General features: G+C 45.6%; 1 long non-coding RNA gene across 2 annotated transcripts; it reads left to right on the top strand.

Moving 5' to 3' along the window:
• The first annotated feature begins 156,097 nt into the window (after positions 1-156,097).
• On the top strand, positions 156,098-285,616 carry LOC144791190 (uncharacterized). Of its 2 annotated transcripts, none has more exons than XR_013602325.1 (4): positions 156,098-156,209; positions 260,902-260,999; positions 262,382-262,567; positions 283,970-285,616. It is a non-coding gene; the product is annotated as an uncharacterized LOC144791190 (long non-coding RNA). The 2 variants fall into 2 exon arrangements; XR_013602324.1 differs by lacking the exon at positions 156,098-156,209 and adding an exon at positions 156,961-157,081.
• Positions 285,617-288,358: the final 2,742 nt, after the last annotated feature.

Here is a 288,358-nt window from a genome sequence, read left to right as displayed (position 1 = left end):
GAGGCTGTATAAATGAGTGAGTAGACATGTGAGTGCTTGTATGGGTGTTTAGCGGGTGTATGAGTGGTTATATGGGTGAGTGAGTGGCTCTGTAAAGCGGCTGTATGGGTGAGTGAGTGGATATGTGAGCGGCTGTAGGGGTGAATAAGTGGGTATGTGAATAGATGTATGGTTAAGTGAGTGGGTGTGTGAGTGACTGCAGGGATGACAGAGTAGGTGTGTGAGCAGTTGTACAGGTGTGTGAGGGGGTGTATTAGTGGTTGTGTAGATATGTGAGTGGATGGGTGAGTGGTTCTGTGGATGATGTCATCAGTGATGTCATTTGAGATGTTATTAGTGTTACCTCAAATAACTATAACTGCTGAATTTCAATGGTTTTCTATGAGTGATATCTGAGCCTATCTATAACGTCTCTGTAACCTTTGTGTTTTTTCAGTGAACATACAAGGCTTTTTTAATTCTTCTTCCAAACTTTACTGTCCATGTAACCTTTATTTTTTCAGTGAACAAAAACATATACATATATATATATATATATATATATATATATATATATATATATATATATATATATATATATATATATATATATCTGCTCCAAGGTCCCAAACCGCAATCAAGCGGAAAAAGAGATGGCAGCACTCCCAGGGTAAATGCACAATATTTATTCAAGAACGCGCTTTCGGCACTCGGCCTTCTTCAGTAAAGAATCACCAGTCACGGCATACAGCTGCCATTTAAAATCATCACATGACATATAGACAAAGAAATAGGACTTAATGAAAAAATTTAGTCGCCATATTGGAATGGGTAAAACGATCATTGCAAAATATGCATCAAATAAACATCATGTCGTCTCGAAATCATCAAAATCAATGTCGAGCAACAAATTGAACCCTGAATGGGTATACCCTTATAAAATGCAAACCAATGTATATACATCAATGTCTGCACCTATAAACCAGTCGACGTTTTGTTATCCTGCCCTGTATGGGCCGTAGTCCAATCCCTGTGCATATGTCAAAAAATATTATTTACTTTACATCCATTGTTCCAGTCATGTATCAAATCAATTACATATTCAATGTTAGCACAATATACAGAATCATCCACCAAATTCAAATTATCAATCATATTAGATGAACTCCCAAATCCTCGTGCATATTTAGACCCATAGGCATTTTCGTTTGCAGATCGATTATATAACGCGACTCAAGTCGTCTAAGTTTCTGTAACCTGTCTCCCCCTCTTTCACTCAAGGGAACAGAATCCAGACAAAAATAGGATAACAGATCCCTGTTACGAGCATGTTCTAAATCAAAATGTCTGGCCACGGGATAACTTACATCTGCATTCTGGATCGCTCTCTGGTGCTCTAAAATCCTTAGTTTCACCGGATTTGTGGTACTGCCGACATACCTCCTGCCACAAGGACATGTCAAGCAGTACACAACGTATGGCGTGGTGCAAGAAAGGAATTTTTGTATCATTCTGGGTTTCTGAATCCCAGGAACTCTGTACTGTACAGTCCGCTTACTTCCCTTGCACGCCTTGCAGCGACCACACGGAAAAAAACCTTTCAAGGGTTCTGACTTAGATTTGGGTTTGGACTCTTTATGGTGACTATGCACTAGGTAATCTTTTAAAGCCCTAGCTTTCCTGAAGGTCACCAATGGGTAGGAGGGTAGATCTTTCTTTATAATGTTGTCCGTCATCAATATATTCCAATGCTTCAGCATGATACGTTTCAGATCAGGATAACAAAACGTCGACTGGTTTATAGGTGCAGACATTGATGTATGTACATTGGTTTGCATTTTATAAGGGTATACCCATTCAGGGTTCAATTTGTTGCTTGACATTGATTTTGATGATTTCGAGACGACATGATGTTTATTTGATGCATATTTTGCAATGATCGCTTTACCCATTCCAATATGGCGACTACATTTTTTCATTAAGTCCTATTTCTTTGTCTATATGTCATGTGATGATTTTAAATAGCAGCTGTATGCCGTGACTGGTGATTCTTTACTGAAGAAGGCCGAGTGCCGAAAGCGCATTCTTGAATAAATATTGTGCATTTACCCTGGGAGTGCTGCCATCTCTTTTTCCGCTTGATTGCGGTTTGGGACCTTGTAGCAGATATTACGTGTCGGGTGCACCCCCGACAAGGCAGGCACCAGCCTTCGAGTGCGGGAGGCAGGTGTAAACGGAGCGATTATACAATTTCCAGCCGCACCACAATTTTGAACATGTTGGAATTAGCAGCGGAGTCCCACCCGATGCCCTTCGCCTTCCGGATGGACTGAAATCTCGGCGGTAGCCGGCATTACGGGTAAGGGATCTCCGACTGTCACTATCCAGGCGATTAGACAAATTGTTGTTGGCGACAGGGTGCACATTATTACTTCTGTGGTTGCGGCTGCAACTACGCGTGAAAGTCATGTTTTGTGAAACGGAACGCCGGAAAGCGGAGCAGGGCATGTTCAAAAATAAAAGTAAAACCGCTGATGTACAAGGAGGAGCACAGGGTGCTGCAAGCAACACTACAACGGGTTTGAATGCCAAATTGACAACGTTGGAACGTCTCTATGAGAGAGAAATTAGAAAATGGTGGGAGGCGACCTCCCTCCAAAACTACATCGACGTTGATCGTGTACCTAGAGGACTTAGGATCTACACGATACCGGCATACGAGAACCCGGACCCCTCATTACTGGATGCATGGGCTGAACACACTGCCCAATCTTGCAAGGGGAGCCTGATAATTTTAGTACGTTTTGCCTGGAGCGACCGAGATAAGGCACTTGCTCAAATTAAGGATATTGAACATGACCTACTGAAAGAAGAAGATCAATCTAAATTAGAGGAGAAACGAGAAGCTATGAAAAAACGTCTAAAGAAATATGAAGAAAAAATCAAATTAAGAAAAGAAGAAAAATTTGAGAGGGATGAGAAGGACTATATCAGGGGAAGGGTGCTTACCTTCGCCAAGAAATATGATAATCCCAGGAAGGAATTAAGAAGAAAAAAACAACCAGAAGTAACTGTGCATATTCCGGAAACCTCGGATTCGTCCATCACTGGGGATGAAGTGTCGAGCGAAGAGGGCCAGGATGGTTTGCCGGAGACTTCGGCTTTTCACGAGGAATATCAAGTCATGCGGAAGCAACAACTTCAGGGGGGCAGGAGCAAACCCCCGGACCAAAGAGGAGCAAGAGGAAGACGAGGAGGGGGGGCTGGAGCCGCCAACATCGTAGGCTCGCCACCCTTGACAAGGAGCAGGAAGAATTTCTACAAGAAAAAGGTGTAGAAGCACAGGATAATTTAACTATAATTAATCTGACATCCAAAATCCTAACTGCTGAAGAGCAAAGCATCCTTAAGCTTGGACTCCCTTTTTGCCCACAAAAAAACTTTGAGTTCACGCAGACCCGTATTGACCTCTTTAAGTTTATCCGCAAACTAAAATTATTCAAATATTTCAAGTTGAAACCCCCACCTGGGAAACCAACGACTGTTGATAGCACAGGAGATGGTACTTTGACCTGTAGGGATCTGGCAGGCATCAGATCCTTGGAAGAACTGAGGCTTGAAATTAACGAAGATGATGAAGTTAATTTGAGAAACACACAATTGGTTACGGAAATGGACATGCAGCAAAAAGGAGGTGCTACATCCTTTAAACCTACTTCGACCTTCATGCCTACTATGGGGACGGATGCTATTGACACTTTCTCTGAGGCGGTGATTCAGGATCTGAGGAAATTGAGGGGCACTATGAAATTTAATCCTGTGAACCAAAACAATTTTTCAATAAACAGCATATGGCACTGAAAAAACTATGTGAGGACTCTTCTTTAGTATGCAAACCCTCTGATAAGGGAGGGAACATTGTCTTGCTTACTAAGATTCAATATGAGAAAGAAGCGTTACGTCAACTGAACGACTCTACCACATATATCAGGGTCATGGAATCCATCTACAATAGTAGCATCAAAGCATACCATGATATGATCTTTAAATGGTATAATAAAGATATGCTCAATTGCGATGAACACCTTTTCCTGAGATGCTTGAATCCTATAACTCCTACATTTTATTACCTACCAAAGGTACACAAAGACTTGGTGAACCCCCCGGGGAGACCTATTGTTGCCTCGTTAGGTAGCCTCACGGAACATTTGTCTATATACATACACTCTTTTCTTTCTCCGCATGTGGTTAATTTGAAATCGTATTTGAAAGATACCAAACATTTCTTGAACTGTATGGATAAATTTGAATGGAGAGAGGGGTATACTATGTTGGTCATTGATATCACAGGATTATACACCTGTATAGGACATGAGAATGGGCTATCAGCCATTGCTTGGTTCCTTGAGAGCAGACCTGTTAAATACTTTGAACGTAACAAAATGCTGCTTGAATTCATGCAATTCTGTCTGGACAATAATATCTTTCTTTTTGGCAATGAGTTGTTTAAATAACTGACAGGGGTGGCGATGGGTACCTGCTCCGCCACCAGCTTCGCGAATCTTTTCGTGGGGTGGTGGGAGGAGCGGGTGGCCTGGTCACCTGGAAACAAAAAATGGAACGATATTGTGAAGGGGTGGTATCGTTACATAGACGACCTCTTTATTATTATAGAGGGGTCGGTCGAACTGGCTAAGGAATACATTGAAGTATTGAAGTCAGCCAAACAGAGGTGCATTATCTAGATTTAACAGTGTTCATAGAAAATGGTAGCTTGCAAACTAAACTTTTTCGGAAAGTGACCGCTGGGAATTCCACATTATATGCCACCAGCAGTCATCCTACTAGTCTGGTCAACAGTATACCTTTTGGTGAACTGCTCCGGATTAAGAGCAACAACACCAATGACCAGGAATTTCGGAAAGCCGCAGGTAGCAGCATACAGAGATTCAAAGCTAGAGGGTATAGAGATGGGGTCCTCAGACAGGCTTTGAGTAAGGTAAGCAGGCTAGATAGAAACACACTGTTAGAAAATAAACAGGTGAAAACAAAAGGTGGAGAATTTAGACTTATTACAACTTACTCCAGCAATGCTTCTGATCTGAAACGTATCATGCGGAAGCATTGGAATATATTGATGACGGACAACATTATAAAGAAAGATCTACCCTCCTACCCATTGGTGACCTTCAGGAAAGCTAGGGCTTTAAAAGATTACCTAGTGCATAGTCACCATAAAGAGTCCAAACCCAAATCTAAGTCAGAACCCTTGAAAGGTTTTTTTCCGTGTGGTCGCTGCAAGGCGTGCAAGGGAAGTAAGCGGACTGTACAGTACAGAGTTCCTGGGATTCAGAAACCCAGAATGATACAAAAATTCCTTTCTTTCTTGCACCACTCCATACGTTGTGTACTGCTTGACATGTCCTTGTGGCAGGAGGTATGTCGGCAGTACCACAAATCCGGTGAAACTAAGGATTTTAGAGCACCAGAGAGCGATCCAGAATGCAGATGTAAGTTATCCCGTGGCCAGACATTTTGATTTAGAACATGCTCGTAACAGGGATCTGTTATCCTATTTTTGTCTGGATTCTGTTGCCTTGAGTGAAAGAGGGGGAGACAGGTTACAGAAACTTAGACGACTTGAGTCGCGTTATATAATCGATCTGCAAACGAAAATGCCTATGGGTCTAAATATGCACGAGGATTTGGGAGTTCATCTAATATGATTGATAATTTGAATTTGGTGGATGATTCTGTATATTGTGCTAACATTGAATATGTAATTGATTTGATACATGACTGGAACAATGGATGTAAAGTAAATAATATTTTTTGACATATGCACAGGGATTGGACTACGGCCCATACAGGGCAGGATAACAAAACGTCGACTGGTTTATAGGTGCAGACATTGATGTATATACATTGGTTTGCATTTTATAAGGGTATACCCATTCAGGGTTCAATTTGTTGCTCGACATTGATTTTGATGATTTCGAGACGACATGATGTTTATTTGATGCATATTTTGCAATAATCATTTTACCCATTCCAATATGGCGACTACATTTTTTCATTAAGTCCTATTTCTTTGTCTATATGTCATGTGATGATTTTAAATGGCAGCTGTATGCCGTGACTGGTGATTCTTTACTGAAGAAGGCCGAGTGCCGAAAGCGCGTTCTTGAATAAATATTGTGCATTTACCCTGGGAGTGCTGCCATCTCTTTTTCCGCTTGATTGCGGTTTGGGACCTTGGAGCAGATATTAGGTGTCGGGTGCACCCCCGACAAGGCAGGCACCAGCCTTCGAGTGCGGGAGGCAGGTGTAAACGGAGCGATTATATATATGTATATATATATATATATATATATATATATATATATATATATATATATATAAATATGTGTGTGTGTGAATGTGTGCATATATATTATGTATATTTTCAGTGAACAAATATATGTATGTGTGTGTGTGTGCGTGTGTGTATATATATTATATATATCTATATATACTATATATAAAATCTACTCGAGAGGCAGAAAGAAGCAGTGCACTCTGGTGTGCCGTGTATTGTCGTTCAGGCTGATTTTACAGCTCTGAACAAGTTCCCAGTACTATAAATCAGTGCAAGCAGTGGGACATGCTGAATTCCGCCCATTAGCGGAACTCTATGGAATCTCGCAGAGTTTTTATGTTTTTATGTAACTCTGCGGAATACCGAGGACTGGACCTACACGAGTTCCGCCCACCCCTAATACATATGTACAACTTCAGTTTACCAAAATTGTCAAAAAGAGAACTCCCTCAGGGCAAATGTGGTGTACCAAAATATCATTTAGAGTGTGCACGAACAAGACGCATTTCATCCATGACAGCCTTGATCACATTTAAAAAGTTGTTTTTATTCTTTGGACCTGCCAGTGCTTTCCATCTTAATGCCCAGCTGATGAGTCAAAGTAATTGACCATTTTCATAACTCTTAAAGGTGTGTTTCAATTTCTCAGTATGCTGTTTGATTTGGCCAGCGGTACTTAAATGTTCCAACAATTGGTAAAGGAGACTTTGGAGGGGTTAGCAAAAAACATAAAGCCTTACTTTCAACCTCTATTTTTTCTGTTTAGTGAAACATCTATACAATTTATGACTGATTTCACTCTACGAATTTATACAATTATTAAATTTACTTTCATACAAAAACATCTTGACAATATATTAACGCAAATTTGTTTTGAGATACACTGTACATTTTAATATTTACATATAGTTAGTTGTTGTTTTGAATAATTCGTTTACTCAAAAGTCTATTATACCTGTACCTTCACAGCAATGACCCCAAACAGGAGTGGTCAATGCACATTTCGGGGGTCACTGTTTCTTTATAGCCACCTTCTTCAACACCAGCATATAATAAACTGCATAATTTCCCTGTAGGGCTCAGGAGTTCTATTATCAACAAGGATTAAAGGCAAACAATCTGTTAGCATAAACAATTTTTTTTATCGAAGATCGTTATAATAGTATATCTCAAAAAATGTTCTTCATTTAATTTACCAATTAAAAGCTTCAGAATGAGACGCATTGCAACTGACCAGGAGCCCTTCTGACAGCGAGAGAGGGCGAGGGAGCGGAGAAACCCGACCCTGCCCCCAGTTAATACCGGAGAGACACGGTACCTGCTAGTTCGCGTCCCCCTCCCGCCGCCGCAATTTACAGCAAGCAGCGGCCGCCGAGCGGAGGGGGGCCTGGAACTACAACTCCCGCCAGGCTGTGCGGCGGGGACGACCAGCACTTCGCGCCACCCGGCGCATAAGACCAGCGTCACCCCGGTGGAGCGGGTGACGCATTGCAACTGACCAGGAGCCCTTCTGACAGCGAGAGAGGGCGAGAGAGCGGAGAAACCCGACCCTGCCCCCAGTTAATACCGGAGAGACACGGTACCTGCTAGTTCGCATCCCCCTCCCGCCGCCGCAATTTACAGCAAGCAGCGGCCGCCGAGCGGAGGGGGGCCTGGAACTACAACTCCCGCCAGGCTGTGCGGCGGGGACGACCAGCACTTCGCGCCACCCGGCGCATAAGACCAGCGTCACCCCGGTGGAGCGGGTGACGCATTGCAACTGACCAGGAGCCCTTCTGACAGCGAGAGAGGGCGAGAGAGCGGAGAAACTTGACCCTGCTCCCAGTTAATACCGGAGAGACACGGTACCTGCTAGTTCGCGTCCCCCTCCCGCCGCCGCAATTTACAGCAAGCAGCGGCCGCCGAGCGGAGGGGGGCCTGGAACTACAACTCCCGCCAGGCTGTGCTGCGGGGACGACCAGCACTTCGCGCCACCCGGCGCATAAGACCAGTCACTAACAAGCAAGGCATTATACTGGCTGTCTAATAACATGCGGATAGCACAGGGGGGAGAACAACGTCTGGCTGATGAAATTAAAATGGTAAGGAGGGTTGGATGGATAGGAAATAAGCAAAAAAAATGGAAGGGCGACTGTGTGATTCTAAACTTTGCTACTCCAGCTGCTCTTCCTGATATTCTATCCAACATACTTCCACCACAAAGAAGAAGTAGTTCCATAATCCCCCTTACATTAGAATTTTTTTTATAATGAATTGCAAAAAACCAATAATTATAAGCCCCTGAAACCAGCTTGGTTAGTGAGAGATAATGGATGGGGTGGGGGACCTACAATGTGTGACATGAACCATGTTTCTAAAAATAGGGCTGGCCCATGGCAAGTCAACCAACACAACACCCCTCGTCACATTACTTCAGGACAAAACTTGAATTTAATGGGTAGACGAGGGCTCGGTATACCACCAAATAACTGTGGAATTTTAGGTAGTGTTGGTTATAACGGAGGATGGCCAGGTATGCAGCAGAATCTATTGTACCCTAACACCCCGGCACCTATAGGTAATGGCAACTATAATGGAGGATGGCCGGGCACTCACCAGAATCCACCGTTTCCTACCACACCTGCATCTAGATGGAATGTACCTGTAAATGGTTGGGGTTTTGGGGCCCCATCTTATAATTGGGGAGTCAGCACCTCAAATAGATTTGAAGCTTTAGCTGGTTTAGCCGATTGTGATTGACTTGATGGAGGGTTTTCGATAATGTCATGTGGCGCAAATTATACATATCCTGGGTTGCTTTCTGAAATTGTACCAAAACAGATTGCACTTGTCGAAAATCCTCAACAGTTATTGCATCCTGCAGACACAATGGCACGAACACCACATCTAGATGTAACTGGATCAATGACTCCACAGCAGGTAACAGAGGAACAAGGGGTTTTGGATCTGACAAAAATTATCTGTTGGAACATTGCAGGTCTGAAAAAAAACCTTTCAGATCCGGCCTGGAATGATTATCTAGCTAGTGGGGACTTAATTATGTTCCAGGAAACTTGGGGGCTTGAGAACTATTTTAAGGTTGGCTATAGATCCTTTTTCATCCCCGCAGTAAATATAAATGGGGGAAGACCTTCTGGGGGCCTAACGATCTGGGTAAAAATTACAAGAGGCCTGTCCTTCAAGTAAATTGATACAAATAATCCCGACCTGCTATTACTTGAGTTAAAAAACATTATGGGTTGTAGCATATACGTGATCAACATCTATAGTAGACCACATCGATCATGTAGAGAATCGCCAGTTGTAACCCACCTGAGTAATATTGTGGCAGGGTTTGATCAAAATGCAAAAATGATTATAGGTGGTGACTTCAACAGAGGTTTTGAGCCTATTATAGGTCTAGAAGACATTTATAAGGATGAGGACAGTGCCAACAATATCCCTTTAGTTGACATAAATTATAAAGCACCCTGTACAGTGAGTGCCTTACAACTATTGAATCTGACTCTAGAATCAGGCTTACGTGCCTGTAATGGGCGGTTGCCATCAGACTCCCCCAGCAAACCAACATTTACTAGAGGGGTGAATCACAGCTACTTAGATTATTTGTTGGTTTCCTTGAATTTATGGCCCATGACCATCGACTTAATGGTGGATGATCGCACAGAAAGTGATCATTATCCCCTGATCTTATCTGTCCAGACTCAGATCTTCAAAACCCTTGATAAAAGCGTTAGTAGTACAGTATCCTTGCCACAGGACCCTCTAGTGGCAAATAACCGTAGATCCCTGAAGTGGCCAGTGGTATTAGACAATTCAAAAATCATTAGCCAAATCTATAATGTATTTGTGAGGCATATGTCTGCCCTCTTAGGAAACAGTACTGTCATCCAAAATCCTCGTTTGGTAGAATCCCATGAACATCTAACTAACCAACTTGGTGAGATCCTGACCAGGGCGGTAAAAAGATCACATAACGCCCGAAAGAGCAAACAAACCGGGATTACCTGGTATAACCAGGAATGCCGGAAAGCTAAAGCAGATCTAATCACAGCAGTCAGGGGGGATTCAGTGGATATTGTGAGAACTAAGAGAGTTCAGTACAAAAGAACCTTGCTAATGGCCAAAAAAGAGTGGGACGAAAGGGTTTGGTCAGATCTGCTGGACGCATGTAAGTGCAAAGACCAGACCTCCTTCTGGAGTCTCATTGCTAGAGGCACCAGGGGGGCGACTGAATGCAAAGATAAATTTCTAGAGGAGAAAACATGGGTCGAGCATTTTACCTCGTTATATTCTTGTGAAAGCCCAAGTGAGACTGAAAGCTGGGATAGTTTGCAGGCTCCCCTCGTAGTCCATGATACACCTCTTGTCTTCTCTTTGACAGAAACAATTCTAGCAATCAAGGCAGTTAAGACTGGGAAAGCGCCAGGCCCTGATAAAATACCAGGTGATCTTTGGAAACACGAAAATTATATTTGGGCTCCTTATATCAATTTATTATCAAATGAAATTGCTTGTGGAGCTCCTGTTCCAGAAACCTGGAAGGGGGCGGAGATTGTAACACTGTTCAAAAAGGGTGATAGGTCTAACCCTTCGCACTATCGGCCTATCAGCCTAATTGACGTGTTGCAAAAAATGTTTGCCCGACAAGTTCTTGGTCGGCTCTCCTCTTGGATTGAAGAACATTCTATTTATACAAAATACCAGGCAGGTTTTAGATCAAAGATAAGCACTGTAGACCAGGTTTTTAGATTTTTATGTTTAGTCTGGAAATATACGATTATAAGAAGTTCCCACATATACGTGGCTTTTGTTGATTTGAAGGCAGCTTTTGACATGGTCCCAAGGGCAGCCCTATGGAAATCACTAAGTAAGATGGGCGTCCCTGTGAATATCCTTCAAATTTTAATTAGACTCCATGAGAATAATTATGCACGAGTTAGATGGGGACCAAATGGAGAAGTCAGTGAGAAAATAAAAATAGCAAAAGGGGTAAGGCAGGGGTGCGTAATGGCACCTACCTTATTCTCCTTGTACGTCAATGACATTCCCGATACTCTTTTGGGCTGCGAGCATGACTCTCCCAAATTGAGCGGGCAAGCCGTTCCGGCATTGTTGTTTGCAGACGACACGATTTTAATCTCTCAGACACCTAGGGGGCTCCAAAACCTTTTAAACACTTTTAGTTTGTATTGTCATGACAAGGAATTAGAAATTAATTCCTCAAAAACAAAAGTTATGACAATCAACCCTCATAAAGGTTTTAATAAGGTTTTTAAGATAAATAATGAACCCATTGAAGAAGTCCCCAATTTTAAATACCTGGGCATTATTTTAGACAGCCACGTTACATGGAAGACACAATTGGAGAACTCAAAACTAAGGCTGACCCAAAATCAGTGTCCGATTTTAAAGAGGCATAAGAATAGCCATTTTAAAGCAGTCTCACCAGCCATTGAACTATTTAAATACAAAGTACAATCTTCCTCACTTTATGGCGCGGACCTTTGGGCCTATGCCTCAAAGGATACTTTTCGAGTGAGGGAAAATTCCTTCATTAGGCAACTTTTAGGGATACCTGGGTCAACACCACTGACACCGGTTTTATGGGATCTTAACTTTCGACGTACAGATGACTATGCTTCTCTTCGTCCGCTCCTTTATTGGATCCGTTTATGGTCCGTTGAGGAGCTGACTGATTATAGAGAAGCATTGAAAGAGATATTGGCCATAAGGAATATAACGCATTTGCCATGGTTAGAGTACGTCAAAAAATGGTTTGAAAAACTAGGTTTAAGTGACTTCTGGTTTGATCCTGATTCCCTCACAAATAGTTCAAAAAAGATCTTGAAGCAAAGGTACTGGGATTACATTAGAGACTCAGTACTATCAAACCCCAGAACAGGGACTCTAACTTCGAAATTTTTCGAAATTAAAATGACTATGCAACTAGAGCCCCTTATGGATGAAATTTACCCTCCACTGGCCAAAAGCCTATACTTAAAGTTCCGGTATGGTATTTTACAATTAAAAGAAAGGACAACCAGCTGGAACTGTAATAAGGGGTTGGCCGGGGCCGCTGGCTCTAATATATGTGAGCTATGCGAGATGAGGCTGATAGAGGGTGAGTCCCATGTTTTATTTATATGCCCAGCATACCTTAGAGCCAGGAAAAAATGGCTCAAACCAATTTGTAAAAGGCTAGGCTTCAGACAAATTAAGGTTGGATTCAGAATTTTTAAGGGAGATACTGCACAACCGATTGTGTTCAGCCTAAGTCGTTTTCTCCTATGTGTAGCCTTGATTAGGAGGATGAAAAATCTAAAAACCTAATGAAACAGGCTACTTCACCATGTTTCTGAGTTATTGTTAGCTGCTAAATGCTGTTTGCTTCACTGTCCTGATGTGTATTCTTCTTTTAACAAAAAAACAGATGTTTAACTTATTTTTTTATTAAATTTGTATAATTAGTGTTCTGTATACTGGAGGGGCCAATCATGATCTAGTCAATTTTAAGTGGATGACTTGAAAAATGAACTGAATTTTAGATAGTTTTAAGCAAAGGAAACGTGTTGATATTTTTACCCACTACTACTGTATCATTATGTATTATATTATATTATGATGTATTTTGATTGAATGTCTGTATCTTACAAGGTTTTTTAAACCGAATAAAGATTGAAATGAAATGATACCCTATATTAAAAAACTATTACTCTTAACACTGTGCACATTAAGGAAACCATACCCAACATGCGTATCTAAAGCACACCCTATAGACCATGTGTCACCGATCTAACATACCGTTCATACCAGTTTCAGTCTTCCAGCAATTGATAAACTAGACTTTGGAGGGGGTTACCTAGGGCTGTAGATTTCCCAGACAATATTCCAGTTTTTGTGTCGAATCAGGAGTAACATGATACCATTTTTAAAGGAGTTTTACAGGCATTAGAACAGCATGGGTTGACTCTAAGGATTTCAAAGTGCACATTCAGCAGATAGAATGTTGACTATTGGTCACAGAATTGGAAGGAGTGGAATCAAACGAACAAAACTCGGGTAAAGTCCATAATAGAAGTAACATTACCTACATCTAAGAAACAATTATTTCCTTTTCTTGGTCTAACAGATTTTACGCTAAATGTGTGGACACGCATGCCAAGTTTGAGCCGCTAAGAAATTTTTAAGAGAGATATACAACGTTTGAATGGGGAAAACAACATAAAGAGTCATATGTATGCCTCTAGAAGGAGATTGTGAAGGTTATGTTTACAACCTTTAGTAACTGGGAAACAGTGTATAGTTAATGTGTATGCTAGTGATTGTGGTATGGGAGCTGTATTCATGCAGCAGCGTGGGTGTAAGCAATGGGTGGTAGTGTATGCATCCAGAACTTTGAGAGATTCGGAAAGTATTTATTGTATCATCGAGAAAGAGATGCTTTCATGTGCTTGGGCACACAAACATTTCTGGATGTTTATCTGGGGGCGAAATTTATTCTATGCACTGGCCAAATACTATGCATAAATAATATGTTGTCCCCAGGTGGTGGGCGAATGTTGACAGCTTGACTAGCCAAATTGGCTTTAAAGTTACAAGCTTTTCGGTATCAAGTGGAATATGAACCCAGTAGAGAAAATGTTCATGCTGCTTGCATGTCTAGAATGCCTTTGGAGGGGAATGGAGTTTTGAAAGATGTTTTGCGTGTCTTAAGCCCGCTTTGTAAATATGGTCCTCTTTGATGGAGTTTTCTGTAGCGAAGGGGCGTGCAGTTGGTGTTGCTGTGCACGTTCCCATGCAACACCCATTTCTTTTTGACACTGCTCCAAATTTACACAGGTCTGTAAATCAGAGGCAGCCTCGTTTTTTGCTCCTTCTGTGTGTGCTGCAGAATGCAGCTCACATGGAAGGAGCAAAAGGCCAATGAGGATTGTTTTTCTGCAGGAAGGTGTCACTGCTTGCACAACAACAATCATCCCTGCAAAGCAGGCACCCTTGCACCTTGCTTTTTTTTGCGCCAGAACATGGGTGAGTACAGGAATTGTTGTAAATACAGTGCATTTCTGCACTTAGAATATGACACAGCTCGGCGCAGTAACATTGCTTGCAACACTGTGCTGCACTACTTTCTTGTAAATAATCTCCGATCGGGCATATTTACAAGCCCCATCGCCATGCGGTGGCAATAGAGCCTTGCCTTATTTACAAGGTAACGTTAAGCCACTTAACGTGGCTTAACGCTGCCTTGTAAATAAGGCACCCTTAAAAGCTGTACTCAGCGTGAAAGTGGAGGGCAATGGGTGTTGCGGTGGGCGTTTCACAGCAACACCCATTGATTGTGACACTGCCCGCTATTTACAAGGGTGGCGTAAACAGGAAGCAGCGCCAAAAATTAGACCTGGGAAAACCTGGTCTTACATAGGTGAAACGAGGTTAAATGCTTTATTTCTCCTCGTTTTGGTTGTTTCCATGTGAGCTACTTTGTGCAGCACACATAGAAACAGCAAATTGTCGTTGATTGTTTATGTGCAGGAAGGTGACCCTTCCTGCACATAAACAATAAAAAAAGGATGTTTTGCAACTTCTATGTGCGTTTCATTAAGCAGCATACATACAAGTTACAAACATCATTTAAAGATTGTTTATGTGCAGGAAGGGAAACCTTCCTGCACATAAACAATCTTCCCCTTAACGGAGACACCCTTGCACTATGATGGAAGGGTGCCTGTGTTGGCACTAGGCGGATAAGTTTAGCACCAGCGCTGGCGTGCACCATATTGTCGTTAATAATGGTTATGACCTACTGAGAGTGGCAGTGTGTGATTGTATGCTGAGGAATAAGGACGCAGAATCCAGAATGCCGTGTGTGGCATATTCCTTTGCATGCTGCTCCTGGGGCTGGGGAGGATGCTACAACTAGTGACGAGTAAGGAATTTGTGCCCTGAAGAAACAAGACTACTCTCTCTGAGAGTTTGCAATGCTACAGCAAACTGCTCTTGTGAGCCACCTGCGCCCAAATTGATGAGAAGCAGTTCAACTTTGGCGTGTGAGGAGTCAAAGCCCCGCACCAACCCATATACGGCCCTCGAAGAAGTTGAAGGCCCTATGGAGAAGTGTTTATTTATTTTTTTATTTTATTTATTGAAAAGATTTCTATAGCGCGAACAAGACCCTTGGGTATCAGAGCGCTTAACAAAACAAGAAATATATTGGAGACACGTCTTATATAATATGCGATATGACAGTAGAGAAGTTAGTTGGGTATACTTCCTCCAAGGCTAGATGAAAGGAAGATAGAGTAGGATAAAAATAAATAGAAGTACAGTACATGGTTAAAAAACAAATATGCAATGTTCTGAGGTAGGTTAGGGATTAATTATATTATATATGTTGTACGAGGTCTTCCGTATATGATTGTTTTTAATGACTTTTCCTTAATCCTCTATGCTTTTCAAATCCAGAGTTAAAAACGCGTCGACCTCTGGTATCAACATAGAGTTGGTGATTTCCTATTTACTTCCCATATAGTTATCACTTAGTCACCTCTATGTCAAGGCTTAGGTGATGAATTGTCTTGTCTATGGAAGGAACTTACTCATGAGAAAGATCTTAGTTTCCCTTTTAAATGTTGCAGTGTTTGGAATTTTTCTAATGTTCTGGGGGAGTGAGTTCCAGATTCTGGGGGCTGCTCCTGAAAACGCTCTATCGTAGGTTTTTTTTTTCTTGAAGATGGGTGGTCTCAGCATCAGTTCCTTGGCACTCCTGGCTGGTCTGTTTCCTCCCGATATTTCAATTTTCTGGGAAAAGTATCTAGGTGTGTTGTAATGGATCGCTTTGTGGGTAATACATGCCATTTTTAGCTGTATTCTAACTTCGTAAGGTAGCCAATTTAACGCTTTCAGGTGCGGGGAGATATGGTAAAATTTCCTCGTTCCTGTGAAAAGTCCTGCTGCTGCATTGAGGCATGCCTTTAATGGTGCCGTGGAAATTTTGGGTAGTCCTGCTAACGTTGTACACCCATATTCAACCCTCGAGATAACCAGTGATTGCACTGCTAGTTTTAGGTCCGTCTCAGTTAAAAATGATTTCATTTTTCTTAAGTAATTCAGATGGAAACGGGCGCTTTTTGCCATTGCTTTGATGTTGGCTTTCATGTCTAGGTTCTCATCCAATGTGATTCCAATGATTTTTCTGAATCAACTAGAGTGGGGGTGCATTTTAATGCTTTGATAATTTTCGACCATTCCCTCACTTCTGATTGATTCTTTTGTGGCGAGATAAGAATTCTGTTTTAAGTGCATTTAGCTTCAGATGATTGATAGTTAGTCATTTTAGCGTCATTTTAAGGGCTTCATTCAATAAGATGATGTCTTCCAGGGCAGCGATCTTAATGTAAATCTGGTGTCATCCGCGTACATCTGGTAAGATATTTTGGAATTTCGTAGAATTTCAGTAAGGGGTGCGATGTACAAGTTAAACAGTGATGAAGATAATGTGGATCCTTGAGGTACTTCAATTGAGTTTGGACATGAAGGTGAAAGTGATTGGTTGACCAGGAATCTCTGACTTTTATTCTGTAGGAAGGATTCAAACCATTTCAGCACCTAACCAGATATTCCCATCCTGTCCTGGAGTCTGTTCAGTAATTTTTCATGGTTAACTGTATCAAATGCAGATGATAAGTCAAGGAGGATGAGTAGACAAGATCGGTTTTGATCTAGTGCCTGAAGTGCATCATCGACAATGTGTAGGATTGCCGTTTCCATGCTGTGACCTGTTCTAAATCCTGATTGGCAGTCATCTAATAGTGAGAAATTGTCGATGTGTTGGCTCAGCTGATTCTGTACACGTTTCTCTATTAATTTGGCAAGAAGTGGGATGTTGGTCACTGGGCGATAGTTATTTGGATCTGCTGGGTCCACTGTAGGTTTTTTGATGATCGGTACTACTTGACCTGGTTTTAGGCATTCTGGAAGGATCCCCTGTGAAAGAGAGGCGTTACCGATTTCTGTCCATATAGGAATCACGATCCGGCTGATTTCTTTCAGGCATTTTGATGGTAGTGGGTCGTTATAGTGATTGTTAGGTTTGATGTCAGATAGCGTTTTAGCAATGTCATGCTGGTTCAATAATTTGAAGGTGTCCCAGTGTGCCTTGTTTTTTTATCAAATTATTGTAAAACAACAAAAAAATGTGTCGTGAGAGAAGTGTGTAAGCACTAGACACAGAGAAGAAATCTCCCTGAAGAAGTCACAGTGGAAATCAGCGGGGTTTTTTTAGGAAGCCCTCACTCACCACCCTGAGTGGTGACATGCTTCATCATCAGACCCACCAGGAGAAGCCGAATGCCTCCCTGGTGTGCTACAACGCCAGATTACTGCGTGGTCCGGTAGCAGGAGACGCTAGGTGCAAAACGGGTGGCAGGCGTTGCGTGCGGTGTGTTATTGTCGCTTTCCCCCCCTCCCGAGACCCATGGGGTGTGGATCTTGTGCATTACAAACAGTACAGGGACCTCAAATTGAAGGTTTCCCAACACTTTTGTTTGTTTTTTGCACTTTATTTTACGCACTTGTTTTTAACTTTCACGTCCTCTGGTAAGGGTGGGCCTTAGCGCGCCCATACCGCCGAGGTACACCACCTGACGGTCCTGATGAAAGCCCAGTATATGACACATAGACGGGCAGAAACATGTTGACCCCACTTTAAGTGGAAACAACCGAGTCATTAACTGGTAAGTTTCCCACACATATTTTACTTATGTCAAACTGACCATTGAATAAAAAACATTCCGTATGGTACAGTTTCTGACATTTTTAATTCACATTTCTTTCTGACACTTTTGCCACAAACAACCTGCTCCGCAGTAATCTGGCGTTGTAGCACACCAGGGAGGCATTTGGCTTCTCCTGGTGGGCCCGATGATGAAGCATGTCACCAATCTTCATCCAAGTGGGTATCAGGAAGGTTATGGCATGGTGATGTGACCAGTCCCATGGCTCTATTGCGAGGATTGAGATGTTATAATTTTTAGAGATTATCCAGTCCAATGTTGCTCCTTTCGAATGTGTTGGTCGTAAACATGCTTGGGATAAGTTTAGTTCGGTTAAAAAGTCTTTCAGAGTGTTGACCTGTTTGTCGTTGTTGTTCTTCCAGTGTAGATTAAAATCACCTAAAAATATGTTATTTGCGTCAGTGTTAGTGTTAGCGTTAGCCGTGATAATCTCCATTAGTTGGTCAACGAAGGTCATATTATTTCCCGATGGGTGATATAGTGCATGTAGGTTGCAACTTTGTTTGTTATCCGATCTTATATTAAGACCTAGATATTCGCATGACTCTAGCGGGTCAGCTTGTATTTGGCTAATTTCTACGTCCGCTCTGTGTATGCAGGCTATACCACCCCCTGTCTTTTTTTTCCTATCAAGTCTCACAGTGTTGTAATGAGGGGGCACCAGAAGGTCCATGACTGGGGACGAGGATTCAGATAGCCATGTTTCCGTGAGGATTGTTATGTCTATTACCTTGTTAATAATGATGTAGGCTATGTCAGACGCATGTTTAGCTGCTGATCGACAGTTGAGCAGTAGGCATTTTAAAGACTTCTCTGTTCTACGTGGTTTCATATTTTGCGATTCAGGGATTAGTTGGACTTGTTGCAGGTTGTTGAGATTGGGTTTCCTTTCATTCAGCTTAGATATTCTGTTGGCGTCTATCGTTACTATTTTGATTTCCTCCCCTCTACTGCGGTCAGTAGGCTCATAATCCCGTAGTAGGGATAGGGTTTCTTCTTCAGTTAAATATTTCTAATTCCTATCTGGTCTATTTTGTCTGTTTGAAAATGGCATTGCCTTCTTATTGCTCTTGCATTGAGATGTATATAACAGCTCTCGGATTTGTTCGACTTCTGTGTGAGTGTTTTCCGGAATAAACCCCATAGTTTCTCTATTCCTTTAAGGTTGCTTTGTAAGTCCTGTGACAGGTTGCTCATTTGTGTTTGGAGCTCTATGATTTTTCTCAAGATCTTGGGTGACGTTCTGTGATTGCTCATCCGCTTATTTCGAGTTTCACGATTTTTGTTCCTTAGTTTTTGTTCTGAGATTTTTATCTGTATCTTGTCCTGTTTGCCCTTAGATCGGTTGTCTCCCCTACCATTGTTTGCCGTGTTTGAAGCTCTATCTTTGTTTTGTGTTCCTAGACTCTTGTTAGTGGAGTATATCGTTCTAGGTGAACTTTGTGTAGACGTACTTAAGGGTATGGAAAGGGCAGCTCTTTCCAAGTTAGCTATTCCTAGGTTTTCATTTTGTAATTTGCTCGATGAAGATGTTTCGTCATTGAGGGGAGACATCACTCCTTCCCCATGGAGGGTATCTGTAACGTAATAAGCGTGACGTGTGGACATTTCTTTTCTCTCAGTAATGTTCTCAAATGTCCGTCCTCCTGTTTCGCTAGTGTCTCCTTGTTGTGGTGACTGTTTTAGGTCCTTAAGGTCTCTAGTTAATATGCTGTCTGAGGTAGATTTCTGCCTCTGAGGAGGCTCTATGTTGATGTGGGCACTTCGTATTCTCTCTGAGTCATTCCCAAACAATGTGACTTCTGTTCTGCTTGTGTCTCCTAGTTGCGTAAATTGTTCAAGTTCCAGGAGGTCTCTAGTTGGTGCGCTAATTGTGGTGGTAGGGTCATATGAGACTGTGTTGTCTTCTGCCGGTCTCTGTTGTTGCAGAGGACTTGTGTCTCCTAGTTGCGTATATTGTTCAGGTTCCTGGAGGTCTCTAGTTGGTGTGCTAATTGTGATGATAATGTCAGATGAGACTGGGTTGTCTTCTAGAGGTCTCTGGTGTTGTAGTGGACTTGAATTTTCAACAATTCTTTTTAAGGTTAAGAACATATTGTCGAATTTTTCCGATTTGTTTTTAGAAGCTTGATTCAACACTATTCCGTTCTTGAAGATATTTATGCAAAGGTCCGCTCTGAGTCTTACCCCCACATGCATCAAGCATTTTTGTAGTCGCAAACGGTGCGATTCCTTAAAAACGGCCGTTTGCGAATGCAAAAGTGCTTTTTGGGATGCATGAAGCAATTTTAGAATTCGTAACATTTTTGCAAATTCTAAAATTGCGGGTGCTTTTAAGAAGTCGCAGATGTGCGATTTCTTAAAAGCAATGCATCATTACTTTTAAAAGTGTAAATTCGCAATTAGGGTGCCAAATTTACCGAATGGTTGAACCACTCGGTAAATTTGGAAAAAGTGTTTAAAATGCTGAAAATGTTTTTTTTACAACATTCATGTTTCACACACACATGTCCTTAGGACATGTGTGTGTGAAACATGATGCGAAAAATACATTTCAGGGGTGCATGGGGGGGTCCTTTGGACCCCCCCTGCACCCATGAAATTTTCAAAGTGCCACTCGCAATTTGCTAATGCCTTCCCATTGACTCCTATGGGCCTTTTGGCCCATAGGAATCAATGGGAATTGCGAAAATTAACTTAAGAATTCGGTATTCATTTGGGATTCGGTAAAAATTGCGATTTTTACCGAATCACAAATGAATACCGAAAATAATGATGCATAGCATTTTGCACTTCTTAATTTGCGATTCCTTATTTTTCGCAAATTAGGAAGTGCAAAATGTCACAATGATGCATGTGGGGGTAAGTGATGCTACGGTCATGAATTTAGTACCATGTGGGATATTAGTTATGGATTTTATGTTAAGCATCTTTGTAATTGCATTGCGCCATTTCGCCGTTCTTCTGGTGAAGAATATCATGTCTTTCGCGATGATGCCCTTATCTGCGCAGAAGGCAGTGTCAGAAATCAGCGTGTCAGGGTTTTTCCTCATGAGGTTGTGCTTGAATTTTTTGGCTGCATTCTTGGAGAGCTTGGCTGGGTATTTTATGATATGGGCGTTCCTACTTACTAGTTCTAGGTAGTTGTCCTCCATATTTGTGATTTGCAGATGAGTAATATGAATAATGTTTTGAGTGCTCTCTTGTTGTTGTTTCTAGTGATTGGGGATTAAGTACTCTCTCTAACATGAATACCTTTATTCTAGTTTATTATGTTTTTTTTGTTGGTTTTTTTCAGATTGCTTTGTGCTGCTTGCTCAGTGATCATGATTCTTTTTCATTCATATGTTGAAAGGTACTTTCAAGATGTCCACCAGAGTAGCAGTCTTTCTGTGAGCTGAGGTGTCTTTCTCTCTTTCTATTGTAATAATTGTCCTCTTTCCCTTGGTTTGTTTCTGTCGTATTGTATAGCTCCTTTTTCCTTTTCTGCTTTTATTTGCCTTGTTTCTTTATGCAATTTGGGGGTGTTTTGCTATGATGTTTTCCTCATTAGGAGAGTCCTATAGTTAAGATGGCCCGCGTTTTTCACCATTAAATGTCTTCTGCGGCCGCCATTTTGAGGTCAGGCAGGCCGGTTCGTGAACTCCGATTCCCCAAAGACAGCCGAGTTCAATGTTCCCACTCTGTATTAAAAAAGCCAACCAGAAACCCCTTGGTAAGGCCAAAAGAAGACACTTTGTGCCACATCATAATACAGAGCCTTCATCAATACAAGGCGAAATGCTAAAGGCAGTGATAACCAGGTACAAAAGTTCAAACGAGCTTACCAGCAAGAGCGAGGGAAGCTCCATATGACCTCATATCGGGTGTGACGACTATACCAAGTTTAGCCACTGATGCATGAGCAGCGGCAAGTGGCCTCCAGTGTACTGAAAGGCCTTCAGAATAGTGACACGTTTTAAAGGCTGCAGAGCGTAGTGCAAAGTATGGTGCAACTGCATTCCTAAAACCGCCACTGCCATTCGACACAGCCACGAAGCAGAATATTGGTGCTAGGTGGACTGCATGGATTAAGATATTCAATGATTTTGTAGGCACACTGGAATAAGCAGACAATGAGAAAATAATTAAGTAACTAAAGAACCTTGTGTGTGATGGAGTGAAAGAAGTGATAAAGAAAATATCACAAGCTGATGCAGTATCAATCTGTCAAATCAAGGAAGCATTTGAAGCCAAGTTTAATCTGATGCCGAATGTCAACTATGAAAGGTACATTTACAATCAAGTGAGACAGCAAGCTGGTGAAAGAATGGATGAGTTTTTTGAGAGGCTTGATGTGCTTATCAAACAATGCAAATGATGTGAATTTAATGATGAAGAAACCATAAGTCTCCTAGTCATCGATGGCTGTCTTTCAGACTCTTTTAGAAGATACATGTTGAGAGAAAGTACTAATGGCGGCAAGAGCCAAGGAAAGAGCAGATCAACAAGCTGCTGATATGGAACCTGGAATAGTGAAACATGAATCAGCGTTGATTATGAAAAGCAAGCACAAGTACAAAGGAGATACATACATGTCGATGCCTCCAAAGAAGAAAAAGTTTTGTTTTCAATGTGGGTTTTCATTTCTCCTTGAAGGCAACTGTCCTTGGATATTGGAAGCATCCAAAGGTTGGAGTAAAGAAAATCACTTCATAATGGTTTGCAAAGTGTAAGAAAAACTAACTATGTCATGGCGAGAAGAGAAAATAGATGCCAGAAGGTTCCAGAAGCACTCTCACCATGCCCACAAAGCCAAAAAGCAACATCAGTTATGACAGGTAGAAATCAGACAAAGTCGATCGTCATCTAGTACATCCTAAAAAGGCTTTTCAATGTCATTAACAAGCACCAGTGAAAAAGATGGATGTGCAATGATAGCATCGACCAAGGAATGACAGGCACATGTAGGTTTGGCTGCTTGCAAAGAAGGGCAAAAACAATGGCGAACTAACACACGAAACAACAAAGTTTCATTTGGACATTGCCCTAAGATTACAATCAAGGTCAATGGTTGCCCCATAACCTTTATCATAGACAGTGGTGCGTTGATTAACATCATGGCAGTCGAAAAGTTCAACAGCCTATCTCCTGTGACACGTCTCAATCCGTAAAAAAAAAGTATACTAGTGGGCTACTTTTAAACCATTGCAGAGTCAAGGATCATTCATGGTGGCAATGAAACACAAAACTATTGGTGCAAGCGCCAATTCACGTACTTCAAAAAGCCTCATCCAGTGCATGCCTACTCAGTTTTACCATCACTGCTGACATGGGACTGATATCTCTCAGTTACAACCTCCACACTCAATCTGAAGTTGTAAGTCAGTTTCTGTCGTTATTTCATGGCCTAGGCAGGCTCATGACAATCTAAGTGCAACTTCACATCAATGAGGATGGTCGCCTTGTTATTCAGCGGCACCACAGATTTGCTTTCCACTTGCAAGAAGCTGTTGAGAAAGAGCTAGAAATGCTTTTGAAGCATGGCATCATTGAGTGCGCCAATGGTCCTACACAATGGGTTTCACCCACAGTGATGGTGCCAAAAAGGGACAGTAGAGGTACAATACATATCTGTGTTGATATGAGCCAGGCCAACAAAACAATCGAGCGAGAAAGACATGCTGGTCCACACATAGCGGACATGATCATGCAACGGAATGGTGCCAAAGTTTTCTCCGGTCTTGACCTGAACAAGGGATCCCATCAACTAGAGTTGAAAGAAAACTGCAAGTACATCACTACTTTTTCAACTCATGTTGGTGTGTTCAGATAGAAAAGGTGGAGTTATGGAGAATCGTCAGCTGCAGAAACATTTCAAGATGTTATATAGTGAATAATTCATCCTTTCATGTATGCTTTTAATTGCAGTTATGACATACTTTTATTTGGGGCAACGAAAAAGGAGTATGACAAAGCTCTTACGCAAGTGTAAGCAGTTACTTGCTGATGATGGTCTCACTTTAAATGCAGCAAAGTGTGAGTTTTGCAAGACCAAACTCAAATTATTTGGGAATATATTCTCTGATGGGGAAATGGCTCCTAATCCTGATAAAGTGCAAGCACTTCCAGGTACCTGCCCCCCAGAAGATATCACTATGCTGCGATCCTTCCTAGGATTAGCCAGTTACTGCACAAGGTACATTTGTGATTTCACTACTGGGAGTGCTCCATTGAGAGACTTGACAAAACGAGATGTCCCTTTCCAGTGGTCTGGTGAATGTGATCAATGCTTCAAAAGAATAAAACATGCAATTGAAAATGCAACAGAAATGGCCTAATTTGACCCCAAGTTACACATAGAGATCACAGTTGATGCAAGCCAGGTGGGGCTGGGAACAATCCTTGCTCAACATAATGGTCACCCGAATGCTTAGTGACACATTGTGGCCTATGCCAGTCAAAGCCCACCTGGCACAGAACATGCCTATTTTTAGCCAGAAAAGGAGATTCTGGCTGTAGTGTTGGCCCGCATACATTTTCATGTGCTTGTATATGGAAGAGTATCACTATCATTACAGATCACCAAGTGCTGCTCACTATTTTTGGAAATCCGAACGCCAAGATGCCCCCTCCCAATGAGAGATTGGATCTGCAACTCCAAGAGTATGGCTATACAATTGCACACAAGCCAGGTTAAGATCCGAACCCTGCTGATTACTTTTCACCAGTACCATAACAGCGGCACAGTTCACCATCCAAAACAGCTGAGGAGTACATTAACTTCATTGAGAGGTCCAGCACACCAGCATCATTGTCCATAGAATAGATCATTGTTGTTACTAATGCTGATTATAACATGCTTATCTTCAAATACATCATTTCAACTCATCATGGAAGAATCATGCTTGTCCTTTTGCTGACGAAGTTGAATTTAAAAAATGTACAGGATGAACTGTCCATTACCAAGGAAGGTGTTGTATTGAGAGGCTCATACATCGTCATCCCAGAGAGCCTAAGGCACTAAGTCATTGAACTAGCCTATGAAGGACATCGTGGCATTGTAGCCATCAAAAGAGCCCTAAGAAAGAATGTGGCCTAATGGCTAGGGCAGGTGACCTCGGAGCTGGGGAACCGGGTTCGAATCTCGGCAGGGACGCTCAACATTCTTTGATTCTGGGAAAATCACTTAATCTCCCCCATGCCTACCAAAAATGAATGTATCAGTCTGTAACGTATCTGGTGCTCATGTGAAGCACTCTGATACCTTCGGATCTAGTTTGGCTCTATAAAACTCCAGACAAAAAAAAGACACTGAGTGTGCTTCCCGCATCTAGATGAGCATGTGAAGAGAACTAAAAGAGTGTCATCTTTGCAACTGTCTGTCTCCCAAAGTTATTCCCTCATATACAAATCAATGCCAGGATGTGCTCCAGCATGCCCCATATACCAGCCAATGCCCTTTGACATGCCTTTCTTTAACTTATGCCAGCCACTCACCTGGTGTGTCCTTGTTGTTACCTATGTCATTCATGATGCTGGTAATAATAGAAGGCAATGTTATAATGTATCCCAAGCCCCCTAAATGCCTTTCAGAGCCATTATATGCTCTTGTTTCAGGCAAGACCCTGCAATCTCTGAATTTTACCTAAATATGCCCGTCAGTGGCAGCTATAGCCCTCGAGGCTTGAACACACACATATTCTATTCACACCATATATGTACATTGATGAGCCTGGCCATATAGTAAAGGACAGGCGGTATTTCTGGACCACTGGTGTAGGAGAGGGAACGGCAGGATGCAACTTTAGTCCACATAGTCCCAGCACAGCAACATTAGCCATGCCAGACCTATGGCTGGAGAGAAGCAGCGGAAAGCCAAGTTAGAGAACAAAATAGCAGAGGCGAGACCAAGCAGTGATGGGTGACTGTCCCGCTCAAATACCCACCTCTTTCCTTTATTGGCTGAAGCTAATGTTGCCGTCCAAGCTTTTGCATTCATCACCCTGAGTGCACTGAACATTATAGTCTCCCCTATTTTGGACCACCTCTATGCACGTTGTGCATGTGAAACCCAGTATTATGCACCCTTCTTCCACCCAGGTAGGTTAAGGCAATGCAAGCAACTAATTTGATGGCAACAAGATATCAGCATAGTTTTTCTTTTTAACGTTATTTACCATTTCCAAAAAACAAAGATATCACAATTCTCATGTGTTATGTGCTGCCACGCCACAGATTAATACGCTGCTTAATTCCATGTAAAGAACAATACAATACTCTTTCTTCATCTTAAACATCACCCTCCAACCTGCCCCTTCCTCCAACAATGTAAGAAAAAACGTTTGTAAGCAATGGTACATTTAGATGCATTTACCAATAGTTACATCAATAATATGTTTTGTCACCATGTTATGTGTCACCCTGCCCCCATGGGGACCACTCCATCCAGAGGTTGTGAAGTGGGGGGGGAAGTCGTGTCATTCAAATAAGCTTTATAGGGGCCCCCATATACCTTTTTGGCGAGACGCAGAAGGTAAAATATCAGCATCGTTAGTCTGGCTAACCATAACACTTGTACCCATAACACTTTAATGATAGAGGCACTGCTGATATTGATTAGCTAATGGCACGCAGGAAGCATCTCAGTGATAAGGCAAATGGCAGCAGGAAGATTGACACAACTAAGGAGGAAGAGAGAAAGGTACTGTTGGAATGTGTAAAACCTTATGAATTCATGTGGTGTCCACCATCGATGGCGCCTTTGGCAGATTGTGCTGACTATGTACTGCAAAGTTTCAGGGAATTGAACAAGGGGGGGTTCATTATCATAAAATCTATATTTCGTTTATTCACAAAAGCATAAAATATAAATTCACCAATTTAAAATTATTAATCTAGCGACATCCCTTTTGTCACCGCTCCATTTAAGAAATATGCAATATAAAAATAGGTACGCTCGTCATGTAATATTTGCAGAGAAACCAAAGCCCGTTGGACAACCCTTCAATATTATCCGTTTTAACTCGGTTTTCCACTTCATACGGAATTAAGTCCATCTTATCAAATGGCAGCTAGCTAATACAGCTGTAACATACTCTTGACCTCCTTTTAAATGTGCAATATAAGACTGGGCACTGTGAGGATGAGACAGGGGAGAGGGTGTGGCCTAACGGCTAGGGCGGTGTACCTCGAAGCTGGGGAGCCGGGTTCGAATGTGAGCAGGGACACTCAACATCCTTTGCTTCTGGGCAAATCAGTTAATCTCCCCATGCCTAATAAAAAACAAGCATTGGCATAGCCAATAGGTCTCGGCTTTGGGACCTTATAAGTGTTTATCCATGCTACAGTTGATGTTTTGAACCAAGAATATTGTGCTGCATAACTAAATACTTATAAGGTCCCAAAGGCGAGACCTATTGGCTATGCCAATGCTTGTTGTAAATGTTTGAGTTATGGAGTTTTTTGGTCACACCTAGTTAAAAAGAAAAACAAGCATTTACAATGCAATGGTCTCGCCTTTGCAAAAGTTAGAGCAATTGGCATTGTAAATGACAATTTTTTAATTTATGTGTTGGTTTTGAAATCAGATAAATAAATGGCATTGTAATTTACAATGCCAATAGCTTAATCTCTTGCAAATGTGAGAGCGACTGCATTTGCACCCACACACACAAACACACACACACACAGAGCCACACAAACACACAGAACCACACACATGGATGTTGTGGTGGATGTGGTGGTGGTGTATTGTTGGACTTTGGCCCTTAGGGCAGGTTCACCCCTAGACTTTTTGCTTGAAATGGTGACCTGGAGATGGTGATTTTTGGATTCTGCGCACTTTCACTGTGTCCCAGTGGAAAGTGCGTGCGCACTCTGAGTGCATGTGCTGAGCTAGGCCTGCCCGCCCAAAGGAATGCATGGGGAATGTATGTGTCCCTGGTAGTTCCTGATGCGTGGGGTGTACAGGCTTGAGTCTGGTATGTGTGAACTCGTGTGAGTGAATGCTGCGCAACGGTGTATGCAGCATGTATGTGTCTAGTAGCGAAGCGCCATTTCTAGACATGGCTGTACGTGTGCTGTGAGGGTGCTGGCGTGTGATTGGCTGGAGCTGGCTGGCATGCCAGGCTCCAGGAAGTCTGGATGGGTCTGCCCGGTGGTGAGTGGGAGATCTGCATGAGTAATGTGTGGGAGGAGTGTACCTGTGTCCTGGATGGGCTGGGTTTTCCCCACACAATGCTGGCTCCGCCCCCCTGTGGTGTGTCTAATGACCCAAGCCCTGCCAGTGAATAGAGAGGGTGGTTGAGGTAAACAGAGTACTCAAGAACCAGCTGCGACTGGTTCCGCCCCCACTCTGCACCCTCAGACAAAGGAATGCACTGTATAAAAATGGGGCTGTGTCCCCACAGATGTTGTTCTCTTCCAGGATCCTGAGGGGGCTGTTGCTGCTGCTGCTGGGCCAGAGGACCGCCACTTGGAGTGTCTCCCTGCCTGGAGACCCAGTGAGCTGGCTCTGGGCCCAGCCTTGCCCCCCCTGCCTTGCTGAAGGACTTTGGGGGCCTGAACTCTCCTCTAGCGCTTGGGAGCGCTTGATTTCGGCCCCCAGCGCTTAATAGCGCTTAATCTGCTACTTTTGCGCAGGAGGCGCTTTAAAAAATTCATCTAGCGCTTGGGAGCGCTTTTTGGGTCCTCGCCGGTGTCCACCCGGCATTTGACCCGTTTTTGCCGATTTTGAAGCCCCTTGGCAGGTGCCCACCCTGCCAGGGACATTGCCTCCACAGCGAGTGCCACCTCGCTTTAAAGTTAATTAACAAGCCGGTGCCCACCCGGCATTGCCCCTTGAAATCCGCCTCGTTGATTTTAGCAGCGCGCCCCGGAGCCAGGAGGCTCGCCCAAGGGGTCGCGCTGCCATTGGCTGCCAGACCGGAAGTCAGGCAGGCCGGGGGCGGGGCAAGCGGACAACCGGAAGTGCCGGTGAAGAAGAGCTCCGGCGCGAGGGAGAAGGGCGCCTGCCTTCCCGGGGTTCCCGGGACCGAGGGAGAGCCTCGGAGTGCCGCCAGGAGGCAGTAGGAGGAGCCCGCAGCAAAGAGGACGTCCCGGCTGCCTCACCGAGCCCCTGCAGCAAGAGGAGTCCAGAGAGAGCCAACAGCCGGTGAGTGTGGCCACAGAGAGGGAGGGAGGGACACCGGGACACAGTGTCCGCCCCCCTCCCAAGTAGCGCGCTCCCGTGCTCGCGGTGTGGAGCCTAGTGAAAGGCTCCCTGGGCATTGTTTGTACCCGAGTGCCCGAGCGGGACTCTGACGAAGTGGCCAGTTGGGCATTTCTGCTTCACGAGCCCCAGAGGCTCAGGGGGCATTTGCTTCAGAGTCCCCCTAAGAGGTTCCCTGCCCGCACCTTGGTTTGTTGGAGCCACGAGGCTCCAGGGGCAGCATCCATTTGTTTAAGGCCCTAAGAGGGCAAAGGGGGCATTTCCTTGTGCTTCGAGTCCCCAGGAGGGGGACTCCAACACGCCCGCATTTGTGCTCCAGCCTAAGAGAGGCTTGAGGCACTCCCAGTGTCCCGGGTCCCCCGTGAGGGACCCCCAGAGCCCAGAGGGGCTGCATTGATTCATTGAGAGCCCAGAGAGGCTCTAGGGGGGCACATCTTTGTCCTGGGGCACCGAGGCTCCCACGTGTGTTTTGCCCCGCCATCTTCACAGCTGCCCAGCACTTTGTGGGCAGCTGCCACGTTTAGGCCCTGACATTGGGACACATGGACAGTCACAGGTGGTGACTTGTGAGTTTGGCGCAATTGTTCATTTTGCTTACACCTCTGAATGTATTGTGATGCATCATGTGTTTTCCTCCCTTACACCTCTGAATGAATGTTATGCATTGCATCATGTGTCATGTGCTTCCACCCCCACAGGTATTGTGATGTGTAGGTGGTTGTTTTCTCCCTAGTACAGGTGGTGCTAGTGAGGTCCTGTTACCAGTAATTACTGGTTGTGTGCTATTTTGTGCTACAGTGATTTACATTTAAAGTGCTATTTCTAAAAAGTGCTACTTCTGATTCCTGACAGTGGCCCAGGTGGCCCTGTCTTGTAAATATCCCCTGTAAATTCTGCCCGTGCCTCTGGCACATTGTAAAGTGTGTGTTTTATCTAATGTGTTTTGGTGTAATACAAAGGCTATTTTTATATAACCTTGTGTGGAGTTTCCTTTGTGGTGGGCCTGGGGGTTGTTGCTGGGGTGCGTGCGCAAATACTTAACTTACATCGCCTCCAAGTTTAGCCTTGCTGCTCGCGCCACGTTACCTAGAGGGTGAGTAGGGGTTATCTTGGCGTGTAACTCCCTTGCCCTGACTTGGGGGTGGTGGTCTCTGACTGACTTTGGCGAAAGCCCTGGCCAGCCAGGGATCCCATTTCCAACATTGGCGGCAAGCGGTGAGGATAAGGATTTGTGTTTGCGTTGTACCTTAGTAGTAACTGGCCATACCACAAAACTCTGCATTTTAGATGACCACATTTTAGGGGATTGTTTTTTTGGGAAGTTTCATATTTTCTTCTCCTGAAGGTATCATTGTGCAATTGTGTCCAGTACATTTGTCCCCCTACCCTGCGCCCAGAGTCGGTACCTGTGTCACTTGTGGTCAGGTTGAGAAGTCAGGGTGGTAGAAACTGCCTTACCAGTCCGAGGGGAGGGTTGTGTGTGGTGTGGAAAAGTAAATGTTGTCATGTTCTGTGTCCCTACGCGTCCTCCATCATATGTTATCTGTGCATGATTAATATGCATATGTATTCCCCATGTTCGATTAAAGACGCAATTACAGTTGTGTCCATCTCTAGTATGCCAGTTTCCAGTTCTCGTGAAAGCTACGAGTATCAGGCCTATGTAAAGTTACGTTGCCACGTTTCTCAGTGTGCACGTTATTTCATTGTAAAGTCCCCGTTTCTAGGCCTCAAAAGGGCCCGGACACTAGATTCAGCTCCTGTCTCCTGAGCCTCGCTGAGGAGCGATACAGCCCCCACCTGTATCCTCGACCCTTCACTTACTTCCTGCCTCGCAGTGCCCGGCTCAGCCTGGCTCTGCCTCTGAGTCTGCCAAGAGTATGTTATGATTCTAGTTATCAGTCCAGCCCTCCTTCTCTGCATTCCTAAGCTACTGAATCGCATCAATAGTTTCCGTCATTGTCTAGCCTTTACGTCTCCATGTAAGAGAAATACTGCATTTAATGGTCATTTAATATTCTTCATCACGCACTACATGTAGAATAATGCATGCTCCAGTCTTAGAGTCTGTTAGCCTTTACCCCGATAACTTTTGGATTCTATCAACATGTTCTCTAAACATCAGATACTAGATACTGTTTAGGTACATGTCGCCCTGACTCTCCAGACTCCAGTCTCTGCTCCTAGTACAGAGTTCATAGCCCCCAGCTTCTCCTAGTAACACGTCATTGTCAGTTTGCGCGCACCATTAGGTTAGAGGTCCCGGCTCCTTAGGTAGCCCCCTCCATGTTTCCGCCCCATTTATGACATATTCTGTTACGTTGGCATCACATGTCTATGTATACGCCCCTGTTACACCCATTTTCACCCTTATCTTTCGCGACTGCTATTGACCACACCCACTGCTCCGCCTATCGTATGTATTGTAATGCAACTGTTTTAGTATATATGTTCGTGTATTGTTATTAAATGTTAGCGCCCTCATCCCAGATCCTGCCCGGCAGCTGTCGGGGCCCCCCTGTCAAGCGCTGCCATCCTATTCCTGTGCAGGTTGTCCTGTTCCTGTCCTTATGCTGTATTAAACCTGCAAACTCCTACTACCTCGAATCTTGACTCTTATTTATTGAGCTATCTGTTATTGCTATGCCTAGTCAAACCTAGATCCGGTATTATTTATTTATATACCACATAATGGCGCCCGAATAGGGACTTGCCCTTTCCCCACGCGCCGGTGAAGCCACGCCGGCCCCCTGACCCTCTGCAGCCGTGACGGAACCATACCGGCCACGTGCAGCTATTTCTGCTTCAAGTATCCCTCAGGCCCACGGAGGAGATGGAGGTGGCGGTCCAGCATCCAGACGAGGCGGTGGAGGAACGCGGCGAGTCCCGACCAGAGCCCAAGCCGAGAGTCCAAGGTCCGAGGTATCCGGAGGCCCACCCGTAACTGGAGTCCGAAGTTCGTCCGTCCGGCGTCGAAGCAGTCCAGTCCAGTCCGAGGCCTTCCGTTATTGCTGCCCGGTGAGTACCATTGCTGGGGTAGTATCTAGACAGGGTCAATCTAATTGACTCTGGTCCGTGGGTTGGTGGTACACAGACCCCCAAAACGAAGTGTCCACTTCGGTGGATGCGGGTCCTGACGTGTCTCTTTATGAGACCGGTAAGTTTCGTACTGTTTCAGCAGTGCATCTAGTTTCTGTTCTAGTCAGTTCTGTTCTCGAGAAAATTCATGTATTCTGTTTTCAGTATTCCAGGTAGTATTCTGTTCGAACTGTTATTTTAAATATTCTTCATGTATTTTAATGTCGTGGTATGAATGTGAAGTAATTATCGTGTTCATTGTGTATTGTATTGTGTCTAGATTACAGTTCAGTCATGCCCTTATTCTCGAAATTACGTCAGTTAAAAACCAGAAAAGGTCTGCTAGAAGCAGCAGTTCCTGTCCCGCCTAGGGACAGTCCAGGTCATTTTATGTATCAAAAGCATGGCATAGGTGCCATATTATATCTAGATTTATGGGTAGAGTATACCAAAGAGTTAGAAGAAAAGTATAGATGGCCTGTATCAGGCACATGGGATGCCGAGTGCATCATGCGAGTAGAAGAAGCATTATGGAAAAAGAAAGCCAGACAGTCACAGAAAGATGCCATCGAGCTATGGCGCAAAGAATCTCATAAAAGAACCGAAAAAGAAATCAGAAAGTCAGAACTAAGTAGAGAATCCTTAGAACGAGCCCAAGAAAGGGAACTAATCGAGATAGGTGAACGAGTTAAAACAGAACAGTCAGACAGACAGAGGCATGCCCTTATTAAGGGTATGTATCCTCTTCTTGCCGAGGGCTTGCCAAAAGCGACCCCGGAGGCATCCAGTAATTTTCCGCCACCACTAGTTCCGACCAAGCTACGTCACAAACCGACCGCAGCTGATATTTTCATTTCGTCCTATTTGGACGACACAGTCCCGGAATATGCAAATCCTGTTCCGCCGGTCCCTGTAAATCAGGCAATTCCCGCTCCTCCAGACACCGGAGTACCTGCTACGGTACCCCCGGTCCAGCCCGCCATACAAGTCCAGCCTGCATTTCAATTTCCCACTTTGCCAGCACGAAGAGCATCAGTTGAAGACTCTAGTTTAGGGGCCGCAGGGGGAGGTCCTCCTGGAACCCCGCCGCCACACAAGCGTTTAACGTTAGTCGAATTACATGCACAAGCGTCACAGCGTACGCCCAGACATCAGTCTGTTGCAGAAATAAGAAAAGCCCTTACCGAATGTGGCTATGACCCAGTCCCAGGCGAGGATAATATGGTTTTATATTCATTACGCGTAAGAAAGGTGACCGAGTATCTAGTCACCCTACCAGATATGAAAGAAGATCTAGACAGAATATATCGTTTCATCCGTACAGGGGATGATCCAGAAAGTATTAGTGACGTCATGTCTCAAAGGAAAGTTGAGATCCAGCTCATGTTATTAAAGTTCTTGATTAATTGTCTAATAAGAGAACAAGATTCCCCGACTAAAGATCAGGCCGAAATGAAAATCCTGACAAGGTGGAGTGATAATATAGCCGAGGGTAAACACAAGACTATCAGTAGTATAGAGAGTATGTACAAGAAAATCCGTAAGGAAATAATAAGGTTACACGATCAACGTAAGGCAGCACAAGTAAGCGAAAAAGAAAATGACTCTGCGGAAGAGGTAGAGGACGAGAATTCCGCCAGAATAGCGTATGCAGGAAAATCTAGATTTCCAGATCGCCATTTACGCCTAGAACACAAGAAGATTTTTCATCATCCAGCACCAGAACAAGGTTCTCTGGAACAAGTATTTCAAGCTACCGATCACATTCTGAAATCACGAATCGGTTACAGTGAATTAAGTACTATGCATGAACAAGAACTAGCCCGATCAGCAGTCCGATGGATTACTGATTCTACCACTTTTCCAGACGAAATAGTGGCACAAATGTTCCTGAAATTGCCCCCAGCCGAGCAGCGACTGGTGGGTATGTATATGATCCAACACCTCATTACTTTGTATGAGGGTCAACATTCTGATCCAGGTCCGTTACACGATGTCCTGAACGAGTTACTCCAGTATAGATGGAAAGGTTTAGGTACCGATTTAATTAGTGTCATTCTAGAACAGCGCCACAAATATAGTATGTTTTTGAACCCGCATTTTGTTCATGTCTCACCTCCAGAAAGTAAACCGTTTTACATAGACAGACAGAACCCGTTACGAGAAGTACACCCAGTTAGGACAACAGATGGTGAAATGCAACGAGTGTTTGTTTACACTCCGATTACAAAGATGGAACTCTTAGAGATGAAAAAGTTAATTCCCTGTCATGATAAAGATCCAGCAGGGTTCCACCGAGAATTAAAAGACATGCTCCGTATGGGAGAATATACGTATCCAGACGTTATTAAAATGCTAAAAGTCCTATTGCCCGCAGGGGTATATGAGAAACTCAAGGAAAAAGATTGGGAGGTGGGAGAGAAAAAGATCGATTGGACAGTCCTAGAAGCTGAAGACAAGGCACGAGTACCAGGTACCGGTCTAGGAGATAAATGTAAAGAATTACCAGAATTGTTAATACAAGTTTTGCCTAGATTATTGACAACTAGAAAAGAAGACTGGGATGCAATCTCAGCCTGTAAACAGAAACAAGACGAAGACACTAGTGATTTTTATTCTAGATTCGAGAAATGTTTTAGTATAAACAGTGGCCTCAAGACAAGTAGCGAGTCATACCCTCATCTTTTTGTTACTAAATTAGTCGAGAATTCAAGTCCACAAGTTAAGAATCGAGTTTTGAAAGTCGAAAGTACCTGGCAAGCTAGTACCCCGTCCCAGATGTTACAGATGCTCCAATATCACCAGAATAGAATCAGAGAAGAGCAAGAACACGAGAGAAAACGTATGAAAGACACGAAAATGAAAGTACTAGTTGCACAATCTGTTCCTCAAGACAGTCAGAAGAGGGGTCCGAATCAAGCCAGTCACCCTGCAGCTCCCGTTAAAGGAAACTGCAATTATTGCAAACAGCCAGGTCATTTTATAAACGAGTGTGCAGTTCTGAAACACAACATAGCTACCGGTAAGACTAAAGAAAGACCACGTCCGCCTAGACAAGAACAAGTTTCACAGACTTCTCAGCCACAGAATGCACAACAGACAGTTCCAGCACCGCAGCCTATTGCTGCAACACAGCATGTTACACAGCAGATGTACCAGTATGCGCAGTCTGAGTATCCAGAGTATCAACCGTATTCATGAAACAGCCTAGAGAGGGAGGTAGGTTTGCCTCTCATCGAGATACCTGTAGATCAAGAAGGTCCCTATGTTCATAGTCAAGTATTAGGGAAAGATAGAAAGTTTTTGATTGATACAGGGGCAAGTAGGACCACCATCAGCCACGCCGAAGTTCCAGGGGCTCCGCTCTCAGGCTCAAGAAATGTTTCCCTTGGATTTTCAGGAAAGCCTATTGTAAATGAGATATCTAAGCCAGTTACTCTAGAAGTAGGTCCATTGTCCCGCACTACTGATCTGTTACTTACTAAGTCCTGTCCAGAAAATTTGTTGGGCATTAAAACACTGAAAGAATTAGGTGCAGTTATTTGCTGTTCCCCAGAGGGAATACGATTGTTCCTACGTGACTTCAAGGGTCACTATGTATTACGAGATTTTGATCCGAGATTGTCTAATGTTCCGCAGCATCTATGGGCGCAAGGTCCAACTGATGTTGGTTTTATGCAAATCACACCCCATCGTGTGACTCTCAAGCCAGGTGTAGTGTTACCACGAATCAGACAGTACAGATTGCCACCTGAGGCTGTAGCAGCCTTATCCAAAATTATTGACGAGCTCATCGCTCAAGGAGTAGTAGTAGAAACTGACTCCAATGTATGTAATTCTCCGATCATTCCTGTCATGAAACATACTGATCCGAATGCACCCCCAGTATATCGATTAGTGATTGACCTACGAGAACTCAATAAATGTATTATTCCCCAGTACCCAGTTGTCCCAGATATCTCTTCCCTATTGACAGCCATTGATTCAGAAGCTTCATTTTTCACAGTCATAGACCTCAAGAACGCATTTTTCAGTGTCCCCATTCATCCGGACAGCCAGTTCCTTTTCGGTTTTTGTTTAAATGGAAGGAGCTATATGTTCACACGCGCTCCTCAAGGTTTCACAGAAAGTCCAAGTATTTACAGTCAAGCACTTAAGAGACAACTAGACAATATTCACATGCCAACTGACACTGCCCTGCTCCAGTATGTCGATGATCTACTGATCACAGCCCGTTCTGAACGTGCTTGCGAGCGAGCATCCCTTACAGTCTTGTATTTCCTTGCCGAGATGGGGCACAAGGTGTCCCCTTCTAAGCTTCAATTCTGTGTCCAGCAAGTGATCTATTTAGGCCACTTACTGTCCAAGAGGGGTAGGCAGTTGACACCAGACCGTATCCAGTTAATAGCGAGTCTTCCTCAGCCCAAGACCCAGAAGGAGGTACGTGCTTTTATCGGCCTTACTTCTTATTGCAGACAATGGATTCCTCAGTATGCATTTCTAGCTAAACCACTGATACAGTTAACGACACAGGAGGCAGCCGTATCGACTGTCCTCCCTTGGACATCTGAACATACACTTAGTTTCAATGAGTTAAAGAAAGCTTTATGTCAAGCTCCAGTTCTAGCAACACCGAACTACAGTAAGCCTTTTACACTTTTCGTCACAGAACGCGAAGGTACAGCATTATCTGTTCTTACACAAGATCAAGCAGGACAATACAAGCCCTGTGCTTATTTTTCGAGCACATTAGATCCTGTAGCCCAGGCTCTGCCTGCGTGCCTCAAGTCAGTTGCAGCCACAGCACTAGCTATCAGACAAAGTGATTCCATAGTGTTAGGACACTCCCTGATAGTACAAGTTCCACACTCCGTGGAAGTTCTTTTAAACCGAACACAGACTCAGCACTTGACAATTGCACGTTTAACAGGTTATGAATTGACACTGTTCCAGCCACACATAGAAATCAGACGCTGCAACGTTCTAAATCCTGCTACACTGTTACCGTCAGTTAATTCAAATCCTGCCACACACGACTGTGTGGAAGTAGTCAACATTACGACAAAACCAAGACAAGATCTGACAGATATTCCATTACCAGATCCAGACCTGACACTTTATGTGGATGGTTCATGTATGAGAACAAATACAGGAGAACTAGTAGCCGCGTATGCAGTGACTACTGACACTGAAGTTATTGAAACACACCGTATTGACACCCTGTCTGCTCAAGCAGCAGAGCTAGTTGCTCTGACACAAGCCTGCATACACGCCAAGAATCTGAAAGTTAATGTTTACACAGACTCACGTTACGCATTTGGAGTCGTACACGACTTTGGAGTGCTCTGGCAGGAGAGAGGTTTCATGACTTCTCATGGAACCAAGATTCAGCATGGTCTCCTTATTCAAGCTCTGTTAGATGCAATACACTTACCGACATCCATTGCTATCATGAAGTGCAAAGCACATACGAAAGTTACTGACAATATTTCCCAGGGTAATGATCTAGCAGATCGCACAGCCAAGCTTACAGCTCAGACTCCAGACATTCCAGTTAATAAGACACCGACACACACTCCAGATCCGACTACATGTATGACAGTTAAGGACCCTACTCAAGATGTCATAGATATCCAGTTACATGCTACTCCCGATGAAATCAAGAAATGGTCTGAACAAGGAGGGGTCCAGACAGATCAGGGATGGGTAACGAAGGGTAGAGCCACATGGTTTCTCCCCGACTCTATGGTTCAAGTCATTATCAATACCGCACATAGTCCAGCACATTTAGGAGAAAAAGCTATGTTAGACAGTATCCAGAACATTTGGTTCAACAAGCATTTACGAGCTGCAGCCAAGCAGAAAGTCCGTACCTGTATGATATGTTGCCAGTTTAATCCAGGTAAAAGTGTGCCGGTGGAACAAGGTGGATTCCAACCTCCTGACCACCCTTTTGAAGTCCTCCAGATGGATTATATTCAGATGGAGCGATGTCGAGGTTTCAAGTATGTCCTTGTAGTTGTATGCGCTTTGTCCAGGTGGACAGAGGCATATCCAGTCCCAGATTACACAGCCGCGACCACTGCCAAGCAGTTGGTTCGTGAGTTCTTCCCCCGTTATGGACTCCCTAGCGTCGTATATTCTGATAACGGCCAGCCATTCTCATCTGAGTTGATGAAGCACGTTTCCCTATTGTTAGGGTACCAGTGGAAGTTCCATTGTGTACGCCATCCTGAAGCAGCTGGTCTCGTAGAGAGACATAATCAGACCCTGAAAATCCGAATTGCAAAAGTTTGTCAAGAGAAAGGTGTGGACTGGCTAGTAGCTCTGCCAGTTGCTCTGTTCTACATGCGCATGGTCGCACATTCCAGATCAGGTCTGTCCCCGTATGAGGTCGTTTTCGGCCGCCCCCCTAACATGTGGGGTACTCCTAGACCTCGAAGTATTACCGATGTTTCAAGTAATATGCTGACAGATTACCTAGCTTCCTTGATGTCTGCCCTCAACTCTTGTCGTTCACAGGTTGCTGCCGCATTTCCAGACAATACCGAGGTGGCACCGCATGAAATCGTTCCCGGATCCATGGTCCTAGTGCGAAACTTTGATCGTTCAAGTACGCTGGAGCCTCGCTGGAAGGAGCCCCGACAGGTCCTCCTGGCCACCCGTACAGCCGTGAAGTTGGAGGGACAAAAAGGCTGGGTGCATCTTTCGCACATCAAAAAATTTTATGGATTGAAACCAGTTTCAAAGAACATTTCCGAGCATTTAAAAGACTGCCAAAGTACTATTCTTAAGGACTGTCCCGCAAAAGACATTGCTACGAACCCTTCCCTGTTAGAGAAAACTCCGCAACAGGAGTATAAACTTAAGTTAAGGTCTAGTAAAATAAGTCAGCCAGTTTGATTGTCTAAGTCCTCCCCTAGGTGAAACGGTTAGACCGGTTTCTGACATGTATAAAATAGACCCCCATAGTGAGAGAGTTAGTCAAAACTCAATCCGATGTATCGTTTTTCTAAGTTTCATATTATTTCTCAGTGTTATGATTTCCTGCACCAGTTATGCATTTTATCTGTATTTTCCAGTTTCTCATGTAAATAAGTCTTCTAATGTTACAGTAGAGCACACGTTTAGTGATCTGCCTCCTCATGAACTCTCTTATCGCCTCGCTATGCGTAACAATTCTTTTATCCGCATGTTACATTATTCACACCAGACCAGCAATGCCACTAATTGTTGGGTGTGTGGTCGACTCCCCCCTTTCCAGACACCGAAGGGAGTTCTACCACTCTTTCCGTATCCCTTTTCACATAATGGTTCGTGTGGAGCATGGTCCACGTTAACATCATCCTCAACATATATGTCTTTTCTTAACAGTACATGTTTCCCAGACAAGCAAGGTCTTCCCCACAGAACAGGGTTAGATCTCGAAAACGAAGTTTACAATTTAGGAAATTATTCTTCGAATTTCATGGTCCTGAATGTTCAGTCTGATACTACTCCAGACTTACCTGCTATTTCAGTACTACCAGTCAAAGGCGAATTATGTGTTAGAAATTATGGTTCCATACATGTAGGACATAGTGATTGTACTACTATTGTCAAATATAGTGACAGTGGGAAATCTATTTTCAAAGCTTCACGTCATTCTTATTTTATTTGTGATCAAACTGCATATGTTCGTCTGCCCCTCGATTGGGAGGGAACCTGTTACATTGCCTTCCTACTGCCACCTGTTTTCCTAGCTCCATCTGATTATCACAGAAACACACGTCTAGTACACATTAGACATAGAAGGGAGTCCCCGATTGTCGATTATACTGAAACTGCTCTAGAACAATATACAGATTTCAATAGAGGTTTCTTCTTCTTTATAGGACCTATCCAGAATAGTAAGTTAATTCGTAGGTTAACCAGAACCCTCGAAGCCGTAGTAAATGAGACTGCCTCTGCCCTAGGTAATTTAACTGAAGAGCAATCTGCTATGAGATTTGTCGTGCTCCAAAATCGTCTCGTCCTTGACGTCATACTGGCCGATAGGGGCGGGGCATGTAGAGTCATCGGATCTAGTTGCTGCATTTTCATTCCTAATAACGCGCCGTCTGTTTATTCAGCTATAACCAGACTTCATAAAATTGCCCATCTGTTACACCAAGATCCAGGCACCTGGACATGGTCCGGTTGGTTCTGGAATATAATTTCCGCCTGGGGATGGAAAGTATTGTCATTTCTGGGTATTACAGTAGCAATCATATTCAGTTGCTGCCTCTGTATACAATGTGGCCCTGCGATTTGCGGCATTTGTGCTACCTCTTGTATTCCTAGTCCCAAGCCCCGTTCTAAATCCCGTTCCAAGAAAATTCGAGACGAGCAAATGATACTGTATGAAATGATAGATGGTATCATGAATATTGATGTTTCCTGATGGAAACGTAGTGACAAGGAGGGAATGTGGAAAAGTAAATTTTGTCATGTTCTGTGTCCCTACGCGTCCTCCATCATATGTTATCTGTGCATGATTAATATGCATATGTATTCCCCATGTTCGATTAAAGACGCAATTACAGTTGTGTCCATCTCTAGTATGCCAGTTTCCAGTTCTCGTGAAAGCTACGAGTATCAGGCCTATGTAAAGTTACGTTGCCACGTTTCTCAGTGTGCACGTTATTTCATTGTAAAGTCCCCGTTTCTAGGCCTCAAAAGGGCCCGGACACTAGATTCAGCTCCTGTCTCCTGAGCCTCGCTGAGGAGCGATACAGCCCCCACCTGTATCCTCGACCCTTCACTTACTTCCTGCCTCGCAGTGCCCGGCTCAGCCTGGCTCTGCCTCTGAGTCTGCCAAGAGTATGTTATGATTCTAGTTATCAGTCCAGCCCTCCTTCTCTGCATTCCTAAGCTACTGAATCGCATCAATAGTTTCCGTCATTGTCTAGCCTTTACGTCTCCATGTAAGAGAAATACTGCATTTAATGGTCATTTAATATTCTTCATCACGCACTACATGTAGAATAATGCATGCTCCAGTCTTAGAGTCTGTTAGCCTTTACCCCGATAACTTTTGGATTCTATCAACATGTTCTCTAAACATCAGATACTAGATACTGTTTAGGTACATGTCGCCCTGACTCTCCAGACTCCAGTCTCTGCTCCTAGTACAGAGTTCATAGCCCCCAGCTTCTCCTAGTAACACGTCATTGTCAGTTTGCGCGCACCATTAGGTTAGAGGTCCCGGCTCCTTAGGTAGCCCCCTCCATGTTTCCGCCCCATTTATGACATATTCTGTTACGTTGGCATCACATGTCTATGTATACGCCCCTGTTACACCCATTTTCACCCTTATCTTTCGCGACTGCTATTGACCACACCCACTGCTCCGCCTATCGTATGTATTGTAATGCAACTGTTTTAGTATATATGTTCGTGTATTGTTATTAAATGTTAGCGCGCTCATCCCAGATCCTGCCCGGCAGCTGTCGGGGCCCCCCTGTCAAGCGCTGCCATCCTATTCCTGTGCAGGTTGTCCTGTTCCTGTCCTTATGCTGTATTAAACCTGCAAACTCCTACTACCTCGAATCTTGACTCTTATTTATTGAGCTATCTGTTATTGCTATGCCTAGTCAAACCTAGATCCGGTATTATTTATTTATATACCACAGTGGATGAATGGTGTGTGGCACTAGGCAAGTGAGTGTGAGTTCTCTGGGGTAGAGAGCTTGCTGATACCTTTGTGAATTGTGTACTCCTGTGTTAGCTCAGACCCCTAGCTTCCCTGTGTGATCTCTTCTCTAGAACGTCTGCCAGAATGGAGCTGGTTTTTGATTTCAATGATCTAGCCACATACGGTATGTGGGAGCTGAGAAAGTTCTGTGAAGAGAGAGGCATAGGGGCGGATCAGTCAGGCTGGTATGCACTTAGGAGATGCATGGTCAAATGGCAAGAGGATCAATGGGATCTTGAGCGCAGTGAGGAAAGGGCCCGGGCCCCACACCAGGAGGGTGGTGGGTCTGTGGGGAGCCCTGAAGATTCAGAAGAGGAGGAAGAAGATGACAGCACCTGGATGCCAGTAGAGAGTGAGGACCCCATAGATAGGGAGTCCCTTGCTGGGTCCAGTATAGGAGGCAGCGCCTCGTCCCTTTCCCTGTCCCCAGAGGAGCTGGAAGATAGAAGGAGAGAAAGGGAGCACCAGCTGGCTTTAGAAAAGCTCAGGTTGGAGCATGCCCAGGCTATGGCGCAGCTGGAGCTTAGGAAGCAACAGCTAGAAACCGAGATGGTCTTAGCGCAGGAAAGGATAGAGGAGGCTGAGAGGGCCTCCACCAGAGGCAAAGTAGCTCTGGAGGATAGACTATCCCCTGCACACAGTTTTAATTTTCTGGATTCCCCAGGGAGGGCTGAGTCCAGTGGTGGCAGCTATTTAGACTTCAGTGCAGACAGTCCCCTACCCGGTGCCCAACGTATGGTCCCTTGTTCCCAAGAGGAGGAGTTAAGGTTAAAGTTCAGGGGCAGTAGGAAACCGCCTCAACAGAAGTGGGGTTTTTTTGTGGATGACTGTTCTGATGCAATGTGGGATTGGCTGGCGGCTAGCTCGGATGATGAGAAAGACGGAGTACTGAATATGTTTCTCAAGGAGCAGTTGCTCAGTGTTGTTTGTCCAGAGTTGCGCCAGCACCTGTTGAAGTCTGAATCCCTTAGTCCTTGGGCGCTTGCTGAGGAAGCAGAGCGCTGGGAGAGTGATAAAGGTTCTCTAGGGTCATTAGGGAGTGACTCCAAAAGTAGTGGTTCAGGTATCTTCCAGCCCAGCGTGGTGGAAGAGGCTCAGTGTAGCCCAGCTAGGTCCCAGGATAGCGAGGAGGGTGTAGGGGCTCACTGCCTGGCTCAGTGGAGCAGGAGTGAGGGGGAGACCGAGGTTCCCCAGACGCCCGAAGCCCTGCCTCAGGACTTGGATGGTTTCTGTAGGGAACACCAGGTTGGGGACCTAGGCTGTCCTGTTAGTCCATTTGAGGAAGATCTCCCAGTGAGTAGAGGACCTGGAGTGTCTGTAACCAGAGCTCCTATGGTTCTAGAGGCTGGCAGTACCGCTCCGGTAGGGATGGTACAGGAGTCCAGAGTGAGGAGTGATTGGGGGAGTTCCCCAGTGGAAGGACCAGTGGGTCAGGGACTACCCAGTTGGGCTAGGTTCCCGTGTAGTGACCATGGTGACACCACTTCTGGTCTGGGGGATCGTCACGCACTGTCAGGTGGACAGAGGGCGGGAGATCTGCGCCAGACAGACAGTCACGCAACAGATGTGTCATTTGTTAGCCTCAGGGGGATTGTGTGTGAATCCCCAGAAGTCCTGGAGTGCCAGGCAATTGTTCCACCGAAGGTTTTAGACCAGAGGTTGGAAGGCCAGGTTCAGGGTCAGCCTGACCTGAAGGGTAGGACGACTGTAACCAGTGTCCTGACCGGTTCTTCTTCCAGAGGAACTTCTCCAGGTGGGAGAGGGCAGACCTCTGGAAGGGGGTGCAGAGGGTGGGAGAGCCCACCTCTGACCCCGGTGCAACCTGAGTGGATAAGTCCTGGGTTGGAATGGCGTTCTAGGGGTACCCCTCGCAGAGGGAGGAGGAACCCTAGAAGAAGAGGTAAGGGGAGGAGAGCCTTCCCTGAGACTCCTGGTCCGCCTGAGGTTGTAGGCCCTAGGCTGGAGAACCAGTGGCAGTCTAGTCCTGTCTTGCAGACAGGGAGACCTGTCTTGCAGACAGGGAGAGTGGAGAATGGCTCCTATGTGCCAGGGGTTACTACCCCCCGCTCTGCGAATTGGCATGGACCAGTGGCACCTGGGTGGCCCCGGGCCTGGTCCTGGCCGCGGACAACTTGGGAGTACCAGTGGGGTAGCCCAGTTGGTCCAGACAGTGTGTTTAGAGGTAATACCATGGGTTCACCGTGGCGTAGAACAGGCAGGAGGGTGTCCCTGCAGTTGCGGGCCTGCGTCCGTGTTCTATCGCCCCAAGCAGGAAAGTCCATCACGGTGGTGATTGGTCTCCCCTGCGTTTTGGCTGGAAGGGGGTTATGTTGGACTTTGGCCCTTAGGGCAGGTTCACCCCTAGACTTTTTGCTTGAAATGGTGACCTGGAGATGGTGATTTTTGGATTCTGCGCACTTTCACTGTGTCCCAGTGGAAAGTGCGTGCGCACTCTGAGTGCATGTGCTGAGCTAGGCCTGCCCGCCCATAGGAATGCATGGGGAATGTATGTGTCCCTGGTAGTTCCTGATGCGTGGGGTGTACAGGCTTGAGTCTGGTATGTGTGAACTCGTGTGAGTGAATGCTGCGCAACGGTGTATGCAGCATGTATGTGTCTAGTAGCGAAGCGCCATTTCTAGACATGGCTGTACGTGTGCTGTGAGGGTGCTGGCGTGTGATTGGCTGGAGCTGGCTGGCATGCCAGGCTCCAGGAAGTCTGGATGGGTCTGCCCGGTGGTGAGTGGGAGATCTGCATGAGTAATGTGTGGGAGGAGTGTACCTGTGTCCTGGATGGGCTGGGTTTTCCCCACACAATGCTGGCTCCGCCCCCCTGTGGTGTGTCTAATGACCCAAGCCCTGCCAGTGAATAGAGAGGGTGGTTGAGGTAAACAGAGTACTCAAGAACCAGCTGCGACTGGTTCCGCCCCCACTCTGCACCCTCAGACAAAGGAATGCACTGTATAAAAATGGGGCTGTGTCCCCACAGATGTTGTTCTCTTCCAGGATCCTGAGGGGGCTGTTGCTGCTGCTGCTGGGCCAGAGGACCGCCACTTGGAGTGTCTCCCTGCCTGGAGACCCAGTGAGCTGGCTCTGGGCCCAGCCTTGCCCCCCCTGCCTTGCTGAAGGACTTTGGGGGCCTGAACTCTCCTCTAGCGCTTGGGAGCGCTTGATTTCGGCCCCCAGCGCTTAATAGCGCTTAATCTGCTACTTTTGCGCAGGAGGCACTTTAAAAAATTGATCTAGCGCTTGGGAGCGCTTTTTGGGTCCTCGCCGGTGTCCACCCGGCATTTGACCCGTTTTTGCCGATTTTGAAGCCCCTTGGCAGGTGCCCACCCTGCCAGGGACATTGCCTCCACAGCGAGTGCCACCTCGCTTTAAAGTTAATTAACAAGCCGGTGCCCACCCGGCATTGCCCCTTGAAATCCACCTCGTTGATTTTAGCAGCGCGCCCCGGAGCCAGGAGGCTCGCCCAAGGGGTCGCGCTGCCATTGGCTGCCAGACCGGAAGTCAGGCAGGCCGGGGGCGGGGCAAGCGGACAACCGGAAGTGCCGGTGAAGAAGAGCTCCGGCGCGAGGGAGAAGGGCGCCTGCCTTCCCGGGGTTCCCGGGACCGAGGGAGAGCCTCGGAGTGCCACCAGGAGGCAGTAGGAGGAGCCCGCAGCAAAGAGGACGTCCCGGCTGCCTCACCGAGCCCCTGCAGCAAGAGGAGTCCAGAGAGAGCCAACAGCCGGTGAGTGTGGCCACAGAGAGGGAGGGAGGGACACCGGGACACAGTGTCCACCCCCCTCCCCAGTGCGCGCTCCCGTGCTCGCGGTGTGGAGCCTAGTGAAAGGCTCCCTGGGCATTGTTTGTACCCAAGTGCCCGAGCGGGACTCTGATGAAGTGGCCAGTTGGGCATTTCTGCTTCACGAGCCCCAGAGGATCAGGGGGCATTTGCTTCAGAGTCCCCCTAAGAGGTTCCCTGCCCGCACCTTGGTTTGTTGTAGCGACGAGGCTCCAGGGGCAGCATCCATTTGTTTAAGGCCCTAAGAGGGCAAAGGGGGCATTTCCTTGTGCTTCGAGTCCCCAGGAGGGGGACTCCAACACGCCCGCATTTGTGCTCCAGCCTAAGAGAGGCTTGAGGCACTCCCAGTGTCCCGGGTCCCCCGTGAGGGACCCCCAGAGCCCAGAGGGGCTGCATTGATTCATTGAGAGCCCAGAGAGGCTCTAGGGGGGCACATCTTTGTCCTGGGGCACCGAGGCTCCCACGTGTGTTTTGCCCCGCCATCTTCACAGCTGCCCAGCACTTTGTGGGCAGCTGCCACGTTTAGGCCCTGACATTGGGACACATGGACAGTCACAGGTGGTGACTTGTGAGTTTGGCGCAATTGTTCATTTTGCTTACACCTCTGAATGTATTGTGATGCATCATGTGTTTTCCTCCCTTACACCTCTGAATGAATGTTATGCATTGCATCATGTGTCATGTGCTTCCACCCCCACAGGTATTGTGATGTGTAGGTGGTTGTTTTCTCCCTAGTACAGGTGGTGCTAGTGAGGTCCTGTTACCAGTAATTACTGGTTGTGTGCTATTTTGTGCTACAGTGATTTACATTTAAAGTGCTATTTCTAAAAAGTGCTACTTCTGATTCCTGACAGTGGCCCAGGTGGCCCTGTCTTGTAAATATCCCCTGTAAATTCTGCCCGTGCCTCTGGCACATTGTAAAGTGTGTGTTTTATCTAATGTGTTTTGGTGTAATACAAAGGCTATTTTTATATAACCTTGTGTGGAGTTTCCTTTGTGGTGGGCCTGGGGGTTGTTGCTGGGGTGCGTGCGCAAATACTTAACTTACATCGCCTCCAAGTTTAGCCTTGCTGCTCGCGCCACGTTACCTAGAGGGTGAGTAGGGGTTATCTTGGCGTGTAACTCCCTTGCCCTGACTTGGGGGTGGTGGTCTCTGACTGACTTTGGCGAAAGCCCTGGCCAGCCAGGGATCCCATTTCCAACATGTATGATGTGGTGGTGGATGTGGTGGTGGATGTGGTGGTGGTGGTGGATGTGGTGGTGGTGGAGGTTGATGTGGTGGTAGTGGATGTGGTGGTGGATGTGGTGGTGGATGTGGTGGTGGATGTGGCAGTGGATGTGGTGGTGGTTGATGTGCTGGATGTGGTGGATGTGGTGGTGATCTCGTGGAGGTGGATGTGGTGGATGTGGTGGTGGTGGTGTATGTGGTGGTGGTGTATGTGGTGGGGGTGTATGTGGTGGTGGTGGGTGTGGTGGTGGATGTGGGGTGGATGTGGGGTGGATGTGGTGGTGGTGGATGTGCTGGATGTGGTGGTGGTGGAGGTGGTGGTGGTGAATGTGGTGGTGGTGGATGTGCTGGAGGTGGTGGATGTGGTGGTGGATGTGGTGGTGGTGGATCTGGTGGTGGTGTATGTGGTGGTGGTGGTGGATGTGGTGGTGGTGTGTGTGGTGCTGGTGTATGTGGTGGTGGTGTATGTGGTGGGGGTGTATGTGGTGGTGGTGTATGATGTGGTGGTGGATGTGGTGGTGGATGTGCTGGTGGTGGATGTGCTGGAGGTGGTGGATGTGGTGGTGGTGGATCTGGTGGTGGTGTATGTGGTGGTGGTGGTGGATGTGGTGGTGGTGTGTGTGGTGCTGGTGTATGTGGTGGTGGTGTATGTGGTGGTGGTGTATGTGGTGGGGGTGTATGTGGTGGGGGTGTATGTGGTGGTGGTGTATGATGTGGTGGTGGATGTGGTGGTGGATGTGGTGGTGGATGTGGTGGTGGTGGTGGATGTGGTGGTGGTGGATGTGGTGGTGGTGGAGGTTGATGTGGTGGTAGTGGATGTGGTGGTGGATGTGGTGGTGGATGTGGCAGTGGATGTGGTGGTGGTTGATGTGCTGGATGTGGTGGATGTGGTGGTGATCTGGTGGAGGTGGATGTGGTGGTGGTGGATGTGGTGGTGGTGGTGTATGTGGTGGGGGTGTATGTGGTGGGGGTGTATGTGGTGGTGGTGGATGTGGTGGTGGTGGGTGTGGTGGTGGATGTGGGGTGGATGTGGTGGTGGTGGATGTGCTGGATGTGGTGGTGGTGGAGGTGGTGGTGGTGGATGTGGTGGTGGTGGAGGTGGATGTGGTGGATGTGATGGTGGATGTGGCAGTGGATGTGCTGATGGTGGATGTGCTGGAGGTGGTGGATGTGATGGTGGATGTGGTGGTGGTGGATCTGGTGGTGGTGTATGTGGTGGTGGTGGTGGATGTGGTGGTGGTGTGTGTGGTGCTGGTGTATGTGGTGGTGATGGATGTGGTGGTGGTGTATGTGGTGGTGGTGTATGTGGTGGTGGTGGATGTGGTGGTGGATGTGGTGGTGGTGGTGTATGAGGTGGTGGTGTATGTGGTGGCGGTGAATGTGGTGGCGGTGAATGTGGTGGCGGTGAATGTGGTGGTGGTGGATGTGGGGGTGGTGGTGGTGGATGTGGTGGTGGTGGACGTGGTGGTCGTGGTGGTGGATGTGGTGATGGTGTTTGTGGTGGTGGTGGATGTGGTGGTGGTGGATGTGGTGATGGTGGATGTGGTGGTGGTGTATGTGGTGGTGGTGGTGTATGTGGTGGTGGTGGTGTATGTGGTGGTGGTGTCTGTGGTGGTGGATGTGGTGGTGATGAATGTGGTGGTGGATGTGGTGGATGTAGTGGATGTGGTGTTGGATGTGGTGGTGGATGTGGTAGATGTGGTGGTGGATGTGGTGGTGGTAGATGTGGTGGTGGTGGAGGTGGATGTGGTGGTGGGTGTGGTGGTGAATGTGGTGGTGGATGTGGTGGTGGTGGTGGATGTTGTTGTGGAGGTGTATGTGGTGTTAGATGTGGTGGATGTGGTGGTGGTGGATGTGGTGGTGGTGAATGTGGTGGATGGGGTGGTGGTGGATGTGGTGGTGGATGTGCTGTATGTGGTGGATGTGCTGTATGTGGTGGATGTGCTGTATGTGTTGGATGTGGTGGGTGTGGTGGTGGATGTGGTGGTGGTGTAAGAGGTGGTGGTGGATGTGGTAGTGGATGTGGATGGGGTGGATGTGGTGGTAGTGTATGTGGTGGTGGTGGATGTGGTGGTGGTGGATGTGGTTGTGGATGTGGTGGGTGTGGTGGTGGTGGGTGTGGTGGTGGTGGATGTGGTGGTGGTGGATGTGGTGGTGTTGGTGGATATGGTGGTAGTGGATGTGGTGGTGGTGGATATTGTGGTGGTGGATGTGGTAGATGTGGTGTTGGTGGATGTGGTGGATGTGGTGGTGGTGGATGTCGTGGATGTGGTAGTGGATGTGGTGGTGGTGGTGGATGTGGTGGTGGATGTGGTGGTGGATGTGGTGGATGTGGTGGTGGTGGATGTGGTGGTGGTGGATGTGGATGTGGTGGATGTGGTGGATGTGGTGGTGGATGTTGATGTGGTGGATGTGGTGGTGGTGTTGGATGTGGGGGTGGATGTGCTGGATGTGGTGGATGTGCTGGATGTGCTGGATGTGGTGGTGGTGGTGGTGGATGTGGTGGATGTGGTTGTGGTGGTGGTAGATGTGGTGGTTGTGTATGTGGTGGTGGTGGAGGTGTATATGGTGGTGGTGGATGTGGTGGTGGTGGGTGTGGTGGTGGATGTGGGGGTGGATGTGGTGGTGGTGGATGTGATGGTGGTGGATGTGATGGTGGTGGAGGTGGATGTGATGGTGGATGTGGCAGTGGATGTGCTGGTGGTGGATGTGCTGGATGTGGTGGATGTGGTGGTGGATGTGGCGGTGGTGGATGTGGTGGTGGTGGATGTGGTGGTGGTGTTTGTGGTGGTAGTGGATGTGGTGGTGGTGGATGTTGTGATGGTGGATGTGGTGGATGTGGTGGTGGTGTATGTGGTGGTGGTGGTGTATGTGGTGGTGGTGTATGTGGGGGTGATGTATGTGGTGGTGGTGTCTGTGGTGGTGGTGGATGTGGTGGATGTGGTGGTGGTGAATGTGGTGGTGGATGTGGTGGATGTAGTGGATGTGGTGTTGGATGTGGTGGTGGATGTGGTGGTGGTGGATGTGGTGGTGGTAGATGTGGTGGTGGTGGATGTGGTGGTGGATGTGGTGGTGGTGGATGTGGTGGTGGTGGTGGATGTGGTTGTGCAGGTGTATGTGGTGTTAGATGTGGTGGATGTGGCGGAGGTGGATGTGGCGGTGGTGGTGGTTGTGGAGGTGGATGTGGTGGATGTGGTGGTGGTGGATGTGGTGGTGGATGTGCTGGATGTAGTGGATGTGCTGTTTGTGGTGGATGTGCTGGATGTGTTGGATGTGGTGGGTGTGGTGGTGGTGGATGTGGTGGTGGTGTATGAGGTGGTGGTGGATATGGTAGTGGATGTGAATGGGGTAGATGTGGCGGTAGTGTATGTGGTGGTGGTGGATGTGGTGGTGGTGGATGTGGTGGTGGATGTGGATGTGGTGAATGTGGTGGTGGTGGATGTGGTGGTCGTGGATTTGGTGGTGTTGTTGGATATGGTGGTGGTGGTTGTGGTGGTGGTGGATATTGTGGTGGTGGATGTGGTGGTGTTGTTGGATATGGTGGTGGTGGATGTGGTGGTGGTGGATATTGTGGTGGTGGATGTGGTTGATGTGATGTTGGTGGATGTGGTAGTGGATGTGGTGGTGGTGTTGGGTTGGTGGTGGATGTGGTGGTGGTGGATGTGGTGGTGGTGGATGTGGATGTGGTGGTGGTGGATGTGGTAGATGTTGATGTGGTGGATGTGGTGGTGGTGGTGGATGTGGGGGTGGATGTGCTGGATGTGGTGGATGTGCTGGATGTGCTGGATGTGGTGGAGGTGGTGGATGTGGTTGTGGTGGTGGTGGATGTGGTGGTGGTGTATGTGGTGGTGGTGTATGTGGTGGTGGTGGATGTGGTGGTGGTGGGTGTGGTGGTGGATGTGGGGGTGGATATGGTGGATGTGGTGGTGGTGGATGTGGTGGTGGTGGATGTGGTGGTGGTGGATGTGGTGGTGGTGGAGGTGGATGTGGTGGATGTGATGGTGGATGTGGCGGTGGATGTGCTGGTGGTGGATGTGCTGGATGTGGTGGTGGATGTGGTGGTGGTGTATGTGGTGGTGGTGTATGTGGTGGTGGTGGTGGATGTGGTGGTGGGGTATGTGGTGCTGGTGTATGTGGTGGTGGTGGTGGATGTGGTGGTGGTGTATGTGGTGGTGGTGTATGTAGTGGTGGTGGATGTAGTGGTGGTGGATGTAGTGGTGGTGGATGTGGTGGTGGATGTGGTGGTGGTGGGTGTGGTAGTTGATATGGGGGTGGATGTGGTGGTGGTGGATGTGCTGGATGTGGTCGTGGTGGATGTGGTGGTGGTGGATGTGGTGGTGGTGGACATGGTGGTTGTGGTGGATGTGGTGGTGGTGGATGTGATGTTTGTGGTGGTGGTGGATGTGGTGGTGGTGGGTGTGGTGATGGTGGATGTGGTGGATGTGGTGGTGGTGTATGTGGTGGTGGTGGTGTATGTGGTGGTTGTGTATGTGGTGGTGGTGTCTGTGGTGGTGGTGGATGTGGTGGATGTGGTGGTGGTGAATGTGGTGGTGGATGTGGTGGATGTAGTGGATTTGGTGTTGGATGTGGTGGATGTGGTGGTGGTAGATGTGATGGTGGTGTGGTGGATGTGGTGGTGGATATGGTGGTGGATGTGGTGGTGGTGGATGTTGTTGTGGAGGTGTATGTGGTGTTAGATGTGGTGGATGTGGTGGTGGTGGATGTGGCGGTGGTGGTGGTTGTGGTGGTGGATGTGGTGGATGTGGTGGTGGATGTGGTGGATGTGGTGGTGGATGTGCTGGATGTGGTGGATGTGCTGTATGTGGTGGATGTGCTGGATGTGTTGGATGTGGTGGGTGTGGTGGTGGTGGATGTGGTGGTGGTGTATGAGGTGGTGGTGGATGTGGATGGGGTGGATGTGGTGGATGTGGTGGTGGATGTGGTGGATGTGGTGGTGGTGGATGTGGTGGTGGTGGATGTGGTGGTGTTGGTGGATATGGTGGTGGTGGATGTGGTGGTGATGGATATTGAGGTGGTGGATGTGGTTGATATGGTGGGTGTGGTTGTGGTGGATGTGGTGGTGGTGTATGTGGTGGTGCTGTATGTGGTGGGGGTGTATGTGGTGGTGGTGGATGGGGTGGTGGTGGGTGTGGTGGAGGATGTGGGGGTGTATGTGGTGGTGGTGGATGTGGTGGTGGTGGATGTGGTGGTGGTGGATGTGGTGGTGGTGGTGGATGTGGTGGATGTGATGGTGGATATGGCAGTGGATGTGCTGGTGGTGGATGTGCTGGATGTGGTGGATGTGGTGGTGGTGGATGTGGTGGTGGTGGATGTGGTGGTGGTGGATGTGGTGGTGGGGTATGTGGTGCTGGTGGATGTGGTGGTGGGGTATGTGGTGCTGGTGGATGTTATGGTTGTGGATGTAGTGGTGGTGGATGTGGTGGTGGATGTGGTGGTGGATGTGGTGGTGGTGTATGTAGTGGTGGTGGAAGTGGTGGTGGTGGGTGTGGTGGATGTGGTAGTGGATGTGGTGGTGGTGTTGGGTTGGTGGTGGATGTGGTGGTGGTGGTGGATGTGGATGTGGTGGTGGTGGATGTGGTGGATGTGGATGTGGTGGATGTGGATGTGGTGGATGTGGTGGATGTTGATGTGGTGGATGTGGTGGTGGTGGTGGATGTGGGGGTGGATGTGCTGGATGTGGTGGATGTGCTGGATGTGCTGGATGTGGTGGTGGTGGTGGATGTGGTTGTGGTGGATGTGGTGGTGGTGTATGTGGTGGTGGTGTATGTGGTGGATGTGGTGGTGGTGGGTGTGGTGGTGGATGTGGTGGTGGTGGATGTGGTGGTGGTGGAGGTGGATGTGGTGGATGTGATGGTGGATGTGGCGGTGGATGTGCTGGTGGTGGATGTGGTGGTGGTGGATGTGGTGGTGGTGGATGTGGTGGTGGTGGTGGATGTGGTGGTGGGGTATGTGGTGCTGGTGTATGTGGTGGTGGTGATGGTGTATGTGGTGGTGGTGTATGTGGTGGTGGTGGATGTAGTGGTGGTGGATGTGGTGGTGGATGTGGTGGTGGTGGTGGATGTGGTGGTGGTGGATGTGGTGGTGGTGGTGGTGGATGTGGTGGTGGTGGGTGTGGTGGTTGATATGGGGTGGATGTGGTGGTGGTGGATGTGCTGGATGTGGTGGTGGTGGATGTGGTGGTGGTGGACATGGTAGTCGTGGTGGATGTGGTGGTGGATGTGGTGGTGGTGGATATGGTGTTTGTGGTGGTGGTGGATGCGGTGGTGGTGGGTGTGGTGATGGTGGATGTGGTGGATGTGGTGGTGGTGTATGTGGTGGCGGTGGTGTATGTGGTGGTTGTGTATGTGGTAGTGGTGTCTGTGGTGGTGGATGTGGTGGATGTGGTGGATGTGAATGTGGTGGTGGATGTGGTGGATGTAGTGGATTTGGTGTTGGATGTGGTGGTGGTAGATATGATGGTGGTGGTGGTGGATGTGGTGGTGGTGGTGGATGTTGTTGTGGAGGTGTATGTGGTGTTAGATGTGGTGGATGTGGTGGTAGTGGATGTGGCGGTGGTGGTGGTTGTGGTGGTGGATGTGGTGGATGTGGTGGTGGATGTGCTGGATGTGGTGGATGTGCTGTATGTGGTGGATGTGCTGTATGTGTTATATGTGGTGGGTGTGGTGGTGGTGGATGTGGTGGTGGTGGATGTGGTGATGGTGGACGTGGTGGTGGTGGATGTGGTGGTGGTGGATGTGGTGGTGGTGGATGTGGTGGTGGTGTTTGTGGTGGTGGTGGATGTGGTGGTGGTGGGTGTGGTGATGGTGGATGTTGTGGTGGTGTATGTGGTGGTGGTGGTGTATGTGGTGGTTGTGGATGTGGTGGTGGTGTCTGTGGTGGTGGTGGATGTGGTGGTGGTGAATGTGGTGGTGGATGTGGTGGATGTAGTGGATGTGGTGTTGGATGTGGTGGTGGATGTGGTGGATGTGGTGGTGGTAGATGTGGTGGTGGTGGTGGTGGATGTGGTGGTGGATGTGGTGGTGGTGGTGGTGGATGTGGTGGTGGTGGTGGATGTTGTTGTGGAGGTGTATGTGGTGTTAGATGTGGTGGATGTGGTGGTGGTGGATGTGGCAGTGGTGGTGGTTGTGGATGTGGTGGATGTGGTGGTGGTGGATGTGGTGGTGGATGTGCTGGATGTCGTGGATGTGCTGTATGTGTTGGACATGCTGGTTGTGTTGGATGTGGTGGGTGTGGTGGTGGTGGTGTATGAGGTGGTGGTGTGTGTGGTGGTGGATGTGGATGGGGTGTATGTGGTGGTAGTGTATGTGGTGGTGGTGTATGTGGTGGTGGTGGATGTGGTGGTGGATGTGGATGTGGAGGATGTGGTGGTGGTGGATGTGGTGGTGGTGGATGTGGTGGTGTTGGTGGATATGGTGGTGGTGGTGGTGGATATTGTGGTGGTGGATGTGGTTAATGTCGTGTTGGTGGATGTGGTGGATGTGGTGGTGGTGGATGTGGTGGATGTGGTAGTGGATGTGGTGGTGGTGGTGGATGTGGTGGTGGATGTGGTGGTGGTGGTGGATGTGGTGGTGGTGGATGTGGTGGTGGTGGATGTGGATGTGGTGGCGGTGTATGTGGTGGTGGATGTGGTGGATGTTGATGTGGTGGTAGTGGTGGATGTGGGGGTGGATGTGCTGGATGTGGTGGATGTACTGGATGTGCTGGATGTGGTGGTGGTGGTGGATGTGGTGGATGTGGTTGTGGTGGATGTGGTGGTGGTGTGTGTGGTGGTGGTGTATGTGGTGGGGGTGTATGTGGTGGTGGTGGATGTGGTGGTGGTGGGTGTGGTGGTGGATATGGGGGTGGATGTGGTGGTGGTGGATATGCTGGATGTGGTGGTGGTGGATGTGGTGGTGGTGGATGTGGTGGTGGTGGATGTGGTGGTGGTGGATATGCTGGATGTGGTGGCAGTGGATGTGCTGGTGGTGGATGTGCTGGATGTGGTGGTGGATATGGTGGATGTGGTGGTGGTGGAAGTGGTGGTGGTGTTTGTGGTGGTGGTGGATGTGGTGGTGGTGGATGTGGTGATGGTGGATGTGGTGGATGTGGTGGTGGTGTATGGGTTGGTGGTGGAGTATGTGGTGGTGGTGTATGTGGTGGTGGTGGATGTGGTGGATGTGGTGGTGGTGAATGTGGTGGTGGATGTAGTGGATGTGGTGTTGGATGTGGTGTTGGATGTGGTGGTGGATGTGGTGGTGGATGTGGTGGTGGATGTGGTGGTGGTGGATGTGGTGGTGGTGGTGGATGTTGTTGTAGAGGTGTATGTGGTGTTAGATGTGGTGGTTGTGGTGGTGGGGGATGTGGCGGTGGTGGTGGTGGATGTGGTGGTGGTGGATGTGGTGGTGGATGTGCTGGATGTGGTGGATGTGCTGTATTTGGTGGATGTGCTGGATGTGTTGGATGTGGCGGGTGTGGTGGTGGTGGATGTGGTGGTGGTGTATGAGGTGGTGGTGGATGTGGTGGTGGATGTGAATGGGGTGGATGTGGTGGTAGTGTATGTGGTGGATGTGGTGGTGGTGGATGTGGTGGTGGTAGATGTGGTGGTGTTCGTGGATATGGTGGTGGTGGATGTGGGGGTGGTGGATATTGTGGTGGTGGATGTGGTTGATGTGGTTTTGGTGGATGTGGTGGTGGTGGATGTGGTGGATGTGGTAGTGGATGTGGTGGTGGTGGTGGGTGTGGTGGTGGATGTGGTGGTGGTGGTGGATGTGGTGGTGCTGGATGTGGTGGTGGGTGTGGATGTGGTGGTGGGGTATGTGGTGCTGGTGTATGTGGTGGTGGTGGATGTGGTGGTGGGGTATGTGGTGCTGGTGTATGTGGTGGTGGATGTGGTGGCGGTGTATGTGGTGGTGGATGTGGTGGATGTTTTATGTGGTGGATGTGGTGGTGGTGGTGGGTTTGGGGGTGGATGTGCTGGATGTGCTGGATGTGATGGTGGTGGTGGATGTGGTTGTGGTGGTGGTGGATGTGGTGTATGTGGTGGTGGTGTATGTGGTGGGGGTGTATGTGGTAGTGGTGTATGTGGTGGTGGTGGGTGTGGTGGTGGATGTGGGGGTGGATGTGGTGGTGGTGGATGTGGTGGTGGTGGGTGTGGTGGTGGTGGTGGATGTGGTGGTGGTGGATGTGGTGGTGGTGGAGGTGGATGTGGTGGATGTTATGGTGGATGTGGCAGTGGATGTGTTGGTGGAGAATGTGCTGGATGTGGTGGATGTGGTGGTGGATGTGGTGGTGGTGGATGTGGTGGTGCTGTATGTGGTGGTGGTGGTGTTTGTGGTGGTGGTGTATGTGGTGCTGATGTATGTGGTGGAGGATGTGATGGTGGTGTATGTGATGGTGATGGATGTGGTGGTGGTGGATGTGGGGGTGGATGTGGTGGTGGTGGTGTATGTGGTGGTGGTGGGTGTGGTGGTGGTGGGTTTGGAGGTGGATGTGGTGGTGGATGTGATGGTGGTGGATGTGCTGAATGTGGTGGTGGTGGATGTGGTTGTGGTGGATGTGGTGGTGGTGGATGTGGTGGTGGTGGTGGATGTGGTGGTGGTGGATGTGGTGGTGGATGTGCTGGATGTGGTGGATGTGCTGGATGTGGTGAACATGCTGGATGTGTTGGATGTGGTGGATGTGGTGGTGGTGTATGTGGTGGTGGTGTATGAGGTGGTGGTGGATGTGGTGGTGGATGTGGATGGGGTGGATGTGGTGGTAGTGTATGTGGTGGTGGTGGTGGATGTGGTGGTGGATGTGGATGTGGTGGTGGTGGATGTGGTGGTGGTGGATGTGGTGGTGGTGGATGTGGTGGTGGTGGATATTGTGGTGGTGGATGTGGTTGATGTGGTGTTGGTGGATGTGGTGGATGTGGTGGATGTGGTAGTGGATGTGGTGGTGGTGGTGGATGTGGTGGTGGATGTGGTGGTGGTGGTGGATGTGGTGGATGTGGTGGTGGTGGATGTGGTGGTGGTGGATGTGGATGTGGTGGATGTGGTGGCGGTGGATGTGGTGGTGGATGTGGTGGATGTTGATGTGGTGGATGATGTGGGGGTGGATGTGCTGGATGTGGTGGATGTACTGGATGTGCTGGATGTGGTGGTGGTGGTGGATGTGGTGGTGGTGGATGTGGTTGTGGTGGTGGTGGATGTGGTGGTGGTGTGTTGGGTGGTGGTGTATGTGGTGGGGGTGTATGTGGTGGTGGTGGATGTGGTGGTGGTGGGTGTGGTGGTGGATGTGGGGGTGGATGTGGTGGTGGTGGATGTGCTGGATGTGGTGGTGTTGGATGTGGTGGTGGTGGAGGTGGATGTGGTGGATGTGGCAGTGGATGTGCTGGTGGTGGATGTGCTGGATGTGGTGGATGTGGTGGTGGATGTGGTGGTGGTGGATGTGGTGGTGGTGTTTTTGGTGGTGGTGGATGTGGTGATGGTGGATGTGGTGGATGTGGTGGTGGTGTATGGGTTGGTGGTGGTGTATGTGGTGGTGGTGTATGTGGTGGTGGTGTCTGTGGTGGTGGTGGATGTGGTGGATGTGGTGGTGGTGAATGTGGTGGTGGATGTGGTGGATGTAGTGGATTTGGTGTTGGATGTGGTGGTGTATGTGGTGGATGTGGTGGTGGATGTGGTGGTGGTAGATGTGGTGGTGGAGGAGGTGGATGTGGTGGTGGATGTGGTGGTGGATGTGGTGGTGGTGGATGTGGTGGTGGTGGTGGATGTTGTTGTGGAGGTGTATGTGGTGTTAGATGTGGTGGATGTGGTGGTGGTGGATGTGGCGGTGGTGGTGGTTGTGGTGGTGGATGTGGTGGATGTGGTGGTGGATGTGCTGGATGTGGTGGATGTGCTGTATGTGGTGGTTGTGGTGGATGTGGTGGGTGTGGTGGTGGTGGATGTGGTGGTGGTGTATGAGGTGGTGGTGGTTGTGAATGGGGTGGATCTGGTGGTATTGTATGTGTGGGTGGTGTATTTGGTGGTGGTGGATGTGGTGGTGGATGTGGATGTGGTGGATGTGGTGGATGTGGTGGATGTGGTGGCGGTGGATGTGGTGGTGGTGGATGTGGTGGTGGTGGATGTGGTGGTGTTGGTGGATATGGTGGTGGTGGATGTGGTGGTGGTGGATATTGTGGTGGTGGATGTGGTTGATGTGGTGTTGGTGGATGTGGTGGATGTGGTGGTGGTGGATGTGGTGGATGTGGTAGTGGATGTGGTGGTGGTGGTGGATGTGGTGGTGGATGAGGTAGATGTGGTGGTGTATGTGGTGGTGGTGTATGTGGTGGGGTGGATGTGGTGGTGGTGGATGTGGTGGTGGTGGGTGTGGTGGTGGATGTGGGGGTGGATGTGGTGGATAGGGTGGTGGTGGATGTGTTGGTGGTGGATGTGGTGGTGGTGGAGGTGGATGTGGTGGGTGTGATGGTGGATGTGGCAGTGGATGTGTTGGTGGAGAATGTGCTGGATGTGGTGGATGTGGTGGTGGATGTGGTGGTGGTGGATGTGGTGGTGGTGGATGTGGTGGTGGTGGTGGATATGGTGGTGGTGTATGTGGTGCTGGTGTATGTGGTGGTGGTGGATGTGGTGGTGGTGGATGTGGTGGTGGTGGATGTGGTGGTGGATGTGGTGGTGGTGGTGTATGTGGTGGTGGTGGATGTGGTGGTGGTGGATGTGGTGGTGGTGGGTGTGGTGGTGGATGTGGGGGTGGATGTGATGGTGGTAGATGTGCTGGATGTGGTGGTGGTGGATGTGGTGGTGGTGGATGTGGTGGTGGTGGACGTGGTGGTCGTGTTGGATGTGGTGGTGGTGGATATGGTGGTGGTGGATGTGGTGGTGGATGTGGATGTGGTGGATGTGGTGGTGGTGGATGTGGTGGTGGTGGATTTGGTGGTGTTGTTGGATATGGTGGTGGTGGTGGTGGATATTGTGGTGGTGGATGTGGTGGTGTTGTTGGATATGGTGGTGGTGGATGTGGTGGTGGTGGATGTGGTTGATGTGATGTTGGTGGATGTGGTAGTGGATGTGGTGGTGGTGTTGGGTTGGTGGTGGATGTGGTGGTGGATGTGGTGGATGTGGTGGTGGTGGATGTGGTGGTGGTGGATGTGGATGTGGTGGATGTGGTGGCAGTGGATGTGGTGGATGTTGATGTGGTGGATGTGGTGGTGGTGGTGGATGTGGGGGTGGATGGGCTGGATGTGGTGGATGTGCTGGATGTGCTGGATGTGGTGGAGGTGGTGGATGTGGTTGTGGTGGTGGTGGATGTGGTGGTGGTGGATGTGGTGGTGGTGGATGTGGTGGTGGTGGGTGTGGTGGTGGATGTGGGGGTGGATGTGGTGGATGTGGTGGTGGTGGATGTGGTGGTGGTGGATGTGGTGGTGGTGGATGTGATGGTGGATGTGGCGGTGGATGTGCTGGTGGTGGATGTGCTGGATGTGGTGGTGGATGTGGTGGTGGTGGATGTGGTGGTGGTAGATGTGGTGGTGGTGGATGTGGTGGTGGATGTGGTGGTGGTGGATGTGGTGGTGGTGGTGGATGTGGTTGTGCAGGTGGATGTGGTGTTAGATGTGGTGGATGTGGCGGTGGTGGATGTGGCAGTGGTGGTGGTTGTGGTGGTGGATGTGGTGGATGTGGTGGTGGTGGATGTGGTGGTGGATGTGCTGGATGTAGTGGATGTGCTGTTTGTGGTGGATGTGCTGGATGTGTTGGATGTGGTGGGTGTGGTGGTGGTGGATGTGGTGGTGGTGTATGAGGTGGTGGTGGATATGGTAGTGGATGTGAATGGGGTGGATGTGGCGGTAGTGTATGTGGTGGTGGTGGATGTGGTGGTGATGGATGTGGTGGTGGATGTGGATGTGGTGAATGTGGTGGTGGTGGATGTGGTGGTCGTGGATTTGGTGGTGTTGTTGGATATGGTGGTGGTGGTTGTGGTGGTGGTGGATATTGTGGTGGTGGATGTGGTGGTGTTGGATATGGTGGTGGTGGATGTGGTGGTGGTGGATATTGTGGTGGTGGATGTGGTTGATGTGATGTTGGTGGATGTGGTAGTGGATGTGGTGGTGGTGTTGGGTTGGTGGTGGATGTGGTGGTGGTGGATGTGGTGGTGGTGGATGTGGATGTGGTGGTGGTGGATGTGGTGGTGGTGGATGTGGATGTGGTGGTGGTGGATGTGGTAGATGTTGATGTGGTGGATGTGGTGGTGGTGGTGGATGTGGATGTGGTGGATGTTATGGTGGATGTGGCAGTGGATGTGTTGGTGGAGAATGTGCTGGATGTGGTGGATGTGGTGGTGGATGTGGTGGTGGTGGATGTGGTGGTGCTGTATGTGGTGGTGGTGGTGTTTGTGGTGTCATGTATTCCTATAGGTTCTGAATCAATCCCCCTATTCCTGACCCTATTCTGGTTAAACTAACTATCAAGTTAACTAACAGTCAGCCCATGAGGCAAGAAAAGCCCCCATGATGCAGATACCGTTATCTGACGCAGTCACACTACGGCACAGGAACGTGTTATCTGATTAGGTCATAAAGCTTGAGATCTAATTAGACAAGCGACATTCCTCCAGCCCCTGATAAGGCATACGACGTTCTCATAACAAATCAAACCTATGACAACCTGGAAAATCCGTGCGGCCATTGTTTTGATTTCACAGAGAACTTCAGTAAAAGAATGTGCTAACGAGCAAGTCGTATGACATCTTTATTGACGTATCTATGTCCATCCTTACGTCAATCTCGGCACCTTTAAGGTATAAATATTGCCGATCTTGCCCTATGCAAACACACGCGTGGTGACGAGACGGAGCAGCCATACTTGCCGAAGCCCAGAAGCAGAGCAGACCCCGCTGGCAGCAGCCCCGCCTTCCTGACGCGCTGAGAGGCGCGCTGCTATCTCCTGCCGAGAGACCCAGCACCGGCGCTTTCGGGCAGCCCTCGCAGGCAGCCTGGAATATCGAGAGCAGAGAAAGAGATACCATTCCTCATTCATCCTAACTTCCAGGTACAGAACTGAATAACCCCTCACAGAGAATTCTTTAGTTATTCACTTGGCAAAAACAAACTTAACTTAAACTGTAACTTTCTATTCCCGCCCACGCATTAGACTTAGGTCAGGTACACGGGGTAGGCGTATTTAGAAACACCAGTTGAGTACGTTTAGTCAAATGTATATGTGTATGTAAATATATTTTAATCATTTTAAACATCATATGGCTCAGAAACCATATCAATGTTTTTACAGTATTATTTTATACTATTGCTTTTAATGTATGCACTTTACTTAACTATAAGTATTGCAATAATATCGATCCATTTCTCTTGTACGAGAAAAGAGACTAATCAATAAATAACACCTTTTTATTGAACACGCCCGTCTCTTCCTTTTCTCTACAATCTGATGAGACTAAGAATGCACGTACTGACTGAGTAAAATAATTGCCTTGTGCTCACACGACTCTGGAGATACGCTCTTGATTAGGGGAGAGCAAAGTTGTCATGTTCTATGGTTGTCAGAAACTAAATCCCTTCTTGTCTAATCAGGGTAGTTAATTATTTCCTGAACATTCGAGAAAGTTTCTAGCGAACTCTGAGCTACGCTGGCAAACCCAAAACTTTAAGTCTAGTATCGACAGTAGTAGACCTAGTTAACGTCTGGCCTAGGCCTTTACTGCTGTAGGTATTATTCCAATGCGCAGAGCCTATTGGGAAGATAGGAACTACACTACATGGCGCCCAACGCGTTTGGAAAGGGCGATAAAACTAACGTAAGACATTTAGAGTAACTCAGTCGTGCTTTCTCACTCAGACCCCTTTTCCCACAATACTCCAAAGACGTCTGGAGTGGGTGAAAGGTAATATCCTCCAAAACCTCGCAGGAGGGAACTCCAATGTAAGGTTCTTGGTTTAGTCAACGTTGAAGGATACACTGTTCCAAAATATTGTGCATCTAATCTTTGTTCCATAAGAAACCTGATCTGCAAACAAACATAATACCATCCTGTCGGTAAAATGGGAGACAGTGATGAAGAAAGAGAGGCAGTTAGATTAGCAGCTGAAATAGCAGCAGCTGATACTGCAGCACTAGATGCGGACGGGGATATAATACTCATCCCGGTCGCCAAAAGGAAATCTATAACCTTAAAACTTATAGAAAATGGACTGACACCTAGAGGTGGCACAGTCATATTCGTAATTGAGGCACACGAATATCGGCAGACAGAGGTATACTATACATGGATACATTTTCCAGCAGCAAATGCTGTAACAAAGTACTTCCACTATTACAAAATAGAGGTTCCACCCGACATTTACACTCCTTTCGAGGAGGTGGAAGTACCACTCAAATTCCAAGAGCATTTGCTCTTATTTGATGGCGCCCTAATACATAATAATCACATCACCAGGCTCGGTCCTTTAGGTAGACCAGGAGCAACGTGGCCGGTCTTAGCCGGATACACACCACACCCAGACATCGAAGGAATGTCTACAGGAGAGCTGTTAATACAGCTAAAACAATTACTAAAAATTCATAGACAATTAGTCCAGTATGTAATGCGGACTTCAACAATTCAGCCAGCGATTAAACTTCCACAGCTGACCCCTCACCAGGGGAACACAAATAAAATCACACCACAGAACATCCAATCCTGCCTAGGTAAAGTTCCGGCTAAACGGGAACAGATACCATTCTGGTTGGCACAGAAAATCACCCAAATAGAGGCGGTGTTTCCTGACACCACCCCGCTAGAAAAACACAGGATTCTGACTATATGTCTCCCAATGGGAATCGCACCACACATAGAGGACTGTGACACTTGGGGTACAGTCTTTGCTTCAATCTACACAAAAACGCACGGTGTTCCATCCATTTCGGTAATACCAGATGTGCTAAAACAAATTCAAGATGAATACGGTCCAGAACCAGCTTTAACTCTTGGTATGAAATTACTGAAAGACTTCAAGCAGGTCTCGGCTATATTATTAGCCAATATAAAAGGTGAAGCAGCAAACGTGGCAATCCGCCAGAGGTTAAAAGAGACAGATATAGCAGACCAACCAGCTGAAATTGCCAGAATCATAGAAAAATCCTATGAAGAACTAGGTAGAGACAGTTTAGGTGGAATACCAGTAAAACCGCAACTGACTGAAAGTCCAGAAAAAATATTTTTTAATAATAATTCACCGAAAAAGAACTGGGATGGAAACAAACAATCCAATCCAAAAGAAAAGAAATTCCAGTCCCGAGGAAGGTCTCCTAGGCGAAGGGAGAAATCTCCGAACCAGAGACACAGGTCACCCCAGAGTGACCCCTCTGGGAAAAGATATAACCTTAGAAATAGGGATAATATTAAAAAACCTGATAGATATCAAGACATTGATACACGTCCCTCTCAATCTTTTCAGACTTCCTAGCAGAAATCGGAAAGAAGAGGACGATCAGAACAAAGAGAAGAGCACGCCAAGTCCAAAGACAAGGAACCTGCTCAACAAAAAAAGAAATTACAATTTCCAAAAAAGAAGGTAGCCAGTATCAAGGTAGTTAACAATGCCGAGAATACTGAGGACACAACTGAAAAACGGAGAGTGGGCTCAGACAATGCTAGACAGCGCAGCAGAAGTGAGCATAGCTCGCAAAGTCCTTATGAATCATCTGGAGACAGTGGACACGAATGAATATCTTCAAGTGGAAACTGCAGACACCAGAGTTAGCAAACCCCACAAGATATACGAGATAACATTACGTATAGAGGGAGATAAGACTAGGAAAATTAGGGGACTATTTTGGGATAACCTCTCCAAGGGTTATGACATCCTTCTAGCTGAAAAAGACTGGCCACCAGAGTTTGTCAGGGAGTGCCCTCATGGCGAAGAAGTAATTATGCCTGCCTTCTCGAATCAAATCCCGATTCATAAAAAATACACACTTGCTAGAAAGTGGGCAGTGGCCTTAGCACCTGCTTTATATAAAAATCATGTAGGATGGGATGAGGATTCTCCTCCTCACAAAATCCAGTTAAAATCACAACCTACTGCACAAAGGCAGTACCCAATTAAGCAAGAAGCTAAAAAACAGGTAAATGAAATACTAGATCAGCTAGAATACCAGGGGGTGATTGAAACTTGCACCTCACAAATGAACAATCCTTTGTTTCCGGTCTCCAAACCAGACAATTCATATCGTCTAGTTTTGGATTACCGACACCTTAACACATGTTGCAAAACCTTTGCAGTGCAAAACTCACACAGTGCTGCACTAATGAATAACATAGTGCGCAAAAAATACAAAACAACCTTGGACATCTCCAATGGATTCTTTTGTCAAAACATAGCACCAGAGAGCAGATATTTAACTGCATTCTCAGTAAATGGCACTCAAAAGCAATTCTGTCGGTTAGCCCAGGGGTACAAGAACAGCCCGGGGGTATTCTCAGCGAGAGTAACAGAATTACTGCAACTATATGATGATGAAGCATTATCTTATGTCGATGACATTTACTTAACAGACGATGACTTGGATACTCACTTGAAAAGAGTGAACACCATAATACTTGGGTTCGCAGCAGAGGGTTACAAATTCAACTTTAAAAAATCCAGAATTGCCCATTTAACGGTCTTATACGTAGGATATGAATTATCAAGTATAGCCTGGTTGACAATTTTCTAAATAACTAGAAGAATTAAAAAATCTAAAATATGAAAAGACGTATCCTCTGCCAATCGACATTCTGCCTCTACGACATTACGCCTGTGTAATCTATACAGACGGACATGCTCAACCCTCCGTTTGGGGAGAACAAGCATACAACCCCACATGTGAGATTACAAAAGAAGTGTGGCGCGGAGGTAAACTAAGACCTCTATTAACAAAAACACACTCAGTTGAAACTAATTCAGAACAACAAACTGAAATAATAGCATTGAAAATGGCGCTAGATAATGCGGATCGCGAATTCCCGACACTTATAGTGTCAGATTCATATTACTGCGTCAAATCATATAACAAGGATTTGCAGACATGGATTCAGAACGGTTACAAAGATGACACAGATGCACCAATAAAGCAGAAATTGCTCTGGGAACAAATAGCTCTTTTACAAAAAGAACTACCAAGGACTCACGTGACACACTCACTGAGTCATCAGCGTGATGGCGTTCACGTTGTAGGGAATTCATTGGCTGAAACAGCCGCAGCGGCAGCCACTAAATCGGCTCCCGTAGTTCGAAAAAAGCGTACATTAAAAAACATTGACGGTGAAACAGTGCTGGCAGTAAAAACGTCATCAAAAGGCGACTGCTCAGCGTTACCGATCAACTATCCACTCAATTATACATACATAATCGATGCAAACTCCGTCCCTTTTGCTCGAATCCCTGGAGTGGGGGATAGAGTGATTCCAAACATGGACAGGAGAAGCTTGTTAATCGCAGACGCACACATGGGTGAGGGTCTTGGACACCTCAAACTGAAAGATTCTCTGGAAGAATTACAATCACGGTACTGGTGGCCAGGCATGAGCCTGCATCACACCATGTTTGTAAAAAACTGCCCAAACTGCAACAGAGATCGCAGTGGGGAGAGAAACAGTTTAATACCTCGTTGTATCAAGGCAGATAATATGACCAATAAAAAGCAGGGCTTGCGATTAACATATACAGGCTAGTTCCCACTTATAATGTAGATCACCAGCACTCGGCTGACGTCCGGACTGTTATACAAAGATTTGCGAGTCTAAATGGCATATACGCTAAGAGCATGCTACGTTCGACCATTGTTTTCACTCAAGCCCACCAACCTGGGGGGAAACATGGCCGAATGAGCACAGTCCAGCGGGAATCTTCTCACTTCCTTCCTGAGGGTACGGGATGGTGTAAAGAAAAAACCAAGGCATAAAGCAATCTATAGCGGAAAGGAAATTAGGTTCGGGAGCTGGGTGGGTCAAACATCTAATAAGTGTCCAACGTAGTCTAAATAACTTGCCAAGAAATTCTCTGAAGGGATTCAGTCCGTACGAATTATTATTTGGAACTAGAATGATTATCTCTGACCTCGACAGTCAGACTTCAGTGGTTAAAGAAAAAAGCTTTGATGTCAAAGACCGTTTGGCTATTTTGCAGGACTTAAACAAAACAAGAAAAGACCTGAGCAACATACAGTTGAAACAACAGCCAACAACCACTGAAGAATCACCACCTGTCCCAGCAAGACCTGTCTGGATTCCAAAAGTCGGGGATCTAGTCAGGGAGAAGATCGCGGTAAAGAAGGAATTTGGGCCTTCTTACAGAAAAGCAGTTCCTGTCTTGTCTGTCAACGGGACAAGATCAGTTGTACTACCGCCACTTGCTGGTAAAAAGGAGAACCGAGTTGTATCCATCAACCTGGTAAAACCACAACATGTGGCCGATAACAAACAGTAGGCCAAGTGGACTCCCAATAAGTAGCAGAACACCAAGGTTTGCTACCAGTACAGAGGTCCTAACAAAGAGGCTCATCACATTCGAAACGCCTACAGAAGAACAAGGACTATGCAACAATGCAATAGAACTCAGACCTCTGAAAACCCAAATAAAAACATTTAGCAGAGACACACCAATCTATAATGAAGTACCAGGTGACAATTCAAGAAACAAAAATCCTGAAGCAATTGGAACAATTGACAGAACTGCATCCGGCTAGTTCATCAACTTCGATGATTCCTCTGAAAGCCTCAGTGAATCAAAGACACAGCCATCATCAAAATCCTTTAAAGACAAAGCTAAGGAACTTTTGAAACAACTGAAAGAAACATATCTGATTTCTCCATGGATTTAATTTTGGGTGGGTTTTGGTGCATTTATCCTCATACTTTGGCTCATCATGGTATTAACTTTGGGACGCTTCATTGAGGGAAAATATGCTAAAATGGACACAGCAAGTCAGAACATCAACTTGGTCCTCAAACCACACACATCTTCACACGTCGAGAAAAGAGAACTTTCTTCAGCCAACTTCACAGCCAATCCTATATCTGGTGGGGTAGCCTGGGACAACACTGACTATGAAATTTATGGTCCGGTCGAGATCCTGAAATATCCACACCAAATCAAGATCTCCTTGAGTGACTTTGCAAAACCAAACTCATTTGCTGATGATTGGGACTTCGAAAGCATTAATAACATGATGTCTGATTTAGTAATGTCTGCTAAATTTACAAAACATGATTATTTGCAAGGTTCTACAAATTATGATAGTATGTATTGCTATAACCACTATGGTAACCATTTTTTACATAAATCTGCACAACCTAGAAATGTTTTAAATTATAATCAATGGGAACATTGTGCAACACCTCCAAAAGGGAGCTCAAGAACCGTTTACGACAAATATTCATATTTTTCAGGTTTTAACACAAGTAATGCTGAAACATTTTATTTTAAATTGTCAAACAAGACAGGGATGAAAACCATGATAACCAACACAAAGTTGATATATTCAGATTCATTCTTCGAAGAAATGAATACTTTTGGATTTGATTATTGGGACAAAAATGTTGATTTGAAAAGTGTTTGGGGTACAAAAGAATGGCAAGTACAGGGTATAGAAGCTTTGTTTAGAGCTTGCATGATCCCAGAACAAATGATATTTTTAAATGACACTGTTCAACAAACCACCTGTCTTGGCCTAGCCAAAATCAAAGATTTAAATAAACCGTCTATTCCAAAGCCAACAATGTTTAGCAATAGCTCTGATACGGATGAAGAGATAGACGTAAACCATATATTAAACCAAAACAGAACACATCCTGATTGGAAACAATGGTTAATCTGGCCCACAGATACAAATAACTGTCAAGACAGATTCCTGAATAAAACACAGGGGTTCAAAATGACCAGGCCAGACACTAGATATCCCCAAAGACATCACCCAGGGATAATAACAACCTACAGTGTGGGCAAATTATGCCTTCAGTGGCTACAAACTTCCACACTGCCTGAAATTAAGCAACACCTAACTTTACTTACTGATGGTGCTGACTTGCGTGATTTCATAATGGGACCACGCAAACAGTGTCAAAAGCGTTTCATAGCAGCCTCTGTATATGCAGCATACAATGAGGCCTGGAAGGTTAATCAAATTGAAACAGCAGAGAGAATACGGGAAATTGACCGTATTAATTTGGAAAAATCACTTTCTGTAGTGGACAATGGGTTAATGACTCTGTCCTCCAGAATTTTTTCATTGGACAGCATTGTGTCTTCAGCAATCGATATATTGTCGCAAGACTTACTGTTATTACAACATGGTCAGTCACAATTGCGTTCTATTGTACAGCTTGGCTGGACGTTACAAAATCTGCGTTCAGGCTATGTGCCTTGGCGTTTAATCAACACAACGTCACTATTCCAAATCTTTAACCTTACTGATAGACAAATCGGTATGGCGCAAAAGGGTGCTGATTATACAATCTTGAGCATTGAAAAACTAGAAAGATTACCAATGACAATGTCAGAACGACCTGTCAGTGAATGGATAATCCACGGAATCATAAATATTCCAATCTCAACCTTCAGGTTTCGATACTGCCAAAAATATATACAGGCTGGCATGTACGAGAAATTGGGGAAGGGGTACCTTAAAACAACTTGGAACCTGCCCTATTCACATGCATGTGTCAGTAATAAAGGCCTTCAACTTTAAAAATAAAGTCACATGAACAATTTTTCCCACCAGTTCACGGACAGCAATTTTTTAGCAGCCCCAAATTATTTTTTACAAAATTTTCGGGACACTTATCTTCTGCTTAAAGTAAGAAACTATTCCTAGAGAACTAAGATTTCTATTTTTAGATACTTTATAAACTTTAGTTGCCCGCTGGTATGTTCACAAATGTTTTATTATGTGATGAAATGGTCTCGAACTTTCTTTCTTTATAGCCATATTAAGAGCCATTTCATGTGTATTTCTCATATACCAAATAAGCAATAATGTCTACAAATGCGTGTTTACTTTAGCGTTTAATTCATAGCTTAAGTGCATACAATATATATGACTGCAATTTTTCAGTATATTTGAAAATTTCAAAATGCATTTATGTATTTTGGGGTGGTGAGGTATACACTATACTCTATAGTATGTTGTACTATGTTATACTATGCATAGATTAGTAAATATGACCATAGTTAGCGTGGAGTGGGTGTCATGTATTCCTATAGGTTCTGAATCAATCCCCCTATTCCTGACCCTATTCTGGTTAAACTAACTATCAAGTTAACTAACAGTCAGCCCATGAGGCAAGAAAAGCCCCCATGATGCAGATTCCGTTATCTGACGCAGTCACACTACGGCACAGGAACGTGTTATCTGATTAGGTCATAACACTTGAGATCTAATTAGACAAGCGACATTCCTCCAGCCCCTGATAAGGCATACGACGTTCTCATAACAAATCAAACCTATGACAACCTGGAAAATCCGTGCGGCCATTGTTTTGATTTCACAGAGAACTTCAGTAAAAGAATGTGCTAACGAGCAAGTCGTATGACATCTTTATTGACGTATCTATGTCCATCCTTACGTCAATCTCGGCACCTTTAAAGTATAAATATTGCCGATCTTGCCCTATGCAAACACACGCGTGGTGACGAGACGGAGCAGCCATACTTGCCGAAGCCCAGAAGCAGAGCAGACCCCGCTGGCAGCAGCCCCGCCTTCCTGACGCGCTGAGAGACGCGCTGCTATCTCCTGCCGAGAGACCCAGCACCGGCGCTTTCGGGCAGCCCTCGCAGGCAGCCTGGAATATCGAGAGCAGAGAAAGAGATACCATTCCTCATTCATCCTAACTTCCAGGTACAGAACTGAATAACCCCTCACAGAGAATTCTTTAGTTATTCACTTGGCAAAAACAAACTTAACTTAAACTGTAACTTTCTATTCCCGCCCACGCATTAGACTTAGGTCAGGTACACGGGGTAGGCGTATTTAGAAACACCAGTTGAGTACGTTTAGTCAAATGTATATGTGTATGTAAATATATTTTAATCATTTTAAACATCATATGGCTCAGAAACCATATCAATGTTTTTACAGTATTATTTTATACTATTGCTTTTAATGTATGCACTTTACTTAACTATAAGTATTGCAATAATATCGATCCATTTCTCTTGTACGAGAAAAGAGACTGATCAATAAATAACACCTTTTTAATGAACACGCCCGTCTCTTCCTTTTCTCTACAATCTGATGAGACTAAGAATGCACGTACTGACTGAGTAAAATAATTGCCTTGTGCTCACACGACTCTGGAGATACACTCTTGATTAGGGGAGAGCAAAGTTGTCATGTTCTATGGTTGTCAGAAACTAAATCCCTTCTTGTCTAATCAGGGGAGTTAATTCTTTCCTGAACATTCGAGAAAGTTTCTAGCGAACTCTGAGCTACGCTGGCAAACCCAAAACTTTAAGTCTAGTATCGACAGTAGTAGACCTAGTTAACGTCTGGCCTAGGCCTTTACTGCTGTAGGTATTATTCCAATGCGCAGAGCCTATTGGGAAGATAGGAACTACACTACAGTGGTGGTGGTGTATGTGGTGCTGATGTATGTGGTGGAGGATGTGATGGTGGTGTATGTGATGGTGATGGATGTGGTGGTGGTGGATGTGGGGGTGGATGTGGTGGTGGTGGTGTATGTGGTGGTGGTGGATGTGGTGGTGGTGGGTGTGGAGGTGGAGGTGGATGTGGATGTGATGGTGGTGGATGTGCTGAATGTGGTGGTGGTGGATGTGGTTGTGGTGGATGTGGTGGTGGTGGATGTGGTGGTGGTGGTGGATGTGGTGGTGGTGGATGTGGTGGTGGATGTGCTGGATGTGGTGGATGTGCTGGATGTGGTGAACATGCTGGATGTGTTGGATGTGGTGTATGTGGTGGTGGTGTATGTGGTGGTGGTGTATGAGGTGGTGGTGGATGTGGTGGTGGATGTGGATGGGGTGGATGTGGTGGTAGTGTATGTGGTGGTGGTGGTGGATGTGGTGGTGGATGTGGATGTGGTGGTGGTGGATGTGGTGGTGGTGGATGTGGTGGTGGTGGATGTGGTGGTGGTGGATGTGGTGGTGGTGGATGTGGTGGTGGTGGATATTGTGGTGGTGGATGTGGTTGATGTGGTGTTGGCGGATGTGGTGGATGTGGTGGATGTGGTGGATGTGGTAGTGGATGTGGTGGTGGTGGTGGATGTGGTGGTGGATGTGGTGGTGGTGGTGGATGTGGTGGATGTGGTGGTGGTGGATGTGGTGGTGGTGGATGTGGATGTGGTGGCGGTGGATGTGGTGGATGTTGATGTGGTGGATGTGGTGGTGGTGGTGGATGTGGGGGTGGTGGTGGATGTGGTGGTGGTGGATGTGGTTGTGGTGGTGGTGGATGTGGATGTGGTGGATGTGGTGGCGGTGGATGTGGTGGATGTTGATGTGGTGGATGTACTGGATGTGCTGGATGTGGTGGTGGTGGTGGATGTGGTGGTGGTGGATGTGGTTGTGGTGGTGGTGGATGTGGTGGTGGTGTGTTGGGTGGTGGTGTATGTGGTGGGGGTGTATGTGGTGGTGGTGGATGTGGTGGTGGTGGGTGTGGTGGTGGATGTGGGGGTGGATGTGGTGGTGGTGGATGTGCTGGATGTGGTGGTGGTGGATGTGGTGGTGGTGGAGGTGGATGTGGTGGATGTGGCAGTGGATGTGCTGGTGGTGGATGTGGTGGATATGGTGGTGGATGTGGTGGTGGTGGATGTGGTGGTGGTGTTTTTAGTGGTGGTGGATGTGGTGATGGTGGATGTGGTGGATATGGTGGTGGTGTATGGGTTGGTGGTGGTGTATGTGGTGGTGGTGTATGTGGTGGTGGTGGTGGTGGTGGATGTGGTGGATGTGGTGGTGGTGAATGTGGTGGTGGATGTGGTGGATGTGGTGGTGTATGTGGTGGATGTGGTGGTGGATGTGGTGGTGGTAGATGTGGTGGTGGAGGAGGTGGATGTGGTGGTGGATGTGGTGGTGGATGTGGTGGTGGTGGATGTGGTGGTGGTGGTGGATGTTGTTGTGGAGGTGTATGTGGTGTTAGATGTGGTGGATGTGGTGGTGGTGGATGTGGCGGTGGTGGTGGTTGTGGTGGTGGATGTGGTGGATGTGGTGGTGGATGTGCTGGATGTGGTGGATGTGCTGTATGTGGTGGATGTGGTGGGTGTGGTGGGTGTGGTGGTGGTGGATGTGGTGGTGGTGTATGAGGTGGTGGTGGTTGTGAATGGGGTGGATCTGGTGGTATTGTATGTGTGGGTGGTGTATTTGGTGGTGGTGGATGTGGTGGTGGATGTGGATGTGGTGGATGTGGTGGATGTGGTGGCGGTGGATGTGGTGGATGTGGTGGTGGTGGATGTGGTGGTGTTGGTGGATATGGTGGTGGTGGATGTGGTGGTGGTGGATATTGTGGTGGTGGATGTGGTTGATGTGGTGTTGGTGGATGTGGTGGATGTGGTGGTGGTGGATGTGGTGGATGTGGTAGTGGATGTGGTGGTGGTGGTGGTGGATGAGGTAGATGTGGTGGTGTATGTGGTGGTGGTGTATGTGGTGGGGGTGGATGTGGTGGTGGTGGATGTGGTGGTGGTGGGTGTGGTGGTGGATGTGGGGGTGGATGTGGTGGATAGGGTGGTGGTGGATGTGTTGGTGGTGGATGTGGTGGTGGTGGAGGTGGATGTGGTGGGTGTGATGGTGGATGTGGCAGTGGATGTGTTGGTGGAGAATGTGCTGGATGTGGTGGATGTGGTAGTGGATGTGGTGGTGGTGGATGTGGTGGTGGTGGATGTGGTGGTGGTGGATATGGTGGTGGTGTATGTGGTGCTGGTGTATGTGGTGGTGGTGGATGTGGTGGTGGTGGATGTGGTGGTGGTGGATGTGGTGGTGGATGTGGTGGTGGTGGTGTATGTGGTGGTGGTGTATGTGGTGGTGGTGGATGTGGTGGTGGTGGGTGTGGTGGTGGATGTGGGGGTGGATGTGATGGTGGTAGATGTGCTGGATGTGGTGGTGGTGGATGTGGTGGATGTGGTGGTGGTGGACGTGGTGGTCGTATTGGATGTGGTGGTGGTGGATATGGAGGTGGTGGATGTGGTGGTGGATGTGGATGTGGTGGTGGTGGATGTGGTGGTGGTGGATTTGGTGGTGTTGTTGGATACGGTGGTGGTGGTGGTGGATATTGTGGTGGTGGATGTGGTGGTGTTGTTGGATATGGTGGTGGTGGATGTGGTGGTGGTGGATGTCGTTGATGTGATGTTGGTGGATGTGGTGGATGTGGTAGTGGATGTGGTGGTGGTGTTGGGTTGGTGGTGGATGTGGTGGTGGATGTGGTGGATGTGCTGGTGGTGGATGTGCTGGATGTGGTGGTGGATATGGTGGATGTGGTGGTGGTGTTTGTGGTGGTGGTGTTTGTGGTGGTGGTGGATGTGGTGGTGGTGGATGTGGTGATGGTGGATGTGGTGGATGTGGTGGTGGTGTATGGGTTGGTGGTGGAGTATGTGGTGGTGGTGTCTGTGGTGGTGGTGGATGTGGTGGTGGTGAATGTGGTGGTGGATGTAGTGGTGGATGTAGTGGATGTGGTGTTGGATGTGGTGTTGGATGTGGTGTTGGATGTGGTGGTCGATGTGGTGGTGGATGTGGTGGTGGATGTGGTGGTGGTGGATGTGGTGGTTTTGGTGGATGTTGTTGTAGAGGTGTATGTGGTGTTAGATGTGGTGGTTGTGGTGGTGGGGGATGTGACGGTGGTGGTGGTGGATGTGGTGGTGGTGGATGTGGTGGTGGATGTGCTGGATGTGGTGGATGTGCTGTATTTGGTGGATGTGCTGGATGTGTTGGATGTGGCGGGTGTGGTGGTGGTGAATGTGGTGGTGGTGTATGAGGTGGTGGTGGATGTGGTGGTGGATGTGAATGGGGTGGATGTGGTGGTAGTGTATGTGGTGGTGGTGGATGTGGTGGTGGTGGATGTGGTGGTGGTAGATGTGGTGGTGTTGGTGGATATGGTGGTGGTGGATGTGGGGGTGGTGGATATTGTGGTGGTGGATGTGGTTGATGTGGTTTTGGTGGATGTGGTGGATGTGGTGGTGGTGGTGGATGTGGTGGATGTGGTAGTGGATGTGGTGGTGGTGGTGGATGTGGTGATGGATGTGGTGGTGGTGGTGGATGTGGTGGTGGATGTGGTGGTGGTGGTGGTGGATGTGGTGGTGGGGTATGTGGTGCTGGTGTATGTGGTGGTGGTGTATGTGGTGGCGGTGTATGTGGTGGTGGATGTGGTGGATGTTGATGTGGTGGATGTGGTGGTGGGTTTGGGGGTGGATGTGCTGGATGTGCTGGATGTGATGGTGGTGGTGGATGTGGTGGTGGATGTGGGGGTGGATGTGGTGGTGGTGGATGTGGTGGTGGTGGATGTGGTGGTGGTGGTGGATGTGGTGGTGGTGGATGTGGTGGTGGTGGAGGTGGATGTGGTGGATGTTATGGTGGATGTGGCAGTGGATGTGTTGGTGGAGAATGTGCTGGATGTGGTGGATGTGGTGGTGGATGTGGTGGATGTGGTGGTGCTGTATGTGGTGGTGGTGGTGTTTGTGGTGGTGGTGTATGTGGTGCTGATGTATGTGGTGGAGGATGTGATGGTTGTGTATGTGATGGTGATGGATGTGGTGGTGATGGATGTGGTGGTGGTGGATGTGGGGGTGGATGTGGTGGTGGTGGTGTATGTGGTGGTGGTGGATGTGGTGGTGGTGGGTGTGGAGGTGGATGTGGTGGTGGATGTGATGGTGGTGGATGTGCTGAATGTGGTGGTGGTGGATGTGGTGGTGGTGGATGTGGTGGTCGTGGTGGATGTAGTGGTGGTGGATGTGGTGGTGGATGTGCTGGATGTGGTGGATGTGCTGGATGTGGTGAACATGCTGGATGTGTTGGATGTGGTGGTGGTGTATGTGGTGGTGGTGTATGAGGTGGTGGTGGATGTGGTGGTGGATGTGGATGGGGTGGATGTGGTGGTAGTGTATGTGGTGGTGGTGGTGGATGTGGTGGTGGATGTGGATGTGGTGGATGTGGTGGTGGTGGATGTGGTGGTGGTGGATGTGGTGGTGGTGGATGTGGTGGTGGTGGATGTGGTGGTGGTGGATATTGTGGTGGTGGATATTGTGGTGGTGGATGTGGTTGATGTGGTGTTGGTGGATGTGGTGGATGTGGTGGATGTGGATGTGGTGGATGTGGTAGTGGATGTGGTGGTGGATGTGGTGGTGGATGTGGTGGTGGTGGTGGATGTGGTGGATGTGGTGGTGGTGGATGTGGATGTGGTGGATGTGGTGGCGGTGGATGTGGTGGTGGATGTGGTGGATGTTGATGTGGTGGATGTGGTGGTGGTGGTGGATGTGGGGGTGGATGTGCTGGATGTGGTGGATGTACTGGATGTGCTGGATGTGGTGGTGGTGGTGGATGTGGTGGTGGTGGATGTGGTGGATGTGGTTGTGGTGGTGGTGGATGTGGTGGTGGTGTGTTGGGTGGTGGTGTATGTGGTGGGGGTGTATGTGGTGGTGGTGGATGTGGTGGTGGTGGGTGTGGTGGTGGATGTGGGGGTGGATGTGGTGGTGGTGGATGTGCTGGATGTGGTGGTGGTGGATGTGGTGGTGGTGGAGGTGGATGTGGTGGATGTGGCAGTGGATGTGCTGGTGGTGGATGTGCTGGATGTGGTGGTGGATGTGGTGGTGGTGGATGTGGTGGTGGTGTTTTTGGTGGTGGTGGATGTGGTGATGGTGGATGTGGTGGATGTGGTGGTGGTGTATGGGTTGGTGGTGGTGTATGTGGTGGTGGTGTATGTGGTGGTGGTGTCTGTGGTGGTGGTGGATGTGGTGGATGTGGTGGTGGTGAATGTGGTGGTGGATGTGGTGGATGTAGTGGATTTGGTGTTGGATGTGGTGGTGTATGTGGTGGATGTGGTGGTGGATGTGGTGGTGGTAGATGTGGTGGTGGAGGAGGTGGATGTGGTGGTGGATGTGGTGGTGGATGTGGTGGTGGTGGATGTGGTGGTGGTGGTGGATGTTGTTGTGGAGGTGTATGTGGTGTTAGATGTGGTGGATGTGGTGGTGGTGGATGTGGCGGTGGTGGTGGTTGTGGTGGTGGATGTGGTGGTGGATGTGCTGGATGTGGTGGATGTGCTGTATGTGGTGGATGTGGTGGATGTGGTGGGTGTGGTGGTGGTGGATGTGGTGGTGGTGTATGAGGTGGTGGTGGTTGTGAATGGGGTGGATGTGGTGGTATTGTATGCGTGGGTGGTGTATTTGGTGGTGGTGGATGTGGATGTGGTGGATGTGGTGGATGTGGTGGCGGTGGATGTGGTGGTGGTGGATGTGGTGGTGGTAGATGTGGTGGTGTTGGTGGATATGATGGTGGTGGATGTTGTGGTGGTGGATATTGTGGTGGTGGATGTGGTTGATGTGGTGTTGGTGGATGTGGTGGATGTGGTGGTGGTGGATGTGGTAGTGGATGTGGTGGTGGTGGTGGATGTGGTGGTGGATGAGGTAGATGTGGTGGTGTATGTGGTGGTGGTGTATGTGGTGGGGGTGGATGTGGTGGGGGTGGATGTGGTGGTGGTGGATGTGGTGGTGGTGGGTGTGGTGGTGGATGTGGGGGTGGATGTGGTGGATAGGGTGGTGGTGGATGTGTTGGTGGTGGATGTGGTGGTGGTGGAGGTGGATGTGGTGGGTGTGATGGTGGATGTGGCAGTGGATGTGTTGGTGGAGAATGTGCTGGATGTGGTGGATGTGGTAGTGGATGTGGTGGTGGTGGATGTGGTGGTGGTGGATGTGGTGGTGGTGGTGGATATGGTGGTGGTGTATGTGGTGCTGGTGTATGTGGTGGTGGTGGATGTGGTGGTGGTGGATGTGGTGGTGGTGGATGTGGTGGTGGATGTGGTGGTGGTGGATGTGGTGGTGGTGGTGTATGTGGTGGTGGTGTATGTGGTGGTGGTGGATGTGGTGGTGGTGGGTGTGGTGGTGGATGTGGGGGTGGATGTGATGGTGGTAGATGTGCTGGATGTGGTGGTGGTGGATGTGGTGGTGGTGGATGTGGTGGTGGATGTGGATGTGGTGGATGTGGTGGTGGTGGATGTGGTGGTGGTGGATTTGGTGGTGTTGTTGGATATGGTGGTGGTGGTGGTGGATATTGTGGTGGTGGATGTGGTGGTGTTGTTGGATATGGTGGTGGTGGATGTGGTGGTGGTGGATGTGGTTGATGTGATGTTGGTGGATGTGGTGGATGTGGTAGTGGATGTGGTGGTGGTGTTGGGTTGGTGGTGGATGTGGTGGTGGATGTGGTGGATGTGCTGGTGGTGGATGTGCTGGATGTGGTGGTGGATATGGTGGATGTGGTGGTGGTGTTTGTGGTGGTGGTGTTTGTGGTGGTGGTGGATGTGGTGGTGGTGGATGTGGTGATGGTGGATGTGGTGGATGTGGTGGTGGTGTATGGGTTGGTGGTGGAGTATGTGGTGGTGGTGTATGTGGTGGTGGTGTCTGTGGTGGTGGTGGATGTGGTGGTGGTGAATGTGGTGGTGGATGTAGTAGATGTGGTGTTGGATGTGGTGTTGGATGTGGTGGTGGATGTGGTGGTGGATGTGGTGGTGGATGTGGTGGTGATGGATGTGGTGGTTTTGGTGGATGTTGTTGTAGAGGTGTATGTGGTGTTAGATGTGGTGGTTGTGGTGGTGGGGGATGTGACGGTGGTGGTGGTGGATGTGGTGGTGGTGGATGTGGTGGTGGATGTGCTGGATGTGGTGGATGTGCTGTATTTGGTGGATGTGCTGGATGTGTTGGATGTGGCGGGTGTGGTGGTGGTGAATGTGGTGGTGGTGTATGAGGTGGTGGTGGATGTGGTGGTGGATGTGAATGGGGTGGATGTGGTGGTAGTGTATGTGGTGGTGGTGGATGTGGTGGTGGTGGATGTGGTGGTGGTGTTGGTGGATATGGTGGTGGTGGATGTGGGGGTGGTGGATATTGTGGAGGTGGATGTGGTTGATGTGGTTTTGGTGGATGTGGTGGATGTGGTGGTGGTGGATGTGGTGGATGTGGTAGTGGATGTGGTGGTGGTGGTGGATGTGGTGGTGGATGTGGTGGTGGTGGTGGATGTGGTGGTGGTGGATGTGGTGGTGGTGGTGGATGTGGTGGTGGGGTATGTGGTGCTGGTGTATGTGGTGGTGGTGGATGTGGTGGTGGTGTATGTGGTGGTGGATGTGGTGGATGTTGATGTGGTGGATGTGGTGGTGGTGGTGGGTTTGGGGGTGGATGTGCTGGATGTGCTGGATGTGATGGTGGTGGTGGATGTGGTGGTGGATGTGGGGGTGGATGTGGTGGTGGTGGATGTGGTGGTGGTGGATGTGGTGGTGGTGGTGGATGTGGTGGTGGTGGATGTGGTGGTGGTGGAGGTGGATGTGGTGGATGTTATGGTGGATGTGGCAGTGGATGTGTTGGTGGAGAATGTGCTGGATGTGGTGGATGTGGTGGTGGATGTGGTGGTGGTGGATGTGGTGGTGCTGTATGTGGTGGTGGTGGTGTTTGTGGTGGTGGTGTATGTGGTGCTGATGTATGTGGTGGAGGATGTGATGGTTGTGTATGTGATGGTGATGGATGTGGTGGTGATGGATGTGGTGGTGGTGGATGTGGGGGTGGATGTGGTGGTGGTGGTGCATGTGGTGGTGGTGGGTGTGGAGGTGGATGTGGTGGTGGATGTGATGGTGGTGGATGTGCTGAATGTGGTGGTGGTGGATGTGGTGGTGGTGGATGTGGTGGTCGTGGTGGATGTAGTGGTGGTGGATGTGGTGGTGGATGTGCTGGATGTGGTGGATGTGCTGGATGTGGTGAACATGCTGGATGTGTTGGATGTGGTGGTGGTGTATGTGGTGGTGGTGTATGAGGTGGTGGTGGATGTGGATGGGGTGGATGTGGTGGTAGTGTACGGCAAGGGTACTTGAACTTTTACGTCCCAGCCATAAGAAACCGAGTGGGTCGTCCTTCTGGGGGCCTGTTAATTTGGGTACGCCAAACTTTGAATTGCTCAGTTAAGCAAAGGTCTATACCCTCCAATGATATTCTAGCACTTGACATTAGCTGGCAAAATGGCCAACAACTTGCCCTGTTTAATCTCTATTCCAGGGGAGTTGGTAGGGGCAAACCATCAGAGACCTTAACGACCCTTGAGTACCATATTGAAATGCTACCAGTGCCACCTCATGTAATAATAGGCGGGGATTTTAATACCACCTTTGAACCCTTGGGCGAAGAGGATAGGATCCTGGCCGAAGATGAGGATACCAAGTGGAGAATTCCTCAATTAGACATCCCAGTAATCAGAAAATGGAGCACAGTAGCAATCCAATTGAAAAGCTTTTGTCTCTCTAGAGGGCTTAGAGCAGTCAATGGACGGGCACCGTCAGATTTAATGGGGAAAAATACATTTGATAATGGCCGAGCGGCCAGCAGAATAGATTATATACTCTTGGATGTAAGGGCTTGGGATAAATTGATAGATATGGAAGTGAAGGACAAGATAGAAAGTGACCACAATCCTTTGTGCCTGACACTCCATTCCTACCATGAAGTGCCCGATCATCCAAGAGGGGATCAAATGGTGACGCAAGACCTTGTAAGCTCAAATAACCTCCGCCACTTGAAGTGGAGCATGTTCCTAGAAGACATTGCCAAAATAGAGACTTTAAAGGAATTAGTGGTGGACGAAGTCTCTAAGATTAAGTCCCATTATGGGATGATTGACTTCACAGATTACATGATGGTTGCTCACGAGAAACTGTTTTCCAAAATTCAATCTTTTTTTGTTAAAACAGTAGTCTCAAACAAAAAGAAAAAAGCCCAAGAAATCAAAGGGTGGTATGACAAGAGCTGCAGGGTAGCAAGAGATAATCTTACCCTGGAACTAAGATCAGGAAGTCCAGAAACAGTAAGGCTGGCGAGAAACCAGTATAGACAGGCTCAAAAATTGGCAAAGAAGCGTTGGGATGAGGATTGTTGGCGCGAACTCAAGGAGGCGTGTGCCTCGAAGGACTCAAAGCGCTTCTGGGCCACAGTAAAATGGGCAAAGGGTGGCGTAGCACTCCAGCCTACGAACCATGTCCCGAAAAGTAATTGGGTAGAATACTTCCAACCACAGTATGCCTGTAATCCCATGTTTAATAATGATTGTCCTCCTCCTCAAGTTTACTATAAATCTCCAATATTCGTTGAAAAGGATGTGAGTATTGTATTGGATTGTGTAGCAGGGGGTAAAGCTCCAGGCATGGATGGAATTCCGGCTGATATATTTCTATCGGATCGGAAGTCCTGGTGTAGCTATTTTGCAATGCTGGCCAATGCGGTGGCGATGGGAGGGAAAGTGCCTGCCTCCTGGAAGGGAGCGGAAATCATCCCCATATATAAGAAAGGTGATAGAACTCTGGCTAAAAACTACAGACCCATTAGTTTGATTGATACAGCACAAAAACTAATGGGCCGATTAGTCCAAAATAAACTGCACCAATGGATCAACGAAAAAAATATTTTGTCATCTTACCAAGCTGGGTTTCGCCCCCTAACTAGTAGCATTGACCAAGTCCTCCACTTTTTAACCATCTACTGGAGAAATGTCACTCTAAAGAAGGGGACATTGTATGCAGTTTTTGTGGACCTAAAAGCCGCTTTCGACATGGTCCCCAGAGAAAAGCTCTGGCAGACCTTGACGGACGTAGGCTTAAGCCAGGAACTGCTTACACTCCTTGGTCGCCTACACGAAAATAACTTTGCAAGAATAAGATGGGGCAAGCAAGGAGAAGTAACTAATCCCTTTCCGGTAGAACGTGGGGTGAGGCAAGGGTGTGTCCTAGCGCCAACCCTCTTCTCTATTTATATAAATGGTATCGTTGAACACCTAGAGAAGATTGCTAGTGACGCCCCAGTAATTGCTGGCTCTCGTGTACCTGTCCTCATGTTTGCGGACGATACACTCTTACTTTCCCGCACCCCCAGTGGGCTTCAAAAAGTGGTTGATGCCTTTGGTGTATTTTGTGACGGGAGGGGCCTTGAATTGAATACCACCAAAACAAAATTCATGTGCCTCAACCAGCAGTCCACCTTCAAAGGCGTAATCAAATACAAAGGTATACCCCTAGAAAGAGTGGACTCTTTTTCTTACCTAGGCATCACTCTACAAGAAAACATGAGTTGGAAACCACACATAACTACAACTTTATTAAAGTTTAGACAGTTAGCAGGCGCAATTACCTTAAAACACCGCACCTCGCTGACAAAGCCAGTAAACTGTGTGTTGGAAATTTATTCTATGAAAGTCCTGGGGGCTTGTTTATATGGCTCTGAACTATGGGGGTTTTCTAATTTGAAAGAACTGGGCCGAGCAGAAAACAGGTTTTTAAGAGAGATTGTGATGGTTCCCCAAAGTACACCCACAATCCCACTAAAATTGGATCTGGGAAGGAAAGGCATAGAGGACACAGCGAGGCTACGCCCTCTTCTATATTGGAGAAGGATCATGGTGACTCCAGAACTAAGCCACTATGCGGCGGCATTGACGGACGTCATCAAATTCGACCGCTTCCATAGTATTCCATGGCTAAGGGAGCTCCGTGGACTCCTTATAAAATTGAAATTGGACCATCTATGGGACACCAAAGACGTAGCCTGCTTTCCTACGAAGGCAAAGCTGAAAGATCTATATTGGGAAATGATATATTTTACAATGTTTAGTGACAGTACAAGTTCAAATCTAACATCTCGCTTCCTAAATATAAAAATGTACCCTTTTTGCGAATCTTTTTGGGACATCATTGAAAAACCTTACGACAGGAAACTTTATTTTCAATTTCGCATAGGTACACTCCCGGTGAATGCGTTTAAGAAGCATTGGTCCCCAGCATGGGACGAACATTGTCACCATTGTAATGAATTAACTGAGCACATTTCCCATCTCTTATTTTGTTGCCCACTGTACTCGTTTCCCAGACGTAAATGGCTGAAACCTGTGTGCTCAAATCTGGGAACCCGCAGCCAATCTGAAGCCCTTAGGATACTTGAAACAGATTGTTCCATATTGCTTGTGGTTGGGGTAGCAACATTTCTGGCTTGGTCATGGTTAATTCGTACCCGATCGTTAATGGCAATTTCACTGTAATGAAATTATGCATATTCCTAATTTTGCATTGTGCCATTTGGATTATTGTATTTTGTTCTATAGAAAAAACTATTTTTTAAGAAGTGTGATAATTTGATGTAATTTGATGTTTTTTATCATGTATTTATTTGACATTTCATGTTTAATATGTATTTTAGAAAGTATTTTTTTACTGGTAGTATTTATTGTATTAGGGCTAGGTGAATGCTTTTATGACAAATGTCGAATAAAGCTTTAAAACGCAACGTATGTGGTGGTGGTGGTGGATGTGGTGGTGGATGTGGATGTGGTGGATGTGGTGGTGGTGGATGTGGTGGTGGTGGATGTGGTGGTGGTGGATGTGGTGGTGGTGGATGTGGTGGTGGTGGATATTGTGGTGGTGGATATTGTGGTGGTGGATGTGGTTGATGTGGTGTTGGTGGATGTGGTGGATGTGGTGGATGTGGATGTGGTGGATGTGGTAGTGGATGTGGTGGTGGTGGTGGATGTGGTGGTGGATGTGGTGGTGGTGGTGGATGTGGTGGATGTGGTGTTGGTGGATGTGGTGGTGGTGGATGTGGATGTGGTGGATGTGGTGGCGGTGGATGTGGTGGTGGATGTGGTGGATGTTGATGTGGTGGATGTGGTGGTGGTGGTGGATGTGGGGGTGGATGTGCTGGATGTGGTGGATGTACTGGATGTGCTGGATGTGGTGGTGGTGGTGGATGTGGTGGTGGTGGATGTGGTGGATGTGGTGGTGGTGTGTTGGGTGGTGGTGTATGTGGTGGGGGTGTATGTGGTGGTGGTGGATGTGGTGGTGGTGGGTGTGGTGGTGGATGTGGGGGTGGATGTGGTGGTGGTGGATGTGCTGGATGTGGTGGTGGTGGATGTGGTAGTGGTGGAGGTGGATGTGGTGGATGTGGCAGTGGATGTGCTGGTGGTGGATGTGCTAGATGTGGTGGATGTGGTGGTGGATGTGGTGGTGGTGGATGTGGTGGTGGTGTTTTGGTGGTGGTGGATGTGGTGATGGTGGATGTGGTGGATGTGGTGGTGGTGCATGGGTTGGTGGTGGTGTATGTGGTGGTGGTGTATGTGGTGGTGGTGTCTGTGGTAGCGGTGGATGTGGTGGATGTGGTGGTGAATGTGGTGGTGGATGTGGTGGATGTAGTGGATTTGGTGTTGGATGTGGTGGTGTATGTGGTGGTGGATGTGGTGGTGATAGATGTGGTGGTGGAGGAGGTGGATGTGGTGGTGGATGTGGTGGTGGATGTGGTGGTGGTGGATGTGGTGGTGGTGGTGGATGTTGTTGTGGAGGTGTATGTGGTGTTAGATGTGGTGGATGTGGTGGTGGTGGATGTGGCGGTGGTTGTGGTGGTGGATGTGGTGGATGTGGTGGATGTGCTGTATGTGGTGGATGTGGTGGATGTGGTGGGTGTGGTGGTGGTGGATGTGGTGGTGGTGTATGAGGTGGTGGTGGTTGTGAATGGGGTGGATGTGGTGGTATTGTATGCGTGGGTGGTGTATTTGGTGGTGGTGGATGTGGATGTGGTGGATGTGGTGGCGGTGGATGTGGTGGTGGTAATGGGGTGGTGGTGGATGTGGTGGTGTTGGTGGATATGATGGTGGTGGATGTGGTGGTGGTGGATATTGTGGTGGTGGATGTGGTTGATGTGGTGTTGGTGGATGTGGTGGATGTGGTGGTGGTGGATGTGGTGGATGTGGTAGTGGATGTGGTGGTGGTGGTGGATGTGGTGGTGGATGAGGTAGATGTGGTGTGTATGTGGTGGTGGTGTATGTGGTGGGGTGGATGTGGTGGTGGTGTATGTGGTGGTGGTGGGTGTGGTGGTGGATGTGGGGGTGGATGTGGTGGACAGGGTGGTGGTGGATGTGTTGGTGGTGGATGTGGTGGTGGTGGAGGTGGATGTGGTGGGTGTGATGGTGGATGTGGCAGTGGATGTGTTGGTGGAGAATGTGCTGGATGTGGTGGATGTGGTGGTGGATGTGGTGGTGGTGGATGTGGTGGTGGTGGATGTGGTGGTGGTGGTGGATTTGGTGTTGGTGTATGTGGTGCTGGTGTATGTGGTGGTGGTGGATGTGGTGGTGGTGGATGTGGTGGTGGTGGATGTGGTGGTGGATGTGGTGGTGGTGGTGTATGTGGTGGTGGTGTATGTGGTGGTGGTGGATGTGGTGGTGGTGGGTGTGGTGGTGGATGTGGGGGTGGATGTGATGGTGGTAGATGTGCTGGATGTGGTGGTGGTGGATGTGGTGGTGGTGGATGTGGTGGTGGTGGATGTGGTGGTCGTGTTGGATGTGGTGGTGGGATGTGGTGGATGTGGTGGTGGATGTGGATGTGGTGGTGTGGTGGTGGTGGATGTGGTGGTGGTGGTGGTGGGTGTGGTGGTGGATGTGGGGGTGGATGTGATGGTGGTAGATGTGCTGGATGTGGTGGTGGTGGATGTGGTGGGTGGATGTGGTGGTGGTGGATGTGGTGGTCTGGTTGGATGTGGTGGTGGTGGATGTGGTGGATGTGGTGGTGGATGTGGATGTGGTGGATGTGGTGGTGGTGGATGTGGTGGTGGTGGATTTGGTGGTGTTGTTGGATATGGTGGTGGTGGTGGTGGATATTGTGGTGGTGGATGTGGTGGTGTGTTTGGATATGGTGGTGGTGGATGTGGTGGTGGTGGATATTGTGGTGGTGGATGTGGTTGATGTGATGTTGGTGGATGTGGTGGATGTGGTAGTGGATGTGGTGGTGGTGTTGGGTTGGTGGTGGATGTGATGGTGGATGTGGTGGATGTGGTGGTGGTGGATGTGGTGGTGGTGGATGTGGATGTGGTGGATGTGGTGGCAGTGGATGTGGTGGATGTTGATGTGGTGGATGTGGTGGTGGTGGTGGATGTGGGGGTGGATGGCTGGATGTGGTGGATGTGCTGGATGTGCTGGATGTGGTGGAGGTGGTGGATGTGGTTGTGGTGGTGGTGGATGTGGTGGTGGTGTATGTGGTGGTGGTGTATGTGGTGGTGGTGGGTGTGGTGGTGGATGTGGGGGTGGATGTGGTGGATGTGGTGGTGGTGGATGTGGTGGTGGATGTGGTGGTGGTGGATGTGGTGGTGGTGGAGGTGGATGTGGTGGATGTGATGGTGATGTGGCGGTGGATGTGCTGGTGGTGGATGTGCTGGATGTGGTGGTGGATGTGGTGGTGGATGTGGTGGTGGTGGATGTGGTGGTGGATAGGTGGTGGTGGATGTGTTGGTGGTGGATGTGGTGGTGGTGGAGGTGGATGTGGTGGGTGTGATGGTGGATGTGGCAGTGGATGTGTTGGTGGAGAATGTGCTGGATGTGGTGGATGTGGTGGTGGATGTGGTGGTGGTGGATGTGGTGGTGGTGGATGTGGTGGTGGTGGTGGATATGGTGTTGGTGTATGTGGTGCTGGTGTATGTGGTGGTGGTGGATGTGGTGGTGGTGGATGTGGTGGTGGTGGATGTGGTGGTGGATGTGGTGGTGGTGGTGTATGTGGTGGTGGTGGATGTGGTGGTGGTGGATGTGGTGGTGGTGGGTGTGGTGGTGGATGTGGGGGTGGATGTGATGGTGGTAGATGTGCTGGATGTGGTGGTGGTGGATGTGGTGGTGGTGGATGTGGTGGTGGTGGATGTGGTGGTCGTGTTGGATGTGGTGGTGGTGGATGTGGTGGATGTGGTGGTGGATGTGGGGATGTGGTGGATGTGGTGGTGGTGGGTGTGGTGGTGGATGTGGGGGTGGATGTGATGGTGGTAGATGTGCTGGATGTGGTGGTGGTGGATGTGGTGGTGGTGGATGTGGTGGTGGTGGATGTGGTGGTCGTGTTGGATGTGGTGGTGGTGGATGTGGTGGATGTGGTGGTGGATGTGGTGGTGGTGGATTTGGTGGTGTTGTTGGATATGGTGGTGGTGGTGGTGGATATTGTGGTGGTGGATGTGGTGGTGTTGTTGGATATGGTGGTGGTGGATGTGGTGGTGGTGGATATTGTGGTGGTGGATGTGGTTGATGGGATGGTGGATGTGGTGGATGTGGTAGTGGATGTGGTGGTGGTGTTGGGTTGGTGGTGGATGTGGTGGTGGATGTGGTGGATGTGGTGGTGGTGGATGTGGTGGTGGTGGATGTGGATGTGGTGGATGTGGTGGCGGTGGATGTGGTGGATGTTGATGTGGTGGATGTGGTGGTGGTGGTGGATGTGGGGGTGGATGGGCTGGATGTGGTGGATGTGCTGGATGTGCTGGATGTGGTGGAGGTGGTGGATGTGGTGTGGTGGTGGTGGATGTGGTGGTGGTGTATGTGGTGGTGGTGTATGTGGTGGTGGTGGGTGTGGTGGTGGATGTGGGGGTGGATGTGGTGGATGTGGTGGTGGTGGATGTGGTGGTGGTGGATGTGGTGGTGGTGGAGGTGGATGTGGTGGATGTGATGGTGGATGTGGCGGTGGATGTGCTGGTGGTGGATGTGCTGGATGTGGTGGTGGATGTGGTGGTGGTGGATGTGGTGGTGGTGGATGTGGTGGTGGTGGTGGATGTGGTGGATAGGGTGGTGGTGGATGTGTTGGTGGTGGATGTGGTGGTGGTGGAGGTGGATGTGGTGGGTGTGATGGTGGATGTGGCAGTGGATGTGTTGGTGGAGAATGTGCTGGATGTGGTGGATGTGGTAGTGGATGTGGTGGTGGTGGATGTGGTGGTGGTGGATGTGGTGGTGGTGGTGGATATGGTGGTGGTGTATGTGGTGCTGGTGTATGTGGTGGTGGTGGATGTGGTGGTGGTGGATGTGGTGGTGGTGGATGTGGTGGTGGATGTGGTTGTGGTGGTGTATGTGGTGGTGGTGTATGTGGTGGTGGTGGATGTGGTGGTGGTGGGTGTGGTGGTGGATGTGGGGGTGGATGTGATGGTGGTAGATGTGCTGGATGTGGTGGTGGTGGATGTGGTGGATGTGGTGGTGGTGGACGTGGTGGTCGTATTGGATGTGGTGGTGGTGGATATGGAGGTGGTGGATGTGGTGGTGGATGTGGATGTGGTGGATGTGATGGTGGTGGATGTGGTGGTGGTGGATTTGGTGTTGTTGGATATGGTGGTGGTGGTGGTGGATATTGTGGTGGTGGATGTGGTGGTGTTGTTGGATATGGTGGTGGTGGATGTGGTGGTGGTGGATGTGGTTGATGTGATGTTGGTGGATGTGGTAGTGGATGTGGTGGTGGTGTTGGGTTGGTGGTGGATGTGGTGGTGGATGTGGTGGATGTTCTGGTGGTGGATGTGCTGGATGTGGTGGTGGATATGGTGGATGTGGTGGTGGTGTTTGTGGTGGTGGTGTTTGTGGTGGTGGTGGATGTGGTGGTGGTGGATGTGGTGATGGTGGATGTGGTGGATGTGGTGGTGGTGTATGGTTGGTGGTGGAGTATGTGGTGGTGGTGTATGTGGTGGTGGTGTCTGTGGTGGTGGTGGATGTGGTGGTGGTGAATGTGGTGGTGGATGTAGTGGATGTGGTGTTGGATGTGGTGTTGGATGTGGTGGTGGATGTGGTGGTGGATGTGGTGGTGGTGGATGTGGTGGTTTTGGTGGATGTTGTTGTAGAGGTGTATGTGGTGTTAGATGTGGTGGTTGTGGTGGTGGGGGATGTGACGGTGGTGGTGGATTTGGTGGTGTTGTTGGATATGGTGGTGGTGGTGGTGGATATTGTGGTGGTGGATGTGGTGGTGTTGTTGGATATGGTGGTGGTGGATGTGGTGGTGGTGGATGTGGTTGATGTGATGTTGGTGGATGTGGTGGATGTGGTAGTGGATGTGGTGGTGGTGTTGGGTTGGTGGTGGATGTGGTGGTGGATGTGGTGGATGTGCTGGTGGTGATGTGCTGGATGTGGTGGTGGATATGGTGGATGTGGTGGTGGTGTTTGTGGTGGTGGTGTTTGTGGTGGTGGTGGATGTGGTGGTGGTGGATGTGGTGATGGTGGATGTGGTGGTGGTGTATGGGTTGGTGGTGGAGTATGTGGTGGTGGTGTATGTGGTGGTGGTGTCTGTGGTGGTGGTGGATGTGGTGGTGGTGAATGTGGTGGTGGATGTAGTGGATGTGGTGTTGGATGTGGTGTTGGATGTGGTGGTGGATGTGGTGGTGGATGTGGTGGTGGATGTGGTGGTGGATGTGGTGGTGGTGGATGTGGTGGTTTTGGTGGATGTTGTTGTAGAGGTGTATGTGGTGTTAGATGTGGTGGTTGTGGTGGTGGGGGATGTGACGGTGGTGGTGGTGGATGTGGTGGTGGTGGATGTGGTGGTGGATGTGCTGGATGTGGTGGATGTGCTGTATTTGGTGGATGTGCTGGATGTGTTGGATGTGGCGGGTGTAGTGGTGGTGAATGTGGTGGTGGTGTATGAGGTGGTGGTGGATGTGAATGGGGTGGATGTGGTGGTAGTGTATGTGGTGGTGGTGGATGTGGTGGTGGTGGATGTGGTGGTGGTAGATGTGGTGGTGTTGGTGGATATGGTGGTGGTGGATGTGGGGGTGGTGGATATTGTGGTGGTGGATGTGGTTGATGTGGTTTTGGTGGATGTGGTGGATGTGGTGGTGGTGGATGTGGTGGATGTGGTAGTGGATGTGGTGGTGGTGGTGGATGTGGTGGTGGATGTGGTGGTGGTGGTGGATGTGGTGGTGGTGGTGGATGTGGTGGTGGTGGATGTGGTGGTGGTGGTGGATGTGGTGGTGGGGTATGTGGTGCTGGTGTATGTGGTGGTGGTGGATGTGGTGGCGGTGTATGTGGTGGTGGATGTGGTGGATGTTGATGTGGTGGATGTGGTGGTGGTGGTGGGTTTGGGGGTGGATGTGCTGGATGTGATGGTGGTGGTGGATGTGGTGGTGGATGTGGGGGTGGATGTGGTGGTGGTGGATGTGGTGGTGGTGGATGTGGTGGTGGTGGATGTGGTGGTGGTGGATGTGGTGGTGGTGGAGGTGGATGTGGTGGATGTTATGGTGGATGTGGCAGTGGATGTGTTGGTGGAGAATGTGCTGGATGTGGTGGATGTGGTGGTGGATGTGGTGGTGGTGGATGTGGTGGTGCTGTATGTGGTGGTGGTGGTGTTTGTGGTGGTGGTGTATGTAGTGCTGATGTATGTGGTGGAGGATGTGATGGTTGTGTATGTGATGGTGATGGATGTGGTGGTGATGGATGTGGTGGTGGTGGATGTGGGGGTGGATGTGGTGGTGGTGGTGTATGTGGTGGTGGTGGATGTGGTGGTGGTGGGTGTGGAGGTGGATGTGGTGGTGGATGTGATGGTGGTGGATGTGCTGAATGTGGTGGTGGTGGATGTGGTGGTGGTGGATGTGGTGGTGGTGGATGTGGTGGTCGTGGTGGATGTAGTGGTGGTGGATGTGGTGGTGGATGTGCTGGATGTGGTGGATGTGCTGGATGTGGTGAACATGCTGGATGTGTTGGATGTGGTGGTGGTGTATGTGGTGGTGGTGTATGAGGTGGTGGTGGATGTGGTGGTGGATGTGGATGGGGTGGATGTGGTGGTAGTGTATGTGGTGGTGGATGTGGTGGTGGATGTGGATGTGGTGGTTGTGGTGGTCGTGGATGTGGTGGTGGTGGATGTGGTGGTGGTGGATGTGGTGGTGGTGGATATTGTGGTGGTGGTGGATATTGTGGTGGTGGATGTGGTTGATGTGGTGTTGGTGGATGTGGTGGATGTGGCAGTGGATGTGCTGGTGGTGGATGTGCTGGATGTGGTGGATGTGGTGGTGGATGTGGTGGTGGTGGATGTGGTGGTGGTGTTTTTGGTGGTGGTGGATGTGGTGATGGTGGATGTGGTGGATGTGGTGGTGGTGTATGGGTTGGTGGTGGTGTATGTGGTGGTGGTGTATGTGGTGGTGGTGTCTGTGGTGGTGGTGGATGTGGTGGATGTGGTGGTGGTGAATGTGGTGGTGGATGTGGTGGATGTAGTGGATTTGGTGTTGGATGTGGTGGTGTATGTGGTGGATGTGGTGGTGGATGTGGTGGTGGTAGATGTGGTGGTGGAGGAGGTGGATGTGGTGGTGGATGTGGTGGTGGATGTGGTGGTGGTGGATGTGGTGGTGGTGGTGGATGTTGTTGTGGAGGTGTATGTGGTGTTAGATGTGGTGGATGTGGTGGTGGTGGATGTGGCGGTGGTGGTGGTTGTGGTGGTGGATGTGGTGGTGGATGTGCTGGATGTGGTGGATGTGCTGTATGTGGTGGATGTGGTGGATGTGGTGGGTGTGGTGGTGGTGGATGTGGTGGTGGTGTATGAGGTGGTGGTGGTTGTGAATGGGGTGGATGTGGTGGTATTGTATGCGTGGGTGGTGTATTTGGTGGTGGTGGATGTGGATGTGGTGGATGTGGTGGATGTGGTGGATGTGGTGGTGGTGGATGTGGTGGTGTTGGTGGATATGATGGTGGTGGATGTGGTGGTGGTGGATATTGTGGTGGTGAATGTGGTTGATGTGGTGTTGGTGGATGTGGTGGATGTGGTGGTGGTGGATGTGGTGGATGTGGTAGTGGATGTGGTGGTGGATGTGGTGGTGGATGAGGTAGATGTGGTGGTGTATGTGGTGGTGGTGTATGTGGTGGGGTGGATGTGGTGGTGGTGTATGTGGTGGTGGTGGGTGTGGTGGTGGATGTGGGGGTGGATGTGGTGGACAGGGTGGTGGTGGATGTGTTGGTGGTGGATGTGGTGGTGGTGGAGGTGGATGTGGTGGGTGTGATGGTGGATGTGGCAGTGGATGTGTTGGTGGAGAATGTGCTGGATGTGGTGGATGTGGTGGTGGATGTGGTGGTGGTGGGTGTGGTGGTGTTGGATGTGGTGGTGGTGGTGGATATGGTGGTGGTGTATGTGGTGCTGGTGTATGTGGTGGTGGTGGATGTGGTGGTGGTGGATGTGGTGGTGGTGGATGTGGTGGTGGTGGATGTGGTGGTGGTGTATGTGGTGGTGGTGGAAGTGGGGGTGGATGTGATGGTGGTAGATGTGCTGGATGTGGTGGTGGTGGATGAGGTGGTGGTGGATGTGGTGGTGGTGGACGTGGTGGTCGTGTTGGATGTGGTGGTGGTGGATGTGGTGGATGTGGTGGATGTGGTGGTGGATGTGGATGTGGTGGATGTGGTGGTGGTGGATGTGGTGGTGGTGGATGTGGTGGATTTGGTGGTGTTGTTGGATATGGTGGTGGTGGTGGTGGATATTGTGGTGGTGGATGTGGTGGTGTTGTTGGATATGGTGGTGGTGGATGTGGTGGTGGTGGATATTGTGGTGGTGGATGTGGTTGATGTGATGTTGGTGGATGTGGTGGATGTGGTAGTGGATGTGGTGGTGGTGTTGGGTTGGTGGTGGATGTGGTGGTGGATGTGGTGGATGTGGTGGTGGTGGGTGTGGTGGTGGTGGATGTGGATGTGGTGGATGTGGTGGCGGTGGATGTTGATGTGGTGGATGTGGTGGTGGTGGTGGATGTGGGGGTGGATGGGCTGGATGTGGTGGATGTGCTGGATGTGCTGGATGTGGTGGAGGTGGTGGATGTGGTTGTGGGGGTGGTGGATGTGGTGGTGGTGTATGTGGTGGTGGTGGATGTGGTGGTGGTGGGTGTGGTGGTGGATGTGGGGGTGGATGTGGTGGATGTGGTGGTGGTGGATGTGGTGGTGGTGGATGTGGTGGTGGTGGAGGTGGATGTGGTGGATGTGATGGTGGATGTGGCGGTGGATGTGCTGGTGGTGGATGTGCTGGATGTGGTGGTGGATGTGGTGGTGGTGGATGTGGTGGTGGTGTATGTGGTGGTGGTGGTGGTGGATGTGGTGGTGGGGTATGTGGTGCTGGTGTATGTGGTGGTGGTGGTGGTGGATGTGCTGGTGGTGGATGTGGTGGTGGTGGATGTAGTGGTGGTGGATGTGGTGGTGGATGTGGTGGTGGTGGTGCATGTGGTGGTGGTGGATGTGGTGGTGGTGGATGTGGTGGTGGTGGGTGTGGTGGTGGTGGGTGTGGTAGTTGATATGGGGGTGGATGTGGTGGTGGTGGATGTGGTGGTGGTGGATGTGGTGGTGGTGGACGTGGTGGATGTGGTGGTGGTGGATGTGATGTTTGTGGTGGTGGTGGATGTGGTGGTGGTGGGTGTGGTGATGGTGGATGTGGTGGTGGTGTATGTGGTGGTTGTGTATGTGGTGGTGGTGTCTGTGGTGGTGGTGGTGGATGTGGTGGATGTGGTGGTGGTGAATGTGGTGGTGGATGTAGTGGATTTGGTGTTGGATGTGGTGGATGTGGTGGTGGTAGATGTGATGGTGGTGGAGGTGAATGTGGTGGTGTTGGATGTGGTGGTGGTGGTGGATGTTGTTGTGGAGGTGTATGTGGTGTTAGATGTGGTGGATGTGGTGGTGGTGGATGTGGTGGTGGTGGTTGTGGTGGTGGATGTGGTGGATGTGGTGGATGTGGTGGATGTGGTGGATGTGCTGGATGTGGTGGATGTGGTTGTGGTGGATGTGGTTGTGGTGGTTGTGGTGGTGGGTGTGGTGGTGGTGGATGTGGTGGTGGTGTATGAGGTGGTGGTGGATGTGGTGGTGGATGTGGATGGGGTGGATGTGGTGGTAGTGGATGTGGTGGATGTGGTGGTGGTGGATGTGGTGGTGGTGGATGTGGTGGTGGTGGATGTGGTGGTGTTGGTGGATATGGTGGTGGTGGATGTGGTGGTGGTGGATATTGTGGTGGTGGATGTGGTTGATGTGGTGGTGGTGGTGGATGTGGTTGTGGTGGATGTGGTGGTGGTGTATGTGGTGGTGGTGTATGTGGTGGTGCTGTATGTGGTGGGGGTGGATGTGGTGGTGGTGGGTGTGGTGGTGGATGTGGGGGTGGATGTGGTGGTGGTGGATGTGGTGGATGTGAAGGTGGTGGATGTGGTGGTGGTGGTGGATGTGGTGGATGTGATGGTGGATGTGGCAGTGGATGTGCTGGTGGCGGATGTGCTGGATGTGGTGGATGTGGTGGTGGATGTGGTGGTGGTGGATGTGGTGGTGGTGGATGTGGTGGTGGTGGTGGATGTCGTGGTGGGGTATGTGGTGCTGGTGGATGTGGTGGTGGTGGATGTGGTGGTGGTGTATGTGGTGGTGGTGGATGTAGTGGTGGTGGATGTGGTGGTGGATGTGGTGGTGGTGTATGTGGTGGTGGTGGAAGTGGTGGTGGGTGTGGTGGATGTGGTGGTGGTGTTGGATTGGTGGTGGATATGGTGGTGGTGGTGGATGTGGTGAATGTGGTGGTGGTGGATGTGGTGGATGTGGATGTGGTAAATGTGGTGGCGGTGGATGTGGTGGATGTTGATGTGGTGGATGTGGTGGTGGTGGTGGTGGTGGATGTGGGGGTGGATGTGCTAGATGTGGTGGATGTGCTGGATGTGCTGGATGTGGGGGTGGTGGTGGATGTGGTTGTGGTGGTGGTGGATGTGGTGGTGGTGTTTGTGGTTGTGGTGGATGTGGTGGATGTGGGGGTGGATGTGGTGGATGTGGTGGTGGTGGATGTGGTGGTGGTGGATGTGGTGGTGGTGGAGGTGGATGTGGTGGATGTGATGGTGGATGTGGCGGTGGATGTGCTGGATGTGGTGTTGGATGTGGTGGTGGTGGATGTGGTGGTGGTGTATGTGGTGGTGGTGGTGGATGTGGTGGTGGGGTATGTGGTGCTGGTGTATGTGGTGGTGGTGATGGTGGATGTGGTGGTGGTGTATGTGGTGGTGGTGGATGTAGTGGTGGTGGATGTGGTGGCGGATGTGGTGGTGGTGGTGGATGTGGTGGTGGTGGTTGATATGGGGGTGGATGTGGTGGTGGTGGTGGTGGATGTGCTGGATGTGGTGGTGGTGGATGTGGTGGTGGTGGATGTGGTGGTGGTGGACATGGTGGTCGTGGTGGATGTGGTGGTGGTGGATGTGGTGTTTGTGGTGGTGGTGGATGCGGTGGTGGTGGGTGTGGTGATGGTGGATGTGGTGGTGGTGTATGTGGTGGCGGTGGTGTATGTGGTGGTTGTGTATGTGGTGGTGGTGTCTGTGGTGGTGGATGTGGTGGTGGTGAATGTGGTGGTGGATGTAGTGGATGTAGTGGATTTGGTGTTGGATGAGGTGGATGTGGTGGTGGTAGATATGATGGTGGTGGTGGTGGATGTGGTGGTGGTGGTGGATGTTGTTGTGGAGGTGTATGTGGTGTTAGATGTGGTGGATGTGGTGGTAGTGGATGTGGCGGTGGTGGTGGTTGTGGTGGTGGATGTGGTGGTGGATGTGCTGGATGTGGTGGATGTGCTGTATGTGGTGGATGTGCTGGATGTGTTGGATGTGGTGGGTGTGGTGGTGGTGGATGTGGTGGTGGTGGATGTGGTGGTGGTGGAGGTGGATGTGGTGGATGTGATGGTGGATGTGGCGGTGGATGTGCTGGTGGTGGATGTGCTGGATGTGGTGGTGGATGTGGGGGTGGATGCAGTGGTGGTGGATATGCTGGATGTGGTGGTGGTGGATGTGGTGGTGGTGGAGGTGGATGTGGTGGATGTGATGGTGGATGTGCTGGTGGTGGATGTGCTGGATGTGCTGGATGTGGTGGTGGATGTGGTGGTGGTGGATGTGGTGGTGGTGTTTGTGGTGGTGGTGGATGTGGTGGTGGTGGATGTGGTGATGGTGGATGTGGTGGATGTGGTGGTGATGTATGGGTTGGTGGTGGAGTATGTGGTGGTGGTGTATGTGGTGGTGGTGTCTGTGTTGGTGGTGGAAGTGGTGGTGGTGAATATGGTGGTGGATGTGGTGGATGTAGTGGATGTGGTGTTGGATGTGGTGGTGGAAGATGTGGTGGTGGTAGAGGTGGATGTGGTGGTGGATGTGGTGGTGGATGTGGTGGTGGATGTTGTTGTAGAGGTGTATGTGGTGTTAGATGTGGTGGTTGTGGTGGTGGTGGATGTGGTGGTGGTGGTGGTGGATGTGGTGGATGTGGTGGTGGTGGATGTGGTGGTGGATGTGCTGGATGTGGTGGATGTGCTGTATTTGGTGGATGTGCTGGATGTGTTGGATGTGGCGGGTGTGGTGGAGGTGGATGTGGTGGTGGTGTATGAGGTGGTGGTGAATGTGGTGGTGGATGTGAATGGGGTGGATGTGGTGGTAGTGTATGTGGTGGTGGTGGATGTGGTGGTGGTGGATGTGGTGGTGGTAGATGTGGTGGTGTTGGTGGATATGGTGGTGGTGGATGTGGTGGTGGTGGATATTGTGGTGGTGGATGTGGTTGATGTGGTGTTGGTGGATGTGGTGGATGTGGTGGTGGATGTGGTGGATGTGGTAGTGGATGTGGTGGTGGTGGTGGATGTGGTGGTGGATGTGGTGGTGGTGGTGGTGGATGTGGTGGATGTGGTGGTGGTGGATGTGATGGTGGTGGATGTGGTGGATGTGGTGGCAGTGGATGTGGTGGTGGATGTGGTGGATGTTGATGTGGTGGATGTGGTGGTGGTGGTGGGTTTGGGGGTGGATGTGCTGGATGTGGTGGTGGATGTGGTTGTGGTGGTGGTGGATGTGGTGGTGGTGTATGTGGTGGGGGTGTATGTGGTAGTGGTGTATGTGGTGGTGGTGGGTGTGGTGGTGGATGTGGGGGTGGATGTGGTGGTGGTGGATGTGGTGGTGGTGGATGTGGTGGTGGTGGTGGATGTGGTGGTGGTGGTGGATGTGGTGGTGGTGGATGTGGTGGTGGTGGAGGAGGATGTGGTGGATGTGATGGTGGATGTGGCAGTGGATGTGTTGGTGGAGAATGTGCTGGATGTGGTGGATGTGGTGGTGGATGTGGTGGTGGTGGATGTGGTGGTGCTGTATGTGGTGGTGTTTGTGGTGGTGGTGTATGTGGTGCTGATGTATGTGGTGGTGGTGGAGGATGTGGTGGTGGTGTATGTGATGGTGATGGATGTGGTGGTGGTGGATGTGGGGGTGTATGTGGTGGTGGTGGTGGTGTATGTGGTGGTGGTGGATGTGGTGGTGGTGGGTGTGGAGGTGGATGTGGTGGTGGATGTGATGGTGGTGGATGTGCTGGATTTGGTGGTGGTGGATGTGGATGGGGTGGATGTGGTGGTAGTGTATGTGGTAGTGGTGGATGTGGTGGTGGATGTGGATGTGGTGGTGGTGGTGGATGTGGTGGTGTTGGTGGATATGGTGGTGGTGGTGGTGGATATTTTGGTGGTGGATGTGGTTGATGTGGTGTTGGTGGATGTGGTGGATGTGGTGGTGGTGGATGTGGTAGTAGATGTGGTGGTGGTGGTGGATGTGGTGGTGGATGTGGTGGTGGTGGTGGATGTGGTGGTGGTTGATGTGGTGGATATGGATGTGGTGGATGTGGTGCGGTGGATGTGGTGGATGTTGATGTGGTGGTGGATGTGGGGGTGGATGTGCTGGATGTGGTGGATGTACTGGATGTGCTGGATGTGGTGGTGGTGGTGGATGTGGTGGATGTGGTTGTGGTGGTGGTGGATGTGGTGGTGGTGTGTTGGGTGGTGGTGTATGTGGTGGGGGTGTATGTGGTGATGGTGGATGTGGTGGTGGTGGGTGTGGTGGTGGATGTGGGGGTGCATGTGGTGGTGGTGGATGTGCTGGATGTGGTGGTGGTGGATGTGGTGGTGGTGGATGTGGTGGTGGTGGAGGTGGTGGATGTGGCAGTGGATGTGCTGGTGGTGGATGTGCTGGATGTGGTGGATGTGGTGGTGGATGTGGTGGTGGTGTTTTTGGTGGTGGTGGATGTGGTGATGGTGGATGTGGTGGTGGTGTATGGGTTGGTGGTGGTGTATGTGGTGGTGGTGTATGTGGTGGTGGTGTCTGTGGTGGTGGATGAGGTGGATGTGGTGGTGGATGTGGTGGTGGATGTGGTGGTGGTGGATGTGGTGGTGGTGGTGGATGTTGTTGTGGAGGTGTATGTGGTGTTAGATGTGGTGGATGTGGTGGTGGTGGATGTGGCGGTGGTGGTGGTGGTTGTGGTGGTGGATGTGGTGGATGTGGTGGTGGATGTGCTGGATGTGGTGGATGTGCTGTATGTGGTGGATGTGCTGGATGTGTTGGATGTGGTGGGTGTGGTGGTGGTGTATGAGGTGGTGGTGGTTGTGAATGGGGTGGATCTGGTGGTATTGTATGTGTGGGTGGTGTATTTGGTGGTGGTGGATGTGGTGGTGGATGTGGTGGATGTGGTGGATGTGGTGGCGGTGGATGTGGTGGTGGTGGATGTGGTGGATGTGGTGGTGTTGGTGGATATAGTGGTGGTGGATGTGGTGTTGGTGGATATTGTGGTGGTGGATGTGGTTGATGTGGTGTTGGTGGATGTGGTGGATGTGGTGGTGGTGGATGTGGTGGATGTGGTAGTGGATGTGGTGGATGTGGTGGTGTATGTGGTGGTGGTGTATGTGGTGGGGGTGTATGTGGTGGTGGTGGGTGTGGTGGTGGATGTGGGGGTGGATGTGGGGGTGGATGTGGTGGATGTGGTGGTGGTGGATGTGGTGGTGGTGGATGTGGTGGTGGTGGATGTGGTGGGTGTGATGGTGGATGTGGCAGTGGATGTGTTGGTGGAGAATGTGCTGGATGTGGTGGATGTGGTGGTGGATGTGGTGGTGGTGGATGTGGTGGTGGTGGTGGATATGGTGGTGGTGTATGTGGTTCTGGTGTATGTGGTGGTGGTGGATGTGGTGGTGGTGGATGTGGTTGTGGTGGATGTGGTGGTGGAAGTGGTGGTGGTGGTGTATGTGGTGGTGGTGTATGTGGTGGTGGTGGGTTTGGTGGTGGATGTGGGGGTGGATGTGATGGTGGTAGATGTGCTGGATGTGGTGGTGGTGGATGTGGTGGTGGTGGATGTGGTGGTGGTGGACGTGGTGGTCATGGTGGATGTGGTGGTGGTGGATGTGGTGGTGGTGGATGTGGTGGTGGTGTTTGTGAAGGTGGTGGATGTGGTGGTGGTGGATGTGTTGATGGTGGATGTGGTGGTGGTGGATGTGGTGGTGGTGGTGTATGTGGTGGTGGTGTCTGTGGTGGATATGGTGGTGGATGTGGTGGTGGTGGAGGTGGTAGTGGATGTGCTGGATGTGGTGGATGTGCTGTATGTGGTGGATGTGCTGGATGTGTTGGATGTTGTGGGTGTGGTGGTGGTGGATGTGGTGGTGGTGTATGAGGTGGTGGTAGATGTGGTGGTGGATGTGAAGGGGGTGGATGTGGTGGAAGTGTATGTGGTGGTGGTGTATGTGGTGGTGGTGGTGGATGTGGTGGTGGTGGATGTGGTGGTGGTGGATGTAGTGGTGGTGGATGTGGTGGTGTTGGTGGATATGGTGGATGTGGTGGTGGTGGATATTGTGGTGGTGGATGTGGTTGATGTGGTGGTGGTGGATGTGGTGGATGTGGTAGAGGATGTGGTGGTGGTGGTGGTGGTGGATGTGGTGGTGGATGTGGTGGTGGTGGTGGATGTGGTGGTGGTGGTGGATGTGGTGGTGGATGTGGTGGTGGTGGATGTGGTAGTGGATGTGCTGGATGTGGTGGATGTGCTGTATGTGGTGGATGTGCTGGATGTGTTGGATGTGGTGTGTGTGGTGGTGGTGGATGTGGTGGTGGTGTATGGGGTGGTGGTGGATGTGGTGGTGGATGTGAAGGGGGTGGATGTGGTGGAAGTGTATGTGGTGGTGGTGTATGTGGTGTTGGCGGATGTGGTGGTGGATGTGGATGTGGTGGATGTGGTGGTGTTGGATGTGGTGGTGGTGGATGTAGTGGTGGTGGATGTGGTGGTGTTGGTGGATATGGTGGTGGTGGATGTGGTGGTGGTGGATATTGTGGTGGTGGATGTGGTTGATGTGGTGGTGGTGGATGTGGTGGATGTGGTGGTGGTGGATGTGGTAGTGGATGTGGTAGTGGATGTGGTGGTGGTGGTGGATATTGTGGTGGATGTGGTGGTGGTGGTGGATGTGGTGGTGGTGGATGTGGTGGTGGTGGATGTGGATGTGGTGGATGTGGTGGATGTGGATGTGGTGGATGTGGTGGCGGTGGATGTGGTGGTGGATGTGGTGGTGTTGGTGGATATGGTGGTGGTGGATGTGGTGGATATTGTGGTGGTGGATGTGGTTGATGTGGTGGTGGTGGATGTGGTTGATGTGGTGGTGGTGGATGTGGTGGATGTGGTGGTGGTGGATGTGGTAGTGGATGTGGTAGTGGATGTGGTGGTGGTGGTGGATATTGTGGTGGATGTGGTGGTGGTGGTGGATGTGGTGGATGTGGTGGTGGTGGATGTGGTGGATGTGGATGTGGTGGATGTGGTGGCGGTGGATGTGGTGGATGTTGATGTGGTGGATGTGGTGGTGGTTGATGTGGGGGTGGATGTGCTGGATGTGGTGGATGTGCTGGATGTGCTGGATGTGGTGGTGGATGTGGTGGTGTTGGATGTGGGGATGGATGTGCTGGATGTGGTGGATGTACTGGATGTGCTGGATGTGGTGGTGGTGGTGGATGTGGTGGTGGTGGATGTGGTGGATGTGGTTGTGGTGGTGGTGGATGTGGTGGTGGTGTGTTGGGTGGTGGTGTATGTGGTGGGGGTGTATGTGGTGGTGGTCGATGTGGTGGTGGTGGGTGTGGTGGTGGATATTGGGGTGGATGTGGGGGTGGTGGATGTGCTGGATGTGGTGGTGGTGGAGGTGGATGTGGTGGATGTGGCAGTGGATGTGCTGGTGGTGGATGTGCTGGATGTGGTGGATGTGGTGGTGGATGTGGTGGTGGATGTGGTGGTGGTGGATGTGGTGGTGGTGTTTTTGGTGGTGGTGGATGTGGTGATGGTGGTGGTGGATGTGGTGGATGTGGTGGTGGTGAATGTGGTGGTGGATGTAGTGGATGTGGTGTTGGATGTGGTGGAAGTGGTGGTGGATGTGGTGGTGGCAGATGTGGTGGTGGAGGAGGTGGATGTGGTGGTGGTGGTGGATGTGGTGGTGGTGGTGGATGTTGTTGTGGAGGTGTATGTGGTGTTAGATGTGGTGGATGTGGTGGTGGTGGATGTGGCGGTGGTGGTGGTTGTGGTGGTGGTTGTGGTGGTGGATGTGGTGGATGTGGTGGTGGATGTGCTGGATGTGGTGGATGTGCTGTATGTGGTGGATGTGCTGGATGTGTTGGATGTGGTGTGTGTGGTGGTGGATGTGGTGGTGGTGTATGAGGTGGTGGTGGATGTGAATGGGGTGGATCTGGTGGTATTGTATGTGTGGGTGGTGTATTTGGTGGTGGTGGATGTGGTGGTGGATGTGGTGGATGTGGTGGATGTGGTGGCGGTGGATGTGGTGGTGGTGAATGTGGTGGTGGTGGATGTGGTGGTGGATATGGTGGTGGTGGATGTGGTGGTGGTGGTGGATATTGTGGTGGTGGATGTGGTTGATGTGGTGTTGGTGGATGTGGTGGATGTGGTGGTGGTGGATGTGGTGGATGTGGTAGTGGATGTGGTGGTGGTGGTGGATGTGGTGGTGGATGTGGTGGATGTGGTGGTGTATGTGGTGGTGGTGTATGTGGTGGGGGTGTATGTGGTGGTGGTGTATGTGGTGGTGGTGGGTGTGGTGGTGGATGTGGGGGTGGGGGTGGATGTGGTGGATGTGGTGGTGGTGGATGTGGTGGTGGTGGAGGTGGATGTGGTGGGTGTGATGATGGATGTGGCAGTGGATGTGTTGGTGGAGAATGTGCTGGATGTGGTGGTGGATGTGTTGGTGGTGGATGTGGTGGTGGTGGATGTGGTGGTGGTGGTGGATGTGGTGGTGGTGTATGTGGTGCTGGTGTATGTGGTGGTGGTGGATGTGGTGGTGGTGGATGTGGTGGTGATGGATGTGGTGGTGGTGGATGTGGTGGTGGATGTGGTGGTGGTGGTGTATGTGGTGGTGGTGTATGTGGTGGTGGTGGTGGTGGTGGGTGTGGTGGTGGATGTGGGGGTGGATGTGATGGTGGTAGATGTGCTGGATGTGGTGGTGGTGGATGTGGTGGTGGTGGATGTGGTGGTGGTGGACGTGGTGGTCGTGGTGGATGTGGTGGTGGTGGATGTGGTGGTGGTGGATGTGGTGGTGGTGTTTGTGGTGGTGGTGGATGTGGTGGATGTGGTGATGGTGGATGTGGTGGTGGTGTATGTGTTGGTGGTGGTGTATGTGGTGGTGGTGTATGTGGTGGTGGTGTCTGTGGTGGATGTGGTGGTGGATGTGGTGGTGGTAGATGTGGTGGTGGTGGAGGTGGTAGTTGATGTGCTGGATGTGGTGGATGTGCTGGATGTGGTGGATGTGTTGGATGTGTTGGATGTGGTGGGTGTGGTGGTGGTGGATGTGGTGGTGGTGTATGAGGTGGTGGTAGATGTGGTGGTGGATGTGAAGGGGGTGGATGTGGTGGAAGTGTATGTGGTGGTGGTGTATGTGGTGGTGGTGGATGTGGTGGTGGATGTGGTGGATGTGGTGGTGGTGGATATGGTGGATGTGGTGGTGGTGGTGGATAATGTGGTGGTGGATGTGGTTGATGTGGTGGTGGTGGATGTGGTGGATGTGGTAGTGGATGTGGTGGTGGTGGTGGATGTGGTGGTGGATGTGGTGGTGGTGGTGGATGTGGTGGATGTGGTGGTGGTGGTGGTTGTGGTGGTGGATGTGGTGGATGTGGTGGTGGTGGATGTGGTAGTGGATGTGCTGGATGTGCTGTATGTGGTGGATGTGTTGGATGTGGTGGGTGTGGTGTTGGTGGATGTGGTGGTGGTGTATGAGGTGGTGGTGGATGTGGTGGTGGATGTGAAGGGGCTGGATGTGGTGGAAGTGTATGTGGTGGTGGTGTATGTGGTGGTGGTGGATGTGGTGGTGTTGGATGTGGTGGTGGTGGATGTAGTGGTGGTGGATGTGGTGGTGTTGGTGGATATGGTGGTGGTGGATGTGGTGGTGGTGGATATTGTGGTGGTGGATGTGGTTGATGTGGTGGTGATGGATGTGGTGGATGTGGTGGTGGTGGATGTGGTGGATGTGGTAGTGGATGTGATGGTGGTGGTGGATATTGTGGTGGATGTGGTGGTGGTGGTGGATGTGGTGGTGGTGGATGTGGTGGTGGTGGATGTGGATGTGGTGGATGTGGTGGTGGTGGATGTGGTGGTGGATGTGGTGGATGTTGATGTGGTGGATGTGGTGGTGGTGGATGTGGGGGTGGATGTGCTGGATGTGGTGGATGTGCTGGATGTGCTGGATGTGGTGGTGGTGGTGGATTTGGTGGTGGTGGATCTGGTGGATGTGGTTGTGGTGGTGGTGGATGTGGTGGTGTTGGATGTGGTTGTGGATGTGGTGGTGGTGGATATGGTGGTGGTGGATGTGGTGGTGGTGGAAGTGGTGGTGGATCTATCCCCGATGGCGGCTTAAGTCTTTGCACAAGAGACCATGGAGGATGTCGGAAAGGGAGGGGGTGGGAGCATGGGATGATTGAAAGGCCCTAGGAGACCTGGCCTGTGGTGCCTGCTTCAAGATGCGTACTTTATAAAGAGAATATACTACTTGTAAAAGCCTTTATTCAATAAGTGCTATTTCGTCCTCTGCGTCGCTGAGAAAATTAAGCTTATACAAATAAAGATGTACGATGTTTTGAAGGAGTGAAAAAATATCATCCCGAGTACTCCTGGAAATATATACTGCAAACAGAGTATGTGTTACTGCAGTGGTGACCCTCGGCGCACCGGTATCCATAGGTGCCTTATTGTGATCAAAATAAAACCAAATCGGAAACTGAGAATGGAGAAGCAACAATGCGGGTTGATGCCGATGTGCAGCAGGTGCTGCTACTTTCATTATCACTCTATTTGAAAGTGGTTGAGTGGATTGGTAGTCATGGTACTTCAGCTTCACCCACTTCTACCCTCCTACAGCCATGTTGATCCACAAACTCACCTTGATTCTCTCGCCGGAGATGTCTTCTGTGAGCTCCCGGAAGCCCATACCGATGGTGGCCTCTGTGCGCTGGGGAAGCGACCCCTGCAGAAGCAGTAAGTCAGGCAGGTTTTCCCCAAACTGGAGTCTCTGATGACGATGATCTTAAAGATGCGGGAACGGGCTGGGGTAGCACGGCTGAGGCACTGTTGGCTGTCGGGCTCTGCTCTAGCAACGACTCAGCCCAGGAGGTGTCAGGCACAGGAACCAGCACGGAGGGTAAAGCCATGGCCGGGAGGCTCGCGAGCTGCCTCGTCATGAGAGAGAACACAAAGACGCAAGAGGCAGAGAACCCAGTCTCAGCTCACCAGCTCCTGTCACTGTCCGCGGGCCATTTCGGGCTGCGGTCTCCGCGCCTGGCTGCTGCTGCCAACTGTTAACACACTTTAATTAAAACGCGCTGTTGTCGGACATTTGATAGTTACAGATGTTCCCAAAAAAAAAGAAAGACGCTACAATCATATTTTAAGAGCACACGTGATAAATGTAACACAGACATTACATAAGAGGCTCAGAGTTACGGTGTATAGGGCTGCAGACAGCTCATCATAGAAACGGCGAGAAGACAGGAGGGGGAGAGGGAAGCGGACGGCGTATAACAAGCGCTCGCCATTTGTCTCTAAGCCCCATCCTTTTCAGACTGGGGGGCGTGTTTTTGACTGTTGTTTAGGTCTTTCATAGACGGAGACCTAAAACATCAAAGAATGTAGAAAGTCAAAAACACGCCCCACAATCTGAAAAGGACGGGGCTTCGAGAGAAAGAAGAATGTCACTAGGACCTCTTCTCCAAAGGCTTGTCACCGTTTAGGAGGCCAGCCAATGATGAAGAGGGGCGGGGCTTAACCCTCCTAGTGAAGTTCACTAAGAGACATAAAATCTTGCATGTGCGCAGTACGGCATGCGAGACCTAAAAATCAACATCAGGGACATATAATACATTCTCTTTTACATCTGGCAATAACCATGCCACCATTGTGATTACAGCATACAGTAATCTTCAGGAAAAACACTCCTGTATATCCTTGCCACAATATAATTTCTCAAATATGTTCACAACTTTATGAATGTTTTGGCCACAAAATGAAATCACTTGTTTCCATGTTACACAATGTGAGAAATAAGTCAACTTGTGTGAAGCATCTATGCTGAAAACCAGTGTCACCTCATAGCAAGTATATCAAGGTATAAAACACAGGAAGCCAGCAGAAGGGTACAGCAAAGCACAATATACTACAACAAGCTCTCCCCGTGCACTATCCAGACTTGACAAGCTTTACTTTGCAGACCATCTGTAGTAACGATGACGGGGATAATCATCAGAATATTATAATTGGCTGCACAGCAAACCTCACCTAATCTCTCACGTGTCTCTGGAAGTGAAGGCACCTTGGAATACAGTGAAGGTACTTCAGAAGCACACAGCGTGTGCAAAAAGTGCACCTAAAAGTAGAAATTATTCGATAAAACCTTCGATCTTGGGCACGAGGAAGCTGCATCCCGATTCATTTGATTTGAAAACAATAGTATTTACATTATTGGATAAACGCAGAGCTAGAACGCTTAAGATTGTAACTGACTGGAAGAGCAGCACTGAACCTAACTCGAGGAGAACCCTTCAAACGATTCATAATCTAATATCATAACCATTTTACAAAAAGACAGAAAAGTATGCATTATTAAAATCAAGTTTAAAACAATTGGGCAGAAATTAAATTGGTTAACTATACATTTCAATGCTTTTCGAGCACCATGTGCCCAGTGATTGGGAGTCCAGGCCAAACCAGAAGGTGGCATTGAACTCGCCCGAAGATTCGTGCCTCATGAGAGTGCGTGTTCATGCCACCATCTGAGCCAGCAAGCCGTTTTGGTGCTTCGTCCCTCATGCAAACGGAAAACATGTGTTTCTTATAAGCCTTCTCTGTGGTGTTCACATAAACATTACTAAATCTGACATGGATTCCTTCCCAGTGGTGTAATCTCGAGCAAACCTGCCTGTTGTATCTGGGAGAAAGCAGCTGATCCCTAAACTGGCTCCAAGCAGCTCTTTCAAAGAATGCAGACTTGCTAAACCTCTGCGCAAAAAGCAAGCTATATTTATATTATATGCGAATGCATAGATGGGGACTGCAGTGGGAGAGAGCGGCGGAGGGAGTTGTGTGCGAAGCACTTAATGAGCCATGGCTGAGGTACTGGGTTTTTAAGAACCGGTACAGAACCGGTAACCCAGCGGTGCCAGGGGATCAACACACCAGAGACCTCGGGTTCTCCTGAGTCAGACCCACAGAAACTTCAGAGTCTTCCAGGTGAAGTCAAAGATTCGTTTATTGGCTGCAACCAAGGTGACAGGGTCCTAGAAGTACAATACCAGTATATTCAGGAGACTGCACACTTTCACAAAGTTAGGCTTCTCTTCTTATACACAATATTTACCCTTGGGCAAAACATTCCTTGGGTGCGTGGTATTTCATTTATGGTTACTGTTTTACAAAAGAAAGCAGAGTCATGATGACATGTACATATTTCACGTCGTGCTGCCCATAACAAATCATCCGGCAAGGCCCAACATTTCATCAGATATCGCTGGACCCCTAATAAAAATGGTCACCTCCCCACCATAAAATAAGTGAGGAAAAGGAGTGGAGAAAGATGTGAGCGAGATATGGCAGGTGTGCGTGCTGAAATGGCTTTATGGCCGGTTGGGCCTAGATACTATCTTGCTCGGCCACTGGGAGGGAACTGACCTAACGAGCTCGGCCTGGGGCAATGGTTCTAACTTGTACTGGGGTCAGGAAGAAGTCGATTAAGGAGTATGTGTCCTTGTGGAATCAAATTCGACTGGATTAAGGCTTATGTAGAGGGCAACATGCAGCTAAGGGTTTAGAGGGCAAATGGCGATTTCGAGGCGAAATCGTCACTCGAATATGCCGAAAATACATGTACTTGATGTACTCGTCATTCTCGGTCTTTTGATACCAAATTCGTCCTATTTCGACGAAGTTTTTATTCTCGAGTCCGGTACTATTACGGATCCATATTTTTCAGAACCACAGACCCTCCTTTTGCCCTTACATAGGCAATTAATCTATCCTCATGTTAATCTGAGTACAGATCTATATTCCTAAAGTCATTGAGATGTTGCTGCAACATCATTCTAGTGCTGAGTTCATGTCTTGACACAGGCTTCCTTACACATGATGTAGCACAGAGGCCACATAGTGCAGGAGCACACTGTATACATAGACAGAACAGGAAAAGAATGGCTAAGACCATCCCAATGACCATCAGAATTTTCCATCCCCAGGCAGATATCAGTCCCCAGAACCATCCCATTAATGACCAATCTCCTTTATCCACATGAATAGATTCGGAAATCTTATGTAGTTTGGAGATGGCCCCGTACACTGTTGGAGCATTATCTGGAATAAAAATGCAACAACTGGACTGGATCAATTTGCATACTCCACCCCGGTCCGCAAGTATTACATCCAAAGCGACCCGGTTCTGAAGGGTCATTAGTCGATCCGACTGGAGCTCAGCAGTCAGGTTACTAAGGGCACCAGCAGTTTCAATCACGGTGGATTCAACTACCCTTGTCAATTGCCTTATGTTTCTGCTGTTAACCATGGCTCCCCAGAACGGCAGAACACCCATTGCAAAGTCACCAAATTCTTGACCCGCAGTGTCTTCTTTACTCAAAACACCTCGAACTACCCTTGTCCGATGGTAATCCGCCGCTGCTGTGTAGGTGGGAGGTAACAGGAATGAAACAAAACATGAGCCCGAGAAGTCAGGGGGCAACCATGTATAGGCTCTATCGTGGCAGATAAAGTAAGTACCCTTTGCGGCTGAAAAGGCAGGGGAAGTCTGAGATCCAAAAACGTACGTTTCTGTGCAGACACTCTTCCCTAGCTGAGCTCTGGGATTCCTACCAATACCTTGTAGACACAGGTGACCTTGATGGGGGACGATCCAGATTGGGTGGGTGATCTCTTAGCTTGCTGTTTCTCACTTAATGTAGCGCCATATCCGGTCACATTCCAACCTACATATGCAAGTATCTCATCATCCGGGGTATCTTCGTAAGAAGTTACCTCCTTGATCATGTCAACTATACCCTTGACTAGGGCGCTAGTCTTGAGGTTGTCTTTTACAGAACGTAGGGTTTGGATTTCTCGTGCATATATGAACATTGTCCTATATGCCCACACTGACCCATTGCGACTAAATGGTAGGACCAAATAGGGGATACCTCTATCTGTGGTGTGGGGCATGAGACCACACACCCAACAGTTGGTTGTGTTCATTACAAGTTGGTGTTGGTGTAATAGCTGAACGAAGGAGTTATTAATAAACTCTAATCTCCTACTTGATTCGTGGTCAGGCAAAGAGTGGAAAGAATGAGAGGAAACAGTAGGGGGAGGTATGGGCAATGCAGTAGGCGTGAATGTCACATGAAAAGAGAATAAAACATAGCTTATCAAAAACACCATTACGCTAAATAGCATAAAAATACACATTATTATAAAAAATTTCTTTCTCATTGTTTTCAAAAGTCTCTGCTTAAAGTTCATTTGTTTGGCAGTTCTCTCCACATCAGGAAACTCCATCCTCTCTAAGGTGCTGCCCGCGGCGGTAGGTTGTTTCTGCTAAAGGATGCTTCCGTCAGTCTAGGGTGGCTCCCTTCGACCAACTGGAACCAGCAACCTATTGTTGTCAGCTGCACCCAAAAGTCTTTAATCAACCGCGACCCTAGCAGCGGAACCCGGATGGCGGTTCGAAAAAACAAAAATAAGCAAGTTACCTAGATGGGAGAATCTGTACTTTCAAAAATAGCATTTTGGAAAAAAAACTTATTCTTTTATTAGTCCACAGGTTGTTCTCTCGGATCATAAAAATAAATCACTTTTACTTTTAGTCTGTTTTTCTTGGTCGCAAATTATAGCGTCTTTTCCCGGTTATTGTCTGGTCCGGAAATAGTAGCTCAGGTTCCACAGAGTTCAATTGTTCTGATGGCGGCGTAGTTTCTTGAAAAATGTTCTCACTGTCACAATCACGTTTAGCTTCCTTTACACGTTCATTAGTTGTGCGCTTTGAGTCAGTGCCTCCTGTCCGGACCCATTGGTCATGTGGCAGAGGGAAAGGTATTTTCTTACAATGGATCCCGTGGACCCAATTGGCCTTCCCCTCCACTCTAACGGTCGACCTTGTAGACAGGAGGACGAGGTGTGGTCCGGTCCATCTGGGCTGGTCGTTTCTTGTCCTCTGGAAATTCTTGACCAGTACCCAGGAGCCGGGGTCAATGGAGTGACCCGGTGTCTCGGAAACCGGAGGCAAGGTGTTGTGGACCTGTTGATATAAAACACGCAATTTAGCCGTCAATTCATACAGATAGTCGAGCAAAATGGGGTGTTGCAGCTCGCTAAACTTCGTGGGCCTAGGCACTCCCCATATGTTGGCTGGCCGACCAAAGATTATTTCATAGGGGCTGAGTTTCATTCGCGAATGCACAGTCATTCTGGTGGATAGGAGTGCTAAGGGTAGAGCGTCAGGCCATTTAAGACCCGTGCTCGCTTGGATTTTGGCCAATTTAAGTTTAAGCGTGCCATTGTAACATTCCACTAATCCAGCTGATTGGGGGTGATTTGCAGCGTGGAACTTCTGACTAATACCTAGCCCTTCACACACTCGTTTCATCACACAACCCACAAATTCACTTCCGTTGTCCGACCAGACCATTCTAGGCATTCCGAATCTGGGGAAGAACTCTTTCACAAGGGCTTTCGCTGTGGACAAGGCGGTATTGTCCCTTAGGGGATAGGCTTCTACCCACCTTGAGAAGGCACAAACAACCACGAGCACATATTTTAAGTTGTTGCACCTCTCCATGTGTATGAAATCTAGCTGCAAAACCTCGAACGGATACGTAGGAGGTGCAAAATGACCAGCTGGAGTTGGGGTTCCCCTACCAGGATTGTGCTTCAGACATACCATGCAATTCTTGACAACATTCTCTGCACACTTGGGAATCCCTGAATTCTTCCACACTGGGGCCAACAAGTGGCAAATCCCCTTTGCGCTGATATGGGCCATCCCATGAGCCATTCTAACCACTGCAGGCACATATGCATCGGGTAACAACCATCTCTGTTGCTCTGTCGATTCAATCCAACAACCATTTGCATCCATTCTCCCTGTACTTTCTCTCCACATGCTTAACTCTTTCTCCGTGGCCTCAGCTTGGATGGACTTCACACTTTCTATCGTGTCTTCACATATTCCAACATCACCAGTCCATCTTTCTGGGCTCGCAACATACATTCGGCTCATCATATTCCTTGCCGTATCCTTAGCAGTTTCATCAGCAAATGCATTTCCACGACCAACATCATCAATCACTTTCTTGTGTGCACTACATTTTACGATCGCTACTTTCAGGGGCAACGTCAGTGATTCAAGAAGCTCATTCACCAACTGACCATGCTGAATCTTAGCTCCATGCGAAGTCAAGAACCCACGTTCTCTCCACAATCGTCCAAAACTGTGAGCCACTCCAAAAGCATACTGACTGTCGGTATAGACAGTCACTCTCATTCCTTTGGATAACACACATGCTCTCGTTAATGCCACGAGTTCAGCGGCTTGAGCTGAACCATGTGGTATTCGCGCGGTTTCAACGATGGTGTGCAAAGTTGTGACAGCATATGCTGTAGTCACGTTACCATTTGGGAGTTTAAAGCATGAACCATCCACCCATAATGTACCATCACATTCAGCAAGAGGAGTGTCGAATAGATCAACTCTCCCTTTTGTCTCCTCCTCCGTTCTGAGGAAACAATCGTGCTGTTCTGAAGCATCCGATTCCTCAGCAATTGGTAACAAGGTGGCTATGTTCAGAGTACTGCACCTTTTGATGTGCACATGGCTTGCTAGTAGTGTCAATTCATAACTGGACAGTCGAGCACTAGTTAAGTGCTGTGTCTTGGTCCTATTTAACAATGTGTCTACTGCATGCGGGACCATCACGATTAGTGTATTATTCATTACTAGCCCTGCAGACTGTCGAATAGAAACAGCTGCTGCTGCTGTGGCCCTTAGACAACTTGGCAATGCTCGTGCTACCGGATCCAAAGTTGACGAAAAATAGGCGCATGGCCGCTGTCTATCTCCGTATAACTGAGTCAGCACGGACAATGCACAACCCTCCTTCTCGTGGACATATAATGTGAAAGGTTTACTGTAGTTGGGGTTACCTAACACAGGGGCCGAACATAATGCTGTGCGTAATTCGAGAAAACTTTTCTGACACTCATCAGACCAAGGAATGGGATTGGGTGTATTTGTACACGTTAGTGCCAATAAGGGTTTGGCTAATAACGAAAAATTTGGAATCCACTGTCTACAGTACGATGTAATGCCCAAGAAAGCGCGTACTTCTCTCTGCGTTCTTGGCACATTTAATTTCGCTATTGCCTGAATTCTTTCTGGGGTCAGTTTCCTTCCCTCCTTCGATAAGAGATGACCTAAGTAGGTCACTTCTTGTCGGCAATATTGGAGCTTGGAAAGTGACACCTTGTGATGTAGATCACATAGATGACGCAGTAGTGCCAGTGTGGCTATTTTACATATATTCTCAGTATCCGCGGCTATGAGCAAGTCGTCCACGTACTGTACGAGAGTGGAACCTTCGGGCAAAACCATTGCGTCGAGCTGACTTTTCAGAGCTTGACTGTATATTGAGGGGCTTTCACAGTAGCCTTGAGGAGCGCGTTTAAAGCGGAAACTGCGACCACCTAAACTAAAGGAAAAAATATCCCTGCTTTCCTCAGCAATCGGGATACTGAAGAAAGCATTCTTCAGGTCAATCACCGAAAACCAGGATGCAGAGGCTGGAATCATAGTCAATAATGTTGTAATGTCGGGGATAACTGGGAATTGTGGCACCACTATCTTATTTACTTCCCTAAGATCAATCACAAATCTATACACTGGTGGCTGAGAAGGGTCAGTTCGTTTTAAAACAGGCAGAACAGGACTATTGCAAACATTTCCTCGTGTTTCCTCAATTACGTCTTTCTCAATTAACTCGTAAACAATCGCTAGCAAAGCTTTTTCGCCCTCATTGGATATTCTGTATTGGGGAATTCATGGCATTTTGACATTCGACTTCAATGTTACAACATATGGTGGAATTTCTAAAAGACCGACATCATTCGGACCAGTAGCCCAAATAATATCTGGCAGAAGTGCCAATTCTGCTGGAAGCGTATTTCTCGACAAATATATGGGAGAAACCACTTTCTTACCTAAAGTCAGTTGTACTCCTGAGGGAGAACAGTACAAAGTCGCATACAATCGTTTTAGCAAATCTAATCCTAGCAAATTTTCACCACAACCTGTTGTCAAAATAAGGGGTGCTTCGAATTCACAAGGACCAACAGAAAGAGATAAAGGGTCAGAAATCGGATTTCTAACCGGGGCGCCAGAAAAACCTACGGAAACGTTCATTTCGCCAGACAAAGGTGCGCCAGGGAGTTTGGAGTGCATAATAGAACTCTTTGTAGCACCAGTATCCAACAGAAAAGGTTCTGACACACCCGATGTAATCACCTCAACGTAAGGTCCACTCTGATCTACTGGAACTGAAACAACTCCCTCTCCTTGTCTAAGGCTATCCTAGCAATCATTATTCTCCCACTGCTCATTTTCTGTGTAATACTCATCGACGTAGTATTGAGCTGTCCTGTCAGATACGTTATTTTGCTGGTCAAACCTGTTCATAGAGTTTTGTGGTGGAAGGGGACGTGCGTCCTGAGGGGTGTTTCCACACCCTCTACCTCTAGGCGCTTGCTGACTACCACGACCTCTTACGCCAGAAAATTCATTTGTACGTTGCGGTAGGGCAGGACAGTCATATTTGTAATGACCCTCTTGTTTGCAGTATAAACACTGATTGGGACCTACGCGGTTTTGATCGTAATCGAATCTCTGCAAGTTTCTCTGAGGCTGCTGAAAAGTGTTCCGGTAGTGATTCCGACCATTGTTATTTTTATTACCACCACCACGTGGCGGATAGGCTTGCTGTAGCAAAACCTTCGTTTTGAGTTCTCTAGTTTTCTTCTCTACTTTATCTTTCTCATCCTTGTCTCTATTCTCATAGTACTGTGCGGTAGCTAATATCTGGGCTGAAGATGAGACTGCCCAAGAACTTTCTGAATCTTTTAACTTCCTACATAAGTCTGGAAGTAGATTGTGCACAAATTTATCGACAAACAATCTCTGGCCACCTTCTGTGGTCATGTCTTGACCGCTGTGGTCAATGAATGTTTCTTCAAATCTGGTGAAGAAATCTGACACAGTTTCTTCTTTCTTTTGCTTGCATGCAGATAACTTATCCCAATTTACGCGTATTGCAGGCATTATTGTTTTCATGTAATCTACTATTCTACCAGGTAGTTCCGCTATCAGAGGCTCAGGCTTGGCACCACCAACTTGTCATGTATCTGCAACAGTAATATTAGCCCACGTGTCACCTAATTCCTGGTCGTGATCTTCATGACGAATTTTTCCCCATAAAGGCTGTGGAACAACGTTCCCGAATAACATATCGATATCGGCTAAATTCATAATGCATGACCCAGCAGTTTGCGACAATTCTTTATAGTACCCTGCAGGATTTTTACGCGGATCTGGTAGTGTTTGTTTGAGTGCTAAAACTTCAGCTCGCTTCCATGGAACATGTACCCATACTCGGTGAAAGTGGGGCAGGACAGGTGGGACAGCTGTCGCGTCACCCTCTCTCCATTGTGGGGGAACTTCTCTCATAGGGTATTGTCGTGCCTTTTTCCTACTAGATGCACTAGATTCTGATGGTGACCCAGAAGTACTTCCCTTACTTCGATATGATAATAGCATTTCAACTGCTTCTTCTACATCGGGACCTATAATCATACCCAGACTAAACTTAAACCTTATACGACACATCTCTTGTGGGAGGCAATCCTGATCATTGTCTTCTAAATCTTCGCAAAGAAAAACACACATCTGTTCGAACACATATCTCTGTGTCGCTGTTTCCCATTGATGGAAAACTTCCATGACAGACTGTAAATCATATTTTGCAGTGTCCAAGACCCATTTCCGATCTAAACTATTCAGGGAATCTCTCTCCTGATAATCGGGCAGTTGACTTCGCAACTGTCTTCTTCCTATGTTAGGGGTCGTAGCAGGCGACCCGAAAAGGGGTAAAAGAAGATTAGTAACAGTGCTGGCCATTTTCTGCCGAAGGGAAGGTGAAACGGAAGAACAAACAGATGAAAGAACGGGGTGAGATAAAGCGGATGCAGAGATGGCAGAAGAGGTATGAGGAATAATAGATGTGGTACTAGGCAAAATCATAGAAGGGGCATTAGGAGTTGTAGAAAGTACAGTAGGCAAAATCGTAGAAAACACAGGTGAAACAGAAGTGGTCGGTGGGCCTGGAGGAGGCTGCACCGAAGAAGTAGGAGCCAGCTGAAGATCAGCTGGTGGGTGCTGTGGAAAAGCCAGAGGCGCAGCTTGTGCAACTAAAGGTTGCGGGGGTGCTGTAGCATTCTGTGCATAGGGCGGTGGTGAAGTTAATAAGTGCGACATTAATTGGTCTTTTTCACGCTCTTTTACTGTCCCTTGCTGAAAAGACGGCAAAACTGGATAGCACTTATCTATTGCCATTTTACGTTGCCTGCGCAATTGTTCATTTATCTGATCTTCCTCATTATCTTTAAACTGCACGGCAGCTTGCATTACTGAAAGTCCCTCTTCTCTCTTATTTTTCTTAGCTAATTTAATTTCTTTTTGTTTGGCTTCTTTGCGCCATATGCGGAAAGAGTCAAACATCGCCGGCCGGGCTTTCTTTTTGAAGAGTTTAACTTCAAGGTTGTCTAAAATTTCAGAATCAAAGCTACCATATTGGGGCCATTTTAAAACACCGTCTTTCCTAGTGTATTTAATCCATACCTCGTTGTAAACGATGGGGCCTACTCCATGTTTAACGTATAGCTCGTAAGTCGGAGTTCCAACTGGAGGAACCGGACATGAGTCCTCCAATCGGGAGTCCCTATTATTATTACCAAGACAAAACAAATTCCCGAGTCTAAGACTAGGCATCCTTTCTCTCTAGTCTAGTTCCAAAACTTCAAAGGAGTTATCGATTACGATATTGCTCGTGAAAACACGAATCCTTCGGTTATGGTGCTTGCAAGAACCAATAAAAACCTTTATGTATCTCTAAGATAACAAAAAGTAAGTCCAGCTAAGGACTAGGAGACGCTCCACTTATACTTAACTGAAAAATATCGATGGCTTCACCAGAAGACTCGTCTCAGCGTTTCGCTCTACCGAAAATTTCAAGGGTCCAACATCAGGGCGATAGCCAGGGCAGCAGTCCTTGTAGCCGTCGAGAAGCGGGGAACCTCGCAGTAAAGACCTTCGGACCACGTCGACATGCAGGGGTCGATGAAGTGGTGGGCCCTCCTCCGGAATTTTCACACGAAGCTCCTCACGATCTTCAGGCTGATTGGTACCACTGGAATCGCCCCAAACGCTGGGCGCCAAATGAGGTACTGGGTTTTTAAGAACCGGTACAGAACCGGTAACCCAGCGGTGCCAGGGGATCAACACACCAGAGACCTCGGGTTCTCCTGAGTCAGACCCACAGAAACTTCAGAGTCTTCCAGGTGAAGTCAAAGATTCGTTTATTGGCTGCAACCAAGGTGACAGGGTCCTAGAAGTACAATACCAGTATATTCAGGAGACTGCACACTTTCACAAAGTTAGGCTTCTCTTCTTATACACAATATTCACCCTTGGGCAAAACATTCCTTGGGTGCGTGGTATTTCATTTATGGTTACTGTTTTACAAAAGAAAGCAGAGTCATGATGACATGTACATATTTCACGTCGTGCTGCCCATAACAAATCATCCGGCAAGGCCCAACATTTCATCAGATATCGCTGGACCCCTAATAAAAATGGTCACCTCCCCACCATAAAATAAGTGAGGAAAAGGAGTGGAGAAAGATGTGAGCGAGATATGGCAGGTGTGCGTGCTGAAATGGCTTTATGGCCGGTTGGGCCTAGATACTATCTTGCTCGGCCACTGGGAGGGAACTGACCTAACGAGCTCGGCCTGGGGCAATGGTTCTAACTTGTACTGGGGTCAGGAAGAAGTCGATTAAGGAGTATGTGTCCTTGTGGAATCAAATTCGACTGGATTAAGGCTTATGTAGAGGGCAACATGCAGCTAAGGGTTTAGAGGGCAAATGGCGATTTCGAGGCGAAATCGTCACTCGAATATGCCGAAAATACATGTACTTGATGTACTCGTCATTCTCGGTCTTTTGATACCAAATTCGTCCTATTTCGACGAAGTTTTTATTCTCGAGTCCGGTACTATTACGGATCCATATTTTTCAGAACCACATGGCGGCTCGTAAATGTAAATTAATGAGATAAGAAAGGCAATTGGTGGCTGCGCGTGTTCACGTGCACATGCACGCAAGCTTTAGGCCAGGAAAAGCTTGTGGGGTAGCACTTTGAAAACCCCCTTACTAAAAGTTGAGCAGCAGCACATGCGCTGCTCTAGGCTCGACCTAAAAAATGAATGTGTCCTTATGTAACGCAACTAATGCTCATGTTAAGAGCTTTGATACCTTTGGGTCTAGTTTGCGCTATATAAAACTCAAAAATAAAAAAGCTGACATTTTGTAAATTGAATTTCAACAGATTGCACTGTTGAGATGCCTACATAGCCCCAGATGTCACTTCCATATGAGGCGGTGGATACCTGTTTAGCTTGTTAAACCTTTAACATTGCTTTTAAGGCCTGATTGCCCAATCTGGGCACAAAGTACAGACTGAAGTATTCGTCATCTTCAAAAAGCTGTCTTTTAGCTATTTATAAGGGGACCAGGAGCTGCCATGGTGAAACAATACTCAAAAGTATTGAAAACAATCTACCCAGCTAATGTCATATACTTGTGAATTAAAAAATATATATATTTTTCCCTCTTGGCCCAGCTATCATCACATGCAATTTAGTAAAATGTTTGTTCAACTCTAATGAATTCATAAATGCGACACAGAAATCCAGAAGACATTGCAATGCTATGGCAGTTCTTGCAATTCGGGCCACATTGTCGGTGTACAATAATTCCAGAAATGATCGGGTGCCTCCTCTAGGCAAGTCTATACCATCCTCTGGTAAGGTTTTTTTCTAGCTCGTTAATACAAAGCATAAATAAAAGAGTGCAAGAATTGACCCTTGTGTAACTTCCTCGCTTTACTTGGAAAGCCCTGAGTACAGCAACCATCATTGCTATATCTTTCTGAGACCGATATATTTCTCTGTAAGTCTCGGAAAATGACAATGTCACTGTCTACTCCTAAAGAGAGCAAGATCTTCTATAACTTATGCCTATTAACGGTGTCAGATGCAGATGTGAGATCAATAAAGGCTATATATAGGGATCAACACTTTGGGCTTGTATATTTGTTTATGAGAAGATAAAGATTTAGATCTAGGTAATTTATGCTTTGCCCTGACCTGAAACCATAATGTAAAACTGGTTCTATTAGGGCTTGCCCTGGGGAGGTGGCGGTCCCTAGGGCCAACAACGGCGCAGGAGGAGAGCTATTCAGCCCCCATCCCATTAAAAAAAAAATACTTGGCCCTGGAGAGGTGGTGTTCCCTAGGACCGGGGGGTTCAGAGAGGCCCCCCCCATAATAATACATTAGTCTTGGGGAGGTGGTGGTTCCCAAGGCCTTCGGAGGTCAGAGAGGCCTTCCACTTATAACGTAATAAGCCCTGGGGGACGGTCCCTGGAGCAATAATAAGCCCCAGGAGGGGGGGCCCTTGCGCACCCCTCCCTTATTATCAGAATGCCCCGAGATCTGGCCTACATGGGGGCCGATAACCAATGAAGCGATTTTCGGTGGGATCTACGATCCTGCCGAAAATGTAAAAAAATGCTTTTTTTTTTTTAGCCCTGTGGGGTCTCTGTGGACCCGCCCCCAGGAGCCCTAAGGGGTCATGATATTTCTATCATGCCTCATTTTCTTTTTTTTTGGGGAATGTTTTTCTGGGGCATGGCTCAAGCTGAGCCTCAAGGTGACTGCTAACACTTTCTGGTTTGAAGTGATGGCAGCCAATCAGATCTCAGCACGAGATCATGAACAGTCGTGGATCTTCTGCAACCCTATATACACAAGTTTGGATTTAGGTCACGTACATTTGAACAGGCTTGAATAATTCTACCACTCTCTGAGTTGAAGAATGATGAAGGGGAAATGTAACCTGGACATTCACTACTGTGAAAGGGAACATGACATTTAAATGCCAGTCTGATTGTGTTGTGTATAGGAGAGGATAACAAACTGGGAACTGTAGTAAGCCACTATGCACAATTGATGTTGCAGATTGGCAGATGCAGCAATGCATTCCCACTGGGGCAAGATAGATATATTAATGTGACAAACCACAACGCAGTATTATATTAACATGTCAGTCTTTATACGATGGTTCATTAGCTAGATAAATTGCTGGTGCATCCAGAAATTTACATTATGCACTTAAACATAAATATTTACACTACTACAGTTCAATAATTAAGCTTAAGATATATGCGGGGCATGATTACATAAAGCGCTGAGTAATATGGGGATACATTCTTGTAATGAGAAAAGAGAAATCTGTAAAAGAAATCTCAATTAGAGTGTAATGTATAACATAAATGCAATATAAGTGTGATGTACTGTCAGGATTCATTGGGATGACCATGCTATAAACTCTCCTTTGTCAAAATGTCGCTTGTGAAAACACAAACCGAGTTGAGGCATGTTGCCCACTAAGTCCTCTTTCCATGTAAACTGCCAACTAGTCTGAATAATAATTGAATGGAAATGTGTGTGTATCCTGATCCATGAGCAAGGACAAGTGATCTCCAAAACGCATTGGGTACTTTTTTTGTTTATGTATTTAAATAAACTGTTTACCAAGCAGAGGAGGCTTTTGGATTATTGGGAGTACTATGCAGCACCTAATATTTGTTGTATGTATATATACATGTTATATTGAAAAAGGCATTCACCGAAACGAGTCTTGTTTGTGTGTTTTCACCAATAAATTTGGTTTGTAAAAATCTCACGCAGGTGTTGGTACTCTATGTACAAAGAAGCCAGTATATATATATATATATATATATATATATATATATATATATATATATATATATATATACATTTTATAATAAATAAACACTGGCACTGACATATAAATATATTATATTTATATGCACTTACTCATATTGTGAATATACACATTATTATTAACCAGCATAAAATGCATATTTTTTTTAAAATACAAAAGATAATATACATTATATATACATATATATATATATATATATAGAGAGAGAGAGAGAGAGAGAGAGAGAGAGAGAGAAAGAGAGAGAAAGAGAGAGAAAGAGAGAGAAAGAGAGAGAAGAGAGAGAGAGAGAGAGAGAGAGAGAGAGAGAGAGAGAGAGAGAGAGAGAGAGAGAGATTTATTTACTTGTAAAGTGCCCGAATCATCCACGCTACAGAGGTTCTGCAGAAAGGCAAAGAAGAGAGGATTAATTAGAAAAGTTCAATTTTAAGGAGCCTTCTAAATAGAAGGTAATCTGGGCATTTCCGAAGATGAATGGGGTGCTGATTCCAGTAAAAGGGGGTTAGGTGGAAAAATGCCCTCCCACCCAAGGACGAGGAGCAAAGATTTAGCTCCTGAACGTGGAGGTCTCTGTGGCTGATATTGACTGAGTTTTCCTACAAGATAGCCAGGACCTTTACCATTTAAAGCTTTGTGCACAATGCAGCATATCTTAAATTTGACCTGTTTGCGTACTGGCAGCCAGTGTAGCTGTTGTAGAAGAAGGAGAGAAGCTGTTCTGGCAGGAGAGTTTGAGACAAGGCGGGCTGCCGTATTTTGAACTACTTGAAGTCTACTCAAAGAGGACTCACTTGCTGAAATCAGGAGAGCATTACAGTAGTCCAGGCGGCTCATCATCAGTGCCTAAACCAAAGTTTTCCATGCAGTCAAGGGGAGAAAGGGAAATACTCTGCGTAGATGGCTTAGTATGTGGAAACATGAGCCTACGGTAGCTGTAACTTGCTCCTTCATTGTAAGTTTCTAGTACAAACGTATGCCAAGGTTCTTGATCACTGTCTTAGGGACCTGGGTGGCACAAAGATGCATCTCCAAACAGCATGATCTTGGTTTTACCCGTGTTAAGCTGTAGGAAATTATTCCTCATCCAGGTCACGATTGCAGTCATGCCTTTGAGAAGGTAGTCTGAATATTGTAGGAGTTTTTGCCAAATGATAATGTCATGGGTGATGTTATTTGAAATGTCATCAGTGATGTCATCAGTGATGTCACTGACCATGTCATGAATGATGTAATATGTGACATCATCAGCAGTGCATTGTGGGGGCGCGAGTTATAGTTGGCTGAACTAACTGTAACGGGGGAATTTCTATGGTTTTGTACGAGTGAAATGTCCAACTAACTATAATGTCCCTGAAACCTATGTTTTTTTCAGTGAATTTCTAAGGTTTTTTAAATGCTACTTTCTAACTATAACGTGCCTGAAACCTATGTTTTTTTCAGTGAATTTCAATGGTTTTTCGCAGCCCCTGGTGTGTTGTAAATTGGGGGATTAAGTCCCCTTGAGCCCTGAGGGTCCCTGAGGGCCAACTAGCCCACCAGCTACCTCCAGTAAGTGCCACAGAGCTGCATTGCAGAGAGGTATAGAAAGGCGGCGTGGCCTTTGACCACCTCTCTGCAACGCAGCTCCCTGGCGTTTACTGGAGGTACCTGGTGGTCTAGTTGGCCCCCAGGGACCCTCAGGATTCAAGGGGACTTAATCCCCCAACTTAAAACGTGCCACAGGGCACTTTTGCACACTTGTCACATCAGGCCACACTCCATCCCTGCACCTCTGTGCAAACACACCCCCTGGTGCATTGTAAATTGGGGGATTAAGTCCCCTTGAGTCCTGAGGGCCAACTAGCCCACCAGCTAACTCCAGTAAGCCCCACAGAGCTGCATTGCAGAGAGGTGTAAAAAGGGGCGTGGCCTCTCAATGTCTCTCTGCAGCAGCTCCCTGGCGCATACTGGAGGCACCTGGTGGGCTGGTTCGGCCTCAGGGACCCTCAGGATTGAAGGGGACTTAATCCCCAATTTACAATGTGCCAGGGGTGAGTTTGCACACTTGCTATGTCAGGCCCTGCCCTCTCCCTTCACCACTGTGCAAACGCGCCTCCTGGCACTTTTTAAGTTGGGGGATTAATTCCCCTTGAGTCCTGATGGTCCCTGGGGGCCAACTAGGCCACCATGCACCTCCAGTAAGCGGCACAGAGCTGCGTTGCAGAGAGGTGTAAAAAGGGCGTGTCCTCTGAACACCTCTCTGCAAAGCAGCTCCCTGGCGCATACTGGAGGTGCCTGGTGGGCTGGTTGGCCCACAGGGACCCTTGTGATTCAAGGGGACTTAATCCCCCAACTTAAAATGCGCCACAGGGCGCAATTGCACACTTGTCACATCAGGCCACGCCTCTCCCTGCACCACTGTGCAAATGTGCCCCCTGGAGCATTGTAAATTGGGGGATTACATCTCCTTGAGTACTAAGGGTCCCTGGGAGCCAACTAGCCCACCAGCTATTTCCAGTAAGCGCCACAGAGCTGCATTGCATAGAGGTGTAAAAAGGGCCATGGCCTCTCAACACTTCTCTGCAACGCAGCTCCCTGGCGCATACTGGAGATACCTGGCGGGCTAGTTCACCCCCAGGGACCCTCAGGATTGAAAGGAACTTAATCCCCCAATTTACAATGTGCAGTGTCCCTTGTCTCACTAGGACACTATGAGATGGTCCCGGGGACCCAGCTGCCTGATAACACTAAGAAATACAGGCAGTGGGTGACCATCAATGGCCATAGGGTGGAGGCTCTACGAGACACCGGGGCAAGTGTGACCGCCGTCAGTTGCAGGCTGGTGTCCAAAGAGAGTCCTATCCAGATGTTTTCCCATACTGCATGACTGTATCTCGGCTCCGCTCACTAGTCACACTACACGTAGCCACCACTGCAGAGCTAAAGACGTATGTAAAGATGCAGCTCAGCAAAGTGTGCCTTCTTGTCTGGACCTCTATTGTGTCACCCACTGCGCCCAGCCTCAGCACGCGCACTGCCACTGAGCAAGTGACAATGCTCACTGCAGTTGAAATTTTTAGACCACCACTATCAACACATGGAGTCACCTGACCACACGTGCTTGAAGGCTGTAGTGGAAGGCAGGAATGGACAGCTGTTCCAAGGATGCCCCTGTAACTGTTCAGATGCTCCGTCCATCACCACCCCCTTTTGTACCGCTTTTGGCCGCCATAAGTGTGGCAGGGTATGCTCAGACGTGAGTCCCTTGCTCACTTTGCCACTGGATTCAAAGAAGCCGGGCTGAAGACGGCTGGAATGCCAGAAACCAGTCCTCGGAAGCTTGTTTCCGGTCCAGGGAAGACATGGCTTGGCAGTTCGGGCTGGACTGTTCCCATGAGGCATAGGGTCAGACTGATTTGATATAGTCATGTCTGAACTGGGGTGGCAGAGTGGGCTAAAGAACGGTGCTGGATTAAACCCAGATCTTTTGACTGGGTGTGAGTGTTTGATTGATTCAGATGCTCCGTCCATCACCACCCCCTTTTGTACCGCTTTTGGCCGCCATAAGTGTGGCAGGGTATGCTCAGACGTGAGTCCCTTGCTCACTTTGCCACTGGATTCAAGGAAGCCGGGCTGAAGACGGCTGGAATGCCAGAAACTGGTCCTCGGAAGCTTGTTTCCGGTCCAGGGAAGACATGGCTTGGCAGTTCGGGCTGGACTGTTCCCATGAGGCACAGGGTCAGACTTATTTGCATATAGCCATGTCTGAACTGGGGTGGCAGAGTGGGCTAAAGAACGGTGATGGATTAAACCCAGATCTTTTGACTGGGTGTGAGTGTTTGATTGATTCAGATGCTCCGTCCATCACCACCCCCTTTTGTACCGCTTTTGGCCGCCATAAGTGTCGCAGGGTATGCTCAGACGTGAGTCCCTTGCTCACTTTGCCACTGGATTCAAGGAAGCCGGGCTGAAGACGGCTGGAATGCCAGAAACCGGTCCTCGGAAGCTTGTTTCCGGTCCAGGGAAGACATGGCTTGGCAGTTCGGGCTGGACTGTTCCCATGAGGCACAGGGTCAGACTGATTTGCATATAGCCATGTCTGAACTGGGGTGGCAGAGTGGGCTAAAGAACGGTGATGGATTAAACCCAGATCTTTTGACTGGGTTTGAGTGTTTGATTGATTCAGATGCTCCGTCCATCACCACCCCCTTTTGTACCGCTTTTGGCCGCCATAAGTGTGGCAGGGTATGCTCAGACGTGAGTCCCTTGCTCACTTTGCCACTGGATTCAAGGAAGCCGGGCTGAAGGCGGCTGGAATGCCAGAAACCGGTCCTCGGAAGCTTGTTTCCGGTCCAGGGAAGACATGGCTTGGCAGTTCGGGCTGGACTGTTCCCATGAGGCACAGGGTCAGACTGATTTGCAGTTCACCTTATCATCCGCACAGGGTAGGTAAAGCTGATGACGAGCTGAGCTCGTCATCAGCATGGAAGGGGTTAAGACACCAGCATCTTGGTTGGCAGCCAGGCCACAACCCCCAGAATGCCCACATTCGATATCCAATAAGAAAAGGGATTCTACCTTTGTTTGAAGTCATTACTTTGAATCATGAGTTTAATGTTCATTTTATAGGTGCAGGTGTTATTTTCCTGCTTTGGTAATTTTAGAAATGTTGTTCTGTATATTCAACTGTGAATGATGCTATTGGTTACATCGTAGGTACAATTTTTAGTGGTTTAGGCAATCCACTGGAAGTTTCTATCCAGCATGTTTCAATAAAAGCCAGGCCTTTGCTGGAGTGAGCCTTAATGAGAATTGGGCCACAAATACTATAGCTTGAAAATACAAATTTTAGGTTTCAAAGTCGCAATGCCCTCACATAAAGCTTGGATGCAGGCAATCAAGTGAATGTCTATAGCTTCCTCTAGCATTATGGCTGCCAGTGGTTCCATGTAGATAAATGTAATCTCTGAAGCACCGTACACAGCAATGGCAGAATGGCTACTCTCCAATTGGACTGACAATGCGTCTAGTGTTGTTTCTTGGTTGACAGTGGAAAAGGACTCTGAAAGGTCCATCAACATCATAAGGCTTCATTTACTCTTCCAAAGTTTTGGATAAATGGTATTTATATTTTGATTTAAAGTTCATTGGGTTTTCAAGCTGAATATTTGATTTCACCTAAAAAAGAGAAAACCTGAACCACTTTTAGAGACGAGGTAACGTTTCAAAGAGGCTTTACCTAGTTAGGGTGATGGGATTTGCTTCTGTGGCCCATTCTGAGATATATTTTGCTGATAGCTTGACAAAGAACCAGGCCTAAATAATAAATGTGAGTCGAGTATACTATCATATGTTGCAGTGGCGTAACACAAAATGTTGGCACCCCTTCAAAATGTGGATGGGCCACTGAGTCTAATATATCCCACAGATATTCACCGGCCTTGGGCTGGATGTGGGCCTGCTGAAGGATTGGGGACCCCCTCAAGAATTTGGGGCCCAGAAGGATTGCCCCCCTCCGTTGCAGAGGCTGCAGGGGCCTGCGTTACACCCCTGATATGTTGCTCTCGTTTGAACCTCACAAATAGTCTGTGTTGACATGCCAAGCATTCAAGTTTTTGGACATGGTGAATACCTCTGCATATGACATAAGGTCATGTTTCCGGCCTTCTGCACGCTGACGATAGGGCTCCAGGGAGTATATGGCAATAATGACCATATTTATCTCTACCTGCATATTTACTTAAAATTACCATTTTGAAGAACCGCGACAGACGTATGTAGGAGGTTCAATACAACTTTGCCCCCGTTGTTGGCAGATCTCAAAATAACAACTTAAGGATCACAAAATCCTTCGACTATAATGAAACTAATTTTTTACATTACTATACTGATGCTCATTAATTACAGATAACTCGAATTCAGACTATCAGCTTTAAATGTGTCCCTAATCTGTGTTGCGGACGGTTACATTTTTTTCTGCTATGCTTACGATTGTGCTTCGAAAAAGCCTCATATTTAGGGATGGAACATGTGTCAGTGTTTGGCTTCCATAAGACATCATTTCCTACCCATATGAAATGCAGACAGAACCTCAAATGTGACTACCAATGTGGACAAATAGAAAAGATGGTACTCTCCCGAGGAGGGAGCTAAGTACTTGGATTCCATAGTGGACTTGTGTGTAGTTTACTATAGTGTTGCACAAAAGTGTGCATGTGGCAGCAACACATACTATTTGTTTGTTCCATACATGTTTTCTTCATTTGGTTTTTAGTGCAGACGGATTTCTACCATAGGAATTTATGCTATATTTCCAACTGCTTTCTTTCCTTTTGCTAGAGACTAAGCACCCTAGGCTTCCAGGTACAGTCTATATAGGGTATGTCACCTTTCTTAGAAAAAATACCGCCCATTTGTTTATATTTAGCTATTCTAAACAGCCAACAGCTGATATGAGAAAAAACAATTTCAGGATAATTACTAGTATTCTTTTCTAACATAACAATTACCCCTCTATCTCCTCTAATAATCAATCTGAAATGATCTAGGCAGCTCTTGAATAGCAGAATAATACCGGATGTCACTGCTTTTCCCAATATTTTTACCGACCTGCAATTACAAATGCAGGCCTGGCCACTAACAAAGAAGCCAGGTGGCAACCATAGGTCTGCAGCGGTAAATTTCTGCAAAGATGCTACATGTCCTAGTTTTGAAACACGGTGGACTGGGAAGAGTTGGGATGGGCCAGTCGTGTGTACTTAGCCGCACAGGGATAGTTAGCAAAGCTCACAAGACAGCAATTTAAGTGGCAAAGATGGCACTGTGTGCCAAACTTGCATTTAATTAATCCATCTCTTTTTGGAAACATTATCTGTACCAAAAACACACACTCTTCTCGCATTGCCAACACTAGAGTGAGGAACTTGTCACATAGGGCCACATGTATCAACATTCTGTTTTGCGATTCCTAAATAGCGATTTTTAAGGAATCGCTATTTAGAAATCGCAAAATGGTATGTATGTAGAAATTAGCTTCTTTTTAGCGATTTCTTTAAATTCCTTAATTGCGATTAGCAAATTGCTAATCGCAATTAAGGAATAATTTCCCATTCATTTCTATGGGCCAGGAGGCCCATAGGAATGAAGGGGAAATTTGCGATTCACAATTTGCTAATCGCAAATTGTGAATATTTTCAAGGGTGCAGGGGTGTCCAAAGGACACCCTGTTGCACCCCTGAAATCGGCATGGGTGCACATGTGGCGCACATACATGCCCTAAGGGCATGTATGTGCGTCACATGGCACTTAGAAAATTGAAAAAATATGCATTTTGAAAGGAATTCGCAACTTACCACCAACTAGAAGTTGGTGGTAAGTTGCGATTCCTTAAGGCCAATTTGCTAATTTTTTTGGCTTCTTACATTGCATTTAAGGAATCGCAAAATTTGCGATTCCTTAAATGCAATCGCAAGATAAGGAATCGCTATTTTGCGATTCCTTATTTTTCAAGCAGCTTTGCTTGATGCATACCATTAGTCCAAATTGCATTTGCAAACGCCGAAATTCTGCGAATTTCAGCGTTTGCGAATTCAATTTGGCTTGATACATATGGCCCATAATCCCTAAAAACGTTCTATATTTTCAATTCTGAGTTCACTGCTCAGTATGCCTAACTCATACATTTCAACATTTGGAATCAAGAAAGAGGGAGATTTGTAAGAATAAAGGGAATTTATGTTCCCTAAATACTTGCATTTCAGAGGAGCCAAGGCAATTTTAGGGCAGAGAAAGCTCAAATAAAGCAATTTTTCTCTTTAAAAATGGGGAGAACCCCTTCTGAATTGGGTGTGTTAGCATGTATGCTGTGGTGTTTGTGTGCGCGCTAGAGGTGGGCGAGCCTCTGAAAGCTTGAGAAAGGCTTATTCCAGATGCTGTCTCGGGTTTGATGTCCTCTTGGAAACTCGAACCCAAAAAAGCTGAGCACAGGAGGCGAAGTAGTTTAGTGACAACAGCCACCAACCATGCAACATAGAGAACCAGATTTGCATCCTGACAAATCTCCCTGTGCCCGAAAAAAAGATGTAAAGTAGCCTGTGTCTGTTGTCAAGTGCTCTTATGTCCTTGGGCAAGGTTAGTGTTATGTAAAACTGCTAAAAATAAAATGTCGATTCTGCATTTCACCCACACTCTTATCTCATCATTCAAGAATGAAGGACACAGCATTAACCTTTAATGTCAGAAATAGATATCTATTTGGTAGCTAAAATGCACATTATAAACTGGAAAATAAGGGGTCAATCAGGGATTTCCTGTGTGAGAAAATGTTGTTATCCTCAACAAGTGCTTTATTTCAGAGCCTTTGTTTTGTTCATTATCACATATGAAAGCACCTTCAAATACCTAAGTTCTGGATGTGAGCTGTACAAAAACCTCTCTGGTGTTTGATGTATTAGTAATCTATGTGGCTTCATGTATAAGAATGTAGGCCACATATAGTGTGCAAGATACTTTTGACTTGCTTCTTAGTTAATTAAAGTCATTGTCATCAGGATAGAGGCAAGAAAGTTTCTCAGTTCATGTAAAAAGTCTCACTTTAATACTTCTTAAATAATATGCTGTATTAACGTGCAACACTTCCGTGCGTTAAAGAAATAAACTTTAAAAAAATGTTGAAAACACCTGATCATATTCTAACATGAACTTTGATGAATGATTTATATGGCAAATATTTTCTAGGCTCGGATTGTGCATGGGTTCTTAGAGTCAGCTCGGCTCTGGCTCAGCTTTCCCTGTTAATGTGTTGGCTTCTCCACCTCTAGTGTGCACAACCATTCACAGCGCAGGATTACATCGTTTCTTTACCCCGGGTTTGATGCTTGTTTAGCTTAGCCCAGGTCACGTGGGTAATGTTATAAATAAAGTTAAAATGTTCTTTTCCGGGACACTGGGACACTTAATGAGGGCAAAAATAGCCTTAAAAGGCCCTGATTATGAGTGCAGGTGTTATTTATCGGACCTGATAAATGACTATACCATAACACCTATTTCAAGTTTGTGGGGAATAACATGCAGATTTTGGTGTTTAATAGTCGTGGTAAATACTGTGTGATATTCCCATGCAGAAGGGTTTGTGAGCCTTTTTGTGATCCTTTACGCACCAAAATCCACATGGTATGGTAAATAACCTACATATTTCCCCTATTAAGGTTCAGCAGGTGTGACCTGCCGAAATATAAGGACGCTTGTGCATTCAATAATTATCAGGTACATGAAATACCTTTAGCTCGTATTTCTGACGCATGCGTAAACAGGGGTTTATTCTCGAGTCGGAATAACCGGGCCCACTCTTAATCAGGCTGTATATATCGGTGTGTTTCTTGCCACGTCTCCGCTGACCACTTCACATCACATACTAACCCACACCAGTGGCAGATATCGCCAAGAGACCGGGATGACGTTTAGGGGCATATTACCAACAGTTAGCGATATTTATCGCTAACTGAGCTTAGCGTTAGTTTTTGTAACGCCACGCTTCGCCCAATATTATCGCTGAGATAACGTCCTATTACCAACGTTTATCTCAAAAGTGATAATATTGCAGGCGTTAGCGTGAATATCGCTGGAAAACCAGCGGTGTTCACGCATTAGCGTGCAAATGCTGTTAGACATGTTATCCACCTCCCATTGGATAACATGGCTAAGAACTGGTATTTGCAGGCGTTAGCATTTGGCGATATTCGTGCTTAGCGCGAATATTTCCATTGCTTCGCCTTTCTTGGTAATATGCGATAGCGAGGTTAGCGACTGCTTTCAGTCGCTAACCGGTTGGGTACGCCCACTTTGCATGTCATTAGCGATAAATATCGCTGACATGCAAAGCGGGCCCAAATCCGCTCGCTATCGCCTACAAGCTGTCGCTAACTGGTGTTAGCGACAGCTTGGTAATAGGGCGATGGAATTATCGTCGCTTAGCGGCCGAAAACGGCCGCTAAAGCGGCGATAATTCAATATCGCCACCCTTGGTAATATGCCCCTAAATTCTGTCAGCAGGGGAGCACACCGAATACTGCAAACTCCTGCAATAGTCAAAGGACAGTGTTGCTGCTCGTAATGTATAGTGTGTCGCCGCATATATTGATGTTTACAGTGAAGCTCTATGTGCTTTATGGAAACATGCAGTATTTCCCCCAACTCTCACACCCTTCAATAACTCTGCATGCCCAAAATACACATAAACATTGTTGAGTACTGAAATGAAGGCCAAATGCTGACACACAACAGCTGTTTAATTAACGTAGCCAGTGTTTGCAAATTCTGTGTCCTATTTAATCGCCAAGCCCCTTGTTGGGCTGAATAAATCCCTAGATCGCTGCTATGAGGGTCACGGGGTCACCGAGGAACAGAGGGACCAAACCAGAGTGTTTCAGGACACGGACGCAGGCAAATAAACAAAACCGCTCTTTCCCCCGACACCAAATCCCTCCCACCTTTAGGAAAGCCCTGGTCACTATTCTCTCAGAAACAGCATTACATCGGATGGATGCCTGTAGCTCTACAAGCTTTCTCCCGAATTTAACGGAGCTCCGGGCCGGGAGAGGCTATTCCCGAGTACACACTGGGTTAAAGATAAAACAACACACATCGCCACTGGCTCCACGGAGCACCACGAGGCGACATAGCGTATTCATCCCAGGCTGGTATGCCGAAAAAAATAGCTCGGTGGGTTATCATCATCTAAGCGGATTTGTTTTTATTCGAATGGAGCTAATAATTAAAGCTAATATTCTGGGATTTCTAAATCGTATAGAGCAACATGGCACCTGTCCATCGAAAGCGCTCCGACGTCTTGTCAGGGGAACAACGCGCTATATAAATGTATCATCAAAGTACTTGATGCTGGCCTGTGGCATGACCTTCCGGGTACACATGCTCAAACCTGATATCCACAGCAGGTGCATTAACTCGCTAAGATATAACCCATTCGATTGTGCCACCATGTTGTCGCCTCCCCTTCTGATGTCGTTCCCTGACCCTCTAAACCTCTCCCCTCTTTCCCCCTCACTCCTCAGATCAACAGCAGCCATGGGTTTTGTGCGAACGGGTGCCTCTCTTCTCTTTGTCCCCGTTTCCTCCCACTTCCGTTTTCCCAGCTGCCCCCGTGCGACTTTTGACCCCTCCACAGGATATGCCTTTTGAGACGCTATTTCGGTACACAGACTTTGCATGGCACTGAGCACAATGGGAAGGCACAGTGCCATTGTGCCTCGACAATACCGAGGAGCGTCCATATGTGTCTGCAAGGCCTGTTTGACACCGCCATCCTCTTAGGGAAACACTGAACAGGCCTGCAGAGGAGGAGGGAGGACTGTGGAACCAAGGAGGTTGGTGGAGAGAGGACAATGGAGTGGAGAACCGAGGGAAATGGAATTGGGGGGGGGGGGAGGAGAGAAACTAGGATACTTCTGTATGAGGAATTGAGGAATTTAATTCAGGGCAGAACTACTGTCTTTGAAGTGCAGTAAAGTTGTGTTATTGCCATTCACATGTCAGACTTTCATTAGCAAATGATAAAACAGACTAATTGGGTAATTAATCCTCCATGCAATTCTCTGAAGATCATCTGACCTTTACCACCAGGAACACTGTGCATACGTTTGTTTGTAATATTTCTATAATAAATGAGTTTCTGCAATCCCTGTATAAACAAACAAAACAATAATTGGGCTCGCCTATGTGAGCATTGTATTGAGTGGCATTGTGTGGGGTGGAGTGGAGTGGCATTGTGTGGCGTGGAGTGGCATTGCATTCTACGACATGGAGTGGCATCAAGTGGAGTGCCACTGTGTGGCATGGAGTAGAGTGGCATCGTGTGGCGTGGAGTGGATTGGCATTGTGTGTAGTGGAGTAGACTGAAGTGGCTTTGTGGAGGGAAGTGGTATTGTGTGCAGTGGAGTGGTATTGTGTAGTGTGGAATGGAGTGACATGGTGTGGCGTGCAGTGGCATTGTACGGAGTGGAATGAAGTGGCATTGTGTGGCATGGAGGGGAGTGCAGTGGAATGAAATTGTACGGTGTGGAGTGGATTGTGTGGTGTGAAGTGACATAGAATTGCGCTGCATGGAATTGTGTGGCATGGAATTGTATGGCATTGAATGGAGTGGAATTGAGTGCAGTGGAATTTTGTATTGGAATTGTCTGGTGTGACTTGGAGTGGAATTGTGTGGAGTGGAGTGAAGTGGAACTGTGTGGACTGGAGTGGAATTGTGTGAATGAAATTCTGTGGAGTGGAGTTGTGTGGAGTGAATTTGTGTGGAATAGAGTGGTAAAGAATTTTGTGGCATCGAGTTGCATGGAAACACATGGCATGGAGTGGAGGAAGGGTAGGGTGTGAAGTGGAATTATGTGGTGTTGAGTGGAGTGGGGTAGTACTGAGTTGAGTTGAGTGAAATTGTGTGGCATGGAGTCGAATTGTGTGGCATGAAGTGCAGTGAAATGGAATTGAATTGTGTGATGTTGAATTGTGTAGCGTGGAGTGGAATTGTGTGGCGTGGCATTGTGTGGAAGGGAGTGGAACTGTGTGGCGTGGAATTGTGTAACATGGAGTGGAATTCTTTATATATCACCTGAAACCCTCTCAACTTGGAAAGCAGTGACCTGAAGTCCAAAAGGGCACTGTGCCTCAGTGGACAGAATGTGTATTTCATTTCAAAAGGGTCGCTCTGGTTATGAGCATTTGATTCTGTCCCGCTTACTTTCCAGTCCACCCATATTTACACTTAATTATTCCTCTTAGGGGGCATAGCTACAGATCCTCCAAATGAATACATATGCAGACCTATCTGAGATGACTCCCCTTGTGTGTCAATCCGAGATATATGATGGCCTATTCACCACCACAAACCAAGAAGGCATTGTGTGTGTCAATCTGAGGTATGTCGTGGCCTGTGATTGCCAAAGAACAAGAGGGAATTGTTTAGCATGCAGGCTTTGCACGAGAAACCAATAAATAAAAATGTCCTAGAATGTTTGCCAGAGGGATGGTGCTAATATTATGACCCATTGATTTAGGATTTAAACATGAAAGTAACTCTTGGCCCTTTCAGCTTGTCCAAGGGCTTGCCAGCTGGGCCATCATATATTCCTTCAATTTCCAGTGTCCCAGTATCAACAAAAATATCGGACTACAAAGTTATTGTTGCCTAAACATCAACTGCAGCATACATGGAAATAGGAAATCTTGTTTAAACAATAATATAGACTACAAAACTATGGTCAGTAAAAAAATCGTCTAGCTTCAAAACGACTTAAAGTAACTTCAGCATCAACAGCAAGCATAGTTTGTTCATCATATTAAAAAACAGGAAAACATAAATATATGTCTAAAAACAAACCAAAAAGATTTATTAAACTAACATACACAAACAAACTTTTAACTAGACCTGAGCGGTGAACTCTGCTCCATTCACAGAGTTTGCGGAGTTTTCTGCACACCTCAGAGCTCGCGGAGTGCAGAAAACTCCGCTCCGCGTAAGTTCGTGAGCGTGAGCTGCTGCTCGGGTAGAGTTTCTACCTGAGCTGCAGGAAGAAGAGCACGAACTGTAGTTCGCACTGGACTCCACCACTTGCAGAACTCCGCTGAGTTTTTTTGGCACTTCGCAGAGTTCCGCGTAGCAAACCACATGCTTATTTGTAAGTTAATAATGAACAGGTAAATTTGAATGCCCTTTTAATACTCCCAATTTCAAGTGCATTGGTAGCATCTGAAGCAGTACCATCTACAGTGGTAGTGCGACAAAAAGGGCATGCATCTAAATGCATCTCCACCATTCATACAGGTATGTCATACTTATCTCTATGAAATGACCTGAATCTAGAGAATGTATGTCTTGTATATACATCAATCAACGGCGATATGACTGTAACTTTGTTGTATATGTTACATGTCCTCAAAATATACTTATATTCCTTATCCTTGCGCTTATGGGAACTTTCATATCAAGCTGTGTAACTCTGGACAGATGGCAGAGACGGGTAAGCCTTTCCAGATATCAAGGCCCATTCACAAAGGTAAACTTACATGTGAGTAAATTTATGCGCAATTTTACTACTAAAATTTGTTGTAAATATACTACTTTTAGCTATTCACAGGTGTAAATACAGTTTATGTATATTAATTATATAGAATTTGTTTAATGTAGAGCAAACTAAAAAAAAGACCTACAGCACTAATAATGTAATTTTAAATTAAATATTTTATTGAAATATATTAAAAGAAAAATATATTTTTTAAAGATTTATTTTAAAAATACCCACCTAAAGTAAAATGTTATTATGTATGTATTGTGCTTACAAAGTTACCAAAGGTATGTATAAAATTAATTTAAATTAATGTAATTATTTTGTTAAAACAGTGATTTATCTTTTAAACAGATTAATAAACTGTTTTATGGATTAACTCTGCTCGTTGGTTTTCTATAAAATCATCAAAAGAAAAATAACAGCAAAATATGCCTACATCACGGGACCAGCTATTTGTAACCACCCGCCCCCCCCCAAAAAAAAGCCGACACACTCAAAGCACAGAGAAAATAATCAATGGGAAGTGCCCAGGTGGGGCTAGACACGATGGTTGGGCATAATGTCTAAGGGCCAAGTCAGAGAGTATCTCGATAGTGGTTTCTTCCTTCAACTAGTAACGCCAGAACTTTCAAATAGTTTGGGGGCATGAGTTCTCTAAATTCTGATGATAGAAAATGGATGAAGGGTGCCCATATCACCAGGAACGTTTCCTCCTTATTTTCAGAGGACATTGTTAAATTTAGCATCCCAGAAGGTCCCAAATCCGATGGAGCCAGTCCTTATGATCAGGGGTTTTGTCTGTGCCCCAGTGTGGCAAAATAGTTTGGTGTGCTGTGCAGAGGATTCATGCAATCTGTTGGCCCCATAGAGTAAAGAGGGAAAATGTGTGTGGGCAAACCCAGTAAGGCGCATGCTGAGAAACGTGGGATTTGTATGGTACAGAGTTTGTAAATGTGATCTAGCTTCAGGGTCTAGTAGCGCGATAATCTGAGACATATTCAGAGCAAATGTAGAAAGGACCCGGGGCTCCCACATCCTCTCCAACAACTTCCAGACTTCTCACCAGCCTGAGCTTGTAGCCTGGCTCAGGTCAGGTACCAATATGAGGTGTTTTTTGCTGTGCTCCGTGTTCTGTGAAAAATGTAATCCCACTCCTTATCTGAGAGGTTTCGACCTATTTCCCATTCCCAACTCCTCTGTCCAGAGCACTTGTCTTTGGGGGGCGGAGTATGTCAGTATGGGGTACAGGTCAGATAGCAATTGTTGGCTTTAGAAAGTAGACACTTTCATATTTAGTCAAATGTCTGCTCACCAAGTGCTTCTGCTCATTGTCTATTAACCAGTGTCGGATCTGATTGCAGTGCATCCATTCATTGTCTAAAAGGCCACAGTCTACTTTTAGCTGTTTGAAAAGGGTAGTGCCTATAGTGACAAACAGCTCAGTTGCAATTTTGCAACCAACACCTTGCTAAGTCCCAAAGGCCTCTGCTTTAAGGGAGGGGTGAAGTCAGGGTTCGAGATAGCATGGGTCAAGATGGGCGGGAAGGAGGTGAGCTGTTTCCTTGCGGCCACTGCATCCCAAGCTGGCATGGTTGTCCTGGTCAGTCAGGAGGAGTATACCTCCCACCGTCTATGCGCCCTTGGTAACCACGGAACCTTCCATATATGAATGCCGGCCACCTGTTGGCCAAGGAGGACCAATGATATTCAAATTATTTAGATTTATATCTGCTTCCCTCAACCAAATAATGCAGCTGAGCAGCTTGGTAGTATTGCTTAGCATGCAGAATACCCAGGCTTCCCTTTCTTTGATGCTGGTAGGCGAGGGCGTGGTGAAGCAAGGCTTCACCCCCTTTCGAATTTATTAATTTAGCTCTTGTTGGAGATTCTTCAGAAGGGGTGGTTTTTGGCAGTGTGTTCATTTTAATGGCTGCTATTCCACGCAGGCATGAGAGGTTATATTTCGACCATTTATCTATGTCGTGTCCTATTTGCTGACCTAGCACTTTATAGTTTAGGGCAGATGTGGCGTAAAGAGAAGCTGCTCTGTTGAGGCCTGGATAGGCAATGAACAGGGATTTGTGCCTGAAGGAGTTGTTGTTGCATTGTGCGGACTGAAAGGTTTAGGACAGATCATTTTTGTAGACTGAGTTTGAAGCCCGAGAGTTCCATTTCATCCATGAGGGCCGGTGAGTATAATGCCATGGCATTGGCTACTATATCAATCAACTCACCCATCACCACTGCCTTTAGGACTTCCCACAGGATGCATAGCGAGACTGCGTCTGTTCTTTAAATTAGTCTGGATAATTGTATGGTGGGTGGGTGCCTGACGTATGCTTTCTCAGAGCCTCAATAGTGTTTTGATGTAAGTCTCCAAGAGTCAGAAAAATGCTGGAGCTTCCGTTTAATTGGGGGAGAATCTAGCATGAAATCTATGCAAGATGATTTTGATTCTGTTGCTGGAGGTGAAAATGGGGTTGAGTGTGTATGTATATATATATATATATATATATATATATATATATATATATATATATATATATATTACCTACTGGCGATAGCCAGTAGGTATATATAGTTAGGATTTTTTTCCTATGGGATTTTTGAAAATTCTATGTCGAATAACTTTGGCGTTTGAGGACAGAATTGGCTGAAATTTTCAGGAAAATGGAACATTTTGTTTCTGAGCAGCCCCTGAAAATTTGGGGGGGGTTTTGTCAAGGGGGGGCCGAGAAAAAAGGGGGGTCCCAAAACGTGTTTTTCCCATGCAATTTTCCATAGGGCGGTTGGCCTCACTTTTAGCCTGAACGGCTGAATGGATTTACACCAAACTTGGCAAAATTGTAGGGACTGGTAGCCCGATGTGCCTTTGCTATGTCTCAAGATATAGGCTCCAGTGGTTTTTACGAAAATTAACTTTGAAAAATATATATTGGGCTACATTGGGCTATATATATGTTGGAGCCCAAATGTAGCCCAATGTAGCCCAAAGATGGCCACCAGAGACAAAAAAAAACAAATGTAGCCCAAATATCAGCCAGATGTAGCCCAACTATAGCCCAATGACAGAATGTCCCAGAGTGTTCTAAAGAACAACTAGAGTGCTAACAGTCCTACTTATTACAAAGGTATGGCACACCTGAAGCCATCTTGATTGGAATAAAGTGGTAACTCTTAAAACATTTAATTTAAAAAGCAACAAAATGAGGGGGTTAATTTTGCCATAGTAAGTATGATTAGCGAATATATGACGAAATCCCGCATACCATCAGTCCGCAAAAAAAATCCCGCATGTACTATTAGGCCGCAAATTAAAATAACGAAAACTTTTAGAACGAATATGCCTTTAGCATACACTAAACAACTAAACTACCCTAAACCCTAAAACACTACCCCCAGCATGACCCTACACTACACAAACAGTACAACACTACCCTAAACCCTAAAACACTACCCCCAGCATGACCCTACACTACACAAACACTACAACACTACCCTAAACCCTAAAACACTACTCCCAGCATGACCCTACACTACGCAAACACTACAACACTACCCAAAACCCTAAAACACTACACCCCAGCATGACCCTACACTACGCAAACACTACAACACTACCCTAAACCCTAAAACACTACCCCCAGCATGACCCTACACTACACAAACACTACAACACAACCCTAAACCCTAAAACACTACCCCCAGCATGACCCTACACTACGCAAACACTACAACACAACCCTAAACCCTAAAACACTACCCCCAGCATGACCCTACACTACGCAAACACTACAACACTACCCTAAACCCTAAAACACTACCCCCAGCATGACCCTACACTACGCAAACACTACAACACTACCCAAAACCCTAAAACACTACACCCCAGCATGACCCTACACTACGCAAACACTACAACACTACCCTAAACCCTAAAACACTACCCCCAGCATGACCCTACACTACGCAAACACAACACTACCCAAAACCCTAAAACACTACACCCCAGCATGACCCTACACTACGCAAACACTACAACACTACCCTAAACCCTAAAACACTACCCCCAGCATGACCCTACACTACGCAAACACTACAACACTACCCTAAACCCTAAAACACTACCCCCAGCATGACCCTACACTACGCAAACACTACAATACTACCCTAAACCCTAAAACACTACCCCCAGCATGACCCTACACTACGCAAACACTACAACACTACCCTAAACCACTACCCCTAGCATGACCCTATACTACGCAAACACTACAACACTACCCTAAACCCTAAAACACTACCCCCAGCATGACCCTACACTACGCAAACACTACAACACTACCCAAAACCCTAAAACACTACCCCCAGCATGACCCTACACTACGCAAACACTACAACACTATCCTAAACCCTAAAACACTACGCCCAGCATGACCCTACACTACACAAACACTACAACACTACCCTAAACCCTAAAACACTAGCCCCAGCATGACCCTACACTACGCAAACACTACAACACAACCCTAAACCCTAAAACACTACCCCCAGCATGACCCTACACTACGCAAACACTTAACACTACCCTAAACCCTAAAACACTACCCCCAGCATGACCCTACACTACGCAAACACTACAACACAACCCTAAACCCTAAAACACTACCCCCAGCATGACCCTACACTAAACAACCACCACAACTCTACACTACACTAACACAACACTACACTACACAACACTACACTACACAATCACTAACCCACGAAAAAATTAAAACAAACCCACTTACCTCTCTCGTCACCGTGGTTTTCACAACGCAAATGCATTTACCATACATGCCTTTAAAACGTAATTCTTTGTAAAGGCATGCGCGATAAATGCACATGCATTTTGAAAAAATGCGGGATAATAGTATGCGAGGTCAATGACCTTGCGGGATAATGGTATGCGGACTGAAAGTCTGCGGGATAAAAAATGCGGGAAAATGGCTGCAAACCATGATTAGCAGCAGACTTCCCACTAGCTTTACTACAGTGATCTAATGAGCAACTAGAGTGCTAACATTCAGAATTTATGGCAAATGTGTGACACATCTGAATGCCTTCTTGATAGAACCAAAGTAAACAAGCATTGAAAATGCAATAGATCTCGCCCTCGTTTAAGTTAAAGCCATTCTGTTTGTAATGAGGTGGCTTTTTAGCTTTGCTTTTATTAGTGTTTTTAAAACTTTCATGTAAATAACATGCATATGTATGCATATATGTATATGTATGCATGCATTTATATTTATATAGATATGCAGATTATATATGTATATTACCTACTGGCGATAGCCAGTGGGTATATATAGTTAGGATTTTTTCTCTATGGGATTTCTGAAAATTCTATGTCTAATAACTTTGGCGTTTGTGGACGGAATTAGCTGACATTTTCAGGAAAATGGCACATTTTGTTTGAGCAGCCCCCGAAAATTTGGGGGGGTTTTGTTAAGGGGGGCCGAGAAAAAAGGGGGGTCCCAAAACGCGTTTTTCCCATTCATTTTTCCATAGGGCGGTTGGACTCACTTTTAGCTCGAACGGCTGAATAGATTTACATGAAACTTGGCAAAATTGTAGATATGGTTTGCCCGACGTGCCTTTGCTATGTCTCAATATATGTGCTCCAGTGGATTTTGAGAAATTAACGTTTAAAAAAATATATATTTCTGTGACAGCGCTCCGGTTAGCGCCCCGGTTCGCGTACCTGACGCGTAACGGAACTTCGCGAAGCTGATTGGCTCTCCGGTGTCTGTCAACATTCTAAACAGTCCGGAGCGCCCGCCATCTTGTCTCTCGGTACGATCGAGAGACAAGATGTGGTGAAAAACGAAGGGGGAAATGAAGGAAAGGGGGCAAGGTAGACCACTCCTGACCCCCTAGGATTGATGAGGGGGATATTAAAGTGCCCCGCGGGGCAAAAAATTAAAAATCGCTCCAAGGTTGTCCACCTTTGAGTAGCACACGAGCAGCAGCTTGATTTATGTGTAGGTGAGGACGGGGTCCATACAGGACTTGATTATGTGCTTTCCGCACCACACTTCCCATAATACACAGTCTCATTTGAGCCTCCCATTGGTGGGTGTGTTATATGGCAAATGGAGAAGTGGGTTAGCGGTTGCGCACACCGCTTCCGTTAAAGCCCCTGAAGAGAAGCATATGGAGCTTCGAAACGCGTCGGGCAGATCCATTACGGAGTGGCATCTACAAGCGGATCCCCGTCCTCACCTACACATAAATCAAGCTGCTGCTCGTGTGCTACTCAAAGGTGGACAACCTTGGAGCGACAATTTATACGCGGCCGTCCAGCCGCGGAGTATGCAGCACCCCGTCATCCTTGGGGGTCACGGAAGTGAAACAGCAGCCGTACACAGGATCGAGGACGGGCCCACTTGCGGGGTCCATACAGGACTTGATTATGTGCTTTCCGCACCACACTTCCCATAATACACAGTCTCATTTGAGCCTCCCATTGGTGGGTGTGTCATATGGAAAATGGAGAAGTGGGTTAGCGGTTGAGCACACCGCTTCCGTTAAAGCCCCTGAAGAGAAGCATATGGAGCTTCGAAACGCGTTGGGCAGATCCATTACGGAGTGTCATCTACAAGCGGATCCCCGTACTCACCTACACATTAATCAAGCTGCTGCTCGTGTGCTACTCAAAGGTGGACAACCTTGGAGCGACAATTTATACGCGGCCGTCCAGCTGCGGAGTATGCACCACCCCGTCATCCTTGGGGGTCACGGAAGTGAAACAGCAGCCGTACACAGGATCGAGGACGGGCCCACTTGCGGGGTCCATACTGGACTTGATTATGTGCTTTCCGCACCACACTTCCCATAATACACAGTCTCATTTGAGCCTCTTATTGGTGGGTGTGTCATATGGAAAATGGAGAAGTGGGTTAGCGGTTGCGCACACCGCTTCCGTTAAAGCCCCTGAAGAGAAACATATGGAGCTTCGAAACGCGTCGGGCAGATCCATTACGGAGCGGCATCTACAAGCGGATCCCTGTCCTCACCTACACATAAATCAAGCTGCTGCTCGTGTGCTACTCAAAGGTGGACAACCTTGGAGCGACAATTTATACGCGGCCGTCCAGCCGCGGAGTATGCACCACCCCGTCATCCTTGGGGGTCACGGAAGTGAAACAGCAGCCGTACACGGGATTGAGGACGGGCCCACTTGCGGGCTCCATACAGGACTTGATTATGTGCTTTCCGCACCACACTTCCCATAATACACAGTCTCATTTGAGCCTCCCATTGGTGGGTGTGTCATATGGAAAATGGAGAAGTGGGTTAGCGGTTGTGCACACCACTTCCGTTAAAGCCCCTGAAGAGAAACATATGGAGCTTCGAAACGCGTCGGGCAGATCCATTACGGAGCGGCATCTACAAGCGGATCCCCGTCCTTACCTACACATAAATCAAGCTGCTGCTCGTGTGCTACTCAAAGGTGGACAACCTTGGAGCGACAATATATATATACTGCAGGGTCGAGGGAGACCTCAAAAATAAATAGCCTTATTCCCACTTACCTCGAGTGTGTGCCTCTTCTTAATTTGTGGGAGTAGGATGTTCTTTTGGATATATATATATATATATATATATATATATATATATATATATATATATATATATATATATATATATATATATATATATATATATATATATATATATATATATCATATATTAAAATGTAGCATGATAACTCAAAAGTTATAGAGGGGAATATTACTATGTGTTGTCTGCAGCCAGACAATCTGTCACTTCTGAAATACATTCCTTCAGTCTGCACTACACAGAATAGCACATTTCAAGATATGCTATCACCATTGCCAGTGCCACAAAATAAATCCTAGTACGGCATTTGTCAATCTCTCAGAGAAGGTGCACTTTCAGGGTCCAATTCAACATTAGAGCACTCTGTACGTTTCTTAGTCCATGTTACAGACGTGCCAGAAGTGGGAACATATAGGACATTCTTGTGGCACCTGTAGATTTGTATAATACACCAAAATAATCTAATTCTAACATTATTTTAGTTAGGTCAGTGGATGCAGCTCTAATATACATCAGCACATTAACCCCTACATAGCAAGAGAAAATGGAGATATAAACAAATACCTCCAAAGAGTCCCTATTCGAGAAACTGTGCAGCTAGTTTCATTGCTAGAGTGAACATAGGGCCGATGACAGTCATCTTTGTCAGTGCCCTCTGTCTACTGTCCAGCAGTCAGAGATAATTTGCACACTTCTAACATGCGCAATGGGGTAAGCATAGTGGCGTCCAAACCATTGTGTTATCTGTTCACCATATCCCATTTCCCGTAAAACCTTGAAAATGTAATCCCAAAGTAAGGTGTCAAATGCATCTGCATGTACATGGAGGCCACAGCTCGAGAGGGTACTGACATTTGAGAGTTTTTCAATAAATGAAATAACCTAATATTGGGGAAGTGCTTCTACATTGAATACATCCTGATTGATCAAGATGAATTGTAAACGGATATACTCTGAGCACTTTACTGAGACTCTTGGCAGAGCATGGATAGAGAGCATGATGTCCTCACGTCCAATGGTTCTTTATTAAGATTCAAGAGTCCTACCATTATAGCCTCTCTTGTGGTGAAGTTGGCCTTTCTAGCAGCCATATGCATATCTAACAACCTGGGCTCTAATACGTTTTTGTGAGGAAAGTCGTATATTATATGGGGTGGTTGTGTAATACGCTCACAATACCATCTTGTGTCCAGTCAGGCTTGGTTGTTAAATCTTAACACAACCCTGGGTAGCTGTGGCTTTGAGCAGTTAGGCTTAAACAAAGGAACAAGTGAAAAGCATTTAGAAGTACCAATGAATTTTTGGACATCAAAACAAACAAACTCAACTGGAGGATGCCGGATATGCATCTTTTTAAGTAAAATGTATAGCACTGCTTTTCATTCAAAATGTAAACAAGCATTGGTAATTACCATGGTTAGTGAAAACTTGGTAGAACTTTTATGAAGTTGTGTTCATGTACTTCCGCCTACTTTGGGTGACCAACTCAGGCAAGAAGCAGATCAAGGAGAGCAGGGAGGATTTGTTGGACAGATATCTTGTCACCAAAACAGTCTCCAGTCAAGTTCCAGGCTCTATGGGCAAACCACCATAGACATCAATGGAGCTGACCTAATGTAAGGGATACAGGATGCTGAAGATGCGGTAGGATGCTGAGGATGCTGCCTATTTTTCTTGGAGATACTTCTTAGTTCAAAGTCTTGGTGGAGTGTCTTTGGCAACAGGATCAACGTTCCTCGAAGTCCTAGTGGGTCCAGAAAAAAAATCCAAGTTACTACTTGACTAATGGTCTACGCCCACAATGAAACCAGCAGTACCCTGTGGTGGAGGCTAGTGTCCTTCTGGGGAGACCAAGCTGCACTCCGATAACTCTCTGGGATCCAACAGACTTGGTGCAACTTTTGAGCATTGGGTCTTGGTCTCTGGGGCTGTACATTGGAGGTCAGTTGCAGTCAAGTGATTGTGGCTATAGACAAATCAAGTAGGGCTTCTTCAGCTTTTGTAGCCCTATAGCTGTAACAGGAAGTCGGCCAACTGCCTCTTGGAGTTCACCTCTTCTGCCTAAAACTCTGGGGTCGGTTTTCCCCCAGGAAGGGCACTATAGGCACAGTTCTCTGTGCACAGTCTCTCTTTAGTGACCCAGGAGAAGCAGATGCAGTCCTTGTTTGGTGCAATCTCTCTTTGCCAGGTCCACTGAACAGCAAGACAGTCATTCTTCAGTCATCTTTTCAGTACAGATGTGATGTGTAGTCTGTATGCCAGGGCTGCCATATGTATGCCTAGAAAGTGCCCTCAGGGGAGGCAGTTGTTCCTAGTAAATGGGCTACCAGGTCCCCTATCGCCTGGTGACAACTTCCTGCCTTATGTGGCATCTAGCTATCACAGAGTGCAAAACTCTGCCTACTCCCAAGATAGTAGAACCCCTCTCTCGATGTGTGGAGCTTGATAGCCAACCCTAGAGGCCTGGCTACCTGAGGGCTACAAGCTCACAGGAAAACCAGTGTGGTAACTGTTTTTCTCTCTCTGTCCCTGATGCCAACCTGTCTACCAGGACAAAAGAGCAGCCTTTCTTGTGTGTGTCCATCTCTTGCGCCTCAAAATCATCTTCCCCTTTGAAGCTCTCCTTTTGGGCTAACACCCTGTGTGTCTTCCTGTTGGGGAGAGGTTACACCTCTTCCAATGGCTGGCCTCTAGTTTGTCTTTTCCTGGGAGTCATTCACACTTCACTCCAGGAGGGCAGAAGGCTGCCTTGTGGCCTGCATTTGCGAATGGCCACTGACAAACCTAAGCAACAGAGTGGTGATGTTCATAAAAGTTGCTTTTATTAAAAGGTTACATTAAATGTATATCTCACCATCAAGTCAGGTTTATTATAACAATTATTTTGATACCAACTTTACTAGTCCCATTTAGAACAAATTTCAGCTGAGGTGTCAGCGTGTAACCCTGTACTTGCCACTGGGGTAACTAGTACAAACGACAATTTGTGGTTTTACTGGTAGGATATACAAAAATACACATTCTACGTTTTAATATACAGCATCCTGTCTTAGGACTTGATAGGCCTGTTGTATGAGTGACATGGGGTGTCACAGTATAGAGGATCTAGCCTTCTTTAGACCTATTGCATATTGGAGAAGGCTTTGGACAACACCGAGCTCTCATTATATGCCAAGGCATTCACCGAAGTAAGGGGGGTTGGGTCATTTATGTAAGATACCATGGTTAACCAATTTAAAAACCACCTTGACCAATATGGGGATGAGTTCTCTATGGGTGGCCCCTGAGGACACCCTATTTACATCTAAAAGGGACCTCAAGGCAGCGTATTGGAATATGATTAAATCCAAACGTCTTGTATCAGCTGCGGGGCCCTCTATGGTGAGAGATTTCTTGGAGCTTAAAGAGGAACCCAAACTTGAGACCTATTGGGATCTAATCACTAGACCAAACAATAGGAAGGTATACCATCAGTTCACAGTGGGCTTGCTTCCAATTAAAGCTCTAACCAGTAGATGGCAGCCCCTAACTGATGATAAATGTTTTTTCTGTCCAGCCCAAACTGAATCACTTGCTCATATTCTTTTCGTACGTCCAGCCTATAAATCACCCAGGAATAAATGGCTCAAACCAATCTGTATGAACTTGGGTACCAGATGTGCCATGGTGACCTTCAGGATCATAAAGACCAACACCGAGGTACTCATGGAGAGTGCAGTGGCCAAGTTCCTGAGTTGGATATGGGTTATTCGAGCCAAAAAAGAAAAAAACAAAATGTACCTTAGCCTCGTTAGATTGCTCATAGGACGTCATGAAGACTATGTCCTGGTGTGGTAGATCCATTTCCTATATCGGCTGGCAAGTGCTCCTAGGTTGCCACTCGTGGTGTGTTTATTGTATAACTATGGGCTTAGCAGCTTAAATCAGATCAATTGTATGTGGTAGTCACTTAATTCTGTTTTTAAGCTTTTTTTAACATCTAATCAAATTATTTTATCACAGGTTTTACCTGGTTGAGATTTTATTGTAATGATGTTTTAAAACCTGCGAACGTTATGTGTGGCATAGAGGAGAGTGACGTGGAGTGCAAAAGAGTGTCATAGAGTGGAGTGGCATAAAGTGAAGTAGCGTAGAGTAGCTTACAGTGGAGTGGAGTTGCGTAGCGCAGAGTGGACTGGTGAAGAATGCATTGGCGTAGAGTGTTGCAGAGTATAGTGGCACAGAGTGCATAGAGTGCAGTTTAGTAGAGTGCAGAGGCATATAATTCAGCGGCGTACAATGCAGCATAGTAGAATGTAGTGGTGTAGGTTAGAGTGTTGCATAATAGAGTGCGGTGGCATGGAGTGCAGTGGTGCAGAGTAGATGAGAGTGGCAATGGGTTGTGCAGAGTAGAGTGGTGCAGAGTAGAGTATAGTGCAGTAGAGTGCCGTTACATAGAGTGTAGTGGCGTAGAGTGAAGTGAGGGAGAGTACAGTGGCATAGAGTGCAGTGGCATAGAGTGTACTGGCATAGAATGGAGTAGTGCAGAGTAGAGTGGCGTAGACTTCAGTGGTGTGGAGTGCAGTGCTGATGAGTAGAGTGCAGTGATATAAAGCAGAGTAGAGTAGATTGCACTCGCGCAGAGTACATTGATGTACAGTAGAGTGGTGTTGAGTAGAGTGGCATAGAGTGCAGAGGTGTAGAGTGCAGTGGTGCAGAGTGCATTGGTACAAAGTAGAGTGCAGTAGCATAGCCTGCAGTGGCATAGAGTGGTGCAGAGTAGAGTGCACTGACATATAGTGGCATACAGTTGTGTGGCATAGAGTAGGATGGACCGGTGTAGAGTGCATTGCCATAGCATGTTGCATAATACAGTGGTGTAGAGTGAAGCGGCATAGAATTCAGCAGAGTACAATGCAGCATCATAGAATGCAGTGGCGTAGATTAGAGTGGTGTAGCATGCAGTGGTGCAGAGTAGCATAGCATAGGGTGACAGAGAGTGCAGTTGTGTAGAGTGGTGCAGAGTGCAGTGATATAGATTGCAGTGTTGCAGAATAGAGTGTCGTAGAGTGCAGTGGTGTAGAGCGGCGTAGAGTGCATTGGTGTAGAGTGGTCCAGAGTACAGTGACATAAAGTGCAGTGGCATAGAGTACAGTGGAGCAAAGTAGAGTGTAGTGGCATAGAGTGCAGTGGTTTAGATTAGGGTGGCTTAGAGTGCAGTGGCATAGAGTAGATTGTTTTAGAGTTGAACGGAGTGGTGCAGGGTAGACTGCAGTCTCTTAGAGGGGTGTAGAGTGTAACTGTGTCGAGTGCAGTGGCATAGAGTGCAGTAGTGGAAAGTACATTAAAGTGGCATACAGTAGATTGGCGTAGAATGCATGGGTATAGAGTTGACTGGTACGGAATAGAGTGCACCGCCGTACGGTGTATTGGCATGGAGTACATAGCATGCATTGTTGCTGAGTGGAGTAGAGTGAAATGGTGTAGAGTGAAACTGTGTAGAGTGGAATGGCCTAGACAGGAGTAGCGTGGAGTGCAGTGATGAAAAGTGTAGTAGTGTAGAGTAGAGTGTCGTAGAGTGCATTAGCATAGAGTGGTGTGGTGCAGAATAGAGTAGAGAGGTGTATAGTGCAGTGGCGTGGTGGAGAGATACAGAGCAGATTAGAGTGCAGTTGTGTGGAGTGGTATAAAGTGGAATAGTGCTGAGTAGAGTGCAGTAGTGTGGAGTAGTTCAGAGTGGAGTGGCGTGTATTGGTGTATGCATGGTGTGGTAGCACACTGCTGTTACAGACAACACATTTGCAATTGAAATTACCATTACATTTGCACAGACATACAGTTTTACTAATAAAACTATACAGTTTACAAATAATTGCACAGTTCATTTTCTTTTCGTTCTTTTGTGCTAGGAAAAACCGTTTCCTACCCTGAGTATCCAGCAAGATTATCACATAAATTCTTTCACTTTGAAGCCAGAGAAAGAAAAGTAAGCACCAAGCTTCCTGGAAAACAGAGCCTGACATTTGACCTCTGTCTATGAATGCACAGCAAATGTGATAAGATAAGAACAAGACCGCCAGGCCTGTTTACTGAATGAACACTCATGGAAGAATACAAGGGGAGGTAGTGTGAAAAGTCTTTGCTCCTTGGGAGGGACAAATTCACTCTGGACTGTCTAAAACAAATAAAGTGAGCACATAGAAAGCCAGAACATGTGTTACAAAGCCAATGGTAAGCAAAAGGCAGCATGTCTTGCCAGGAAAGCTTTATAAATGTCCTCAAGATGTCTTCAACCTAAAAAGGGAGGTTTGGTCTTTGCATTTGTTTAAATGTCAAAATTAATCTAGCAGTTTAAAACTGCCCTACCAGTCTGCAGTTGCACGCTGGAAGATATATTTTACTTTCTCACAATTGGGGTGGCACAATAAGTATTGCAGACCTGGAGAGGCACTTTAACTTACAGGCCCTGAGTACCCCTTGAGCCATTTACTAGGGAATTATAAGTAAGTTAAGTTATGGCAATTGGGTATAAGCGGTAAACATAGTTTGCCACAAATACTTTTCTCCGCAGGGAATTACAACGCGGTCGTTACAACGACCGCGTTGTAACAACGCATACAATTACTCCACAAGTCGGAAAAAGAACTTCCGGAGGGGGCTGAAGGTGTTGGATTTAAAATCTGACACCTTCCCTACTGTTGCACATACGAGAGTTGGAATAGTAAATTATACTATTCCAACATACAGCACCCCTCCTAGAGCAAGTTGTTGTTGCGATTTGCAGGGTAATGGTATACGTTGTTACAACACGGTCGTTGTAATGACAGTGTTGTAATTGCATGCCCCGAAAAAGCATGCAGAATAAAGTAGCATATTCGGTATAAACAAGTCAAACATACACTTTTTAAGGGTCAAAGCACTGGCATTGAGGTCTGATTGACAGGTCTGAGAGTGCACTGCAATCTCAGAATCGAAAAACCAGCAGCATCTGCCCAAAACTTAGTGGGTGATCATGCAAAGAGAGGCATTTCCTTACAGTTTTGAAATGTGGCTCACAATTCAGTTGATAAAACATAATTGCCAAGTGTTTTACTGCTTGTCATAGTCTCGGTTTTAGTATTATGTTTTGATACAGCAAGTGGGGCTTCAGCTTCCTTAACCTGTACTGGATGTAGTTTTCCAGCTTGGTCTGATATGGAAAAAATCTCAAATTTTGGGTAGGGATCTATACAGCAGTTGGAGGGATCTTTATATGCTGTTTGTAATGTTCAAGTAATGTATCATTAATGTCTACTTTTGTATACCACATTCTTCCCTGAGATGAGCAGTGCCACTTTGGCGGAACGAGAGGACTCAACCAAGCTAAAAGGCGACCAACTCTGTTGTTTCGCTACATTTGCTACTGTCACATAGTCTGAGTAGGTCTATTTTCCCCGAGTGTGAAGCACATGTGCAAGTCCATTCTGTCATGTCATGTCTCGTCGTCGGACGGCTCACCTCCATATTTTTAATGGTGTCTTCCAAAGCTGCAATCTCATAATTAAGGACTAAGGGCCAGATGTATCAAAGGATTTTGCCCATTCCGTGTCTATGGAAACGTGTTCGTACATATGGCCCCAATTTAACACATGTTGATTTCAGAAAAGTAAAAAAAAAAAAACTTCCTAGGAGCTGTAGAATTCTCCAGACATCTGTTAGATTCTAGTTTCTGATTCAAACTTGCATTCAAATAGACGTTAGTTCCACTGTTCCATTGTTGTTTTAGGGATAGAGGAATGATTTGTCTATTTTTTGTCTATTTTTTGCCAATAAAGTGATTGAAGTCCCGTATCATCAGAGAGGGTATCAAATTTATGAATTGGTTATAAAAGATGTTCAGGAATTCAGCCTTCAAGGCGTTGGGGTCATGGATGTTTACTCTTATCGGTGGTCCCCTGTTTAATTGACCATCTACTAACACGTATCTGCCCTCTGGATTAATATGCTCCTACTGATCACAATGGGATCACAACCTGAACCATATTAGTGTTTCCCTGGCATATGAGGAGGATGAAGTGTGTATTAGTTGTCCTCTCCGGTGCTTCTTGAGCCTAGTCCCTTCTGATTTGCATAAATGGGTTTCTTGGATCAGAACGGCATTGACTTTATTACATAGTAAGTAGCTGTATATTTTGTAATGTTTTGACCGGTTGCCCAACCCGCTATCATTCCAAGGAATATATAGTGTTTTAGACAGTTCTTATAGTCTATGTTATTCGGCCATCATGTGCTTTTCTTTTTTGTTAAGAGAATCTGTATGTGAGCCTTTGTTTGCTCTCCAAATATCATGTGCTTTGAAGAGTGCTGTACAGAGAAGCGTGCATGCCTCTCAGAATTGTTATAGGCCGGGCCGGGCTTGCATATCCAGCATCATGGGTCTCGTATAATCAAGTGAATATTAACTCTGTGGGGCCCTTGGTGACCCATTGAGGACAAAGACACTGATTTTCCTGGCAGGTTTTGTTGATTGGCTCTCAGAAGCTCAAGATCAAGGGCTACTCCATTGATTTTGTTTTCTAACACATTCAGAGTGCCATTAGTAGAAAACAGGATTAGGTCAAATTTTTCTGATTGAGGTTCTTCAGAAAATTCCTTTGTTTCAGGGCCCTATGTGGTTGCTTTTTCTCCTTTATTGCCGCTGTGTGTATTAAGGGCCACTTGGGAATGACCTACTTGCTTTGCAGGTTTGGTACTAACAATTACTTTAAAGTTATGTTGGCAGTCTTTCCAGACCTGTGCACAGTGGTTCTACCTGAAGCCTTCAGTGCTGGGGATGTCCCTTCTAATTAGTGAGCATTGAGATCTTGCTTATTAACCACGCATCAGTGCTTGGGATGAATTATATCTCTCCAAAGTTCTCTTCTAACAGTTCATTGTGGTTCCCAAATGGCGGGGCACACTACCTTCTTTAAGAGATGATTATCAAACCAACCCACTGAAGTTTTGGACTCTCACCTGCTACATGTAGGTTGATACACACAGACACGGTGTATGTATGCAGCCATCATATATACTCCAATTTAAAGGTTCAATTGGAACCTGTCTCTGGGACAGTCAGGTAGGGCTCGCTCCAACAAAGATCCTCTCCAAGTATGACTCCTTCTTTTAACCTTCTAGGAGGGATTCTGTTAACTTTCGGGTCTTCCAAGGATTCTGCTTAGACCATCTGCATCACATGCTCTCAGCAAAAAGAGGGAAACGGAGAAGCAAAGAGAAGAGAGATGCACAGCAAACCCCAACTCTGATGGCAGGTGTCAGTCTCTGCCCTGTGTCAAGTTGAAAGTACCAGGACTAGAACAAAAGAGTCATCTATAACATCAATGTTTTAAAGTTTTGTATCATATCTCCTAAGTTACATTTAAAAGTATATTTTACTTATTTGAAGGAGCACATAGTCCATAAAATCATAATTGTTTTTAAGTCGAATGTAGATGTAACCTATACCCAATTAGAAATAAATAACTCAAAAAATAATTAGGTATTGAGCAGAAATGTAACTTGAGAATTATTTGGTCTAATTTTAATAAGAAAAGTTTAATGATGAAATAAATGACAAGGGAGAAAAGGTGATCATGGGTCTTATGACACCCGTGTCTACAATATGAGAAGAGGTTCCCTTAACAACGCTTTGGGAGAAGTACATAGAGGTAAAAATATATATAGAAATATAGGCCCCAACCCATGCCATTTCAAAGACTTTAAAATAAAATTCCAGCGCAAATGATCAAAGAGTTTTCCATACTCATATTATAGTAAATAGTGGATTTTATTTTTGGTCCTTTGCTTAAAATTTTGAGAAAAGTGCAGCTTTTGTCCAAATATGGTCTACCATTTATAAAGTCAGATTGCTCAGGTCAAATTAAACATGACACATTGCGTTCTAAATGCATTGCGAAAACCTTAATAAATATCTTACTTCCTATTATTATAGGGGATGTGGCCTATAATTCTGCGTAATTCAGAATTATGGCCATCTTTCAGTAAAAGGCATAGCATTGTTTCAAAAAAGTAACTTCTGCTTTGTTTCATGAACAAAATTAACTATACAAATCAGGATGTAAACAACACTTCGTTGTAAAACCATCTTGCTGTGTGGATTTAAGTTTTGTTAACACATGTATAACTTTTGCAACGGAGTACTCTCTCCACCAAACTCCAGACCCTAGGTCTCCACTGGAGCATGCAGATTTGCTCTGTTCCCAAGCTTTCACTATCCCCATAAATATATTTAGATCATAGTTCTAGACACGTTTAAAGTAGCCTAATCACATATATTTAGGTCAAGCCTACGAGCCAGTGCAAGGCATATTGTGGATTACCAAGAATTTTAGGACCATAGAGCCATTTACCATTGGTTGGCTTTTTATTGTCGCTTTTGTTTTTGTGCTTCTTATTCATGTCCCAGCTTGTCAATCTTGTGTTTGTCCATCTCATGAAGTATTGCTTCTTTACAGCCTCTTTGATTGACCTGCATCTCTGCTTTCACTGATTTTTTTTTCAAGCAATACTTTTTTCTTTTGTTTGAAACACTCTATTAGATTGTGTGTGTTTTCGAGCCGTCTCGTTCATGTATGTCTCTCCCCATCCACTCTGTGGTGCCAGACTACTTATCCCCACCCTCCCCCCTCTTGATATTGCCCATTTGCTTCTCCCTATTGCTTTCCCGTACCAAAACCATCAATGTTGCTATTCCCCAACCCTTGTGTTGCTTTTGTCCTCATCCTCCCCCATTGCTTTTGCATTGCCTCCAACTCTCCCTGATGCTTTCATTCTCCCTCTTGTGTTGTTTTGGCATTCCCTTCCAACCCCCATGTTGCTATGATGATTGCTCAGCACCCAAATAAGACCCAGTAACTGAAAAGAAAAAAAAAGTGCCTGCATCATTTTATAGGCGTACACATGTGTGGTGTCCCTGCCTACAAGTGAGGTAGGTGGCTGTGTCAAAGGCTTTTTAAAAAAATGTTATTTAGCAACTTTGCACAAAATCACAGTTGCTGTGCTGCATGGCTACAAACCATTGGCAAAGCCAATAAGTCACAAAGGCAAACAGGAACTAGAAGATCTGAGAAAACATAGGGCCCAAATTCACAATAAACTTAGAGCTAAAGTCTAAATTTAGACCTGAATTCTACGTTTAGACTTTAAGTCTAACTTTAGACCTAAGTCTAGGGGTTCAATTCACAAAGGTTAACTTAGACCTGAAGTCTAAATTTAGAGATGAAGTCTAACTTTAGACGTGACGTCTAACTTTGGAACTGACTTCTATGGGCCCAATTCACAAAGGTAAACATAGACCCGAAGTCTATAGACCTGATTCACAAAGGTAAAATTAGACCTTAAGTTTAACTTTGGACCTAAAGTCTAAGTGCCCAATTCACTAAGATGAACTTAGACCTGAAGTCTAAGGTCCCAATTCACAAAGTCTAAGTTTACATTTGTGAATCAGGCCCTTAGACGTCAAGTCTAAACTTAGATTTCAGGTCTAATTTTACCTTTGAGAATTCGGCCCTTAGACTTCAGGTCTAAGTTCACCTTTGTGAATCAGTCCTAAATTCCATAAATATACAATCGTACAAACAGGGTTGGCAGAGCCTGAAAGGTCACAGGAGGGCACCTCTAAAGGAGACAAGAATTGCCAGGGCTTGCCTGAGAAACAAAGGTACCCCTGACAAAAATGTTCAAACCGCTCCTGCACCTTTCTCTCTCTACCACTTCATTTTTCTCATCCCTCCCTATCCTCTTGCTGCACTCTGTAGTAAACCTGGGGGTGGGCATGAGCCTTTGTGAAGGCCCAGCGGCAGCCCTGGTCCTTCAAAAACCGCCTCTAATGGCTCCAGTCCATTGGAAATTGTCCAGTCGGTTATATTGCCCTGTGCACTAATCCCGTCAGACTATCGGGAGCGCCATATCTGACCACCAAAGCTACATCTCCTCAAGCACAAGGGGTGACTTGACGCAGCTACCAAAATGTTTCAGGATTCCAACTACAGGTCCCCAGGAGCAAAACTGAAAGACCCACTCCTTCTGTTCACTAATTAAATATTATCAGTTTGAGAACTTCTGTATTTATTTTACCTAAGCTATACACTTCTTTGATATCTGCACTTCTGAAAAGGGGGTGGGGGGTGAAGCATGGAGGAGGTCAAACACATAGATGTAAGTGTGGCCCCGTGGTGCATCTTTAACACATGTTATGTTATGTGGGGGTTTTCTATAGCGCTCGGCTACTCCGAAGAGTGTCCCGGCGCTTAGGATCCATCACTAGACATCGGTGTGGGAGGGCCGAGTAACTTTATTGGGTGAACAACAAGGTCTTTAAACACTTCCTGAAAGCGAACAGATTACCCGTGGTTCTGAGGGACATAGGAAGGGTATTCCAAATCTGAGGGGCGAGAAGTTTGAAAGAGCGACCGCCACACCTAGCCCGCCTTGTGGTAGGAACCACGGCCAAGGCTAGGGAGACCGATCTAAGTGATCTGAAAGGCAGGTAAAAGTTCACCCGTTTCCGGAGATAGAAGGCTCCCAGGCCGTGCAATGCCTTGAAAGCCAACGTAATTGTTTTAAAGATGATCCGTTTTTTTATCGGAAGCCAGTGAAGGGTGGTGAGAAGAGCACTGGCACAGGCCCTCCTAGTCAGACCAAAGATGGCACGTGCTGCCGAGTTTTGAACAACTTGGAGGCGTGATAGGAGGAAGTCAGGGAGACCCAGGTAAAGTGCATTAGCATAGTCTAGGCGAGCACCGATCAATGCCTGTACCATAACTCTTCTATGGTCAACTGAGAGAAGGGGCAAAAATTTACGAAGCATCTTTAAGATGGCAAAACATTTGCCCACCAAGCCCAATATCTGGGATTTGAACGAAAGGCCATTATCAATATGAATCCCGAGATTTTTGGCGACAACCGAGTCACTCGCCGGAGGGAACATGGCGGAAGGCCACCAGGCCTTCCAACTGGGATCAGGGGGCCGCCAAAAAAGAGTATTTCCGACTTGGCAGAGTTGCACTTGAGGCAGTTCAGCTGAAACCAGCCGAAAACTGCCCTCAAGGCAATCTCTGATGTTCTTACCATTGAAGTCGGCGCCTTTGTCGCACGTGAAAAGAAGCCGAGTATCATCAGCGTACGACACGATCTGAGCTCCGAAAGTCTCTGCCAGAGCCGCCAGTGGGGATATATAGATGTTAAAAAGCGTGGGGCTTTATATGGAGCCCTGAGGCACTCCCACTTCTAGAGGCGGCATCATGGCAGAGAAAGGGGGAGCCCAGACCGTTTGTTGGCGATCGGCAAGGAAGGATTTAAACCAACCGAACACCGACCCCCTTAGACCGATCTCCCAGAGTCTAAGAAGGAGACGGTCGTGGGGGACGGTGTCGAAGGCCGCCGATAGGTCAAGCATCACCCACATGGCTCTTCCCCCAGCGTCCAGAGTTTCTCTTATGACCTCAGTGACTTCAAGCAACGCAGTCTCGGTGCTCATGTTGGATCGAAACCCAGACTGTGAAGGGTGCAGGATATTGTTGGATTCAAGAAAACTGGCCAGAGTGAGATGCACATGCTTCTCAACTACTTTCGCTAGGGTGGGCAAAAGCGAAATAGGTCTGTAATTTGCGTGTACTTTAGGATCGAGATTGTTATTTTTTTAAAAGAGGTAGTATCAGGGCTTGTTTCCACCGCAAAGGGACCGTTCCTGTGCTCAAGGAGAGGTTAAGCACAGGGTTAATTAGGGGGTTGAGCACATGTGCCACTTGTGCAATCAATTTTGCAGGGCAGGGATCTAGGGGGGAGCCGGATTTTAGATTGGACAGTAAATTAAAGGAGGCTTGGTGAGTAATAAGTGGAAAAACCCTAAGAGAGGGGCTCATCTGGTTAGGAGAGAGAGGAGACACAGGCAAATCGCTAATAGCCGGAGCGGCAGCTGCAGCGAAAGAGGTTTGAATAAGCTGGATTTTGTTCGCAAAAAAGTTGGCTAGCTCAGTGATCCAAAGCTTGGAGTGGGTATTCCTGGGGGTACACCAGGAGGGAGAGGTAAAATCCTTAACGATTCTAAAAATCTCTTTGCAAGAGTTGGAAGCAGCTTCAATTCTTGAAGCAAAATATGACTTCTTACCAGCGTTAATGTCCTGGTGATAGACCCTCAGCAGAGCTCTATAGGTTTCTTTAGAGTTGGCGTCATAGTGCTTACGCCATGCTCTTTTGGCTTTTTTGCATTGCTGCCGTTTCTCCGCCAACGCAGAGGAAAACCAAGGCGCAGACGCTCTAGACTGGTTGGTCTTAGGGGCTCGGATAGGAGCAAGTTCATCTAATTGTTGGTTAAGCCAGGACTGGAGAAGCTCCAAATCAGTCTCGAGGATTCCTGTCATCTGGCAAGGGTGAGTACATAAGGCCTGCGCCAGCATTTTGGAGGAGACCCTATGGAAGGCCCTAAAACCCTGCGCTTGGCGGGCAGGTCCACTGGGCAGCGCTTTCTTGGAGTGTGAAATCTGAAAGTCCACTAGATAATGGTCGGACCAAAGGACTGGTGCAAGGGAAGATAATTCAATCGGGGTCGTGGAGAATACCTGGTCAAGTGTGTGACCTTTACAATGTGTGGCAGCTGAAAGATAAGGGATAAGGCCGAGAGAGAAGGTGATTTCCAACAGCTTGATGCTATCTGTAGCATCTTCTATATCCATATGGATTTTGAAGTCTCCTAGTAATAGACAATGATTGGACCTAAGACACAGCGTGGAGATAACCGAATGGAGTTCTTCAAAGAAGAGACCCAAGGGGCCAGGGGGTCTGTATACCAAAAGCCCTGTGCATGATTGATTGGGTGTCAGGTAAGCGAAAAGCCCAGGGTTTCGCAGCCCTGAATGTCATCGTTGGGTATAATAGAACAATCCGTTCGCCTATCGACCACTATAGCAACCCCCCCCCCCCCGCCCACTAGCTCTATCTTTCCTGTAGATCACATGACTGGAGGGAATCGCGGTGGCAATGTCTGGACCAGAGCTATCTCCGAGCCATGTTTCGGTCAGGAAAAGACATGTGGGAGATTTATTGCAAAGTAAGTCGTGTAAATCCAGGGCATGCTTTCCCAGGGATCTAGTGTTAAGTAGCAGACAGTTACTTTTAGTGGAGGGGAATTTGGGGAGTGAGATGCCTCTCTTGCCAGGTAGCCACCACACCCAGGGCAGCATCTGTTGCCCTTAGGTGGTGTAGGAAAGGCCGTACAGCAGTTGGTTCTAAGGTCTTTGAGAGCGAGAAGCTCCCCATGGGTGTACTTGGGCATCCCAGCGTCAAAAAGCCCACCTGCCCTGCACCCGTGCGCCTCCGGGGCGCAGACGGGCTTTCCTTTGGCGCTCCTTAGGCGCCTCCGCAGCGCGCGTCCGCTGCGCGGAGAGGAGTGTACCTAGTTTTAAGGCGTCGCTGGCCGTCCGGTGCGAGTCAGCACCACTAGACTGCCGCCCTCGAGCCTACCTACCCTCAAGATGGCCGCCACAGAAATGCGCGCCTGACAGGTATCCCCCAGCACCTCGATGTACCGTCTGGAAGGGTAGGAGCACTTCAGGCAGAGCAGCGCGGCACAAGCAAGGATGGGAAAGGTAGGAAAAATAAGTGTTGAGAGGCCTAAGGTCACCCGGCTTTGCGCCTCAGGTGCCTGAAAGAGTAGAAAGTGCAATGTGCAAAAGCCAGCCGCAGAGACAACACAAAGCTAGTAGTCAGCTTTTAAAATACATACATTTTATCCGATCAGCAAAAGATTAAAATAAAAGATTGTACAAATGTGTAAAACAGCTAGTAGTCAGCACGATAGTTTTCAACTCACCTGCACCGGCTTCCGCCTCAGGTGAATGAGAGAGTGAGGATCTAACCTGAGCAATCCCTCTGCACAGTTTTAAGGCGTCGCTGGCCGTCTGGTGCGAGTCAGCACCACTAGACTGCCGCCCTCGAGCCTACCTACCCCCAAGATGGCCGCCACAGAAATGCGCGCCTGACAGGTATCCCCCAGCACCTCGATGTACCGGCTGGAAGGGTAGGAGCACTTCAGGCAGAGCAGCGCGGCACAAGCAAGGATGGGAAAGGTAGGAAAAATAAGTGTTGAGGGGCCTAAGGTCACCCGGCTTTGCGCCTCAGGTGCCTGAAAGAGTAGAAAGTGCAATGTGCAAAAGCCAGCCGCAGAGACAACACAAAGCTAGTAGTCAGCTTTTAAAATACATACATTTTATCCGATCAGCAAAGATTAAAATAAAAGATTGTACAAATGTTTAAAACAGCTAGTAGTCAGCACGATAGTTTTCAACTCGCCCGCACCCGGCTTCCGCCTCAGGTGAATGAGAGAGTGAGGAGATGAGGAGATCTGGACAGACTAGGTTGCGAGGATGGGCATTATATTGAATATATCATTTATTTTAAACAGCGGCTGAGAAAAACATAATTTGTAGCACCCATTTGAAAGTGTCAGCCCATTCCAAGCAGCACCAGAAGCAGAACCCTGCGAATGGAACTTTTATGATTTCACAGGCCCTGCAATGTGATGACTCGAGGCCCTGGGCACGTGCAGGGCGGAGGCCTCCACTGCAGCAGATAAAAAGATTAAGCCCCTTTTGGAGAAGTATGTCGCATAGCATGGGGCCTTCATTTCAGGTTCATGGCTGTATATGGATCTCGTTTTAAAAAGCGTAGGTTTTCCTTGCCTTTCACTACTCCCGTTAGCCTGGAACAAATGGTATCACCCACAAGGAGGTGACGTATGATGACATGGTGAAGAGTGCCCATTGTGACGTGTCCTTGGTATAAAAGGCAGGTAACTAGGGAGCTGCGGTACTGCGCACATGGACACGAGAGAGAGAGAGAGAGAGAGGACCGCTGTTGGCTGCTGGAGCAGGGGGCACTGAGAGGCCGGAAGCTTCAGGGGCCAAAGAAGCTCCTAGTAGGAAGGTTTGTGGGGACAAAGGTGAGTGAATAAATAAGCGAAAAGTTAATTTAAAACAAAGCTGAAAACCGAAATGGAAACTAAATGAAAACTTAATTAGAAACCGAAATGTAAACTAATTTGTAATCCCAGTATACCTTAATCTCCTCTCCTCTCCTTTGCCCTCCCCTGCAGTGCTCTTCCCCTCTCCTTACCTCACCTTCTTTCCCACCCATTTGCACCCCATTCCTATCACATTAGTCTTCCTTCCTCAACTCATTTTCCTCTCACTTCCCTATCCATCCTACTTCACTTTCCTTGTTGCCACTCTTTTTCTGTACTCTCACCCACTCAAAACCCTCCCTTATACTTTTCCTTTTACTTCCCTCCCACTGTCATCCCTTCCATTGTTTTCCCAAACTGTCTGCTAAAACTTTGGTTGCCTGCTCTACTTTGAGTCATGGTGGTGCCCTCCCTAACTCTGTTAGGAAAATGACAACCATGGCTGGACAGGGTAGTGGCCGCAGGCCGAGAAAGACATAGCATTACATCACCAGCCCTATCTAAAGCATTCGGTATGATGTCCTTTTTTTCTGTCTAGTCACAAACAGAAATAAAAGAATGCCCCCAACACCCTGGGCGAAAACTTCACTGATGTGGGGACATTCATTTATGTCTTTTCAGAAACTGGCTTCTGCTTTGGGATTTTCTTTCTGAAAATCAAAAAAAACATTTGGTGTAAACATGGTACGCACATCAAACTTTTGGTACCTTCACAGGAGTCACTGTGGCAGCGGCTCTTGTGAAGACAGAGATCACCACCGGCTGGCGGAGACCTCTAAACATGGAAGGTGGAAGTCCTGCCAGGGTGATGGAGGTAATGGCCTTCACCACCCTGATGGACAGAAGCCTGCTCGCCATACCTAAATCGGGCCCTATACCTTTATATCTCCCTAATTTGAGCCCAGGAGAGGTATGTACAGCACTCTACATTCCATCCCTACCTTTTACTCATCCCTATCAACTTATTCTACACTACAGCTCATGCATTAATTCTCCTACATCCCTTCTCCCCTTTGTTATTCGGATGTACGGCATTACGACGCGTACTTTTACAACGCGTGCCGTTACAACGTGTTTTCTCACGACTTGCGTTGGAGGGGGTGTGGACTTGGGAATTTTTTAATTTACTATTCCAACACCAGCCTACGTACAGTAGGGAAGGTGTTGGATAGTAAATCAAAAAATTCCTTGTCCTCCAGCGCCCTCCAGCGCAAGTCGTGGTAACGACTTGCGTTGAAAAGACCGCGTTGTAACGGCACGGCGGTGTAACAGCCGCGTCGTAAAGGCTGTTCACCCTGTAGGGGATGTACGGCATTACGACACGTACTTTTACAACGCGTGCCGTTACAACGCGGTTTTTCCCCAGATTTTTTGCCTTTTTCATTACTCTATTTTTGTTAGAATTTGAACTCTGAATACTGTTCCCCCTGCTCAACAAGAGTAAAATACCAGTGCTGAGCCGTTAACATGGTTAAATTGGCTTACCTAAATTGAGTTTTTTAACTTCCCCAGCAGTCTCTAGTATACAGTGTAGATAATGTACCCAAGGCCTGGGAGTTAAATGCCACTTGCAAACTACAGCTCCTATTGCACCCTCCGCAGAGTGGGACTGTAAAACATGGCTTCAGGTCTAGCATGTGTAGCATGACTGCAGCAGCTTAAAATGCTGCTGTTTTAAACCTGTAAAACCTGTAAAAAAATCCTTTTGACAGGCAAGAAACCCTGTTTCTACATATTATTAATTCACCTCTACGAACACCATGTTGCCCGGAAGGCAGGGTGTCTGTCTGTCTGATATTTAATGATGGTGCACGAACACTATTTTTACAAGCAGGGTTGCTGCTGCATCCTAGAGAAATCTTCTGTCAACAATCAATTCCCTTTCGGTTTATTTTAAGCATCCAGATCCACACTGTCATATATACACATGGAAGTCACCTATACACTATATGCATCCCCAACCTTAAATGGAAACCAAAGGAATGTGTAATGGAAAATATACATTATTTTTATTCTTGCTTGTGTTCTTATTCAAAATCAATAAAGTAAAAACATTTTTATACATATATAAAAGAAGTTGAGTTTCAAAAAGAATACATATACATTTGCTACACTCTAAATTTCAACATTGGTTAAAAAACATGATTTAAAAACAACTGCATGTGCAAAGATCACAATCTAATCATAAACATCACATAAATGGAGAATCAAGAATGGGCACACCAAGTATATAACTCTAAACTTGATAACCCGGGTTCAACACTATTCCTATACTATAGAGAATGGCAAAGTACAGATTAGATTATACATTTTAACCTGTAACATTCGGCAGAACCAGCTAAACTAGCCATTCAAAAACTACATTTCTTAATTGTCAAAAGTCCAAGTTAGTGGTGAAATTAGACTTTTAATGACTATTTAAGAATGTAACTTTTAGAAGGGTAACTTTCCCATGCCTGAGTCTCTTTGAGGCTTTTTTTCATTATCTCTCCATCAGCTGCCCAGCAAGTGCTTGACCTTAGTGAGGAATGAAATTTGCTCCAAGAGCAGAACAATACTTTGGCATAGTGACAGGATGGGCAGGGTGTGGGGCATTTGATCCCTATCAGCCCTAGAAGGACAGTTGGGGTGGACCCAGAAACGTCATTAACTGGAATGGGGCACAGATGAGGCTTGCCTATTCAAAGCTTAGTGTAAGGAGAGACCTGAAGAAGGGAAAGCCTTTATCCCCTAGGTTCACACTGGTCAGGTTGGCAACAAACCCAGCTGGAGGAAATCTACTCCCAGATCTGGTTTGGAGAGAAGACTGCTCATTTCTCCGGCCAAACCTATGGGTGGACCCAAGAGCTCTGCACAAAGGAGAAAGGGTTCCCCGTGTTGGATTTTAGGAGTCAGAGGTACCGTGGGACTGTTTCCCGTAGGGCAAATAGGAACTGCTGAAAGAGTGGGTAGGTTGCCTCTGGGAATTTGTAAACCATTGCTTAGGAAAGATCAACGAGTCATCCCAACCACTAGCTAATGCCAACTATAAATGTGGCAACCCAAAGGACCCTCCTCAGAACAATTTCTGGACCTGTGGAAAATCAGAACAGGACTGGACTTGCTGACTATGAACTGAGAGACAACCTGAAGGCCTGGGTCTGTTCCCTCTTGTACCCAGGACAAAGAAGTAGACTCCAAGGGTCACTTGGCTGATCCCCTGTTGTGGCTAGAGAGACACAACAAGCTGCAAGATGCCTTTTACCTTGAGTACCCAGCTGACCAGTAGCCACTGGACCTTGACTGGACCATGCTAGTGGCCTCTGCTGGGGTGAGTCCTGGCCCCTAAGTGCTGCACCATAAGTCCTTGGAGCCTTACAGCTTACCAGACAAGCTGCTCAGAAGGTAAAATATTTGACCGGGATGAACCCACTAAGGGCATCTAACCTGCACTCCATCACCGTCAGCCAAAATCATGGTTAGATCCCAGACCTCCGTGACCATAGATTATCACTGGCACTTAGCACTTTTTGGAGCAATTCTCACTTAGAACTTTAATAATTCATATCTCTTGTTCCCTTTATTAGCTTTTTGTTGTTTTTATGTAATTTGATTATATTTTTTCCAATTTAGTTTGGGATTTTTATTGTTTTACTGTTTTAACTTTATTGCTGTTTTGATACCGCACAAATATTTTACACATTACCCAAAGTTGTCTGTCTGCTCTGAGGCAAAGCTACCAGGAGGTTCTGCTTATGTTAATTTAGTGACTTTGGGGTTTCCCCAGATTCGTTAGTGTTCTAATTCCTCAAAGATGGGTGGCTGTGTGGATTGGTAGGTGGAGAGCAGTGAGAAGGGAAGAGTCGGTAAAGGGTAGTGTGTTGGGAATGGAGAGAAGAAATGGGGAGAGTAGCACTGGAGAAGAGAAGTGAGACAGGTTTGTGGCAAGGTAGGAAAGATGGTGTGAACTTATTGGGTGGTGGCAGCTCCTGAGGTTCGCTGGGGGTTTCATTGACAGCATGTGCAGCAATACTCTTGGGGCTTGCATAATACTTATAATTACTCACTGAGATCGCGCTGTGTGCACTGGCATGATTTAGATGCTGGCGCCGATTTTTTTCATTTTTAAAAATATCACTCCCCAATTTCGAGCACTGTTTTAATGAGCAGGCAGAACTAGAGGATCTTGGTTCTCCTTGTGGCCTCCCTCGCCCCGTTCCACCGCGGCTGACTGTGCCGATTGTGTGGAGGGCGAGGCGCCATCTTGTGTTTCCCAGAGCTAGGTTGGGCCGGAGTTAGCGGTCTAGCTTACCTGGGGAGGCAGGACATAAATTGACAGGCTGCGCAGGGCTCTCTGTGAACTTATTGGGTGGTGGCAGCTCCTTAGGTTCGCTGGGGGTTTCATTGACAGCGTGTGCAGCAATACTCTTGGGGCTTGCATAATACTTTTATTTACTCACTGAGATCGCGCTGTGTGCACTGGCATGATTTAGATGCTGGCGACGATTTTTCATTTTTAAAAATATCACTCACCAATTTCGAGCACTGTTTTAATGAGCAGGCAGAACTAGAGGATCTTGGTTCTCCTTGTGGCCTCCCTCGCCCCGTTCCACCGCGGCTGACTGTGCCGATTGTGTGGAGGGCGAGGCGCCATCTTGTGTTTCCAAGAGCTAGGTTGGGCCGGAGTTAGCGGTCTAGCTTACCTGGGGAGGCAGGACATAAATTGCACATGTGTCCTCGGCCACGCAGCGGACGAGCGCAGCGGGCGCGACGATGGCGCGCCGAAGGTGCGCCTAAGGTAAGCCCGTCTGCGCCCGTCCGTGCCCCGTCGGCGCACTGGGCCAGGAACGTTGATGCTGGGGCGGCAGAGCCTGGTGATGAAACATTGGCCTACAGTCGCGAGTCTTTGCTCGCTCTAAATAACAAAGTCCCATGCAACAGCTTCAAACAGTGGGAAGTATTATATTCTATGACACGGTACTGCCCCGCTTGCCGGTTTCAGTTCACGGATCACTCATCCGCCTCTCCGTGTAGGATTGATCATCATACCAACATTCGAGCGGCACTTATTAACGCCCGCTCGATGGTCAAACACTCGGAAGAAGTTCATGAGTTGATAGTGGATGAGCGCCTTGACATCCTGTTTATTACGGAGACCTGGCTGAATGAATTCTGCGCTCCTGTGATCGAGTTAGCCACCCCGAGAGGGTACAGGATAGCCAGGCTCGACCGTAATACAGGTAGAGGTGGGGGCATTGCGATGATTTATAGGGATTACTGGATTTTAACAAAGGAATCCACAGGGGGCATTCTGGGTGGGGAAATGATGGAATTCTCTTTAGTCCTTTCCCCCCACTTTACCTTAGGTGGGCTACTGGTATACCGTCCCCCATGTCCACCAGGTACCTTTTTCAAATCTCTGGAGGAGGTAGTCACACAAAGAGCATTGAGGTTCTCAAAATTTATGCTGCTGGGTGATTTTAATATCCATATAGACAATCCGGTAGCCCCAGGGACAAGGGATCTACTGGATCTGTGTGACACAACCCTCCTCTCACAACAGGTCTCTGATTCCACCCACTCAGGAGGTCACTGTCTTGACCTGGTCTGTTCCAACTTTTCCATAGCTCCGGTGACCTCCCACATGGTCAGACCACCATCTTATCTGTTTCTCCTGGGATTTGGGAAGCCAGCGTAAACCGGGGGCTGGGAACCACGGCCCACCCCAAGTAAAAATTAATATTCCTGCCCTATCCACCGCTCTAGAACAGTCCCGCCCTGCTAGCGCCTGTACCTTGGAGGGGGCAGTGGAAAACTTCTCGGAATGGATGAGCACTGCTATAAAGACGCTCCCCATCCGTTCAAGAAATAATCGCCCACGAGCCTCTCCATCTTACTCATGGTACACTGATCGCCTAAAAATCCTGAAGTTAGGTTGTAAAGAGCTTGAACGGGCATGGCGACGGGAGTACTGCTCTATAGCTAAGACAAAATTACGCAAGGCTCAATGTGAGTACTATGCTGCCATTAAGTTGGCAAAGGGTGATTTCTTTGCCGAGAGAATTTCTAGAGCTAAGAACAATAGCAGAGAAATCTTTGCTATTGTGCGGAGCTTTACTTCTCCAGTAGCAGAGGCCTCTTCAACGCCCACTTCCCCCAGTTGGTGTGAAAAACTGTCCACTTTCTTTATTGATAAAATTCAAAAAATACAGGACAGCCTTAAGATTCCCGCCCCTACTAATCTATCTACTACCTGGAGATTCCAGGATAACATCAAGCCTACCCAGTTTCTTTCGGGCTTTGATAGTGTGGAAGTGAAGGATGTGGCTGCCATACTTAAATCCCTTAAGTCAGGATCCCCGACAGATCCCTGCCCAGCTAGGGTCCTCAGTGGGGTGGCTGATGTAGTCGCTCCTATAGTAGCGACTTTGATTAATGAGTCTCTGCAATCAGGTGCGATGCCCTCTCAGTGGAAACATGCTAAACTCCTTCCGCTGATCAAAAGGCCTATGGCTGATCCAATGCTGCCTTCAAACTATCGCCCCATTTCCCTTCTCCCAGCTCTTGCTAAGGTCTGCGAGAAGGTGGCGTTTAGGCAACTGGAGAAATTTGTGGAAGCCTCAGGGGCTTTGCACCCTGCTCAATCTGGCTTCAGATCATCCTTTAGCACCGAGACAGCGCTCGTAGAGGTCTCGGAGGCTATCAAAGAATGTCTTGATGGGGGCGGCAGAGCAGAACTAATTTTATTGGACCTCTCTGCCGCGTTTGATACTGTTCCCCATCTTAAGCTCCTCTCCAGGTTGTCGGACATCGGGATTGCAGACGCGGCACTTAATTGGGTGGAATCATTTCTTAAAGATCGTTTCCAACAAGTGTGGCTGCCTCCATTCCACTCGTCTGATAACAAAGTGGAAACTGGGGTCCCACAGGGCTCTACACTTAGCCCTCTACTCTTCAACGTTTATATGACCCCCCTGATTTATCTGGCAGAAAGGTTGGGTGCTAAAATTATGGCCTACGCCGACAACACCCAACTTCTCTTCACCTGGAAAGATGATGATTTACAGACTGAGAAAGCCCAGCACTGTCTGTCGGGAGTATTTACTTGGCTGGCCCAGGCCAGTCTGAAATGTAATGAGGAGAAATCCGAAATACTCCTCTACGGACAATTCCCTATAGGCTTCAAAGAATCATTGTGGCCCACAGGTTCACCCTGCCCAAAGGGTGACTGTGGTATAGCAAATAACTTAGGGATTTGGTTTGGGGCGGATATGTGCTTCCGAGAACAGATCACAAGATTGGTGGGAACCTGTTTTGGCACCCTTACTACCCTAAGGAAATTCTTTCCCCTCCTCCCTCGAACTGCCAGAGAGGCAGTGGCCAGGGCTCTCATACTCTCGCGCCTGGACTATGCCAATGCTCTGTATATTGGCTCTCCTGAGTTCCTTTTAGGGAAACTGCAGGTGGTACAAAATGCGGCGGTTAGGCTCCTTTTTGACATCCCTAGGAGACTACGTGTCCGCAAACAACTATGCGACCTTCATTGGCTCCCGGTGCCTCAAAGAGTATGTTACAAGGCCCTGGTCCTGGCCCATAAAGCCCTCCATGGCCCCTGTCCAGCCTATTTGAGGGCTAGGTTTATGTTCTATCAGCCGGTGCGTCAACTACGCTCAGCATCACTTAGAAGCCTGGTTGTCCCTAGGTTTCGGAAAACTCGCCTAGGGGGCAAATCCTTGGCGGTTAGAGCGGCTAATATGTAGAACGCTCTGCCAGACCAACTATGACACACTACAGATCTGACCAGTTTAAAAAAACTATTAAAAACACATCTGTTTAAACAAGCTTTTTAGATTTCCGGTATATGCTGTCTTTGTTTCCTCTACGCGCCAGGACAGTCTCGACTAACAGTGCGCGATACAAATCAGCCTATAACATAACATAACATAACATGAAGGGAAGTGAAAGTGAAAAATTGGAAACGGAAGATTATACCTCTATTGGGCAGTGCAATTAGTTCTCAGCACAGCTATTATTTATATATATATATATATATATATATATATATATATATATATATATAATTACCTACTGGCGGTCGCCAGTAGGTATATATAGTTAGGATTTTTTCTCTATGGGATTTTTGAAAATTCTATGTCGAATAACTTTGGCGTTTGAGGACGGAATTGGCTGAAATTTTCAGGAAAATGGCACATTGTGTTTCTGAGCAGCCTCAGAAAATTTGGGGGGGTTTCAACAAGGGGAGGCCGAGAAAAAAGGGGGGGTCCCAAAACGCGTTTTTCCCATTCATTTTTCCATAGGGCGGTTGGACTCACTTTTAGCTAGAACGGCTGAATGGATTTCCACGAAACTTGGCAAAATTGTAGATATGGTTTGCCCGATGTGCCTTTGCTAGGTCTCAATATATGTGCTCCAGTGGATTTTGAGAAATTAACGTTCAAAAAAATATATATATCTGTAAGCGCGCCCCGGTTAGCGCCCCGGTCCGCGTACCTGACGCGTAACGGAACTTCGCGAAGCGAAGCTGATTGGCTCTCCGGTGTCTGTCAACATTCTAAACAGTCCGGAGCGGCCGCCATCTTGTCTCTCGGTAGGATCGAGAGACAAGAGGAGGCCAAAACAAAGGGGGAAATGTCCATAAGGGGGCATAGTAGATCCTCCCTGACCCCCTAGGTTTGATGTGGAGGCTTTAAAAGGGCCCCGCGGGGCAAAAAATAAAGAAAAAAAATTTCGTTTTTTTTTGCGTGGGACGCGCCCGGTATGCGCACCGGGAAGTGGTCCGGGAGCGTACTATGAGGAAAAAAGAATGATAGACTTTTCAAATATTGTCTTTTACTTCCTTATCTATTTTGTTTTTCACAATTATACCCTCTTCCATCTTTTCTTCGGTAAATAGATCTATTAAACAGTATCTCTGTGTTACTCCCTCTAGCTGTCTTTCTTTTAACATTACTCTCTGTTTCCTTCCCTTATACTTACTCTTCTTTTTTTTCTGGTTCGCTTCCGGTTCGTGTACCGGCGCGCGAACCGGGAAGCGAATCAAAAGAAATAGAGGTTGCCAGAGTGCTAAACATTATAGCAATTTTTTATAAAGGGGAGGTAGTTCTGAAAAGAACTTTTTTTTAATTATTTTTGTTGTTTTATATTTTTTTTATTTTTTTTCTGAACATTTTTTTACTTTTTTTGTATTTTTTGAACGATTTTAAAAAAAATTGTTTTTTTTGAGGGGAAACAACGAAAAACAGGCAGTAGAAAGGGCTCAACAGGAGCAAAAACTTTTTTTATTTTTTGGGGCATTTTTAGCACTTGTGGTTTTCAAATGCTCTGTTTATCAAATTGATACTCATATTTGCACATGAGAGTAGGTCACCACAATAAAGGCACACTATCTTCATGTGCACAAAATTCTTTTGGATGTTTGGGACCGTTTCCCTCGCCTCTGGTCCCGACAGAGTTACCTGTGCCGATGTACTGGCCACAGGAGTTGGTGGGTTGTCTTGGAGGTGACGCATCTCTGCAACGCTGTAATTCAGTGGATGCCACCTCTGCATATGACGGTGCATAGTATAGTTACCATAACTATACTTTTTGTCTGTACCTCTAGATAAAACATCTTTACAAATGAGGCATGTCACATGTCGGGCATTCACTTTTTTTTGGCCTCGAGGAAAAGAATAAAACTGCCAAATAAAACTGTCTTTGTGGTGGGATTTCCGGGGCTCTTCACGTAAGAACTGCCTCCTCTCTACTTCCTCTTCCTCCTCTGGGTTGGGAAGGAACTGTGGAGGTGGTCCTTCCTTCCTAGGTGGTTGTGGTGGTGGTGGGGGTCCACCAGCTGCAGCTACTACAGATGCCATTATTTTAATAAGCAAAAACAGGTCTTCCTCTCACAAAGATGAAAGTCAGAGTGAGGAAAGAAGGTGGGGACTTTCATCATTTGGGAAAAAAAAATGTTCTAAACCAATGAAAAGTGTTATTTTTAGGTCACATGACCTAGCCTTACATCATTAGGAAACCAAAAGTGAAATGAATCAATAGAAAGTTTTATTAACAAGTCACATGACCTGTTACGCTTACGTTACGCGCTTCCGCGCCGCGCCCCGGATCGCTTCCGGGGAGCTGCGCCTCGGTTCGCGCTCCGGAGCACTATCGGGTGCGCTAACGCGGCGCGTCATAAGACTCATTACGCGGCAACGCAATACGTCGCGCTTACGCGACGTGTCACAATGTTGTTTTCTAACGTGGCAGTTGCGCTAACGGAACGTTTACCAGTTCGCGGACCGGGTCGCGGCACCAAATTAAGCTAACGGGAAGCTACCCGGTGCGCGGACCGGTAGCGAAACAAAAAAAAATATATACATAAAAAATGATATTAAAAACATATATATTTTTCGATTTAAAGAAGAATACATTTTAAAGCTTTTGATATTTGCTATTAAAAAACCATTGAAATTCACTGAAAAAACCATCACATGAATAATGTCATCAGTGATGTCATCAGTGATGTCATTTGAGATGTCATCAGTGATGTCATCAGTGATGTCACTGACCATGTCATGAATGATGTAATATGTGACATGATCAGCAGTGGATTGCGGGTGCGCGATATATAGTTAGTACAACTAACTATATATGCGAATTTCAATGGTTTTGTGTGAGTAAAATAAGGTTTTGTAAATGCTGATTCCTAACTATATATGGTCTATAACCTATGGTTTTTTCAGTGAATATATATATATATATATATATAAATATATATATATATATATATATATATATATATATATATAAAAAAAAATAAGGGACGAAGAGAATGAGTTTATTTGTATTTTTTAGCATAAATCTTAAATATATACTTTTCTCTTCTTTTTGACAAGTTAGAATTTATAGTCTTCACCACTCCTCCTCTCTTCACATTTAGTAACAAGATTAGGTATATGGGGGCGAGAAAAGAAATTAGAATCAGAACTGAGGGGATAATTTTGAATTATAGGTTTTATTAACCTTTTGATTGGGGTACTATACCCAATTTACCTTTTTATCTCCTTATCCCCCTACCTTACCTTCAATCTTCCCTCTCCCCTCTTATATATACTTATCTCAGATATTCCTCTTCTGCCATACTCCTCAAAGTTTTCATGTCTTTTCCTTCCTTAACATGTCTCCTCTATACTGTAAAAATGGGTACTACACCATTATGTGAGCTTTGCTTCTAATTTTGTATTATTATCAAAGCCAAACATCCTTTTGCTGATCAACAGGAGGAATTTGTGGATATATATATATATATATATATATATATATATATATATATATATATATATATGTCTAAAAGCAAAGCGTCCCTGCGCTGTAGAAGGGCTCACCACCTCATTCCCCACCATCCGGCTCTGTCAGCAGCACCCGGCAATCTCACCGCTATTCTCCTTAGTGTGAAATGAGTCCGACGCGTTTCGGGGCTGAGAACACCCCTTCTTCATGGACAAAAACATGAGGCATGACTTCTTCGCCTGTTGTGTTTCAAATACGATTTTTATTTGAAAATACCGCCCTAAGTGGGTGTGGCTCACTAGATGACATCTACCAGGATTTCTGGTAGTTGGAGTCCCACAGATGAAGACAAGTAAAATCCCTTGAGTAGGTTTCATGTCAGCATGCGAGTGCTACGCATCACACGCATTGGAAAAGGACCACGTGTGTGATGACTGCGGCGGAATGACTCCATTCTGCCGCTCGGCGCCTCATCCCAGGATAACAATGCAGTCTCAGGAAGCTTTCTCCGCACCTACTCAAGGTTTTAAAACAAAGACACACTCGCATGCTGACATGAAACCTACTCAAGGGATTTTACTTGTCTTCATCTGTGGGACTCCAACTACCAGAAATCCTGGCAAATGTCATCTAGTGAGCCACACCCACTTAGGGCGGTATTTTCAAATAAAAATCGTATTTGAAACACAACAGGCGAAGAAGTCATGCCTCATGTTTTTGTCCATGAAGAAGGGGTGTTCTCAGCCCCGAAACGCGTCGGACTCATTTCACACTAAGGAGAATAGCGGTGAGATTGCCGGGTGCTGCTGACAGAGCCGGATGGTGGGGAATGAGGTGGTGAGCCCTTCTACAGCGCAGGGACGCTTTGCTTTTAGACATATATATATATATATATATATATATATATATATATATATATATATATATACACATATATTCCAAATAAATGCTCCTTCCGAATGTCCGTGGCCCCAAGGGAATTGCCGTACACACCGGCGAAGAACGCCGTTAATCAATCTCTTCCAAATTACCAAATATTCATACGCTCTCAGCAACTCAGACGTCGAACAGAATGTTTCCAAGGGTGTTTGGATAACTTGGTATTTGATGTTTGGTAACTTGGATATTTGATAAGTAAAGCTCCCCCCCTCCCTCAAGCGCCTTGAGACCCTATGGGTGAGTAGTGCGCTATACAAATTTTAAACTTGAACTTGAACTTTGTTTATTCTTGGTACCAAGAATAAACACAGTTGGAAAAGCGTAGCTTACATTTAAAAAAATCCTTATTGAACCTTTGTAGGTAGCGATGCATTCGGGAGAGCTAGATTAGCATAGAGCGTTGTCCTGTTTCAAGTTCTGACAGTCCAGAACTGCAGTCTCGTAGGTTGGTTGTCTTTTTCCTTTCCCAGCCTGCGGTGGTGCTCTTCCCCACGGCCGGCCGCCGTGTAAACTTTTGTACCCCAATGTGCCATGCGCACGGGAGGTCACTCGACAGCCCTTAGTTGTATGCAGTCCTCCTGTCGTCTCGCATTTAGTAATCCTTGCCGACGCGCTTCGGAGTATCAAACCCCTTCTTCCTGGGCAGTGAGACACGCATATGAGACTGCAGTTCTGTGGCATGTTTTAAGTTGGGGAAAAAATTCTACATCAAACCTGAGGGACCATGGGGGCCAAGTAGCCCACCAGGTGCTTCCAGGAAGCGCCACTGCGCTGCGTTGCAGAGAGGTGGTGCAGACCGCGCCCCTTTTTACATCTCTCTGCTATGCAGCTCTGAGGCGCTTACTGGATGTACTACGAATTCTGATTTACTCACCTATTATCAGGAGATACCTTAGTGCTGCATCTTTGAGCCCAGTACTGATTCTGAAAAGTAATTCTAACCATACTTATCAGTAACTTGAATTTCCTTCCATAGGCTAACATTGACTGGTTTCACTTGGAAATTCTAAGTGTGGAGTTTTGGAACTTTAAATATTCACCTAAAATCATCCGAACAACTAATTCCCATATACTCACCTGATATCAGGAGAGAACCCAGTGCTGCATCTTTTAGCCCAGCGCTGAACCTGAAAAGTAATTCTACCCGTACTTACCAGTAACTTGTATTTCCTTCCATAGGAATCCATTGTCTGGTTTTCACCAGAAAAGTTTCTAAGTGTCTATTTTCACAAACTAAAAATATTCCTAAAAAATCGCCTGTATGAATTAAACGCATTCTTTCAACTGTTTACAGGAGATGCAGCAGTACTGGATCCAGGATCCACCACTGAGTAAGAAAAAGTAACGATAACACTACTTACCGGTTAAGTGAATTTCCTTCCATAGGGTAACATTGACTGGTTTCACTTGGAAATTCTTCTGTGTGTGGAGTTTGGGAACATTAAAATATTCACCTAAAATCATCTGAGCAACGAATTCCGATTTACTCACCTGTTATCAGAAGAGAACCTAGTGTTGCATCTTTTAGCCCAGCACTGACCCTGAAAAGTAATTCTAAGCATACTTACCAGTAACTTGTATTTACTTCCGTATGAATTCATTGTCTGGTTTTCACCGACTAAAAATAATTCTAAAAAATTGCCAGTATGACTTAAACGCATTCTTTCAACTGTTTACAGGAGATGCACCAGTGCTGGATCTAGGATCCACCACTGAGTAAGAAAAAGTGACGATAGCACTACTTACCTGCTAAGTGAATTTCCTGCCTTAGGATAACATTGGTGATTTTATGTGAAAAATATTGTGTGTCAACTTTTAAAATACAATAATATTCTTTAAAAATCACTACTGTAACCAAAACGCTTTTACTCAACTGTTTACAAGAGATGTCCAAGGACAGAATCTAGGATCCAGTCCTGTGGTTAGAAAAGTAATCCATAGTGTAACTAATTGCATTTAACTAGAAATTCACATTGAGGTCAATGTTGCATTGTGTTTGAAATTGTGTTGCCCATTGCAACAACTGTAACTACTGTACTTAAAACTCTATTGCCTATTTGCAAAGTATTTAAACTAAAGTAATTCATTCTGATAAAGTATATTTTGTAATTTAATGTATAATGTAATTATAATGTAATTTAAAAAATAAAATATCTAAAAATAAATAGTTTAAAAAAGGTAGTAAATCAGTATCAAAAAAGAACAATGATTACATTTAAAAATTGTCATTTACAAACCCTTCGGTTTCAGGCCTGACATAGTTAGAAATGAGCATTTAAAAAACCTTAGAAACTCACTGAAAAAGCCATAGGTTTTAGGGGTGTTATAGTTAGCTGACATTTCACTCGTACAAAACCAGTGAAATTCTTCCGATATAGTTAGTTGTACTCACTATATCTCGCGTGCCCGCAATCCACTGCTGATGATGTCACATAGTATATCATTCATGACATGGTCAGTGACATCACTGATGACATCTCAAATTACATCACTGATGACATCACTGATGATAACATCCATGTGACAATCAGATACACCTCATCATACACTAGTATAACCTTTCATCACTCACTGTAAAATAGAGTACCATATTTGAATACATTGACACACCAATACAAGTTTCTAAAAACCCACTCAGTGATTCCTAGATCTATACACACATCTAATCACTTACCTATAGATTCACTAATACATGCTGTCAATGATTAATAGAACACTATCAAATATACTTATGCACCTATATTGAAAATACACACCAGCACACATCCTATTCACTTATGAAGTCATCCTACTCACTTATGCAAACAATGGATCATACTTACATTTACTTAGCTACACTTATTCAAACACCACTTCATCTATTCATATAGATAGTAACTCATACTTAGTGTGTTATAAAATCACTATTACAAGTATACAGTTATCCATACAGTCACTTATAAAATCACTGAGTCTTTTGTATACTTATTTATATACAACAACTGACACATACATTCCCTTTTATTTTTGTAGTTTGTTGGACATGTACCATTGAGAGATATATGTGCTCATCACCACACCCATAAAGATATTCAATCACCCAAACAACTGTCATAACATGTAGTTTTAACTTTATATACCTACTGAATCAACTATTCACACATCTTTGGGCAGTCACACCCCCCCCACCGAACCAAACACACATTCACTCTCCCATACAAATACTTAGTTAACTAATCAATACCTAATATAGACTTTTACATAGCTAGTAACCAACTGGAGAAGCAGTTTACACAACAACTGACAAAGTAATACAGATATTCACACAGTTTAGTCACTATCCAATATATTTAGTGAGACACTATAAATTAATCAAGTAAACAGTCAATCACACTGCTACTAAATGCTCCATCCAGATATTTATATTTATATATCCACTCAATCTTTAATACAAATTGCTATATATATAATACATATTTAAATAACAAACCAAACCACAGTCACTGGGTGATGTCATCAGTGATGTCATTTGAGATGTCATCAGTGATGTCAGTTGAGATGTCAAGAGTGATGTCATCAGTGATGTCGCTGACCATGTCATGAATGATGTAATATGTGACATCATCACCAGTGGATTGCGGGCGCGAGAGTTACAGTTAGTACAACTAACTATAACGGAGGAATTTCAATGGTTTTGTATGAGTGAAATGTCCAGCTAACTATAACACCCCTAAAACCTATGGTTTGTTCAGTTAATTTCTAAGGTTTTTTAAATGCTAATTCCTAACTATAACCTGCTTGAAACCTATGGGTTTTTTCAGGGAATTTCTAAGGCTTTTTAAATTATAATTCCTAACTATAACCTGCCTGAAACCTATGTTTTTTTCAGTGAATTTCAAAGGTTTTTTTAAAGTTAATTCCAAAGTATAACCTGCCTGAAACCCTAGGTTTTTTTCAGTGATTTCGAAAGATTTTTTTCAATAACAATTTTTAAATGTATTAATTGTTATATTTATTTCTTTGATACTAATTTACAAAATGTTTTAAATACATTTATTTTTAGATAACTTATTTTTTAGATTACATCACACATTTTTAATATATATATTTTTTTGTAATATATATATATTTTTTATATTTTTTAAAATATTTTTATAATATTTTCTCTTCTTTTTTTTTTACAAATGTTTGAGCAGTCCCGCGCCCAAAGCGCACCTCTCTCGATTACTGCACAGAACATAGCCGCCATTTGACAATTGTTCTGTAGGATCCGCGTAGGGTGTGCGATGGGTGCGTATTTCCATGCGCGATTGTTATGCAACCCGTACGTGACTTCAAGCGCATACGGAACATATACGTATCACGCCACACCACGAGCGTGCCTTTCTGCATGATGTCATCTACGTGTTCAACAAGTTGGGTGCACGACTTCCACGAAATTTTTCGATATATATATATATATGTATTTAATATAAATATTAAGGGGAAACATAATATGTTTTTACTTTTAATAAACTTATATTACTTTTAGATGCAATTTGGAGAAGTCGTGCTAGATGCGTGCTGCGTGTACGCACCCAACGCGGATCCCATGTGACCAAAAAAAAGAGAATTCATTGGTTTATAACACTTACTGTTCTAACTATTGAAGAACCCCACCCATTTCAATTACTCTTGTTAGACCTTCCTTAGGAGAAGACCTATCCTGAAAAGAACGTCACTTTTTGTTCATTGGAAACCTGAACTTCTTTTTTGGAGTAAAAAATGGCTACACCACTGCAAGAATCATCTGATTCTGATGATTTTGTTACTGAACAATTTCTACCAGAACCTCACCCTCCCAAAAGATACACATCCATTGTATGGAAATGTTTTACTTTACCGGAGAGGCAAAAGAAATGTAATGCTACCAAAGTAACATGCAAAGATTTGCCAGGCAGTACTGTCCAGAGGAGATCCAAACAAAAAATACTTCTGTGGCACTGCTAGTATGCACTAGCACCTCCAATCCCTCCATCTTGTGAAATATGCTCACGAAGAATATAGAAGACTGCGCCAATATGCACCTCCACCACCGGCAATACCAAGTACCTCTGCAGCATCACCTTCAACATCATAACCAGACATACGTCCCCAATTCGTGAAAGTTAGAATGCACTGCGTGAAGTGCAATCGTTTAATTTGTTATGGGGAGCAATCAGTAGACCTAGTTTACAGAGCAATTGATAACCATCGATGCTAGTTTTTTTTTTTAATCCCTTAAAGTTTATGCTTTTATTTGTCCTGTTGGCTTTTTTTTTCTTTTAAAAAAAAAACAAAAAAAGAAAAAAACGTTCAAAAAATCAAAAAAATAATAAAAGTACAAAAAACAATAAAAAACAGTTATTTTCAGAACTAACTACTCTGGTTAAAGAAAGAGCTAAATGTATATGTTAGTGTGTGATAGTTTACATAAACGTATACATACTGCATAATTGACTAAAGAATGCATTTGTGGTATATGGTGAATGTATAACTGCAGAACTATAAGGAAGTGCTGTAGCATGACACTGTAAGCTCTTTAGCTACAGCGTTCCGAGCTACTTCCGAAGCACAGAGATGCAACATATGTACATAAATATGTAGGAAGTCTATCCTTCCCTCTGCACTGCTGCTTATACTGCAAACATGTGGTGATACAGGCACCCTTGCACCATGGTGCAAAAATATCTGTGTCGTGTGGAGTTTGTTTTTGTGCAGGAAGACACACCTCCCTGTACAAAAACAATCAGTGAAGGCATTTTTCTCCTACAATGTATGCTGTGCATTGTAGCATATATTGGAAGAAAAAAATGAGAAGAAATGAAAAAATTCTGCGTCAGATTCACAAGCTCTCTGCGCCACCAGCACGTCACTTTTTGTGACATACTGGTTGCGCCGGTTGCTCCTCCATATTTACAAGGAGAGAAAAAGTTACCCTGTGTGACATTTCCTTTCCTTCTAAATACAGCCCCTTCATACGCAGCTCTTTACATATATATATTACATCATTCATGACATGGTTAGTGACATCACTGATGACATAAATGATGAAATCTCATATGACATCCCTTATGACATCACTGATGACAGCATCCAGTGACTGTGGTAGCAATCTGCATTGAAGAATGAGTGGATATAAAAAAATCTGGATAAAGGATTTAGAAGCAGTGTAATTGATTGTTTACTTGGGTCATTTATAGTGTCTCACTAAATATATTGGATAGTGACTAAACTGTGTGAATATCTGTATCACTTTGTCAGTTGTTCTGTAAACTGCTGCACCAGTTGGTTACTAGCTACGTGAAAGCCTATATTACCTATTGATTAGTTAACTGAGTATTTGTATGGGAGAGTGAATGTGTGTGTGGTTCGGTGGGGGGTGTCTGATTACCCAAAGATGTGTGAATAGTTGATTCAGTAGGTATATGACGTTAAGACTACATGTTATAACAATTGTTTGGGAAAGTTAATATCTTTATGGGTGTGGTGATGAGCAAATATTTCTCTCAATGGTACATGTGCGACAAAGTACAAAAATAAAAGGCAGTGTATGTGACATTTGTTGTATATTAAGAAGTATACATATGACTCAGTGATTGCACGAGTAACTGTATGGATTACTGTTTACTTGTAATAGTGATTTTATAAAACTAACAAAGAGTAAATGAAGTGCTGTTTGTATAAGTGTTGGGGGTAGTGTTTTAGGGTTTAGGGTAGTGTAGTGGTGTTTGTGTAGTAAACGGGTTGTGCTGGGGATAGATTTAGGGTTTAAGGTAGTTCATTGGTCTTTGTGTAGAGTAGGGGGTCGTGTTGGTGGTAGATTTAGGGTTTAGGGTAGTACAGTGGTGTTTGTGTAGTGTAGGGGGTCATGCTGGGGGTAGTGTTTTAGGGTTTAGGATAGTGCAGTGGTGTTCATCTACTGTAGGGGGTAGTGTTTTAGGGTTTAGGGTAGTGCAGTGGTGTTTATGTAGTGTAGGGGTTCTTGCTGGAGGTAGTGTTTTAGGGTTTAGGGTAGTGTAGTGGTGTTTGTGAAGTGTAGTGGTTGTGCTGGGGGTATGTATTAACATTTCACTATGACCACCCTAAGCACAATTATCAGTAGTAACCACCAAAAAATTCCAGATTAAGTTATCAGCAGAATGCTAGGAAAACGTTAATCAATATTAAATGCTTCTAATCAAGTAAAATTTAAATCATCACATGCAGTGTGTCACAAATGGTATTACTGTATAGTCAGTGGCGCTTAGGATAAGTGCCAGCTCCTTGAGCACAACGTATCAATATCAAAAATTGTACTTTACACCAAATTTGCATCTAATATTGTTCATGTTTAATTCACATGATTTAAATGTCACTCATTGTGTAATTTCATTCTAATTTTTTCTTTCAAATCCATTGTCATATATGCATAATAACACCATTTCCCGATGCATTTCGGACCTACATGTATATTTATATGTTGATTGGACCTCGGGGAACAATACTTAGATTCAATTATTGTTTTTCAGGATTCCCCTGACGAAGGACCGTTGGTCCGAAATGCATCGGGAAATGGTGTTATTATGCATATATGACAATGGATTTGAAAGAAAAAATTAGAATGAAATTACACAATGAGTGACATTTAAATCATGTGAATTAAACATGAACAATATTAGATGCAAATTTGGTGTAAAGTACAATTTTTGATATTGATACGTTGTGCTCAAGGAGCTGGCACTTATCCTAAGCGCCACTGACTATACATTGATTACTACACCTTCTTGTCAGGGGGTGATATCTTTGAGGCACACCACAACTTAATCAACTTATATAACAAGGAGGAGTGCGTGACCCACACCACAACTGTACAAATGGTATTACCACAGCAGTAAGTCTCCCCAACTTAGATTTAAAGTGGATAAACATGTTTCATGTGACAGACCCATAGGCCAACGCTGCAGCTTCCACATGCTTCAACACCCTCCACATACTCAGCAAGACCTTCAAATAGACCCCCCCCCGACTCAAAGAAGACCATCACCCAAGCACTCATCACCAGCAGGCTGGACTACGGGACCGCCCTCTATGCTGGAATCAACAAACCTCTACTCCACAAACATCAGACTGTCCAGAACACCGCAGCCAGACTCATCCTCAGCATTCCACGACAAGACCACATTACCCAGCATAAACAAGCACTCCACTTGCTCCCCGTCAAAAAAAGAATGACCTTCAAGCTGCTCACACACACCTATAAAGCCCTCCACAACACTGGACTCCAATACCTCAATCTCCTTCTACTACCCCAAAATAAACCTCCACTCCACTGACCAGGCCTTGGCCGAAATCCTCTGTATCCACAGAACCAGACAGGAGGCAAACCCTTCTCCTACATCATGGCCAAGACCTGGAATGAACTCTCCCTCAGCATCAGATGAAGCCCCACACTGAAAGCATTCAGGAAGATCCATAAGACCTGGCTTTTCCAATGACCAACGCTGCAGAAATCCCCCCCACATACTCCCCCAGCGCCAGGAAACCCTCACAGGTGAGTAGTGCGCTCTATACATCCCTATTTGATTAATTGATACGCCACCGCAGTGTGTGTTTAAGTGTTATCAACAGGTCCTGCCATTGGTTTGGCTGTCTGTAACTCTTAAGGCTAGTGAAATGAGCAGTGCTACCTTCTTTAATATACACGGAATCTCTGAGATTGGCTTGGTTTGGCTTCACCTCTGAGATCTACTTTCAGGGTGCTGGTGACCTACCAGTAGCTCCCGAGCTACTGGTTGGTGACCCCTGGTATGTATAGTGAGTGGGTAATTGTAGTCCTGAAGCACAAATGTGAAGGTTATTACACCACTACATGCATAATACATAGCACTTTGAATCACTCCATTCCCTAAAGCCGGGCTCACTTCATGAGTACATGCTTACTGACTGAATGATTACATTAATGTAAGTAAAGACACTAGGTGAATTTTAGACAAATAACAGTATCCCTTGCAGTGTATAAAGAAAGATTAAAAATATTAGATAAAAAAATGTATTAAAACTCGGAGTAATGGAATTAAATAAATTAATACTTGGATATAAATTAGAATACTCTAAGTTTAAAAGATTGTATTTGGCACGGAATGCAGGGAAAATAGGGGTTTAGGGTAATGAAGAATAATAAAAAAAGTTTTAAAAAGGGAAGTTACTAGAATAATAAGTCAGAAAAAAAGGGGAATGAATGTTAATACTCGTATTAAAAAAAGTAACATATAGAAATGCTTTAATAAGAAAAACGAGTTTAAATAAAGCATTTTAGAAATTATACGAAAGTTAAAAAGTATGCAAAGAGGCACGTTTACATAAACACGTGATGTACTAAAACAGTGGAAATGAGAACACCTGTCAACTGAAAAACGTGAGTTAAAAGTGGGAGGAGCAATAAATTGATCCCATAGACTGTTAAGCAACCAAAAAGAATATAAACCACACACATGGGATGATTAGTTTTGTTTCAGAGAATCATTACGGGCGAAGAAACTACGAGCAAGGTAATGATTCAGGGCTGCAGAAGCATCTTGAGAATATCTTTCAGTTCCTCAGAGGGAACATATTGTTAATGTATATTTAAAAATACATAAAACATTATGTCCCCTCCAGAGGAGTTGAACGAATTTCAACGGAGGAAGGAAAGAATATCGAAGAGAGGTGAATTATCTGAATGGGTATATGTTTGATATTTTTAAAAAAGAAAGCAAAAATATTTAAATGATTATAGAATGTGATATGATTACATTTAAATGGAATATAATAGCGAGTTGAACCATTACAAGAAATATAGGTTAATTAAGGAATTACTACGTGCAAAGTAATGATTAGGAGCAATGCCATCATCTTGAGTTTATCTTTCATTTCCACAGAGGGATCATATTGTTAATGTATATATTAATTTACTTCAACTTTATGATCGTTCAAGTGGAGTTGGATGACTTTCAACAGAGAATTTGAAACAATAATAAATAATATTTTTTTTAGTATGCAAGTATTTCTTAATGATTGAAAAATGTAGTATAAATAAACTATCGACGAAAAAAGGAAATACTTTGGAATAAAGGAGAATACTCTTTATCTTCTTGAGTGAAAATGGGCTAAAAGTATTTATATTGAGTAGTACTTTTACCAATTTTCACTCGTGAAGAACAGGAGGATTATCTTCGCAAGCACTTGTTTTTCAAAAAAATTATATATTTGTGTCTTCAAATGTTAATATATTTGCTTTTGATTGTAAAATGTAATAGTGGCATGAAATGTACATACAAAAGAAAGATGAAGTAGTGAGGGAGTGTTTGTCGTAGCACTTCTATTCTACTTTATCTGAAAGTAAAAAAAAGCCCTAACATTAAAATAAAGATGATGGGACAACACTTATATAATGTAAACATAAGGAATGAGTGCTTATGATAAAATAAAATAAATGTGGTCCAACGCATGATACCAATGAATGAAAAAAAGATTTTGCATTTCATCCATATGATGAATATAAAAGACTCAATAAAAATATTTTGAAAACATGAGCATTTTTCTTCAAGGATGGTATGAACAATTATACATTTAATAAAAGAACATAGTACGCCACGCTAACGGAGAAAAGTCACCACAATTATGATAGAATTGAAAATAGAATAATATTTTTAAATACCTTTACAGTCAACAAACTCGTAAGCAGAATACACAGTTTAAGTTAAAAACACCCTACCACAACTAATTTTTGAAACGCATTGTAAAATAAAGTGAGTCACAAAATGGGCCAAGTACATGGTGAGGGTATCGCAACGTCACACAGAAACAAGCATTACAAATGCAATAGGTCTCGCATTAGAAAAGTTGGAGTTATTGGTCTTGTAAATGACATATTTTATTTATTTGTTGGTTTTTAAAATTGCTAAATTGATGGCTTTGTCATTTACAATGCCAATAGTTATAACTTTCGCGAATGTGACACCTATAGCATTTGGAATGCAACATGTTTTGTATTTACGTGACTTAGATGGCAGCTCTGGTCGTTAGGCCACATCTCTAGAGAGCAGTAGAGTGCAGCAGGGGAGAGAAGCACAGCAATGCAATAGGTCTCTCATTAGGAAAGTTTGAGCTATTGGTATTGTAAAGGACACATTTTTTATTTATGTGCTTGTTTTGAAAATAGCGAAATTAATAGCTTTGTTATTTACAATGCCAATAGTTTTATCTTTCGCAAATGTGACACCTATTGTAACACAATATGTGTTGTGAGGGTGAGTGAGGGTGAGGGTGAGGGGTTGAGGTTGAGTGAGGGTGAGGGGTTGAGGGTGAGTGAGGGTGAGGGGTTATGGGTGAGTGAGGGGTTGAGGGTGAGTGAGGGTGAGGGTGAGTGAGGGTGAGGGTGGGGGTTGAGGGTGAGTGAGGGTGAGGGGTTGAGGGTGAGTGAGGGTGGGTGAGGGTGAGGGGTTGAGGGTGAGTGAGGGTGAGTGAGGGTGAGGGGTTGAGGGTGAGTGAGGGTGGGTGAGGGTGAGGGGTTGAGGGTGAGTGAGGGTGAGGGTGAGTGAGGGTGAGGGTGAGGGGTTGAGGGAGAGTGAGGGTGAGTGAGGGGTTGAGGGTGAGGGGTTGAGGGTGAGTGAGGGTGAGGTGAGTGAGTGAGGGTGAGTGAGGGTGAGGGGTTGAGGGGTTGAGGGTGAGTGAGGGTGAGTGAGGGTGAGGGGTTGAGGGTGAGTGAGGGTGAGGGGTTATGGGTGAGTGAGGGTGAGGGGTTGAGGGTGAGTGAGGGTGAGGGTGAGTGAGGGTGAGAGTGGGGGTTGAGGGTGAGTGAGGGTGAGGGGTTGAGGGTGAGTGAGGGTGAGTGAGGGTGAGGGTGAGGGGTTGAGGGTGAGTGAGGGTGAGGGTGGGTGAGGGTGAGGGGTTGAGGGTGAGTGAGGGTGAGGGTGAGTGAGGGTGAGGTTGAGGGTGAGTGAGAGTGAGGGTGAGTGAGGGGTTGAGGGTGAGGGGTTTAGGGTGAGTGAGGGTGAGGGTGAGGGTGAGGGGTTGAGGGTGAGTGAGGGTGAGGGGTTGAGGGTGAGGGTGAGGGGTTGAGGGTGAGTGAGGGTGAGGGAGGGTGAGGGTGAGTGAGGGTGAGGGTGAGTGAGGGTGAGGATGAGTGAGGGTGAGTGAGGGGTTGAGGGTGAGTGAGGGTGAGGGGTTGAGGGTGAGTGAGGGTGAGGGGTTGAGGGTGAGGGGTTGAAGGTGAGTGAGGGTGAGAGTGAGGGGTTGAGGGTGAGGGGTTGAGGGTGAGTGAGGGTGAGGGGTTGAGGGTGAGGGGTTGAGGGTGAGGGGTTGAGGGTGAGGGGTTGAGGGTGAGTAAGGATGAGGGTGAGAGAGGGTGAGGGGTTGAGGGTGAGGGGTTGAGGGTGAGTGAGGGTGAGGGGTTGAGGGTGAGTGAGGGTGAGTGAGGGTGAGGGGTTGAGGGTGAGTGAGGGTGAGGGGTTGAGGGTGAGTGAGGGTGAGTGAGAGTGAGGGTGAGTGAGGGGTTGAGGGTGAGGGGTTGAGGGTGAGTGAGGGGTTGAGGGTGAGTGAGGGTGAGGGTGGGTGAGGGTGAGTGAGGGTGAGGGGTTGAGGGTGAGTGAGGGTGAGGGGTTGAGGGTGAGTGAGGGTGATGGTGAGGGTGAGTGAGGGTGAAGGTGAGGGTGAGTGAGGGTGAGGGTGAGTGAAGGTGAGTGAGGGTGAGTGAAGGTGAGTGAGGGTGAGTGAGGGTGAGGGGTTGAGGGTGAGTGAGGGTGAGGGGTTGAGGGTGAGTGAGGGTGAGGGGTTGAGGGTGAGTGAGGGTGAGGGGTTGAGGGTGAGTGAGGGGTTGAGGGTGAGTGAGGGGTTGAGGGTGAGTGAGGGTGAGGTTGAGGGTGAGTGAGGGTGAGGGTGAGGGTGAGTGAGGGTGAGGGTGAGGGTGAGTGAGGGTGAGGGGTTGAGGGTGCGCATTGATAGGTCACGAGACCTAAAAACAAACCAATCAACATTAGGATCAGGAAGGAGTTAAGCACACAACAGCCAATCTGCGCAAGGAAAGAGATTGGTCGGTAATACGTCTTCTTACAATGCTTCACAACCAATGAAAAAGAGGTGCAGAAAGTTTCTGTTTTTAACATACAAGCAAATTAGATGACATTGCAAGTACACGCAGCGGGAGGCATTTATTGAAGATGACTTGCTATCGCAAGACCCCGAAAGGGTTCTTGCAGAATAAGTACGCACTTATCTGCCAGACCCCATATAATGATTAATCAGGCTCTCAAGCCTAAACACGTTGGAAATCATCTCTCGTCACTTTCTCTTCTTCCAAGTTCGTGCCTATTTAAATGGAAGATGAGATTGTCCACATTACAAAACTTAGTGGCATATTTATAAAGACGCAGTTAAAATTGTCGTCACTTTAACACCTGCAAACTACAACAAAAACGGCAAAAATTGACTTAAAAATCCTTTATTATCTTACCGTAAGATTTTCTCAACATTGCTGTCTCCTATACAAGAGTGAGAGCCACCCCCGGGGCTATACAATAAATGGTTGGGGGGACTCCAAGGCCCTCCCCTGCAAAATTAGAAGTGTGTGTGCCTCAACAACCCCCCTCAAGCCCCGGGAACAACCACCCCCGGGGATTTGTGTATTGTGGGAGGCAGGATGGTTGGCCCTCTGCCTGGAGCCCTCGAGGGCCTGGGGACCACCACGCCCCAGGGCCGGCTTCTGCAGTGTCCCGGGGTGCCTACCCCCGGGACACTGCTGTTTGCTATGAGAAGGCGGGAGTCTCGCGGCTCCCACCCTCCCATAGCAAACTTAGTTTGCATTTTGAATGACACAGCAGTGAAATCTATGCTCACTTTCAAAATCCAAACCAGATTGCTTTTCCACATTCAAGTTAGCATCTCCCCCTGTGGAAAAACAATGCCGGCTCCCGAAGGACGCGTAGAGCCGGCGGGACCGTGGGGGCATTGTGGCTCAGACCCACCCGCAGGCAGGAGCGGAAAGATACTATCGCAGTAGCACCAGAAAATCCCTGACGAAGGTGGAGGGTTTCACCGAAATGCATTGGATTAAAAATTGCTACAAACGATGACATGAAAAAACATTGCGATAACCCAAAATAATGTGAAATATAATTTTATTATCAAACAAGGAAAAGATTGATTTGAATTATTTGAAGAGAAACTGTTAGCTGATTCAGCAAATACACTGGTGCCATGGGAGATGCACCTATGACTCAATAGGTGTGCAACCGGGGAGCATTTATTTATACACTCCAGGAGGGGAGTGATTCCTATGAGCACAGTTAAAATCTTTGAACAAACCAGGCGGTGCACACACCCTATATCTACCAGGCATTGTGGCTCCCCCCACGGTCCCCGGGGATAGTAGAAATTACTGATAGGGGCTATTGTATTACGGTAAAATTAAAAGTCACGCACCCTGCGCAGCGCTCAGTGCCGCCCCCTGGTGTGCACGCGCTGGATGCACGACTCATAATCTGTAGGGTGCGCAACTCCAGCGCCTTTGGTGCACAACTTCTACGCGTTTGGGAGCCGGCATTGCTTTTCCACTTGAGGAACTACTAACATGCAGCTCCCCATGTGGAAAAGCAATCTGATCTAGATTTTGAAAGAGATAACAGATTTCCTTGCTATGGGAGGGCGGGAGGGACACCTCGGGACACTGCAAGAGCCAGCCCTCCCACAATACATAAAGCCCCAAAGAGTGGTGGTCCCCGGGGCTTAGGAGACCTTGCAGCCCCCCCAACCATTTGTTTTGTAGCCCCGGGGGGTAACGGGGCCCTTGAGTGCTCCAGGAAGGGGGCCACGCAGTCCCCCTTCCACAATACATAAAGCCCTGGGGGTGGTGGTCCCTGCTGCTTTGGGGACCTTGGACCCCTCCCCCCACCATTTTTTTTAGCCCCTGGGGTGATGATCCCCGGGGCTAGGGGGCCCCTCTGGGTCCCCCATAAAAGTTAATAATTTTCCCCCCGGTATTTACCCCCCCCCCCCCCCCGGGGGCTAATTATAAAAAAAGCTCTGTTTTATTTGATTTATTTTACGGCAGAGTCAGCGCACCCTACACGCACCTGTCGGGTCTTTTAAAAAAAATAATTGTGGGCCCTGGGGGTCCTTCTGGGACTCCCTAAGCAGGTCTAGAGGGTACAATTATTTCTACCCTGCCCCCTTTCTACGTTTTGCACACATATTCCATATTCCACTGACTTCCTCAGCCTCGCTTTTACCGAGGCCAAAATGGCTGCCAACAGTTCCTGCTTACGAATGTTGACAACCACTTGACAGCCAATTAGCATTCAGCACGTGATCGGAAGGGTGCGCTTATGGTACGATGACAATGCGCCCAGACTCCGCGCATCCACCGCGCCCATAGATATATAAATGATTATAACTGTAATTTTCTCATGAACTACTGAACAGATTGACACCATTTAAGCAAAAGGCACAAGTCTGAACTGAGGGCTACCTCTTTGCCAAATTTGGTGTCATTCCGTTCAGCAGTTCAAGCTGTAGCTTAACACAAGAATGCCAAGCTGGGATAAATTCCATTCCACCACATGATCTCAGATGAGAGATTGGGAGGGTGACACTCAAAGGGTCCTGTGCCTCCAGTGTCTTCTGACACTGATCCAGTCCCTCAGCTAATCCTAGCATGCCTTGAATTTATTTCCCAGGCCATTCTCAGCCCTGCAGTAGATGGAAGTTCCTCTTGGACCTCTCAGCTGCCTTTGACACGGTTGACCATGACACTCCAAAACAAAGACTCCATGAAGCCGGCATAGAGGGAACTACTCTGGACTGGATCACGTCCTACCTTCAAAACAGAACTAATGTCATCCATACCCCACCTTTCTCGTCCAAACCATACTCCACAAAAGCAGGGGTCCCTCAAGGTTCTATCATCTCGCCCATGCTTTTCAACATCTACATGAAGTCATTACCTGTACTGATCAATACATTTCACCTCACGTGCTATAACTATGCAGATTAGACGCAAATACTCCTTCAACTGGAATGCCCCAAAGACATTCAAACCGTGAGACCACATCTCCCATTCTTTGAAAGCCCTGCATTGGTTACCGGTTGCCAGAAGATCCACGTTCAAGCTGCTTTGTATCACCCACAAAGCAATACATGGAATGGAACCACTCTTCATCAAGAATAAAATCACCAAACACATTCAACAAAGGAACCTCCGCTCTAAAGGAGCATATAACCTCAAAATCACACCATACAAGAAAAAAAACATGGGTGGGACATCCTTCTCTGTTCAAGGAGCCAAACTATGGAACTCTTTACCCCCCAACATAAGGTCCACCAACAACCACCTTATCTTCAGAAAACTACTCAAAATGTGGCTCTTCCCCACATAAGCACCATACGCAAACAGAAATTTGCAGCATATCCCTCTATATATAAGCATTTGTTTTCAATTTCAATTATATCTTTATTTCGGTCTTTTTAGACCATAAAAGTACATAAAAAAAGAATATAAAAACATTTCCATCCAAATCTTAGCAATAGCATTCTTTGTCACAGTGGCTGGTTGGGAGATGTCACAATTTACCCAGATCCGTCCTATATTTACAATTAAAATCAAATAATTCATAATACAATAAATACAATAAAAATATTTTTAACAATTAAAAACTCTACATTAAAAAGAATTTATCTATAAAATCCCTTAGTCATATACCTCAAGATTACTATTCGTCAATGACACATAATATCTAAAAATCCACAGAATTTAGATTTTTGGAAAACTCATCACTGGGTTATTTTTAAGAAATACTAAAATTTAAAAGCCAGTTATGTCAAATATTACTAGTGTTTAGTACAACCAATTTTACAGTTTCAAACCATTTTTTGCTCTAATGAACATCACACTAGAAAGAAATCTAGATACACAAAAAAACACCAATTGCGTGGTATCAGACATTAAAAGATGCTCTGCCTCTCTGCAATGCCTTACTTTTAAGGTGATGCAGAGTGGTTTAATCCATCTTTTTCTAGGAGTGTCATATAAGGGGCAAAAGAAAAAGATATGTGCATCGTCTTCCTTAACTACATTCAGATTTTTACAAAAAATACATTTATCATAGTCTTTGTCATTAAGATTGCTAATCCATCTTGATTTCTTGTCATTTGTTTGTAAAACCCCATATCTAAATTTCAGGTACAGTGACTTGGCAATTTGTGGACATACCTCATCCATCAATGGTTCGAACTGAGGTATATCTTTAAACAAGAGAAACGATGTAGTTAAGGATCCTAATCTGGAGTCATGCAGAAAATTACTATTCATGTAGTTCCAGAAGGATAATTTTACAACCTTACTACATGCCATCGTCAAATCTGAGGGCACATCCCAATAGTGTGATAATCCTATTTTTTTAAACCAGGTTGACACGTGGTGGAACCACGGGATGGCCTTTAGAAGACCAAAACTCATTATCTCTTGTAAGCCCTTTTTAAAGTGTACTAGCTCATCCGTCGACCAAATCCTTACCCAAAATAGAAGAGGGCGTAAGACAGCAAGACTATCAGTATGTTTTAGATTAAGGTCAAGTATCACCGGAAGCATCGGGGTTCTATTAGGTAAAGACAGTAACTCATGAATACATTTATTTTCTCCAATTTCAAAGTTACGTTTACAGTATGGTCCCCAGAGTTCTGCCCCGTAAAGAGCAGCTGACTGAGCCTTAAATATAAAAACCTCAATGGCAGGGGAGACAGCCTTAGAAGTACTCTTTCCGTGCTTCTTTGTAATGGGAGTACAATTTTGGAGCAGAACTAATCTACTTTTTTCCAATTGCGGCTTCCAGGTCAATTTCGAGTCAAGTGTAATCCCTAAATAGTTGAAACTGTTTACATATTCTAATCTTTGGCCGTTTAATTCTAGATTCTTTTAAAAAGATTTATGTGAATTAATAGACATATATTTAGTCTTGCTGGGATAGATTTCAAGTCCCTTGGTAGTACAGTACAAATGGAAGGAATTCAGCAAGTTTTGTAGGCCACTGGGGGTTTGCGAGATTAAGATGATGTTATCTGCCAATAGTAATGCAGGGATCCCTTCCCCTCCCAGTTTGGGGGAATACTTTTTACAGCCTTCCAGGAAACAAGGGATTTCGTTTACATACAGTGTAAACAGGGTGGGTGCCAACACACAACCTTGTCGTACACCCTGTTTCACAGGTATTTCCCTGGTAAGTTCTCCCCTTGGCCCCATCTCACTTTCGCATAATTTCCCTCATGTAACCTGATTATTTGTACAAGCAATTCGATAGGTACCCCTAGATCTCTCAAGCAGCCCCAAAGAATGTTTCTAGGTACCAAATCGAACGCAGCCCTCAAATCTACAAAGGCAATATATAAATTACTATGCCTTAGAATTATGTATTTCCAGCACAAACATAAAAATCTGAAGACTTGGTCAATAGTACTAGTCTTCTTTCTAAACCCAGCTTGGAATTTTGAAAGTATATCAACATCTTCAATCCAGGTCGATAGGCGAAATAATAAGTGCCTGGCAAATAATTTCTGTGGTATGTCTGTGGAAAAGTAAATTTTGTCATGTTCTGTGTCCCTACGTGTCATCCATCATATGTTATGTGTGCATGATTAAATATGCATATGCATTCCCTATGTTCGATTAATGACGCAATTACAGTTGTGTCCACCTCTAGTATGCCAGTTTCCAGTTCTCGTGAATACTACGAATATCAGGCCTATGTAAAGTTACGTTGCCACGTTTCTCAGTGTGCACGTTATTTCATTGTAAAGTCCCCGTTTCTAGGCCTCAGAAGGGCCTGGACACCAGATTCAGCTCCTGTCTCCTGAAGCCTCGCTGAGGAGCGATACAGCCCCCACCTGTATCCTCGACCCTTCACTTACTTCCTGCCTCGCAGTGCCCGGCTCAGCCTGGCTCTGCCTCTGAGTCTGCCAAGAGTATGTTATGATTCCAGTTATCAGTTCAGTCCTCCTTCTCTGCATTCCTAAAAGCTACTGAATCGCATCAATAGTTTCCGTCATTGTCTAGCCTTCACGTCCCCATGTAAGAGAAATACTGCATTTAATGGTCATTTAATATTCTTCATCACGCACTACATGTAGAATAATGCATGGTCCAGTCATAGTGTCTGTTAGCCTTTCCCCTTCTGACTTCTAGTTTATATCTACATGTTCTCTAAACATCAGATACTAGATACTGTTTAGGTACATGTCGCCCTGACTCTCCAGACTTCAGTCTCTGCTCCTAGCACAGAGTTCGAAGCCCCCAGCTTCTCCTAGTAACACGTCATTGCTAGTTTGCGCGCACCATCAGGTTAGAGGTCCCGGCTCCTCAGGTAGCCCCCTCCATGGTTTCCGCCACATTCATGACATATTCTGTTACGTTTGCATCACATGTCTATGTATACGCCTCTGTTACACCTCTTTTCACCCTTATCTTTCGCGACTGCAACGCGTCACGCCTATTGCTCCTCCCACTGCTACGCCTATTGCGATGTAATGCTATGTGTTTGCGTTATGTATATATGCTCATGTATTATTATTAAAAAGTTATCCTTCCTACCCTCCTTGTCCCGATTCTGCCCCCGGCAGCGCTGCCATCCTATTCCTGTGCAGGTGGTCCTGTTCCTGTCCTTTATGCTGTAATAAACCTGCAAACTCCTACTACCTCGAATCTTGACTCTTATTTATTGAGCTATCTGTTATTCATTTATGCATTCAAAAATAGGGTATTATTTATTTATTTACCACATAATGGCGCCCGAACAGGGACTTGCCCTTTCCCCACGCGTCGGTGAAGCCACGCCGACCCCCTGATCCTCTGCAGTCGTGACGGAACTATTCTGCGCACCGGCAGATATTTCTGCTTCAAGTATCCCTCAGGCCCACGAAGGAGACGGAGGAGGCGGTCCAGCATCCAGACGAGACGGTGGAGGAACGCGGCGAGTCCCGACCAGAGCCCAAGCCGAGAGTCCAAGGTCCGAGGTATCCGGAGGCCCACCCGTAACAGAAGTCCGAAGTTCGTCCGTCCGACGTCGAGGCAGTCCAGTCCAGTCTGAGGCCTTCCGTTCTTGCTGCCCGGTGAGTACCGTTACTGGGGTAGTATCTAGACAGGGTCAATCTGATTGACTCTGGTCCGTGGGTTGGTGGTACACAGACCCACAAACGAAGTGTCCACTTCGGTGGATGCGGGTCCTGACGTGTCTCTTTATGAGACCGGTAAGTTTCGTACTGTTTCAGCAGTGCATCTAGTTTCTGTTCCAGTCAGTTCTGTTCCCGAGAAAATTCATGTATTCTGTGTTCCGTATTCCAGGTAGTATTCTGTTCGAACTGTTATTTTTAAATGTTCTTCATGTATTTTAATGTCGTGGTATGAATGGGGAATAAGTATCGTGTTCATTGTGTATTGTATTGTGTCTAGATTACAGTCCAGTCATGCCCTTGTTTTCTAAGTTACGTCAGTTAAAAACTAGAAAGGGTCTGCTGGAAGCAGCAGTTCCAGTTCCGCCTAGGGACAGTCCAGGTCATTTTATGTATCAGAAACATGGCATAAGTGCCATACTATATCTAGATTTATGGGTAGAGTATACCAAACAGTTAGAAGAAAAGTATAGATGGCCCGTATCGGGTACATGGGATGCCGAGTGCATCATGCGAGTAGAAGAGGCATTATGGAAAAAGAAAGCCAGACAGTCACAGAAAGATGCCATCGAGTTATGGCGCAAAGAAGCTCATAAAAGAACCGAAAAAGAAATCAGAAAGTCAGAATTAAGTAGAGAATCCTTAGAACGAGCACAAGAAAAAGAACTAATCGAGATAGGTGAACAAGTTAAAGCCGAACAGTCAGACAGACAGAGGCATGCTCTTATTAGGGGTATGTATCCTCTTCTTGCCGAGGGCTTGCCAAAAGCGACCCCAGAGGCATCCAGTAATTTCCCGCCACCATTAGTTCCGACCAAGCTACGTCACAAACCGACCGCAGCTGATATTTTTATTTCGTCCTATTTGGACGACACAGTCCCAGAATATGCAAATCCTGTCCCCGCTCCACCAGTCCCTGTAAATCAGGCACCTCCCTGCTCCTCCAGACACCGGGGTACCCCTTGCAGTACCTGCTACGGTCCCCCAGGTCCAGCCCGCCATACCAGTTCAGCCCGCATTTCAATTTCCTGCCACACTAGTACGAAGAGGATCAGTCGACGACTCTAGTTTAGGGGCCGCAGGGGGAGGTACTCCTCAAACCCCGCCGCCACACAAGCGTTTAACGACAGCCGAATTACATATGCAAGCGTCACAGCGTACGCCCAGACATCAGTCTGTAGCAGAAATAAGAAAAGCCCTTAATGAATGTGGCTATGATCCAGTCGCAGGAGAGGATAATATGGTTTTATATTCATTACGTGTAAGAAGGGTGGCCGAGTATCTAGTCACCCTACCGAATATGAAAGAAGATCTAGACAGAATATATCGTTTCATCCGTGCAGGGGATGATCCAGAAAGCATTGGCGAAGTCATGTCTCAAAGAAAAGCTGAAGTCCAGCTCATGCTATTAAAGTTTCTGATTAATTGTCTAATACGAGAACAAGATTATCCGACCAAAGATCAAGCCGAAATGAGAACCCTGACAAAGTGGAGTGATAATATAGCCGAGGGTAAGCACAGAACCATCAGTGCTATGGAAAGTATGTACAAGAAAATTCGTAAAGAAATAATAAGAATACACGAACAACGTAAAGCAGCACAAGTAAGCGAGAAAGAAAGTAACTCTGATCCTGAAGAGGTTGAGGACGAGAATCCCGACAGAATAGCGTATGTAGGAAAATCTAGATTTCCAGATCGCCATTTACGCCTAGAACACAAGTCTACTTTCCATCATCCAGCACCAGAACAAGGTTCTCTAGAACAAGTGTTTCAAGCTACCGATCACATTCTGAAATCACGAATCGGTTACAGTGAGTTAAGTACCATGCATGAACAAGAACTAGTCCGATCAGCAGTCCGATGGACTACTGATTCTACCACTTTTCCAGATGAAATAGTGGCACAAATGTTTCTAAAAATGCCCCCAGCCGAGCAACGACTGGCGGGTATGTATATGATCCAGCACCTCATTACATTGTATGAGGGTCAGCACTCTGATCCAGGTCCGTTACACGATGTCCTGAACGAGTTACTCCAGTATAGATGGAAAGGTTTAGGTACCGATTTAATTAGTGTCATTCTAGAACAGCGTCACAAATATAGAACGTTTCTGAACCCGCATTTTGTTCATGTCTCACCCCCAGAAAGTAAACCATTTTACATGGAGAGACAGAATCCGTTACGAGAAGTCCACCCAGTTAGAGGAACGGGTGGCGAACTAGAACGAGTGTTTGTTTACACTCCGATTACAAAGATGGAACTCCTAGAGATGAAGAAATTAATTCCCTGTCATGATAAAGATCCAGCAGGGTTCCATAGAGAATTAAAAGACATGCTCCGTATGGGAGAATACACGTATCCAGATATAATTCAAATGTTAAAGGTTCTGTTGCCCGCAGGGGTGTATGAAAAGCTCAAGGAAAAAGAATGGGAGGTGGGAGAGAAAAAGATCGATTGGGCAGTTCTAGAAGCCGAAGACAAGGCACGAGTACCAGGTACCGGTCTTGGAGCGAAATGTAAAGAATTACCAGAATTATTAATACAAGTTTTGCCTAGGTTATTGACAACTAGAAAAGAAGACTGGGATGCAATCTCAGCCTGTAAACAGAAACAAGATGAAGACATTAGTGATTTTTATTCTAGATTTGAGAAATGTTTTAGCATCAACAGTGGTCTCAAGACAAGTAGTGAGTCATACCCTCATCTTTTTGTTACTAAATTAGTCGAGAATTCAAGTCCACAAATTAAGAATCGAGTTTTGAAAGTCGAAAGTACCTGGCAAGCTAATACCCCGTCCCAGATGTTGCAGATGCTCCAATACCACCAGAATAGGATCAGGGAAGAACAAGAACACGAGAGAAAACGTATGAAAGACACGAAAATGAAAGTACTAGTTGCACAATCTGTTCCTCAAGACAGTCAGAAGAGGGGTCCGAATCAAGCCAGTCATCCTGCAGCTCCCGTTAAAGGGAACTGCAATTATTGTAAACAGCCAGGTCATTTTATAAACGAGTGTGCAGTTCTGAAACACAACATAGCCACTGGTAAGACTAAAGAAAGACCACGTCCGCCTAGACAAGAACAAGTTTCACAGACTCCTCAGTCACAGAATGCACCACAGACAGTTACAGCTCCGCAGCCTATTGCTGCAACACAGCACGTTACACAGCAGATGTACCAGTATGCACAGTCTGAGTATCCAGAGTACCAGCCATATTCATGAAACAGCCTAGAGAGGGAGGTAGGCTTGCCTCTCATCGAGATACCTGTAGATCAAGAAGGTCCCTATGTTCACAGTCAAGTATTAGGGAAAGACAGAAAGTTTTTGATTGATACAGGGGCAAGTAGGACCACTATAAGTCACGCCGAAGTTCCAGGGGCTCCGCTCTCAGGCTCAAGAAATGTTTCCCTTGGATTTTCAGGAAAACCTATCGTAAATGAGATATCAAAGCCAGTTACTCTAGAAGTAGGTCCATTGTCCCGTACTACTGATCTGTTACTTACTAAGTCATGTCCAGAAAACCTATTAGGCATTAAAACACTGAAAGAGTTAGGTGCAGTTATATGCTGTTCCCCAGAGGGAATACGTCTGTTCCTACGTGACTTTAAGGGTCACTATGTATTACGAGATTTTGATCCCAGATTGTCCAATGTTCCGCAGCATCTATGGGCGCAAGGTCCAACTGATGTTGGTTACATGCAAATCACACCCCATCGTGTGACTCTCAAGCCAGGTGTGGTGTTACCACGAATCAGACAGTACAGATTGCCACCTGAGGCTGTAGCAGCCTTATCCAAAATTATTGACGAGCTCATGGCTCAAGGAGTAGTTGTAGAAACTGACTCCAATGTATGCAATTCTCCGATCATTCCAGTCATGAAACGTACTGATCCAAATGCACCTCCAGTATATCGATTAGTGATTGACCTACGAGAACTTAATAAATGTATTATTCCTCAGTACCCAGTCGTCCCAGATATCTCTTCCCTATTGACAGCCATTGATTCCGAAGCCACGTTCTTTACTGTAATCGACCTCAAGAACGCGTTTTTCAGTGTCCCTATTCATCCAGACAGCCAGTTCCTTTTCGGATTTTGTTTAAATGGAAGGAGCTATATGTTCACACGAGCTCCTCAAGGTTTCACAGAAAGCCCTAGCATTTACAGTCAAGCACTTAAGAGACAACTAGACAACATTCACATGCCAACTGACACTGCCCTGCTCCAGTATGTCGATGATCTACTGGTCACAGCCCGTTCTGAACGTGCTTGCGAGCGAGCATCCCTTACAGTTCTGTATTTCCTTGCCGAGATGGGGCACAAGGTGTCCCCTTCGAAGCTTCAATTCTGTGTCCAGCAAGTGGTCTACTTAGGACACTTACTGTCCAAGAGGGGTAGGCAGTTGACACCTGACCGTATCCAGTTAATAGCGAGTCTTCCTCAGCCCAAGACCCAGAAGGAGGTACGTGCTTTTATCGGCCTTACTTCTTATTGCAGACAATGGATTCCTCAGTATGCATTTCTAGCTAAGCCACTGATACAGTTAACGACACAGGAGGCAGCCGTATCGACTGTCCTCCCTTGGTCATCTGAACATACACTTAGTTTCAATGAGTTAAAGAAAGCCCTATGTCAAGCTCCAGTTCTAGCGACACCGAACTACAGTAAGCCTTTTACACTTTTCGTCACTGAACGCGAAGGTACAGCATTATCTGTTCTCACACAAGATCAAGCAGGACAATACAAGCCTTGTGCTTATTTTTCGAGCACATTAGATCCTGTAGCCCAGGCTCTGCCTGCGTGCCTCAAGTCAGTTGCAGCCACAGCCCTAGCTATCAGACAAAGTGATTCCATAGTCTTAGGACACTCCCTGACAGTACAAGTTCCACACTCCGTGGAAGTTCTTTTAAACCGAACACAGACTCAGCACTTGACAATTGCACGTTTAACAGGTTATGAATTGACACTGTTCCAGCCACACATAGAAATCAGACGCTGCAACGTTTTAAATCCTGCTACATTGTTACCGTCAGTTACTTCGAATTCCGCCACACACGATTGCGTGGAAGTAGTTAACATTACGACAAAGCCAAGACAAGATCTGACAGATATTCCGTTACCAGACCCCGACCTGACACTTTATGTGGATGGTTCATGCATGAGAACAAGTACAGGAGAACTAGTCGCCGCGTATGCAGTGACTACCGACACCGAAGTTATTGAGACACACCGTATTGACACCCTGTCCGCTCAAGCAGCAGAGCTAGTTGCTCTGACACAAGCCTGCATACACGCCAAGAACTTGAAAGTTAATGTTTACACAGATTCACGCTACGCATTTGGAGTTGTACACGACTTCGGAGTGCTCTGGCAAGAGAGAGGTTTCATGACTTCTCATGGAACCAAGATTCAGCATGGTCTCCTTATTCAAGCTCTGTTAGATGCCATACATTTACCGACATCTATCGCTATCATGAAGTGCAAAGCACATACGAAAGTTACTGACATTATTTCCCAGGGTAATGATCTAGCAGATCGCACAGCCAAGCTTACAGCACAGACTCCAGACATTCCAGTTAACCCAACACAGACACACACTCCAGATCCGACTACATGCATGACAGTTAAGGACCCTACACAAGATGTCATAGATATCCAGTTACATGCTACTCCTGAAGAAATCAAGAAATGGTCCGAACAAGGAGGGGTCCAGACAGATCAAGGATGGTTAACGAAGGGTAGAGCCACATGGTTTCTCCCCGACTCTATGGTTCAAGTCATTATTAATACTGCACATAGTCCAGCACATTTAGGAGAAAAAGCTATGTTAGACAGTATCCAGAACATTTGGTTCAACAAGCATTTACGAGCTGCAGCCAAGCAGAAAGTCCGTACCTGTATGATATGTTGTCAGTTTAATCCAGGTAAAAGTGTCCCGGTGGAACAAGGTGGATTCCAGCCCCCTGACCACCCTTTTGAAGTCCTCCAGATGGATTATATTCAGATGGAGCGATGTCGAGGTTTCAAGTATGTCCTTGTAGTTGTATGCGCTTTGTCCAGGTGGACAGAAGCATATCCAGTCCCAGATTACACCGCCGCGACCACTGCCAAGCAGCTGGTTCGTGAGTTCTTCCCCCGTTATGGACTCCCTAGAGTCGTATATTCTGACAACGGCCAGCCATTCTCATCTGAGTTAATGAAACATGTTTCCCTATTGTTAGGATACCAGTGGAAGTTCCATTGTGTACGCCATCCTGAAGCAGCCGGTCTCGTAGAAAGACATAACCAGACTCTGAAAATCCGTATTGCAAAAGTATGTAAAGAGAAAGGTGTGGACTGGCTAGTAGCTCTGCCAGTCGCTTTGTTCTATATGCGCATGGTCGCACATTCCAGATCAGGTCTGTCCCCGTATGAGGTCGTATTCGGCCGCCCCCCTAACATGTGGGGTACTCCTAGACCCCGAAGTATTACCGATGTTTCAAGTAATATGCTGACAGATTACCTAGCTTCCTTGATGTCTGCCCTCAACTCTTGTCGTTCACAGGTTGCCGCCGCATTTCCAGACAATACCGAGGTGGCACCGCATGAAATCGTTCCAGGATCCATGGTTCTTGTCCGCAATTTTGACCGCTCAAGTCCGCTGGAGCCACGCTGGAAGGAGCCCCGACAGGTCCTCCTCGCCACCCGTACAGCCGTGAAGTTGGAGGGTCGCAAAGGCTGGGTGCACCTTTCACATATAAAGAAGTTTTTATGGACTGAAACCAGTCTCAAAGAACATTTCCCAGGATTTGAAGGATTGCCAAAATATTGTTCTCAAGGACTGTCCCGCAAAAGACATTGCTACAAACCCTCCCCTGTTAGAGAAAACTCCGCAACAGGAGTATAAGTTGAAACTCCGGTCTAGTAAAATAAGTCAGCCAGTTTGATTGTCTAAGTCCTCCCCTAGGTGAAACGGTTAGACTGTTTCTGACATGTATAAAATAGACCCCCATAGTGAGAGAGTTAGTCAAAACTCAATTCGATGTATTGTTTTTCTATGTTTCATATTATTTCTCAGCATTATGATTTCCTGCACCAGTTACGCATTTTACCTGTATTTCCCAGTTCTTCATGTAAATAAGTCTGCTAATGCTACAGTAGAGCATACGTTTAGTGATCTACCTCCTCATGAACTCTCTTACCGCCTCGCTATGCGAAATAATTCTTTCATCCGCATGTTACATTATTCACACCAGACCAGCAATGCCACTAATTGTTGGGTATGTGGTCGACTCCCCCCTTTCCAGACACCGAAGGGAGTTCTGCCACTTTTTCCTTATCCTTTTTCACATAATGGTTCGTGTGGAGCATGGTCCACGTTAACGTCATCCTCAACAGATATGTCTTTTCTTAACAGTACATGTTTTCCAGACAAGCAAGGTCTCCCCCACAGAACCGGGTTAGATCTAGAAAATGAAGTGTATAATTTAGGTAACTATTCTTCGAATTTCATGGTCCTGAATGTTCAGTCTGATTCCACTCCAGACTTACCTGCTATTTCAGTACTACCAGTTAAAGGCGAATTATGTGTCCGAAATAATGGTTCCGTACATGTAGGACATAGTGATTGTACTACTATTGTCAAGTATAGTGACAGTGGGAAATCTATTTTCAAAGCTTCACGTCATTCTTATTTTATTTGTGGTCAAACTGCATATGTTCGTCTGCCCCTCGATTGGGAGGGAACCTGTTACATTGCCTTCCTACTGCCACCAGTTTTCCTAGCCCCACCCGACTACCATAGGAATTCCCACCTAGTACATACAAGACCCAAGAGAAACCTCCCGATTGTCGATTATACTGAAACTACTCTAGAACAATATATAGATATCAATAAAGGTGTCTTTCCTTATTTAGGTACAGTTGTGAATAGTAAACTGATACGTAGATTAACCAGAACACTCGAAGCAGTAGTAATTGAGACTACTTCTGCTCTAAGTAATTTAACCGAAGAACAATCCTTTATGAGAATTGTCGTGCTCCAGAATCGTCTCGTCCTTGACGTCATATTGGCCGATAGGGGCGGGGCCTGTAGAGTCATCGGATCTAGTTGCTGCATTTTCATTCCAAATAACGCGCCGTCTGTTTATTCAGCTATAACCAGACTCCATAAAATTGCCCATCTGTTACACCAAGATCCAGGCACCTGGACATGGTCCGGTTGGTTCTGGAATATAATTTCCGCCTGGGGATGGAAAGTATTGTCCTTTCTAGGTATTGCAGTAGCGATCATATTCAGCTGCTGCCTCTGTATACAATGTGGCCCTGCGATTTGCGGCATTTGTGCTACATCATGTATTCCTAGTCCCAAGCCCCGTTCTAGATCCCGTTCCAGGATAATTCGAGACGAGCAAATGATACTGTATGAAATGATAGATGGTATCATGAATATTGATGTTTCCTGATGGAAACGTAGTGACAAGGAGGGAATGTGGAAAAGTAAATTTTGTCATGTTCTGTGTCCCTACGTGTCATCCATCATATGTTATGTGTGCATGATTAAATATGCATATGCATTCCCTATGTTCGATTTATGACGCAATTACAGTTGTGTCCACCTCTAGTATGCCAGTTTCCAGTTCTCGTGAATACTACGAATATCAGGCCTATGTAAAGTTACGTTGCCACGTTTCTCAGTGTGCACGTTATTTCATTGTAAAGTCCCCGTTTCTAGGCCTCAGAAGGGCCTGGACACCAGATTCAGCTCCTGTCTCCTGAAGCCTCGCTGAGGAGCGATACAGCCCCCACCTGTATCCTCGACCCTTCACTTACTTCCTGCCTCGCAGTGCCCGGCTCAGCCTGGCTCTGCCTCTGAGTCTGCCAAGAGTATGTTATGATTCCAGTTATCAGTTCAGTCCTCCTTCTCTGCATTCCTAAAAGCTACTGAATCGCATCAATAGTTTCCGTCATTGTCTAGCCTTCACGTCCCCATGTAAGAGAAATACTGCATTTAATGGTCATTTAATATTCTTCATCACGCACTACATGTAGAATAATGCATGGTCCAGTCATAGTGTCTGTTAGCCTTTCCCCTCCTGACTTCTAGTTTATATCAACATGTTCTCTAAACATCAGATACTAGATACTGTTTAGGTACATGTCGCCCTGACTCTCCAGACTTCAGTCTCTGCTCCTAGCACAGAGTTCGAAGCCCCCAGCTTCTCCTAGTAACACGTCATTGCTAGTTTGCGCGCACCATCAGGTTAGAGGTCCCGGCTCCTCAGGTAGCCCCCTCCATGGTTTCCGCCCCATTCATGACATATTCTGTTACGTTTGCATCACATGTCTATGTATACGCCTCTGTTACACCTCTTTTCACCCTTATCTTTCGCGACTGCAACGCGTCACGCCTATTGCTCCTCCCACTGCTACGCCTATTGCGATGTAATGCTATGTGTTTGCGTTATGTATATATGCTCATGTATTATTATTAAAAAGTTATCCTTCCTACCCTCCTTGTCCCGATTCTGCCCCGGCAGCGCTGCCATCCTATTCCTGTGCAGGTGGTCCTGTTCCTGTCCTTTATGCTGTAATAAACCTGCAAACTCCTACTACCTCGAATCTTGACTCTTATTTATTGAGCTATCTGTTATTCATTTATGCATTCAAAAATAGGGTATTATTTATTTATTTACCACATGTCTATCAGACTAATAGGGCGATAGTTCGCCGGATCATGTCTATTCCCCTTTTTAAAAATTGTGACTATTTCCACCCCTTTCCACGTTTTGGGTATTGGTTCAAAGTTTGCTATCGCATTACAGAGTTTGTTAATATAAGGACCCCAAATATTCAGATCATGTTTTAAAAGTTCACCAGGGATTTTATCCGATCCTGGTGCTTTGCCAGATTTTACTGATTTCAACATTAGGATCGTTTCGTTTAGTGTAAAATTCAAATTAGCTGCCTTTGCCGTATTAATCATGTCCTCTGATAATTCAAAACAATTACCATTGGATTTGGAATAAAGTGCAGAAAAATGATCCACCCAAGTTTTTTCATCAAGAAATAGATCTCTTTTCATTTTCCCTGGCTTATTATCTTTAGCCATCAAATTCCAAAATCCGGCCCGATCCTTGGCTTTAGCCGCACGGATTAGGTCTGCCCATATCTCCTCATCCCATAGCCTCTTTGCATCTTCTAAAATCTGTGTGTAATTGCACCTTTTTCCCCTCATCGTATCTATATTTTCACTCTGAATAGCCTTAATTAACTCTTGCTTGGCTATTCGGCCATCCCTGTTATACCACAGGTTGCCAAGACCAGTCCTCTCTATTCCTCCTATTTTCCTTTCTTTGGGTATTTCACTTAATACTGGTTCTAAAGCAGTTACTAACATACCATGCAGGTCTGTCATCTTTGTTTGATCTGTGTTGTTTATTATAAGAAGTTCAATAGTATCTGCAAAAGTTGAATAGAGACTGGCCATTGCTTTTTTATTCCCTAAAATATATGGCCATTTAACAGCTCGGTTATTTCTCTTTAATATAATTTCATCTTCCAAGCTGCCAATCTCAACAGAACCAGATTGAGATAGAAAGAAAAATTCTGGTGTAACCGATAAACTCAGGGGTCGATGGTCACTCTCGATTCTGGGATCTATTTTAAAGTCAACCAAGTGATTCCAACATCCCAGTGACACTAAAATATAGTCTATGTTACTGCGCCATTTACCTCTATTAAACGTGTAAGTATTGGGTCTGTCCGATGGGTGACGCCCATTACAAGCTCTAAGGCTATGGGCCATTATTAACCTTAATAGTTGGGTCATAGCTACTGTACACTTAACCTCTTTATTACTTTCCATCTCTAGGATGTTGTATGCCTGATCTTCAACCTCCAGCAAGTTACCAAATCCCAATACAGGCTCAAAATTACAGTTAAAATCACCTCCTACTATAATATTGGGTCTACGTCCCAATGAGTCATGGAGGAGGTCCAACTGGCTTATTACTGATGACTCACGATGTGCAGGGCAAGGTCTATTATAGACATTAACGAGATGATCAACCCCTCCATTCTTTGACATTAATGTTAGGCCCAATATATCTGGGGATGGTGCATCCAGAGGGATAATGGTGATTTCTAAAGAAACCCGAATCCAAATCACCAATCCCCCTGACGGTCTTCCCTTTACTGAGGGACTCGCCCTGAACCCAATATGTTTTGAAACCAACTCTATGGGGTATGTCTAGGAGCCAGGTCTCTTGCAGAAGTATCACATCACTAGCCTCTATATACTCATTCCATGTTGGATCCAGCATATTCCACTTTAAGCCTGCAATATTCCATGATACAACATTCAAGTTCGATGTATTGCTAGAGTTCCTAGGCCACAATAGATCGTTTCCCAGAGTCCCTATTTTTGAGAGTGGATCAGAAGTGTCTAACATTTGGGATGGGGAAACCTCGATATTTGCCACCTGTTGATCACAAGAACCTTAAACCATCGCCGGGGTGGATACTTCAAGTCTAAAATCTCTTTGCCCATGTAACTGATAATCCACCACCATTTGTGGCTCAAGTGCAGAACTCCAATCCAAACGGTCATCCTTCCTGTACACTGTTAATCTTTCCAACCCAGGTTACATAGCTTTTAAATGTCAGTCCAGATCCTCAAGGATTGATAGGGCATCAAAGCAGTTATTTAATGGGATGATTGGGTCAATATTAATTATTTTGCCTCCCTCTGTTGGTCTATAAAAATATCCAGCGGTAAGACGCTAATAGTGGTATTTCCCGGATCGGTCATCTCTTTGATAGCTAGAATAGCCCTGGTCATATGTGGCCACCTAAAGTTAACTACCACACAATCCCCTCTGATATTTTTCCTAGATTCACCCACCCAGCCTACCCTACGTACCATCAGGATATTAGCTTCTCTCATTAGATTAAATTGCCTGAACTTTGCTAATCAATTTATCACCTTGTTTTTCAGATTCAGCCAGTTCTCTTTCTGATCCCTCCTGAGCACCTGTACCTCTGCTAAAATTAGCGTATAGGGGCATGATGCAGGTGGTAACTTTAAAACATCTTCATTGGGGATTAAATCTGTGCCTTTCGGACTATATAGTAGTGGGTTATCTGTTTGAGCGGGGGAACATCCTTTTTGACGCGGATTTTACACCGCAGTACTTTTAGAACGCGTCCATTACAACGCAAGTCGTAACCACGACTTGCGCTGGAGGGCGCTAGAGGATAAAGAATAGTAAATTTACTATTCCAACACCTTCCCTAGTATCCACGGGGACTGGTGTTAGAATAGTAATTTATATTATTAACTATCCGCGCCCCCAACGCAAGTCGTGGTTACGACTTGCGTTGTAAAAAACGTGTTGTAAAAGCACGCGTTGTGACGGTACGCGTCGTACCGTCATACATCCGCTCCTACCTCAGTCACCATTGGTACTGTTCTATTGAATGCTATATGCTTTTGTGTAAGCTAGGACTGTTCCTAACCTTATAGCAACATATGATTATCTCTGGTTCTAACGGGATAGAGCTATTCATTACTTGTGCACTAGCTTTTGATAGATCTCCTTCCTTATGGGCTTGGTTACCAGATGGATGAGAACCAAGACTCAACTGTCATATAGTGTTTTGTAACAGGCCTAACTTCTCTTCCAGCGGCCTTAAAGCCTCACTAATATGGTCCACTAGGTCAGATAACATACCCTCTTTAGCGGAATCAAGGGATCTCTTTACAGTACACTCGAGGTCCCCGAGATAGTTAGCTGGAACAGAGTAGTTCTGGTCGCCATAGGGCTCTGTCTGAGTACATACACTCTTCATAGCAGCTTTAATGGGTTCCAAACTAGATTTTAATTTTCCTCCTTGAACTGAACCCCCAACAGCCCTGGCCATAGCCTTCCTGGGGGCTGGAACTTTCTTTTTTACACACTTGGTTTCTATTTTTTTCGCCAGTGTCTGGTTTTGGTTTCTTAATCTGGTTCCCATTGGCAAACTAGTTGTATCGTTTGTCCCTATAGAGCCCGACAGATTAGAGTAGTTAAGGGCCAACCCATCTTCCTTCCCTTTGTCTGATGATGCCAGCGGGGAAATATGTGGTGTACCAGAGAGCCTAAGTGAACTCCTCTTTGTGTATGTTGGTTCGAGGGACAATCTCCTTTCGGCTATTTGAATCTCGTGGTTTAATACAGATTCTGCCCTAATAATAAAGGCATCTAGAGTGGCAGCAGGCCCCTTACGTTTGCTCATTGTACTTTCCTTTAACACAAATATAAGGAAATGGAAAAAGAAAGGCTACGAGCAATAATTAAAGTAAAAGAAGGGGAACAAGCACTCTGATAATTAAAGCTTACCAAACTGTTTACATTCCTAGCAATGTCCAAATATCGGGGGTGGCCCAGTCCAGTCTCTGCCTGGCTATGACGGGCGCGACCGGCCCGCCCTTGGCCCGGGCTTTGCCCGGGCGCGTCTGTGCGCGTCCCGCGCTGCGGAAGGTGCGAGGGAGATATAAGTGCCTCCGGGCGCTTTGTGGTGATGCAGGCGTTGTGCGCCTCTCAGGGCTGCTGGGAGTTGCAGTCCCTGGTGCCCCGCTCCGCTAGAAACTCCGTCGAAAAACCGCCTCTCGGAGCCCGTGTCAGGTAGGTCGGCTCACCAATTCAGGCAAAACAGTGGCAGAAGAAGGTTTAATGGGTTCCCGCGCTGCGGGAGGTGAGAGGGAGATATAAGCGCATCCGGGCGCTTTGTGGTGATGCAGGCGTTGTGCGCCACTCCGGGCTGCTGGGAGTTGCAGTCCCTGGCGTCCCGCTCGGCTAGAAGCTCCGTCGAAAAACCGCCACTCGGAGCCCGTGTCAGGTAGGTCAGCTCCCCAATTCAGGCAAAGCAGTGGCAGAAGAAGGTTCAATGGGTTCCCCAATACTCCTTTAACTGCAATGCCCCAAAGACATTGGAAAATCACCAATTTTCAGATTTCTGAGAGCTGTGGATAAGTGGATGACTTGGAGCCATCTCGAATTGAATGCTTCAAAAACTGAAATACTCACGTGTGGCGATTGGAAACATTACAACCTGCTTCCCGTATGGCCTAATGAACTGGGATCACTGCCTAAAGTAAGGAAGTAAGAAACCTCGGAATGACCATGGACTCCAAGATGTCGATGAATGCCCATGTGGATAAACTAGCAAGATCAAGCTTTGTCACTATAAGAACACTGCAACAAATTTTCCCTCATTTGGGATTTCCACACAAGGTCCAAGCTACCATCTCCCTTGTTCTGTCCAAACACGATTACACCAACAGCCTCTACCACAGCTCACCTTTAATGACCATGAAAAGACTACAACGGATTCAGAACTCGACTGCCAGACTACTCTTGCATATCAAACCGTGAGACCACATCTCCCATTCCTTGAAAGCCCTGCATTGGTTACCGGTTGCCAGAAGATCCACGTTCAAGCTGCTTTGTATCACCCACAAAGCAATACATGGAATGGAACTACTCTTCATCAAGAATAAAATCACCAAACACATTCAACAAAGGAACCTCCGCTCTAAAGGAGCATCTGACCTCAAAATCCCACCATACATGAAAAAAACCATGGGTGGGACATCGTTCTCTGTTCAAGCAGCCAAACTATGGAACTCTTTACCCCCCAACATAGGTCCACCAACAACCACCTTATCTTCAGAAAACTACTCAATATTTGGCTCTTCCCCACATAAGCACCATACGCAAACATAAATTTACAGCATATCCCTCTGTATATAAGCATTTGTTTTCACTATAGATATGTACCTATCTTTGTGTACTACTTTGTATATACATGTAAAATAATTATGTTGTTGAGAGAAAAAAATAAAAAAATATCAAAATAAAAATCATCTTTGGGGTACATGTACATACTTCCATTGTGCATCTATGTACCTTCCATGTACTGGATCTGTGTGTCTGTTACTTTTCTCCTGAAAAAGCATATCCAATGCACTACACTATTTCTCATCCTTTGCCTCCTATCAATATCTTTAATCTACATGTACTTACCTCCTTTATGTATCTATATACTTTCAATGTACTTATGGATCTATATATTTATCACTTTCTTCTAATTTAGCATTTCCAATGCATTAACCTATTTCTCAGCCTATACTTCACTCAATATATCTTCTAGCCCAACCTCCTGACTCATCTAAAACTTCTTTCTACTACTCTTTCCAATGCACTACCCTATCTCTCATCCTATACATCTATCAATATATCCTCTACATCCACTCTCTCATTTATCCCAAACCGCATACCACTTCTATGATCGCCAAAATACCCCTTTCTAGACTCTCTCCCCCCAAAAAAATCCTACACTCTATTATCCCTGCACTATCCTTTTCAATCAAGATTAACAGACTAACATGTACACTTCCCAAATTACATATTCAACTATACTAATTCACCACTAATCCTTTATTGGGTTCCAGAGTAGCGTGCTACACGCCAATAAAGAGTCTCAACACCCCATTAGGGTTACAAGTGCTATATAAATGCAAACCTTTTTCCTTTTCTACCCCTCCCCAACCCTTTTCAATCCAAATAACTGACTAACATATCCACCACTAAAATTGCTCTCTTGTTTCACCATACTAATTCAACACCAAGCCTGATAGGTTCGAGAGTAGCGTGCTACTTGCGCTTCAAAACCCCATCTCGGGTAGCAAGCCCAATATAAATACAAACCTCTTTCCCTCTTCTATCCTGCCACCTCCCTTCTCTACCCAAATAACTGAATAACATATCCACTACTCAAATTACTACTTCATATTTTACTATACAAATTTCAACACTAATCCTTTATGGGTTCCAGAGTGGCGTGCTACTCGCCAGAAAAGCGCTTCAGCACCCATCAGGGGTAACAAAGTGCTATATGAATGCAAACCTTTCTTCCCCTTTTATCCCTCCGCTATCCTTCTCACTCCAAATAATCTGACTAAATATCCAGCACTGAAATTACTTCATATTTCACCATATTAAATTCACCAATAATCCTTTATGGGCTTGCTGAATAGCGTGGGTCAACAAGCGTATATAAATACAAACCTTTTTCCTCATCTATCCTTCTGCTATCATTCCAAATCCAAATAACTGACTAACCTATCCAACACTTAAAATGTACTTGCATGTTTCACTATACTAATTCAACACTAATCCTCTATGGGTCCCGGAGTAGCGTGCTACTCGCCGAAAAAGGGCTTTGACGCCTCGTCCGTGGTAGTAAGTGCTATTTAAATGCAATTACAATACAATACAATACAATACAATAAAGGTCCTATGGGAAATTGCATGGGGAAAACACGTTTTGGGACGCCCCCTTTTTTCTCGGCCCCCACTTGACGAATCACCGTGAAACTTTCAGGATAGGAGAGGACCAGAGCTGGCCAAAAGTTTGGAAAATTTCTCAAAGATTCACCAATCAACGCCAAAGTTATTGGGAAGAGAATGTTGCGGATTTCCTAGGGATAATAGGTCCTAACTATAGCTACCTACTGGCGACCGCCAGTAGGTTATATATATATATATATATATATATATATCAAAAGAATCACCGCTCCCGTTACAGAAGGTGAGAGGCCACAACAGGGGTCAGCAGGGAAAGCTTTAATTAGAAACAGCATAGGCATGATGCATTTCGGCGTCTGTAGCCTTCGTCGGATGCCGCTGTATGTCTGCTAGTGTCTCCGCCCACGCCTTAAGTATCCTGTGTTCGCAGAGGTAGGAGGTTCAAAGTTCAGCCCCCTAGTAACATGTCCGCGCTGCTACTGCTCCCAAGTAAGACTCCAGTTCCCAGAATGCAGTATATTGAGGGCTGTGGGTGCAGTGAGCAGAGTTAGCAGGGAAGGCGCGTTGTGTGGAAATCACAAAAGTCAGGCAGTAGTGAAGATGTTCAGCCTCCCTGGGTCCCCTAACTCCCAACCTGCGTCACCGATGGTACAGCCGGGCCATGAGTCGCGATGCCGGTGTGCAAAACGGCTCCTCATGAAGTCACGAGCTGCAGCTAGCAGGGTCCCTGGCGTTATCGGCAGCGTAGGCGGGCAGGAGATGGTCCAATTCCTTGGATAATTATATAAAGCTGGAACAGGTGGTGCCAGAGTCTCCTGCCACAGTGAGGGAGCCGGGCCTCTGACGCGCCACTGGCAGACGCGTGAGATATGAAGTATCAAAAGAATCACCGCTCCCGTTACAGAAGGTGAGAGGCCACAACAGGGGTCAGCAGGGAAAGCTTTAATTAGAAACAGCATAGGCATGATGCATTTCGGCGTCTGTAGCCTTCGTCGGATGCCGCTGTATGTCTGCTAGTGTCTCCGCCCACGCCTTAAGTATCCTGTGTTCGCAGAGGTAGGAGGTTCAAAGTTCAGCCCCCTAGTAACATGTCCGCGCTTTCAGGATAGGAGAGGACCAGAGCTGGCCAAAAGTTTGGAAAATTTCTCAAAGATTCACCAATCAACGCCAAAGTTATTGGGAAGAGAATGTTGCGGATTTCCTAGGGATAATAGGTCCTAACTATAGCTACCTACTGGCGACCGCCAGTAGGTTATATATATATATATATATATATATATATATATATATATATCCAAGACACCGCGTTTTTACTCCATTCGCTCAGGCATTCCCCTAGGCAAGGATACTCAGACACGGACCAATTTCGTGCAAATTATTTACTCAGTACAAGTTAGCGCATGACGTTTCGGCTCTCAGCGAGCCTTGTTCACATATATATATATATATATATATATTACCTACTGGCGGTCGCCAGTAGGTAGTTATAGTTAGGACCTAGTTTCCATAGGAATTGCAAAAAACACAGTTTATGGACAGAGTGTAGAACAATGTCATACATTCACCCCAGTACAAGGATCTGGGCCTAAATCCATCGTTTTTTTGCACTCCACACCACCCTGGGTTAGACACTGGCTATATGCAAATCAGCTCTGACCCTGTGCCTCATGGGAACAGTCCAGTCCGAACTACCAAGCCGGAACTACCTATCCGCAACATGCTATTGGGAATAACTTTGGCGCCGGTTGTTGAAACTTCGCGAATTTCTCAAAGAAGATGGCCCGCTCCTTCCCTGAAAGTCTCGGGAAGATACGTCAAGCGGGGGCCGAGAAAAAAGGGGGTCCCAAAACGTGTTTTCTCCATTAATTTCCATAGGACGATTAGACACAGCTACAGCCCGAACAGCTGAACGGAATTACGCCAAATTTGGGAAAATGGTAGGGTCTGGTACGCAGATCACCCTTTTAGTTAAATGGTGTAAATCCCTCCAGTAGTTCCTGAGAAAATCAAAAGAAAAAAATATATATCTGGGCGGAGCCTAACCACACATCTCATCGTGAGATCTGATTGGCTGTCAGCACTTAATCCAAGAAGTGTTGGCAGCCATCTTAGGACCAATATACATGATAGCACCTCATTAAAAAAAGCATTGCAATTAATAGAAGGTTTTAGGACTTTAGTTACATTATAAATCATTTGTTGATGGTACCATACTCATTTTAGGAATTGTGGTGTGTTCTAAGGTGATTTTACCATGTGAAAAAGCCTTCTGCTGGGATATCATGAATCATGTTTGAAAGAAAACTATTATCTCATGCTTTTCCCACAGTGGTTTGGAAGGGGATCTATAAGCTAAACTGACAGCATATTTTCTGAAAATTTACATTATCTTTCTCAGTCACGTGAGACTGAAGTCTGACATTCTCAGTAAAACATGTACATCCAACAAGGACAGAAACTGTCAGTTGATTCCTTTGTGTTCTACTGCAGCTTCTCAGAGTGTTCTAAAGAACAACTAGAGCGCTAACAGTCCTACTTATTACAAAGGTATGGCACACCTGAAGCCATCTTGATTGGAATAAAGTGGTAACTCTTAAAACATTTAATTTAAAAAGGAACAAAATAAGGGGGTATATTTTGCCATAGAAAGTATGATTAGTGCTGCAGATAGAAAAACTAGGGCACATTTTGAGTGACTTCTCAAATCCTCTTCTATTTCATAAAAAAATTCTGACATGCAGTCTCCCAAGATGGCCACCAGAGACAAAAGAGCCCAAATGTAGCCCAAATATCACCCAGATGTAGCCCAAGTATAGTCCAATGACAGAATGTCCCAGAGTGTTCTAAAGAACAACTAGAGCGCTCACAGTCTTACTTGTGACAGAAGTATGGCACACCAGAAGCCATCTTGATTGGAATGAAGTGGTAAGACTGAAAACATTTAATTTGAAAAAGAACAAAATGAGGGGGTTCATTTTGACATAGAAAGTATGATTAGTGCTTCAGAAAGAAAAATTAGGGCACATTTTGAGTGACTTCTCAAATCCTCTTCTATTTCATTAAAAAATTCTGACATGCAGACTGAAACATGCACTTTCAATACCAGCAGCAGACTTCCCTGGTGAGAAGTAGCTTTACTACAGTGATCTAATAAGCAACTAGCGTGCTAACATTCTGAATTTATGGCAAATGTGTGTCACATCTGAATGCCTTCTTGATGGAATCAAAGTAGAAAACTGAATGTATTTCCTACTGAGGAGACTGTAGTACATGAGGAAATTAGGAAGCTTCATAACAAATAAGTCTCCCAAGATGGCCACCAGAGACAAAAGAGTCCAAATGTAGCACAAATATCCCCCAGATGTAGCCCAAGTATAGCCCAATGACAGAATGTCCCAGAGTGTTCTAAAGAGTAACTAGAGCGCTAACAGTCTTACTTATGACAAAAGTATGGCACACCGTAAGTCATCTTGATTGGAATGAAGTGGTAACACTTAGAACATTTAATGTGCAAAGGAACAAAATGAGGGGGTTCATTTTGCCATAGAAATTATGATTAGTGCTGAAGAAAGAAAAATTAGGGCACATTTTGACTTCTCAAATCCTCTTCTATTTCATTAAAAAAATTCTAACATGCAGACTGAAACATGCACTTTGAATACCAGCAGCAGACTTCACTGGTGAGCAGAAGCTTTACTACAGTGATCTAATGAGCAACTAAAGTGCTAACATTCAGAATTTATGGCAAATGTGTGACACATCTGAATGCCTTCTTGATGGAACCAAAGTAAACAAGCATTGAAAATGCAATATATCTCGCCCTCGTTTAAGTTCAAGCCATTCTGTTTGTAATGAGGTGGCTTTTTAGCTTTGTCTATAGGTTTTGTTGAGCGCGACAGCTGCCACAGCAACGGGGCGTCCCGGCGCTAAGAACCATAGCACACCTACTGGGGAGGGGATAGGGAGAGTGAAGGTTCCAGCAGTGGAAAGAGGTGAGTTTTTATAGCTTTGCGAAAAGCGGACAGGTTGTCGAGGCAGCGGATATGGGGGGGCAGGGAGTTCCACAGTTTTGCTCCCATAAGTCTAAAGGAGCGCCCCCCGATCCGGCAAAGCCTCATGCGAGGGACCACTACTAAGGGTTTACCCATGGACCGAAGATTGCGTTGGGGGGTGTAGGGTGTTAACAGCGATTGAAGGAGTTTGGGGCCATCAGTTTTCAGGATTTTGAAAGCCGTGGTAAGGGCCTTAAACTGAATGCGAGCTTCCACAGGTAGCCAGTGGAGTCTCTGTATAGTGGCTCTAGCAGAGCATCTTCTGGGAAGGCCTACAATTGCCCTGGCCGCTGAGTTCTGGATTCGCTGAAACCTGGTTGTCTCGGCTTTGTTAGCGCCTAATAAAAGGACGCTCGCATAATCCAGCCAGGCAAGGATGGTGGATTGGACAATGAGCTGCCGTGTTTTGGGGTCAAAGAAGCCTAAGATGGGATTAAGGCTTCTTAGCAACCCAATGCATGTAGCTGCTACTTTTTTGGTATGTGTTTGGTAATTCAGCGCGGAATCCAGCCATACTCCCAAGTTTTTGACCAGAGATTTGGGAGGGGGGGTGGGACCCAACAAGGGGGGCCACCAATGGTCGTTCCAGCAACCGGTGTTCTTGCCCAAGAGTAGCACCTCGGTTTTTCCTGCATTCAGTTGTAGGCAGTTTGCCGTCATCCAATTAGCAACGGCCGCCAACCCATCCCTAAATCTTGTGGCAGTGGCCGAGGGAACCTCCGTGAGGGTGATTACCAGCTGTGTGTCGTCAGCATACGACACCAGCATGAGGTCCCATTCTTTAGCCACTGCCGCAAGGGGTTGCATATACAAATTAAAAAGGGATGGGCTGAGGGCAGAGCCCTGCGGGACTCCCTGGCCAATGGCATGTGATTGGGAGATAAAAGGGGGGGCTGACACGCGAAAAGATCTGCTCGTGAGGAACGATCAAAACCATTCCAATGCCTGATCACTGATCCCGATGCTTTCCAGCCGGCTCAGTAGGATATGATGGGAGACCGTGTCAAATGCTGCGCTGAGGTCGAGCAGTATCAGCGCAGCACTCTGACCGGTGTCCATAATCCTCCGCAGGTGTTCCGTAGTGGAGAGAAGGGCGGACTCCGTACTATGTCCAGGCCTGAACCCATGTTGGGAAGGGTCCAAGATGTTATTTTTGGCCATATGGTCAGAGAGTACGGTGTTCGCATGGGCTTCAGCTAGTTTGGACACCCAAGGGAGCAGTGAAACGGGCCTGTAGTTCTCCGGGTTTGTGGGGTCTAGAGTAGGTTTTTTAATAATGGGAGTAACCCAGGCCTGTTTCCAACATATGGGTACCGTAGCTGATGAGAAGGAGAGATTAAGGAGTGTGGCTAGAGAAGGAAGAAAGAAATCCAGCGATTCTAGAAAATAAGCTGGTCTCATGGGATCTGAGGGGGCACCAGATTTCACCCTTCTGCAAATTTTAGCTAGGTCTTCAAGAGGGATAGCTGGCAGATGGGTGAGCTTGGAGCCCTCGAAGGAGAGATTGGGAGAGCTGGTGTGATCAGATTGGGTATGTGAGAAAGAATCATATATTTTTCTCACCTTCTCTGTGAAGAAAGTGGCGAGGTCATCACACTGCTGAGTGGAGGAAATACACGAGGCAGGATTGCCACCGTTTTGTAATTTTTGTACCAGTTTGAAAATTGTTTTCGTGGGATTGGTGCTGGAGTCAATTTCCTTGGCATAGAAGGATGCACGAGCCGAGCGTATGGCTTTGTGGTATAGCTTGAGTGTGGCCATATAATATACTTTGTCCTTGTCCCTATAGTTTTTCCTCCAATGCCGTTCCGCTTTTTTGCATTCCTTTCTGCGTATTTTCAGGTTCTCATCATACCATGGGTTAGAGGGGGTGCTCCGTCCTCTAGTCCATTTGGCTGGTATGATAGTGTCGAGTCCTTTGATGATCCACTCCTGAAAAGCGGTATATGACATGCTAATGTCATTAGTGATTTCGAAATTGGGTTCACCTAAACTGGCAGAAAGGTCCATATTGTGGAGTTTGTGCCAGGGTCGCTTAAAACGAGAGACGGGCGACGCCCTATTGGGTTGGATGGCGGCCGTAATCAAAAATGTGACCAGGAAGTGGTCAGTCCATCCCATAGGTTTAGGAGGGTCTGCTCTGGCTTCCGGAATATTAGTGAAAACTGGGTCGAGTAGGTGACCAGCCGTGTGTGTAGGGGATTTTATAAGAGGGGTCAGTTGCAAGGCTGTCAAGTCCGCTAGGAGATTGTTAATGGACGGATCCAAGAGGGAGTCAAAATGGAGGTTTAAATCCCCCAGGATTGTGAAGTTGGCGGAGCTAGCAACCAAGGCATGGGCAGTCTCTAGCAATTCCTCTGTGAATTTGGCGGTGGGCCCCGGAGGTCTATAAATAAAGATGCCAGAGAAGGAAAATTGCGGGCTGGTGGTGATTTTAAAACGAGCACACTCACATCCCGTAATGTTTTCTTTTATAAAGGTACAATTGTATGTATTATTAGTGTTTTTCAAACTTTCATGCAAAAAAAATGCATATGTATGCATATATGTATATGTATGCATGCATTTATATATGTATTTATATAGATATGCAGATTATATATGTTTATATATGTATGTGTATATATATATATATATATATATAAATACACATACATATATATAAATGCATATGCATATATATATATGCATACATATATGTGTATATGTGTGCGTGTAGAGAGAGGTAGAGGTAGAGGTAGAGGTAGAGGTGTAGAGGTAGAGGTGTAGAGGTAGAGGTGTAGAGGTAGAGGTGTAGAGGTAGAGAGGTAGAGGTAGAGAGGTAGAGACTAGTAGAGAGAGAAGTAGAGAGAGGTAGAGAGTAGAGAGTGAGTAATAGAGAGTAGAGAGTGAGTAGTAGAGAGAGTAGCAGGGAGTGAGTAGTAGAGAGTAGTAGAGAGTGAGTAGTAGAGTGAGTAGTAGAGTGAGTAGTAGAGAGCAGTAGAGAGTGAGTAGTATAGAGTAGTAGAGAGTGAGTAGTAGAGAGTAGTAGAGAGTGAGTAGTAGAGAGTGAGTAGTAGAGAGAGAGAATAGTAGAGAGTAGTAGAGAGTGAGTAGTAGAGTGAGTAGTAGAGAATAGTAGAGAGAGATTAGTAGAGAGTGAGTAGTAGAGTGAGTAGTAGAGTGAGTAGTAGAGAGTGAGTAGTAGAGAGTAGTAGAGAGAGAGTAGTAGAGAGTGAATAGTAGAGAGTAGTAGACAGTGAGAAGTAGACAGTGAGTAGTAGAGAGTAGTAGAGAGTGAGTAGTAAAGAGTGAGTAGCAGAGAGAGAGTAGTAGAGAGTGTAGTAGAGAGTAGAGAGTAGTAGAGAGTGATTACTAGAGAGTAGTAGATAGTGAGTAGTAGGGAGTGAGTAGTAGAGAGAGAGTAGTAGAGAGTAGTAGAGAATGAGTAGTAGAGAGTGAGTATTAGAGAGTAGTGGAGTAATAGAGAGTGAGTAGTAGAGAGTAGTGGAGAATATTCCAAAGTTTGGCACAGCACCACTTGCACAACAAGTCCAATCAAATCATATCACTTGGAGTCCTTATTGAAGCGCTGAATCTTGGTGTATATTCAAATGCTTTTATTTTCCTTAAGTTTATGTACCACAGCCAGCCGACGTGTTTCGTTCTGTACAACAGAATCTCTTCAGGGCAATCTTATTTCCTTCAAGTTATGTCGGTATCCTGTTGTCATATAACTAGATATTTCTTCCAAATGTTAGACGAGTCATAAGTACATTCTTATCAAAGTGACTAGGTATCAATTTTAACCACACAATTCGAGCAGACTTGAGTAATTTATAGCATCCTCAAAGTCAGTCTTTCAAAAATTCCAAAGTATAGGACATGATAATCCAAATCCAAATGTTTCTCAAGAAAAGTCATTTTCAATTGTTCGGAATATCGGCGTTTGGGCAGATATGACCCGCCACGGACACGGTTTATGACTTTTCTTGAGAAACATTTGGATTTGGATTATCATGTCCTATACTTTGGAATTTTTGAAAGACTGACTTTGAGGATGCTGTAAATTACTCAAGTCCATGGATGCTGCTGGGAACGCCCCCAGCAGCACCCATTGCACGCCCCTTTAACGCAGGACACTGCGTTAAAGGGACTGATATTTATCAGGCAGGATTACGCCACAAAAAGTGGCTTAGTCCTGCCTGATAAATATCACTCAGTCTTCTGCGCCACCGGAACGTCACAAAAAGTGACGTTCCGGAGGCGCAAGGGGCTCGTAAATAAGGCCCCATAGGTTTCACACTTGTTATAGTTAGGAATTAGCATTTAAAAAACCTTTGAAATTCACTGAAAAAAACATAGGTTTCATACCAGTTATAGTTAGCTGGACATTTTACTCATACAAAACCATTGAAATTCCTCGTTATAGTTAGTTGTACTCACTATAACTCGCGCTCCCGCAATCCACTGCTGATGATGTCACATATTACATCATTCATGACATGGTCAGTGACATCACTGATGACATCACTGATGACATCTGAAATGACATCAATGATGACATCACTGATGACATCATCCAGTGAATGAAGTTTGCTTTGATATTTATATGTATTATAAATACACTACTTTGCATTGAAGAATGAGTGGATATAAAAATATAAATGTGTGGATGGTGGATTTAGTAACAGTGTCATTGATTGTTTCCTTGACTAATTTGTACAGTATCACTATATATAGTGTGTAGTTACTAAACTGTGTGAAAGTCTTTATTGCTTTGTCTTAATTGCTATGTTAAAGACTATAATTGTTATTGGTTTCTTAACTGAGTATTTGTACTTGGGACCCGATAAACAGCTTCTCCTTGGATGGTTATAGTCATTTCTGTATTCCAGCAATCAATAGTGTGGCAGGTAGAGCTAAGGGAGGCCTACTTAGCTTATTTAAACTTGACTTAAAGGGTAAGTTAACCCAGTGCAATTCAGGAAGTCAAAATTGTCTAATTGTTGAACTATCCCCTCCTGATACTCCCAAAATCTTATTCATTAATTTTTATAATTCGTGTGCCAATGAGAGCACTAAACTTAATTTGGATTTATTGGAGAAATACATTTCTGTCAGTATATAGTACTACTGTAAATGCCTTTGAAATAATAGTTTTGGGGGACTTTAATATCCACCCCTGCAACCAACCGTGTGCCAACATAGAAGAGGAGGGCTCCCTATATTCTCTACCCATACATCTTGATCACTCAAAACGGGGGGAGGCCCTTGAAAACTTTTTGGCGACATGGAATCTTTATGAGTCAGATTGCGGGGAAAGTGGTCCTAGGACCCCCACATTCAAAGGAATAGACGATGGTACAATTATTGATTATATTTTCATGTCTTCTTTTATTTTGTCCAAGGTTTTATGGTATAAGACTGAGGTCTCGGTTTTTAGGGACCACAATCCAGTTTTAATAGAGATGATGTCTGCGGACCTGTTCACCTTCAAAACTCTGACACATAAGGGCGGCTCAAATGTGATTGTTAAAGATCAAGGACGTAGGCTAAAAAGGTCAAAAATAGTCCCTGAAACTTTCTTGCAGGAAGTATTGAACAGGGTTGAGGATGATGTGGCCATATGCCTAGAGAAGCAACCCCAAAGTATACATGTGGTCATTGCTTTTGATAACATTTGCAGACAAATCAACCACAGCCTACTTGTAGGAACCAGACAGACTAGACATTATGGTGAGAGATGGTTCAATAAAAGTTGTTCTAGGGCACATGCAGCTTTACTTAAAGCCTTGAAGGCCACCCCTAAAGATCAAGCACTAATAGCCAGCACACAAATTGCTTATAAAAAAAGCCATTCAGGATAGGAAACAAGAGTTGAAAGAAGAGGCCTGGACACAATTACTTGCCCCTGAGGTTTTAAAAAACAGTGGGCAGTTCTGGAAAATTATAAATCAACCGCTGTTCTCGGGTGATGAGAATTCGCCCCTTGAGTCTAACATTCCAGACGAGGGTTGGATAGCACATTTTGGGAAAATATATTCTACCCCAGGTTCTGAGAATCACACGATCAGTGTCCTTCCCAGAACTGAGGGTTCCTCTGTGATCTTTGAGGACATAGAGGTGGAAAGAGCAATTGAACAGACCCTAAAAAATAAGGCACCAGGCCCTGACGGGGTTCCTACAGATATATTCAAATACGCACCAAAATGTTGGTCTAAGATCCTGTGTAGCGTTTTCAATGCACTGAACCAAAATAACATACCGGTGTCCTGAAAGAAATCCAAAAAAGGGAGATAGGCAGGACCCCTCCTGTTATAGGCCCATCTCCCTGATAGATTCATCGGTTAAAATTTTGGGACGGGTTATTCTGCATAAAATAAAGGATTGGCTTGACGATAGAGGGGTCCTGTCGAATGTACAATATGGGTTTAGATCCAAAAGGAGCACTTTAGACCAATGCCTTAATCTACAATTATTATTAGACAAATACACCAAGGCTAAGGAGGGGTCAATGTACCTGGGGTTCATGGACCTCTCCTCGGCATTTGATCTTGTAAATCGGACAAAGTTATGGCAAATCCTGCTTAATATGGGATTTGACCTGGCCTTGGTTAACCTTTTGGCTGATTTACATTATGGCCTACTGGCTTCCGTACGGGTCATTGCTGAGGGGCGCTGGCCATTTTAACTCAGAGAGGGGGGTCAGGCAAGGGTGCATCCTGGCCCCCCTTCTTTTCACGGTATATATTAATGCCTTGGAGCCGGCGTTAAAGGAGGCAACTCTTGATACACCGGTATAGGGGAACTTGGTATCCCAGTTCTCCTTTACGCGGATGATGCTGTCCTTCTTTCACAGACTGGGGTAGGATTATAACGGCTCCTAGATGCCTTTGGGAACTTTATGAGGTCCTTGGACCTTAAAATTAACGTAAAAAAATGTCACAAGTTATGATCATGGGGAGGAGTTTTAGGAAGAAACAACTTAAAACCTTTTTTTGCGGTGAGGAAGAACTCTGCAGAGTGCCCACATTTCCTTACTTGGGGATCACCTTTGATGAGAGAGGGAACTGGGGCCGGCAACTTAAAAATAGAAACATTGCCCTTGCAAGAACAACTTCTGCACTTCAGGGCTTCACAAACAAATTGGGGGCAAGGCCAATAGAAGCAATAATTAAGATTTACAAAGCCAAATGCCTTGCAGTTGCAACATATGGTAGCTCAATATGGGGCTATCGTGCCCCAGATTGTTTACAGGTGACTGAAAACAAATTTATGAGATCTATCCTAACAGTGCCACAGTCCACTCCCTCATATACCATCCATTCTGAGTTGGGGGCAGGCTTCATTTCTGACATGATAAAAATGGCTCCCTTAATATGCTGGATGAAGACCTGGTTGAACCAGGAAATCTCCCTGAACCATATTATCATGAAAGATTGTCTCCTATTAGAAAATGTTAGTAAGATCCGGTGGTTGACATACATTAAAAATAGTTTTTATAAACTAGGGAGACCGGTGCTTTTCTCCTCACCGGAGTTATTAACATCTAAGGATATTACACAAATTAGGGGTGCTATGTCACAGATGTTGGCACTGGAGAGAGAGGATCTAGAACTTAGAAAACCCACTGTAAGGGCTAACCTCATTGTAACTAATCCACCAGGACACGAACTTTACCTTAATATGGTGAACCGTCCCTATCACAGGTTTCTCCTAACCCGTTTTCGCTTTAATCTGATCCACTTGAACCTAGGCTACTTCCCTAATTGGAGTACCCCGGAAAATGCAATGCCCTGTAGCTGTGACAACTTTTCCACTCAGAACACAATGCATTTCCTGATGTTCTGAGGACATTATACGGAATTAAGGATGACATTTTTGGTTCCCATACTTAAAGAGGCAGGGTTCTTGCAAGTTAAGCCTGCTCTCTTGTACCTACAATTATTAAATAGCCACCGTATTATTTTTCATGTTGCTAGTTTTTTAGTGGGTGCTGCCCGGATCAGGAAAAGGATTAACTGTACACAAATGAACTTGGATGTTGTAAATTAGAATGATGCTAAGATTACCCTGTAAAATTGATAGTGAGGGTAACTAAATTGTCTGATTTTTTTTTTCTTCTTTTTTATACTGTGATTTTATGAAATTTTATGAAATCCTTTGGAAATTTTTAAATGGTTACATATTTTTTATTCTATCTGTGTAAATAATGTATATTTTGTACAGTACCGTTGTCTTTTTATGATATTGATTTATGGAAATAAAGTATTCTGACTGACTGACTGAGTATTTGTATGGGTAAATGAATGTCTATGTGGTTTGGTGGGGGGTGTGTGATTGCCAAAAAATGTGTGAATAGTTCATTCAGTAGGTATATGAGGTTAAGACTACATGTTATAACAGTTGTTTCAGTGAGTGTATATGTTTATGGCTGTGGTGGTGATGAAATATTTCTCTCAATGGTACATCTCCATTAAACTTGAAAAAAAAGGCAGTGTATGTGACAGTTATATCTAATTAAGTGTGCCTAAGACTTAGTGATTGTATTAGTCACTATATGGATAACTGTATACTTGTAATAGTGATTATACTAGTGTGTGATGAGGTGTATTTGATTGTCACATGGATGATGTCATCAGTGATGTCATTTGAGATGTGATCAGTGTTGTCATCAGTGATGTCACTGACCATGTCATGAATGATGTAATATGTGACATCATCAGCAGTAGATTGCGGGCGCGCGAGTTATAGTGAGTACAACTAACTATAACGAGGAATTTCAATGGTTTTGTATGAGTAAAATGTCCGGCTAATTATAACTGGTGTGAAACCTATGTTTTTTTTAGTGAATATATATATAAATGTGTCATCCGTTTCTTCAATAAAACAACACACCTTGGCCCTTACTGCTTTCAAGCGTGATTTATTTTGGCAAGGACAACTCTACGCATTTCGGAGCACTAGGTTCCTTGCTCATGAGCAAGGAGCCTAGTGCATGGATCTCGGCGAGGTGGTGGGACCTGTAGTCACACGTTTGTCAAGGTTGACCGCCCGCCTTGGTAAGCCTTGGTACCTAATGTGGTCCTGTAGGGCACTGCAGGACAACATTAGGTACCAAGGCGAGCGGTCAACCTTGACAAACGTATGACTACAGGTCCCGCCCCCACCGGTATCCATGCTGCTAATAAGCAGTTGCGCTGAAATATAGTGCATTGGTGAAAACCGTAAGTATAGGATCACCCCTTCACTCACAGTGCACCTTAGCGTGTGCACTGATATTTCACGAGGCCATTGATTTGTCCTCATACAACTTCCTGGTCCTGAAGAAAGCCTAGTAAATCTTAGAACACAGGTTGAAACATGTAGACCATCACCAGGATATTCCAGACCAATTTAGTCCTATTATCATCCGCTCCCTTTCTTCTTTTTAACCTTATCCCAGGACCTCATCATTAAAGCACTTCATTTATGAAGGAGGATCCTTGAGGCAAATTTAAAACCTTCACATTGAACTCACGCCCAACACACAAAACAAAACACCCGCCCCGCTGTAACTCAGGCGTCGAAGCACACCTGGGATGCACTCAGCACCCCAGGTGGGAACCCGATGATGAAGCTTGGGACGAACTAGGTTGGTGGGTGAGGGTTCTTTTAAAAACTTGAAGGGTTTTTAAACTATTTCCTGGTCCTTTGATGCAGTGAATTCGGATTCCCTTGCAGGGTCCGTCCCTATTGTTGCTTTGTTAATGTTGTTAGTACACTTGTTACACATTGTTTAAAGTATAGTATGTCGTTTTAAATGTGAAATTTTTCTTTTTTATTTATTTTGTCATTTATAATGTAGTAGTGGGCTGTGGGATTTGCAGAGGAACAGGTGGGAAGTTAAATAAATTATAATTAATTTGATTTTAATTTTATATTGTCTTGAAAATTAAATATGTAATTGATTATTGATTATGTAAACTGTTTATTTGTTTGTCATTTTATTGATTTAAGTTTAATTTGTTAATTTTAATTAATATTTAATGTATATCTTTTGCTTGTAAGTTTTGTGTTAGCAGTGGGTTGTTGCGGAGAAATGTAGAGAAATGGAATAGAGAATTAACTAAATTATAATTAATTAGATTTTATTGTTACTTAGGGCCTGATTATGAGTTTGGTGGTCCCACTGCCCAAACGCCTCATCCATGTCCTCTATGACACCGCTGCACTGGCTATCTACTGCCTGCTGTATTACGAGTTGTGCTGACTGAAATGCCGGCCACAGCGGTCTGACCGCAGGGACTGCGGCGGTCTGCAATGTCGACATTGCATCCACCAAAGCGGTCATGTCCGCAGGTCTACCCGCAGAGCGTATTACGACTACACGGTTGTATTCGCAGTCTCCCAGCAGCGGTTAACAAATAGCAGTTACCCAACGGCGGTTGACCGCTGCGGTACGCGCAAACCAAAAAACACCACAACAGTGACCATAGGGTGGATTTAATAACTACACACTTGATGTGCATTAGCAAGTGGGCATGCTTGCAAATCACACTATAAAACACCCCCCTTTGTGACCGGCATCGTTTGGTCCACAACTGCAGCACAGCCAGACAGAGAGACCTTTTATAAGGTACCCATTTTCATCTTCCAATTTAGCACGCTCCAACCCCTGTAATTTTTGTTTTGCACCTCTTTACCTCTATCACTTGTATGTTTTTCATTCATGTACTCACTCACATTTAATTTCTTCACCACAACTGGCAAAAAAAACACGCTTCACTGAGCAGGAGTTGACAGTCATGGTGGATGAAATCATTAGAGTAGAGCCCTAACTTTTTGGTTCCCAAGTCCATCATACTTCTCTCAGTACGAAAACAGAAATGTAGGACAAAATAATCAACAGAGTGAATGCTGGGGCATGGCTTGAAAACATTGCTGACAGGACGTGAGCTCTCGAGTTCCCGGCCGGCCCGCCACTATATTCCTGCATAATCCTTGAACCCAGAGGTATCCGACTCCCTGGAATACTGCGCTGTGACCAGCATGTGTTGGCACATCTGTGGGGTGTCACCTGCCCGATAGTTTGACCGTAGGAGGGAAAGAGGACAGGGTTCCTGCTGGCCTAAATGGAGACTAACGCCTGAGTCATGGAGGCCTGGTGAGGAGCTGCCGAGCGGGGAAGCAAGTCTCAGCCGGCAGCTGCCGGAGCCTGCTGTGAAGTGCCGCGGGCAGTCTGCTCGTGTGGATTTACCCCCTCCCCTCGCAGGCAGTGAGTCTAACGTTGCTGACGCAGGGAGCAAGCTCCAACGGAAGGGGACCTTCATTGTGTGAGATGCGGCCAAGCCTGAGTCAGGAGCCCACTTGAAGGGAGACAGAGGGTCACGGAGCCGATTCTTCCCCCCCTACCTGAGGCCGCGCTCCCTGGAGAGATCGGACAGTGTGGTGACAAGGTGGAGAGTGATCCGCAAGTACACATTTTGATGTCCGGGCCGAATCTGACCCGACTACAGAATCAAGATCAGGCGCCATTTTTCTTGGGAGAGCTACACAAATCTTAGTCAGAAAGAGTGCCCCTTTGAGGAAATAGAGACTTACCACAACATTTACACACATACAGCTTTATACCTGTGAGATAACAGTGGACTTAGAGATATAGTCAAACTTGGCAAATATATAAACAAAAGATATAGAAAAGTATTTTATTCATATGTAGACAATATCAAATGCATCGTAGTACATAATAAAATGAGAAAAACAGTCCTAGACCTATATATTGCAAAGTAATAGTTAAAAACCACACTAATAAATACAAATTATAGAAATTAAAAAACATATAAAAATTAAAAAAAATATAAGAATTAAAAAACATGCAGACAAAAATTGATATCCATTAAAAACCACACATGTGGGCACAGAAGAATAAGTTCATTAAGTCAAAACATTGGGAACAAAACAAGAAGGAAAAATAATTTCCTTTTCAACAGAGAAAACCACAATTTGAGCAGAAAACAAACATAGACAACTGTGATTAGTCACTCAAATGTTTCTTAACAACCACGGTTGTCCCCACACATTTTATGTAGTTTTCTCCATAGGGCATCGACGCGTTTCGGTGGGCAAGAGAATTAACGCCAGCACCTTCTTCAGGAAATTCACTTAAGATCCCAATTGAAACAACAGTCTGAAAAAAATAATTAAAAACAATACAATTTAGACACATTCCTCATGGAAACTAGTGTCTCTCAAACCCACCTATTTGAATACATTAGTCCAGAGTCCACAGCTCACCCCACTGGTGAATGAAATAAAACCTACACATCCTTCCACACTTCACAAACATCCAATTTAAAAGAATGGGCTGAGCAATGTTCTGCTGTCCCATAATTTCCTTACAGTAATTAATCAGCAAACATCCCTTTGCGTATACTACTTCATGGATGATCTAGCTTACATGATTTTAGGCTAGAGTCCCACACTACCCCAATACATCTCGGAACACCAACCATTTTTCTCTGTGTTGTCCAGAATTGTAATGGGAGAGATATTACGCAGTGTAGAGAAATTTTATGAATAATCTACCTGTGTATTCCAGGCGTAAAAACGCCTCTCATTAAATATTATCAATTGGTACTCACGGTCATCAGTACCTATACAGGAAAAAACAAATATAAGCTGATTGGACCTACATAATGGGCTGCATACCTCTAAATAAAAATGTTGGCAACTAAATTTACCTTATGGCAGAAATACCTAAACCCAATCTCAAATCCTTCATAGGTGGATTTTCCCAACGATCAGCACAGCGCATAGGCTATCACCATCAGGGCCTTATTGGTAGCCTAATCTGAAATAGAGAGGAACTCATAATAAACAGGTATCTCAAGCCCTCAAACTAAAAAGCTCTATTCCCCCAGGCATAGGGAGAGTTACAACGCATGAAACATCAACCAATTGACATCAAGAAAAGTATTAAAAAGTGATTGTCAAGACCTACTAATCATAATTCATACCTAATATGAGTGTATAGTTAATTTACTCCGATAAACACAACCATAGTACGTGACTGTAAACCCATGCGGAACATTAAAGCAAACCTAAAAAGACCGTGGTGGTGCTAGCGCTATAGAAACAGTATTACAGACTGGAGGAGATATTTCCATAGATTTGTGCACTGCACTGTTTTTTCCGTAAGCACTTGGGGAAACCTCGGATGTATCAATGTTGAGGATGTTCTTTGAATAGAATAGTCTGTGGATACATACCTCTGTGGTTTACGTTCATTATCACAGAAAGACAGCACGGAACACTGAGTAGTGCGGTTTTCCAATACGGATCGAGATTTGTTCCATTTTGTGAGACCCTGACTATATCGGAACTGTATGGGGGTTTCCGGGGTCAGGAGAAACGGTTAGCAGATTTAAAGGATGGTAGAATGCGGTTAAGGATTACATCGATATCAGGAAGTTTATTCCCCGTATCGCTATTTGGATTGACAGGTACGTTCACGGATGGTTTTTATCGTGTGCTGTAGCTAGCGGGAGCGGGTTATAGTGTTTATTGATAAGTGGGATAGCACTGACGCTACGCTCTTCGCGCTACCTTTTGCAGATCCCTGCTTGGACTGTCTTTTAACTTTGTCTGTCCCGTATCGCTATTTGGACTGACAGGTTCATTTACGGATGATTGTCAGCGTGTGCCGTAACTAGCGGGAGCGGGTTGCAGTATCTATTGACAATTAGGAAAGCACTGACGCTCCATTCTTTATGCTTCTTTTGGTAGATCCCTGCTTGGACTATCTTTTATCTTTGTCTGCAAGAGCACGGTTAAACCTCAGGTACACACGACTTTCTGTTTTAAAAGGTAACGGTTGTGTTCTCATGCAGCCGACATTAATACTTTGTATATTTCTTGGGAAGCGGGGGAGGACGTTCTAAGTCACTACTTCCCTGATGTTCTGCTAGGTTTTTTTAGGTTTGCTTTGATGTTCCTCATAGGTTTACGGTCACGTACTGTGGTTGTGTTTATCGGAGTAAATCAACAATACACGCATATTAGGTATGAATTATGATTAGATTAGTAGGTTTTGACAATCACTTTTGAATACTTTTCGTGATGTCAATTGGTTGATGTTTCATGCGTTGTAACTCTCCCTATGCCTGGGGGAATAGAGCTTTTTAGTTACCTGTTTATTATGAGTTCCTCTCTATTTCAGATTGGGCTACCAATAAGGCTACCAATAAGGCACTGATGGTGATATCCTGTATCCCTTGATATCAATTTATTGCATGCTGACCTTCGTAAGGTGGCAGACAAGGACTCAATTGTAGAAGAAGACGTCTCGGGCCTTAAGGGTGAGGTGGTTGCTCTGAAAAAACAGGTGTCTCAACTTTTTTTCACAACTAAAGCCCTGGAGCATTGGGCGGAGGATGCAGAGGGCCGGGCCAGGTGCAGAAATATTCGCATCCTGGGCTTCCCCGAAAGGTCGGAGGTGAGGTCAATAGAGCTATTTTTGGAGCAATAGATCAAGACTCAATTGTGCGGGGTCGGTCTGTCGAATGTGTGTCATTGAAAGAGCGCACAGGGCGCTGGTGTCATGATTCCGGCCCTGGGGCATCCCACACTCCACTGTTTTCTACCACCCTAGCTCCTCACCAACACTGGTGTAAATGAGTGGAAGGATACGAAATCAGTCACTCACCCGAGTAGACAATAGAAGCTGTACTGCCAATCCTGCTAAAGACCGGCGCCGCAATCCTTGACTTCTGGGTCATGCTAGGAATGGGCAGGTCTGGTTTCCGCATCCAGGTTACACTCTACAAAAGTCCGGAGTGCGGACCCAGACGCTGCTTCGTATCCAGTTAGGAACTGGAGCCACGTCTGGTCCTGGGTGTGCCGAGAAGACACCCGAACTCACCCTGGAAAGGCTGCCCACACCCGGCTACACTAAGGAAGTAGAAACCACGCCGGAGCGCAAAAGGTAGGTCCTGAGCCTTAAAATGCAGGAGCACTGAATACTAGTCCTGTACCACGTGGAATGTGGTCACAGGTACCGAAAGACTTCACGCCGCAAGCACGCCGAAAAGAGCACCGTCGCTCAGTGTGCTGGAGCACATGTAGGTGCATCGTAGACAATTCTCGTGCATGAGCGCCTGTTTTCTTTTGTTTTCTTAGCATCGCACAGTTTTGCTTACTGGGTTTCCTTTATTTCCTCATCATCGAGCTGGAGCACATATATGTGTTTTCTATTGTTTGACAAGCAGGAGCAGTTGTTGTGTTTTCTTTTGTTTTCTCGGCACCGTGCAGGGGCGCTTACTGGGTTTTCCTTTATTTCCTCAACACCGCACTGGAGCGCATATATGTGTTTTCAGTTATTGACAATCTGGAGTAGTTGTTGTGCATTTCCCTTGTCTGTGTCACCGTGCTGGAGTGCATGTTGGTGTATTTACGTCTGGGCATTTGCGTAGGAACGCACCTTGCATTTGTTTCCTATTGGGTGCACCAGAACCTCTCTCTGGGTACTTCCCTTTCTCATAACAAGGAGTATGAACTACACCACGCAGGAGCATGGTTGTATGGAAGTACTGTTTGTTTTCAGTGACAACTAAACTGAACCCTTGATTGTTCTACCAGGGCTGATCCAAGACAGTTAAAGGTTAATATCCTTCCATTCAAGTATACAGAATGTGTTTTTGCGTATTGCAAGACCTGCATGTATATGTATGTGATTCCTTCTCTCCCTTTGTCTTTTATCCCTTTTTCTGAAGTAGAGTATCCACTCTGACCGACTGTGTTTAATCACTACTATCCTACACCCGGAATCCCTTGTTTCAGGTAGCTACCACATCTATGGGGAGGGCAAAACACAACAGGGTATTTTCTATTGGTACAGAATAGTAATCTTTACCCTCTCTTCTTTAGGTTTTCATTTACATTCTACTAACAACATCCCTGTCATTCATCGGCCTTCTTCCCCCACAAACGAACCTTTTCTTCTCATGTAGACCTTAGCGTTTTGAGTAACAAGGTAAGGGGCAGTGGAGTTTGGTCATATTGTCTCTGCAAGGTCTCACCACAAGTCAAGGTCAGAATTGCGGTGGTCTGACAGAATACTAAGCCCAAGGCATTTACCTTGCCCGGACAATAAGAGCAACGCTGATGTTACCTTGCAGGACATAGCCACTATGTTAGCATGCATACAGGCAGCAATCAAAAGCTTACAGCACAACCTAACCACTTTACAGACCCAGGTGGCAGCTAGGCCTATGGGTGCTTGCGTCCCAGATCCATCAACAACCCCGAAAAAGAAAACTATCCTAAAGGCACCTGTTTTTAAACCTAGTGGGACCTCCTCCCTGTTCGATGGATCTGGTGTGCAAACATAATGTTCCCACCCAGATACAGGTCATTACACCACACCCTATTCTCTTAGCAGCCACTGAAAGGTTTTATGGTGATAGCACCAAGTTTGGCATCTTTCTTAATCAATGCCACCTGCATTTTATGGCCAAAACGGTAGCCTTTCCAGACGATGCTTCCAAAGTCACCTTTATTTTCTCTTATCTAGGTGGAGACGCTGCCCAGTTGTCCATACGCCTAGTGGAATATGATGACCCTGTCCTATATGACTATGTGGCCTTTAAGGACACTATGTGATGGATGTTTGCCTGTCATACCTTTGTGCAAGCCACAGATAATGAACTCCTTGGCCTAAAACAAGGAAACTCGGGCCTTCTCCACTATGTCACCTCATTTAATCACTTGGTGATTGAGGTTAAGTGGCCGGAATCAAAGAAAATATCTGTTTTCTACCAGGGTTGCGTGACAATTTGAAGGACTTAATAGCCCAAATGGTAGAACCCCCCAAAGAGATAGGGTAGTTCATAGACCTAGTAGTCAAGTTGAATTACCGGCTAATGGAGCAAAAGATTGAGAGAAGCAAGGGAGGAGAACCAAGACACCTGTTGTTTCATGAGAAACCAAGGAGTGAAGGCAACAAACTCTCTGAGCCCATTAAACCCATGCAGATCAGGGGAATACGGGGTCCCCTAACCAAAGATAAAAAAAGAGAAAAGGCGTAAACAAAACCTATGCCTATATTGCGGCAAAAGGGGGCATTTCGTAAAGGAATGTCCGGTGAAACCTACCAGACCCAGACAAAGCATGTTGTAACCACAGAAACAGCGGGAAATAGAGTAACTCCGTAGGCACAGAGGTCGGCTTACTGAGTTCTGCTTCCACAAAGATCTCAAGTGCCTTGTCCTGTATGCTTCACCATCATGTCGGCTTAGCCATTATTCTGGGGTCTACAACTTGCCAAATATGGCCTGCAAATGCTCTTATTTATTCTGGTGCCTTGGGCAATCTCATAGATGCTCAATACCTACTGGAACTGGGTATTCCTTCTGTCAGAGAGACCAGAACCAGCGAAGCAGTAGATGGGAAGCATTGAACCTCTGGACTCATCAGATACCAAACCCAAAACATAACCATGACATGTTTGAACGGCCCCCGTGAATACATTGCTTTTGAGGTCCTTGATGCCCCACTTATTCTGGGGATATCTTGGTTAGCTATCCATACCCTCATATCGACTGGGTGTCTAGGTTAATAAGATTAGACTCCACTTTTTGTACTTCCACCTGCTACCTGACACAGATCAAGGATTCCATGACGCCTATCCAAACCCACATATTATCCATGGTCACAGCCAGTACTGTCGGGCAAGAACAGGTGCCTCCGGAGTATGCCGATAAGCCACACGTCTTTGATAAACAGGGAGCTAATGCCCTGCTACCACACAGTAGCTTCAATTGTCAGATAGATCTGGTCCCTCGTGCTAATTACCATGTAACCGGATCTACTCTCTGACAGAGAAAGACAACGATCATCTTTGTACCTATTTAGAGGAATATCTCGAGAACTCCCCTGTGTTGTCTCCCCTCTTTTTCGTGGCAAAAAAAGAGGGCGATCTTCGTGTGTGTATCGACTACCGAGCGGTGAATGACATCACTGTAAAAAAATGGTACCCTCTGCCATTCATCACCAGCCTATTAGACCAAGTCAGGAATGCGAACATCTACACAAAACTTGATTTGCGTGGAGCATACTATCTAGTGAGGGTACCAGAGGGTGACGAGTGGAGACAGCATTCCAAATGAAGTTTGGTCTATTCGAGTATCAAGTCATGCCTTTCGGCCTTTGCAACGCCCCGCTGCCTTCCAGTTCTTCATAGACGAGGTATTAAGAGATTACATAGATGTCTGTTGTATTGTCTACATAGATAATATCCTGATCTTTCACAAAACATGACAGAGCATATTGAACACGTCTGTGATATCTTACTACAGTTGCACAAAGACCAACTCTGTGTAAGGCTGGAGAAAAGCTACTTCCATATCACGGGGGCGGAATTCCTGGGATATATACCGAAAGGTCCAAAAGGGATATAAATGGATAGTAAGAAAGTATATTCCATCCTACATTGGCCATCCCCAACCTCTGTAAAGCAGGTCCAAAGCTTTTTAGGGTTTGCAAACTTTTTGTCAAAACCGTCAAAGGATACACTGATGCGGCCCCCTCAGGAACAGAAGCTCTTACCCCAGACCCCCTCAAGCCAAGACCAGGAACTACCTTTTTATATTGCAGTCCCTAGTCCTAACCCACGGGGGAAAGGGGAAGTGGACAGACAAAACAAGAGAGACTTCTTCCTCAATGGGTCTGCCTCGGGAGTCCTTGGGGTGAACTCTCTGAAAAGGAAAAGACAAATTTAACCTTCTCTACTTAACTTTTCATTACCACTCTTTCTTATTCTATTCTCTGAGCTCTAAGTCTTACCGTTACAGACTAGGAAGCTAGCCACTCTCTATAGTGTTTTGCCTGAGGTGTTGCATCTGATTCACTGGAAGAACACCTTGAGTTCATTGGAAATTTTTATCAAATAAATTGCTCCTGACAATCTCTGAACTGTGAAACTCAAAAGTCTTGAACCTTAAACTGTGATCACTCTCTCACTCTCGATATTTTCCTGGAAATCCTCGAAGGTAAGCTTTCTAAATGCTACAGTCTTTTACAAGTCTTTGTATACTTTGAAGCTTCAAAAATCTTTACAAAATATTTCTCTTCAGAAAAGTCTCTGATAGGCTCTAGGCGCAATATGCTCTTCTGCTTCCTTGCAAATAAGAGTCCTTAGCGCCCATAGTTCATAGCCTGAGACTTCTCTTGAAAAACTAAACTACCACGCTTACTTGAATGTCTTTGAGGGAACTTCTCTTGACTGAAGTGCTCCCAACTCTGACTCCTCCTCACCACAACTTCTCCAGACTCCGGCGTCGACGTGCTTCCAGTCGCGAAGTTTACTGAGGGAAAAAATGTTCGTTAGGAAATGTCATCTTAATTCTGAAATAACATTTCACAGTTACTTTCCTTTAGGTCTCTGTTCGGAAGCCTTGTCTTCGAAAACCTTATCAAAAAAGAACTTTCTCTGAAGAGAGCGTGAGGAAGCTCTCCACTCCGGTGAATTAGTCCGTTGAAGTGCGCAGCACCAAATGCGCGCATGCGCGAAGTACAGACGCTCCAGAAACAACTGCAAGGCTAACCGCCGATAAGGAAACGGAATTACTTCCGCATTTCCAAGATGGCGAATCGCCGCAACGCTGCCACTAAAACTCGCAGTGAAGTCTTCCAACAAGGGTGTCTTCGTTTGTACATTCTTATTGAACAACCTTTTTGATGAGAAGATGAGCGGATCCTGACAGTACCTCCCACCAAGGAGGCTCTCCCCAACCTGGGTTTTGAGGGATGAAGCCTATGAAATTCTCTGAGCAATTTTGGAGCATGTACATTTTCATAAGGCTCCCATGATCTTTCCTCAGGACCAAAATTCTTCCAGTCAATCGGATAATATAGTGTGCCTTTTCTGAACTTAGAATCCAAAATTTTATGTACCTTAAACTCTTCCTCCCCATCTACCTGAACTGGCTTAGGAGTCAAACCTACTCTCAATTTCGCTGGACTCTTTTTAATCAAGGAAACATGAAAGGTAGGATGAATTTTCAGATATGAGGGTAAAAGGAGCCTGACCGTTACTGGACCTAACATTTTCTCTACTGTGAAAGGCCCTAAAAATCGGGGTTGGAATTTCCGATTAGTTTTTAATTTCAGGTTTTTTGTGGACAACCACACCTTTTCTCCAGGACAAAAAACTGGGTCTTCTCTTCTCTTTTTATCAGCATATTTTTTATAAGATTCCTTGGCTCTGATCAGATTGTCTTTAACTTGAGCAAAGGATTTCTGAATCTCTGAAACTATTTTGTTTACTGCAGGGACTGAACTCTCCTCTCTATTCACAATGAAAGTAGGATGTCTACCATAATTTACATAGAAGGGCGAATAACCAGTGGAAGAGTGAACCGAATTATTATAAGCAAACTCCGCAGCCCATACCATCTCAGACCATTCCATTTTTTGATCCAATAGGTAAAGCCGGAGGTACTGCTCAAGTTCCTGGTTCACTCTCTCAGTTTGGCCATCCGTTTCTGGGTGGTAGCTAGTGGAGAAGCGAGTGTCAATTCCTAACTGGTGGGTAAAAGCCTTCCAAAAATGTGAGACAAACTGGGTTCCCCTGTCTGAAACCAGAATTTTGGGAATTCCATGCAACCGCACAACATGCTGAGAAAAAAGTTGTGCTAACGATGGGGCATCGGGAACCTTTTTTAGAGGAATGAAGTGTGCCATTTTAGAAAATACATCTACAAACACTAAAACAGTAGTGAATCCAAGACTAGGAGGTAACTCCACTATCAGATCCATTGACACTGTGTGCCAGGGGTAAGGCGGCACAGGTAATGGCTTTAACTTGCCCTGAGGTGATCTCCTATCTGCTTTTCCCCGCAAACACCTCTCACAGGTAGTCACATATTGTCGTATCTGCGGTTTCATGTCTGGCCACCAAAAGTTCCTTTCCACTAATTCTGTAGTCTTGAGAATTCCTTTGTGCCCTGCCAACAAGTGATCGTGACAAGATTCCAATGCCTTTTCTTGAAGCTCTGATGTCGGAAGGAATAAACGTTGATCTTGATATGGCAAACCATTTTTAATTTCTCGACCTTTCTCTTTTTGAGACCAATCTTTCATTTCTTGAAGGGACATAGCTTTCTGCACCTTGTCCGCCAGAACACTCGCATCTGTTACCATGATGATCTTTTCTTTTGGAATGATACTCTGCTCCTCTCTTTCTGTCTCCTCTGAAATGGTGGATTCAATTCTAGATAAGGCATCCGCTTTGGCATTACTCTTTCCAGGGCGGAAAGTAATGACAAAGTCAAAGTCCGCAAAAAACAATGACCATCGCAACTGCCTCGCAGTTAAGGTACGAGCAGACTTGAGGAATTGCAGATTCCTGTGGTCCGTAAAGACTGTAACCTTGTGCCTTGCTCCCATCAAATAGTGGCGCCATTCCACAAAAGCACTCTTCACAGCCAAAAGCTCTTTATCAGCAATAGAATAATTGCACTCAGGAGAATTTAGCTTCCTAGAGTAAAACGCCACTGGATGAAGCTGACCTGAAACTGGATGTCGCTGAGACAGAATTCCTCTAATCGCAAAATCAGAAGCATCAGCTTCTACATAGAAAGGGTTTTCAGTTCGAGGATGCAGCAATATCGGAGCTTGGGTGAAAGAATTCTTTAGAAATCGAAAAGCCTCCTCAGCTTCATCTTTCCATTCAAACTTGATTCCCTTCTTAAGGAGTCGAGTAATGGGGGTTACTTTCTGAGAAAAGTCTGAAATAAACCTCCTGTAGAAATTCGAAAACCCCAAAAAACTCTGAACTTCCTTCACAGACCTTGGAGAGGGCCAATCCTGAACTGCCTTTATCTTTGTGACATCCATGCTCACTCCATCAGGGAACAGCACAAAACCCAAAAACTCAACTCTGGTGACATGGAAGGCGCACTTTTCTAACTTGACATAGAGATGATTCTCCATCAACTTAATCAAAATTGCTCTCACATGAGGAATATGTTCTTCCAAACTATTGGAGAAAATCAAAATATCATCAATATAAACTACAGCCACTCGATCAAAAACTCTCCCAACACGTCGTTCACAAAGTGTTGGAAGGCTGCAGGAGCATTGCAAAGGCCATATGGCATCACCTGGTACTCGAATAGCCCATATCGAGTTCGAAACGCCGTTTTCCACTCATCTCCAGTGGCCACTCTGATCAAATGATAAGCCCCCCTGAGATCTAGCTTCGTGTAGACCTTAGCGTTCTTTACTTGATCCAACAATACTGAGATCAATGGTAGTGGGTACCTATTCTTGACAGTCACCTGATTTATGTGCTCTGTAGTCGATGCAGGCACGAAGATCTCCATCGCGTTTTGGAATGAAAAAAAGAGGCGAGGAAACAGGAGACTGTGATGGACGGATAAATCCATTGGCCAAGTATTTGTCTAAGTACTCTTTCAAAAATCGATTTTCAGTTTCAGTGAGAGCATAAATTCGACTGCAGGGCAAAATAGCTCCGGGCTCAAGGTCTATTTTGCAGTCGTAAGGACGATGTGGAGGCAGCGTTTCTGCTTTTTTCTTACCAAAAACAGTTGCCAAGTCCTGATACTCCGCTGGGATTGATTTTGCTTCCACCATACAAATTTGGGCTGGGTGAACAGAGGCTAAGATCTTGACCTGTGACTCATCTTCTGGAGTTTTCACTAAACCAAAACAATTTTCAGCACAATAAGGAGAGTCCATTTCAATTGTTCTTCGACTCCAGTCTATTCTCGGATTATGCTCAGTTAACCAGGGAAGTCCTAAAATTAACTGGAACTGCGGAGCATCAATTAAATTAAAAGTGATATACTCCGAATGTCCCTTTAGCCCTGTCAATTGAACCAACTCAGTTTCATGGGTAATTGGGCCAGAGGACAAGTTGGTGCCATCAACAGCACGTACAGGTTCTGGAATTACCTTTTTTACAAATTGAATTCCATGTCGTTGAGCATATTTCAGATCACAAAAGTTGCCTGTTGCTCCAGAGTCAACCATGACAGATACTTCCCTGATCTCTTGATCTCGAAATTTAACCACAAAAATTGCAATCAAATGCGGTGCAGCAGACTGTAAGGTATTCATAATATGCTGTGATTCAGGAGTTGACTTTGCTGTCGCTTCTACCCGTGCAACTCTCTCTACGGGCGAAGCCGATCTTTTACTGGCAGAGAAATTTTCAATCGCTTGGGACATTCTCTTACAAAATGTCCAGACACACCACAATATAAACACAATTGCGAGTTTCTCCGTCTCTCCTTCTCCTCCTTAGACAAGGGCCCTCTAACCGATCCAATTTGCATGGGTTCTTCAGCAGATGGTGCATCTGTACTCTTTTGAGATTCACTTCGTATTCGATCAAACCGAGGAGGTATAGGACGAAAGTCTCTTCTTTTTTCATGTTTACGCTCATTTAGTCTATGATCCAACTGCAAGACCAAATCTATAAGAGCTGAGACTTCTGTGGGTCGCTGTGGGATTTGGGCAAGAGCATCTTTTAATTCGTCTCGAAGACCTCTGTAAAAAATTGCCGCTCTTTTCTCCTCTGGCCAATTGGTTTCTACCACTAACTTATTAAAGTTAGCCAAATATCCAACTAAATCTCGACTTCCTTGTTTAAGGTCCAACAATTCATTATCTGTAGATTGTGTGGCAGATCGTCGATCAAAAATTCGGGCAAACTCCACTTTGAAATTCTCATAGTTTGTTAGGATCGGATCCTTTTTGGTGACCAATGACATAGACCAAGCAGCTGCATCCCCCGTCAGATAGGACAATATGAAGGCCACCTTAGCCTGATCATCAGTAAAAATTACAGGACGACACAAAAAGTGTAGCGAACACTGTGTCAGAAAAATCTGAGCCTTCATCGGATCCCCCCCATATCTCTCTGGGGACGCTAATGGAATAATTGGGGAGATGGAGTGAATTACTTGAGTTGAAATCCCTGACGTGGATGACTGCTGTGATGCCGAAGTTCTATCTCGATTGAAAGATCCTGCTGTCACCAAACTTTCTAACCTCTGACGAGTCTGCATTGACTCCTGACTAGATCTCTTAACTTCCTCCCTTAAGGCCTTATTTTCCTCTAGAGCATTATTTAACTGCACCTGCATATTACCTAAAACTTAATTTAAAGCCTTCAAGTCAAAGCCTTCCGCCATTCTGTCCAGGAGGGGACCTGAGTCCTCAATTAAGAGGCAGGCACTTCAATCTGTCAAAACCGTCAAAGGATACACTGATGCGGCCCCCTCAGGAACAGAAGCTCTTACCCCAGACCCCCTCAAGCCAAGACCAGGAACTACCTTTTTATATTGCAGTCCCTAGTCTTAACCCACGGAGGAAAGGGGAAGTGGACAGAAAAAACAAGAGAGACTTCTTCCTCAATGGGTCTGCCTCGGGAGTCCTTTGGGGTGAACTCTCTGAAAAGGAAAAGACAAATTTAACCTTCTCTACTTAACTTTTCATTACCACTCTTTCTTATTCTATTCTCTGAGCTCTAAGTCTTACCGTTACAGACTAGGAAGCTAGCCACTCTCTATAGTGTTTTGCCTGAGGTGTTGCATCTGATTCACTGGAAGAACACCTTGAGTTCATTGGAAATTTTTAACAAATAAATTGCTCCTGACAATCTCTGAACTGTGAAACTCAAAAGTCTTGAACCTTAAACTGTGATCACTCTCTCACTCTCGATATTTTCCTGGAAATCCTCGAAGGTAAGCTTTCTAAATGCTACAGTCTTTTACAAGTCCTTGTATACTTTGAAGCTTCAAAAATCTTTACAAAATATTTCTCTTCAGAAAAGTCTCTGATAGGCTCTAGGCGCAATATGCTCTTCTGCTTCCTTGCAAATAAGAGTCCTTAGCGCCCATAGTTCATAGCCTGAGACTTCTCTTGAAAAACCAAACTACCACGCTTACTTGAATGTCTTTGAGGGAACTTCTCTTGACTGAAGTGCTCCCAACTCTGACTCCTCACCACAACTTCTCCAGACTCCGGCGTCGACGTGCTTCCAGTCGCGAAGTTTACTGAGGGAAAAAATGTTCGTTAGGAAATGTCATCTTAATTCTGAAATAACATTTCACAGTTACTTTCCTTTAGGTCTCTGTTCGGAAGCCTTGTCTTCGAAAACCTTATCAAAAAAGAACTTTCTCTGAAGAGAGCGTGAGGAAGCTCTCCACTCCGGTGAATTAGTCGGTTGAAGTGCGCAGCACCAAATGCGCGCATGCGCGAAGTACAGACGCTCCAGAAACAACTGCAAGGCTAACCGCCGATAAGGAAACGGAATTACTTCCGCATTTCCAAGATGGCGAATCGCCGCAACGCTGCCACTAAAACTCGCAGTGAAGTCTTCCAACAAGGGTGTCTTCGTTTGTACATTCTTATTGAACAACCTTTTTGACGAGAAGATGAGCGGATCCTGACACTTTTACAGGTGCTTTATTGACAACTTCTCCCTCACTGTAGCACCCATTACTTGCCTCTTACACAAGGGCATTAAGTTCAACTGGGGGGCCGAATCTGAACATGCGTTTGCCGAACTCAAGAGCAAGTTCACTACCGCTCTCATCCTGGCTCATCCCAATTCAAATCAACCTTTTGTAGTGCAAGCGGATGCCTCTCAGACAGCCCTAGGTGGCGTACTGTCACAACAAACACACAGGGCAGTTACATCCGGTAGCCTATTATTCCAGCAAACTGCAACGAGTGGAATGGAATTACACCATAGTCGATCGTGAGTTGCTGGCTATCAGGGTAGCACTCATAGAATGGCGACATTACTTATTAGACCCCGTAACCATATTTACAGACCACCAGAATTTATAGTTCCTTCATTCCAGCAGAGCCTTAATAGCCATACAACTCAGATGGACTCTGTTCTTCAATGAGTACGACTTTGTAATCACCTATCGCCCTGGGAAAGAAAACCTAAAGGCTGATGCCCTTTCCCGGCTTGGCGAGAATGATGATCACAAAAAAGAACCAGATCCTTCTTCTATCATACCCACACATTGTTTCCTTGAACCTGTCCATTCTTCTTCCTTTCTGACAACCCTATGTGAGTTGATAAACAAAAAAACATCCAGTGAATGGCTTCAGGAATCCCCTGATCTTACATATCATGATGGGCTTCTATACAAAAACAATAAGTATTACTTACACTTCAAAGAGCAACAACAACAGGCTATTTCTGCATGCCACAATCACATAATGGTTAACCACCCAGGCCAACACAAAACCATAGACCTAATACAAAGATACTTCTGGTGGCCTAACATAACCAAAGACACTCTAGCGTACGTAGCCAACTGTTCCATCTGTGCACAGGGAAAAACCTCCCACCAACCCACAATTGGTCTATTACTTCCCATACCTGTTCCACCTCGTCCTTGGCATACTGTGTCTATTGATTTTGTGGTAGAACTGCAAAAAACTCAGACAGGATACACCACCATACTCACTGTGGTAGACCACTTATCTAAAATGACTCACTTTGTGCCCCTCAAAAAGCTTCCCTCAGCTACAGAATTAGCTCCGATCTTTATGGAACACATTGACTGATTACATGGTATTCCTTCTGTTTTAATAACTGATAGGGGTTCCCGGTTTATCTCCCATTTCTGGAACAAACTCTGCTCCACATTAGGGATGGAAGTACACCTCTCTTCGGCTTACCACCCACAGACAGGCGGTCAGGCTGAAAGAACCAACCAGACCATTTAGCAATACCTGAGGTGTCTATTGCTTACCATGGAAAAGGAATGGTCAGAGATGCTATGGGTCGTAGAGTTTGCTCATAATAACACCAAACACTTTTCCATAGGCATGTCCCCTTTTTTTTATCTTCCAAGACAAAACCCACAAACCTTACCATGGGAAAAACAAGTACATAGCCCCATGCCTACAGTCCAGGAGTTTCACACTGTGCTCCATGAACTATGGCAAGGCGCACACTTCAAATTGGCAAAAGGGACAGACTCATACAAACAGGCAGCAGAAAGACATTGTCAACCTGAATCCAAGTACACAATAGGGGATGGCGTATGGCTATCCATTTGACAACTTAACTTGCATGCATCAAAGAAACTATTACCACAATATCTAAGTCCCTTTACTATAGTAAGTCATAAACGAAGAATCCATGAAGTTAGATCTACCCAACTCCATGAAAATACACCCCGTGTTTCATGTATCTCTCCTCAAAAAGGTACAACCAGACAGCCGGGTAAGGTCTCCGCCTCTCCCGGATACAATTGATCACCACATTGAATATGAGGTTAGAGCAATACTAGACTCACGTAGAACAAGAGGTAAATTGTATTACTTGGTGGACTGGAAAGGATACCGCCCGAGGAGTGTTCATGGGAATCACTCTCCCACGTCCGTAATGCTTCTCGGTAAGTCCAAAACTTCCATGCCCGCCATTCATTAAAACCCTGTCCTGCTTCCCCAATACTGGTAGGTCTGTCTCTGAAGGGGAGGGGGTGGGGGGCATATTCATGAGTCCGGCCCGGGGCATCCCACACGCCACTGTTTCCTACCCCCCTATCCCCTCACCCACACTTGTGTAAATGAGTGGAAGGATATGAAACCAGTCATTCACCGGAGTAGACAAAAGAAACTGAACTTCCGATCCTGCTAAAGACCGACGCCACAATCATTGACTTCCGGGTCACGCTAGGAATGGGCACGTCTGGTTTCCGCATCCAGGTTACACTCTACAAAAGACCGGGGTGCGGAACCAGACGCTGCTTCGTATTCAGTTAGGAACATGGGTTCCACGTCTGGTCCTAGCCATGCTGAGAATACACCCAAACTCACCCCGTAAGGGCTGACCACACCTGGCTTCACAACGGAAGCAGCAACCGCGCAGGAGCGCAAAAGGTGCGTCCTAAGCCTTAAAGTACAGGAGCACTAAATACTAGTCCTGTACCGCGTGGAACTCGTTCAAAGGTACCAAAAGACTTCGCAGCCCAAGCATGCCGAAAAGAGCACCGTCACTCAGTGTGCTGGAGCACATGTAGGTGCATCGTAGACAATTCTCGTGCAGGAGCGCCTGGTTTTTTTTGTGTTTTCTCCGCACCGCGCAGGAGCGCTTACTGGGTTTTTCTTTATTTCCTCATCACCGTGCTGGAGCGCATATATAGGTTTTCTGTTGGAGGCTGTGTTTTCTGTTGTCTGACAAGCTGGAGTAGTTGTTGTGCATTTCCCTTGTCTGTGTAACCGCGCTGGAGCGCATGTTGGTGTATTTATGTCTAGGCATTTGCGTGGGAGCGCACCTTGCATATGTTTCCTAGTGAGTGTTGATGAAGACGTTGGAAGCTTCCTGATTTTAGTTAGGCTAGTGCACCCTAGGAATAAAGTTAACGGAAAAAGGGCAGCCCGAGACCTATTTTAAACAACACTGCACACTCACTGCACTACCCAGACCACACACTCTCACCCACCCAACGACTTCATCAACAAATGATCTCCGCTAAAGAGCCCCTTCGCGGGTTACGGTCGGGCTTTGCAGCACCGGCCAGACGAGGAGCAGGCCCAATGATGAAGCATGACATTCTTCGGGATGTGTGAGGGCACTTCTTAACAGACCTGAACACTCCACTATGCTTAGGAACGGCATACTAGTTTATTTTTCAACTTTGATTGTCTAAGATGAAGAAATGTTTGGGGGAGGGGAACGATGCTTCCGGATTTCTGTAGAGTGGCTGGCTGGAGAGGGATTGCCCCATTGGGCCTTATAAGGGGATGCGTGTGGCCTGGTACAACATTGGGGATGACATTTTCACCAGTTTGTTGTTTGCAAAATGTCCGCAGAGTGGATGGTTCGGAAGGGGGGGTGTTGTTGTTTTTTTTTAGTTGGTTTGTTTCAAACGTGTGCACTTTAGCAGTGGATGCGGGGTGGGCTGGAATTGACATCAGTGCCCGAAGTAAGCACACTCTATAATGGGGACGGAGCATTAATTTCTAACATGGAATGTGGGGGGAGTGGGCACCTGTACTAAAAGACATAGAGTGTTAACTTTCCTCACGCTGCACCATATTTCAATTGCTTGCCTACAGGAAACGCACCTGGATGATTGCAGAGCAACTAGAATAGCTAAGAAGTGGCAAGGTCAGATGTACCCCTCTTCCTAGGATAGGATGGGATATACATTTATAAAGCGCACGAATGCAAACAGCGTCTTGGCACTAGTGTAAGTGAGGGAATATTACATAGATGTCAAACTATACTTGTGAGAACAGCAGAGTTTTTCAATTCTTCCTAAAAGTTCGATGATTGGGCTGCAGTTGCATGGTAGGTGGCAGCTTATTACACAGCTTAGCTGCACGATGGGAAAATGTTTTTCCACCCCATCTCATTCTCCTGATTGTATCTACTTGCATAAAGCAGGCATTGCTAGATCTTAATGTCCTAGCTGGAATATAGGGCCTAAATAGTCTCTGCATATCCTTGGCTCCTCCCCCATAGTGCACTTTATGGACAATACATAATCCTTCAAGTCCACCCTTTGCTGTATGCGGAGCCAATAGAGGGCTCTAATTCCCTTTGACTTTGAACTGCCTTTGTGAATATTTAACAGCAACCTAGCAGCTGCATTTTGCAAAGACTGTGATTTATTATTCTGGGCCTTATTAATTCCCAGAAACAGCGCATTACAATAGTCTAGTTTAGACAGCAAAAGAGCCACTACCACTGTCTTTTGCAGAGCCTGGCCAATGAAAGGAAAAAAAAATCTCAGTTTTTTTTATAAGGAAAAAGCAAGAAGAGGTAAGGCTGTTCACATGAGCTGAAAAATTGAGCTGACTATCAAAAATCATCCCCATATTTCTGACTTTAGGCACCGGCTTGGGGCATTCCCCTGCACTTGTTGGCCACCACGCAGAGTTCCACAGGGATTGTCCTGGCCCAAATTCCATGACTTCCGTCTTATCTGTATTGTTTTTTAAGTATCCCTAGTTCATCCAGTGACCATAGGTGACCGTCCTGACTCGCTCAGAAACGGTCGCTCACCTCGCTCCCTGCTCCTGTGGTATCGTAGCGCTTGACTTCTAATTGATGCCTTTACCACTTGCATTGACTAAATTGTATTGACTGCCTGATTGTGTATAATACCTGATTGTGTATAACAGCCCTTGCTCGCATTGTCGGATATTGCATTTGATTGCCTTAATAATTATCGTAGCGCTTTTCGCATAGCCCACATCGCGCTTAATTATATTCTGTTGCCTGTGTGATCTAACAGCGCTATATTTGAAAGTCTGTAATAGCGCTATATTTGGAGGACTGTACCCGATTGTGCCGGTGCCTCTGCCCACATCCTGTTTCGCTTTTGTTTTGCCGACATTTTGTTGTTGTGCCTCCCAGCCAGGCTCTCCACCCCGCTCCCGCCTCCCAGATGCCCCTCCCTCGCTCCGCCCCCTCCACTATCCACTTATGACAGACGCATTTGCGCGCAGCGGACGCGCCCCATGCGCGCCGAAGGTGCGCCAAAGGTAAGCCCGTCTACGCCCGTCCGCGCCTAGACCGCGCCCAGCGCCAGACCCCCTGGCCCCCGCAAAATCCAATCCACCCACTTAACATACGACACCGCCACCCTCTCAGCACTCAACACCGGCCGTCTCCCAGACTGCTACCAAGCCGCCCCTGGACACACCCATGGACCCTTCACCTGCCACTCCTGCAAGCTCGACTGCATCAGGACCCACACCAAATCCACAAACACCACACAGAGCTCCGACACTAACCACCTGAAGTGCATCCTGCTCAACACCCGCTCAGTCCACAGACACGCCATTGAACTCTAGAACCTACTCGACACCACATCGCCGGACGTCGCCTTTCTCACAGAAACCTGGATGAACGCCTCATCAACGCCCGACATCGCCATAGCCATCCCGGACGGCTACAAGATCATCCGAAAGGACCGCATCAACCAAACAGGAGGAGGCATCGCCATCGTCCATAAGAACACCATCCGCATCACGACCAGTTCCGACGATAACCTCACATCTGCCGAACACCTTCACTTCCAGGTCCACACCGACCCCAAGTCCACACTCAGAGGCACCCTCATCTACAGGCCACCAGGACCCCGCACACAATTCAGCGAAGACATCACTGACTTCATCAGCCCACACGCCCTCCCCTACGAGGACTACATTCTACTGGGTGACCTCAACTTCCACCTGGAAAAGAACAACGACAGCAACACCACCACCCTTCTAGACAACCTCTCCAATCTCGGACTCAAACAACTCGTTGACACCCCCACCCACTATGCCGGGCACACGCTCGACCCAATCTTCACCTCTTGCAAGCACATCTCCTTCAATCACACCACAGCTCTCCACTGGACGGACCACAGCTGCGTCCACTTCAACTACGATAAGACCACGACCCACAACCACCCTCAACCAATTCCCCGCAGAAACTGGAACAAAATTACCACCGACCAGCTCCTCACATCACTTCACCAAAACCCTCCTGCTAAATCAACGGACAAAAAACCAAGCAGCCACAATGGATCACCCACAGCACTGACGAATTAGCACCCTTGAAAAACCATCAAACCAAGCAAGGTAGCAAAAAAGCCCCTTGGTTCAATGATGACCTTAAGAAATCCAAGAGGATCTGTCGCACCCTCGAGAAAGCCTGGCGAAAAAACCCAACCACTGACAACCTGACCACCTTCAAGAACACCACCCGCAAACACCACCAACTGATCCGATCCACCAAGAAATCAGCACTCAAGGATCGACTCGACAACAACGCCCACAACAGCAAGGAACTGTTCAACATCGTCAAAGAGTTTACCAACCCCACCGCCGGCACCAACGATATCACTCCCTCCCAAAACCTCTGCGACTCTCTAGCCTCATTCTTCCACAACAAAATCACTGACATACATACCAGCTTTGGAGACCAGTCCACCCCACCCACCTCCGAACTAAAACCCCCCTCCAACAACCTTTGCGCCTGGGACCCAATCACCACTGAAGACACCATCCGCCTGATGAACTCCATCCACTCAGGATCGCCAACCGACCCCTGTCCCCACCACATTTTCGACAAAGCAGACTCCATTATCGCACCCCATCTCCGAGACGTCATCAACTGCTCCCTCAACTCCGCTACCTTCCCGGAAAGCTGGAAACATGCCGAACTCAGTGCCCTCCTGAAGAAACCCACAGCAGACCCCACTGAACTTAAGAACTACCGCCCCATTTCGCTCCTCCCATTCCCTGCCAAAGTCATTGAGAAAGCCGTCAACAGTCAGCTTGCCACCTTCCTTGAATCCAACAAATCCCTCGACCCTTCACAGTCCGGCTTCCGAGCCAAACACAGCACCGAGACCGCCCTCATCGCAGCAACAGACGACATTCGAACTCTACTGGACAACGGAGAAACAGCTGCCCTCATCCTACTTGACCTCTCCGCAGCCTTCGACACAGTCTGTCATAGCACCCTTATTCAACGCCTCAACAGCGTCGGAATACAAGAAAGAGCATTGGACTGGATCATCTCGTTCCTCGCAGGAAGAACCCAGAGAGTCCGACTCAATCCTTTTAGATCAGAGGCCACCGAAGTCATCTGCGGCGTACCACAAGGATCATCACTCAGTCCAACCCTCTTCAACGTATACATGAGTCCCCTCGCATCCATAGCACGCCAACACAACCTCAACATCATCTCCTACGCAGACGACACCCAGCTGATCCTCTCCCTCACCAAAGACCCAAACACCGCCAAAACCAACCTACACGAAGGGATGAAAGAAGTAGCCGAGTGGATGAAGAACAGCCGTTTAAAACTGAACTCGGACAAAACGGAAGTCCTCATCTTAGGATCATCCCCCTCCGCCTGGGACGACTCATGGTGGCCACCGGCCCTGGGAAACGCACCCATACCAACGGATCACGCACGTAACCTGGGCTTCATCCTGGACTCCTCCCTCTCGATGACCAGACAAGTCAACGCCGTCTCATCATCATGCTTCAAAATTCTACGTATGCTCAAAAAAATCTTCCGCTGGATCCCCACCGAAACAAGAAAGACTATCACCCATGCGCTGGTCACAAGCCGACTGGACTACGGAAACACCCTTTACGCCGGAACGACAACCAAACTACAGAAAAAACTCCAACGCATTCAGAACGCCTCAGCCAGACTCATCCTAGACATCCCCCGGAATGCTCACATTTCCGGTCACCTAAAAGACCTCCACTGGCTCCCCGTCAACAAGAGAATAACGTTCCGTCTCCTCACCCACGCACACAAAGCCCTCTACAACCTAGGACCCGAATGCCTCAACACGCGCCTGTCCTTTTACACCCCCTCCCGCCAACTACGATCGTCCAATCAAGCCCTCGCCGCTATTCCACGCATCCAAAGATCCACCATGGGGGGAAGATCCTTCTCCTACTTAGCGGCCAAGACCTGGAATTCTCTCCCCTCCGACCTCCGCCTTACAAAGAACCACCTCTCCTTCAGAAAACAACTAAAAACCTGGATATTTGTAAGTAAAGTACCCCCCCTCCCTCCAGCGCCTTGAGACCCTCTGGGTGAGTAGTGCGCTATACAAATTTTTGAACTTGAACTTGAACTTGAACATCCAGGTCAGGATCTCCAAAAGGCAGCCATGGAACCTGGCAGCAGTATCCTCAGGTTGTTTAGTCAACAAGATGATTAACTTCAAATCATCTGCGTAGGATACCATCGGGAAGCCATGTTTCCTGACCAGTCTAGCCAGGGGATGACGTATATATTAAAAAGCGTAGGCGAAAGCGCTGATCCCTGCGGGACGTCACAAGGGAGAGTAAAAGCCCTCTGATTGCATTCCCTCCCAATACAGTTTTGTTCTCTTCCTTCCAAAAATGATGCAAGGAGAGCCAAGGCTGGGCCCCCAATATCAATGTCCTGCAACCGTTGAACTAACACCAAAGGATTTACGGTGTCGAAAGCTGCCGACAAATCTAACAAGACGAGAATCGGCTTACCCCCTCTGTTGACAGTCTTCCGAATCTCCTCACTTTCTACGTAAGGGCAGTTTCAGTGGAATGATGGGATCTAAAACCGTGTTGGGTCGGGTCCAGCAGATTATTAGTATCCAGGTACTCTGTTAGAGTGTTATTCAATGTTTTCTCCAGCAATTTGGCTGCCATGGGAAGGCCCGCTATAGGGCGATAGTTCTTAAGTTCCGAAGGATCCAAAGTGGATTTTTTCAGAATGGGTCTAATGATCGCTTTCTTCCAAGCAGTGGGATACTTCCCTGACTCAAGGACCTGATTAATTAGAGGAGTTAGTTGACCTACGATTTTGCTAGCCTCTAAATGCATAATTATAGGGGGACAAGGGTCAGTAGGAGAACCTGATTTTATCGAACCTAGTATGTTCGAGATCTCCTCATTGGTGGCTGCAGGGAAACTGATTAGGCTAGAGTGCACTGGTTCTGCCTCAGTGCATAGTTCCTCATCCGTAACTATACGACTCTTCTGAAGGTCGTCATAGATAAGATGAACTTTATTTTGAAAGTGTGTAGCCAAGTTGTTACACTTATCTTGGTCCGGCTGACACCTCTCATCTTGTTGGGGTTTAGATAAAAAAGTGATCGTCTTAAGCAGCTCTGTAACGGAGTTGCTAGCCTTCTCAATCTTCTGTGTGTAAAACAGCTTTTTTGCCCTGACAATGGCCTCTTTATAATGTGTAAGGGCCTGATTATATATAATTTAACTATCCTTATTGTAATTTTGCCTCCAGAGTCGTTCAGCTCTCCTGCAGCTGACTTTCGCTCTGAATTATACCATGGCGCCGAGGGCTTAAGCCTCTTAGCTGTCAGCAATTTCTCCGGGGCCACAGTGTCTGCTGCTGCCAGAAGCCATTGATTAAAAGCTGCTACTGCCCTGTCATTGGTCTGTCCTGCCCAACTCAGTGGCTGACCCAGTGCAGATTCTAATTCATTTAGTTGGACCTTATTCCTACATCTGATTTTTGCTTTCACTGCAACGTTCTGCGTATGACGCCCGGGCAGAGAGCTTTTGAGCTTGAAATATACTGCTGTATGAATTGACCAATGAGGGGCAGTCATCTTAGTCACCCTGATGATATCATTATTATAGAAAAGGCCACTCTATATACGCTAGGGATACCATGGTTTGGGTAGCACAGCATTTATGATGACGTATACTGAATCTGATGTGAGTGGCAGATATGTATTGCCGCGAGGGTCCCTGGGTGGTAGGGAAATTGTCATTCTAAATTCATATGCCCCCAACATAGAGGATCCCTCCTTTTTCCAGGTCACACAGGACTTACTTACTAATGAAGAAGATGTTCCATTTATTTGGATGGGGGACTTTAATTGCGTGCTGGACCTGGCACTTAATAGAGCCCCCCCCCCCCGAAGGGTGGCACTAAACCAAGGATGACACAAATGCTTAGTAGGGTCATGCAGGTTCTAAGAGCCCGTGATATTTGGAGGGAGACTCCTCCCACACTCCCATTGTTTACTTGTCAATCCCTGATGCACGGAACTCAGAGTAGATTGGATAGAGTGCAGGTATTGGGGGCTTCGCCGTTCCTTGAGAAGAGGTGACACATTTAGTGCATTTTTTGTCTGATCATTCGCCGTGAGATGCACAGTGAGCTGGGGGACTCCTGTCAGGACCTTAGGTGTTGGAGGCTCCCGCCGGATATTTTGGAGGATCAAGTGTTTAGGACTACTTTATCTCAATTAATCACAGATTTTTTAGACATCAATTGAGAGGTGAGGCTGGGAGGGCTACCAAGTGGGAGGCGCTAAAAGCAGTAACTCAAGGAGGAGGCATTGGGCTTGTTTCTGGGTTAAGGAGACAATTACTTGGTGATCTAGATATGGAGGAGAAGGCTTTGGCGGCAATACAGGCAGAAAACCCGGCAAACCCAGAGAAGGGCAAGATGTAGGTGATCAGCATAAATGTTTGGCTGATATCTGGGACAGGTTGGACAGATATACCCTAACATGTTATTGCCAGCGGTTGCATTCCAAGATGACAACAGCCCTAACTACTCAGGGAGGGAGGCTTGTCCACACAAGAGCTGGTGTTTTAGAGGTGTTCCAACAGCACCTACAGCGGGTTTACGCTGCAGACCCTTGAGTGACGGCAGATAGGTACGTCCCAGTCGTTGGAGATCTAGCGCTCTCACGGCTCTCCCCGTGGGTGTGGAGGAGTTAGATGCCCAGATCACAGTCGGGGAAATGCAGGAGGCTCTTCGAGCCATGCCGGAATCTAAGGCCACCAAGGGCAGATGGGTTTCCTATGGCCTTCCTGTGGGCATATTCAGAACAGTTGATGCAGCCCGTGTTGCAGGCTTATGAGGAGGTAGTTGAGGTGGGAGTGTTGCCTCCCTCAATGCGGGAGGGTGAAATTGTCAAGCTCCTGAAGCCAGGGGGGAATGCCCAGGACCCCTCAACATATCAACCAATCACAATGATCAACTCAGATGTAAGAATTCTATGTAAAGTCCTGGCTACAAGGCTTGCCCCTCACATGACTCATTTGATCCATGAGGATCAATGTGGGTTCATTCCATCTCGTAATACGGCCATGAATATTAGGAGATTGTCCCTTTTTTTTACACAAAACACAGTATAGGGATGAGGAGCTGACCTTAGTGTCAATAGACCTGGAAAAGGCCTTTGATTCTGTAGACTGGGGGTACTTGTTAGAGGTGCTCAGGGTGGCGGTTTTCGGTCCAAAGTTTAGAAGATGGGTGCAGATTGTGTATACAGCAGCAAGTGCTAGGGTTAAGGTTGGAGGGAACAGGTCAGGTGAGTGGAGGCTAGAGAGGGGGACACGCCAGGGTTGACCGATCTCTCCGATCCTGTTCCCACTGGCAATAGAACCATTGGCGATTTGGGTGCAATGGGATCTGGTCGCCTGGGGTATTAAGGTGGGAGGAACGCCTCAAGTAATATCTCTATATATGCGGATGACGCATTATTCTATGTGACCACACCCCGAGGGACAGTGTCGAAACTGTTGCAGGTCCTAAACGAGTTTGGTAATTGCTCCGGGCTGAGACTTAATAGGGGTAAATCTTTACTTTTTCCTCTCTCTCGGCTGGCTGATCAGTCGATGGAGCCGCTCCCTCAGCTGGGACTGAAATGGGAGACCAAGCACTTTAGATACCTGGGAATTCAGGTGGCGAGAGATGACTTGCGAATGTTGCAACTGAATTTTTATAAAATGTTGGGGGCCTTAAGGGGTTCGGTTGGATTCTGGAACTCCTTACCTCTATCCCTAATGGAAAGGTTGGCAAAAGCCAAAATGGTGGTGCTACCTCGCTGCCTATATATGTTGCAGAATACTATGTGTCCAATACCGAGACGGATATTCAGGGCATTGGACTCCCTGATGATAGATCTTTACTGGGCGGGAAGGCGAAGCAGAGTATCACTTGCAACATTAAATCATACTTATGAGGGAGGTGGGCTTGAGACCCCCAGAATGGAGCTATATATTTATGCAGCCCAGCTGCAAGACGCGACCAGGTGGTTTGCAGAGGAGGACAACTGGAAAAGAGGCTCATATGCGACACAGTGCCAGCATCTAAACTGACAACTTTATTCATGGAAGAGGTGGGGGCCCTGGAGACGGCACCTTATGTGGTTAAGCCGACAGCTTCTGTGGAGCAAATCCTTAGGCATGCCCCATTCCATCGGGAACTGACTGTGTGGGAATTGGCCAAGGTCCGGAAAGCAATGGCCAGCATGTTATTCAGGGCATGGCAGGAGGGGGCTGTAATTCGCTTGCTGGCTTTTACTCCGGGGAATGCTTTATTACGTTAGAACTGGCTTGCAGGGACTTTGGGTTGGGTAAGGGACAATATCTACAACATGCTGCCTTAGCCAATATATTTAAGGAGATTTGGCCCTTGTACCCTCTGATACTAAAAATTACACAAACACTAGATAACCTACTTATGAGTGGGACAGGCGAGCACATAATATCTAAGCTATACCGGTCAATGAGGACGGACGCCAGTGCTTCCCCGCCGGCCGCATATGCGGTTTGGAATGCAGACTTAGTGGAGCCATTGAAGGAAAATGTGGTGGGGGCGCTCACACACACAATCTCCTGCAATGCTCAGTTTCGTTTAATCCATTACAACTACGTTCATCACACCTATACGCCTGCAAGGATACATGTCACCCTGTAAGCCTAATTTGTGCCCCAGATGTCATAAAGTTGGGGCACATTTTCTACATTTGGCCTGGGAATGTCAGGAGGTGGGTGGTTTCTGGTCAGAAGTAGTGGAACTAATAAGGGGAAAGGTAAATAGCAAAATTCAAGTAACGCCAAAACACTGCCACTTAGGGCTGACGCGGAAAAGCAAAAAACAGAGCAAAATGGGGTATAGGCTACAGCACCTGCTGTTGGTGCTGGCACGACGTAGAATCACAATAGTGTGGATGGGAATGCTCGCACTGGAGTTTCAGCTGTGGCTGAGAGAGGTGCGTAAGTGGACATTAGCTGAAGAAGTACATATGAAGAAAAGTTGTAAAGATGAGAAGCTAAAGGATGATGTCAGGATCTGGAGGGAGTTATGTCGTGATTTATTGGCTGAGGGGTCCCAAACAAATACGCAACACACAAATGTAGGGGAAAATGTTGGGGGCTCTGATGGCGGGGATGAGGAGGACAGGGAGTAAAATGAAGTGAATGTCCAGTACAGGCCTCAGGAAAATGGAGAGGGGTATGGTGGGGTAGCGGAGGGCCCGATGTCTTGAGTCATTACCACTGTAATTATTATGTATGTACTGCTCTTGCTCACTGCTTTGTGCACAATCATTGTTCTGCTGGTAAAAAAAAAAAAGTTCATAAAAAGAATTTTAAAAAACAGATTGAATGCTGTTGGTATCACCCTGCGCACACAGGCCGACATTAGGAGGAAGTGGACTGACCTTAGGTAGAGGGTGCATACCAGGTACAACAACCAGCACCCGGAAGCTCAGAGGACTGGCGGTGGCCCTCCCATTGCACAATTACAGTTCTTTCCCTTGAAGAAGAAGGTCTTGGTCATCCTGCATTCAGAGGGCTTGACAGGAATAGATAGGGGAGTGGACTCTGGTACGTTGCACTTTAAAAACAGACACAATATCTCAATATCATATTGGCTCTCAAATCTGCTTTTGCTATTATATTCTCTATCTACTTTCTTAACATGCAATACCCAGAGATGTTAGTTTGTCTGTGTCAATGTGTATTGCTGTATATAAGAGCACTTGTATCCAACCCATGACATGTCACATGTTGCAATGCTGTCTGTATGTAGGTTACCATCAAAATATAAATCTAGGACCCATGATATGTGTGAATATTTAAAAGTATGGTCCATCCCTAAAACATGCTGCCAACAGGCATGGTAAAATAACCATTTGTCAAGTGTTGGTAGAGTGGGATTGAAGTGACTACAACTACCATGAGCCCCTCTCACTGCAACTCTAACCAAGATGCTAGAAATCGTTTGCCCCTTCTCACTTGTCTGCCATTTCACAACTGATCTTAACTAGTCATGTAGCTTACCATTTTTCAAGTCTTGGTAAATTCAGATAGAAACGCTACCACTACTACACGAGGCCATGTGACTGCAGCTCTAACTAAGATGCCAGACTCCTTTTACCCTTTCTCACTTCTCTGCCATGTAGCAACTGATCTTCACTAGTCATGTAGCTTGCCATTTCTAAAGTGTTGGTAAAGTGAGACTGAAGTGATTACAACTACCATGAGGCCCTTTCATTGCAACTCTAACCTAGATGCTATACTCCTATTGCCCCTTCTCATGTGTCTCCATTTGCCCCTTCTCACTTGTCTAAATAAGCTGCAGACCCTCCAAAGCACAGCAGCACGATTACTTCTGGGAATTCCTAGGTATGTCAACATCCCTAGCTCTGCTGCAGCTGCATTGGCTACCTGTGGTAAAACGTTTCCAGTTTAAAGCTTTGCGCATAGCTTTTAAGTCTCTTCGCGGCCAGGGCCCTATTCAGTTAACTTATGACTTCAAAAAGTACAACCCCCCAAGAGGACTCCTGTCTGCTGCTAGCAGAAATCTTGCCGTCCACAAATTCAGAAAGGTCAGATGTGACAGTAAGAGCATTGTCACAAGTACAGTAAGTCTGTGGAACTCTCTTCCTCTAACCCTCAAGAAGGAATCAAATCTGCTTGGTTTTAGGACAGGCCTGAAAACCTGGCCATTTAATCAGTAGCCCATATTACACTTCTCAGATTTCTTGTGCTGCACCTCAGAAGTTAGTGCCTAGACTCCTCAGGGTATTAGCAGCACTTTACAAATCTTTTTTTTCTTTTCATTTAATTTCTGCCATGTTACTACTGATCTTCACACACCATGCAGCTTACCATCAAGTGTTGGTAACGTGAGATTGAAATGACTACAACTACCATGAGGCCTTGTCACTGCAAATCTAACCAAGATGCTATACTCCTTTTGCTTCTTCTCACTTGTCTGCCATGTCACTACTGATCTTCAGTCATCATGCAGCTTGCCATTTCTCAAGTGTTTGTAAAGTGAGTTTGAAAAGCTACCACTAGTACCATGAGACCCTGTGACTGAAACTCTAAACAAGATGCCAGACTGCTTTTTCCTCTTCTCTCTTGTCTGCCATGCTACTACTAATCTTCACTCATCATGGACTGTGGAATGTACAGACAATGCTCCACTCAGATATACGTCTGAATACTTTTCTTTATGGTGTCTTGGTCCCATCAACTAAAACTATTGATGGCATGAGTGACACCATAACAACGATGTATCCTTAATATATGTGAGCCATAAGGAAACTAAGCTGATTAGCAGTGTCAATTGCCCACTTGGCTCAGTACTTCTCACATGATGAACAATGCTAAATATGCAACCAAGCTGGGTTTTTGCCTGTATTAGATACAACTAGGCCTTGGAATGGACAAATGTGTATGTTATCACTACAGTGTGTTTGTAGCAGAGTTTTGGAAATGTCATGTCTATCCTCAAAGCCAAAACGCCACATATTTGCTCATCTAACGAATTGATGAAATCAACTACATCTATTGAATGTCTACAAATGTCTAGTAACCAACTTCAACTCCACGCAAAGAGATGATAATACTAATCTCCATCTATTTTGTTCCATTCTAGGTCCCCATTTACTTTTACATAAACAACGTGGATGTAGATACATCACTTCCACCATTAACTATGTTCTCTATTTCTCAACAAGTCGATCCGTCACTGCACTTGCACAGAGGTTGGAAACTGAGCAGAGTTCCTCTCCACCCCAGGATGAAGCCCTCAGTGATGACTACGCTCCTGTAGAGATGGACATGGATGATAGTCCTGGCCCATCGCGTCAGCCTGGGCTGATGATGCCAACAGTAGGGGTCACTGTGCCCACAACACCTCATACTACAGCTGCAACAACACAGCCAGCCACTGCTTCCCCAACCTGTGCACCTAGTATAGTCAGTCCCATCCTGTGCTCCCCAATCCTGGATTCAGATCAGGCTATCACCACCCCAGTCATGGAGAAACTAGGAACCACCCAAAAATGCAGGAGCTCATTATGGCAGTAAGTTTTGGCCGCATTCGCTGTCCAAGATCGAATGGATAAATAATGATAAACATTCGTTATAAACAAAGTATTATGACATGTGATTTTATTTGGATCACATGTTTAAGATGAGCCTATCATAATGCGCTATTTCGCTGCTTTGGCCGTATTCGCTGTCGACGATCGAATTGATAAATAATATTGAACATTAGTGATCGAAATACAGTCTACGTGCCAAACTGTTTTATTATAAGGATCTATCTATAAAAACATTATGAAATGGCCAACTCTGTAAATTTTGACTTTAACTTTCTTTTTTATGTGCCACTTTAAACTGCCTAACACATTGAATACAATAATAATCCCCTTTATTATGTTTAGAGTGTTATGATATTAAGGAGACAAGATACTTTATGTAAATAATAGCACCCACGTGACAGCGAACACCAATTAGGTATATTCGTAAACATACTCATGGGATGTAGGACATGTGTCATAATCACGTGGGTAGGACGGACCTATCACCACGTATCATTGCACTGTTTTCGCGGGCAAACAATGAATACATTAACGGAGTTTTAAAGACCGCGCTTGATGCCGCAAGTCAGGACGTTTGTAACGCCGACAACAGGAAAGTGGAGGAATTAGTGCTCATCTTTAGGTAAGCCGTCCTCCACCTCCTATGCCCGTTTTACGCAAAATCAGTTTATTATATAAGTAGAGTCCCGCATATATCTACAATACAGATATATGGGCATTGTTGCAAGGATGTTGGGGGAGAAATAATGAGTATACTGAGGTTTGAATTATCCGCCACTACGACAGAGCTACATTAATGGTCGATAAAAAGATTCCGAAGTAGATAGAATACTATACAGATTAGAGGCCATACTCATTAGACTAGCGAGACGGTTAGATCGTATTTTTACAGAGTAACACCCAGTTGCTTTTTTGTACTCTTGCACTAACAAATACAGATTAGATATCAATTAGAGAAGGGTCGGATAAATTAATGGTCGATAAACAGATTTCAAAGTGGATAGAATACTATATAGATTAGAGGCCATACTCATTAGACTAGTGAGACGGTTAGATCATATTTTTACTGAGTAAACACCCATTTGCTTTTTTGTACTCTTGCACTCACAAATACCGATCAAGTATCAAGTAGAGAAGGCTCTGATAATACAAGACACAGGGAATCAGACATATAACAAAGTCCGATCTTTCAGTTAGAGAGGAAAGATAAATTATAAAGAGTGAGAATGTCACAAATATATCAATTTCTCTATTCATGTTTAGCACTGTCATCAGAATCCTGGACTACTTAAAGAATCCCATTTGAATTTATGAAAATATCATTTTTAAGAAGCTTTTTGATTCCACGACACGAATAAAAAAATATTTTAAGGTAATGAATATACATAAGGAGTGAATGGAATAATATTTAAAGGCAAACTGAATGTAGACTCATAAAAGATGTCACTTTAAACTGTTTCCCTGTAGAATTGGACTCCGGCATTAAAGAAAAATCCCCTATTTATCATTATTGAATATTTTACTTACTAGTGTTATGAAACACTGAATAAAAATACATAGTAAGTAAAATTAGAATCCATAACTTTAATAACAGCTTTTTCAGAGCTTGCTCTGTTATTGAATTGTCTTTTTTACATCATTTTGGAACCCTACAGCTTTGAACCTTGTTTCATCAGATCATCAACTTATGGTGCGACTAAAACGTTTTCTCTAAGTAAGCAATCTACTCTAATGCATTTGGTGTGAGAACATAGTGGAATATAACAAACAAAACAGAATAGAGGAAACAGTAGTAATTGACTAATCGGGAGTGATGTGACAAATAATTTTATTCACGCTCTTCCTTATAAAATGTAGATTTAAAGAGAGAACCTCATCATGGAATGCATTAATTGCCTAGACTACCATTTGCTTAACAATGCATTAACAGACTGTACCACCATTTAGTTTATCAATTATATAATTTTATAAGAAATCAGGCAATCACTTCCCCTATCTTCTATCTTTTTCACTGGGTGTAGGTGAAGGTCAATTTGGTTAATCTCTATCAGGAAAACTGGAGTATAACTGTCGTAATTATATTTTAGGTTTATATGTTGCCTTCCTGACGAAGACCCAGCTTGCGTCGAAGATTACTATTTTCCTTGCCACAGGAAACGTTATAATTAATGTGAATTGCTGATATTTGTTGAAAAACGCTGTATTTTAACCAAAACTGTTTTTAAGAAATGAAATGTTATGCTGATTTATGTATATGAGATGCTAAATAGATACTAGCTTCATGCTAGGTCATTATTATTTTTTATTGTGTTTGTATTCTGAATAAATATGTGTTTTTAACTTGATATTATTAGATTCTATTGTTATACTTCAGTTGGTTTCTACAATTTTTCTGCATTTAAGACAAGCACTGAAAAATATTGATCTAAGACATATGTGTGACCATTTGATTGCCTAGAGATTTACTTCTGACTGACACTCACCACCACCAGGAAAAAACCTTGCCCCTAATTTCATCATGTGTGTGCTACACACTCCTGACAATTTGGACTCTACTTTCATCCACCATGACTGAAGACTTCATTTTTGTTTGCACTGTGTAATTTTAAGTTAATTTCTTGATCTTGTACTTGTTCACTTTATTAAAAACGCATGTCACCAAATCATTGTCTGCTGTTGTAATTCTGACATTCTATGCCCAAACTCTATGACAGACATTCCCAGGACCAATTCATGTCCACTCCGTACGTCTGAAAAGCATCGTATACCTGCTAATGTCAGAACTCTGACATGTCCAAATGAAGTTGACATGGTCAGGGAACCTAAAACATACCAACACAGAGAGATTAGCACAAAAAAAACATACATATGACACGCATCACATTGTCAACTTCTAGAGAACAAGATGACATGTACAGCTGAACAAATCTACACTTACAAAACTAACCCCTTTCCCCATATATTTCCAGACCCATATATTCCAAGTATGTAGCATTAACATCCTCCTTGCAAGAATAGTCAAAATCATCACATCTCACACCTTACTTACACTCAGGAGAAGTCGTTTCTTATGAGATCTTGACTCAAGTCAGGTCCTTCCTCTTCACCACTATAATCATCTTCAATTGGCATTTCAGGGTCCCCACCCGGTGGGTCTTCATGGCCTGCATCTTCTGCAATGTAAGGTATGTTCTATTGCAGGGCAATAATGTGGAGTATTCAACAGGCCACAGTGATCTTACACACCTTCCAGGTCAGTAGAGGAGGCCTCCCCAAGTCTTGTCCAGACATCTAAATCTGGCTTTCAGTAGGCCAAAAGCCTGCTCCATTTGCTGATGTGTTCTTCCATGGGCCTCCTCGAAGTAAACTTCCCCTGGTATTCTAGGATTTCTTTAGCTGTGCCAACAACCATGGCTGATTGGGATACCCTGAGTCTCTTAGATGGAAGATAGACAGATGTGCATCATTTAGTTACACATTTTCAGATAACATTACCTGACATTACCCATATTAACCAAGTTAGTACAGCTGACACTTACCTACAAACCAGGCCCTCTCTGGTAGGAGCTGTCACATCAGCTTGGGTATGGTTCCGTAGTACGAAGGGATCGTGTGCAGATGCTGGGAACCGGGCAGATGTACAAATCTGGTAAGCATTCAACTGGCATATTGATAGAATGGAAGTGCTTCCTGTTCCCATACACTTGCTCACTGGTTATTGTTGGTACTAAGGCAATATGGGTGCCATCAATGGATCCAGTTACATGTGGGATGTGACTAAATCCATAGAAATCTGCCTTCACAGTGGCTAAATCCTCCTGTCTGAGGAACTAGATGTAGCTGGCCACGTGTCTCAAAAGTGCTGCTAGCACCTCTTTTAGTACCCGACTGAACATAGTTTGTGACATTCCACCTGAAATAGCCACCGTAACTTGAAAGGAACCTGTGGCCAAGAAAATGTAAAACAGACATGTGTTTAACAAGTGGTGCTGTTGATTTAGGTTTATTTATGTGAGATAGGAGGACAGGCTCCAACTGATGACAAAAATCCAGGATTGTTTGCCTATTCAAACGGAACTTCTGGAAGACATGCCGCTCTTCCATGGTGTGTAGATCTGGAAATGGGTGGTACATTGGAGGCTGGCATCTCCTCCCTCTCCCAGGGTACCTTTATGAGGAATAACACACAAATGTATTTTGGTCACAGTGAGCAGAGTAGCATATGTGAAGAGTAAGGCAAAAGTCATGTGTCTAAACATCAATGCTTCATGAAGCAGTACACATTTTACATCATCATTGTCAAATCTTGAACATCCACCTGCCATCCCCAAGGTGGCCTTCATAGGTCTGTAACAGAACTGTGCACATCATCAATTCTGGAAATTTAAATTGCCACTGTAGTGAGGGTAGCATAACATGTCATAGGAAGATACAGCCAACCGCGGTGTACAGTGTGCCATGCATATTTTGCCTATGTTGGGGAGAGGTGTGGCGCCGCGGCCAGGGCGACTGACACTGGAATCTGGGGACCACGATTCGATCCCTGGCTCCGGCGGCAGGTTAGCCCAGCACCATGTGACTCTGGGCAATAGCTCGCTTAATCTTCCCGACGGCCCCCAGCGCCTAGAGACCCTTACGGGTGATTGTGCGCTTTACAAATGTGGACTTTACTTTACTTTATGTGCACAGTAATGCACTATACAGATGAAGTTTTTGTACTGACCATGACATGGGAATGTAGCACTTCAAATGTATAAACTTGCAATAGGTTGACTGGGCACAAGCTCAATTTGTAATCCAAAGGTGTGAGTTTGTCGAGTGCCTCGGAGGTATCACCTAGTCGTACTTTAGGTGTGAATTAACAAGTCAACGTTCACGTTTTTCGTCGCGTCAGCACTCAAACTATCTTTTTTCAACTCACTTTTTAACGGTGATCTGTTGTTGTCTTTTACTTTGACACAAATGTCATTAAGAGCATGCACACGCAGTATCCGTTATCTAATGTTTATGTCTCCGTTGCGCGCTTTTCTCCTCTGCATTGAGTTTCATCTGCATGTATTTAATTACACATCAATCATGTCACTTTTCCCGGACCTGTAGAGACACTTTACTCAAACTGCTTTTTTTAGATTTCACCAGCATGTCTATATTTTGATATGTTTTGACAGTCTTGTTGAGTTGTGGACCCTTATACAAATATATTCTCTCAACAGATTCCCCTGATGAAGTGCCTGTCAGGGCACGAAATGCATTGGGATTATGCTTCTTTAAGTGTTTTCATCGATTTTGAGTAAAAGAATTTTTTGATGTGAATTACAACATTGGAAATTTATGTATACTACGTGATTAAAAATTAAAAATTGATGAACTTTATTCAAGAAGTCCGCGACAATTTATCTACAAATATTGTCATTTAATTTATGAGAGATCGCACAGCCGATCCACAATAGTAGTGCCCAGAGGGTCGCTCCCTAGATTGAGGGAACGCTTTCATTGACTGGCACTTCAAATGTAAACATGTTTGTCATCATTTGTAGTGGTGGTGACGAACTTAACTGTCACCAATACAGTTTTCCCGACTGCTAACATGGCGGATGCCTGACCTCACTAATAGGACATGTCAAACGTACGGCGCCGGTGGTAGTAGACCACACGTAGGCCGGTCCCATACACGGCAGACACTGGGGATAACATTGGGGATAGTGGCAGTCGCAGTCCAACGGCTGTGTGTGCTGACGCTGATAACTGCATGTGTGGCATACATGTAAGCGGTGGCTGGTAAAAATCTTGCTTGCCTCCTGACACTGCTGCTATCAACACTTCCTCCATATTAGCTGCTGTTTGGCATCTCTAGAGCAATCATGGCACATTTTACAGGGGATGCCCTGATGGATGAAGTTCCTCCCCTGAATACTCAGTTCTATGGCTCCACAGAGGAAAGGGGTACGTTTCTCAAATACCTATGCAACTCAATTTCACTGCGTGCTTTCTATTCCCATAGGCTACAATATACCTCTGAGTATCAGAGTGTAAACATTATGTTGCTTGCATACATCGTGTGGCCCCTACATATGGCACACATGTAATGGATTCTTGGGCCCTGTAATTTGTGGAGAGAAGTCTACCATTGGAATGTGTGATAAGGGTTATTTATACTTGTGTTACATGCCGGGGCTTACCTTTATAGTAGCTACAATTAGTTCACAAATCACATCATGGTATATAGGATAGGATAAGGATTTATAAAGAGCACTAATACCAGTAGGTGCCAAGGCACTGGGCGGTCGGGAAGAGAAAGGAGATTGCAGTGCTGCTGACTATGTTGAGAAAAACCAAGTCTTCAGCAGCTTTCTGAACACCAGGAGCGATTCCACATGGGATATAGAGGAGAGCAGGGTATTCCAGAGTTTTGCGGCCACCACAGAGAATGAGCGTTCGCCCTATTTGGCCTCGCAGAATTTATGGGAAGATCAGTTTTCTCTGGGAGGAAGATCTCAGAGTCCTCCCAGGCATGTACCATTGAAACATGGTTTCCAACTGATGCGAGCCTTTGCTGCGCAAGGCCTTGTAGACCATACACAGGACTTTGAAAGAAATTTGCTTCCTAAAATAGGATACAGGAGCAGGTGCTAACATTGCAGCTGACCTGAGACTCAAAGGTCAACCCTCATCAAAAATGACTCCCAAGTTTTTAACGGTCCTAGCTGGAGCAGGGAGGGGACCGCAATCTGCTGGCCACCAGGCGTTGGACGCAATTGAGGTCTGCGGGCCATAAACTAGGGGGCATATTAGCAAGGAATTGCGATATTCATCGCAAAACGCGCTTAGCGCGTTTATTGTTATTGCTGCCTATCGCTGGATATGTTAGCGGAGAAAACATGCTATTAGCAATGTTTATCTCCATTGTGCTAATATATCCAGTGATAGCGACAAAATGCCTGAATATCGCTGGAAATCCAGCGATATTCACGCATTAACGCCAATGAGGACTTAACCTGACAATCCACCTCCCTTTGAAGAAACAGGTAACTCATGTTTTTAGCAGGCATTGGATTCTAGCGACAATCGCGCTTAGCGTGACATTTTTTATCGCTTCGCCTGCGTTGCTGATAGGCGATGGCTGTGTTAGCAACTGCTTTCAGTCGCTAACAGTTTGGGTACGCACCCTTTACATGTCATTAGCAATAAATATCGCTGACATGCAAAGGGGTCCCCAAACCGGTCGCTATCGCCTGAAAGCTGTTGCTAACTGCTGTTAGCGACAGCTTGCTGATAGGGTGATAAAAATATCGCCGCTTTAGCGGCAAAAAGTGCCGCGAAAGTGGCGATATTGCCCTTGCTAATATGCCCCTAGGATATCAGTTTTCTCTGCATTGATCTTAAGGGAGTTATTCTGCATCCACCTGATAGTGCTGGCCATGCATTGGTTACATTTTTCTGCTACCGACTGCAGAACATTGGAGATAGAAACAATGATCTGCGTATCGACTGCATAGGAAATCACCTGGAACCCAAAGGATCTTACCAGCTGGTCCTCCGGGGTCACATACACATTAAAGTGGGTAGGGCTCAGAGATGAGCACTGGGGAATGCCACAGGATAGGCTGAAGGCCTTAGATCTGAAACCTCCACAGCTAACTATAGTCGTTCTCCCTGTCAGGAAGGAGTGGAGGATCTGCAAGGCCTTTCCAGAGACTCCCACCTCCCACAGACTTTGGACCATCCAAGTAGAGGAAACGGTGTCAAAAGCAGCCGTCAGATTGAGCATAATCAGCACTACCGAGCCATCCTGGTCTACCTGCATGCGGATGTGATCAATGTCGAGCATAATCAGCACTACCGAGCCATCCTGGTCTACCTGCATGCGGATGTGATCAGTGGCAGCAATAAGGGCAGACTTGGTGCTGTGATCGGTGCTGAAACCATTTTGAGACTGATCTAAGATCCCATGAGATTCAAAATAGTTCATTAACTCAGTGTGGATGAATTTCTCTAGGAATTTTAAGGGGGCAGGGAGAAGTGAAATGGGGCAAAAATTCCTCAATTCAGAGGAATCAGCATTGGGTTTCTGGAAAAGAGGCATAACAATGGCCTCCTTCCAAGTCTCCGGATAGCAGCCGGATTGAAGAATGTTGTTAAACACCTTACACAGGTAGTCTGCAGTCAGATTAGGGACCAACTTGACTGTATAGGCTTCATACCATGAGCCATGTCTGGATACTGTTATAAGCATTTGAGGATGATGTTAGCCATCCCCATGATCACTCAGTCCATGTCAGACTTTGTAAAACAGTTGTCTGGGAGGTAGCTATACCTCACAGACCCCTTCAGAGGGCCACATAACCGTATGTTAATTGTAAATGGCCAGATGTTTCACCTCAGCCTGCAAAGAGCATGGCCTGACTATGGCAGGAGAACCGATGCACAGAGAAATGTCCCAGTGGACCTGCTGATCCATGGATGTTCCCAGAAAGAGTTATCTGTAGCACTAGTAGCCCTGATAGCTGTTACAAGGATAATATGAGGCATGGTGACTGAGGCCATTCCCTGACCTGATACCTCTTTTCATTGACCCACAGTGGCAATGTATGTCTGTCACTTAGGACTGCTCCCGTACTCACACAGCTCTGTTGACACTTTTCTAATAGTGTTGCTTCCATTGTACAGGCCTATTGCACATCTGAGACATAAACAGTGTAGATAGTGGGTTACATTTGAATAGATTTAGAAATGTGAATCACCTGCTTGGCTACAATATTCCCTATCACACTGCACATACAATGGAATGTTGATTGTCATCCCTGTTACAGTGCGACATATGGCAAAAGGGATGTCATGTGATGGCAGAACAAACAACACAATCTTATTATGACTTACTATGATATTCACATAATTAGTCCACATGTCAATACAGCCCCTAGAGAGGTAGCTCTCAGTGTGACACATACCAGCCATTACATTGTGACCTTAGTCTTAGGATGTTGTGTATACTTTGGTACATTCCTCTTTGTACCATATGCATCAATGCAATGGGCCTGGCAGGAAAGGTGTGTGGGCAGTCATGCACAGGTAGTTTACCCTTTAGAAGGTAAAAATGGTATGTTGTGTGTCATAGTACCTCACATCACATTCCAAGTAGGATGGCCCTGGCCTACATGATGTTAGTGGGCTGTCTCAGTCAGTGTAGGTCATGGCCAGGGTTGAGGTTAGTCATCAGATGACCACAAAAGTGTATATCAATGCTTTAGTTGTGCTTTACCTGTGCCATGGACACATCAAATATGTTGACTCTTGATGAAGGCTTGTGCTAGATGTCAATGTAATTTGTATCAAGCTGACAGTTACCCACAAACTTGCAGTTACCATATATTTGTACATCTATTGCATCCATACAGGTCAACACCCATCAGAAGAAGGCCATGTGAAGAGCCATCATCTGGAAGATGCCGACCCTGGGGGTATTCAACTGGCGTAGTGCCCACTGCAGAAAGAGGTAGGAGGACCTGCAGCTAGACCTGGAACATCACAGAGGTCCAGCTGGGGAAGTCTTCCCAACATGGAAAGGGCGCACGCCATATCCTGACCCCCCCTAATGGTTCGCATACTGACAGTGGCCTACCCAGACCTTGATGGGCACTCGAGGGCCCAACAGCAGTGATAAGGGGCTGAGTCCTGGCCAGAGTCATGCATGTAATATTGCCAACTTTGAGTGTTACAGACAGGCATTTCACCAACAATATTGGTGGTAGTCAATGTGCCACATACAAGATGAGTCATTGTTAGTGTGGTAGTAGGTGCATGCTGCTGTGCTGTGGCTATTGTCTTTCTGACCTGGAACACAGCAGAGTCCTCTCCACATCCAATTCTCTCCTTTTGAGCAGACAACTGGCTGAGTGAAGTGAGGAATCATCTCATGTTCTCAGTAAATCTAGGTGACAATTGTACCACACAGGCAACTGGTCTTGCTTGTGTGAGAAGTGACGGACCCTCACTCTGTCGCACATGTTATGGTGACCCTATTGATTGTGACATGACATAGAGCTCACAGTGCATTCAGTGACTGTACAGCAGTTCCCATTGGTAAGTACTGGTTATACAGTGAAAAGAGAGTGCAAACATCACCGGTGCCATAAGCATTTGTGGCTATATGTTGACCAGTGAGCATCTGCCAGGTGATGTTTCATCTGCAATAGTGTTTCAATACACTCATTCACTGACTGGTGACATGCATGAGGGAGTGAGATGTTGAACTGTAGGGATCAAATGTGAGTGTCTAGACTGATTCTTAAAAGGTAATCTGAGCATGAAATAACAAAGAGTGGTGTGATGTGCATGCCCTTTGGGACTCTAGTGATCCCACATCTGATGGCAAAAGAGGTGTCCTGTGATGACAGTACAAATAACACAAATTTATGATGACTTACTAAGATATTCAAATAGGTAGTCCACATATCCACAAAGGCCCCCAGAGAGGTAGCTCTCAGTGTCACACAATAGCCCTTACATTGTGACCTAGTCTTAGGATGCTGTATATAAAATGGTACTCACCTCTAAGTACCATATGCATCAGTGGAATGGGCCTGGCAGGAAAGGTGTCTGGGGCAGTCATGCACAAGTTGTTTACTTTTTAGAAAGTAGAAATGGTGTGGTGTGTGTGGAAGAAGGCCCTGACATTCATGATGTTAGTGGGCTGCCTCAGTCAGTGTAGGTCATGACCACAAAAGTGTGTATCCATGCTTTAGTTGTGCTTAGCATGTGATATGGACACATGTAATAAATTGACTCTTGATGAAGGCAATGTAATGTGTATCAAGCTGACAGTTATCCTCAAACTTCCTATTACAATCTGTTTCTACATCTATTGCATCCATACAGGTCAATGCCCATCAGAAGAAGGCCATTTGGAGAGCAATCATGCCATAGATGTTCAGGGACACCCAAAACCTTCAAAGGAGTATTGGATTGTGGATTTACAATCTATGACTGGTGTCATCAACTGTACCAAGTAGGATTGGGAATGTTCAGATGCCTATATGAAGAGTTGTGCTGTGTGAACTCAGGGTATCTATCTCTCAAATGTTTGTACTTCAATGTTTTCGGTGAACATTATCTGCTAAATTTAATACATAACTTACCTACATGTGTACAGCTTTTATTTGACATTTCAAGTAGTGGACATATGATGTAATTTAGAGTGCAAAGTGTCGTCAGTGTGCAATGAGTATTTGCATGTGACTTGACGTCTGTCACAACACTAATTGGTGGTACATTCATGTTCAACTTGACCTTCATCCATCAAAGAGGAGGAAGGTACCCCTATAGAATATACAGGGAGGGGGTATGTAGAAGACCAAAGGGACATAAACCCTGTTACAGAGTATTACACAAGAACAACCTATTAACCAGAGTCAAAATTCTGTTTGTGAGCAAAAAACATAAGGTCTGCCTTCACAGACTTAATTTCATTTGACAAGATATTTGAAATATTCTAATAGTATTATGAGTATTACAGTATACTACAAAACACATATAAAAAAGATATTTAGTTAAAAATAATTTTTATTCATATGGAATCAAATGTAGACCTCCCTAAGGGTTACAATCTATGAAGATATATACATGTCTCTTTATTTTAAAGAGACAAATGTAATTTGTTAAAAACAGTCGAAGCGGCGTTTTGGTGTACAGTAGATAATTTCCACCTTCATCAAGACGAAACACTTATTTTATTTAAATATAAATATAAATAAAAAACAATACATTTAGATGCCTAGCATATACTGTGAACCCTAGCATTTCATTATTAACATTGTCTCTTTGTGATACTAAAACACATCAACTTTTTATTAAAAACATTTTTAGTTAAAAACATTTTTAGTTAAAAAAAATATTTTGTTTTTGTTTTGGGAGAACCAAGTACAACAGTAATATCTGCGGACAGCTATCTCCATCTCACATTGCCACACTAGTAATGGACAAAATGGGTTAAGACCACTTTACCCTGATATTTCTTAAAAGATTGAACTCATTTTACTTTTACTCTTGTTCTTAAGCGGCCATAGATTACCGTCTTGAACACAATAATTCATACCTTATTGTATGAGTCGGATTATGTTTCATCAATTTCATAATCCCTAGGGCATTCAAAGTATCCACCTCAGTTTCGGCTATTTACTTGACGCCTTCGGAGTAAAAATATTAAAGGCATTGGTCAGTTCTTATTGACTGTATTCAAATCTAATTGGTAAAAATCTCGCATCCATTTATAGGTGAATTTACCTTTCAAAACATCTGGCCGCTCCCTGTTATAATTGTATGTAGGAGCCACCGTCTTGTACGAAATGGTTGCAGAAATAGACTGAATAATCTCAATCATAGCTACAAGAAAACGGGAACCCTTCTTATTATTGGAATTTATTACTTTCTTCACTTTATTATTTCACCTGTTTATCACTATATCTTGGCCCCGACTTACCCCTGAATATCGGCTTGACCAAACAATTTATTTTCTTTGGTTCTTTTATAGTGGGTCACCGTATTTTGTCTGTTCTCTTTATTTCAATTTGGACCTTGGGCTCTAAACGTGACAGAATACGAACAAACACGGACATTTTGAGTATTCGATTGGCCACCGTAGGCTGATTCAGTATTACTTGTGCGCATTGCTTAACTGTTTACACAGATATTCTATGACACTGAACCTCACGCTCCCGTGTCTACTCTTAATGTTATTGGTGCGCATTCGTGTGGCAATAGAGATATCTTACGTACGCTGTATTTGTGTCAGGGCACTAAAAACGTTTTCACTATGCTTATTTTTTCTGGTAGTTAAATTTACTACATAAAGAACAAAGTACCTGTAGGTCGAATAACGCTGAGATAGTTGAACAAACACTGGGCAAATTGCACATTGAAGATTGAATCAATAATCAAAAATCAAACTGGCTTACAACAATTGCTGTTTGAGTCCTATCAGCCCACCAAAATGGCGGAGCCTCATCATGTAGGACACCCAAACCTCGGTCTGTGTGCGAACGCCCAGGTGTATTTTGGCTTCGCATCACTCGGCCATGGTTTGGGCACCTCAGTTGTACTTGCCAATGGTGGAGCTGATATCCATTTAAATCTTTATTCGGTTTAAAAAACCTTGTAAGATACAATACATAAAAACCAAACAAAAAACATGTCATACACATCATTATAATACATAACAATACAGCAGTGGGTAAAAAGATAATATCACATCTTATTTGTGCAAAATACGCAAAATTCATCTAAACTGAGATTACATAGATCCTGATCGGTCCTCCTTCTATTGCGAACACTGGATAGATATAACAATGATAAAATAATAATTTAGTTTCTATTAATTAAAAAGGGGTAATATACACCATAGCGATCAGACAGGCTGCAATATAGCTAGTGGACAATTAATAAGATGATAAAATAGCTCGTTACATTCAAAGTTTCTGATCTTTCTTTCTCCTGATCAGAGCAACACACAGGAGAAAACGACTTAGGCTGAACACAATCGGTTGTGCAGTATCTCCCTTAAATATCCTGAGTCCAACCTTAATTTGTCTAAGGCCTAACCTATTACAAATTGGCTTAAGCCATTTTTTCCTTGCTTTAAGGTATGCTGGGCATGTGAACAAAACGTGGGACTCGTCTTCTTTCATCCCCATTTGACAAAACTCACATATATTAGACGCATCGACCCCGGTCAACCCCTTATTACGTTTCCAGCTAGATGTTCTATCTTTTAAAAGCAAAATGCTATACCGGAACTTTAAATATAGGCTTTTGGCCAAAGGTGGGTGAATTTCATCCATGAGGGGCTCTAATTGCATATTCATTTTAATTTCAAGGAACTTCGAGGTCAGGGTCCCTGTTCTAGGATTTGCAAACACTGAGTCTCTAATATAGTCCCAGTACCTTTGCTTCAAGATGTTCTTTGAGCTATTTGTAAGGGAATCAGGGTCAAGCCAAAAATCACATAGACCTAATTTTTCAAACCATTTTTTAACATATTCCAGCCACGGCAAATGTGTAATGTTCTTTATGGCCAGTATCTCTTGCAATGCTTCTCTATAATCGACCAGCTCTTCAGTGGACCATAAACGGACCCAATAGAGTAATGGGCGAAGCGAAGCATAGTCGTCTGTGCGCCTAAAGTTGAGATCCCATAATACAGGTGTCAATGGTGTTGACCGTGGTATCCCCAACAATTGCCGAATGAAGGAATTTTCCCTCACTCGAAAGGTATCCTTTGAAGCATTTGCCCAGAGATCTGCGCCATAAAGAGAAGAAGATTGAACTTTATATTTAAATAACTCAATGGCTGGTGAAACCGCTTTGAAATGGCTATTCTTATGCTTCTTTAAGATTGGAGCCTGATTTTGGATTACCCTTAGTTTTGAATTCTCCAATTGTGTTTTCCATGTCAAATCACTGTCTAAAATAATACCCAGGTATTTAAAATTAGAAACTTCTTCAATAGGTTCATTATTTATTTTAAAAACCTTATTGAAGCCTTTATGGGGGCTGATTGTCATAACTTTTGTTTTTGATGAATTGATTTCTAATTTCTTGTCATGACAATACAAACTAAATGTGTTTAAAAGGTTTTGGAGCCCCCTGGGTGTCTGAGAAATTAAGATTGTATCGTCTGCAAATAATAGTGCCGGAACGGCTTGCCCACTCAATTTGGGAGAGTCATGCTCGCAGCCCAAAAGAGTATCAGGGATGTCATTGACATATAAGGAAAATAAGGTGGGTGCCATTACGCACCCTTGCCTTACCCCTTTTGCTATTCTTATTTTTTCAGTGACTTCTCCATTCGGGCCCCACCTAACACGTGCATAATTATTCTCATGAAGTTTAATTAGAATTTGAAGAATATTACCAGGGACGCCCATTTCATTTAGTGTCTTCCATAGGGCTGCCCTGGGTATCATATCAAAAGCTGCCTTTAGGTCAACAAAGGCCACGTATATGTGGGAACTCCTTATAATGGTATATTTCCAGACTAAACATAAAAACATAAAAAACTGGTCTACTGTACTTATCTTACATCTAAAACCAGCCTGATATTTTGTGTAAATAGAGTGTTCTTCAATCCAAGAAGTGAGCCGACCAAGGACCTGCCGTGCAAAATTTTTTTGTAGCACGTCAATAAGGCTGATAGGTCGGTAATGTGAAGGATTTGACCTATCACCCTTCTTGAACAAAGTCACAATCTCTGCCCCCTTCCAGGTTTCCGGAATAGGAGCTCCCTGAGCAATTTCGTTAGATAATAAATTGATGTAGGGAGCCCAAATGTAATTTTCGTGTTTCCACAGGTCGCCTGGTATTCTGTCAGGGCCTGGTGCTTTCCCTGACTTCACTGCCTTAATTGCAGAGATAGTTTCTGTTAGAGAAAAAACAAGAGGTGCATCATACGCTACCAATGGAGCCTGCAGACTATCCCAGCCTTCACTCACACCTGAACTTGTACATGAGTATAACATAGTGAAATGCTCGACCCATGTCTTTTCCTCTAGAAATTTATCTTTACATTCTGCCATCCCCCTGGTGCCTCTAGCAATGAGGCTCCAAAAAGTGGTCTGATCTTTACGCTTACATGCATCCAATAAATCAGACCAAACCCTTTCGTCCCACTCTCTCTTAGCCTTTAATAAAATTCGTTTATACTGTACTCTCCTGGTTCTCACAATATCCATTGAGCCCCCCCTAACCGCTATAATTAAATCTGACTTGGCTTTTCTACAATCCTGATTATACCAGGAAATCCCTGTGTGTTTACTTTTTTGGGCATTGTGTGATCTTTTTATTGCCCTGGTCAGGATCCCGCCAAGTTGGTTAGTTAAATGCTCATGCGATTTTATCAAACTAAGATTTTGGATATCAGTGTTGTTGCCTAGGAGTGAAGACATATGACTCACAAAAACATTATAAATTTGAGTAATGATTTTGGAGTTGCCTAGTACTACTGGCCATTTCAGGGATCTGCGATTATTTGCCACTAGAGGATCTTGTGGCAAGGATAAAGTGCTATTTGCACTTTTATCAAGGGTTTTAAAAATCTGGGTTTGAACAGATAAAATCAGAGGATAATGGTCGCTTTCCATACGATCATCCACAGTAAGGTCGATGATCATAGGCCACAAGTTCAGGGAGACTAGTAAATAATCTAAATGGCTGGAGTATGCCCCTCTAGTAAACGTTGGTCTACTAGGACAGTCTGATGACAACCGCCCATTGCATGCGCGTAGACCTATTTCTAATGTCAAGTTTAATAGTTGTAAGGCGCTCACAGAGCAGGGTGCTTTATAGTTTGAGTCTACTAGGGGGATATTATTGGCAATGTCCTCATCCTTATAGATGTCTTCTAAACCTATTATAGGTTCAAAACCTCTGTTAAAATCACCACCTATAATTATTTGTGCATTTTGATCAAGTCCCGCCAAAAAACTGTTCAGATGATTTATCATTGTTGATTCTTTACATGATCGATGTGGTCTATTGTAAACACTGATCACGTAGGTACTACAACCCTTAGTGTTTTTTAGCTTAAGTAGTAAAATGTCGGGATCATTCATATCAATTTGCTCAAAGGACAAGCCTCTTGTGATTTTTACCCAAGTTATTAATCCGCCGGAGGGTCTCCCCCCATTTGCGTTTACTGCGGGTGTAAAAAAGGATCTATAATCCACCTTAAAGTAGTTTTCAAGCGCCCATGTCTCCTGGAACATAATTAGATCCCCACTCGTCAGGTAATCATGCCAAGACGGGTCTGAGAGGTTTTTTTTCAGACCCGCTATATTCCAGCAGATAATTTTCATGCTTCCTAAATCCCTCAGTGCTTCTACTGCCTGACATGGTGTGCTTACCCTAGATGTATCTAAATGCGATTGTTGCGCTACTATTTCAGCTAGATGTAATGGCTGATGCAGGATTTCATTTGGTGTAGGCTGGTTTATTCCAGCTTTAAGCAACAACCTACGATGTATGTAGTTTCTTCTACATGGCGTTATCGGGTCCCCTCTCTCGAGTCAGTCGCAGTCAGCTAGGCCCGCTAGAGCTTCAAACCTATTTGAAGTGCTAATTCCCCAGTTGTGTGATGGGGCCCCAAAACCCCAATCATTAGAGGGGGCATTCCATCCAGATGCAGGGGTAATGGGGAAAAATGGATTCTGGTAAGAGCTCGACCATCCTCCATTAAAGTTAGCATTGCCCATAGGTACTGGGGTATTAGGATACCGTGTATTCTGCTGCATACCTAGCCATCCTCCATTGTATTTGGCATTTCCTGCAGGACCACAATTATTAGTTATTATACCAGGCCCTTGTCTGGCCATCTGATTCCAATTTTGCCCTAAGGTAGTGTTTTGGAAAATGTTATGTTGGTTTGGTAGCCATTTACCCACTCCATTTTGGGGAGCATAAATCATATCAGAAACTGATGGTCCCCCTCCCCAACCATGCGCTCTTGTTGCCCAAACTGGCTTCCGGGGTTTTTGAATGTTGGCCTTTTCTATTTCATTATAGAAAAATTCAAGTGTAAGGGGGACTATAGAGCTACTTCTCTTTTGTGGTGGGAGGATATTTGGTAAGATATCTGGAAGAGCAGCTGCAGACGAGAAGTTTAATATCACACAGTCGCCCTTCCATTTTTTCTGCTTATTACCTATCCAACCAACCCTCCTTGCTGTTTTAATTTCATCGGCCAACCGCTGTTCACCCCCCTGCGCTAGCCGCATATTATTTGAGAGCCAGTATAATGCCTTACTTTTTAATGATGAGGCTGACTCAGTTTGGTCTGGTAATAGGGTTGGTGTATTGGCTAACACAAGCACTAACGGTGCTGCTTCAACTACAAATTGTGTTTGGTTTTCGCCAAGGCAAGAGTGCACTATAGTTTGCATGGAATCAGTTGGTCGTTCAATAGGGGCTTCTTGTGGCAAATTGGTGGAATTATTGCCAGAAGTTTGTGGACATTCAACAGGAATTATTACTGGAGGAATAGCGTCTGGTGTTACATCGGGTACATTATCCTTCTCTGGGGGATCACTATCTTTGTTGACATTACTAAGGGCATTGCCTATTGCATCTGCTAGGCCATTTTGTGCACTCCCAAGCTTCTTTATCTCTGCGGAGAGTTTATCAATCTTACTGATAAGTGGCTTGATAATTGTCTGTATTTTTATTTCTAACAGCTCCGCTATTTTAGTCATTAGGTCCTCGTTCAAAGTGTCCCTTGAAATATTTTCCTCATTGTTCTTACATATGTTTTTTTCCTTTGGTGGTGGTGGTGTAGCCTTGTTTTTCCCAGAGCGTGCCCCCCCACGTTTATTTTGTAGTCTGCGACAGGCTCTGACTGCCCTGGAGGATGGTTTGACCGATAAGTCATCCTCCACAGCTTCTTGATCATTGTCATTAGTTCCTTCGACCTCAATGATGACCTGTGCATCAGATTCATTAACCACATGATGATCGATGTCCCTCACATTCAATGTGCTCACGTCGCTATTAACAGTTTCTGGGGAAGCTGGTACCTGAAGATCAATGTTCAGGTCTATTAACAGGGATTCATTGGTTTGTGAGGAGGTAGGTGGGCTCATGGGATGAAGAATTGGTGATTGGGACAGACCTAACGATTGTCTGCGCTTGCTGTTTATTTGACTAACCACTTGAACAAGATAGTTCTCCATGGTGTTCTTCGGTGTGTCGGGTGCCGTATGATTGTTTCTTTTACGCATATTTAGAGAACAAATGTGTAAGTCTTATGCCCACTGCTCAATTAGTAGATAAAATATATAATCCAAAAATTAAAGCAAAAGAGTCTTACTTCAGGTTTGTGCAGATATCAGCAGACTCCTTTACAAAATCATTCGTACTAATGACTGTACCAGCATCAGGAACACCACTACTTTCCGTAGACAGTTGTAATGATGATCCCCTGTTGCACAGAAAGAAATAAACAAAGGATGTGGCCTAGCCTGGCCGTCTTGTGCCGATGAGGGCCGTAGAGGGCCCGCCCTTTGCCCGGGCTTAGCCCCGGGCGTCCCGCTCGCGTGGGTGCTCCTCCTTTTGAGCGTCTCAGTTGGCGCTCACAGGGCGCTACCGCGTCACACAGACGCGCCGCCGCGTTGCCTGCCGGGACCTGGAGTCTCCCGGAGCGGCGGCGCGGAGTCCGGTGTCCCCTGACTCTGGGCGGTGGCGGCGTTGCAGGCGAAGGCTTCTGCCGTCTTCTGCGGGCGTCAGAGAGGTGAGTGTGACTCTCGGCGGTGTCGGCAGTTTTTCAAAATCGTCTCCCGAGCTGATATGTGCAGTGCAAAAAATGAATCATGTGAAGTGTCTAAAATGGCTGTCGAAGCAAACAAAGACCTTTATTAGTGTTTGCCTAGACGTCAGATTAAAAATAGTGAGAGGACAGTCTTAAAAAATCACTGTCTAAATTGCTTGGTGGAATTCTTAAGTAGGGCCAACATGTTTCTGCCATATGGTGAAAGTTCACCGGCATTCATCAGGGCCAAGCTCTTATGTGTGCTACTGCAATAACACTATCAATCGTGCTTGATGAAAAAAATGTTAAGAAAATCTAACAGACCATTATCAAGAAAAGAAAGGTGGTCATTAAAGACCATCCTACCACATCTTCTCAATTGGCTCGACAAATGCACGTAGTCTTCCCTGTAACAAATACAAGAAGAGAAGAAAAACACGTAGGTTGTACATACATGTGGTGCTCATTAAAGAACAAACATGAAAATAAGACTTATGTGCGCACTTAGTGAGAAGTGCTATTCTTGTGCAAAACCAGTGATAGTTCAACTAAACTCAGCCATGCCAATCACGACTTAGTGATGGCCACTTGAAAAGTGCGCTATATGTCGCTGACAGATAATCTGTATTTTATTTCAAAAACTTAATATAACACTTACCCAACTATGCGTGGGAAGAAAGCCTCACCTCACCCGGCAACTGCTCGGAAGGAAAAGGCCCCGCTCTAAACATGTAAGTAAAGACAGTTTCTTGATGAGATACCTGTCAAAAGCTAAGGCTCTGTTACAGTTTAAAACCCAACCGTTTTCTGCGCTGTCCAGCATGGTCACCCCCACGGGAACCAAGATGGAAGCACTCAACGACTAAACCCAAAAACCTCCTCTAGCAAGTCCTAGTTTATAACTGCATGTTGTTGAATAACGCAGATCAATTTTACATACAACAGCTTATTGGTATTGCTGGTGATGAGCGTGAAATTAACTTAGATGTACTCATACCTATAGGGGGGATGGTTATCACCTGTGTTATACCTCTCCTAGAACCACAATGTTTACAATGAGGTAATAACTCAACCCCAGGTCACAGGGTTCATTCTTGCATATTAAAAGAAAGGGTCACTCGTCTTTTGGAACTTGATGCCAATGTGCACGTATTTAATCAAGGTAAACCGTGGCTACATACACTACATGACTGAGACGAATCAATTGATGTCAACAGGTCTTAGTTTTACTTTAACTTTAACAGGACAGGCCCCACAACAGGAGCTGCGACTTAGTAGTGAACTTGAGCACTAGGGTCATTACACCAACTGAAAATGCTGTCTTGAACAAAGGGTTGGGTTTTGTCCCCACGAATGAGGGAGATCTTTTCAACCTAAGGTGCGAACTCGAAAGCTTCTATAGGAAAGTAAGCTTGCACTTCTTTTTCAAAATACCACGTTCTAATGCGGGAGAGGTTGACATGCATGACCAGGATGAACATAACACTGGCCTTAAACCCAAATCAACCTTCACACCCGTGAACCAACAAGTACCAGCCAGTGTTCTAGCCTTCGAGCAAGCAGTTACGCATGAGGCCATGAACAATACCCAACAACGTAAGAACTTCTTTTCCAACATGTCTACCTCGGAGAAACTAGCACTGTCTACCCTAGCAAATGACAAATCTCTCACCATCAAGCCCGCCGATAAGGGCGGTGCCATAGTGCTACAAGACACTAGTACCTATCATGAAGAATGTCAGAGACAACTGAACGACACCAGAGCATATCGCCGTCTCAGTGAAGATCCCACTCTAAGAATCTCGAATGATATCAAGAGTCTAGTAGAAGAAGGATCATCGGAAGGCTGGATCACTCCTCAGGAAGCAAGATATCTCATTACAGCACATCCAGTTATTCCATATTTCTATTGCCTTCCCAAAATACACAAGGCCCAGAGACCGCCTCCTGGACGACCCATCATATCTGGGATAGGCTCTTTACTTGAGCCTTTATCTACTTTCGTAGATTTCTTTTTGAAACCTATAGTCAAGGAGACACCGACATATTTGCAAGACACAGGGGATGTACTTAGATTATTAACAGATGCAGAGTTCAACGTCGAGACAGACCTTCTGGTTAGCTTCGACGTTGAGTCTTTGTATACCTCCATCCCGCAACAAGAAAAGTTAGATTGCATCAGAATCCTCCTAGAGGCCAGACAAATGGACACGATAACACCAGTAGCCTTCATAATGGAGTGCGCAAGGCTTGCCATGATGGAGAATTTTTTCCAGTACCGAAATGACCTCTATCTCCAGGTCTCAGGGACCTCAATGGGGAGCGTCTTCGCACCTAGCCTAGCCAATCTCTACATGCACCAATTTGAACAAGATCATGTATTGAACCACAGTAACCCATTTAGTCATCAGGTGGTACTGTGGAAACGATACATTGATGACATCTTGGTGATCTGGAGAGGCTCTTCCACTGAGGTGTCGTCCTTTCACACGTGGCTGAACTCAAGGAACCAGTTTCTGAAGTTTACTATGGAGAGTAGCAAAGAAAAACTTGCGTACCTTGACCTCCAGATTTTTTCAGCAGAGGGAGGCTTACAGAGTGAACTCTTCAAGAAACCCATGGCACGGAACTCGCTACTATCTTTCCAGAGCTTCCACCCCCAATCACTGCGTGAAAATTTACCGGTGGGTCAATTTCTCAGGGTGAGACGGAACTGCTCCTCTACCAGTTTATACAATCACCATGCTGAAGAACTGTCATCTAATCTGAGAGACCGGCACTATCCCAAGCACCTTGTACGCCGAGCATGCAAGAGAGCCTTCAACAACAATCGGGAGGCACTCTTGCAACATAAGAGATTAGATGCCACCAGAGATCGGATGACTATGGTGCAAACTTTCACTACATCCTCAAATGTCGTGAAGAAGATCATTTTAAAACACTGGAAGATCTTAAATACAGCGGCAGGAGCTATACCTCGCCCACTTTTCGCATTCAGGAGAGGACCATCCATCAGGGACAGCCTGGTTCACACCAGACCACGGATGGATACGAAGCAAGCAACGAATACCCTCTGGAACACCAACCCAGTGCAAGGCCATTACCCCTGTGGCAGCTGTGCGGCATGTCCACAGACAAGGAAGACCCTGTCGATAGACATCGGCACCAATAGACCCTGGCGCTTAACAAAACACACAAACTGTAACTCAGAGAAATTGATCTATTTGATCACTTGTCCCTGTAAGAAGCAGTATGTGGGCCACACAACGAGAATGATCAAGTCTCGCATTAGCGAACATAAAAGCACAATCCGGTGTAAGAAACAATCCACAGGCCTCACAAACCACTTCTTAGAAGCAAAACATAAAGCAGAGGACTTAGCATGGGTGGTATTGGAACAGCCATACATCCCGCCACACATTGCTGATGTCTCACATTTTCTCTTTGTCAAGGAACAACGGTGGATCTTCAAATTGAAGTCTGATACTAACGGGCTCAATGACAACATTCCGTGGGTCTCGATCTGAGTGCAACACTTGCCATCTGGTACTCATAGAACGGTAACTTGATCTGATTTTAGGTCTCTACATTATCTTTTGTAATCAGAGCCCTATGCATTGACCTACAGGTTCTTTACAATGAAAGATAGACATCGCCTCACAATGAAAGATAGACATCACTGTACATCGAAGGGTTTAAATTCTGATCCCTCCGTGTTTTCATCAGCATCTTTACCAGTTTGGCAGTTTTCCTGTAACGCATTATACCTAAGGCCTGGGTCTATACCGTTGTACACACCGAATTTTCGCGAGTGTGGGTCTCAACCGGCTATCAATCCACGAGGCTATGACATACAGGCATTGATTGGTATCCGGTCTGGATCTAGGAAGGTCAATCCTTCATTCTTTGAATCACACAGTACCTTCCCGCTCAGGTCATAGAGCTGCATTCTCACTAAGAGTTATGTTGTTCCCAAGCTGGGATATTGGTTGGCGCCTGCCGCCAGTATGTAGGGTATGAGACAAAGGATCTCGTGTTAACCTAAAGCTTGTAGTGACATTGTGGCGCTACAGCATTGATAGTTTTTCTTTTTCTTTTTCTTTTAATGCTTTACACTCTAGGCCCGGGTCTATACCGTGTTTCCGCAAGTGTGGGTCTCAACCGGCTTTAAACCCACAATGTTATGACATTCAGGCATTGTTTGGTATCCGGTCTGGATCCAGTAAGGTTAATACTTCATTCTGTGTATTTGCACAGTACCCGCCTGTTCAGGTCTTAGAGCTGCACTTTCTCAAGCCACTAAGAGTCATGATGCCCTCAGGCCGGGATATTAGTTGGCGCCCGCCGCCAGTATACAGTCTATTCAGACAAAGGATCTCGAGTTAACCTAAAGCTCGTAGTGACATCGTGGCGCTGCAGCGTTCCTCGCATGCGCGACTGGCAACACTTGTTGGTTACGCCTGCGTAGCTCACGGAGGTGAGCTTGACTCCAACACGCATGCGCGTCTGACGACTCTTCATCATCTGCGCATGCGCGGTCTACGGCAGGAGGGTTGTTACGCCAGTGCGCATGCGTCAACGCGCTGGTGGGAGAACAGCTGAACATAATTACACATTCAGCACCATAGTCATCCGATCTCTGGTGGCATCTAATCTCTTATGTTGCAAGAGTGCCTCCCGATTGTTGTTGAAGGCTCTCTTGCATGCTCGGCGTACAAGGTGCTTGGGATAGTGCCGGTCTCTCAGAATAGATGACAGTTCTTCAGCATGGTGATTGTATAAACTGGTAGAGGAGCAGTTCCGTCTCACCCTGAGAAATTGACCCACCGGTAAATTTTCACGCAGTGATTGGGGGTGGAAGCTCTGGAAAGATAGTAGCGAGTTCCGTGCCATGGGTTTCTTGAAGAGTTCACTCTGTAAGCCTCCCTCTGCTGAAAAAATCTGGAGGTCAAGGTACACAAGTTTTTCTTTGCTACTCTCCATAGTAAACTTCAGAAACTGGTTCCTTGAGTTCAGCCACGTGTGAAAGGACGACACCTCAGTGGAAGAGCCTCTCCAGATCACCAAGATGTCATCAATGTATCGTTTCCACAGTACCACCTGATGACTAAATGGGTTACTGTGGTTCAATACATGATCTTGTTCAAATTGGTGCATGTAGAGATTGGCTAGGCTAGGTGCGAAGACGCTCCCCATTGAGGTCCCTGAGACCTGGAGAAGAGGTCATTTCGGTACTGGAAAAAATTCTCCATCATGGCAAGCCTTGCGCACTCCATTATGAAGGCTACTGGTGTTATCGTGTCCATTTGTCTGGCCTCTAGGAGGATTCTGATGCAATCTAACGTTTCTTGTTGCGGGATGGAGGTATACAAAGACTCAACGTCGAAGCTAACCAGAAGGTCTGTCTCGACGTTGAACTCTGCATCTGTTAATAAGCTAAGTACATCCCCTGTGTCTTGCAAATATGTCGGTGTCTCCTTGACTATAGGTTTCAAAAAGAAATCTACGAAAGTAGATAAAGGCTCAAGTAAAGAGCCTATCCCAGATATGATGGGTCGTCCAGGAGGCGGTCTCTGGGCCTTGTGTATTTTGGGAAGGCAATAGAAATATGGAATAACTGGATGTGCTGTAATGAGATATCATGCTTCCTGAGGAGTGATGCAGCCTTCCGATGATCCTTCTTCTACTAGACTCTTGATATCATTCGAGATTCTTAGAGTGGGATCTTCACTGAGACGGCGATATGCTCTGGTGTCGTTCAGTTGTCTCTGACATTCTTCATGATAGGTACTAGTGTCTTGTAGCACTATGGCACCGCCCTTATCGGCGGGCTTGATGGTGAGAGATTTGTCATTTGCTAGGGTAGACAGTGCTAGTTTCTCCGAGGTAGACTTGTTGGAAAAGAAGTTCTTACGTTGTTGGGTATTGTTCATGACCTCATGGGTAACTGCTTGCTCGAAGGCTAGAACACTGGCTGGTACTTGTTGGTTCACGGGTGTGAAGGTTGATTTGGGTTTAAGGCCAGTGTTATGTTCATCCTGGTCATGCATGTCAACCTCTCCCGCATTAGAACGTGGTATTTTGAAAAAGAAGTGCAAGCTTACTTTCCTATAGAAGCTTTCGAGTTCGCACCTTAGGTTGAAAAGATCTCCCTCATTCGTGGGGACAAAACCCAACCCTTTGTTCAAGACAGCATTTTCAGTTGGTGTAATGACCCTAGTGCTCAAGTTCACTACTAAGTCGCAGCTCCTGTTGTGGGGCCTGTCCTGTTAAAGTTAAAGTAAAACTAAGACCTGTTGACATCAATTGATTCGTCTCAGTCATGTAGTGTATGTAGCCACGGTTTACCTTGATTAAATACGTGCACATTGGCATCAAGTTCCAAAAGACGAGTGACCCTTTCTTTTAATATGCAAGAATGAACCCTGTGACCTGGGGTTGAGTTATTACCTCATTGTAAACATTGTGGTTCTAGGAGAGGTATAACACAGGTGATAACCATCCCCCCTATAGGTATGAGTACATCTAAGTTAATTTCACGCTCATCACCAGCAATACCACTAAGCTGTTGTATGTAAAATTGATCTGCGTTATTCAACAACATGCAGTTATAAACTAGGACTTGCTAGAGGAGGTTTTTGGGTTTAGTCGTTGAGTGCTTCCATCTTGGTTCCCGTGGGGGTGACCATGGTGGACAGCGCAGAAAACGGTTGGGTTTTAAACTGTAACAGAGCCTTAGCTTTTGACAGGTATCTCATCAAGAAACTGTCTTTACTTACATGTTTAGAGCGGGGCCTTTTCCTTCCGAGCAGTTGCCGGGTGAGGTGAGGCTTTCTTCCCACGCATAGTTGGGTAAGTGTTATATTAAGTTTTTGAAATAAAATACAGATTATCTGTCAGCGACATATAGCGCACTTTTCAAGTGGCCATCACTAAGTCGTGATTGGCATGGCTGAGTTTAGTTGAACTATCACTGGTTTTGCACAAGAATAGCACTTCTCACTAAGTGCGCACATAAGTCTTATTTTCATGTTTGTTCTTTAATGAGCACCACGTGTATGTACAACCTACGTGTTTTTCTTCTCTTCTTGTATTTGTTACAGGGAAGACTACGTGCATTTGTCGAGCCAATTGAGAAGATGTGGTAGGATGGTCTTTAATGACCACCTTTCTTTTCTTGATAATGGTCTGTTAGATTTTCTTAACATTTTTTTCATCAAGCACGATTGATAGAGTTATTGCAGTAGCACACATAAGAGCTTGGCCCTGATGAATGCCGGTGAACTTTCACCATATGGCAGAAACATGTTGGCCCTACTTAAGAATTCCACCAAGCAATTTAGACAGTGATTTTTTCACACTGTCCTCTCACTATTTTTAATCTGACGTCTAGGCAAACACTAATAAAGGTCTTTGTTTGCTTCGACAGCCATTTTAGACACTTCACATGATTAATTTTTTGCACTGCACATATCAGCTCCACCATTGGCAAGTACAACTGCGGTGACCAAACCATGGCCGAGTGATGCGAAGCCAAAATACACCTGGGCGTTCGCACACAGACCGAGGTTTGGGTGTCCTACATGATGAGGCTCCGCCATTTTGATGGGCTGATAGGACTCAAACAGCAATTGTTGTAAGCCAGTTTGATTTTTGATTATTGATTCAATCTTCAATGTGCAATTTGCCCAGTGTTTGTTCAACTATCTCAGCGTTATTCGACCTACAGGTACTTTGTTCTTTATGTAGTTACACTGGGGGTATTCACCTGTTTGGTCGCTAAACATTCCCTCGGACCCTTCACTACGAGTTGTTGTTTTATAAGTTAAATTTACTAACCAAGCGTCTAGTATTCGATATTTACATCGCACATACATTTTGAAATGGTGCTGGCTGTTATTTTACTTACGACCACTTTTAAAGTGAACTACAATTACACGAAACACATTTAAGTGAACTAGAATTGTTTTCGCCAGTATCCAAACAAATAGTGCTAGACGCATTAGCATGGCACTCTGTATATCCTCGCTATTATTACTACGCTATGTTTGATTCTCACACATACCAGATAAATTAAAAGCGGGCTCCCTGCTTCAACGTTCAATCCCGGAAGTTTTAGAAAGAAATACTTCCGGAATACGATGCCATTTACACGGGTCCGGTGTGTTGTCCCCGGAAGTACACATTACGTTCTTTCGTGTGTTAGCCGAAACAGATATTAAATCTGTATGCATTTTTAGTTTCATTCCTTTATTATTAGTGATCTAACCAACTCAAATCCGTATTTTAGTTACCGAACCGAAGGGACTTAAACCGGCCCGATGCGCTAGCTCAGGCATTCAAATGGAATCTTAAGCATCGCTATCTGGCGGCCATATTGGAATAAGTTTTCGTTTTATCCACTAACATACTGATATTACCCAGGACTCTTAATTTGTTTGCTAACATTCATATTATACATAATTCATCATCACTGAACCTATTAATGACTCAATGTTACAATAATGTTACCGTGATCTACTACCATATTTTCTTACATAGTGGTGTAACTGTTATACATGTTTACTAGCCACATACCAATAAAACTAATCAATAACATAATTCATTTGGACAGTCTAAGAGTATTTGGTCTTCATGAACAGTTACAGGGGCCATATTGTTGATATTCAGACTGAAGAAAACTTATTACAACGGGACTCAAGCGAAATATTATGTCATAGTCAAAACACATTTTCCTTTAACATTAATCCAAAATAACATTGTGGCGAAATAAGTAACAAGTAACAAATAACAATGGCAGATGCCATTTACTCAGTATTCCTTTTTGGTTCACAATTATCAGCACCTAATCGTACAGTATACACCATTGTTTGCAGTCATCTTTCGTAATGAGGATCAACGTGAGCCCATAGTTTTTATAGAATTAATCTCTCCCATTCCTCTTTATTGTTTAATCCATTTCTATAAGAATTAAAGTAGGACATGTAAAATTGTTCACGCTTTTTCCTCTTAACAATACTATTTCCTCCTCTTATGCTATGCTGCATTACTTCTATCCCACACCACTTTAACTCATCTATTGTGTGGTTGTGAGTGATCCAATGTTCCACTAATGGAGCTGTTCATTTCTTTGTTCTTATTGCTGATTTGTGTTCTGGGATTCTGGTCCTTAGTTCTCGTGACGTCTCTCCTATAGAGCCTTTCTTGCCCGGGTACATTATAAGGTAAATTAAATCCTTTGTTTTACAGTTAATAAATTTTTTTAGCTTATGTGTGATGTCATTGTACACAACCTCCTCGCCTTTCATCACACTACTGCAATTTTTGCACATACAGCAAGCAAAATTCCCTACTGGTAAAGGGGCATTATTTATGCTAAGTTGTTTTTGCGTTGTGTCTTCCCTATATGTATACACTAATCTATTAACGATCGTACAATTCCGTCTGAAGCTAAACATCAGTTTGGGCAGTTCTACATTCTCTTTGTCATTTAGTATTTGCCAATTTCTATTAATGATGTTCTTCATCTGATTGCTAGCGCAACTGAAATTTGTCACAAAAATCAACTGTGCGTCTGCATTGTTTATTTTCTCAGTTTTTTCACTAAATAGGGAATCTCTATCATAGTACTTTGCTCTTTTGTAGGCTTGTCTAACTAATTTCCTAGGATAGCCTCTGTTCTGTAATTTTTTTGTCAGAGCATCAGCATGTCCATTGAAGTCTCTTACATCTGTACAGTTTCGGCGTATTCTTAGATACTACCCAAATGGGATATTATTCTTTTGGCAACTAGGATGGTTGCTCCTATAATGGAGCATTGTGTTGCGGTCAGTAGGCTTTGTGTATAATTCTACAGATAATTTGCCCTCTACGTGTTTAATCTTGATATCAAGAAAATCAATGCTTTCCTTGGCGTAATTCGAAGTAAATTTTAAATTAACATCCCCAAGGTAAAGCCAATTTCGAAGTCATTAAGATCTTCAGATGTCCCTGTCCACAAGAAAAAAACATCATCAATATACCGGGACCAACACGAGATGTTCTCGTAAAATGGTGCCACAGTATTAAAGATGTGTTTATTTTTAAACGCTGCCACATACAGGCAGGCCAAACTGGGAGCACAGGTGGCTCCCATGCTGGTGCCCTTGACCTGCCTGTAGTAGTCATTCCTAAACATAAATATGTTATTCTTTAGTATAATTTCCATGCATTCTACAATAAATGCTGAATGAGCGGACAAATCTCCACCATTTTCAGTCAAGAGGCCCTCCAACATAGTGATAGTATCATCCTGAGGGATGTTTGTATAGAGGGCCTCTATATCTAGGGTCACTAACCACTGTGTATTTATATTGTAGGGCAAGTGCTCAGTTTTGTTGATCATATCAGTGGTGTCTTTAATCTATGCCATTTGACAGACGGTTGAAGAAATTTGTCCACATATTTACAAAGTGGCTCTGTTACTGAATCAATGCTGGAGACAATGGGTCTCATCGGTGGATTGGCCAGATCCTTAAGTACTTTAGGAAGGCTGTATATTGCTGGGATTCTGGGGTTCATATTTTTTTAAAACTTATACTCGTCTTAACATAAAATCACATCATCTTTGGCAAAATCAAGTAATCTCCCTACTTTTTGTATCAACTCGTTCCATTCTGTTCTACTTGATTTATGGTAATGTAAAGTGTTATTCAGCAGGAGAAGCATCCTATTGGTATAGTCCTCGGTATCCATTCCAATAATGCTACCTCTTTATCTCCTGGTTTTATAGTTAAATCCTTACTGCTCTCTAAGTTATTCAAGGCTATTTTTTCTCCAGGGCTGAGGTTGTTCTGCCAATGAAGTTTTTGGGACAAAAGATCCCCAATATTCTTATCAACAACTTTTTCAAAGAGTTCAATATTTTTATTTACTAAATTTAAAGATGGTGTCCAATTCGACTTAGGTTTGAAACCTGATTTGTTTAATGGTTGCATATTGGAACTCTCTTTGTTCTTAAAAAAATCCTGCAACCTAATTTTTCTGAAAAAGTTTTGTAGGTCTCTCTCAAAACTAAATGTATCAATCTGGGTGCATATGGCATATCCTAATCCCTTCTCTAATACCATGGTTTCATCTTTAGTAAGGGCTGTGCTAGAAAGATTAATAATAGCTGCTTTATTTTCTAGTCCCACATCGCCTGGCTTCTGGTTCTCATGTATGGACGTTTTTGCTGTGGGTTCTAGGAGTAGAAACTCCCTCTCCCAGTCCTCTCCCACGATTTTGATTGGGGTTCGGCTGGCAATGGTCTAAAAAAGAGAAAGATTCTCTGCTTGTCCCTGGTGTAGGATCACTGCCCTTATTGTTACCGTGCGTAAGATATCTCTAATGCCACACGAACGCGCACCAATAACATTAAGAATAGACACAGGAGCGCGGAGTTCAGAGTAAACAGTTAAGCAATGTGCACAAGTAACTCTGAATCAGCCTACGGTGGCCAATTGAATACTCAAAATGTTCCCTTTTGTTCGTATTCTTTCACGTTTAGAGCCCGAGGTCCAAATTGAAATAAAGAGACCAGACAAAATACGGCGACCCACTATAGAAGAACCAACGAAATAAATTGTTTGGTCAAGCCGATATTCAGGGGTAAGTCGGGGCCAAGATATAGTGATAAACAGGCGAAATAATAAAGCGAAGAAAGTAATAAATTCCAATAATAAGAAGGGTTCCCGTTTTCTTTTAGCTATTATTGAGATTATTCAGTCTATTTCTGCAACCATTTCGTACAAGACGGTGGCTCCAACGTACAATTATAACAGGGAGTGGTCAGATGTTTTAAAAGGTAAATTCACCTATGAATGGATGCAAGATTTTTTCCAATTAGATTTGAATACAGTCAATAAGAAATGACCAATGCCTTTTATATTTTTACTCCAAAGGCGTCAAGTGAATAGCCGAAACTGAGGTGAATACTTTGAATGCCCTAGGGATTACGAAATTGATGAAACATAATCCGGCTCATACAATAAGGTATGAATTATTGTCTTCAAGACGGTAATCTATGGCCGCTTAAGAACAAGAGTAAAAGTCAAATGAGTTCAATCTTTTAAGAAATATCAGGGTAAATTGGTCTTACCCCATTTTGTCCATTACTGGTGTGGCAATGTGAGATGGAGATAGCTGTCAGCAGATATTACTATTGTACTTGGTTCTCCCCAAAAAAAAAAAAAAATTTTAAACTAAAAATGTTTTTAACTAAAAATGTTTTTAATAAAAATTTGATATGTTTTAGTATCACAAAGAGACAATGTTAATAATTAAATACTAGGGTTCACAGTATATGCTAGGCATCTAAATGTATTGTTTTTTTTATTTATATTTATATTTAAATAAAAGAATTGTTTCGTCCTGATGACGGTGGAAATGATCTACTGTACACCGAAACGCTGCGTCGACTGTTTTTAACAAATTATATTTGTCTGTTTAAAATAAAGAGACACGTAAATATCTTCATAGATTGTAACCCTTAGGGAGGTCTAAGTTTGATTCCATATGAATAAAAATTCTTTTTAACTAAATATCTTTTTTATATGTGCTTTGTAGTATACTGTGATATCCATAATACTATTAGAATATTTCAAATATCTTGTCAAATGAAATTAAGTCTGTGAAGGCAGACCTTGTGTTTTTGCTCACAAACAGAATTTTGACCTTGGTTAATAGGTTGTTCTTGTGTAATACTGTGTAACTGGGTTTATGTCCTTTTGGTCAACTTGACCTTCATGATATCATGATGTGTTCTGAGTGATAGTTAGACTTGTTTGCCTCTGGGTCTTGTGTGAGCATTGTGTAAATCTCACACTTGAATCCTTCCTGTTTGGTTACATCTTTTTACAATGACATACAACAAGTGCCAAATAATTCAAGGTGATCAACTATCCTAGTATAGACATAAGGATGAAGTGGAGACAATTCCACCAATCCATTTGAGCCTGTCTGGGATTATGACATGAGTGGACCAACTGCTTGCAGGTTATGTAATATGATTGCATGTGCTCTTGCTAAATTTGAAGCCTATGGAGCGAACCACAAAGGTGGTGTGATATGTGGACTTCTTCAATGCTTTCTGTTGCTTTGTGATGGTCAGGTGTGGAAACGCAGTTGTAATAAACCCATGTTACATGTCATTTCAGATACATCCAGTGCAAGCAGAGAAAAAAGGGCCAACGCCAGTGGGAACACAGTTGGTTCCAGCAGTTCCGGCTGTGAAATGTTAGAAATGGACAGACCCAGTGACCAGTAGGGTGTGAGGGGTGACCAGAGGACAGCATCTCAAGCTCATCATCATCTGAGTCATCTTCCGGTGGACACTCCCGAGTGGTGGCGGGCCCAACAGGATTAGTTCCACCTTCATCCTTCTCTGCCACCCACAGGTCCATTGCCACCCTCCCTTTTGTCCCCCCACACGTTGGGCATTTCTGTGCCCCTAAAAGAGGAGCAGTCTCCTTCACCCCAGGCACCTCAAGTCCCTGCCCTTGTTAGCCCCACTGCCCTAAGTGAGTAGGCTATTGACCTCCTAAAGAGCATCTCAGTGGGTCAGACTGCAGTCCTGAATGCCATTCAAGGGCAAAGCAACAAGTTGACCCAGGTGGTTGCATATAAGGAAGGCATTTACTCTGCCATGTCTGCACTACAGAGATCTTTTCAGACTCTGGCCTCCTTCTTCACGGCAGCCCTCCACCCATCCCAACCTTCCCCCCTCATCCTGCCTCTTCTCCCTCTAAATTCCCTATTCCCATCCCAAGCACAGGACACCTAAGCATGCACACACTACATCAGACACAAGCACCAAACATAAACACAAGACATACAATACCTCAAACATATATGCACACAGCAGACAATCACCACCCCACCCCCAGGGACCACAGAAACACATACAGAGCCCTCAACAGACACACCCGTACCTGCAGACACAACAGTCACACTCACAGGCCTCTACACATCACACAACATTCACACAGACACTACAGCAACAGCCACAGGCCACTCTACAACCCCCAGCATTCTCGCAGATACCGCACCAACATCCACAGACCCCTCAACAACACCCAGTATTCCCACAGACATCACACCACTAGCCACAGACTTCTCCACAACACCCAGCACATTCACATCACTCCCACTAAAAAAAGCAAACACTCACAGTCACCAACACAACACACAGTGCAGGCAGCAGACCCAGCTCACACTTCCACTCTGTCTTCCTCCCAACCCAAACTCCATCCCAAACACCTATTTTCCCTGTGAGGATGACATGTATACCCTTGCCTTACCCCCTCTTACACCTGACCCCCCAAAGTCCCAAAAACATCTCCCACACCCAAACCCATCCCTTCCACTTCCCACTCTACCCCTGAACAAATGCATCCCCACACCCTGAATCCAGCCCTAAAACGGCCGCAAAAAACTCCCACACCAAACCCATCCCTTCCACTTCCTACTCCAACCCTGAAAAAAAGCATCCCCACCACCCCTGGACAAAGCCCAAAAGAAAAAAACTTCCACACCCAACCCTTCCACTCTAACACTGAAAACAAAAATTCCCACCCCCTAAACCCAGCCCAAACCCCCCAAACCCGAGAAACCCCATCCCAAAACGAAACCACCCCTCTCTAAACCTCTGCCCCCCCTTCCCAAGTACCATCGTTGTGGTGCTTGCTATGCCCAATGAATGCCCGTTTGTGAGGAGGTTCCCCAGCAGTGTCAGTAAAGGCAAGTTTGGTGGCACCGCCTTGTGCTGTGGCACAGTGTGCCAATATGGACTGGCTATCCATTCAATTAAACTTGTCCTACTTTTGAAGGCGTTGGTCCTGCTATTACTTTTTTGTCTATTTGTTGTTATTGTATATTTAGTGATGTGTGAGTTCAGTTCTGTTTGTTTCATCCCTGATTGCTGATCCAGTTGAAGTAGTTACTATGATGTGACCTTGGAGCCAGTGCTAGAGTTACACAGGACAAGGGGAAATGTTGGATGGATGTCTATGTGGGATGACATCAAAATTGAGCAGACATTGCATTGGGTGATGTGTTATATCGTAAGTATTTCAGCTTGGTCTGGCCACTGGCAACGTCATTTAGGTTGCACTTCTGCCTTTGATGTAGGTTGGATATGTGTTTGATGAGTTGAAGTTAGATATCTGTGTATCCACACATGGAGGGTGTCAACTTGTCATTCCTTTGTGGAGTTCTGCTTGGACGTGTATCCATTTTACAGTGTGTACCTTGCAGGCTACTTCAAGTACATGTGTGCCACATGCTGTTAGTGTCGTGTTTGCTTTCAAAAGTTATTTACCCATTGCCTACACATACATGGCACTTAGTTATGCTATTGATTGTCCCTGATATTCTTCAGGTCCAGTGCACATGAAGTTTGTCAGACATGTGCAAAATGTACTGTGCCTCACGGCCCCAGCCTTTCGGGGTTCCCCCTGATAGAAGCATAGCTATCCTGCAGAGAGTGTTTCCATTGGGCCCTTAGAATGGTTCTCACACTCGTTCTATGTAATCCCATTGACTGACATAGCCTTTTCATGTGGGTGATCTGTGAGAGTCCAATACAGAGTTGTAGTAGACAAGGTGTCTTTCACTTTAATGACACACCCCTAAAGATGTTTCTTCGATATCAAAACAGGACCTGGGACGTGTGCAATGTGAGTGTGTCACACTCCCTATAGCATCTTGGTTAGAGTTAGAGTGAGAGGGCCTTATGATAGTTGTAGTCACTTCAATCTAACTTTACCAACACTTGAGAATTTGTAAACTTCATGAACCGTGAAGATCAGTAGTAACATGACAGTCAAGTGATAAAGGGCAAAATACGTGTGTGACAGACATTAATAGGTGTGATATTGATGAGGAGGTGCTCTTGTGTAACATAAAATGCAAACATCACTATTACTGAATATAATTTCAAACACATGGCCATTTGTGTACAGTGTGCCTGTGCAGTACCAGTGTTTTGTCCTAGGAGGGCATCTTTGATTATTGTAATGGAACAAAACCAGACACGGTCCTTGTATATGTGCAAATGACTTAGGGACCACAACTCACTTGCCAGGTCCATGGCGGAGCATCGTTTTGCAGAAGAGTGTATGAAAACTGATAGTTGTATGACTTACTGCCAATTTCAAACTTGACGGAGCGGGTTTTGAACGTGGTCGAGCAGGTAAAGCAGCGGCAGGAGTTGTGCAATGGGCTCCAGTGCGGTAGAAGACTAGTAGAGGTGAGTACAGGTGAGTTTTGGCCTTATATCTCTCCCTTTCCACCGTCTCAGATGTGGTGGTTGAATGGCCATGATCAAGCCGGCTGTAAAGAAACTCACAATTTGGCCTGCGGTTTCACTGGCGGCCCAAGCCTCCCACAGCCTTAAAGGCCCATTCTGAGGCTGACACGGTGAGAGTTGGCTGGCAGTGTCAGCGGTTTAGCCGCAGTCTTCGCAAAGCCAATTCAAACAACTCACAATATGGCAGTCAGACCGCTGAGCTCATACCATTCGGACCGTGGGTATTGCTGTCCACGATCTTCCAAACTTATAATAAGGCCCCTATTCCCTTATTGTAAATTAAGTATTTAATTGATACTTACTTCTTCAGGGCTCCAATGTATTTTAAGTTCTTTGTTTAGCTTAAGGGATTCTCATATGAGATCCAATTAAGTTTTAAAAAGCAAGCTGAACCGGACGTTACTTTTGTTAGAGGGGAGATACATATTCCAAATGATTAATCTAAAACCCTGAGTAGAAACTAGATCCCCTAGGCTCAGGAGGAGCAACACAAACACACGTATTTGTGTCTTCGTAGTATACTGTCTTGCTTTTTAAAACTCAATTGGATCTCTTATAAGAATCACTTAAGCCAAACAAAGATCTTAAAATACATCAGAGCCCTGAAGAAGTCCGTATGAGGATGAAACGCGTTGGCGATTGACGATAATGAATTTTAAGAAATTGAAAAAAGAATAAAGATTTTTCATAACTACAATCAAAATTCATCAGCGTTTCTTTTAATCCTTTTGGGAAGATCTTGATACATTGTTACTTGATGATGAGTTTAAAATTTGTGGATTATATACGTGTTCCACTTACATGATATACTAGTTTAGTGCTGGGCCACCCCTTGCTCAATACTAAATATAGATCTAAGATATAATACTTAGATAAGTTGTGCTTGTGGTATTCAGCATTTTTGTTGATTAAAACACAATCTTGTTAATGCAATTATAAAAGGTGTAACTCTGCAGGGTAAAAGAATAGTTTCCAACACACTTGAATATTTGAGACAATTGTTGTTTGAACTTTGTTTGTATTGTGTTCATAATATGAGTCTGCATCTATACATACAGACTTCAATATTTGGCGTGCTCTATTGGTGCCAATTGATTTGGGCTATTTCTTCTGGGTCAATTCCAACTACAAGTTTGCCTCTGATGAACCTCCACACTCATAGTAGTGTTTACTCAAAATGGCAGCATGTCAGTTCCCATACGCTTGACCTTCCTTAGTAGGCATAGTATGTGGACTT

Source organism: Lissotriton helveticus, chromosome 11 (genome assembly GCF_964261635.1).
Source record: "Lissotriton helveticus chromosome 11, aLisHel1.1, whole genome shotgun sequence".
Taxonomy (NCBI): Eukaryota; Metazoa; Chordata; class Amphibia; order Caudata; family Salamandridae; genus Lissotriton; species Lissotriton helveticus.
This window is presented reverse-complemented; position numbering and strand designations above follow the sequence as displayed.